This window comes from Staurois parvus, unplaced genomic scaffold (genome assembly GCF_062004578.1).
Source record: "Staurois parvus isolate SC_StPar_1 unplaced genomic scaffold, SC_StPar_1.0 ptg000135l, whole genome shotgun sequence".
In the NCBI taxonomy this organism is placed as follows: Eukaryota; Metazoa; Chordata; class Amphibia; order Anura; family Ranidae; genus Staurois; species Staurois parvus.
In genome coordinates this window covers 2,870,353-3,158,710 of record NW_028317931.1, presented here as the reverse complement: position 1 = coordinate 3,158,710, position 288,358 = coordinate 2,870,353, and the positions used below count along the sequence as shown (strand labels likewise).

Below are 288,358 nucleotides of genomic sequence, written 5' to 3'. Positions count from 1 at the left end.
ATGAAGGTAAAAAACTTTAATCAAGTTTATTTTTTACTGAAATTTTATTTTGATAAATAGTATAGTAAATATTGTGTAATTAAAACTACTACTCAGGGGCGGAATGACAACTCATGGGGCCCCCAGGCAATAGGGGATGATAGGGCCCCTGTGTCCTTACCCAAACTCAAAAAAGCCTATGAAAAAGATACCAGGGGCATCTCATGGGGCCCCCTACTGACCGCGGGCTCTCGGGAAGTGCCCGAGTTTCCAAATGGTTAGTCCGCCCCTGCTACTATTATTTTATTCTGAAGGGTCTCTGCTTTGAGAAAATAGGTATCAAATAGTTTAAACACCCACTGGTTGTTTTTACTTGTTACTTGTATTGCTCTATAAAGATGTGACTTTTTTGGAATTCGCAGAATTTGTCAGCAGTAAAGTCACAGCGTGTATATCACACTTTAGTAGTAGGACACCTAAATGTGATAAAGATGTATCAGTCCCTTAACTTAACAAGGAATGTGAACTGAACCATTTAAAAGTTTTCTGTAGTGTAAACCCAGATTTACAATTTGACAGATTCTAAGCAAGAGCAGCTTTTTCCTCCACAAGTCATCTCAAGTTTGCTGTTAATCAGAGGAAGCAGCAAGTTGTACAAATATGCTTAGAATCATTCTGGCCTCAGAGAAGAGAAATTCTGTGTGACATTAATAAAATTCTTCATTTGGTTTCTTCATATTTCCGTGTAATAATACAATGTATCAAAGACAACATCAGAGAGCTTCATTTTAAAAGGATATTATGTCAGCAACAGATAATGCTGTCACATTCACAATATAAACTAGACTAAAAAGAATTAAGATACTCTGTGTTCTTCAATGTAAATATCAAATCTTGCTGAGTTTAAATTTTATATCTGGTTTTTTTTACGCAGTACTGCTAGACTGCTGGAATTTAGTGTTTCACAAATAAATGGGAAGCACACAAGTAACAAAAACACCTCCGTATCCAGAAAGCTGCAGATAGACAGTGTCATGGAAACTTTCTATTTACAGGTTGAACTTTAAATGTGTCATATATTAGTGTTATTCATATGTCTCTCGTGTGGCTTAATTAAAGCTCTGAAGGCTGCAATTAGGCCATGCGCATGTACAATGTATATATTACAGTACTCAGCTCGCTAATGGATGAGATGGCAGATCTGCGCTTATAGACCGGCGTTTATACTACCACGGCATTTGATGCGAATGCCACCGGCGGTAGGCCGCAGGCCTGTATCCACATATTAGCAGCATAGTACCACATGGACTTCGTATAGCCAGGCGCCGGGCAGTGCGAACTCCACGTGTAGGCTCATGTATATCTTACAAACCACTACCGACCTGAACTGTATCTGGATGGATGTGTTTTAATAAAGATCGTATTGGGCCCATTCAGATACAGACTGACACTGTTTAATCTAAGGGATGCTTGTACAGGGAATGGACATACTAGTAGGAGCTGACAGCATGGAAATGATGGGAAAGGGGGAGGGGAGAACTGGTTTCCAGTATAGATAAAAGGAAAGGCTACGCTCCAATCAGGATGTACATTCTATGTATAGACACCCCCTATACATTGTTCTGTGGGAGGGGATTGACCTGACCCCCCCTCCCCTGCGTGGGGGGGGGCGTGTGTGGGCTTGTAATAAAACAGGAGGCTGGGGTTGAAACCAGGCTCAGAGTGAATTCCAACTGCAACCTGAGAGTGTCGTGTGATCATTCCTGGGTAACGGGAGCTCCATTTTCCCCACATCTCAACAGAGCTAAACCAGTTGGAGGCGCAGATATCGTGGAGTTTAGCTGCAGTCACAGTAAGCAAAGTTCGCACAGCTTTATGGGGGATTGCTGCGCATCCAACTGCGGACACTCACGGTAAGGAGAAATTCATTGAAAGCGAATTTCCAAGACAACAGGAAGCCATAAGAGAGCATATCTACAAGAACTTTTTATAAATTGTTTTTGCAATCATTGTTGATATGATATTAAAGCTCAACTCAATAAATAATATTTTTAACCAATTTCTACCTAACCACTATATTTAAATGGGCAGGCAGGACATTTATATGAGAGGACATACAGGTATGTATTCCCACTTATGTGCCTTGGGGGCATGCAGAAGCATAATCTGTTACCGCTGTGTCCCCCAGACACAGTGGATCACAGATCAGGGTCAGTGGCCCTGTATCATGTGATCACTGTGACCAATCACATCAATCACAGTCAGCAGTAATAAACACAGGCTTATCTTTTTTTTTTCAAATAATATAAAAAAAGTAATTCTAAAAACTTTTCAATACAATGGTGTTAGGTATATTGTGCATCCATAAACACACATGCATCTGCCATGGTACGCTGAGTTAGCATCGCATTAGCATCATTCTGTCGATCACAAGGCAATTTTGTGCCACCACTAAGCAGCACATCTGTGGGCATGTTATATAAAATAGTTAACTGGTTTTGTTTTTTTTTTTACAAACGTTGACAGTTTTTTCTCTGACTGGTTTGCAGGTATGTTGCAAGTTTCTGGAAAATGACATTTTTTTTTTTTTACACAAAGTTGTCATTTAAATGATTTATTTCTCACAAAAGCCATGTGTATATGTGGAATTACACCCCAAAATACATTCTGCTACTTCTACCGAGTATGGCGATACCACATGTGTGAGACTTTTTGGGAGCCTAGCCACATAAAGAAGCCTGAAATCCAATGAGCACTTTGAAAGCCTGAAGGTGCGTAACTTCCTCATTAAATTTCCTCACTACCTATCACAGTTTCGAAGGCCCTGACATGCCAGGATACCACCAACCCCCCCCCCCCCCCCAAATGACCCCTTTATGGAAAGTAGACACCCTAAGGAATTTAAAAAGAGGCATTGTGAGTATTTTGCAGATCTCATTTTTTCTCACAAGGTTTCGAAATATAAAAAAAAATAGAAACAATATATTTTTGTTTTTTTCTTCATTTTACAAAAGCTTGTGGCAACAAATGAGATCAGCAAAATACTTACCATGCTTCTTATCAAATTCCTTGGGGTGTCTACTTTCCAAAAAGGGGTAATTTGGGGGGGGGGGTGAGGTGCTATCCTGGCATTTCAGGGCCTCCGACACTGTGATAGGTAGTCTGGAAGTGTAATGAGGAAATAAAGTCCTTTAACCTCCTTGGCGGTATTCCCGAGTGTAGCTCGGGGTAAAATTTCTATACCAAGAGCGGTAGCCCCGAGCTACACTCGGGCTTACCATGCAGCGTTCTCTGGGGGTCCCTGCAGCACTTACCTTGTCCTTCGCTCCCACGATGGGTCCCCTGCAGCGTCCCCGGCCATCTCCTCCGGCCTATGCCAGCATCCGGCTTCTGTGTTCCGGTCCCTGTGACGTCGGAACGTTCGGGCGGCGGAACCGGCGGGAAATTTGAAATTTTTAAAAAATGTCATTTTTGCTGTCATTGCTTTTTCACTGCATTTCACATACATTTTGTCCCCACTGCTTTGTCCTGTGCCCTGCCTGCATTTTGACTGTTCTTTCTGCCTGGAAACTTAGAAAAGTCCATGGCGGCCAAAAAGCATCCCTTTACGTCAAAAGCGGTTTTAGAACAGCGATAGTAAATCAGAACCACTTGCAGAATTGAGTGATAATGATTTGTGGGGAAATTCGTCATCAGACACTGAAAACGATTTTGCGACTTTGCTCAGCGATGTGCGAATTTGCCTCTGTATTTCAAATTTCAGTGTTTTTGGTTTGATTATATTATTAAATTAAATTTATTATTATTATATTATTATTTTTTATTAAATTATAATTTATGATTTTGTGTTTCAAGTTTTATCATATCCGGAATGTTTAAGTAAGTAATTACTAAGAATTGCAGGCCTACAATACATAACACCAAATTTCCATGCAAAAAAATGGTACCGCTTTTGGTACAAAATTCCTGACATAATCATACCGCCAGGGAGGTTAAAAGCCTGAAGGTGCTTATTGGATTTTGGGGTCCTGTACTTGGCTAGACTACCAAAACGTCTCACATGTGGTACCCTAATACTCAGGAGAAGTAGCAGAATGTATTTTGGGGAGTAATTCCACATATACCCATGGCATGTGTGAGCAGTAAATCATTTAAGAGACAATTTTGTGTAAAAAAAAAAAAAATTGTTGTCATTTTCCAAAAACTTGTGGTAAAAAAATAAATTCTTCTATTGATTCAACATGCCTCTCAGCAAATAGTTTGGGGTAACTACTTTCCAAAAAGGAGTCGTTTTGGGGGGTGGGGGCGTATTATGCCCAGCATTAGAAGTTTATGCCACACATCATTCACTCTTCTAACCACCTGAAGATCAAGCCTTTTCTGACACTTTTTGTTCACATGAAAAAAATCAGTATTTGTTTGCTAGGAAATTAATTTAAACCCCCAAACATTATATATTTTTTTAAAGCAGACACCCTAGTGAATAAAATGGTGGGTACTACAATTTTTTATGGCACATAGTACTCGCACAGCAATTTTTCAAATGCAATTTAAAAAAAAAAAAATTTTTTTTTACTTTTAATGAACAAAAACACAATATATTGGCCAATTATTTGATAAGATATAAAAATGATGGTATGCCGAGTAAATAGATACCAAATATGACATGCTTTAAAACTGCTCATGTGCCGTGCAATAGCGACAAACTGCATACATTTTTAATATCCATAGGCAACACTTTAAAAGCCTTTAAAAGCTACCATTTTAGATTTACAGAGGAGGTGTAGTGTTAGAATTACTGCCCTTGATCTGACGTTTATTGCGATACCTCACATGTGTGGTGCAACCGCTGTTTACATAACGGCACAGGGTCAAGGCTTGTGCACACAGTGTGCGTGCATAGGAGGGGCGAGTTTGTTTTTTTTAAGTTATTTTGATTTTTACACTGTACCTTTCCTTTTTTTTTTTTTTGATCTGTTTTAATGCTATCACAGGGAATGCAAATATCCCCTATAACTTCAATGGGCATTGTCATATATTCTTTTTCCAGAAATCTGGGGTCTATCAGACTCTGGATATCTCCTCTGCCCTTACATTATCTAATCAAACCAAAATCGGTGTGATCAAATGCTTTCCCAATTTACAAATGGTGCTGTTTATATCCTGTGAAACTGAAGTGATGAAATGCTCGTAGCTTCCGAATTCTTAGACTATAGAGATGATTAGCACCACTCTGGTCTCCAATCAGCTCTATGGTCAGGTGGCAGAAACACCAGCTGCATTCTCAGGTTCACCCAATGGCAAGGGACTGCCCGAGAAGGCCGTGGAAGGCAGCGGGGGGCATCATGTTCAGCTGCTTGTAAAAGTAATCCTGCAGCTAATTAGCCACTAGAATTGCTTTTACATGAAAGCCAATTGCCGGCTGAAAAAAACAATATCAGGATGATGCCTGCAGCTGCAGGCATCATCCTGGTATAACCATTCAGAGTCCAATGATGTACCAGTGCATTGCTGGTTCTTGTTGGGTATATATGCTATGTTCTTTTTTTTTTTTTTTGTATGCAGCCTGTGGACTGAATGAAAAAATGAGAAGAAATCACTGCTAGAAAAAGTGTGTGGTATGCCCACCATTAGAATATACCGCCCTGCATCCACCCACTTCTAATGGTGGGCACACATTAGGTCACACTTTGCCACATGCGCCAGTTCAAAGATTGTACAAATGTCTAAATAGTGGCACGCTTGAATAAAAATTGTCCACATATAAGTGGTACCCCATATGGAAAAAGGATGGCACCAAGTCCCAAACTATCTTGCCACTGCTCCCCATGTAGTCTGGGCATCCAGGGGACTCCACGTGACTATCTTTTCCCTCATAAATCCTAAACTTATAGGTATAGCCTGTTGCCCTCTCACAGGTCTTCTACATCTTGACCCCATATCTGGCACGCTTGCTGGGGAGAAATTGTTTGAATGCAAGGCGGTCAGGGACTCATCAATGCAGATGTTTTGCTGGGGAGTATAGACATCTGCAAATTTTTGATAAGATGATTTGCGGTGGGCTGAATTTTGTGGAGAATTCAGGGTCACCCTGAGGATGACAGAGTGTATTGTCGTTGAAATGCATAAAACACATTATACTCTCAAATCTATGCCTGGCCATGGCAGCAGAGAACATGGGCATATGATGAATTGGGTCTGTGGACCAATACAACCACAATTCATTTCTTTTAGTAATGCCCATGTTGAGGGTTAGGCCCCAAAAAAATTTAAATTCGGAAACTGTAATGAGTTTCCATGCGACTGATCTGGCAAGGTTTGAATTTGGGTTGGCGGCGATAAATTGTTGTGCATATAAATTGCTTTGATCCACAATCAACGCATACAGATATTCCGTGAAAAACAGCTCAAAAAATCAAGGTGAGTAGTTAAATTTGCTATTTCTACCTGAATTCCGGGTTGGGCAGTGAATGGGGGGAAGAACGGGTGCTGCAGAATTTGTGGGCTGTCAATCGGGATTTGCAAGCACATCCGGAAGGATACTAGTAGCTCTATGGGCCTGTGTGCGAATTCTTGGTGGCTGCGGGACAATACTTGTGCTTGCCACCGCACCGGCTTGTTATGGACTTATGGGACTCATCACGTCACCAAGTCATACTGCAGGGCTGGTATTATTATTATTTTACAGGATTTATATGGCACTGTTTGCTCAGTGCTTTACAGTATAACGGGAGACAATACAGCAACAATACAGTTCAATATAAGAGGGTTAGGAGGGCCCTGATCTTGGGAGCTTACAATCTAAGAGGTATATGAAAGACCAGGATGTACTAGGCCACTAGTACTCACCAGTTCACCAAAAGGTAGCGCGGCACTAGTACTGGCACTCTGCTGCATATGAGAGTCCTCAAAATTTACCGAGAAGTGCTAACAGAGATCTGGCCTGATTCTGCGAACACTGCGGTTTTGTGTGCAATGTATCAAGTGACAGTGACCTACTGACACTGCACTTGCTGGGGGAGAAGGGGGGGGGGAGTGTAGGGGTTAAACGCAGGTGCTGGTAGGTGCCGGGGATGATCCCGCTAACGCTGCATTTTTGGAGACAGTATACTAATGTGAACGCTGGTATAGTGCTGATCTGATCAAAGATATTGATCCATTCAGAGACTACAATAGCAATGGAGGTTTATTGTGCATGAGCGTGCTCCTGGCAATCAAGGGGTTAAATGTGATGACTGGTGTACTGAAGGGCAATCTGACGCTATCTGGGAGGGGCATAAAAACCACGGGAGCGCAAATATATATATATGTGATTTTGCGCACCCATGCTGCCCTGTAGCAGTATTTCTGCTATAGGGGGGTCAGGAAGCGGTTACAAAAGTGGTTTGTGTTACGGCACTGTGTTACTTTAACTGTCAATTGCGCGGTCATGCATTACTGCACCCAAATTAAATTTACGTCCTTTTTTTCCCACGAATTGAGCTTTTTTTCCCATGAATTTTGGTGGTATTTGATCGCCTGTGCGTTTTTTATTTTTTGCGCTATAAAAAAAAAGGCTGACAGTTTTGAGAAAAAAAACTTAATGGTTGCTGAAGTTACTATGAGCAGAAAAGTACAAAGGACTTATGGCTTACTGAGCTGGCCAGATGGAAGCAGTCCTGTTCCTATGTAAGCCTTGCATTCAGCAGCAAATGGGTTAAGCATCTTACAACCTTATATAGCATATATTTAGGTATGCCATAATTAAAGTGAATCAATATATGTAGACATAATACATTCATTATATATTAATCTGCTTCTCACATTATAGTTATGCCCTGGACTAAGCAACTCGTGATTATGGCAAAAATACACAGCCACCATTCCAGTCAATGTAGGCCACATTGATTAACAAGAAATGACAGGTTAGCTAAACACTAGATTGTGCAGGAAGAAGATAGTTTGTCATCCATCAAATGTCTAAAATGTGGCTGGCTCTCTCCCCTTTGGAGATGGTAGCTCTGGATTGGTCATGTCACTTTGATTAGGCTATTTCTGCAATTAATGACCCTTTGCTAATTAGATTGATTGCTTGAGCTGTCAATCATACAAGCTTTTTTACAACTAAAGTGGATAGAATGAGAATTCAAACAAACTGAGAAGTGGTTTGCAGAACTAAAATTTGTGTTTGGTAGAGGAGGGGAATCATATTGCTTGTTAGAACTGATAGCATATGAAAATAAAATATACATATAGAACTATATAGAGTCAGTGCCACATCTATGAACTTATTACCACCATAATTTATAAAATGTAAACCCAGAGAATGTTTAACTTTCTATATTATGTCTTTGAAAAGAAATTAATTTATATTTAATCTATACATTTTTTTATTTTCTGTACCCTAGGGCCCGGGGTCAGTAGGGGGCCCCATGAGATGCCCCTGGTACCTTTTTCATAGGCTTTTGTGAGTTTGGGCAAGGACACAGGGGCCCCATGATCCCCTATTGCCCGGGGGCCCCATGAGTTGTCAGTCCGCCCCTGTACAGGGTGTTACAGAACAGCATAATTTTTCTCAGACAAGTTCAGAGACAACTTACACTGGAAGTGCATATTGAACCATGGAGCCACTGTATTGTGACAGCCATTGGCTGCATCTGACTGAATGCTTCTGCTTTTTGGATTGAAGGATGTTGGGCAGTAAGGTACTGACATGGCAACCTACTGCATGAATTTCAGCTGGTTCATCAGGAACTGGATGGAATTTGCTTTGTACAGTTCCAGTTTCGTGCTCTAAGGCCCCTGTCAAACTTACGCCTCTGTGTTGATGTTGGGGCCTATCTGCCTGGTCTATAAGTTTCATGGAACGTGTAGACCAACAAATATAAGACCTCAGTATATTTACAACCTAACCTTGTACTATGTTGTTTTTAACTATGTTGTTTTTTAATAATTTTAATAAAATATTGTTGATGATTGTGTGATGTATATAGTCACTATAGGAGGTACAGTTATAATCAAATTGTGACTATTTTTGAATTTCTCCATTGACAAAAGAATTGCGTTGGCCAAAGTAAATGTGTTGTACATCTTATCCTGATGCATCTGTGCTCTAAAAAAACAGTTCTATAGGGAAGCTTTAATTATGCCTGTTAATGTGAAAAATGGTAACTTCCTGGCTCTTTTCTCAATGTTTCAACAAAAAAGACCTTTATCACCAAATATGACATGGTGTTAAATCTGGGGGCTTTCTTGGTATTTATCATGATGAATTGACACTTTTGTGCATTTCATCATTTTTTAAACAAATTTTTAAGAAATTCCCTTTTTTTGTCCGTATCTGACTTATTACCATTCATTAAACACCTTACTAAGAACGTATCTCTATAATAAGTGCTGGAAAGTGTTATCACTGCTCATCACTGGCTTTTCACTGATTAAACTTACACCCATATGTGAGCATTTGGCAGTATACAGTTGCAAGAAAACGTATGTGAACTCCTTGGGATTACGTGGAGTTTTGCATGAATTGGGCATAAAATGTGCTCTGAACGTCATCTAAGTCACAACAATAGAAGAACACAGTCTGCTGAACATAATACTACACAAACATTAGATGTTGCCATGGTTTAATTGCACATAACATGTAAACATTCACAGTGCAGGGAGAAAAAAGTATGTGAACCTTTGGACTTAATAACTGGTTGACCCTCCTTTGGCAGCAATAACCTCAACCAAACGTTTCCTGTAGTTGCAGATCAGACCTGCACAATGATCTGGAGTAATTTTGGACCACTCCTCTTCACAAAACTGTTTCAGTGTAGCAATATTCTTGGGATGTCTGGTGTGAATCGCTCTCTTAAGGTCATGCCACAGCATTTCAATCGGGTTGAGGTCAGGACTCTGACTGGGCCACTCCAGAAGGCGTATTCTGTGCTGTTGCAGCCATTGTTTTGTTGAATTACTTGTATGCTTTGGGTCATTGTCCTGTTGCATCACCCATCCTCTGCGGAGCTTCAGTTGGCGGACAGATGGTCGTACGTTTTCCTGCAAAATGTCTTGATAAACTCTGGAATTCATTTTCCCATCAATGACAACAATCCGTCCAGGCCCTGAGGCAGCAAAGCAGCCCCAAACCATGATGCTCCCTCCGCCATGTTTTACAGTGGGGATGAGGTTTTGATGTTGGTGTGCTGTGCCTTTTTTTCTCCACACATAGTGTTGTGTGTTCTTCCCAAACAACTCAATCTTGGTTTCATCTGTCCACAGTATATTTTGCCAGTAGTACTGTGGAACATCCAGGTGCTCTTTTGCAAACTTCAAACGTGCTGCAATATTCTTTTTGGACAGCAATGGCTTCCTCCATGGTGTCCTCCCATGTACTCCGTTCTTGTTTAATGTTTTCCTTATTGTAGGTGTGTCAACAAAAATGTTAGCATGTGCCAGAGATTTCTGTAGGTCTTTAGCTGACACTCTGGGATTCTTCTTTACCTCATGCAGCATTCTGCACTGTGCTCTTGCAGTCATTTTTACAGGACAACCGCGCCTAGGGAGAGTAGCAACAGTGCTAAACTTTCTCCATTTGTAGACAGTCTGTCTTACCGTGGACACATGAACATCAAGGCTTTTGGAGATACTTTTGTAACCCTTTCCAGCTTCATGCAAGTCAACAATTCTTGATCGTAGGTCTTCTGAGAGCTCTTTTCTGCGAGGCATGGTTCACATCAGACAGTGCTTCTTGAAACCAGTAAACCCAAACCAGGTGTGTGTTTTTTAAGGGCAGGACAGCTGTCAGCATTACATCCAATATCATCACACTGATTGGAGTCAAGGTTGGCTCACTCCTGGCTCCAATTAGCTCTGGGAGAAGTCATTAAGCTAGGGCCTCACATACTTTTTCCTCCCTGCACTGTGAATGTTTACATGTTATGTGCAATTAAACCATGGCAACATCTAATGTTTGTGTAGTATTATGTTCAGCAGACTGTGTTCTTCTATTGTTGTGACTTAGATGACGTTCAGAGCACATTTTATGCCCAATTCATGCAAAACTCCACGTAATCCCAAGGGGTTCACAGACTTTTTCTTGCAACTGTAGTTCCCATCCTCAGTGTTTAGTAATTCACCTATCCACTGTGCTTGTGCTCAATCTATCTCCAAAACAACACACCCGATGTCAGCAAAACATCAGCACAATCATGATGTGCTTGATGTGTTCAATACAGGGTCTTATGTTATGGAAAGGAAACTGTAGGCAGATGAAATGCAACATACATTTTTGTGTCCAAGTCACCACCCTTTACTAGGATCCCCTTTTTACACAGAACAATTTTCCTACCTTACTAGTCCAATCCTGGCTTAGAATATTGCCAAAATGTGTAGGCAAGGTTTTGTGCTTTTATTTTCATAGATAAATTAACCATTTGACAACTGGCCGCTGTACATATACTGTAACTGGGTGGCAGGCAAAACCATGCACATGTACGTAATTTTGCCTGCTCCGGTTCACCTGATGCAGCGGAATGTGGATCCCGGTTCCTGGTATGCAATCACATGATCACAGTGTCAAAAAAGCTGTGTTTACTTGGCTGTGATTGGCCTACAGCTGTCACATGGTACCTGGGCCAATCACATCACCCTATTACATGTGATTCGCTGTAGCCAATTACAGCTCATTATTGATCACAGCTCATTATTGATCACAGCTGTCATGAATAATTAACTCATTCAAGACAGTTGAAAACTTTGCTGTTACAATGATCTTCATTGTAACAGCAAACAAAGTCGTAAAAAAAAATAAATCACCCCGTCAGAGTAGTACAGTGTCACTATGGTGTAAGTATGTAAAAAAAATAGCAAAACATGAAAAGAAGTTTAAAAAAATGGAAAAAATGTTTTAATTGAACAAACAATTTGTTTATTTATGTTTTACAAACTGTCACCAATCAGTGTCACACTGCCACACCAGTCGTATAATGATGCTGTACTGCACTGGTGGCAATATGTACAAAAAAAGGAGAAAATAATGTATTCAATTTCTTCATTTTCAAAAAAATTGTGACAAAAAATTACAACTTCAAAAAATTCACCATGCCTCTTACTTTTACATGCCTCAGACTGTCTACTTTCCATAAAGGGGTCACTTGGAGGGTATTTGTACTGTCCTGACATTTTAGGGCCACAATAAATGAGATTGAGGATGTCAGTACATCAGGATTGATTAATTTTCATGTTACACTCATTTGGGAATTTTTTTTCACCAAAGACATGTAGCTGAATACATTTTGGCCTAAATTTATGACAAAATATATATATATTTTTTTTTTCAATATGTTCGGTCTTTAGCCATTTATATCGCAAACAAAAAACAAAAAAAAAACAGTGGTGATTAACCATTAGCCGCCCGGCCTATAGCCGTTTTGGCGGCAGCAAAAATGCTTCACCTTTCCGGGTGCACGCCATTTGGCATGCTCCCGCACATGCGCAGTTCGCAGCGGCGCGATCTGTCACCGGCCGTGTACCTCGGACACGGCCGATGACAGATCTGAGTACCAGCCCCTGTTGCCGGTACCATGTGACCTGCTGTGACCAATCACAGCAGGTCACATGACAGTTGTATACAATGGATGGTTTCATTCATGCCATCCATTGTATACTAGTGCCTAGCTGTGAATGGTCACAGCAGGTCACATGCACATGTCATGTGATTAGCTGTGGCCAAATCACAGCTAAGCACAAAAAAAAAACCATGAATGAATCGATTTCATTCTGGTTAATGCTTGCTTATAGCAAAGTAATTCTTTGCTATAAGCAAATTGTGTAAAAAAAAAAAAAAAATACTGATCACTTCCCCAAAGTAGTACAATGTTACTATGGTAACACTGTACTACTTTGGTCATAGTAAAATATGAAAAAAAAATCTTAAAAAAACCCCAAAATGTAATAAAAAATTAAAAAAATATATATATATTTTTTTTTTTTTTCATACTGTCACCAGTCAGTGACAGTATGTAAAAAAAAATAGTGAAAATAATTTTTTAATTTTTTAATTTTCTGAAAAATTATGACAGAAAAAATACAACTTCAAAAAACACGCCATGCCTCTTATGAATTACGTTGGACTGTCTACTTTGCAAAAAGGGGTCATTTGGGGGATATCTGTACTATTCTGACATTCTTGGACATCAAGAAATTAGATTGGCTGTCAGTACTTCAGGATTGATCAATATTCAGATCTATACCATAGTTTGTGAACTCTATAACTTTCCTACAAACTAAATAAAACATCCTAATTTGGGTTATTTTCACCAAAGACATGTAGCAGAATACATCTCGGCCTAAATTTATGAAGAACAATTATTTATTTACAAACTTTTATAACAGAAACAAAGAAAAACGTGTTTTTTTTTTTCAAAATTTTCGGTCTTTTTGTGTTAATTTAGCAAAAAAAAAAAACCCCGGCGGTGATTAAATACCACCAAAAGAAAGCTCTAGTTGTGTGAAGAAAATGATACAATTTTAGTTTGAGTATAATGTTGTATGACCGCGCAATTGTCATTCAAAGTGTGAGAGCGCTGAAAACGTGAAAAATGGCCTGGGCAGGAAGGTGTAAAATTGCCCGGTATTGAAATGGTTAAATATTACCAAAAGAAAACTATTTGTGTGAAAAAATTGTAAAAATGTAACTTTTGTTCAATTTTTAAAACATTTTTTCCATTTTTTTTTTTCATTTTTTGGTACTCAGCACTGCATGATCACGCAATTGACAGTTAAATTAGAGCAGTGCTGAGTAGCAAAAAATATCCTGGTCATGAAGAGGTTAAAATCTTCCGGAGGTCAAGTGGTTAAGAAAATGTGTAGATATACAGGGTAAAGCCACATTGTTTGCTCCTGCTAATTGTAGATAGTCTTAAATGCTTTATAATATTATTTTGTATGAACTTAACTATTTTATTATTTTAACATTCTGGGCTGTAAAAACTATAAACCTTTTGGAAAGCACTGTATATGCCTTACTAGCTGTCTGCATTATAGCTCATCTACATATAAGACATCACATGCAAAGGGATGATGGGTCAACAGCTGTTGCAGAGTAAATAAGATGTGTTTCACAGATGGTCCAGGACATGTTAGAGTTGCTCAGGTTCTTGTATTAACACATTGACCAGGTAATATGACTATCATCATCATCAATCAGAAATGTTCAATTCATCATTTCTGCTGATTCCAAACAGCCAGACACAGAACCTGTAGGAATCATTTATTTAAGAGACCATTAAGCCACCCAAAATATAGCATTAGGCTTATTAATGCAGTTGAGATATCCAGAAATATAACTTCGATTGAGAGGAGGAAAAAAACCAATTAAAAGACTACTGGATTTAAAAGAAATCATCAGAAACAACAGCACACAAATACAAAAGAAGCTTAACTGAATGTGATTTGCTCTTTATAATGTCACAACCTCTTTGAATATGTAAAGTTAAAATGATATGTATTCCAGGATTATGATAAATGTAAATCCTGTCTTCCCTGGAAACACAATGCTAGGTTTGTCTTAAAAGACTGTAAAATCTGAAAAGCTGTTCTCATGGAAACTGTTTCATCTCCTAAACAAAAATTGTCTTGGTCATGAATAGAGATGAGCAATTTTATTTGCCAAAAGCGAGATCTGCCAGAGATTTGACCAATTAACCACAGATGGAAATTTATGGAGATTTTACAGTTCACACCAAATAATCCAAAGTATTTTTCATGCATGTTTTCAGTGTTGTGGTATTTAGTAGGCTCCCCATGTCCTGCTGTGTCTGCTTCCATTTCCAGTTTGCTCTCAGTACTAGGACACGCATTTGCTGTTGTGGCTTCAAAGTTGGCCGCTCATTCTTTGCTTATTATTCCCTGTTGTTTTTTCTTTTAACTTATACTCACTGGATTTATCCCCGTTTATTACTACTGAAGAGGAAGTAGCTACAGGTGGGCAAAGGCTATCTTCAGTTAGACAGGGAGAGTATTAGGGTCTAAAAGTATATGGTCAGAAAAAGCAGAAAGTCAAAAGACAGGGATAGAAGGAGTAGATTTAAGGAAAGGTTTATGCTCAGTCTGTGTGTGTGTGTGTACGTAATTATTAACAGTACAGTAAAAATGAATAATCTTCCACACTTAGTATTGATTTGACCAGCCTATTCCATAGTTTTGATGGCTGCCTAATGTGGTCACAATTTGCCCTGCTTTGAAAGGTTACATCATACTATTATTTTCAGGTGCAATTGTTCCCATGTAGAGTATGGTCTCTTCAACCCTTCCCTACTCTGTCAAAAACTAAAAAAGTTTTGACTATACATATACTTTAAACAGAATGTGTGCGTATAGAAACCTGAGATCCTTCTGTAACCTGGACAGTAGCAGACAGTAGTTCCTTTGTTGCTGCTGTATTGTCCTTCTGCAGTATGGAAAGGGTTAAACTGAATATTCATTAATGCAGGAGAGGCAGCCATTTTTAAGGACACTACTTTGTAATGCTTGTCTATGGAGTGTCTCCAGTGTCGGGAGGAAGCCATCTTAGCTGGGTCCAGAAGGCACTGAATGACTGGTGTAACAGAAGAAGAAAAGTGAACTGAGCTGCAGGAGAAAGGGAGCTCTGCCTGCAGAAGACAGGGAGGAAACTGCTTGTGAGCACCATGTACTGCTGAAACCATTATCCTGTGCAGAGCAGCTGAGAGACAGCACCACAAAGTTGCAATGAAAGGGGAACAGTGGTGTGTGGCTGGAGTTATCTAATGGTGTTGTTTAGGAGAAGAGCACTGATCAGAGATTGTTGCTGACATCTTACTCTGTGCAATGCTACATGTGAACGGAGAGTCTTGGAAGCAAGCAGGCATGTGGGACATAGACGGTACTGCTGAATGAACAAATCCCTGTCATGCCACAATTGGGTGAGATGTAAAAAGACAGAGAACCTTTTCCCTGGGAGGGTGTGATTTGGATGCCTAATGAGATCAGACTGTACTAGTGATCACTCCCACCAGTTGTAAGGAAGGAAAAGAGGGACTTAATCAGCAGCATTGAAAGAGAGAGATTATTAGCAACTTCTATCCCTGCCTGCCTTTAACTGGACCTTTACTGAATCAGAGTGCATGTCTAGAGATCAAGACAAGGGTGCCCTGGGACTGGTAAGAAACGAATATCATACAAGTTAATCTGTTGTCTGTCCGGAACTGTCGCACTTTCTTCAAGGCCCCCAACTTTGCTGGGACAATGTTTTTTTTCCCAACAATCACTGGCCGGTGGGATAAAACTAGGACTGTTATAGGAAGTTTGGGCTGTATTTATAAATTGTTGCTAGGTAAATGCAGTTCAGTTCTGTTAATTACTGTTTTTCACAATACTGCGTGTGTTTAACAATATCTCACCGAGTAACATTATTATCTTATTGATTTTTAAATAATTACACTTGCTAATATTTTTTTTTAGGCTATGCTTGGCCTAATAAATTCTTTGAAATACCTTAAGGTGTGTCGGTAGATGCTGGATACACAAGGTATGTTATCTTCAGGTGTGCAGAGAAATCACAAAACAATTCAATGGCTCCTCTTGGTGTAGCGCTACATTTCAGAAAAATGCTAGTTCCTCATCAGTAATGACTTCAGAACAGGGGTGGACTGACAACTCATGGGGCCCTCGGGCAATAGGGGATCATGGGGTCCCTGTGTCCTCACCCACACTCAAACCACACCCAAAAAAGCATATGAAAGATACCAGGGACATCTCATAGGGCCGTTACTGACCCAGGGCCCTCGGGCAGTGCTCGAGTTCCCCAATGGTCAGTCCGCCCCTGCTTCAGAACATCCTAAACCACAGCTCTGGAACATTCATGCAGCAAATTAAGTCTGGATAATGAGCTAGAACCCCAGATCTGCAACCTTGTTCTAGGTCAGTGACTTGCAAAGATTTGAAAACATCATGGCAACTAGCATTTTCAGAAATGAAAGTTGGCAAAGGCACCTTCCAGTTTTCCCTTGACATAGGCTTCCTATGAAGGTTGTTAGAGTAAACAAACACAAGTAATATAGAGATCAACTTGGGAGTTACTTGGCACTGGATTTTGGGGGTTCAAAAAATTCAGCAATAAAGTACCATCTATTGTTAGTGAGGTATGAATTGTTGGAAAGATTTTAAACTTTTGGTTTGGCTTCAAGCAGTGTACCTTGCTTCCTGTTAATTGCTTCGAACACATTGTGCAGTCATGATTCACTGTTGTCAATATCATTAAAGCTAAAATTTAGCACAGAAATAATCCTATAGCTTTAGTCACATCGTTTACTTATAATAAATGATGTCTTACAGCTGGATCCTGGAGAAACCTACCACAGCAGTACAAATGGTCTAATGGGGACCCACAACCTTCATCCCCACTTCCATGCTCTTGCATGGTGGCTATGGCATGTGAACAAAGTCCTCTGACTGTTTAGCCTGTAGGTGGGTGGTGGTGTTGGCGGTAGGGGTAGACAAAACCACAGCTCAGGCACCTGTGCTTACTGCCACCTTATAGGGGGACTCAGAAAAACAAAACTATTGTCTTAATGCTTTTGACACATGGGGGGGGGGGGTTACTAAAAGTAAAGAGTGCAAAATCTGATGCATCTCTGCATAGAAAGTAACCAGCTTTCAAGTTTTTCTTTTTTGCCAAAGCTTAAGTGAGTAAGCTGAATTTGGATGTTTGAATCACTGTTTAAAAGTTTAACCCCTTCACACCTATGTCACACAAATATGCAGTCTCACAAAACTGAGGGGCTTCATATTTGTGTACCTGTATTTGTGCTAGGAGTGCACCTCACAGTGCACTCCCAGCACAAAGACCGGGGTGTCACAGAGAGCCCCGGGTCCCATTCTAATGATTGGGACCTGGGACTCCCAATTTTGGGTCACTTGATCAATGTGATAGCGTCTGATTGGCTGATCAGTCACTGTGAAGCCCGTCCCCTCCTTGTTTTATTTTCTCTCTGAATGGAGGAGAGAAATACATTGTAAAAATAAATAAATATTAAAAAAATAAAATAAAAAATAAAGAAAATATACCTAGATCAAGGTTTGATATAGTTCAGTGTCAGGGTTATGTTTGGGTCAAGGTCAGGGTCAAAGGTCAGGTTTTTTTTTTTAAATTAGTATTAGTGTCAGTTAGTGTCAGTGTGTTTTAGGTTAAAAAAAAAACAAAAAACAAAATGTGCACTATTGTTTTAGGGCTGTACTGTGGGTACAAACAACCGATAACATACACATATATGGTATCTCTGTGATCATGAAGAGCTGGAAAATATATTTTGGGTTGTTCTTTGGTGGTAGGTTATGGGAGTACCAAGAAACACACAGCTAAATTAAAAAAAATATATATTTTATTTACTATTTTGGGCCAGTTTGCCTTTGATACTAAAAAAAAATCAGGATATATCCATTACCATTTACCACCAAATGAAAGCCCAATTTATCCTTAAAAAAACAAGGTATAATTCACCTGGATGTACAAAGTAGTTGGGATGATATGTACGCTTTTACTAACACATGTCAAAGTTGTAAAATTTGACGTAGGCTTTAAGATTTGTTTTACCCTTAGGTGTGAAGGGGTTAATAAATTATTGCATTGCATACAAATCCCAGCTGTGGCTGCGATTTGTATGCACTGCTGATCACTCAGCTTCTGTCTGCAGAGAGCAGATTACTGTCATCACTGGCTCCCTGCTCTGCTCCTCCTGCACTCACTGGAGAGCCAGGCTGTGCAAGAGGGCAGGATCAGCTGGCTCAAGATCTCACAGTTTTGCTGAGATCCTGAGCCAGCTGCCAGTCCAGGCTTCTGGGTGGAACCACACCATATGATTCTTTTCAGAGCCTGGACTGGCTCTGTGACATCAACTGATAGAGGCTTTAGCCCACTGGCACTTGAAAACAAGTCACAGGAGTGCAGAACTAAATGTGAACCATAGGAGAAGTATAGCTAAAAAAGCTTTGGCTATACTTCTCTTCTAAAACATATGCGGTAACGTGTATCCTGTTATTAAAACTCATTTATTTAAATACCCTGCTAATGAACTAAAACATTTAGCAATGCAATGTACTCCAAAGCATGACAGTGTTACTGTGCATTGTTGTGTGTTGTAACACAGGTGTGTTGAAGTGCCTTTTACAGTGAACAGCACTTTGATGTAACATGCTAGTTATGGCAGTTCAATACTGTGAGCCCAGCCTGAGAATTCACCTCCTTCCTCAACCTAAAATACTGTATATGATCAACTGCCTAAAACCTAACCCTATCCCTTACTGGTACCTGTGCCAAAAATAAGAAGCAGTGACATCAACATTGATTTGATGGTTTCACTTTATGAAATTAACCTTTTCAATACCGTGCAATTTTACCCCCTTCCTGCCCCGGCCATTTTTCAGGTTTCAGCGCTCTCACACTTTGAATGACAATTGCGCGGTCATACAACATTGTACCCAAACTAAAATTGTACCATTTTCTTCACACAACTAGAGCTTTCTTTTGGTGGTATTTAATCACCGCTGGGGTTTTTATTTTTTGCTAAATTAACAAAAAAAGACCAAATTTTGAAAAAAAAACACGTTTTTCTTTGTTTCTGTTATAAAAGTTTACAAATAAATAATTGTTCTTCATAAATTTAGGCCGAGATGTATTCTGCTACATGTATTTGGTGAAAATAACCCAAATTAGGATGTATTATTTAGTTTATAGGAAAGTTATAGAGTTCACAAACTATGGTATAGATCTGAAAATTGATCAATCCTGAAGAACTGACAGCCAATCTAATTTCTTGAGGTCCTAGAATGTCAGAACAGTACAGATATCCCCCAAATGACCCCTTTTTGTAAAGTAGACAGTCCGACGTACTTCATAAGAGGCATGGCGAGTTTTTTGAAGTTGTATTTTTTTTGTCATAATTTTTCGGAAAATTAAAAAAATTATTTTCACTATTTTTTTTTTACATACTGTCACCAGTGCAGTACAGCGTCATCATATAACTGGCATGGCGGTGAACAGGGACACTGACTGGTGACAGTATGAAAAAAATATATATATTGGTCACAGCAGGTCATATGGTACCGGCAACAGGGGCCGCTACTCAGATCTGTCATCGGCCGTGTCCGAGGTATACAGCCGGTGACAGATCTTGCTCTGCAACCGCGCAATCTGCGCATGTGCGGGAGGACGCCAAATGGCGTACACCCCGGAAAGGTATGCATTTTTGCAGCCGCCAAACGGCTATAGGCAGGGCGGCAAATGGTTAAAAAAGCAACAAATACTTGCTGTGTATACATTTTAGATACATTTAATTTTCTCTGACTTGCATTCTGCAGGGCAAAAGTTAAACATATTAAACTTAAAGAATTTCAGATTTTTCTAAGAATGTTACATTTCTTCTAATGTTGCTATGAGCTGCATTGTATATGATTTATTGTGACAACTTGGTCAGTGTGCTTTCCTGCAGTCATAAAAGTATAAGAGGGATTTCCCTGAGTGTACTGATCACTGTGGGCAGCTACAGAAATGTAGGAAGGGCTATAATGACAGAATGGTTTTTTATTTTATAATGTAAGAATGAAAAAATTACTTATTCAAGCTATGAAAAAAAGCTATGTCAATTCTGTAAGTAAATACTGTAAGTAACGTATGTGTGTGTGTGTGTGTGTGTATATATATATATATATATATATATATATTTATATACTGTATACGGTGCTCAGGATAAATGAGTACACCCCTTTTGAAAAGTAAGATTTGAATCATTAGCTCAATGAACACAAGAACAATTTCTACAATTTTGACAAAACTGATTGTTATAGAACATTTGTTTGGCTCATTACATGAAAGTAAGGTTAATAATAAAACTTAGATTATAAAATCTTAAGTTTTACTCAGATTAGTTGATGCAAAAATGAATATACCCCACAACAAAAACTACTACATCTAGTATTTTGTATGACCTCCATGATTTGTAAGGACAGCCCCAAGTCTTCTAGGCATGGAATGAACAAGTTGGCGACGTATTGCAAACTCTTTCTTATTTCATTCTTCAGGAACAACCTCTTGTAGAGCCTGGATGCTGGATGGAGAGTGATTGTCAGGGAATGGGAAGATCGCCTCGGCGATCGAATCTGCACATGCGTAGAATCCTGACAAGACATACAGGCAGGCAGGCACTAGGACCCAGGCGCGCCTGTCACCGATGACGGCGCCGGACAGGCACTAGGACCCAGGAGCGCCTGTCAGGAGTTGGGCGGCCTATTTAAACCCAGCTCTTGCAATGCTCAAGTGCCGTATGGTCTTACCTGTTACCTGTGTTCCTGTTTGATCCAGTGTTCCTGAATACCTTGTTGCCGACCCAGCCTGTTCCTGATACTGCTGTCTTCTCCTGCTCTGATCCCTGGCTTGTCTGACCATTCTCCTGCTTAACCCTGCACGTTCTGATCTCCTGTTAACGAACCCGGCTTGTGACCAGTTTATTCCTCTGCCTGCTGACTTTGTACCACGCTGCCACCACTGTTACCGACCCAGCCTGCCTGACGCTGCTCTTGTGACCTCCTCACATCAGACTCTCACCTGCTATACACCTCCAACGGTGCTTCTACCACAGCTGGGTGAACTCAAGGGCCGCGACCTGGTCTCGGCCTGCTCCAAGTCCATCCCCACCATCAGGGGCCCTGGTGAACAAGCAGGTAGGGACTTAGATTCCGCGCCTTGGGGGAATCCGGTCTGTGGAGTGCTAGAGGCTACCGCTGTAGGATCCCTGACAGTGATGCTCAACTTGTCTCTTCAGAATTCCCCATAGGTGTTTGATTGGGTTCAGATCAGGAGACATACTTAGCCACTGAATCACTTGCAGCCTATTCTTCTTCAGAAATGCAGTGGCCTTAGACGTGTGTTTTGGATCATTGTCATGTTGGAAAAGTGCATGATGACCAAGGGCACAGAGTGATGGTAACATCTTCTCTTTCAATAAAGAGCAGTACATCTCTGAATTCATGATACCATTAATGAAATGCAGCCCCAAAGAAGGACACTGCCACCACCATGTTTCGCTGTAGGCACCATGCATTTTTCTTTGAAGCCATCCATTCCAAAAACATTTATCTTGGCCTCCTCACCAGGAGCGTATTTACCACAAGGCAAACAAGGCACTTGCCTAGGGCAGCATTACTCAGGTGGGCAGCACATCTCTCCAGAAGAAGGGATGAAAGAAGGGACATGCACACCATGGGAAACAAGTGGGATCAGAGAGAGGCTGCAGGCTGCTTGATGGTGTATGTAGAGCCTGACTCTCGTTCCCGGGGATGTGTGAAGATGAGTGTTTCTCTATTGCCTGGGGAGTAGTGGAAGGCTCTCCCAAGCAGCGGCAGACTGACCATTTAAGCACTCGGGCACTGCTCGAGGGCCTGGGGTCAGTAGGGGACCCCATGAAATGCCCCTGGTACCTTTTTTTTATAGGCTTTTTTGGGTGTGCTTTGAGTGTGGGCAAGGACACAGGGGCCCCATGATCCCCTATTGCCTGGGGGCCCCATGAGTTGTCAGTCCACCCCTGCTCCCAAGTGTGGGGTAGAAGGGGTGTTATTAGTCAATGTCAGGCTCTCTCCACAGGAGGGGGAATGGGGGGTTGTGTTGGTCAGTGTCCATGGGGCAGATGATTTTTGTGTTGCCTAGGGCAGCACAAAACCTAATACACCACTGCTTCTCACTCCACAGTACAGAGTCCCAGTAGTCTTCTTTTTCAGCATGAACCATGGCAAATTCAAGGCAAGCTTTTTGGGCATGGGCCTTAGGAGAGGCTTCCTTCACGGAAGACACCCATGTATGCCATTCCTCTGCAGTGTACGTCGTATTGTGTCACAGGAAACAATCACTCCGGATTGGCTTTCTACTTTTTTAATCTAACTGCAGTAAACTTGCATGACAATTTTCTTCAACCCTTCTCATTATAAGATGCTCCTGTTGTGTTAACATTCATGGACGGCCTGGATGTCTCTGTGAGATGGTTGCAGTTCCATATGTGTTAAATTTTTGTATCACTTTTGCTACAGTATTCTGACTGATAAGTAAAGCTTTGCTGATCTTCTTGTAGCCTTCACCTTTCTTGTGTAAAGAAATAATTTTCTTTCTCAGGCTTTGTGGCATTTCCTTTGCATGTGCTTCCATTGCTGACAGCATGAAATGGGAAGGAGTTTTCTTTAAGTACCACCCTTTTATATTCAACTGTCTGTTGGACATCTGTGTAGTGAATAATTAGACTCAGAAAGTAAAGGTTTTCTGACAAATCTGCTGAGGTGTACTCATTTATGCTGAGCACTGTACATTATAATGCCAAAAGTATTGGGCCAGCCCTCCAAATCATTGGATTCAGTTGTTCCAATCACCTCCATGGCCACAGGTGTATACAATCAAGCACTTAGGCATGCAGACTGCTTCTACAATCATTTGTGAATGAATGGGTTGTTTTCAGGAGCTCAGTGCATTCAAGCGTTGCCACCTGATAGGTTGCCACCTGTGCAATAAGTCCATCCGTGACATTTCCTGGCTACTAAATACTCCACGGTCAACTGTTAGTGGGATTATAACAAAGTGGAAGCAACTGGGAACAACAGGAACTCAGCCACCAAGTGGTAGGCCATGTAAAATGACAGAGCAGTGTCAGCGCATGCTGAAGTGCACAGTGCGCAGAAGTCACCAACTGTCTGCAGAGTAAATAGCTAAAGACCTCCAAACTTTGTGTGGCCTTCAGATTAGCACAAGAACAGTGCTTCATGGAATGGGTTTCCATGGACAAGCAGCTGCATCCAAGTCTTACATCACCAAGTGCAATGCAAAGCATCAGATGCAGTAATGTAAAGTACACAGCTACTGGACCCTAGAGCAATGGGGATGTGTTCTCCAGAGTGACAAATCATTCTTCTCTGTCTGGCAATCTGATGGACATGTCTGGGTTTGTGGTTGCCAGGAGAACGGTACTTGCCTGACTGCAAGTGGAGGGGGGATTATGGTGTGGGGTTGTTTTTCAGGGGTTGGGCTTGGCCCCCTAGTTCCAGTGAAGGGAACTCTAAAGACATCAGCATATCAAGACAGTTTGGACAATTTCATGCTCCCAGCTTTGTGAGAACAGTTTGGGGATGTCCCCTACCTGTTCCAACATGACTGCACACCAGTGCACAAAGCAAGGTCTATAAAGACATGGATGAGTGAGTTTGGGGTGGAGGAACTTGACTAGCCTGGACAGAGTCCTGACCTCAACCCAACAGAACACCTTTGGGATGAATTAGTGTGGAGACTGCGAGACAGACCTTCTCATCTGACCTCAGTGTCTGACCTCACAAATGTGCTTCTGGAAGAATGGTCAAACATTCCCATAGACACACTTCTAAACCTTGTGGACGGCCTTCCCAGAAGAGTTGAAACTGTTATAGCTGCAAAGGGCGGGGCCAACTCAATTTTGAACCCTACGGATTAAGACTGGAATGCCATTATAGTTCGTAAAGGCAGATGTCCCAACACTTTTGGCAATATAGTATATATATATATATATATATATATATATACTAACTGACCACATTATAAGGTACACCTTGCTACTTGCTATTACCAGGTTGAACCCCCTTTTGCCTTCAGAACTGCCTTAATTCTTCATGGCATAGATTCAACGCTGTGTTGGAAACATTCCTCAGAGATTTTGGTCCTTATTGACATGACAGAATCACGCAGTTGCTGCAGATTTGTCGGCTGCACATCCATGATGCAAATCTCCTGTTTCACCACATCCCACAGCTGCTCTATTGGATTGGGGTCTGGTGACTGTGGAGGCCATTGGAGTACAATGAACTCATTCTCGTGTTCAAGAAACCAGTTTGAGATGATTTGAGCTTTGTGACATGGGGCATTATCCTGCTGGAAGTAGAAGATGGGTAAATTGTAATTATAAAGGATGGTCAGCAACAATACTCAGGTAGGCCAAGGCATTTAAACAATGCTTAAGTGGTACTAAGGGACCCAAAGTGTGCCAAGAAAATCTCCCCCACACCATTACACCACCACCACCAGCCTGAACCATTGATACAAGGCAGGATGAAGCCATGCTTTCATGTTGTTTATGTAAAATTCTGACCCTATCATCCTAATGTCTCAGCTGAAATCTACACTCATCAGACCAGGCAAGATTTTTCCAATCTTCTGTTGTCCAATTTTGGTGAGCCTGTGCAAATTGTAGCCTTTTTTTTCCTGTTCTCATGAGTGGCACCTGGGGTGAACTTCTGCTGCTGTAGCCCATCTGCTTCAAGGTTCGACGTGTTGTGCATTCAGAGATGGTATTCTGCAAACCTTAGTTGTAACAAGTTATTTGAGTTACTTAAATAGTGTGTGGTTTTAGCACATTCCTTTATTTAAGTTATAGCACTAAGAAATTTATTTGTTTTCTTTGAGGTGGAATTGCTGCTTTAAAGTATTAAGGGTGTGGCGCTTTTATTACACTTGTGATATTATTTGAATTACTGTTGCCCTTCTATCATCTTGAACCAGTCTGCCCATTCTTTTCTGACCTCTGACATCAACAAGACATTTTTGTCCACACAACTGCCAACTCACTGGACATTTTCTTCTCTTTTTCAGACCATTCTCTATAAACCCTAGATATGGTTGTGTGTGAAAAAATCTTAAATCCCCTTTGTTCCCCATGCTGATGCTCAGTTTGAACTTCAGCAAGTCATCTTCACCACATTTAGATGCCTAAATACATTGAGTTGCTGCCATGTGATTGGCTGATTAGCAATTTGTGTTACTAAGCAATTGAACAGGTGCACCTAATAAAGAGGTCAGTGAGCGTATTTGGTCCAGATATGATGCTTGCGTGCCTATTGTAGGCACTTTTGGCTTTGGACACGGGTCAGTATGGGCACCCTGTATCTATACAGCCCCATGCACACAACAATGTTCCACATTTTTTGTTGCTTTTAACACGTCAACTTCAGGGACATCATGTTTACTTGCTGCCTAATATATCCCACAAGAAAAGGCTGCTAAAGAGTTGAGAGGAGTAAGGCTAGGTTCACACCTGTGTGACCGTGTGGGCTGTGATTTGCACGGGCATGAGAGCCCATTCATTCAAATAGGCTGCCATGTCCCGCGATATGCAGGAAAGAAGTCCCTGCACTCTTTTTGAAATCGCAGTACAGGTTCAAAGTATGGGTGCAATTTCCAGTGCAGGCATTGTGCCAGTAGGATTAATGGCACCAGCCCACGGGTCCTGCATTTCTCTGTGTAAGTGCAGCTATCATTAATTGTGCGGGTCCCGCAGAGGTACCACCTGCACAGATGTTAACCTAGCCTAAGAGAGATGGGAAAGACAGTGAATAGAAGGGCAGGCGGGGGTGACAGAGATTGTAAGCATTAATTTCAAACAAACATTACAATAAAAAAAAAATAAAAAGACTGCTCACTGACAATAAATCACACTTTTATTTTAGGAAAATGTGATAAAGTAAACATTTTATAGGATAAAACTGAATGGGCCATTAAATTGAAATTATCCACCTGCTTGTTCCTACTTGCCTGATGTATCCCTCTGAAATTAACTTGGCCTTAATTGCAATGTCTTCCTCAACATCCAGTTTTACAGATAACAGAGGGGAACATAAATCACAAATTCATACAGTTTCATAGATATACAACCAGTGCGTATATTGCTATTCACTGGCCAATAGCTTAGAAGGTTCTAACCTCTTGCAGTATTGATTGTGTTGTTATAAAGGACACAAACCCTATGGAAGCACAGAATTCTGTTTAGACCAATAATGAGCCAGCAGGGAGAAAACATCTGTCAGGCCGGGAACCTTTTTCATGACTCTCCAGGCTACACAGGGACATGGTTTGTTTTGTACTAAGAAATTCTCCTGTACTGTGTGATGGTCCTCCAAAGCACATCTCTAATGAATCTTGCATTTTCCAAGAAATCTGATATGGAAAAGATAATATATTTTTATATATATATATATATATATATATATTCAGGATCAGAGGGGAAACAGGCTTTTGTCAGACAGCTCTGGAAACTTATAGTCCACTTTATTTGTCAACAAACAGAGACAACAGGCTTTGTCTTCAGGTTCAGCTCAAACAAGAAAGCTATAGCTTCCTATCAGTGCAGTAGGAATCCCTAACACATAAGCCCAAGGGTGCTTAGCATCAGCACATATTCAAATGATGACTCTCCACATAACCAGGGGCGGACTGACAACTCATGGGGCCCCGAGCAATAGGGGATCATGGGTCCCTGTTTCCTTGCCCAAACTAAAAAAAGCCTATGAAAAAGGTACCAGGGGCATCTCATGGGGCCCCCTACTGACCCCGGGCAGTGCCTGAGTTTCCAAATGGTCAGTCAGCCCCTGCACATAACCCCCCACCCCTGTATCAAGCCAGGGGTCTGGACACCACAAACAAAATGGCAATAGATTCTGGAAAGGGCATCTGTATTCTGATTCAGGCTCTTAGATCTACAGTATGCACCACTTCAAATTTGAAATCCTGAAGGGTGAGAAACCACTGGGTGATTCTGGAGTTCTTATCTATATTTTATGCCTTCCATGTAAGAGGTGCATGGTCTGACACAAGGTTGAAGGGTTGGCTCAACAATACTGTGTCTGCTTCAAGGACAAATGCTACTTTTGCTTCAAGACTCCAGTAAACAGAAAATGGAGGTTCTCCCTTTTGTGAGGTTTGTCCAGAGCACTGTCAGGCTGGCAAAGTTGGTGATAAATGTCATAGAGGTGCTTCTCCTTCTCTCCTTATAAGTGCAGAAGACCACTTTAATTTAGTATAAAAGTAGGAACACTCACATTTAGGTAGATTAATACAGGAATGTTAAATGTAAGGTGTAAACACCAAATAGAACGGCTGTCACAGGTGCCCACTGTGTCCGCGTCTCGCTGGAGCAGCGTGGTAGCTGGAGGGAGACAGCTGAGGAGCTGGCCGCCGTGCACAGACTCCTAAATGGCAGCTGGAGCGCAGCGTTGGCATGGACGTGATGACTAGAGATGAGCGAAGAAATGAAAAATTCGATTCGACTGATTCGGCGAATTCGTGGACAATATTCGATTCGAGTCGAATAAATTCGCTGTGAATTTAACTTAAAAAAGGGTGTTTCTAGGCTTCAGAGAGACTTAATATTAGTGCAGAACACTGTACCTTTAATTTAAATGCCCTTGGAGTCTGCTGGGGAAGAGAAATAATACTGTCAGTCAGTATGACATGCAGATGAGTGCCGTCGATCTTAGAATCACCGCACACTTCACTCATTTGGGCAGTCACGGGGCCAAAACCAGAGTGTGGAGCCACAGTGTGGCGGTGGAGGCAGCAGCAATGGGAGGCCATACAGCACCCTATGACAAAAATGGAAACCACCAGCAGTGTGAGGAGACCTGAAAGTGGCACATGGCAGAGTGTGGCGATAGAGACAGCAGCAATGGGAGGCCGTACAGGGACCCATGACACACTCTGGACCTGGCAGCAGCATGAGGAGGCGGTACAGGGGCCCATGACAGATTACGGGCCTGGCAGCAGCATGAGGAGTCGGTACAGGGGCCCATGGCAGATTACGGGCCTGGCAGCAGCAATGGGAGGCCGTACAGGGACCCATGACACACTCTGGACCTGGCAGCAGCATGGGGAGGCGGTACAGGGGCCCATGACAGATTACGGGCCTGGCAGCAGCATGAGGAGTCGGTACGGGGGCCCATGACACACTCTGGACCTGGCAGCAGCATGAGGAGGCGGTACAGGGGCGCATGACAGATTACGAGCCTGGCAGCAGCAACTTGGACAGGAGGACGTTCAGCTTCTGCACCGTCGGGTGCGTGCTCGCAAACTGTTGTCTCTTGGAAACGGATTCCAAGAAAGACTGCTGACGGAATCCGTGAAGATGAGTAGCAGGAGAAGGAGCATCTGAACGAGCGGAATATGCCAACAAGCGACAACAGGGGCCCATGACAGATTACGGGCCTGGCAGCAGCATGAGGAGTCGGTACGGGGGCCCATGGCAGATTATGGGCCTGGCAGCAGCTATGGGAGGCCCGTAATCTGCCAGCACCCTATGACAAAAAATGGAACCCACCAGCAGTGTGAGGAGACCTGAAAGTGGCACATGGCAGAGTGTGGCGATGGAGACAGCAGCAATGGGAGGCCGTACAGGGACCCATGAGAGACTCTGGACCTGGCAGCAGCATGAGGAGGCGGTATAGGGGCCCATGGCAGATTAGGGGCCTGGCAGCAGCTATGGGAGGCCCGTAATCTGCCAGCACCCTATGACAAAAAATGGAACACACCAGCAGTGTGAGGAGACCTGAAAGTGGCACATGGCAGAGTGTGGCGATGGAGGCAGCAGCAATGGGAGGCCGTACAGGGACCCATGAGAGACTCTGGACTTGGCAGCAGCATGAGGAGGCGGTATAGGGGCCCATGGCAGATTAGGGGCCTGGCAGCAGCTATGGGAGGCCCGTAATCTGCCAGCACCCTATGACAAAAAATGGAACACACCAGCAGTGTGAGGAGACCTGAAAGTGGCACATGTTTGGGGCATGATTCATGGCGGATTTAGTCAGTTGTGTCAGGAACTGGTGGTTTGAAATCCAGACTAATCCACGCCTGATTCATTTTCACAAACGTGAGTCTCTCCACACTTTGGGTGGACAGTCGTGTCCTCCGCGGAGTTGCAATACCTCCTGCCGCACTAAACACGCGCTCCGATGCCACGCTACTGGCCGGGCATGACAGCCTTTCAAGGGCAAATTCAGCTAGTTGGGGCCAAAGGTCAAGTTTCGTTGCCCAGTAGTCAAGGGGATTGTCTACCTCGGTTGGCAGGGTGCTGTCCAAGTAGGCCTAAGCCTGTTGTTTGAGGTCCTGCTCCAGGTCCACCTGATGCTGCTGCTGCTGCTGCGGCTGGTTAGTAGTTTCCTCACTGCGCTGGTGAAGAAAGCTACTCATCATCGACTGCAGACTGAGGCAGCCGCTGCTGGTGGAGCTGCCACTGCTCCTACCACCCCACCCCTCCCCTGCTGCCATGGCAGCGGAACACGAGCGCACAGGGCCCACAGTGTCTGAGGATGGACGTTGGCGCAGACAGGCAGAGACCAGCTGACTACATAGGTGTTTTTTATAGTACGTTATTTTGGCCTCCCTCTCAGCAGGTGTGAAAAAGGCCACCATTTTTGAACGGTAGCGAGGGTCCAACAAGGTGGACAGCCAAAAGTCATCCCTCTGTCTGATGGTTATTATTCGGCTGTCGCTACGCAAGCAACCGAGCATGCTATGGGCCATTTGTGCCAAGGAATGCGAGGGACTCCCTGCCTCCATCTCCACAGCATACTGCCACGGTGCGTCTAGGTCCTCTGTCTCCTCTTCCTCCTCCTCTACCAGATGCTCCTGCTCCTCCACTCCTGTCCGCTGAGTGGAAAAACCACCCATTTCACTCAATAATTCCTGAGCACCAATGTCCTCCTCTACCTCCTCCTCTTCTTCCAGTCCTGCCCCCACAGGGGCCATGTGGCGTTGAGATCTGTGCGCCACGTCTACCGCACCCTGACCAGCCATTGTTAACAGCATTTGTTCCAGGACGTGCAACAGAGGAATGACGTCGTTCATCCCATAGTCCTGCCGACTCACGAATAGCGTGGCCTCCTCAAAGGGCCTGAGCAAGCGCAGGTGTCACGCATGAGCTGCCAATGGCTGACATCTAAGTTACACAGGGAGTACCTTTATCTGCTTTTAACATCAGGAAATCTGTGATGGCCTTTTGCTGTTCGTAAAGGCGGTCTAACATATGTAGGGTTGAATTCCACGTTGTTGCAACGTCACAGCATGAGGAGTCGGTATAGGGGCCCATGGCAGATTAGGGGCCTGGCAGCAGTTATGGGAGGCCCATAATCTGCCAGCACCCTATGACAAAAAATGGAACACACCAGCAGTGTGAGGAGACCTGAAAGTGGCACATGGCAGAGTGTGGCGATGGAGACAGCAGCAATGGGAGGCCGTACAGGGACCCATGAGAGACTCTGGACCTGGCAGCAGCATGAGGAGGCGGTATATAGGGGCCTACGGCAGATTAGGGGCCTGGCAGCAGCTATAGGAGGCCCGTAATCTGCCAGCACCCTATGTCAAAAAATTCAACACACCAGCAGTGTGTGAGGAGACCTGAAAGTGGCACATGGCAGAGTGTGGCGATGGAGACAGCAGCAATGGGAGGCCGTACAGGGACCCATGACAGACTCTGGACTTGGCAGCAGCATGAGGAGGCGGTATATAGGGGCTTATGGCAGATTAGGGGCCTGGCAGCAGCTATAGGAGGCCCGTAATCTGCCAGCACCCTATGTCAAAAAATTCAACACACCAGCAGTGTGAGGAGACCTGAAAGTGGCACATGGCAGCAGAGTGTGGCGATGGAGACAGCAGCAATGGGAGGCCGTACAGGGACCCATGACAGACTCTGAACTTGGCAGCAGCATGAGGAGGCGGTATATAGGGGCCCATGGCAGATTAGGGGCCTGGCAGCAGCTATAGGAGGCCCGTAATCTGCCAGCACCCTATGTCAAAAAATTCAACACACCAGCAGTGTGTGAGGAGAAATGAAAGTGGCACATGGCAGCAGAGTGTGGCGATGGAGACAGCAGCAATGGGAGGCCGTACAGGGACCCATGACAGACTCTGAACTTGGCAGCAGCATGAGGAGGCGGTATATAGGGGCCCATGGCAGATTAGGGGCCTGGCAGCAGCGATAGGAGGCCCGTAATCTGCCAGCACCCTATGTCAAAAAATTTAACACACCAGCAGTGTGAAGAGACCTGAAAGTGGCACATGGCAGCAGAGTGTGGCGATGGAGACAGCAGCAATGGGAGGCCGTACAGGGACCATGACAGACTCTGGACTTGGCAGCAGCATGAGGAGGCGGTATATAGGGGCCCATGGCAGATTAGGGGCCTGGCAGCAGCTATGTGAGGCCCGTAATCTGCCTGCACCCTATGTCAAAAAATTTAACACACCAGCAGTGTGAAGAGACCTGAAAGTGGCACATGGCAGCAGACTGTGGCGATGGAGACAGCAGCAATGGGAGGCCGTACAGGGACCATGACAGACTCTGGACTTGGCAGCAGCATGAGGAGGCGGTATATAGGGGCCCATGGCAGATTAGGGGCCTGCCAGCAGCTATGTGAGGCCCGTAATCTGCCTGCACCCTATGTCAAAAAATTTAACACACCAGCAGTGTGAAGAGACCTGAAAGTGGCACATGGCAGCAGAGTGTGGCGATGGAGACAGCAGCAATGGGAGGCCGTACAGGGACCCATGACAGACTCTGGACTTGGCAGCAGCATGAGGAGGCGGTATATAGGGGCCCATGGCAGATTAGGGGCCTGGCAGCAGCTATAGGAGGCCCGTAATCTGCCAGCACCCTATGTCAAAAAATTCAACACACCAGCAGTGTGTGAGGAGAAATGAAAGTGGCACATGGCAGAGTGTGGCGATGGAGACAGCAGCAATGGGAGGCCGTACAGGGACCCATGACAGACTCTGGACTTGGCAGCAGCATGAGGAGGCGGTATATAGGGGCCCATGGCAGATTAGGGGCCTGGCAGCAGCTATAGGAGGCCCGTAATCTGCCAGCACCCTATGTCAAAAAATTCAACACACCAGCAGTGTGAGGAGACCTGAAAGTGGCACATGGCAGAGTGTGGCGATGGAGACAGCAGCAATGGGAGGCCGTACAGGGACCCATGACAGACTCTGAACTTGGCAGCAGCATGAGGAGGCGGTATATAGGGGCCCATGGCAGATTAGGGGCCTGGCAGCAGCTATGGGAGGCCCGTAATCTGCCAGCACCCTATGTCAAAAAATTCTACACACCAGCAGTGTGTGAGGAGACCTGAAAGTGGCACATGGCAGAGTGTGGCGATGGAGACAGCAGCAATGGGAGGCCGTACAGGGACCCATGACAGACTCTGGACTTGGCAGCAGCATGAGGAGGCGGTATATAGGGGCCCATGGCAGATTAGGGGCCTGGCAGCAGCTATGGGAGGCCCGTAATCTGCCTGCACCCTATGTCAAAAAATTTAACACACCAGCAGTGTGAAGAGACCTGAAAGTGGCACATGGCAGAGTGTGGCGATGGAGACAGCAGCAATGGGAGGCCGTACAGGGACCATGACAGACTCTGGACTTGGCAGCAGCATGAGGAGGCGGTATATAGGGGCCCATGGCAGATTAGGGGCCTGGCAGCAGCTATGTGAGGCCCGTAATCTGCCTGCACCCTATGTCAAAAAATTTAACACACCAGCAGTGTGAAGAGACCTGAAAGTGGCACATGGCAGCAGAGTGTGGCGATGGAGACAGCAGCAATGGGAGGCCGTACAGGGACCCATGAGAGACTCTGGACTTGGCAGCAGCATGAGGAGGCGGTATATAGGGGCCCATGGCAGATTAGGGGCCTGGCAGCAGCTATGTGAGGCCCGTAATCTGCCTGCACCCTATGTCAAAAAATTTAACACACCAGCAGTGTGAAGAGACCTGAAAGTGGCACATGGCAGCAGACTGTGGCGATGGAGACAGCAGCAATGGGAGGCCGTACAGGGACCATGACAGACTCTGGACTTGGCAGCAGCATGAGGAGGCGGTATATAGGGGCCCATGGCAGATTAGGGGCCTGGCAGCAGCTATGTGAGGCCCGTAATCTGCCTGCACCCTATGTCAAAAAATTTAACACACCAGCAGTGTGAAGAGACCTGAAAGTGGCACATGGCAGCAGAGTGTGGCGATGGAGACAGCAGCAATGGGAGGCCGTACAGGGACCATGACAGACTCTGGACTTGGCAGCAGCATGAGGAGGCGGTATATAGGGGCCCATGGCAGATTAGGGGCCTGGCAGCAGCTATGTGAGGCCCGTAATCTGCCTGCACCCTATGTCAAAAAATTTAACACACCAGCAGTGTGAAGAGACCTGAAAGTGGCACATGGCAGCAGACTGTGGCGATGGAGACAGCAGCAATGGGAGGCCGTACAGGGACCATGACAGACTCTGGACTTGGCAGCAGCATGAGGAGGCGGTATATAGGGGCCCATGGCAGATTAGGGGCCTGCCAGCAGCTATGTGAGGCCCGTAATCTGCCTGCACCCTATGTCAAAAAATTTAACACACCAGCAGTGTGAAGAGACCTGAAAGTGGCACATGGCAGCAGAGTGTGGCGATGGAGACAGCAGCAATGGGAGGCCGTACAGGGACCCATGACAGACTCTGGACTTGGCAGCAGCATGAGGAGGCGGTATATAGGGGCCCATGGCAGATTAGGGGCCTGGCAGCAGCTATAGGAGGCCCGTAATCTGCCAGCACCCTATGTCAAAAAATTCAACACACCAGCAGTGTGTGAGGAGAAATGAAAGTGGCACATGGCAGAGTGTGGCGATGGAGACAGCAGCAATGGGAGGCCGTACAGGGACCCATGACAGACTCTGGACTTGGCAGCAGCATGAGGAGGCGGTATATAGGGGCCCATGGCAGATTAGGGGCCTGGCAGCAGCTATAGGAGGCCCGTAATCTGCCAGCACCCTATGTCAAAAAATTCAACACACCAGCAGTGTGAGGAGACCTGAAAGTGGCACATGGCAGAGTGTGGCGATGGAGACAGCAGCAATGGGAGGCCGTACAGGGACCCATGACAGACTCTGAACTTGGCAGCAGCATGAGGAGGCGGTATATAGGGGCCCATGGCAGATTAGGGGCCTGGCAGCAGCTATGGGAGGCCCGTAATCTGCCAGCACCCTATGTCAAAAAATTCTACACACCAGCAGTGTGTGAGGAGACCTGAAAGTGGCACATGGCAGAGTGTGGCGATGGAGACAGCAGCAATGGGAGGCCGTACAGGGACCCATGACAGACTCTGGACTTGGCAGCAGCATGAGGAGGCGGTATATAGGGGCCCATGGCAGATTAGGGGCCTGGCAGCAGCTATGGGAGGCCCGTAATCTGCCTGCACCCTATGTCAAAAAATTTAACACACCAGCAGTGTGAAGAGACCTGAAAGTGGCACATGGCAGAGTGTGGCGATGGAGACAGCAGCAATGGGAGGCCGTACAGGGACCATGACAGACTCTGGACTTGGCAGCAGCATGAGGAGGCGGTATATAGGGGCCCATGGCAGATTAGGGGCCTGGCAGCAGCTATGTGAGGCCCGTAATCTGCCTGCACCCTATGTCAAAAAATTTAACACACCAGCAGTGTGAAGAGACCTGAAAGTGGCACATGGCAGCAGAGTGTGGCGATGGAGACAGCAGCAATGGGAGGCCGTACAGGGACCCATGAGAGACTCTGGACTTGGCAGCAGCATGAGGAGGCGGTATATAGGGGCCCATGGCAGATTAGGGGCCTGGCAGCAGCTATGTGAGGCCCGTAATCTGCCTGCACCCTATGTCAAAAAATTTAACACACCAGCAGTGTGAAGAGACCTGAAAGTGGCACATGGCAGCAGACTGTGGCGATGGAGACAGCAGCAATGGGAGGCCGTACAGGGACCATGACAGACTCTGGACTTGGCAGCAGCATGAGGAGGCGGTATATAGGGGCCCATGGCAGATTAGGGGCCTGGCAGCAGCTATGTGAGGCCCGTAATCTGCCTGCACCCTATGTCAAAAAATTTAACACACCAGCAGTGTGAAGAGACCTGAAAGTGGCACATGGCAGCAGAGTGTGGCGATGGAGACAGCAGCAATGGGAGGCCGTACAGGGACCATGACAGACTCTGGACTTGGCAGCAGCATGAGGAGGCGGTATATAGGGGCCCATGGCAGATTAGGGGCCTGGCAGCAGCTATGTGAGGCCCGTAATCTGCCTGCACCCTATGTCAAAAAATTTAACACACCAGCAGTGTGAAGAGACCTGAAAGTGGCACATGGCAGCAGACTGTGGCGATGGAGACAGCAGCAATGGGAGGCCGTACAGGGACCATGACAGACTCTGGACTTGGCAGCAGCATGAGGAGGCGGTATATAGGGGCCCATGGCAGATTAGGGGCCTGCCAGCAGCTATGTGAGGCCCGTAATCTGCCTGCACCCTATGTCAAAAAATTTAACACACCAGCAGTGTGAAGAGACCTGAAAGTGGCACATGGCAGCAGAGTGTGGCGATGGAGACAGCAGCAATGGGAGGCCGTACAGGGACCCATGACAGACTCTGGACTTGGCAGCAGCATGAGGAGGCGGTATATAGGGGCCCATGGCAGATTAGGGGCCTGGCAGCAGCTATAGGAGGCCCGTAATCTGCCAGCACCCTATGTCAAAAAATTCAACACACCAGCAGTGTGAGGAGACCTGAAAGTGGCACATGGCAGAGTGTGGCGATGGAGACAGCAGCAATGGGAGGCCGTACAGGGACCCATGACAGACTCTGAACTTGGCAGCAGCATGAGGAGGCGGTATATAGGGGCCCATGGCAGATTAGGGGCCTGGCAGCAGCTATGTGAGGCCCGTAATCTGCCTGCACCCTATGTCAAAAAATTTAACACACCAGCAGTGTGAAGAGACCTGAAAGTGGCACATGGCAGCAGAGTGTGGCGATGGAGACAGCAGCAATGGGAGGCCGTACAGGGACCCATGAGAGACTCTAGACTTGGCAGCAGCATGAGGAGGCGGTATATAGGGGCCCATGGCAGATTAGGGGCCTGGCAGCAGCTATGTGAGGCCCGTAATCTGCCTGCACCCTATGTCAAAAAATTAAACACACCAGCAGTGTGAAGAGACCTGAAAGTGGCACATGGCAGCAGAGTGTGGCGATGGAGACAGCAGCAATGGGAGGCCGTACAGGGACCATGACAGACTCTGGACTTGGCAGCAGCATGAGGAGGCGGTATATAGGGGCCCATGGCAGATTAGGGGCCTGGCAGCAGCTATGTGAGGCCCGTAATCTGCCTGCACCCTATGTCAAAAAATTTAACACACCAGCAGTGTGAAGAGACCTGAAAGTGGCACATGGCAGCAGAGTGTGGCGATGGAGACAGCAGCAATGGGAGGCCGTACAGGGACCCATGAGAGACTCTAGACTTGGCAGCAGCATGAGGAGGCGGTATATAGGGGCCCATGGCAGATTAGGGGCCTGGCAGCAGCTATGTGAGGCCCGTAATCTGCCTGCACCCTATGTCAAAAAATTTAACACACCAGCAGTGTGAAGAGACCTGAAAGTGGCACATGGCAGCAGAGTGTGGCGATGGAGACAGCAGCAATGGGAGGCCTTACAGGGACCCATGAGAGACTCTAGACTTGGCAGCAGCATGAGGAGGCGGTATATAGGGGCCCATGGCAGATTAGGGGCCTGGCAGCAGCTATGTGAGGCCCGTAATCTGCCTGCACCCTATGTCAAAAAATTTAACACACCAGCAGTGTGTGAGGAGACCTGAAAGTGGCACATGGCAGAGTGTGGCGATGGAGACAGCAGCAATGGGAGGCCGTACAGGGACCCATGAGAGACTCTGGCACTGGCAGCAGCATGAGGAGGCGGTATATAGGGGCCTATGGCAGATTAGGGGCCTGGCAGCAGCTATGGGAGGCCCGTAATCTGCCAGCACCCTATGTCAAAAAACTGAACACACCAGCAGTGTGAGGAGACCTGAAAGTGGCACATGGCAGAGTGTGGCGATGGAGACAGCAGCAATGGGAGGCCGTACAGGGACCCATGAGAGACTCTGGACCTGGCAGCAGCATGAGGAGGCGGTATATAGGGGCCTATGGCAGATTAGGGGCCTGGCAGCAGCTATGGGAGGCCCGTAATCTGCCAGCACCCTATGTCAAAAAACTGAACACACCAGCAGTGTGTGAGGAGACCTGAAAGTGGCACATGGCAGAGTGTGGCGATGGAGACAGCAGCAATGGGAGGCCGTACAGGGACCCATGAGAGACTCTGGCACTGGCAGCAGCATGAGGAGGCGGTATATAGGGGCCTATGGCAGATTAGGGGCCTGGCAGCAGCTATGGGAGGCCCGTAATCTGCCAGCACCCTATGTCAAAAAATTCTACACACCAGCAGTGTGTGAGGAGACCTGAAAGTGGCACATGGCAGAGTGTGGCGATGGAGACAGCAGCAATGGGAGGCCGTACAGGGACCCATGACAGACTCTGGACTTGGCAGCAGCATGAGGAGGCGGTATATAGGGGCCCATGGCAGATTAGGGGCCTGGCAGCAGCTATGGGAGGCCCGTAATCTGCCTGCACCCTATGTCAAAAAATTTAACACACCAGCAGTGTGAAGAGACCTGAAAGTGGCACATGGCAGAGTGTGGCGATGGAGACAGCAGCAATGGGAGGCCGTACAGGGACCATGACAGACTCTGGACTTGGCAGCAGCATGAGGAGGCGGTATATAGGGGCCCATGGCAGATTAGGGGCCTGGCAGCAGCTATGTGAGGCCCGTAATCTGCCTGCACCCTATGTCAAAAAATTTAACACACCAGCAGTGTGAAGAGACCTGAAAGTGGCACATGGCAGCAGAGTGTGGCGATGGAGACAGCAGCAATGGGAGGCCGTACAGGGACCCATGAGAGACTCTGGACTTGGCAGCAGCATGAGGAGGCGGTATATAGGGGCCCATGGCAGATTAGGGGCCTGGCAGCAGCTATGTGAGGCCCGTAATCTGCCTGCACCCTATGTCAAAAAATTTAACACACCAGCAGTGTGAAGAGACCTGAAAGTGGCACATGGCAGCAGACTGTGGCGATGGAGACAGCAGCAATGGGAGGCCGTACAGGGACCATGACAGACTCTGGACTTGGCAGCAGCATGAGGAGGCGGTATATAGGGGCCCATGGCAGATTAGGGGCCTGGCAGCAGCTATGTGAGGCCCGTAATCTGCCTGCACCCTATGTCAAAAAATTTAACACACCAGCAGTGTGAAGAGACCTGAAAGTGGCACATGGCAGCAGAGTGTGGCGATGGAGACAGCAGCAATGGGAGGCCGTACAGGGACCATGACAGACTCTGGACTTGGCAGCAGCATGAGGAGGCGGTATATAGGGGCCCATGGCAGATTAGGGGCCTGGCAGCAGCTATGTGAGGCCCGTAATCTGCCTGCACCCTATGTCAAAAAATTTAACACACCAGCAGTGTGAAGAGACCTGAAAGTGGCACATGGCAGCAGACTGTGGCGATGGAGACAGCAGCAATGGGAGGCCGTACAGGGACCATGACAGACTCTGGACTTGGCAGCAGCATGAGGAGGCGGTATATAGGGGCCCATGGCAGATTAGGGGCCTGCCAGCAGCTATGTGAGGCCCGTAATCTGCCTGCACCCTATGTCAAAAAATTTAACACACCAGCAGTGTGAAGAGACCTGAAAGTGGCACATGGCAGCAGAGTGTGGCGATGGAGACAGCAGCAATGGGAGGCCGTACAGGGACCCATGACAGACTCTGGACTTGGCAGCAGCATGAGGAGGCGGTATATAGGGGCCCATGGCAGATTAGGGGCCTGGCAGCAGCTATAGGAGGCCCGTAATCTGCCAGCACCCTATGTCAAAAAATTCAACACACCAGCAGTGTGAGGAGACCTGAAAGTGGCACATGGCAGAGTGTGGCGATGGAGACAGCAGCAATGGGAGGCCGTACAGGGACCCATGACAGACTCTGAACTTGGCAGCAGCATGAGGAGGCGGTATATAGGGGCCCATGGCAGATTAGGGGCCTGGCAGCAGCTATGTGAGGCCCGTAATCTGCCTGCACCCTATGTCAAAAAATTTAACACACCAGCAGTGTGAAGAGACCTGAAAGTGGCACATGGCAGCAGAGTGTGGCGATGGAGACAGCAGCAATGGGAGGCCGTACAGGGACCCATGAGAGACTCTAGACTTGGCAGCAGCATGAGGAGGCGGTATATAGGGGCCCATGGCAGATTAGGGGCCTGGCAGCAGCTATGTGAGGCCCGTAATCTGCCTGCACCCTATGTCAAAAAATTAAACACACCAGCAGTGTGAAGAGACCTGAAAGTGGCACATGGCAGCAGAGTGTGGCGATGGAGACAGCAGCAATGGGAGGCCGTACAGGGACCATGACAGACTCTGGACTTGGCAGCAGCATGAGGAGGCGGTATATAGGGGCCCATGGCAGATTAGGGGCCTGGCAGCAGCTATGTGAGGCCCGTAATCTGCCTGCACCCTATGTCAAAAAATTTAACACACCAGCAGTGTGAAGAGACCTGAAAGTGGCACATGGCAGCAGAGTGTGGCGATGGAGACAGCAGCAATGGGAGGCCGTACAGGGACCCATGAGAGACTCTAGACTTGGCAGCAGCATGAGGAGGCGGTATATAGGGGCCCATGGCAGATTAGGGGCCTGGCAGCAGCTATGTGAGGCCCGTAATCTGCCTGCACCCTATGTCAAAAAATTTAACACACCAGCAGTGTGAAGAGACCTGAAAGTGGCACATGGCAGCAGAGTGTGGCGATGGAGACAGCAGCAATGGGAGGCCTTACAGGGACCCATGAGAGACTCTAGACTTGGCAGCAGCATGAGGAGGCGGTATATAGGGGCCCATGGCAGATTAGGGGCCTGGCAGCAGCTATGTGAGGCCCGTAATCTGCCTGCACCCTATGTCAAAAAATTTAACACACCAGCAGTGTGTGAGGAGACCTGAAAGTGGCACATGGCAGAGTGTGGCGATGGAGACAGCAGCAATGGGAGGCCGTACAGGGACCCATGAGAGACTCTGGCACTGGCAGCAGCATGAGGAGGTGGTATATAGGGGCCTATGGCAGATTAGGGGCCTGGCAGCAGCTATGGGAGGCCCGTAATCTGCCAGCACCCTATGTCAAAAAACTGAACACACCAGCAGTGTGAGGAGACCTGAAAGTGGCACATGGCAGAGTGTGGCGATGGAGACAGCAGCAATGGGAGGCCGTACAGGGACCCATGACAGACTCTGGACCTGGCAGCAGCATGAGGAGGCGGTATATAGGGGCCTATGGCAGATTAGGGGCCCGTAATCTGCCAGCACCCTATGTCAAAAAACTGAACACACCAGTAGTGTGTGAGGAGACCTGAAAGTGGCACATGGCAGAGTGTGGCGATGGAGACAGCAGCAATGGGAGGCCGTACAGGGACCCATGAGAGACTCTGGACCTGGCAGCAGCATGAGGAGGCGGTATATAGGGGCCTATGGCAGATTAGGGGCCTGGCAGCAGCTATGGGAGGCCCGTAATCTGCCAGCACCCTATGTCAAAAAACTGAACACACCAGCAGTGTGTGAGGAGACCTGAAAGTGGCACATGGCAGAGTGTGGCGATGGAGACAGCAGCAATGGGAGGCCGTACAGGGACCCATGAGAGACTCTGGCACTGGCAGCAGCATGAGGAGGCGGTATATAGGGGCCTATGGCAGATTAGGGGCCTGGCAGCAGCTATGGGAGGCCCGTAATCTGCCAGCACCCTATGTCAAAAAATTTAACACACCAGCAGTGTGAAGAGACCTGAAAGTGGCACATGGCAGCAGAGTGTGGCGATGGAGACAGCAGCAATGGGAGGCCTTACAGGGACCCATGAGAGACTCTAGACTTGGCAGCAGCATGAGGAGGCGGTATATAGGGGCCCATGGCAGATTAGGGGCCTGGCAGCAGCTATGTGAGGCCCGTAATCTGCCTGCACCCTATGTCAAAAAATTTAACACACCAGCAGTGTGTGAGGAGACCTGAAAGTGGCACATGGCAGAGTGTGGCGATGGAGACAGCAGCAATGGGAGGCCGTACAGGGACCCATGAGAGACTCTGGCACTGGCAGCAGCATGAGGAGGCGGTATATAGGGGCCTATGGCAGATTAGGGGCCTGGCAGCAGCTATGGGAGGCCCGTAATCTGCCAGCACCCTATGTCAAAAAACTGAACACACCAGCAGTGTGAGGAGACCTGAAAGTGGCACATGGCAGAGTGTGGCGATGGAGACAGCAGCAATGGGAGGCCGTACAGGGACCCATGACAGACTCTGGACCTGGCAGCAGCATGAGGAGGCGGTATATAGGGGCCTATGGCAGATTAGGGGCCCGTAATCTGCCAGCACCCTATGTCAAAAAACTGAACACACCAGTAGTGTGTGAGGAGACCTGAAAGTGGCACATGGCAGAGTGTGGCGATGGAGACAGCAGCAATGGGAGGCCGTACAGGGACCCATGAGAGACTCTGGACCTGGCAGCAGCATGAGGAGGCGGTATATAGGGGCCTATGGCAGATTAGGGGCCTGGCAGCAGCTATGGGAGGCCCGTAATCTGCCAGCACCCTATGTCAAAAAACTGAACACACCAGCAGTGTGTGAGGAGACCTGAAAGTGGCACATGGCAGAGTGTGGCGATGGAGACAGCAGCAATGGGAGGCCGTACAGGGACCCATGAGAGACTCTGGCACTGGCAGCAGCATGAGGAGGCGGTATATAGGGGCCTATGGCAGATTAGGGGCCTGGCAGCAGCTATGGGAGGCCCGTAATCTGCCAGCACCCTATGTCAAAAAATTCAACACACCAGCAGTGTGAGGAGACCTGAAAGTGGCACATGGCAGAGTGTGGCGATGGAGACAGCAGCAATGGGAGGCCGTACAGGGACCCATGACAGACTCTGGACCTGGCAGCAGCATGAGGAGGCGGTATATAGGGGCCTATGGCAGATTAGGGGCCCGTAATCTGCCAGCACCCTATGTCAAAAAACTGAACACACCAGTAGTGTGTGAGGAGATCTGAAAGTGGCACATGGCAGAGTGTGGCGATGGAGACAGCAGCAATGGGAGGCCGTACAGGGACCCATGAGAGACTCTGGACCTGGCAGCAGCATGAGGAGGCGGTATATAGGGGCCTATGGCAGATTAGGGGCCTGGCAGCAGCTATGGGAGGCCCATAATCTGCCAGCACCCTATGTCAAAAAACTGAACACACCAGTAGTGTGTGAGGAGATCTGAAAGTGGCACATGGCAGAGTGTGGCGATGGAGACAGCAGCAATGGGAGGCCGTACAGGGACCCATGAGAGACTCTGGACCTGGCAGCAGCATGAGGAGGCGGTATATAGGGGCCTATGGCAGATTAGGGGCCTGGCAGCAGCTATGGGAGGCCCGTAATCTGCCAGCACCCTATGTCAAAAAACTGAACACACCAGCAGTGTGTGAGGAGACCTGAAAGTGGCACATGGCAGAGTGTGGCGATGGAGACAGCAGCAATGGGAGGCCGTACAGGGACCCATGAGAGACTCTGGACCTGGCAGCAGCATGAGGAGGCGGTATATAGGGGCCTATGGCAGATTAGGGGCCTGGCAGCAGCTATAGGAGGCCCATAATCTGCCAGCACCCTATGTCAAAAAATTCAACACACCAGCAGTGTGAGGAGACCTGAAAGTGGCACATGGCATGAGACACTGTGGACCTGGCAGCAGCATGAGGAGGCGGTATATAGGGGCCCATGGCAGATTAGGGGCCTGGCAGCAGCTATGGGAGGCCCGTAATCTGCCAGCACCCTATGTCAAAAAACTGAACACACCAGCAGTGTGTGAGGAGACCTGAAAGTGGCACATGGCAGAGTGTGGCGATGGAGACAGCAGCAATGGGAGGTCTCCCATTGTCCCAACATGGCCCAAATAGTCCCAACATGGGCCCCCTGGCCACGCTTGACTTTCTGGCCACATAGTCGACATACGGCTACGTTTACTTCCTCGGGCGGCTTGACGAAATATTGCCACACCGCCGAGTAGGAAACTTTGCCCCCGATACTCCTCACTGGCTGACTGCTGCTTCCTCCGTGCACACCGGCACCACTACTGGCCGTGGTGGTAGGCTGCAGTGGAGCTGGTGCTCTACTCCGTGGCCGTTTGGCTCCACTGACACTGCTTCCACTGACACTGCTGCGACCCTGCTGCTGTCTCCTGGGCAACCCACCGACTGTTTCGCTCACTGCCAAGCTGCCACCCTCTTCTCCTGATGATGCGGAAGAAATTGCCTGATGACGACGAGGCTGCCAAGTGCGATCAACCTCCTCATCATCAAGTAGGGTCTCCGCCTCACTACTAGCCCCCTCGGCTGCGTCTGGGTCAGGAGACAGACCTGTCTCCAGACCGGCTACCGGGCCACTCTCCTCGCCACTACTTCTTCGCCTAGCTGCTGAAAAGGCGGATGTCTCCCCCCGTTCCTGACCGCCCTCTGTTAGCTCTTCCTCACTGTACAGTGGGGCTGAGCCCACAGCATGCGATACTTCGCTTGGTGAGGGAACACCAAAGGACAGGGGCAGGTAGAGGACACGTGATTTCAGTGGGCTAGGTCCCGGGCCATGCCAACTAACGTTTGTGTCTGACGTACCCACCGACCGTTGGCTGTAGGTGTCAGAGGTGACCTGGAAAGAGGAAGACGACCGAGCCAACCAATCGATAACGGCAGGGTTGTCGGTGGAGACACGACCGCTGGATGACACCGGGAGCACTGGCCTCTGGCTGCGAATAGTGCTGCCTCGACCCCTTCCTCTGCTGCCACGTCTGCTCGCTCCTAAAACATTGCCTCCTCTGCCACTCCTCTGCATGTTGTCTGACATACTATTTAATTCAACGATTATGTGTCCCTGAGTAACAATTCTGTGTCCCTGAGTAACAATTCTGTGTCTGTGCGAGTAACAATTCTGTGGCCCTAAGTAACAGTTCTGTGGCCCTCAGTAACAATTCTGTGTCTGTCCCTGAGTAACAATTCTGTGGCCCTAACTAAAGTTTCTGTGGCCCTAAGTAACAATTCTCTGGCACTCAGTAACAATTCTGTCTGTCCCTGAGTAACAATTCTGTGGCCCTAATAACGTTTCTGTGGCCCTAAGTAACAATTATCTGGCACTCAGTAACAATTCTGTCTGTCCCTGAGTAACAATTCTCTGGCACTCAGTAACAATTCTGTCTGTCCCTGAGTAACAATTCTCTGGCACTCAGTAACAATTCTGTCTGTCCCTGAGTATGAATTCTGTGGCCCTGAGTAACAATTCTGTGTCTGCGCGAGTAACAATTCTGTGTCTGTGCAAGTAACAATTTTGTGTCTGTGCGAGTAACAATTCTCTGGCACTCAGTAACAATTCTGTCTGTCCCTGAGTAACAATTCTCTGGCACTCAGTAACAATTCTGTCTGTCCCTGAGTAACAATTCTCTGGCACTCAGTAACAATTCTGTCTGTCCCTGAGTAACAATTCTCTGGCACTCAGTAACAATTCTGTCTGTCCCTGAGTAACAATTCTCTGGCGCTCAGTAACAATTCTGTCTGTCCCTGAGTATGAATTCTGTGGCCCTGAGTAACAATTCTGTGTCTGTGCGAGTAACAATTCTGTGTCTGTGCAAGTAACAATTTTGTGTCTGTGCGAGTAACAATTCTCTGGCACTCAGTAACAATTCTGTCTGTCCCTGAGTAACAATTCTCTGGCACTCAGTAACAATTCTGTCTGTCCCTGAGTAACAATTCTCTGGCACTCAGTAACAATTCTGTCTGTCCCTGAGTAACAATTCTCTGGCACTCAGTAACAATTCTGTCTGTCCCTGAGTATGAATTCTGTGGCCCTGAGTAACAATTCTGTGTCTGCGCGAGTAACAATTCTGTGTCTGTGCAAGTAACAATTTTGTGTCTGTGCGAGTAACAATTCTCTGGCACTCAGTAACAATTCTGTCTGTCCCTGAGTAACAATTCTCTGGCACTCAGTAACAATTCTGTCTGTCCCTGAGTAACAATTCTCTGGCACTCAGTAACAATTCTGTCTGTCCCTGAGTAACAATTCTCTGGCACTCAGTAACAATTCTGTCTGTCCCTGAGTAACAATTCTCTGGCGCTCAGTAACAATTCTGTCTGTCCCTGAGTATGAATTCTGTGGCCCTGAGTAACAATTCTGTGTCTGTGCGAGTAACAATTCTGTGTCTGTGCAAGTAACAATTTTGTGTCTGTGCGAGTAACAATTCTCTGGCACTCAGTAACAATTCTGTCTGTCCCTGAGTAACAATTCTCTGGCACTCAGTAACAATTCTGTCTGTCCCTGAGTAACAATTCTCTGGCACTCAGTAACAATTCTGTCTGTCCCTGAGTAACAATTCTCTGGCACTCAGTAACAATTCTGTCTGTCCCTGAGTATGAATTCTGTGGCCCTGAGTAACAATTCTGTGTCTGCGCGAGTAACAATTCTGTGTCTGTGCAAGTAACAATTTTGTGTCTGTGCGAGTAACAATTCTCTGGCACTCAGTAACAATTCTGTCTGTCCCTGAGTAACAATTCTCTGGCACTCAGTAACAATTCTGTCTGTCCCTGAGTATGAATTCTGTGGCCCTGAGTAACAATTCTGTGTCTGTGCGAGTAACAATTCTGTGTCTGTGCAAGTAACAATTGTGTGTCTGTGCGAGTAACAATTCTCTGGCACTCAGTAACAATTCTGTCTGTCCCTGAGTAACAATTCTCTGGCACTCAGTAACAATTCTGTCTGTCCCTGAGTAACAATTCTGTGGCCCTAATAACGTTTCTGTGGCCCTAAGTAACAATTATCTGGCACTCAGTAACAATTCTGTCTGTCCCTGAGTAACAATTCTCTGGCACTCAGTAACAATTCTGTCTGTCCCTGAGTAACAATTCTCTGGCACTCAGTAACAATTCTGTCTGTCCCTGAGTATGAATTCTGTGGCCCTGAGTAACAATTCTGTGTCTGCGCGAGTAACAATTCTGTGTCTGTGCAAGTAACAATTTTGTGTCTGTGCGAGTAACAATTCTCTGGCACTCAGTAACAATTCTGTCTGTCCCTGAGTAACAATTCTCTGGCACTCAGTAACAATTCTGTCTGTCCCTGAGTAACAATTCTCTGGCACTCAGTAACAATTCTGTCTGTCCCTGAGTAACAATTCTCTGGCACTCAGTAACAATTCTGTCTGTCCCTGAGTATGAATTCTGTGGCCCTGAGTAACAATTCTGTGTCTGCGCGAGTAACAATTCTGTGTCTGTGCAAGTAACAATTTTGTGTCTGTGCGAGTAACAATTCTCTGGCACTCAGTAACAATTCTGTCTGTCCCTGAGTAACAATTCTCTGGCACTCAGTAACAATTCTGTCTGTCCCTGAGTAACAATTCTCTGGCACTCAGTAACAATTCTGTCTGTCCCTGAGTATGAATTCTGTGGCCCTGAGTAACAATTCTGTGTCTGCGCGAGTAACAATTCTGTGTCTGTGCAAGTAACAATTTTGTGTCTGTGCGAGTAACAATTCTCTGGCACTCAGTAACAATTCTGTCTGTCCCTGAGTAACAATTCTCTGGCACTCAGTAACAATTCTGTCTGTCCCTGAGTAACAATTCTCTGGCACTCAGTAACAATTCTGTCTGTCCCTGAGTAACAATTCTCTGGCACTCAGTAACAATTCTGTCTGTCCCTGAGTAACAATTCTCTGGCACTCAGTAACAATTCTGTCTGTCCCTGAGTAACAATTCTCTGGCACTCAGTAACAATTCTGTCTGTCCCTGAGTAACAATTCTCTGGCACTCAGTAACAATTCTGTCTATCCCTGAGTATGAATTCTGTGGCCCTGAGTAACAATTCTGTGTCTGTGCGAGTAACAATTCTGTGTCTGTGCAAGTAACAATTTTGTGTCTGTGCGAGTAACAATTCTCTGGCACTCAGTAACAATTCTGTCTGTCCCTGAGTAACAATTCTCTGGCACTCAGTAACAATTCTGTCTGTCCCTGAGTAACAATTCTCTGGCACTCAGTAACAATTCTGTCTGTCCCTGAGTATGAATTCTGTGGCCCTGAGTAACAATTCTGTGTCTGTGCGAGTAACAATTCTGTGTCTGTGCAAGTAACAATTTTGTGTCTGTGCGAGTAACAATTCTCTGGCACTCAGTAACAATTCTGTCTGTCCCTGAGTAACAATTCTCTGGCACTCAGTAACAATTCTGTCTGTCCCTGAGTAACAATTCTCTGGCACTCAGTAACAATTCTGTCTGTCCCTGAGTATGAATTCTGTGGCCCTGAGTAACAATTCTGTGTCTGTGCGAGTAACAATTCTGTGTCTGTGCAAGTAACAATTTTGTGTCTGTGCGAGTAACAATTCTCTGGCACTCAGTAACAATTCTGTCTGTCCCTGAGTAACAATTCTCTGGCACTCAGTAACAATTCTGTCTGTCCCTGAGTAACAATTCTCTGGCACTCAGTAACAATTCTGTCTGTCCCTGAGTATGAATTCTGTGGCCCTGAGTAACAATTCTGTGTCTGTGCGAGTAACAATTCTGTGTCTGTGCAAGTAACAATTTTGTGTCTGTGCGAGTAACAATTCTCTGGCACTCAGTAACAATTCTGTCTGTCCCTGAGTAACAATTCTCTGGCACTCAGTAACAATTCTGTCTGTCCCTGAGTAACAATTCTCTGGCACTCAGTAACAATTCTGTCTGTCCCTGAGTAACAATTCTCTGGCACTCAGTAACAATTCTGTCTGTCCCTGAGTAACAATTCTCTGGCGCTCAGTAACAATTCTGTCTGTCCCTGAGTATGAATTCTGTGGCCCTGAGTAACAATTCTGTGTCTGTGCGAGTAACAATTCTGTGTCTGTGCAAGTAACAATTTTGTGTCTGTGCGAGTAACAATTCTCTGGCACTCAGTAACAATTCTGTCTGTCCCTGAGTAACAATTCTCTGGCACTCAGTAACAATTCTGTCTGTCCCTGAGTAACAATTCTCTGGCACTCAGTAACAATTCTGTCTGTCCCTGAGTATGAATTCTGTGGCCCTGAGTAACAATTCTGTGTCTGCGCGAGTAACAATTCTGTGTCTGTGCAAGTAACAATTTTGTGTCTGTGCGAGTAACAATTCTCTGGCACTCAGTAACAATTCTGTCTGTCCCTGAGTAACAATTCTCTGGCACTCAGTAACAATTCTGTCTGTCCCTGAGTAACAATTCTCTGGCACTCAGTAACAATTCTGTCTGTCCCTGAGTAACAATTCTCTGGCACTCAGTAACAATTCTGTCTGTCCCTGAGTAACAATTCTCTGGCACTCAGTAACAATTCTGTCTGTCCCTGAGTAACAATTCTCTGGCACTCAGTAACAATTCTGTCTGTCCCTGAGTAACAATTCTCTGGCACTCAGTAACAATTCTGTCTGTCCCTGAGTAACAATTCTCTGGCACTCAGTAACAATTCTGTCTGTCCCTGTGTAACAATTCTGTCTGTCCCTGAGAATGAATTCTGTGGCCCTGAGTAAGAATTCTCTGGCACTCAGTAACAATTCTGTCTGTCCCTGAGTAACAATTCTCTGGCACTCAGTAACAATTCTGTCTGTCCCTGAGTAAAAATTCTGTGGCCCTAATAACGTTTCTGTGGCCCTAAGTAACAATTCTCTGGCACTGAGTAACAATTCTGTCTGTCCCTGAGTATGAATTCTGTGGCCCTAACTAGCGTTTCTTTGTCCCTAAATAACGATTCTGTGGCCCTCATTAACAAGTCTGTGTCCCTGAGTAATGGTTCTCTGTCCCTAAGTAACTTCTCTCTGTCCCCAATTCTCGTTTCTGTGGCCCTAACTCTGTCCCTGTCCCTAGTACAGAGCGGTCTGCCTCTGTTCAATGACTGCAGGCAAATGAAGATTTCCAAAATGGCCGCTATATATACCTCGACCATTACACAGTGCTGGCTGGCTGGCTGCTGATTGGCTGATGCGATCACATGTCGTTGAGGAATGCATTATGGGGCAGCGCGCCTTGTCTGCGCGCCTTCCCCGACATCCCCGCTCCGTCGCCGCACATGTCAGCCGCCATTTTCGGAAAAATTTCGATTCGCGCGTCCGAATTAGGCTGTTTTTCGGATTCGGCACGAATCAAAATTTTTCCGATATTCGACTCGAATTCCACTTCGGATACTTCGATTCGCTCATCTCTAGTGATGACGTCAGTGACCAGGATGCAATGCAACGCCATTCTATTTGGTGTTCACACCTTTCATTTAACATGCCTGTATTAATCTACCTAAAGTGTTCCTACTTTTATACTATATTAAAGTGGTCTGCTGCACTTAGAGGCGCTTCTCATTCTCTCCTTAACACACAGAGTCTGCTACAGTACTACATGGAGCTTGCTCTTAGTGCCATACGGACCCTCCCAATCCAAGTAACCCTAACCATCATTACCTACTATCAGACTGTTCCGGACTTGGTTTCAGTATTTGCGCTGATTATTATTTCTCTTTTTTCACTTATAAATGTGATATAATATCACATAATACACACCTGCTCTTTGGGGAGTGGATAGGACCACTTCTGGATGGCCTCCACCTTGGTCAACTGGGGTTCATCAAGCCTCAGTCAACAACATAGCCTAAATAGTGGGCCTCCTCCATCCCAGTTTTGTTTTTTTTCTGGGTTCATTGTTAACCCTGCTTTTCAGAGGGCATCCTAAACTAACTGGACTTTTTTTTAAAATGACTTTCACACCCATGGCTAAAGAAGACAGTGTTGTCAAGGTAAGCTCTGATAATTCCTTATGCGGCCTCAGGACTTGTCCATGGCTGTCTGAAAATTGTCAGGGGCCCCATGCAACCAAATGACATTCTGGTGTACTGCTATACCCCTCTGGTGTTGCAAATGCTGTTTTCTTTTTAGCCTCTGGGGGGAGTGGAACCTACCAGTAACCCTTTGTCAATTCAAGATGAGTAATGTACTGGGCGGGTTCTAATTTTTTATTTAAATTCATTCACCTATGGCATTAGATACGTGTCCAGTTTGGAGCCTTCATTTAACTTACAAAAATCATTACAGATTGAACAGGTTCCATTTGGCTTGGGCACAAGAACTATAGGACTTGATCAATTACTCGGGCACTCCTCGATCATCTCTAATGCCAACATACTTCTAAGCTCTACTGGCACAATTTCACGGCAAGCTTCAAGTATTGTCAGCACCTGTGGTAGTGAGCTCTTTTGATCCACAACTTGGGGTTCCCCAGGGCGCGGAGTCTAAGCTTGGACTTGCAGCAGGCTGGGACCAGGTCGCGGCCCCCAGGTAAACCCAGCTGAGGTAGAGGAGACCGCTATGGGGAGCAGGGTACAACAGGAAAAGACACAGGGAATCCAGTAGGCAAGCTGAGGTCAGGACAGGCGGAAGACAAGCAAGGTCAGGAACGAAGCCGGGAGTCAGTACACAGATAGACCATATAGGATTCACAGTAGAAACACAAGGGAGCTCCAACAACAAGCCGTTGCTCAGGCAAAAAGGGACAGACTGAGCATGTCTTAAATAGACTAGCCAGCTAGGAGGCGGGCCAGGAAGTGATGAAAGGGAAGGACATAAAACCCAGAGGATAGCAGACGATGCCCACAGGTAAGCACAGACAAATACACATGTGAAGGAATCAAGAGCAGCAAGGAGGTAAGAATAAACACACAAGAGGCTGCAGGCTAACTTGTGACAGGTATGTGGTATGGTTTATTGTATACCTAAATGCCAGGAACTGTGATAATATTGTGCTCAATTAGATTTGAAAACAGATGTCTTGATTTCTGTGTAAAAATTCCCAGGACTCCTGTTTTTGAGAAGGGAAAAGCGATGTAAACCAACAACGGTCCAAAAATGAGAATAACGTTTTACAAGCATATATAACAATGAATAACAAATATGTGATAAAGAAAGTAGAGGAACAAAAGAGAGAGGAAAGACATATACAGTAAGTAGGACGAGGGAAAGGTAACATGAACTCGTCTAGTAATACCAGTAAAATATTTCCATTCCAAGAAGTGAAAATTTTTATTGACACAGATAAAATGTCCAGATCTCAGGCAGCCTCCGAGCAGCAGGAACATGTATGCATAGTGTTGAAATATTAAATAAAGTATGTAATTAATGTGAAAATACAAGGAGTTAAACTCTCTAGTGTGCTACTAGAATAGTGTAGTGTGTCGTAGGTAAAATCATTGTGTATGACTCAACAGGTTGTGGCTCTATCGCCTCCTCCTGACTCTGGAGGACCATAGAATCTTCCAGAAGTCTGTAAGCAGGAAGGCGTGGAGACCTGATCTTCATGTTCATGGGAGTCCAGCCAATTCCAAGTTTGAAGGCCCTGGTAGTGTTGGACTAGCCCATAAATATGGGAGAGTCAGGCTGACAGCAGAGTCTGGTGGAAGATGGAGTGCTGAGGAGTCTGCCAATGTCTAGGAGGAACCCCCTAGATCTGGGAGCGGCTCTCATGAGGGTGGTGCTACACTAAATTAAAGCACAATAGTGCACTTCTTCTTTCTTTTCCTTTTAAATTGCAACCTACTCCAGCTGCTTAGATACTGTCTAGCCACTGTATTATATTTTTAGCTATAATCTCTCAGATAATACAAACTAATTTTTATTGCAAGGTAAAAACCAATCTTGTCTATATTATGAATATTTTGTGAGTAATTGGGGAATTTGGGATGGAAGGAGGTGGGGAATGTGGGGCTGAAGTTACATTTTTGTCTTTTTTTTTTCTTCACACAATTAGAGGTTTCTTTGGGTGGTATTTAATTACCACTAGATGCTTAATTTTTTGCTAAACAAATGAAAAAAGACCAAAAGTTTTGACTAAAAAAAGTTTCTCAGATTCTAATATAAAATGTTGCAAACAGGTGATTTTTCTCCTTCACTGATGTGCATTGATGAGGCTGCACTAATGGGCACTGACAGGTTGCACTGAAAGACAGCACTGATAGGCTGCACTGATGGACACTAATGAGGCAGCACTGGTGGGCATTGATGAGGCACTGGTGAGGCTGCACTGATATGCGGAACTGATGGCCACTGATAGGCAGCAATGATGGCCACTGATAGGCGGCACTTATGGGCACTACTAGGCAGCACTGAAGGGAACTGATAGGTGGCACTGATATGCGGCACTGACTGGCAGCACTGATGGACACAGACTGGCAACACTGCTGGACACTGACTGGCAGTACTCTAGGCACTGATTGGCAGCGCTTCTGGGCACTGATTAGCACTGTTGGGGTTGCACTGATAATCAGTGCCCTGGTTAACAGTGTAGATGTCTGATTTCATACTTGCTGGCAGGGGCAGACTGACAACTCATGGGGCCCCCGGGCAATAGGGGATCATGGGGCCCCCGGGCAATAGGGGATCATGGGGCCCCTGTGTCTTCGCCCTCACCCAAAAAAGCCTATGGAAAAACCAATGAAAGGTTCCAGGGGCTTCTCATGGGGCCCCCTACTGAGCCTGGGCCCTTGGGCAGTCCCCGAGTGCTTGAATGGTCAGTCCGCCCCTGTTTGCCGGTTATCAGCAGTACTTTCCTCACGCAGTCACAGAGTGAGGAAAGTACTGCCAATAACCTGCAACTGTGTTAACATCATAATCAGCTGTGATTGGACACAGTTGATCAAGTGGTTAATGGCCACTGTGATTGGCCCTTTACCTTGACGTGATCAGTCTGAAGGACACAGCGATCACAGAGAGCACCGGGTGCACACCACAGTGGGTATGGGGGAGGGGATGCTGTTCTGGGAGGATGTTATATGACGTCTTTCCAGAACTGGACGACTGGCTGAATGATAGCTTCAGCGCTGTCAACAAGTGATTAAAGAATAGGTGTTGGACATGGTAAGGTGGAGCTTGGTGTGGACAAAGTAGGCAAAAATATGGTATGGACAGCGCAGGGCAGAAAATGGTGTGGACAGGGTGGACTAAAAGGGAATACACTGATATGGAAGGGGAGCACTGGGTGAAAGAATGACAGATTCATGCAGAGCAGAAAAAAAGGTTAAATGGTAGATATTTGGGTTATAGGGATACATGGAATTGTGAAGGAATGTGATGCCTACCAGCAAGTTCTGAGATTGAAAAGACACAGGACTCTCCCGTCAGTGAGGGTAGACTCAGGTGAAGTAAATATTTTTTATTATGCTTTGCAATTGTAATATAAAGTACCCTTGTACTAGTGTCTCATGCTATTGTTTACATGCACTTCAGTTCAAGGTTTTTTTATATTATTTGAAGTTCAATTTATGGTGTAATGGACATTTTTCATTAATGCATGTAATAGCTTTTTTATATACTCTATATATTGTGGCACTCAATGTTTTTTTATATGTATCTTTTTCAAATTAAACATTTTGGTATCTATTGATGCTAAAACAATGTAAAATGTGTATAGAAGCTCAATGCTCCAAGTTTCTTCTTGATGGCAACAACAGATAAGAGTTTAATTGCAAATGGACTTCAGAGTTAAATTACTGCGGACTAAAACACTTTAAAAACTGACACTACAGCTATTATTTTCTTCCAACTACTGTTTATAATCACTTTAGTTTAAGTTCTCACAAGTCCAAGGACTTACCATTTGTATTAAGTTCAATGTGGAAATTCAGTTACTCAGTATCTGTTGTATTTGTTTCGATAAGTGTGGTACAAACTTTTAGTACCTATTGATGCTAAAACAATGTCAAAAGTGTGTAGAAGCGCAATGCTTCTAGTTTCTTGTTGATGGCAACAACAGATAAGATTTTAAGTTCAAAAGGGCTTCAGAGTTAAGTTCCTGTGGTCTAAAAAACTTTAAAAGCTGACGCTACAGCTATTATTTTCTTCCAGTTACTGAGTATAATCACTTTAGTCTAAAGGTGGGAATACATGATTAGAAATCGACCGATCGGTCATCCGACGACCAAGAGGCGTTCATTCTTTGGTCAAAATCGTGGCCTTCGGAACTGCCTTAATTTTTTGTGGCATAGATTCAACAAGGTGTTGGAAACATTTCTCGGAGATTTTGGTCCATTTTTGACATGATACCATCACGCAGTTGCTGCAGATTTGTCAGCTGCACATCCATAAACCGTTGATACAAGGCAGGATGGATTCACGCTTTCATGTTTACATCAAATTCTGACCCTACCATCTGAATTTCGCAGCTGAAATCTAGACTCATCAGACAAGGCAACATTTTTTCCAGTCTTCTATTGTCCAATTTTGGTGGGCCTGTGTGAACTGTAGCCTCCTTTTCCTGTTCTTAGCTGATAGGAGAGGCATCCGGTGTGGTCTTCTGCTGCTGTAGCCCATCTGCTTAAAGGTTCGACATGTTGTGTGTTTAGAGATGGCATTCTGCATACCTTGATTGTAATGAGTGTTTTTTTAAGTTACTGTTGCTTTTCTATTATCTAGAACCAGTATGCCCATTCTTCTCTGACATCAACGAGGCATTTTCGTCCACATAACTGCCTCTCATTGGATATTTTCTCTTTTTCAGACCATTCCCTGTAAACCCTAGAAATGGTTGTGCATGAAAATCCCAGTAGATTGGAAGTTTTTGAAATACTCAGACCAGCCCCTCTGGCATCAACAATCATGCCATGTTCAAAGGCACTTAAATCCCGTTTCTTCTCCATTCTGATGTTTGGTTTGAACTTCAACAAGTCATCTTCACCACATCTAGATGTCTAAATGCACTGAGTTGCTGCCATATGATTGTCCGATTAGAAATTTGTGTTGCCAAGCAATGTATGTATGACAGGGTAATCAGGAAAAAAATCACCAAAACTTTCAGATGATGCTAACTGCTCTGGTTAATGTGAGCCCAATTTTTTTAAGGGAACTATTTGAAATGTTAAATGTGCTTAGGCAGAAAATGTACCTTGCGTTTTAGGTTCCTCCTGAAAACTATCATTGCACCTTCTGAGTCTAAAGCTTCATACCTGTGTATCTGTGGTTTCAGATAATCTAAGTTACTGCTGTCTCTGACTGCTAGTCTCACCAAACTTGAAGTGAAGGTTGGTGATATTTACTGTTTTCCTGAGAGATTGCTGGATAGAAAGCTGTACATGAGGATCTGTAGGGCAAGCATCTTTTTGCCTCTGTATGCATTATGTAGACCTGGACTTTCTGAACCTCTCTTATGGCTTGTTAAATATTAATCCACTAGTATTTAGCAAAAACAAACAAAACCAATGGGGCCTTAAAGGTACATCACCTTTGATATGGCAATTTCTGTATATTAAAATCAGTTTATTATACATTAGCTACAATAAAAAAACATGTGCCTCAGTTATTACATGCTCCATATAAAAGCATACAGATGTCAAAATCAGCCAGAATTAAAAACATATAAACATCCAAAAGAGGAATGCCAAGGGAGGTCAAACCCATGGGTTCGGTTCCCCATGGTCCCAGGGTTAGACATCTTTTGGTATTCTTCTATTGGATGTTTATATGTCTTTTAGTTCAGGCTGATTTACCGTACATACTAGTAATATCATCTGTTCCTGATGATGTGAACTTTGGTTCATGAAACGCATTGATAGAAATTGTCTCTGCCTGGTGGGCCTGTGTGAAAGTTGCATCATGGTGGATTATAACAAATCAAATGGAAGCATCATGCATTGTTGACATCTTTATGCTTTTATATGGATTATGTATAAATCCAGGGACTCATGCTTATAGCAGCAGACAGATTGAGACAAGCACACACTGTAGAAGGATATGCTTTGTTCCTATTTCATGTCTGAGGTTTACAACCACTTAAATGTATTTTATATCTAGCTACGTTTATTGGTAGATTAAACATATTTTATATTAAGTTGTTTTATGTTACCTTTCTCAGTAAAATGTATTTAAATGTACTTGGAGAACATTTCATAACAGACTAGCGCACAGTGGAAAAGCACCAAAAGATTATTTTAGGAATAAATAACAGTACTGAAACAATCAAATTTTGTAACTGTAGAGCTACAGAAAACAAGCTGAACCAGCTCAAAAAAACAGGTGGAAGCCAGGTTGCAAAGCTAAAAGCAGTAATAACAACCAATTATTGTCATGTTATAAAGAAAGGAGATTTATGGGGCTTAATTGACATGGACCATAGGACAGTAGGATAAAAGGAACAACAGGCTAAAACAGCAATAGACTCAAAATATAAAAAAACACAGTGAAGGTTTATAGATTAGACTCCTGAGATTCATTGAAAAGCCACATTTAAAGGGAACTGTTACTACAATGCTATCTGTAGAGCACAAGACCTCAGAAACTCAATGAAATGCAAGAGAATGTGATGCAATGCCAGAAATTGCTGAGCAGTTGAGAGATATCAAAAAGAGCTTTAAAGACCATGCCATAAATGTAAGTGTTACTTTTAGGCATTTTCTTTGAAACATATGGAGCACTAATTCATTTTACTGAAGTTATACCACATACAGAACCTTCTTTAAAGTTTTAAAATGGCATTTTGATGAACACAAGTGCAAGAATGAAGAAATTCAACAGATTGATTAGAATGAAAGGCCCTGTCCTTGGCTATTCTCCTATTGCAATAGCAATCAATACTATGAATGCATTACACTACTTGAAACATTCTTTATGATTCTTTCAAAAGTAAGTTATTGAAATAACCTGACCTTTATAAATTGAAGCTTTTGTTTGTGCCTTCTCTATGTAACACATGGAAGGCTAATTAATTGTACTAAAGTAAGATCAGAATTAGAACCCTCTAGAGTTTTTAAATGGCAATATGATGAAGTTAAATGCAAGAAAGGAGGTATCAAACACATTGTTTACAGTAGTAGGTAAGGTCCTGTCTTTGACCATGTGTAGGATTTGTTTGGGCAACCACGAGCCTTTCCTGTTATGATAGTTGAATGCCAGAGCCGTTTTCTATAACTAATATACTGCAAAAGAAATACTTGTTTTTGTCCTTGACCTAGACATGAAGACTGGTCTAAAAGCCTATACCCCATCAGAGAAGAAGTGTGACTTTATTAACATGTTCCCACCCGGACTATAGCAGATTGACAACCGGGTAATCCTCTCGTCCCTTCGGTTGGGCGCCATATTATGTCCATTCCATTGCACTGCTTGTGGGCACCTTCTGGGGGCATGCAGCAAGGCAATCACTGGCCAGCCGTGTCCCTTGGATACAGCGCTTCCCCACTCAGGGTGAAGAGCCAACTTTTCACTACGTGATCGGCTGTGTCCTATGACAGCTGATCATAAATATAAACAAACAGCGGTAACTCGTTGTTCCTGTCAGTGCAGCCTATCAGTAGATCTGTCAGTGCAACCATAAGTGGATCTGTCACTGCAGCCCATTAGTGCAGCCCTTCAGTGGACCTGTCAGTGCAGCCAATCAGTAGACCTGTCAGTGCAGCCAATCAGTGGACCTGCCAGTGTATCCCATCAGTGGACCTGTCAGTGCAGCCATCAGTGCAAACATCGGTGTACCTGTCAGTGCAGCCCATCAGTGCATCCATCAGTGTACCTGTCAGTGTATTCATCAGTACAGCCTAATCAGTGTTTCCCGTCAGTCGACATCACTGCTGCCCATCAGCAGTGCACCCATCACAGCCACCATCAGTAGTTTACCTCTCATACATCCACAATCGCCAGATCCGCAATGTTCAAAAAATATTTTACTGAGGAGGCATATCAAATTTTCAGTATGATGGATGAGAACAGTAGGGAGCTTTCACGATCTGATTCAGATTCTAGATACAAGCCATAGAAAGTAGTGGGTAAGTGACCGAATTGGAGGAGGAAGCAGTCCCACCTAAAAGTATATGGTGCTCTGAAGAGCAAGCAACCACAATCAGCGCCATACACCCAAATGGTCAACCAGCAGACACCAATGGCGCAAGACCCCAGGATGAAAGGTCCAGTACCAACACTGGAGTATGCCACCAGACCCCAAGAATTAGGGCACAAACATATCTTCCTGATGCCCTGGCAAACCCATTATGGCTGCCTTCCACCTCGGGATCAGCTTCAATCCCCCCTTTCACCACACAGCCAGGTGTGCAGATCAATACTGAACAATTTACTTCAATACATTGTGCACCAGACAAATCTTTTTGCCCAGCAATATATTGATAACAAATTCAATACATCTTATGTCTGTCCTTTTCAATGCAGGAATGAAAAATCTTTTGGGGCCTTACATTTAACACGGGGCTTACAAAAAAAAACTACATGCCTACTAGTCCACCAACCCCATCCATCATATGCCCATTTATTCTGCTGTAATGTCCAGGTCACACTATGATCTGATCATGCAATTCCTGCATTTCAATGATAACTCACAGTGCCCTCCCTGAGATCATCCCAACTATGACAAACTATACAAAATCTGCCTCCTAATACATTTTTGTCCACTGTTCTAAAAAGGTTATCACATCTACCTTGATAACTATACAAGTCTGCCCCTTTTCCGGCCAATAACTATACATGTCTGCCCCTTTTCTGTACCATGAGAAAACCTTGGCCTGCGGTACCACTCGAAAAAAACAGAAAGGGCTTCCCAAAAAGTTTAGTAACCACAAGGCTACAAAGTAGGGAATCATCAAGTCTGAGAAACAAGGAAGTGTTGGCCGTGAAGTGGTGGGATGAGAGAGATGTGTGCATCCAGTCTACCATCCACAATGAACCCATGGTGGAAATTCACAGAAGATGCAGTCCCATCCAAAAACCTGAATGTATCCATGATTTTAATCGGTTCATGGGTTTTAACGTATCTGACCGGAGGCTGGAATAAAGAGAGGGCTCCCCTTATGGCTAAGTGCAGTGCACTTCTGGAGGTGGTAACAGGAGGTGCAGTGCCCAAAGAAGCACGGGTTGCCAGGGGTGTCACTGCTTGGCAATGCCAGATGGGACGGAACCCATAGGTGCTCCGGATGCAGGAGGAGGTCCTCCAGAGGACACGTGGATCCAGGTGGGTGGGTAGAATAAGCAAAGTCAGTAGCCAGAGCCAGGGTAATGCACAGAACATCAGGTAGGAGCAAGGTCTGGATCAACCCGGGGTCATACACAGAGGAGCAGACAGGAGCAAGGCCAGGATCAAGCCGGGGTCATGCACAGAGCAGCAGACAGGAGCAAGGTCAGGATCAAGCTGGGGTAGAGAGCCAGGATTAGAGCCAAAGCAAGGTCAGGCTCAAACCGGGTTGGTAACGGATAATCAGCAGTAGAATGATATACAGGAACACAGGAACAAGAGGCTGATGATAATCCAGCAATTTACTGTGAGGATCTGCAATCCTTATAACACTGAGGGGTTTATTTACTAAACCTGAAGAGTACAAAGTCAGGCTCACTTCTGCATAGAAACCAATCAGCTTCCAGATTTCATTGCCAAAGCTTCATTGAACAAGCTGAGGTTAGAAGCTGATTGGTTTCTATGCAGATGTGAGCCTGACTTTGCACTCTCCAGCTTTAGTAAATAAACCCCTGAGTGTCAGCAATTATCACGCTCTGTGGGTGCCGTGAGCTTTCGCGCACAGGGATGAGCGATTACGTGCGCACATTTTTGTGCCTATGTGCACATTTTTGTGTGAATTAGCATGGCCATATTGGGCATTGGCGTATTTGCCAGTGCTTCCTCGTCTTTTCCCCTGACAAGAAAGTCCCTCTACTGGTATAAAAAAACTGCAATTATTTTTTTCCATTTGGCCATTCACAATGTGTTTGTCATCTATCAAAAGGCAATGGAAAGACCCACCACCTTCCTCAAATATATAGAAGAAATCATCACTGCCCTGATCTACCAGCAAGGATCCACTCCAGAAAACATTTGCTCTGTTTGTGTGAGAAGACTTCACGAGCAATATTTTCTAGAAAGCATTCCACCCACAGAATCAGGAAGAAGACGCCAAAAACAAAATTTTGGATATGTAGCAGAGGAGGAGTTAGACACCATTGTCCATTGTCCCCAGTGTCCCTCCCAACCAGGCCTATGCATCGGAGACTGCTTGCAACATTATCACACGTCACTAAAACATTAGTTCCCCTTATTTTTAACAGTCTGCCATTTCCCAGTTTCTATAATTTGTGCCTGCTCCCTTGATTGACCATGCCTCTGCTTTCAATGTTAACTCACCATGGCCTGTTTACTGATGATGTCTCTGCCTGCCATCAGGATTGCTTCTAAACAACGTTTCTACTTTCCACCTGAACTGACCCTGGCCTGTTTACTGATGATGCTCTTGCTTGCAGTCTGGATTGTTTCTAAGCCATGTTTCTGCCTTCTACCTGCACTGATCTTGGCCTGTTAATCAAGCATGGTTTTTGCATGTCGCTAGAATTGATCTTCTGCCCTGCTACTGTAGTAGTGAGATGCAAGATAACACAGGGGTCTCATATGTGAGCGGCTTCAGAGTAGAGAAAAAACTTTTTGGTTTTCACTTGGTTTTGTAATTCCTGGATCAGGGTCTGTTAGTCCGGAGGCTTCAAAGAGATTGGGTGGGATGAAGCCTCTACCCCTGTGGCCAGGTTTTACCTGACCGAGACCCTAAGCCTGATGTTCCTTCCTGCTGCCTGGACAAATACTGACTGTGCTGACCATATCTCTGCCTGCTGCCTGTAATGACCAAGGACTTTATATGGACCACATTCTTGCCTTCTGCCTGAACCAGTACTTTGGCTGTGCTAACAATACCTCTGCCTGCTGCCTTTAATGACCCAGGACTTTTTTTGGACTATTTTCCTGCCTGCTGCCTGGACTGTTTGTTTGGCTGTTGCTGACCACATCTCTGCCTGCTTCCTGAATCAGTGCTATCCTCTGCAGAGAAGTGCTATACTATAACCAAAGGTAAACATTTGTTTACCCTTTTTTTTAGCTAGGCTGTGAAAGTCTCATGCATGTGGTATTTCCATACTCAGGATGAGCAGCAGAATGTATTTTGGAGTGTAATTCTTGGTATATACATGCTATGTATTAGAAATATCTTATAAATTGACAACATTATGTAAAAACATATGTTTTCATTTTCCATATTTTTGAAAAGCCCGTTTGAAAAAAGTAACATGTTCAAAAGACTCATTATGCCTCATATGGTATATGTTGGGGTGTTTGCTTTCCAAAATGGTGTCATGTTGTTGGTAATTCCATTGTCCTGGTGCTCCAGGGCCTTCAAAAATGTGATAGTCAGGAAATTAAATGTATAATTTATGCCCCTAGGACACCTACTTGGATATTGGATCTCTGTATGTGGCCAGGATGTGAAAAAGTCTCACAAATGCAGTATCGCCATATTTAGGATGAGTAGCAAAATGTGTTTTGGGGTGTCATTGCAAGTATACACATGCCGTGTTTGAGAAATAACTTGTAAATATGAGATATTTGTGTTAATAAAAAAAAACTGTTTACTTTTCCAAGATTTGTGGGAAAGAATGGCAACTTCAAAAAACTTACCATGCCTCTTACTAAATACTTTGGACTGTCTACTTTTTTAATGGAAACTAAAAAAAATGTGGATTTATTTCAAAATTGTTGCTCTATTTTTGCTTGTACTTCAAAAAACAAAAAAACCCAGTGTGCAATTAATCACCACCAAGCATGATTGTCATTCAAAATGTTATAGCACTGAAAGCTGAAAATTGGACTGGGCAGGAAGAGGGTAAAAGTGAGGAAAGAAAAAACCGAGGGCGCACAGGCTTAGTGCATTACCATAAAAATGTTTAATAAAAAATAAAGTAGGTGTTGTACTCACAAACGACAATATAGTCAAGGCACATCATAAAGATCAGCTGGATCAACACCGCGCTGAGTAACAGTCCGCAATAGGGAGTGTAGACATCCAATAGGCTGACGCGTTTCGAGGACTTGCCTCTTCCTCAGTGCCCTGTATTGAAGTGGTTAGTGTGGTTTTTCAAAAAAGTAAATTTGGTACATTTTTAAAAGGTTTAAGTAGGATGTGAAAATAGATGAAGTTGTGTAATTATTAACCACTTCCTGTCCGGACACTTTTACCCCCTTCCAGGGCAATTTTCAGCTTTCAGCGCTATCACACTTTGAATGACAATTGCGCGGTCATGAAATACTGTACCCATATGAATTTTTTACAATTTTTTTGAGACAGATAAAGCTTTATTTTGGTGGTATTTACTCACCGCTGGGATTTTTATTTTTTTTGCTATGTAAAGGAAAAAGTCCAAAAAATTTTTTAAAAAGTGTTTCTTATAAAATTTTGCAAATAAATAATCTTTCATCATAAATCTTGACCAAAATTTATTCCGTTATATTTTTAGTAAAAAAAAAAAGCCAAATTAGTTTATAACAAAAAAAATTATAATTTTTAAACATTTTTTTTACATTTTTATTTTATTTTTTTATATTATTATTTATGTTTTTTTTTTTTTTTTACATACTGTCACCCTAGCAGTACAGTGTCACCATGGTGACACTGTACTACTTGTGGGAGGTGATGATTTTTTTTTTTTTTTTTCACTACAGTGATTGCTTTTACACCCATATAGGATGTAAAAGCAATCATTTCTCTTTCTCTCTGTCTACATTCTTGCAGCCATTGAGAAATACTGAGTGAGCTGTGATTGGTCACACCTTGTCACGTGGTACAAGGCTCTTGTGAATAGCCTTGTACCATGTGACCTCTGTGATCATTCACAGATTTTACACATAGTAAGCAATGATGTCACTTTGCATGTGATCACTGATTGGCCTATCAGTTATCACATGATCGGGACCTCGTACAGAGGTCCCATCCGGACGATCGGTGTTTCACTGTGTCCGGAGGACACAGCGGGCACGGGATCGTGGTGCTGCGCGTACAGCTAGAAAAGGCAGGTGCCATTTATGAACGGCAACCCGCCCCTGGAGTGCCGCCGCCCTGCCGTTTATAAACAGCAGGCGGACGGCAAGTGGTTAAATCTTTTCAGAACTGAAACCTAATCAACAGTCACACACACTGTGCTAGTTTTTCAGGCTCATTTTTTAACACTTCTAGGTGTGCGACTATGTGTACTGCAATTGACAGCTAGTGGGGTATTATTATTATTATACAGGATTTATATAGCGCCAATGGTTTGCTCAGCGCTTTACATTGTAGTTAGAGATGAGCGAATCGAACTTGGCGAAGTGGAATTCGTTTCGAATATTAGGAAAAATTCGATTCGCGCCGAATCCGAAAATTAGCATACTTCGGATGCACGAATCGAATTTTCCCCGATCGGCCGATTTTCATCCCTTCTACAGCCGGCAAAAAGTGTCCCTGCAGAGAGCTCCACTATTTCTGACAGTTCTCTGACAGTTCCTTCACATTTACAGCGGTTGAAACATTGTATCTATTTGTTTCCATTTAGGATACAGACAGATGTTTTTATTCGGAAACAGATACAATGTTTCAACCGCTGTAAATGTGAAGGAACTGTCAGAGAACTGTCAGAAATAGCGGAGCTCTCTGCAGATACACTTTTTGCTGTACTGGAATTCTTCTTATTTTCATCCTACTTCTTCTTCTTCTTCTTCTTTTTCTTCTTCTTCATCCTCATCCTCATCCTCTTCTTCTTCTTCTTCTTCTTCTTCTTCTTCTTCTTCTTCTTCATCCTCATCCTCTTCTTCTTCTTCTTCTTTATCCTCATCCTCTTCCTCTTCTTCTTCTTCTTCTTCTTCATCCTCATCCTCATTCTCTTCTTCTTCATCCTCTTCTTCTTCTTCTTCTTCATCCTCATCCTCATCCTCCTCTTCTTCTTCTTCTTCTTCTTCTTCTTCTTCTTCATCATCCTCATCCTCTTCTTCTTCTTCTTCCTCACCATCATCCTCTTCTTCTTCATCCTCATCCTCTTCTTCATCCTCATCCTCTTCTTCTTCTTCTTCTTCTTCTTCTTCTTCTTCATCCTCATCCTCTTCTTCTTCTTCTTCTTCCTCATCCTCTTCTTCTTCTTCTTCTTCTTCCTCATCCTCTTCTTCTTCTTCTTCTTCATCCTCATCCTCATCCTCTTCTTCTTCTTCATCCTCATCCTCTTCTTCTTCTTCTTCTTCTTCTTCATCCTCACCCTCATCCTCTTCTTCTTCTTCTTCCTCATCCTCATCCTCTTCTTCTTCTTCATCCTCATCCTCTTCTTCTTCTTCTTCTTCTTCTTCTTCTTCTTCTTCTTCATCCTCATCCTTTTCTTCTTCTTCTTCATCCTCATCTTCTTCTTCTTCATCCTCTTCTTCTTCTTCTTCTTCATCATCCTCATCCTCTTATTCTTCTTCTTCATCCTCATCCTCTTCTTCTTCTTCGTCTTCTTCTTCTTCTTCTTCCTCATCCTCATCCTCTTCTTCTTCTTCTTCTTCTTCTTCTTCATCCTCATCTTCTTCTTCTTCATCCTTATCCTCATCCTCTTCTTCTTCATCATCCTCATCTTCTTCTTCATCCTCATCCTCTTCTTCTTCTTCTTTTTCTTCTTCTGCTTCTTCATCCTCATCCTCTTCTTCTTCTTCTTCTTCTTCTTCCTCATCCTCTTCTTCTTCTTCTTCTTCTTCTTCTTCTTCTTCTTCCTCATCCTCATCCTCTTCTTCTTCTTTTTCTTCTTCTTCTTCATCCTCATCCTCTTCTTCTTCTTCTTCTTCCTCATCCTCATCCTCTTCTTCTTCTTCATCCTCATCCTCTTCTTCATCCTCTTCTTCTTCTTCATCCTCATCCTCTTCTTCTTCTTCTTCTTCTTCTTCCTCATCCTCTTCTTCTTCTTCTTCTTCTTCTTCTTCATCCTCATCTTCTTCTTCTTCTTCATCCTCATCCTCTTCTTCTTCTTCTTCATCCTCATCTTCTTCTTTCTCTTCTTCTTCATCCTCATCTTCTTCTTCTTCTTCTTCATCCTCATCTTCTTCTTCTTCTTCCTCATCCTCATCCTCTTCTTCTTCATCATCATCATCCTCATCCTCTTCTTCTTCTTCTTCATCCTCATCTTCTTCTTCTTCATCCTCATCCTCTTCTTCTTCTTCATCCTCATCCTCATCCTCTTCTTCTTCTTCCTCATCCTCTTCTTCATCCTCTTCTTCTTCTTCTTCTTCTTCTTCCTCATCCTCATCTTCTTCCTCTTCTTCCTCATCCTCATCCTCTTCTTCTTCTTCTTCATCCTCGTCCTCTTCTTCTTCTTCTTCCTCATCCTCATCCTCTTCTTCATCATCTTCATCCTCATCTTCTTCTTTTTCTTCTTCTTCTTCTTCATCCTCATCCTCTTCTTCTTCTTCTTCTTCTTCTTCTTCCTCATCCTCATCCTCTTCTTCTTCATCCTCATCCTCATCCTCTTCTTCTTCTTCTTCCTCATCCTCTTCTTCTTCTTCATCCTCATCCTCATCCTCTTCTTCTTCCTCATCCTCATCCTCTTCTTCTTCATCATCGTCATCCTCATCCTCTTCTTCTTCTTCTTCCTCATCCTCTTCTTCTTCTTCTTCTTCATCCTCATCCTCATCCTCTTCTTCTTCCTCATCCTCATCCTCTTCTTCTTCATCATCGTCATCCTCATCCTCATCCTCTTCTTCTTCTTCTTCTTCTTCTTCTTCCTCATCTTCTTCTTCTTCATCCTCATCCTCTTCTTCTTCTTCTTCTTCATCCTCATCCTCTTCTTCTTCTTCTTCTTCTTCTTCCTCATCCTCATCATCTTCTTCTTCTTCTTCTTCTTCATCCTCATCCTCTTCTTCTTCAATTGAAGCTGCTTCTGCTCCGCCACTCTGCCATTGGACTCTTGATAGTCATCGCCCCACACTGCTGCTGGGGGGACTTTTTAACATAGGCCTCTGTATGGCCTTCAATTTAAGCTGCTTACGCTTCGCCACTCTGCCATGGGCCCCTGTACCGCCTCCTCATGCTGCTGCCAGGTCCAGAGTGTGTCCAGAGTGTGTCATGGGTCCCTGTACGGCCTCCCATTGCTGCTGACTTCATCGCCACACTCTGCCATGTGCCACTTTCAGGTCTCCTCACACTGCTGGTGGGTTCCATTTTGTCATAGGGTGCTGTATGGCCTCCCATTGCTGCTGCCTCCACCGCCACACTGTGGCTCCACACTCTGGTTTTGGCCCCATGACTGCCCAAATGAGTGAAGTGTGCGGTGATTCTAAGATCGACGGCACTCATCTGCATGTCATACTGACTGACAGTATTATTTCTCTTCCCCAGCAGACTCCAAGGGCATTTAAATTAAAGGTACAGTGTTCTGCACTAATATAAAGGCTCTCTGAAGCCTAGAAACCCTTTTAATAAGTTAAATTCGCAGCGAATAAATTCGCATCGAATCAAATTTATTCTGCAAATTCGGCGAATCAGCCGAATCGAATTTTTGAATAATTCGCTCATCTCTAATTGTAGTGGGAGACAATACAGTAAATGGGGTATGCTGTATGGTGTGTAGAAATGCTTGTGCTAAGCAGTTTCACGAGTATCCTTGGTCCTCCTATTATTTTGCGCAGTAGAACATCCATCTTTGGGTAGAAAACCATCGTCTGAAGAAGTGCATTGGAAATAAAGAAGATTCTGTTGAAAAATAGATTCCATGGATTAGTCTTTTCTTTCTGTGTAAGGCTATGGGCCATTGGATTACCTCTCCTAGACAATAAATGGAAATAACTTTTAGCAGTATTTGTGCTATTTAAGGCATCTTCTAATTATTAGTCGTTAAACTGAATAGATACAGATTATAACACACAAATGATCATCACTGTAAACCATTTTACAAAACAAGCTGGTCCAAGTCTCAGAAAATATTTACTGTAATAAAATACCCAGAGGCAATTAGAGGGCCGAGGAGAATGTTCACAGTTAAAAAGTCATCGATCAATACATAGAGGAAAAATGCAATCTATAAGAATGGTGTTAAGTACCTATGTCCCATTGCTATTTTCTGAGAGGAACCCTTGAATATAAATCTCACACAAGCTGTGAAGGAAATCTATAGGATACCGGTTGTTAATGAAAAGCATTTTGTAGTGCCCATATGCTTTATAGAGTCCATTGTATTTCCTGTAATAAATAGCATTGAATTTACACATGGCTATTCTCTTATTACAGTTGCAATCAATAGTATGAACATATTACACTACTTAAAACATTCTTTAAAATTGTCTTCTAAGACCTTGAACGTATAAGTCATTGAAATACCTGACCTTGAATGTTGCATTTTGAAAGATATTAAACATTTTGTCTAATATATTGTTACCAGTAAATGGGCTAGTCCCCATAAAACCGATATCTTAAAGTTAAACCATCTGACAATACCTTATATCTTTTGGGAAGTCTATTGATGAGATGTCTGTTCTTACGTTTCCAAGTCATTGAGCCTTATTTGGTAAAGGCAAAAAGATTGTTCAATTTGCAAGGAAAGTTGCACTTTGCAAATACATTTTACCCAGAGTTTAGTGAATGAGTTGAAGCTCACCGCATTGATATCGCGCTCCATTCATGTGATCTTCCACTGGTGTCAATGGTAAATTAATGATGCCCCAAAACAGATTGCAAAGTGCAGTGTGATTACAGGAATTGGATTACATGGGTGCAGGGGTGGACTGACCATTCGAGCACTCGGGCACTGCCCGAGGGCCCGGGGTCAGTAGGGGGCCCCATAAAAGGCCCCTGGTACCTTTTTTATAGTCTTTTTTGGGTGTGCTTTGAGTGTGGACAAGGACACATGGGCCCCATGATCCCCTATTGCCCGGGGGCCCCATGAGTTGTCAGTCTGCCCCTGATTGGGTGTGAACACCCATGCGGTTCGATTCTGGTGCGGCAAAAAAAAGGTTCCTCCATCTCTTCTGTGTGGGTGCTGTGCGAATTGAGTCCATACAAAATGAATGGGCTTAAATCGCACTGCAAAGAATCACATGTGATTTGAACAGGAATGTGATGCGATTTCTGTCTGAACCACATGTGATTTCCCACACTGCTATAGTGTGAATCCAGCCTAAGAGGGGTTTTCATCCAACATGTTTTAAGACTTAATCTGGAATGCATATCAAGGATTTATAGGTTGCTCTCCTTAATATCTTCTCTAGAATCTTCTTATAAGCAAACCCTAAACCCAGACACACGATTAGACTATTATCTCATGCTCGCTGTGATCTTTTACATTTGTTTGAAACCCAATCTCTTATAGCTCGGGATAAGATGAAACACCTTCGTTATTCACAGGCGAGCAAATGTGGCTGGTATCTTGTCTGAACCATGCATCCTGAAAACCCAAGGCAATCTATACAATATATTACCTCGACTTCCCATGCTAACAATTATGAGAACTCAGGGATTTTGGCAGAATTACTACTCAAATCCTTACAACTACCCCCCTCTTCCCCCAAGTCATGATATTTTGGAGTCTGCTGAAGTAATAAATTCTTATATCCAGGAGACTGCACCACTCACCCTGGTCCCACAGACTCTGTGGACTTATAACCCCATTGAGTGAAATTAAATTTTTACAAGCCATCAAACGCTTAAAAATGGTTCCCTGGCCCTGACAGCTTTTCCCCTAGATTTTATAATACATTTGCCCTGCTATTGCTTCCCGCATTATCCACAGCTTTTACTGTGAACGACGAGGACCATCCTCACTGCGCATCCTTCAGGCTCAAATAGCTATTCTACAGAAGCCTGAAACATCGGAGTGTAGTAGCTTTAGGCACATATCCCATTCAAACATTGATTTGAATTTTTTTTTTAAAATACTAGTTAGTTGGATTTCTCTCCTTTTACCACATATCATACACAGACCATGTAGGCTTTGTCCCGGATCCAGAGGCCAGGGACAACACCACCAAGACCCCTTATCTTTTTTTGTATATCCATTAATGGCACTACTGGACTGTCTCCTATCATTTGACATGGAAAGTGTGTTTGATAGGGTCAACTGGAAATCTCTACACCTCTCCCTGGAATGAATAAGCCTAGGACACAACATAATTGCTAAAATCATGTCCCTATATTCCTCTCCATCTGCAATGGTCCTGGTTATCGGCTTCAGTTGTACTTCTTTTCCTATCTCTAACAGGACCTGTCAGGGATGTCCCTTATCTCCACTATTATTTGTTATTGTTATAGAACATTTCACTCAAGCAATCAGACATAATTATTCAATAAAATGCATTTCTATTCCCTCAGGACACCACAAACTCTCCTTATACACTGGTGACTTGCTGTTGTACACACATCAACCATACACCAGTATACCATCAATCTTCTCAGAATATAAATGTTTTGACTCCCTTAGTAATTTCAAGCTTAACTTTTCTAAAACGGAAGCTTTTAATATTTCCCTATCCCCAATACCTTATCTTGTCTCTTAGACATTTATCCTTTCCAATGGCAATCCAGGTAAATCACTCACTTAGTAACAGCAATCCCAAACTGACTTGATGATCTGTATGCTTTAAACTAATGCCCCCTGTTTCTCTAAGATTCGTAAAGACCTAGGGGTTGATTTACTAAAGGCAAATAGACTGTGCACTTTGCAAAGAGCAGTTGCACTCTGGAAGAGCAGTTTCTCCAGAGCTTAGTAAGTGCACAAGCTATTTGCCCTTAGTAAATCAACCCCATAGACTTGTGACAAAATATGCACATCCCATGGTTTGGTAGAATAAACATCTTGAAGATGGACATGTTGCCTAAGCTACTTTATATATTTCAAACTATTCCTATTCTCCCTCCTAGAAGCTTTTTTTGTATCCTGTAAACCCTATCAAAAATGTTTTGTCACATATCTTATAACTGATGTCTAGAGGGAGCCCTCTCTTACAAGGATCACTGAGGTTGAAGCAGTGGCCATAAGAGTGCAGTGAGGTATGAGTGCCTATAAGTTGTCCAGCCGACTGTAGCTGTGAGTAAACGACGCTTTGCCAGAGATGGGTCAAATGGCCAGAACAGCAGATGGCAAAAGGAGCAGCAGACTCTGGGCTGGGCAGACAGCAGGTGGCAGCTGCTTGGCAAGCAACTAGCTGGTTGAAGGTACAGGAGAGCCTAACAACACACAGCAGATGAAGGACCAGCAGGAACCAGGTAGTATGCAGAGCAGGTCAGATGCATAACTGGATGTATGGTCAGACGATCCAGATCAGCAACAAATTGTCAGATACAGGCATGGATGGCAGGCAGAGAATGGTCAGGATACAGGTAGAGGTCAGCAACACTGAAGCAGGCGAATGAACAGGAGGCAGAGCAGAAACCAGAGACAAGCCAAAGTCAGGGCAGGAAGTGTTCAAGCATGGTCAGAACAAGTCGGGTCAATCACAGAAGTCAAACACAGGAACAGATGCAGGAACTTGGGAATAGCTATAGATCAGACAGCACTGACTAATACAGCTGCTGCACTTAAATAGTACATTTGGTGCCAGTGTTAGCAGCTGGTGTGCCCGCGCATGTGTGTGCGCACATGGGCACATCTATCCACAGCAAGGCAAGCACATGCAGATATGCGCCTGTACATCTGTATGCACCTTGAGCCTTCACTTGTACTTAGCTGGTGCTTTTCTAGATTGCAACATAGACTTCTTTGTAATCTGAAGCTACATGTAGGCCTACTCGATTTTGAATCATTCCCTCATCCTCTCACCAAAGCCTCCACTTTAATAGAGCAAGTATTGTCTCCTGTGACCTTTGTTCACTCCCATGAGGCTACAATTAGACTTTCAATTTGCTCATTACAGATCCTCTCTCCCCTTGCTACTGCCACACTACACGCATGGTATTGCTCGAAAGACCGGTTCTCACTTTCAACTGACCCAAGTCCATATACATTTCTCCTTGTTAACCCTCATAGTTCTAATGTACTCCATTTTGGCTCATATGATAGAGCCAATCGGCCCATGGCATGTTCCTTCATTCACTCTCATTCAGGCCACTTTATATTCCTCATCTCCCAAAACACGCAATGGGTAGATTGGCTCACCAGACTCCAAATATCCTCATTCTGTAAAACATTACACTCCACGGGTCTCATACACAGATTTTCCACTGCATTTGAGAAGCTGTGCACCTTGTCAGAAGTTCCTTGACACACACTATCTACCATGTATAAAACTACTCAACTATTCAAATCACATGGGACCCTACCCACTTACACCAGACTGTAGTCAAGAGACTTGTTCTGAGAGATCTCTCCTAATGACTGGCAAACAGCATTCCGGTTCAATCATGAATCCTCTGTTTCATGATTTGTACAAGAAAAAAATGATAAACTCCTCTCCAGGTGGTACAGAGACCCCGGTCTCTCTTCACCCAATATTCCCAGATGCTACTGACATCTGCTGGAGATGCAATACGGATAAGGGGATGTACCTGAACATTTGGTGGGAATGTGGCAAAATGTCTCCTTCTTGGTATAACATTTTTCATATATACAACATGATCTACAGTGAGTCTCTTTCCCCATCACCAGATATCACCCTATTATCTATTTTCCCAGGCTCTTATAGGTCCCAAAAGGCTTGTCTTCTATGACACTTCCTATAGCCGCCCAACAGTTCATTTCCATGTTTTGGAATCCCCTTCTACCCCTCCTGTTATGACATCATGCAGATGGAGGAGTTAATGGCGCAGACCTCCGATACATGGGAAAAATTCACTGCCCTGTATGATGTGGATACACTATTCATCATCATATACTTTAAAACAACTAATCTCTACATGACCTTATTGGCCTCTTACACTTTACTTCGTCCCCATGCGATTGATAATAGAATTCCCTACCTTGGCCATTATAATTTCTTTTCTTGACAGAAATTTAGCCTTCATGAGAAAAAGGCTTCCAGATTAATTTTTACTTCTCCCGCACTTCTATTTTTTTTTTCTTTTTTGACCAAAGTGGGCTTTATATTTTTTTATTTTGACTCCTCTAGTTGATTCTATTTTAGTTTACCTATATATGTCATGCTGACTTTATCTATTAAAATATGCCGTCCTTCCATCATGTTTATTTGTTAACTGTCGAATATTGTATTTCTTGCTGGAAATGTATGTTGTTACACTGTTGTTGTGATGGACGTATCGTTGTTAAAGCTAATAAAATCATATTCAACCCTAAATTTGTTGTTTTATGCTAACATCATAATGTGTTACATGAAAGAAAATAAAGATGATATGCTTAACAATGCCTAAGCTTGTGATCCTGTATGCCATGTTCTATCAAAAATAGATACTATTAATGGTTTATGCTGTTCAGTAAAAAAGTGAGTGTTTTATTTGCTTGTGTTTTGAGTATTAGAAGAAAAACTCTAACACTTTTTCCACATGCTGTATCCTGCTGACTTTTGATAAAGCAGACAATGTTAGCATCCTGGTGTGCGATTTTGAAAAAAAATAATTGAAACTGTTCACAATTTGAAAAGTCTTTAGCTTTCAAAAAATAAAGAATCACCCAAATCAAGGGATAAGCATTATTTACTAAAATTGTCCAGCTACAAGTTAAAGGAGAAGTATGTCCCAGGCCGAGCACAAGTGAAGGGGTACAGGATTAATGCATCACTATTATTCACTCCTCATTGGCTGTGGGTTTTTCTTAGTCCAACCATTCCCTCCACTATGCTTCTCAGTGGCTTTTCAACTGCAGGCTGTAGACTTTGCTTCTTCCACTTGTAATTTCATAATCTAGTACCTGCTGACTTCTTTAGTTCATAGGCTCAGGCTGCACACATGAAGTTGAAAATGTTTCTCTGTAGCAAGATTCCCAGGGTCTCAATAGATCAAGGGCACCCCCAGGCACCTAGACAGAATCTTCATAGTGCATGTGGCATCCAGTTGGACACCCAAAACAACCATGCAGTGCAACCGCTTCCACCACACCTTACACCGTGTTTTTTCCCTGATTTAGACATATACAAACTAGTGCTTGGAAATGCCTTTATGCACTAATCAAGTGAAAAAAGGGTACGCATTTCAATATACAGCTAAATTTAGGTTGGTCACAGCAGGTCACACGGTACTGGAAAAGTGGCCGGTACACAGATCTGTCATTGGCCATGTCCAAGGTACACAGCCGGTGACAGATCACGCCACAGAGAGGCCCTGCGGGCAGGCGCACTGTGCATGCCTGAAAGAACGCCATATGGTGTCCACCCAGAGGGACGAGCTGCTTGCCCGGCCGCCATCTGGCTATAGGCCGGGCGGCAACTGGTTAACCAAGAAATACTACACCTACCTTTTACAGTGCTCTATATGTGTGTAACGTGTAACATGCTCCAGAAGGTGAACTTAGCCTTTAAAGTGATACTAAAGCCCAGATCCTCTTCTTTTTGGGTCCCCGCTGGTGCTCCTGGCTCCTCCCCCTTAAGCCATGCCCCCAGGGAAAGCCAACCACCCTGGGGGTAACGCTGCGAGCTCATCCTTGAGCCACTGCTGTACACGTCCATAAGACACATAGAGACGTGGCTCAGCCCCACTCCCACTCTCTCCTTATTGGCTCACTGGTTTTGATTTACAGCGGTGGGAGCCAATAGGCTCCCGCTGCTGTCTTAGTCAATGAGGAGGAAGAGTCCCCAAACAGAAGAGGATGTCGAGTACATTGTTGGATTGGAGGGTACTCAGGTAAGGATAGGGGGGTGCTGGGTGCTGCACACAGAAGGTTTTACACCTTCATGCATAGAAGGTAATAAACCTTGAGCCTTTACAACCACTTTAGGAAATAGTTACATAGTTAGTCTGGCTGATAAAAGACAAAAGTCCTTCCAGTTCAACCATTAGAAAAAAAAAAATTATATTCCTATACCCACAGTTGATCCGGAGTAAGGCAAAAAAAACCCAGCAAAGCATGAACCAATTTGCTCCTGCAAGGAAAAAAATTCCTTTCTGATCCCCCGAGAGGCAATCAGATATTCCCTGGATCAACTTTACCTATAAATGTTAGTATCCAGTTATATTTTGTGTATCTAAGAAAGAATCCAGCACTTTTTTAAAGCAATCCCCTGAGCTGGCCAGAACCAACTCTTGAGGGAGTCTATTCCACATTTTCACAGCTCTCACTGTGAAGAAACCTTTCTGTGTTTGGAGATTAAATTTCTTTTCTTACAGACGTAAAGAGTGCCCCCTTGTCCTCTGTGATGACCTCAGGGTGAATAACTCTACACCGAGTTCACTATATGAACCACTGATGTATTTATACATCTTGATCATATCCCCCTTATGTATTATACATGGAGATCATATCCCCCCTTATGTATTATACATGGAGATCATATCTCCCCTTATGTATTATACATGGTGATCATATCCCCCCTTATGTATTATACATGGAGATCATATCCCCCCTTATGTATTATACATGGAGATCATATCCCCCCTTATGTATTATACATGGAGATCATATCCCCCCTTATGTATTATACATGTTGATCATATCCCCCCTTATGTATTATATATGGTGATCATGTCCCCCCTTAATCTCCTCTTCTCAAGAGAGAATAAATTCAGTTCTTCTGATCCTTCCTCATAGCTGAGCTCCTCCATGCCTCTTGTCAGTTTGGTTGCCCTTATCTGTACTTTCTCCAGTTCCCCAAAGTTCTTTTTATGAATTGGTGCCCAAAACTGAACTGCATATTCCAAATGAGGTCTTACTAATGATTTGTACCGGGGGAAATAATATCTCTCTCTGGAGTCTATACCTCTTTTAATACAAGAGAGGATTTTGCTCGCTTTAGAAACCGCGGCCTGGCATTGCGTGCCATTATTAAGCTTGCGATTTCCCAGAACTCCCAGATCCTTCTCCACCATTGATTCCCCCAGTTGTACCCCTCCCCCCCCCCCCAGTATGTATATTCTTAACCCCCAAGTGCAGAACCTTACATTTATCAAAATTAAACCTCATTTGCCACATAGTAGCCCAATTACACAGAGCATTGAGGTCGGCTTGTAAGTTGGAGACATCCTGTAAGGACGTTATTCCACTGCACAGCTTGGTGTCATCTGCAAAGACTGAAACCGGATTTTTCATCCCAGACCCTATATCATTTATAAATGTATTAAAAAGTAAGGGTCCCAACACTGAACCTTGGGGTACACCACTGACAACCCTAGACCATGCAGAGGATAAATCATTAACCACTACTCTTTTAATACGATCTTTTAGCCAGTTTTCAGCCATTTACATACAGATTTTTCCAAGTGGGGAACTGTGTCAAACACTTTTGCAAAATCCAAGTATACAACGTCCACCGCCACCCCTCTAAGTAAATAGGTAAGGTCTGAACCATTATCTGAGATCAAATTAGAGAAGCTGCTCACTTAAGCAAATATTCCGATCTGTTTTGTGCAAAAGTTAGCAATCACTGAAGAGACCTATAAATTACAAGAAAAAAAATTAAAACAGGATCATTAGGTTATTTTTCATTATTAGAGCAATTTTGTCACTAGACCATTCATTTCACTAACAACCATCCTATAAGATTTTGTGTGGCTAACATATTTTGTTTGGTATTTACTGGTAAAAGCCTCCTTTTGTTTAGACATCAGAAAGCACCACTATTTTGAATGTGATGCCAGAAACCTCGGCACATCTCCCATTTGCTCCTCCCCAGTTACATAAGACAAAAGTTAATGTAGGAAGGTGAAAGACGGATCAGAGGAGCATGGCCAGCACAGACAACCATTATTAAAGGACACATGAACACAGCACAAGGACATTGTGGGTATAGTTTTTTCTGTATAGACTGTGCCAACAGTCCTTGCACTGTGTTCATTTGTCCTTACAGACAACAATTAGACACTCTAAGAAAATGACAGGGCAATGGTGTACAAGGTGGCAGTGCCATATGCAGGAGAGCCTCTGCTGTTTAATTTAGTACTGAGCGGCTGCATACAACCTGGGCTGATTTATTCATTCTACTTTCTGTAAGTTTTCCTAAACTCGTGTGATGGTTTGCTTCCTCCTGCTGTTGGGAGTGTCCCTGGCAACAGTGTGAGAGGCAATGATACCTTGAGTTATGAAAATTTATATTTCTCCCAGCCATTCACTAGGAGATTCTCGGTCAGTTGTGCATTCTGGTGGAAAGTATAAATATTTGGAGGAACCTCCATGAATCTTTCTTGTCTTCAGGGCCCTGCCTTGGGGGGGGGGGGGCATGCACTGTATATCTGGCCCTCCCAGACCATCTCCTTTGGGATGACTACTGCAAGAGAAAAAGCCTGGGATCATGGGTCTGAACCAGGGGCGGACTGACAACTCATGGGGCCCCCGGGCAATAGGGGATCATGGGGCCCCTGTGTCCTTGCCCAAACTCAAAAAAGCCAATGAAAAAGGTACCAGGGGCATCTCATGGGGCCCCCTAGTTACCCCGGGCCCTCGGGCAGTGACCGAGTTTCCATATGGTCAGTCCGCCCCTGGTCTGAACTTTGATGCTGCCCTTTTGCATGATGACTGCAGGAGAAATAGAGCAGAAGAATGACTGTCAGCTAGAAGAATCCTGCAGAGCGAATGTTAAATAGTAATCCCAAATTCATAATTTGGCACTTATAGGAATTATATTATATTTATGACAAGCTTGCAAAATATTTGTTTTTTATTATTAATCATAATTAATATTAAATTGTGTGGTTGGCCTTGAACAAGTGATAGTGTTGAATCCTTCTGTTATAGCTGAGCCAGAGAAATATCAGAGTATTTGGAGTTAAGTTAACTAGCTGGAAGCTAAGTATTTAGGACATTTCTGTAGATGGGCATAGCTGGTTAGAGTATCTCTAGTGTAGGATGTCATGGGAGTCAGAACTGAACCAAAATAGAATTAGTATGAAATAATATATTCTATTAGTATCTGTGTGTATTTTATGTTTGTAAGTTGGCAACATGTGTTACATAAGTAGATTTTGGTTATACAACATTATTGCGATATTATGTTGTAAAGATAGATTCTTAGTTATACTATCCTTTGAACAGAGAAACTGGTAAAATACAGTAAGTAGGCTGATGCAACATTGTCATCTTATGAAGCCATGTTTTAGATCAAGAATAGTGTTACATATGGACTTGTCAGTCAAAAGACCATATATGTAGTATCCCCTCCCTTCAATGAAATCGCTCTACTAAGCAGAATTGTTTGCCATACAAGGTTCTGAGTTATGAGAATTATGACATCTACATGTAGCTTAAAAGGACATCCTAAGAGATACAAAGGACACCCAACATATACATACACATGTCCGTCCATTCACATACATACAGACATGAAGACACTGTCATTATTCACATACTGACAAGCTGAAACAGGTCACGTCACTTCCTTCTTCTTGCTCAGACTCCGCTGCATTGAACAGACAAGAAGCACATGGCAGGACCGCCATGACTCTAAACTTAACACATCTTTATAACTACTGTTTTTATATTTTTGTTTACCTACACTGAATTGTTATTTATGATACATTTTACATTGTTCTTTTAAGCCATTGTGTGTTACAATAAAATCACCCAATATTTTTATTTCACTGACTCTTTAATTACCTGAAATCCCCTAAAGACACTAAAGAATTATTATATGTGTCTCAGAAAATTCTACAGGGAATATCACTTTTGAGAGAGTCCTGGAGGGCTAGGCAGGAGCTGCAACCAGTAGACCCCACTGGAAACCTGAACTGCTCAGAACCAAATCAAATGTTGCTGGTCTGAGCTTAAGGGTACACAATCAAATTTTTCTGGTCTCAACTTATAGTCACACCAGTCCATGAGAGAAACTGAAGCCATTTCCTCCACTTGAGTTTGTAAACAGGTTGAAATGTTGGTTAGTAAGATAGCTGCTGCCCCACCTGGGAGGAAACAGTAACCTGGTTTCCCACAATTTTTGCTGAGCTCTGCCTTTGTTCCTGTGCTGATAATAAAAGAGTAGAGTGCTCTGCCCACACACACACAGTCTCCATGGGAAAGAAGACACAGACAACCCACAGCATGAAATCTCCAGCTGCTTCCATAGAAAAGAAGGGGGAGTGGTTTCATCTCTGAGAGCAAGCCTGCCGGCTGTCACATCCACCAGGTAGGGGAATTGCTTGGACCTACAGTCTGCCCTAAAGACACCAGTTGTGGAGATCTGCCACAATGGATTTCACCATGAATGGACTCTCATCCTATGCAGGTATTCAGGGGCAGCCACAAGACTGAGTTAGGGCTTACGGACATCAAGGAAAGACTGTGTCTGTTATTTGGAATGTCCAAATTTTTTAGTAAAACTTTGCCTTTGCCTGGTCTGTTACTGTTAATGTTACTAAAGGAGTGTAACCGGTGTGTTCTGCACTTAGTCTACAACCTGGGGTATAAAAACAGCAAGTGGTTACAAAGGATAATGGAGGTCTAGCAAGCAGCCTGTTGTGAATCATATACTGTACCTGTGATAAGTAGGACCGCCTCTTGTAGTGTCAGCATTGTCTCCACTGACAGTCCCTCTCCTATAGCAATTGGAGAAGATCAGTGCTCAGAGGTCCCCCTGCCTGTGCACTATTAAGAAAGAGGAAGAGTTAATAAAGCATGAATGGAACCCGCACAATGTGCTTGGAGGAATCCATTTCTGTAATGGGTGAGAAGCAGTGGAGATACACTGGACAGGTGGAGAGGGCATCATCTCAGTGTGTCCCTCCTAAATGCAACAGAAAAGAGTAATAGTGTACATTAACATGGGGGATGAAAGAATTAACTAGAGGACAGTTTATTGTTCAAGCGTACACCTTGTATGGCACAAAGTAAAGTTACCTTATGTGTAAGGCGAGTGACCATGTTCAAGGTATCTAGAGTAACCCAGAAGAACCCACCTCATGGTAGGCCTCCCATGTGACCAACATTTGGTGCCTATTGAGGAGGGGAACATGGACAGAGTGTCACCCACCTGCCCTACAAGTTAGTTGTGCAAAGAACCCTTTTTGAAGCTGATGGATATCTCATATACCCTAACCTTCACTCTAACCAGAGTTTTTTTAAATAAACTACTCCTTGAGCACAAATTGGCGAAGAAGAGGTTCGTTAATCAGTTGCTGGATCAGCAAATTCTGTGGGACATTTGTGGAATTGCTACCCCTAGTCAATCTAGAAGAGTCCATCATTACTCAGAGGAACTTTTTGGGGTACGGTTACAATTATAAAATTGTTCATAGAAAGGAAAAACACTGAAAGTATGCATTTAAAATACTTGATCTGTGCAATTACCTGTAATTTTTTAAGTTGGTGATAGGGTCAATTAATATGTTTTTTTCTATTTCAATGGTTTTTATTAAATTTTTTAAACCGTATAAACAGAGGCAATAAAACACGCCCACGCAGGGGCTATCAATTGCACAGATAAACAAAATGCAAAATTAAAAAAAAAAGAAAAAACAATGCTCTAATGCCAACAGGGCAAAAGGTACGCCCACGCAGGGGCTATCAATGGCACATAAGTTACAAAACATTAATGTAACTGATTATAACAACTAAATGCAGCTGTCAATTAATATGTTTTTAAACAGAATAGTAGTAGAATATATGAAGCTGAACATGTTGCTTGGTGTCTGATGGATCCCATGCCCAGCACTGCTGACAAACTAAAATGTTACTACTGAGATATAAAGCATAGACTCATTCCCAAGCATTGATTCAGAGGAAAATGATAATGACACTAGTCACTTTAGAGTCATTTTGAAAAACAAAAGAATCTTGGTAATTGCTTCACATAATGGTTCGCCTTACAGAACCCATCAGAGTTTTCACTCAGAGAAATGAAAGGAGAAATCTGTTATCAAAATATTTTGATTCCTTCGGAATGAGTCTCCACTCTTAAATATGTTTGGTGACATTTATACGGAGATTTGTATTCACTGCTGTCTCCACACAAGACTGGTAATGTAGTAATGCATCTGTGTGGGAGTTTAGAACAGGCACAAGGAGACCCCAGAGCAAACAATCAAAAGAAAATTGTTTTAAAGGTATCATCATTCCTGTTAAGTGAAGAATATGATCACTGTGTTTTATGTTTGAAAATGACATGGAGCTGGTTTGGTTTCTCAAATGCTTTTATTGAATACATAAAATCAAATCTATTTTAGCTGTACTATAAGGGCTTGAATGAATAAATGAATTTCTTGTAAACACCAGACAGTAAGAATGTTTTTAATTGAGTTAAAAAAATAATGAAAAAATCATTCTGATGGGAGTTACCTAAACTTCTGCATGAGTTCACACTGCATGAATTTTGATAAGTTCTTAAAGTGCTGTAGAGTGATTTTCTTTATTTATTATAGCCAGGTTTAAAACATGTTGTTTAGTTTCCAAGGTTGAAAAAAGACATTGGTCCATCTAGTTCAACGTATATCAGTGTGTGTAGGTGTGACTTTTATTCTCTAACGATTCCCATAGCCCTGTATATTCTGCTTGCCAAGGAAGCATCTAAAAGTTTTTTGAAGTTGTTGACACTTTTGGGTAATAACCATTTTCTGGGGTAGGGAGTTCAACATTGTTACTGCTCTAACAGTACTAAATCCTTTCTGTGATCTAAGGTTAAACTTCCTTTCTTCTGACCTTAAATTGTGACAGCATGTCCTCTTCGGGGACCTTATCTTAAACAGTTTATTATAATTAATGAAGTCACGAGAGATGTACCGATACTTTCGGTCAAGTACTCGCCGATACCAAGCACCGATACTTTGCAGTGCTATTTGCATCAATGCAAAATGTATGGATGTAAGTTTCAATGCATAGAATAGACCAATTACCTTTTCATAATCTACAACCATATACCATAATCTCATATAATCAACATAATGTCCATCAAAAGTCCCACATACAAAAAAAGTCCAAAAATAAAGTCCAAAAAAATTATAAAATTATAAAATGTGCAAATAATACTCCTCACTTCTTCAATCTTCCAACTGTGACAATGTCCAAATCTTTCCTTCAATCCAAAAAGTACCTCAAAAAAACATACTAGATAAGGGATCCCTTGTGAAAAAGTCGGAAGTGACGAAACGCGTCAGGGACGTGACGTCAGACGCTAGGCCGGAAGTTGCAGAGCGGCCATTTTGGAGAAGGTCTCAGCAGAGAACGGAGACCAGCGAGGATGGACGGCAATTTTACCATGTAAGCTGTTATTAATAAATTACGTTACTATTTATATTACCCCACTGAGTCTGCTCCCATTTGTCCTGTGAGGAACGGGGATCCTGATGCCCGTCATTGAGTGAGGAAGTGATTGAACTGTCTACTATTGTCAAGGATGGCATACCCCCAGTGAAGGCAACTGTATGTGGCACAAAGTTTAAGGGGGTAATTGTACATTATCCTACATACTGAGTGGCACGTATTGGACACCATTTGTCACTGATCACATATTGTGTTCTGTAGATTGTCACGTATTGCAGTGGTGGTTTCACAGGACCACTATTTAGGTGGTTTGTTGTTTCTTTTCACTTCACATGTGTGATGTTATGTCACTAGTGTGTTGCATGCTATCACGTTTATTGATTTTTGTTTAAAGATAATGCACTATATCTAGTATGTTTTTTTGAGGTACTTTTTGGATTGAAGGAAAGATTTGGACATTGTCACAGTTGGAAGATTAAAGAAGTGAGGAGTATTATTTGCACATTTTATAATTTTATAATTTTTTTGGACTTTATTTTTGGACTTTTTTTGTATGTGGAACTTTTGATGGACATTATGTTGATTATATGAGATTATGGTATATGGTTGTAGATTATGAAAAGGTAATTGGTTTATGCACTTTCAAGGGTGAAAGGTTGACTTTTCATGTGGGAAATTTATGAGTTTTAATTTATTAATGCATAGAATAGCATGCAATTTGAAATGGAATGAGATTCATGTCCAAATAATATACGGTTTCCCCACTGCTCCTGTGTGAACTCAGGCTTTTCACAGCCTGAGTTCACACAGGAGCAGTGCAGAGAGGTTTCCCACACCGGAGAGTGGGAGGGAAGGGTGTGTGAGGATGTCTGCATAGAGGCAGATGCTCCGTATCCTCAGCTGTAGGAGAGGAGAGAAAGCGGTGGACATTTGACATTTTCACAGGTTTTTTTTCTCTTCTCTCGTTGCAGGGATAAAAGATCGGGCTAGAGGGCCTTTGATTGGTCAGTATGACATGGATGCTGCTGACCAATCAGAAGCCATCTAACCCGTACTCTCATCCCTGCAAGGAGAGCAGAGAAAGCTGCTGCACAGGTCTGGGGATTTCTCTCCTCTCCTGCAGCTGAGAATACGAACCATCTGCCTCCATAGTATACATCCCCACATGCCCACTTTCCGCTCAGCATGGGATCAAAGCAGGGAAGTTTCCAGCACCGCTCTCCATCAATTTGAGCATACTTGTTCATGATGTTTTCCTTCAGGTGATTCATATCTGTGATTTTCATTGAGTACACCTTCTGTATTCAATGAGTGTGTGAGCTTATATAGTAATACACAGAAATTATATATATATATATTGTGACATTTCCTATGTTTCCAGACTTTAGGGACACCCTGGATTTTAGTCCCTCTGATTACTATCTTGCATTTCTTGTTGGTCTTGCATTCTTTGTAAATCTAGAATGTCAAGGGTGTCCCTTTTACTTTGTACTTTTAAGAAACCTGCTTTTTCCTATTAATTTGTTTTTAATACACTAGAATTTAGCCACATATAGTAAGTTTTAATTTTGTAGTTTATGCTTTTTACCCAATGGAATACAATGATGAATGTCCTTGTATATATCAATATAAAAAAAAGCTCCTAATTGCCTTGTGGCTCTTTGTTGCAAGCATTTGGTCCCATTGAGGGTAATGCAATAATGACCACAGCTTATTGAAGTTAATGTCTTTGAAATTTAGAATTCTTGTCATACCAACATGCTTCTTATGGTAAATGTGATTATACTGTGATCACTATTTCCCAAGTTGTCTCCAAATTGCAAATGTCTAATCAGTTCTGTGTCGTGTGAAGTTAATAGATCCAACAGAGCATTTTCCTCATTGGAGCTTCCACCATCTGTTCCATGAAGTTGTCCTGCAATACATTTAAGAAATGCAAAGCCATTTGTTAAATAAATATCCGGGTAACTAAAATCACACATAAAATAGCATTGCCTTGCTTATCAGCCATTTCTGTCTATGAAAGGAGAGGAGATTCCTCCTCATCCTTTTTCCTAGGTGGCCTTTAACAAACTCCTACAAGTGATTTACTACTTGCTGCACTCTTATGGAGCTCCAGCCATAATGACTCTGCAGCATCACAGTTCTCGTGAGTGATATCGTCTTTCAAGCTCACTTTCAGATTGCTTTTCCCATGCATACCCCTTCACCTCGTCTGCCAATACTGTCCCTCCAAAATACTTTTCAAGTAACCATCAAATAGTTGCTTTCTGGGGTTCAGGAAGGATCCGGAAGGGATTTTTTTGTTTCTCCATTGGACCATGCTTTATACTGTTTTTGCCTTTCTCCGCATCAACTGTGGTATAGCTTTCTTTATACAGGGATTTTAAATTTTTTTTCTAAGTTTTTCTTGAACCAAATGGACTTTTTTTCAAACAGTATTTTTTTTTTTTCAACCTAAAAATATACATGCATTCTTATTTTTGACCAGCAGGAGGTGCTTTAGACATTTTCTTCCATCTCCTTAGTTCCTTTTGGTAAAGAATAACCGAACTTTCATATAAGTATCGCAACCCAGCTCCCACCCCAACCATACACACACTTACCTGTCCATTCTTGTGGTTGAATGGGAAATCCTCATCATGGATGTGCAGCTGACAAATCTGCAGCAACTGTATGATGCTATCATGTCAATACGGATCAAAATCTCTGAGGAATGTTTCCAACACCTTGTTGTTGAATCTATTCCATGAAGAATTAAGGCAGTTCTGAAGGCAAAAGAGGGTCCAACCCGGTAGTAGCAAGGTGTACCTAATAAAGTGGACAGAGAGTGTATCCCCGCTTCAGTCGATCCTGAATACGGCTGCCAGACTCATTCACCTTTCCAACCGCTCCGTTTCTGCCACCCCCCTCTGCCAACCCCTCCACTGGCTTCCGATTGCGCAACGGATCAAATTCAAAATCCTAACACTGACGTACAAAGCTGTCCACCATACTGCCCCGAACTACATCACTGACCTAATATCCAAGTACCACCCAGCACGCACACTCCGCTCCTCACAAGACCTCCTTCTCTCTAATTCCCTGGTCTCCTCCTCCCATGCCCGCCTCCAGGACTTCTCCAGGGTGTCACCCATCCTCTGGAACTCCCTGCCCCAACCCATCAGATTATCACCTACTCTCCTCTCCTTTAGGCGCACCCTGAAAACCCATCTCTTCAGGGAAGCCTACCCCACCCCCTGTTAACTTGCCGACCTCCTCCACTCTTCCTACCACTCCATCCCCCACAGCTATCTCCTCCTGTGCCACCATCCCCTCCCTCCTAGATTGTAAGCTCGAAAGAGCAGGGCCCTCAATCCCCTCATGTTTTGCATTGTATTGTTATTGTTCTGTCACATGTTCTGTCCCCCTTTGTAATGTACAGCGCTGAGCGAACCATTTGGTGCTTTATAAATACTGTATAATAATAATAATAGAAAGCCTTTTAGAGAATTCACAGTGGCAGCTGTAATGCTTCCCATAGATAACATGTCTAATTGGATGCTGGTGGTAAGGGGAGTATCTAAAGGATAACTAAACAAGAGTATATGTATATGATATAACAGGTGCTCCAGGTCACAGCATACATAACAAACCCAGAGGAAGTTGCAGATCTAGGTTCATTCCCTGCCACAACAGCATCTGAATGAAGAAAAGCAAACAGCACATGCTGGGTTGATTTTTTTAAAGGAGTAGAGAATGTTCACTTTAAAAGTGAATTTTCAGCTATGTTAGTGAACAAGGTAATACATAATGAACATTCCTTTTGCTAAAAATACCCAAAACACATGCAAAGAAAATTAAAAAAATAGATTTTTTTGCCTCCACATGATTGGATAATTGAAGTTATCATAAGTTCATTTAAACTATAACAAAAAAGGCAAAACCTTTTTTTTTTAGTTTTGGAGTGGAAAGGGATTAGAACCCTTTGTCAGGTTTTTGTTGCTGTTTGTGCCTCTGTTATGGAGAGTAACTCTATTTGTCCTGTTTATCCTCATCAAAAGTGAAAGTAACTCCAAAATTTTGCTGAAAGGCACGTGGTCTGGTAAGCCACAGGAAGGGAGGAGGGCTGCTTGTTTGCACCCCCCGGCCTGCCAGGCCTGTGCTTAGATCAAGGGTCTGGTAGGAATTTACTTTAAGCCATGAAAAATGACTGCCACTTTAACCCCTTTAAACACAGTACTTTTTGAATTTTTTTTTTTGTCACTGATTCATGTCCCTCTGGGCCGTACCCGAGTCCCCATATGCCTTTTATGGCCAATAACTTGCATATAGGCCTTCAAAATGAACACTTTTGAATTCACAAGTTCGAGTCCCATAGACTTGCATTGGGTTAGAAGTTTGTGGTCAAACATACATTAAGTTCGAATGTTCGACCGCGAACCGAACAAGGGGGTGTTTGGCCCATCACTAACCAAGGATAATGGTTTTTTCTTTAGCCATGCAAATGTAATGTTCAAATCTCAGTGAACTCAGCTAAAATAATTGTCACTTTTTAATTATCAATATCCTCCTGTGTTAACTTTGTGTATATAAAGCCTAATGTATGTAAATGTGGACATACATTTTTGATCTTTACACACTCAGATTCTACTTTCTGCTCTGAATTCTTTCGCAGTGGTTGTGCTTTACTGCTGACTCTCACAATGCAAGTCACTGAGAGCCTCAGATCCCGTTCTAACCGATACCGGGTCACATGATCGCTGTGATAGGCCCCCCTTGTTTTTTTTTCCCTCTGAATGGAGGAGAGAGGTACAGTACATTGTATCTCTCTCTCTCCTTGCATAGAGAAAACAAAAACAACTGTCTGTAAAAAAAAGATTAAATAAATAAATATAAAAAAATAACGAAAAAATACCTAGATCAAGGTTTGATCTAGTTCAGTGCCAGGGTTAGTGCTTTGGTCAAAGGTCAGGATTTTTTTTTAAATTGGTATCAGTGTCAGTTAGTGTCAGTGTCAGTGTGTTGTAGGTTGAAAAAAACAAAATGCACACTATTGTTTCTGGGCTGTAGTACAGGTACAAACAACACATAACATACACATATATGGTATCGCTACGATCGTCAAGAGCTGGAGAATTTATTTTGGGTTGTTCTTTGGTGGTAGTTTATGGTAGTAACAAGAAACACACAGCTAAATTTAAAAAAATGATTTACTATTTATTTATTAATATATATTTATACTATTTACAGTATTTACTAATATTACTATTTTGGGCCAGTTGTCCTTTGATAATAAAAAAAATCAGGAGATATCCATTACCATTTACCACCAAATGAAAGCCCAATTTGTCCTGAAAAACAAGGTATAATCCACCTGGATGTACAAAGTAGTTGTGGTGATATGTACGGTTTTACTAACACATGTCAAAGTTGCAAAATTGTGCTTAGGCATTAAGGTTTGTTTTACCCTTAGGTGTGAAGGGGTTAATAGAGATATGTTTTGGATTAGGGGTCTTCAAACTTTCTAAAAGGGCCGATTTATAGTCCTTCAGACTTTAGAAGGGCCGGAGTGGCCAGTGGGAATAGAAAATGTCCCAGAGTCAGTAGGATTAAAAAAATGACACAGTGCTTGTCGTCAGTGGAAGGTGAGGAATAGGAGGAATAGTGTCCAGCCATTGGTATTAGTTGGAGGAACAGTTGCCCGATCATTGGTATCAGTAGGAGGAATAGTGCCCCATCATTGGTGGCAGTGGGAGGAATGGCGCCCCATCATTGGTGTCAGGGGGAGGAATAGTGCCCCATCATTGGTGTCAGTGGGAGGAATAGTGCCCCATCATTGGTGTCAGTGGGAGGAATAGTGCCCCATCATTGGTGTCAGTGGGAGGAATAATGCCCCATCATTGGTGTCAGTGGGAGGAATAGCGCCCCATCATTGGTGTCAGTGGGAGGAATAGTGCTCCATCATTGGTGTCAGTGGGAGGAATAGTGCCCCATTATTGGTGTCAGGGGGAGGAATAGTGCCCCATCATTGGTGTCAGTGGGAGGAATAATGCCCCATCATTGGTGTCAGTGGGAGGAATAGTGCTCCATCATTGGTGTCAGTGGGAGGAATAGTGCTCCATCATTGGTGGCAGTGGGAGGAATGGCGCCCCATCATTGGTGTCAGGGGGAGGAATAGTGCCCCATCATTGGTGTCAGTGGGAGGAATAGTGCCCCATCATTGGTGTCAGTGGGAGGAATAGTGCCCCATCATTGGTGTCAGTGGGAGGAATAGTGCTTCATCATTGGTGTCAGTGGGAGGAATAGTGCTCCATCATTGGTGTCAGTGGGAGGAATAGTGCTCCATCATTGGTGTCAGTGGGAGGAATAGTGCTCCATCATTGGTGTCATTTGGATCAATAGTGCTCCATCATTGGTATCAGAGGAAGGAATAGTGCACCATCCTTGGTATTTGTTGGAGGAATAGTGCCCCATCCTTGGTATTAGTTGGAGCAATAGTATATAATTGTTTATATCAGTGAAAGGAATTGTGCTCCATCATTGGTGTCAGTGGAAGGAAAAATGCCCCATAGTTCATGCAAGTGGAAGAAATGGTGCCTCCTTGTTATCAGTGGGAGGAATAGTACCCTGAAGGTTGGATAGAGTCAGGCAAAGGGCCACATTCGGCCCACGGGCTGCAGTTTGGAGACCACTGTTTTAGAATAATGTGTTACTATTTTTAATAATGCAGGGGTATCTGACAATTATGCTATTAACCACTTGCTGCATCGGACGAATGATCGTCTGTTTTTTTTTTTTGGGGGGGGGGGGGGGTTGCATGCTAGTCTCGTATCAAAAATTAAGAGATTACTAAAGTCTCAAAAATTCTTCTAAGACAGAACAACTTTGGAAGTGATGTAATGTATTGTATTGTATTGTATTGTAATGTATTCTTTCATTTCTGAGCATGCGTGGTCTTGGTCTTTCAATTTTTCTCAGATGAATATTGTACTGGTTAAATGAAAATCCTATGTTCATGTTCTGGTATCAAAGAAGAAAAATGTTTGTGTTTGTCCCTTTGGATAATTTCATGTGAACTGTCATGATCAGCTCTCGAAAGCTGTGTACTAATGGTTAGATTATCATACTAACTCTTCAAAAGCAGTTTTTTTGCATTCGATTTTCTGATGATGTGTACTAGGCATTACTAGGACAGGGCGGCAGCTGCAGGCATAGCAAAGTAAATAAACGTTGCAAGCAGGGGCGGACTGACAACTCATGGGGCCCCCGTGTCCTTGCCCAAACTCAAAAACGCCTATGAAAAAGGTACCAGGGGCATCTCATGGGGCCCCCTACTGACCCCGGGCCCTTGGCAGTTCCCAAGTTTCCAAATGGTCAGTCCGCCCCTGGTTGCAAGCCTGCTTCTGGGTTTGGGGCGCTCGCCCCCTGCTAACCCTCACTGCGGGACACTTGGACACAGCAGGATTTTGTCAGCAGGTCCCGGCCAATGATTTATGGCTGAGACCTGCTGATCAGCTGTGTCCAATCACAGCACAGATCCATGTGTTTACAAACAACACAGGGCTCTGTACACAGAGCAGCGATCTGGCTGTTTCTTCTCCTTGAAAATCAGGCCAAATCTCTTAGTATAAGAAGCATATATCACGCACATTACACTTGTTAGGCACATAGTTAACCCTTTAATTTCCCTTCCCATCCAGTGTCATTAGTACAGTAACAATGTACAGTATTAGCACTGATTACTGTATTAGTGTCACTATTGATGTCAGCTTAGTTAGTGTACATCCCATCCAGCAACAGCTAGCACCAGATTGCCCGCCACACTATCATTGTCCCACTTAAAGTCACTGATCACCACCATTACCAGTATAGCTGCATAAGTTACAGTATACAGTATATACGGTTGTATAACTTTTGCCAAAACCAATTTATATACATTTATTGGGATTTTATTTTACCAAAGACATTGGCCTAAATTTATGAAAAAAAGTGTTTTTTTTTTAATTTTTATTGGATGTTTATTAACAGAAATGATAAAATATCATTTTCTTTTCAAAATATTTGGTTTTTTTCATTTATATAGTAAAAAATAAAAAAAAGCAGTGGTAATCAAATACCACCAAAATAAAGCTCTCTGTGTGTGAAAGAAAAATGATAAAAATATAATTTGGGTACACAAATGCATGACCATGCAAATGTCAGTAAAAGTAGCACAGTGCAGAATAGCAAAGAATGTCCTGGTCATAAAGGGGGTAAAATCTTTCCGGCGGCCAAGTGGTTAAAAAGATGGCAATTTAGGTTTACAGTATGAATTGCCTAGGAATGTGCAGCACATTCCTGTGCAATTCAAATGCAATTCAGTGCAGTGTGATTTGAGTCCATTCAATTTGAATGGATTTCAGATCACACTGCAAAGCACCAAATGTAGTGTATGCACTACTTTTGGAAATCCACTGAAGCCGGTAGTTTTGTATCATGCGATCTGGTGCAGGCAAATGCACTACACTTACAACCTGCATTTGGGGTATCATTGGCATTGAATTGACACCCGCTGCAGATCACACTGGTCAAAATTCTATGGCTAATCTCTGTATATCTGAAGTCCATAAGAAAATACTGAAGTGATTTCAAAGCTGATGAAAAACACTTTTTCTATTGTGTTGATGGTAATTCTTAAGACTCTGCAGCTCTTTTCTCAGTCAATATAGGATATGCTCCAGAAGGCATTCTTTGATGACAAAAACGCGTTGGATTGAGCCTCCTGATGACATCATCATGTACTGGATGTGGATGCCATTTGCCATCTTGGTGATTTCATTTTACTGTGCATTGATTTTACTTAGACATGAGTGCAGATTTATAGTACAATAAATGTTTTAAAAGGTATTTACACAATGAGGAGTATTTGTTTGTACCAGCATGAACACACACCTGGGAAAGTGATCAAGTATGTTTATTGAGCGGCTTCTAAAGATCTGAAATTATGGTTTAATTATATCATTGATGCCCATTTGTTTCAAATAGGCTTTTATTGAGTTTTAACAAACAACTATTGAGTAACAAGTAGCATATTGAATCACATCACAAGACATGAAAGGAAAACAACTGCCCCAGCCGGGGAAGGTCGTAGAACCATATAACCTGTATTACGATATATTATAATAGATGCTTCTAATATTAAAAGATAAATATTTAACCTGTAGTACCAATAGGTTCATATGGATTTTTTGTATGCAATCATCATGAAAAGCAGGGGGCTCACTGAGACCTAAAAATTATAACAATGGTTCCTCTAGGTTAATAAGGTAGAGAAAGGCTTGTACATGGGATCGCCAAAATGGTTGAAGAGTCCTTATGGACTGATCTAATTTACATAGTTGCATAGCTGGTCTGGCTGAACAAAAAAGACAAAAGTCCATCTAGTTCAACAATAAAAAAAAGAAAGTTATAATACTATACCCACAGATGATCCAGAGAAATGCAAAAAAAACAAACAGCAAAGCATGATCCAATGTGCTCCTGCAGGGGAAAAAATCCCTTCCTGAAAAGTAATGACGTCTAGTGGTAGCATAAGTGAAAAAGAGAAGGAAAAAGAAAAGACAAGATTCATCATAAGGTATGAGACAATAATATATAGGGTTGAAATAGATCAGGTTTTACATGCATCTCAGTCTAAATTGTTGCCAAGGAGACCAATTATAGTGAAATTTAGCAAGTGAACCATTTCTGTAGGCCATTATTTCCTCATAACAGAGAATAGTATCTATATGTTTGACCTCTGAGATGTTTGGAACTAGAGACGATTTCCACTTCTTTGCTAAAAGGATACGGGCCACTGAGAGTATATTAATACTAATGCATCTCATCTGACAGGGAAATCCATCCATATCTACACTGAGAAGGGCTTGTGCTACATTTGGTTTAGTTACTGAGGAAATAAGCTTTAAAACCAAATTCCAGTAACTTCTCAAACGTGGACATGACCACAGCATGTGTTTCAAGGTTGCTACATTTCCACAACCCTTCCAACATAAATCATTGTCCATTTTGGTGAACGTAGCTATAGCATTAGGGGAGAGGTACCAAAGTAGATGAATCTGTCTCCCAATGGTTTATGCATTTAGAATATGTAATTATATAGAATAGCTTTTTTGCTATTTTTCATTGGTGAAGGAGAGAGTAAGATCATCTTGCCATTTAAGTAAAAGGGTTTTTTTGAGAAACATTGTTTTGGATTTTAAGGAATTGCTAAGGAGGGAGATACCCTTTTTCTTAGGTGGGAGTGCAGTCCAAAACATCCAGGTGAGTTTTGGGACAGCAAAATCAGAGATAGAGTATTTGCGAATGCATGCTATTGATTTGCATATACCAAAAAGTATTTTTGTGAAAAAAAAAGTTTGGAGACAAGTTCAGTGAATGGAATAAGCTTCTCTCCTATCAATATATATGTGACTTTTCTATGAGCAGATACATCAAATTAAATGAAATAAAACCAAAAATTATAAAAATTATAAAAATTATATATAAAAAATTATATATAAAAATTATGTCCAAAGTCCCACCGTGTCCAAAAATAAAATAAAAAAATCCCAAAAATAATCCTCACAAGTGAAACACAAAAACTTAAACTTTTTCTTCTTCTTTCATCACCAAAACCTTCTTAATACCCGCACATCCTGATATTCGTGCACCTCAAAAAGGAAAAAAAACTCGACATAGTGTCATACCTTAAATAATAAAACACAGGTGCCACTCACTGTGCAGCATGCAAAATAAACGTGTATACTCAAACCAAGTGTCAAAACACCTAAGTGAAATGACAATATGAGTGAAAGCACATTCACATAGGAAAAGCAATGCAATGTGTGAAAACCACTCCACAGATAATACTGCCAGTGTATAACACCACACCCAAAAATATATATAAAAGGTGATAACCAAAGCCCAGATCACCACTCTCCAACTCTAATAAGGATGGGTAATTACCCTAAAGCAGAAACAGCAGGGCAGATTAACCACTCTGGGTTACACTCTCCTCTCATCAATTTTCTCCAAAGACTAGGGTCACTACCTCCACTTTTCTCCAGAAAACCAGTCACAATATAAAAGATATTCTTCTTTATTGGTAACTCACATAAAAATTCCGTGGTAACAGCTCCTCCTCACAAGCAGTGTACACATGGACAGGTTCAGGGAAACATAAACCGCATGTTCCCACTTCCAAGATGGCCGCGATCGCACTTCCGGTCAACGTCGATGCGTACGACGTCGCGCGTTCCTGACACGTTTCGTCACTTCCTTTGACTTTTTCAGAAGGGTAAGGACGTCTGCGCATCAACTCCTTATGTACCGCCCTTCATTCAGTCGCAGACATCAACTAAGCTTCTCTCCTATGTTTTTAGATCTGACACATTTTGGATCCTTTTTCGGTCCACCGAGAAAATAGATGGTCTTTTAATAAGAATTGAAGGGCTTGTAGTGGAATAGGTACATTAACCCTGTGGGTTGTTTTATTGCCTGTCTTAAGGTAGTACTTCCATGCTTTCAAAGATGCTTTGAGGAGTGGGTGAAAGGTTACTAAAGATGTGTTGCAAAATGGGGAGATCAACATTAAAGATTGTAGGATTCCCAGTGAGGCTTTTTCTTGTTCTATTTGACTCCATAATGTGAAGTCTGTCAGGTTGACCCAATATTTCATTTGTTCTAGAATGGTGGCCATGAGGTAATCTTTAAAGATTGTGATGCCCATGCCTCCTGCACTTCTGTGTGTAGCTAATATAGCAATGGGGCATCTTGCTCATTTGGGTTGCCAAAGAAATTTAGAGATCATTGTTTGAACAAGATTGGTAAAAGGAACTAGGGATGGTTATAGGCAGTGTCCTAAAGTGATATAAGATCTTTGGGAGAATGAGCATCTCAAATGCCGCCAATCTCTCTGGCCAAGACAGGTAAACATTTTTCAGGTGTTCCATTTCTCGGTTCACTGAGTCCAATAAAGGAACAAAGTTAGCTTTACTGTAAATAAATTTGAGAAGGGAGATGTTATATTGATTCCCAGATACTGCAATGATCCATGCGTCCAAGGGAAGGGACATTGTGTTTGAATAGCAGACTTTCAGTCTGGTGGGACATGGATGCCGAGGAGACTAGATTTATTATCATTAATTTGTAATATGATATTTTATTAAATTCCTGTAAGATTTCATATGCCTTGGGCAATGAGAGAGTTGGATTTGATAATGTCAAGATAATGTCATCAGCAAATAGAGTTATGGTATGCTGCTTATCTCCAATTTTATACCCAAAATTAATGGATGTGTATGGAGTTTCTCTACCGAGGGCCCTATTAGTAATGCAAAAATTACAGACATCCCTGCCTAGCTCCATTTTGTAATGTTAAAACTTAAGAACATAGAAAATAAGCCATCTGAGAGTACAAAGACAGATGGCATGGTGTATAATGTGGAGATCGCCCTATGGATATCCCCAATGAAACCAAATCTGTAGAGGACCTGTGACAAATGGCCCCAATGAATCCTGTTGAAAGCCTTCTCTGTGTCCAGACTAAGGATCAGAGAAGGTTTACCAGTAACTTGAATGTGATAGAGAATGTTCAGTATTCACCTGGTGGTGTCAGGTGCTTGATGCCCAGAAATGAAGCCTGCTTGGTCTTGTTTAATTAGGGATGGTAACAAATGTGCTCTTCTATTTGCTATAAGTTTGGCATATATTTTGAAATCAACATTTAGTCGTGAGATTGGCCTGAAGTTTTGTTTTGTTTTGTTCTTTCCCTGGTTTGGGGATTTTCACTATTGTTGCTGTCAGCATTTCAGAAGGAAAAGAAACAGAGGACACAGCTGCATTGATAATTGATAATATTCAGAGGAGTAGCCATCAGGCCCTGGAGCTTTATTGTGGGCCATATTTTTGATTGCTTTGATAATTTCAGGTATTGTAAATGGTTGATTAAATGTATGTAGTTCTTCAGATGGCAAATTAGGCAGAGAAATGTAATCTAAAAACATAGCAATGCCTTCAGGGGTAGGTTGAGGAGCAGAGTTATCCTCAGACAGACTATATTATCTGCCATAGTAATTACTGAAGGTGTCCGCAATTTCTTGTGGATTCTGAATTTTTGCTCCTTTTAGTAGGATGTTTCAAAAAGGATATTTTTTGCTTAGCTACTTTTTCTTTGATTTAATCTGCTAAACATTTCCTTGCTCTATTGCCATGGTAATAATGGTTTGCTTTTAAAGCTCCCCAATGCTGATCATGTTGGACAATTAATATTTGGTGAAGTTCTTGTCTGGCTTGAGATACTTGTGAGCTATTGTAAATAGAGGGTTGATGTTTGTTGGTTTGTTCAAGTTTTTGTATATTAAGGAAAAGTTCATCCAACAGCTGTGTTCTCTGCTTTCTGGCAACACTACTCATCTTCAAAAGAACACCACCTTGTGTGCATTCCACAGAACAAAGGGGTCTGAGGAAGACTTTTGATTTAAGCTCATGAATTGTTGATATGTTGAGCTATGGTGCATTTATTGTCAGTAAGACATCAAGAATACATCCTTTCTCCAACTGTTGGCTCTAGTCTCCACGAAACTGTGCATCCCCTACCGTAATAGACACAGGGGAGTGATTTGACCAAGTTATATAATGCACATCAGATCTAGTTCTTTTTTGCAACAAGAACTTGTCCACTAAAAAAAGATCAATACGTGAGTATGATAAGTGAGCATTAGAAAAAATACGTTTATTATGGAGATGCCAAAGCTTCACCGCTACTGGGAAATGGTTGTTGCTATGGTTAACAATGCACTTCAGGTATCCATCCCATTGGAACCTAAATTTTGTCTTCTGGGAATCCTAGATGCTGTAATCCAAGCTACGTATGTACAGCAGAGAGGCAGCCTCTACATCTTTGTTTCAGGCCCGCAGGCTCTTACTATATAAGTTGGACTTTTCAAGCTCACCCTACACTGCAGCAGCGGCTTGAACAGCTGAGTATAACATTATAGTATGAAAAATTGATATATCAGCATAGAGGAAGCTTCTCAACATACGAGAAAGTATGGGGTGGCTGGCTGGCCATTCCTGGTTTAGCACCAGTGGATTTGGTAATGGATAGATTACTGCTTTAAAGTATTGTACACTAAAAGTAGGAAGGTTCAGTGCTGACAAGTAGAACAGAGTATTATGAGGTATTTTAAGTTACCCTTTTCTATTTTTGTGGGCTCTGTAACTCCCTCCAAAACGGGTCCTAGACATGACATGCATTACTTTTCTGGTGTATTCAAACTCAGCTATGTTATGCTTGTAAACTATCTTGAAAGACTTTTATGTAATTTTACTGCTTGATTCTTAAGTTTGGTGACATCTCAATAAACATTTTCTTGATGTAAAAAACAAAATATGCATTTTACTGCATTGAACATTTCCAATATTTTGCATCATGTATCCTTTATTGAAAATGTTTATCTTTTTATATATACATTACACAAACAACATTTAATCACAACATTTACTATATAAACATTTCAATTGTGCCTTTACACATTAGGTGCACTACTTCTACTCCTTTGTATTTCTTTGACTCATATTTTCATCATATAAACATTATATCATCCATTCATTTTTAACCTTCAATATCTTACTCAAGTACCACTTTCACTAAAAAAAGCCCCAGCTTACTCCTTAAGCTATACATTCCGTCATCAGTATACAGTTCTTCATGCTTTCTCTATCTTATTTCCCAAGTAATTTGCTACTTAATCTCTCTCATATCTCTAAACGCAGCTCCTCTATGTCTTATCCAGAATTCCATATTTTTTTTAAATTTCTTTAAACATCCCTTTTTACTATACATGCATTTTTCCTTCCTTTCTTTTGTGTCATGTACTGCTTTTACCCATTCCAAACAGGTTGGTGGGGTTATTTCCAACCACGTCTGTGCTATCAGTATGCATGTTCATATTTCCAATGGTGAACCATCATGGATGTCTGACCGAGTATATTTTTTTCATAGCTTACATTTTGAATGACATAATGGAATGGATATATATTTACTTCACTTATGCTGCACACAGTCTCTATTTATCCTTGGGGTCTCAAGGTTCCCATGCCTACAGCTCCCGAGTCAGACATCCATGATGGTCACCATTGGAAATATGAACATGCATACTTGAGTTGTAAGTATGGGGTCTTCTATGGTAGCCCTTGTCTAATATATGTAACACTTATTTTAGTCATATTATATACTTACAACTAATGTTCTATTTTATAGATATCTATTTGTGCATCTACTCCTGATGAAGTGAACAGTGACTCATGAAACGCGTTGAGTTTTAAGGATGCCTTTTTTCTGAATGTGTTGACCTTTGTAGTATTGTAAATTGATATGAAATATATTTGGAATTATCATAAACCAGTTTTATAATATTGTATCTTTTTATGTCATCTTCTGTCAATTGTATTTACTGTATCTACTAATAAAATTGGTTATTATTTATTGCAATATATGTGCGCTTTATTTAAAGTCCTAGGGCAAAATTATGTGTACAGTATATAGACTTGTTTGATTCAAGGATGGGGGTGCATCAGACCATATCTTTTATTTTTCTGCTGTAAATTATAGGTGGACACCTCTCGCCCACTGGTGGTCTGATGCACCCCCCACCTTACCTTTTTCTATTTTCTTTTCTCTTTTCTTTATTTGTGTTCAAATAGGTTGTTTAGCATTATACTTAATATAGGTTACCATGTACAGTGTAAGGATTCTCTGTCTTATGCTTTTGTGTTGTGCCTGTTCCTTTGGAATGACCTTTCGGTGTTCTGTCCTGGGAGCTGCGATGCACTGATGACAGTATGCTTGATGACTACCCCCAGCAGACTTGTTTGACTGGTTTGCGTTAGACTATATATTTTATTTTTCTGTTGTAAATTATAGATGGAAGACACCTCTCGCCCACTGGTGGTATGCTGCACCCCCTTACTTTTTTCTATTTTCTTTCCTTTCAGTTTCTTTTGTGTTCAAATATATTGTTTAGCATTCCACTTATAGGTTACCATGTACATGTGAGGATTCTCTGCCTTTGGGATGACCTTTTGGTTTTCTGTCCTGGGAGCTGCAATGCACTCTGGGGAATTGTTCTCCCCCCTTTTTTCGTGGTCCTTACCCATTTTGTACTGATGGATGGGTCCTTATGCTGGTATAGGTGATGACAACCCCTGACAGCATGGTAGGATCCACGCCTCCCAGAGCCATTTTTCCTTTAAATCAACTTTATAATATGGTATCTTTTTATGTAATCTTACTGTATGTCAATTGTATTTATCTACTAATAAAATTGGTTATTATTTAGTGTAATATATGCTGCGCTTCATTTATAGTCCCAGGACAAAATTATTTGTATATAGACTTGTTTGATTCAGGGATGGAGGCACGTCATGAGGTGCATCAGATGATATATTTTATTTTTCTCTGTCAAATGATAGGTTTTATACACATACTTTAGATTTTATATGAAAATGTACACTCACAGCTTGTTTATTATGCTGTATACTGTATTTGAATAGAAAGGAACATTTAAAGTGGAGTTCCACCCAAAAGGGAAAGTTCCACTTTAAAGATTGGTCCCCCACTCCCCATTAAGCATTGATACCCTTGGGGAGCGGGGGGGGGGGGGAACGGGTACCCGAATTTGACAGGTACCCGCTCCCGATGTCCGCTGCTATCGCCTAGGTGATTGGAAACGGAAGTTGTCCTCTTACCCTCCCTCCCTGTAGTCTTGTATGACACATGACAGGTCCCAGAAGATGACAGGTCCATTCAGGAAGCGCAGCACTAATCGTACATTTGCAGTGGGCACCCGGATGTGAAGCCGCAAGCTGTCACAGCCGGGTGTCCACACTGAAGATGCCGGCGCCTGGAATACAGGACAGCCGATGAAATGGGCTGTGGCGGGAGCAACGCAGGATCGTGGGACAGGTAAGTGGCTGTTTTTTTAAAGTCAGCAGCTACAGTTTTTGTAGCTGCTGACTTTTATTTTTTTACAGAGTGAGTGGAACTCCTCTTTAACTTAGCCAATAAAAAACATGTCTTCTTTTAATAGAAGGTTATCTGCTAGCCTTGGTGCTGATGTTGAAGCTCCCAAACAGAACTAAAACTGCAATTATAATAAACATCAAAATATTTTGTTGGAAAGATAAAATACCACTTCATGCAACATTTTAAAAGCTGCAGAGATAGTCAAGCATACAAGAGTAATATTATGCAAGTGCAATGGAATAAGTTAGCGCTTTTCAAATAAAGCAGCTAGGCAAACAGGATAACCAATAACAATCCTCACAAGAACATTTGTAAAAAAGTGCAGCACTAAAATAAAAGCAAAAAATACATAAAAAATAAATTAAAACAAATATATGTGTGTGTATATATATATATATATTAATAGTCCCAATGGAGATGACATAAAGTGAGAAATGCACACTAACCAGATGTGCACATTAAATGTGCAGTGCAGATATCATACAGCTCAGCAAATGGTCATCTGGGTGACAAAGATAGGCAGATTCCCTCGGACAGAATGGATCCACGGATGGCACTCATTTGAACAAAAAAGCTCCCCTTGAGGGCAGAACCAGGTACAACTCCACCAAAGGGCAAGACTCCTCCACTGGGCAGAGCGGGCCATGGTGTCTAGAAAAGACAAGAAAGTGCCCATAGTGATGTATTGTTTGGTAAACAGCATTTATTGAAAACAAATGACAGTAGCAAAGGGATGCATCCGATACAAATTTGCAGTGTGCAGAAGGACTAACCGTCCTAAAAGATGTAATGGCCGCCGGAGCTCCACGATGCTCCGATGGCGTGACGTCACGGCGTACGTAGGCTCCTCCTTACACGTTACGTGCCAAGCACATCCTCAGAGAAAGAACCAATAGGCGCCATGACGTGTAGGTAAAGATTAAATAGGCAGAATGGCGCAAGCGCAGTAGCTCAGCGCCATTTTGTCAGAGTCCAAATATTGCACGTCAATTAGGTATTAGCAGGAGGACGGCAACAAAGTAATAAATGAAGCAGATAATTAAAGAGGTAATTAAAAAAGGTAAACCAATACCTATTGACCAAGGGAATCGTACAGTATGCAATATTGGTAAAGCTGCGAGTGAACATATAAGATTATAAAAGGAAAACTTGATTAATATGTATAAGTGTATATCAAGGTAACATAGTAAAAATACAGCCAAAGGGCTGAGTTGGTAATAAAAACTTCAAACAGGTTACTGTTTGTCGTTGTATAACGGTCGGAAATCACAAATAGTTACAGTGTAAAGAAATAATAAAATAATAAGACAAAAAAGATATACTAAATAAAACTAAATAAGAAAACTTAACAAAGTGTAAATAAGTGCAAATATTGTCCATAATATAGAATAAGTGCAAATGTTGTCCATAGTTAAAAAAGGGGGGAAAAAAGACACCATCAACAAAGTATCAAGGAAAATAAAATAAAAAAAATAAATAAACATTATACATGTGCACGCTGTAAAATTTTATATTGTTTCATATTTGGATGTATTCGGTAATTAAATAATTTGTTTTGGGTGCATTTGGTAATGGATCCTATTTTTTGGAATTCATTTCGTATTATCAGTATTTGGTTTATTTCATTTGGATTAGCCTAGTCATTAAGGAGCAGGTGGCCTCTGCATCCTTAACAATCATGACATCCCCTCAAAATCCATACCAGGCTCATTTGCTTGCCCCCCCCTTTCCTGGCCTGTCAAGCTGCATATTCGAACAAGGGTCCGGTATGGATTTTTGGGAGGGGCACATGCTATTTCTTAAGTTAATTGGAATGCAGTTCCCCTCAAAGTCCATATCAGAACTTAAGTCTGGGTTCACACTGATGTGTTGTGGAATTCTCAGCGGTTTCTGTGCAAATTCCTCACCGCATCACCATCGCACTCCATTCATGCGAACCGCTGCGGGTGTGTATGTTAAGTTAACAGCACCCCAGAATCAGTCCAGAAAATGGAGTGCGATGTGCAGAATCGGATCGCATAAGTGTGAATATCCATGCAATCCGATTCTACTGCGGACCAAAAAAAGGGTTGGCTCAAATTGCACCGCACAGAATTTGCATGTGAATTGCACATGTATGCGGTGTGGTTCCTCTACGAATCACATGCCATATGCCACAACGCATAAGTGTGATCCCAGGCTGAGGGTCTGGTAAGGATTGGGGGACCCCACACTGTTTTAAAAAAAAAAAATTAACCAGCACCTGTTTTGTTTACATTCTGCTGACATCGGGGAATCCCACTGACAGAAGATGAGCCATGGTTGTTAAGAATGCAGCGCTCCATAACAACCAGTTTCTCTGAATCTGAATGATCCAAATGAATCTGATATTTTCCTTATAACTTTTTTAGGATTCACTCAGATTTTTTACTATATCCATTTAGAAAATTAGATGTATCTTAATCTCTGAAAATGACATCTATGTCCTGAAAGAACCAAATTGCAAATGTCTACTTAATAACTTTTCCAGTCTGGAGACAAAAAGAAGCATAGAACAGTACCATATTTTCCGGCGTATAGGGCGACTGGGTGTATAAGACAACCCCCTAATTTTCCAGTTAAAACATAGGTTTTGGGTATAAGACTACCCCCCTTCCGAGGCAACACCATTTAATAACATCAGATTTTTTAATTGAAATGGTTATGACTTACTGGTACTTAAAATCCTTCAAAATCCTCATGTTCATCCTCTGACATCATAAGTTCATGAATGACATCTTGTGATACATTTGTCAGACAGTCATCATATGGATCAAATTCCAAATCAGATGGTTACCGCTGGATGTGCAGTAATACGGTAGCTTCGGCTACATACAGTATACAGTATATATACAGCCCGCTGGATGTGCAGTAATGTACATACAATATACCGTGCTGAGCCAAGCTGGCCCAAAATAAATGTCCCTATGACAGATTAATCTGTCAGCCCGCTGGATGTGCGGTATATACAGTATACTGAGCCAAGCTGTTTCAAAATGTACCGGTACGTTCCTACTGTAATCAGCCCGCTGGATGTGTGTATGTACAGTAGCTGAGGCTACATACAGTATACACTGGGCCAATCACGGCAAGCGATTTATTCTACTAATGAATACAAAGCCTGCTCGGATTGGCTGAGGTTGTGACATCAACAGCCCACCTTTCTGACTCAGCCAATCCGAGCAGGCTTTGTATTCATTAGTAGAATACATCACTCACAGTGATTGGCCCAGTGTATACTGTATGTAGCCGCAGCTACCGTACATACAGGCATCCAGCGGGCTGATTACAGTAGGGACGTACCGGTACATTTTCAAACCGCTTTGCTCAGCGCAGTATACTGTATATACCGCACATCCAGCGGGCTGACAGATTAATCTCTCATAGGGACATTTGTTTTGAGCCAGCTTGGCTCAGCACAGTATACTGTATGTACAGTATTACCACACATCCAGCCAGCTTGGCTCAGCACGGTATATTGTATGTACAGTATTACCACACATCTAGCCAGCTTGGCTCAGCACGGTATATTGTATGTACAGTATTACCACACATCCAGCCAGCTTGGCTCAGCACGGTATATTGTATGTACACTACTGCACATCCAGCCAGCTTGGCTCAGCGCGGTATACTGTATGTACAATATTACCACACATCCAGCCAGCTTGGCTCAGCACGGTATACTGTATGTACAGTATTACCACACATCCAGCCAGCTTGATCCAAACAAACTCAAGGTTCACATTTTATACCCCGCGTATAAGACGACCCCCAATTTTTGGGGTATATTTTTAAGTATAAAAAGTAGTCTTATACGCCAGAAAATACTGTAAATGTATTTGTATCACATAACTGTATTTGTCCTTTAACCCATGTATAGATATAAGCATTTTTGCACACATTGCCTAAACCTTTTGCACAACAGTGTAGTATTGTAGGTGCTCTGGAGAGGGCTATAAAATCGACCTGCCAGATGTAAACCAGTATAATATAACATACAGCAATTAACAGAGCGATTGTAGGCTGTGGAGGGGTTACGGTCTCTCAACACATTTCACAGACATGCTTCATCAGGAGAAAGACATTCAAAAGGATGTAGTTAGATCTTCCATGTGTGTAATGAGATCACTGCCAAGAAAACAGAGAAAAGGAGAGAGGAGGTCCCACTGGGAAAGCTGAAAATCCCCCAACCTAAAAGTCAAACAGGCAAGATCACTGATTATGAGAATTCACAGATGTTTCAAGGAAAGAAGATATTACTCAGTATTTCTTTTCTTAAACCGCCTGGTAAGTACAGGGGAAAGAGAAACCAGTCAAACTCTACACCATGTGCAATGTGCAGAAAGGGCACGCTATATGTTTATATATGTACCAGGGGCGGACTGACAACTCATGGGGCCCCCGGGCAATAGGGGATTATGGGGCCCCTGTGTCCTTGCCAAAACTCAAAAAAGCCTATGAAAAAGGTACCAGGGGCATCTCATGGGGCCCCCCGGTCCCTCGGGCAGTGCCCGAGTTTCCAAATGGTCAGTCCGCCCCTGATACGTACTGTGGATGGGAGCTAAGAATACCAGGGTTTGTGTTACTAACAACGTGCAAACATTTTTGTGTGTTATTTGGACTTTAGTTACAAGCATTCTGGTTATGACAGGTTAAGATGACATCATTAAAAGTTTGTTTTTTAACTACTTCCCTCCCGCCCACAGTATATATACTGCGGGCAGGCTAAGCTGTGTATCTGTAAGTTACTTAGCACATGTGCACTGGCCAGAGGACACGACGGCCCGTGGATCACGGGTAACTGGCCACTTAGAGTGGCTGGGGTGTTGCATGATCGCTATGCAATGAGTTTCATTCATAACAGTTGTGTTTAGTGTTGTGATGCTGTGATTGGCCCACAGCTATCACATGGTACAGTGAGCCAACCACAGAACCCTGCACCATGTGATCACAATACTAAGCACAGCTGTTATGAATGAAACTCATTCATGACAGTTCAAAGAATTGCTGTTCCAGTGATCATTGCTGTAAGGCTACGTTCACACTAGCCTTGTGTGCAGGCGGCAGAGAGGCGTTTGGGAAGCATTTTTACCGCTTCCCAAACGCCTCTGCCAATTCTGCACATTACAGCACATGGTGCTGTTCTAACGGGAGCGTTTGCGTCGCGTTGCGTCGCGGCAAAACGGACGCCTCTGGACGAGTCAGGAGGCTTTGAAGCCTCCTATTCTCGTCTATGGTGCCGCTCCGCAAACGCCCGGCCGGCGTTTGCGGTGCGGTTGCGACGCGGTTGCGGGGCGTTTGCGGAGCGGTAACACCACTCAAACTGCATTATAGGCGTTTGTGGGGCGTTATTAACGCTCGTCAAACGCCTAGCAACTTCCGCTAAACCGCGCATGCGGCGTTTGCGGAGCGTTTGCCGAGCGTTAAAAAACGCTCCGCAAACGCCGGACCAACGCTTGCCAAACGCTATAGGGGCGTTTGGCAAGCGTTGGCAAAACAGCCTAGTGTGAACGAGCCCTTAGTGTTAAAAAAAATACTTGATGGCACTAAACTACTCTGATGACAAGATGTAAACAAAAAAGAAAAAAAATGTAAAAAAAGAAAAAATTATAAAAATAATAATAAAAAATAAATGTTTTAAAAATTGAATAATAAATATATATATACACACACCGTGTTTCCCCGAAAATAAGACACTGTCTTATATTTTTTTTTTTTTGCCTCAAAAAACACACTAGGTCTTATTTTCGGGGTAGGTCTTATTTTTTAAATGTCCAGGTGTGGACAGGGGGTGCAGAGGGGAGCTGCAGGCAGTTGTGGATGAGGGTTACTATGGAGAGGGCCGGTTGATGACAGTTGTGAGCTGCAGTCAGGTGTTGCAGGGGTGACTTGTCAGGTGAGTTTCAGACAGGGTGCAGATATGAGCCACAGACAGGGTGAAGGGGTGAGTTGCAAACGGGGAATGCAGAGGTGAGCTGTGGCCAGGGGGTGCAGATCTGAGCTGTGGCTGGGGGGTGCAAAGGTGGCTTGCAACTCAGCTCATCTCTGTACCCCCCCCCCCCCAGCCCACCTATGCACCCTGTGTGCAACTCACCTGACTCAATTTACCTCTGCAACACCTGACTGCAGCTCACCTTTGCACATCCTCCCTCCCCCTCCACTGTCCTCATATGGTTAGCTAGCTTTGCAAAACACAGCTGTCAGCAGCCGGCCCCTCTCTATAGTAACTCCCGTTTCGGGTCCTATCTTCCCACACAGTACACCAAGCGCACTTACCGCTCCGCCTCGTCCCCACTGGCCGGTGATCACCCCTGGGGCATCGGCTTCCATGCATTAGACTGCAGGAGGAGATGCCCCGCCCCTAAACACACTGCATACTGCAGCAGCAGATATCTGTTCCTTCCCTGTCCCACAGTGGGTACCAGGGGTGGACTGATAATTCAAGCACTCAGGAACTGCCCGAGGGCCCGGGGTCAGTAGGGGGTCCCATGAAATGCCCCTGGTACCTTTTTTATAGGGTTTTTTGGGTGTGCTTTGAGTGTGGCAAGGACACAGGGACCTCATGATCCCTTATTGCCCGGGGGCCCCATAAGTTGTCAGTCCGCCCCTGGTGAGTAGAGGTAGGTAGGTTCTGTGGGAGCGGATGGTGCTGTCACTTCAGCCGCGCTTCTGTGTTTATAAGAGACAGCAGATATGGGTGTGCACAAGGCCAGTGCCAGAGGTGGCGGAATGGCGTTCCGCCTGAAAAAAAGTCCTGATCACAACTAGGTCTTATTTTCGGGGTAGGTCTTATACTTTAGCAATTCCCAAAAATAGCACTAGGTCTTATTTTCAGGGTAGGTCTTATTTTAGGGGAAACAGTGAATATATATTTTTTTCTTTTATATGCTGTCACCAGTATCCCTGATCACTGCCACACCAGTCATACGATGACATTGTACTGCACTGGTGACAGTTTGTAAAAAAAAAAAAAAAAGGGAAAAAAACCCATATGTTATCTACCTTATTCATTTTCTAAAAAACTGCAACAAAAAATTAATCTTCAAAAAATTTGCCATTTCTCTTGCTAACTAATTCATATTGTCTGCTTTCCAAAAAAGGGGTCATCTGAGGGGTATTTGCACAGTCCTGGCATTTTAGGACCTCATGAATTGAGATCAGCCATCAGTACATCAGGATTTATCAATTTTCAAATATATAGTTTGTAGACATGACTTTCCAAATATTTAGCCCAAAACTACAACCTTTCAGAGGAAAACAAGGAAGGCTCTGGTGTAGTCTTGATGCCAAAACAGGACTACACGGATATAATAGAAAGCATAAAGTCCCATTTGGATACAGACATTTAATAAGCTAGATCACGTGTCAAGCATAAGGCCGGCGGCCAAATCCAGCCCACCAGGTCATTTCATTTTTCCCTAGAACCTCTCCTGCAGCTGTGGCACCCCTCTCATCTCTGGTCTCACCTTGTCTCTACAGTCAGCAGCAGAGTGGAGGACAGAACTCCTCAGCCAGATCCTGCACATCTTCATGCAGCCATGAAGAGGCTTTTCTCTGTCCCTCTCATCTCAATAGCAGATGGGACTACAGTGCTACAGATCCTAGGCCTGTGTGTGCAGCACCCTCTCGTCTCTGCCTCCCCTGGTTTCAGAATTCAGCAGATTCCAGCAGCTGAATCCAGCCCTTCTCTGGTCTTCCTCCAGATCCTGCACTTTCAGACTCCCAGCTTCTTCCATTCAGTCAGAAGCAGAGAGGATGACAGGACTGCTCAACCAGATCCTGCACTTCTTCAGGCAGCCATGGAGAGGCTTGTCTCTGTCCCTCCCATCTCAGTATCAGAGAGGAGAACAGTACTCCTCCTACAGATTCACCCCCTGATCCCCCCCACCCTCGGTCTCAGCATTCAGCTAAATCCAGCCCTCAGGTCTTCCTCCAGACCCTGCACTTTCTGATTCTCAGCTCTGCCCCATCTTCTTCCCAGCAGCAGCAGAAGGTAAGGGGGGTTCACTGTGATGTTAGGGAGGGTGGGGGGCTATTGGCTTCTGATGAGGGGCTCTTGACATCTGATGTGGGGGGGGTGGGGTGCTCTGGACATCTAGTCTGACAGATACAACTGATCCTTTGAGGGCAACCATAATGCTGATGCTGATCCAGTGAAATAGAGTTTGATGCCCCTGAGCTAGATGGTCATTTATATCACGGTGTGAGAATATACTATAATGGAGTGTCATAAAGAAGGAAACATCCTTCATTGCTGGATTCACGTATGTTCATGTAAGGACTATTCCAGTTGGCTTTTAGACAAATAGAGACTCAGATCGGGTGCCAAATGAGCAAAGAATACTTTTTTTTTTCTTCTTGCAACTTTTTTTTTTCAATAGAAAATCTGATTTAAAAAAATGGAGACAATATTGGATATCACTTTTTCAACACAATATCTGTTTTCCTGTAGAATTAGAACATTTTTTGGCTGTCATATGAGTGGAGAATTTTGGGCTGTTTTATTACATTTCAAGTTGAATGAATTCGGTTTGCAAAAAGTTACATAATGAATGATTATATGTAGGATACCAAAGACAAAGAAATATATCTTGCAAACTACTCGATATTAACAAAAATCAAAACCAGCTTCCAATAAAAAGTATGATGTAATTCTTTTCTTTCCAAAGTCTGCTAAAATCTGTTATTTATTTCCAGTCTAATACATACATCAAAACATTTTCTATTGTATTTTTATTGTTCTAGCTCATTTCTTTATCACCTTCATTTTTCTTTAAAGAAAAAAACTTTTTTTATTGCATGCAATATCTCTCCAGTTTGTTTTACAATACAAGTTGTACTAGTTGATACTCTCATCACTCAAATCTTTTTGTAACCCCTTTTTCTTGTCAGACAGTTAGCTCTTATGAGCAGAGCCTTTATTACCTTTGTTTTTATATTGTACTACCAAACATTTTCCCGGTTTTATTTGATTGTTGTAAGTTTGCTCATGTAAAATGTTTCTTTTAAAATGCACGTGAACACTGACCACAAGCTTCTCATATTTGACCTGTTTTGGTCTGGTAAATACTGTGTAAGCTGATAACTTTCTGTGCCCACTACCTGTATTACCTGTTATCAGTTGCATTGTTCTTTAAGGACTACAGAGCCCCACCCTTTATGTTATAGACTAGTGGTCTCCAAACTTTCTAAACAAAGGGTCAATCTACTGTCTTTCAAACTTTAGGGTTGCCCGACTGTGACCAGTGGGAGAAGAAAGTGTCCTGGCATCAGTGGGAGTAAACAATGTCCCATCATTGGTATAAGGGAGAGCAATGGTGCCCTTTAGTTGGTATCAATGGGAAGAATAGTGCCCCATTATTGGTGTCAGTGGAAGGAATAGTGCCCCATTGTTGGTGTCAGTGGGAGGAATAGTGCCCCATAATTGATGACAGTGGAAGGAATAGTGTCCCATTGTTAGTGTCGGTGGGAGGAATAGTGCCCCATCGTTGGTGTCAGTTGGAGGAATAGTGTCCAATCGTTGGGTGTCAGCGGGAGGAATAGTGCCCTATCAATGGTATCACTTGGAGGAATAGTGCCCCATCATTGGTGTCAGTTGAAGGAATAGTGTCCCATTGTTGATGTCAGTCAAAGGAATAGTGTCCCATTGTTGGTGTCAGTGGAAGGCATAGCGTCCCATTGTTGGTGTCAGTGGGAGGAATAGTGCCCCATTGTTGGTGTCAGTGGAAGGCATAGCGTCCCATTGTTGGTGTCAGTGGAAGGAATGGTGCCCCATTGTTGGTGTCAGTGGGAGGGATTGTGCCCCATCATCCGTGTCAGTGGAAGGAATAGTGTCCCATTGTTGGTGTCAGTGGGAGGAATAGTGCCCCATCATTGATGTCCGTAGAAGGAATATTGTCCCATTGTTGGTGTCAATGGGAGCAATAATGCCCCATCATTGGTGTCAGTGGAAAGAATAATGTCCAATTGTTAGTGTCAGTGGGAGGAATAGTGCCCTATCATTGAGGTCAGTGGAAGGAATAGTGTCCCATTGTTGTTATCAGTGCAAGAAATAGTGCCCCATCATTGGTGTCAGTGGAAAGAATAATGTACCATCGTTGGGTGTCAGTGGGAGTAATAGTGCCCTATCACTTGGAGGAATAGTGCCCCAGCAGTTGTTTCAGTGGGAGGAATAGTGCCTCATCACTGGTGTCAGTGGCAGGAACTATGCCCCACTCTTGCTGGCAGTGGGGGGAATAATGCCACAAGGGCCAGATAAAGGCAAGCAAAGGGCCGCATCTATCCCCCGGGCTGCATTTTGGATACCACTGTTATAGACATTAGGAGAGTAAATGTGTTCCCTAGCCTGATTGTGTTTCTGTTGTCTTGATACAGTAGGGTGAGTAAGTCTTGACCGAGACTAGAAATACATTATATTGCCAAAAGCGTTGGGCCAGCCCTCCAAATCATTGGATCCAGGTGTTTCAATCACCTCCATGGCCACAGGTGTATAAAATCAAGAAAATGGAGAATAGGCAGGCGCATAGATCATGCCATCACCAGGTGTTGGCAGATGCTCTGGAAGGGATCATGGGCCAATCAGCAGGAGGCACTGCACATGAAGTGTTGTGGATGGAGAAGCCTGACTGAGTCCCTGGTATGTTCGGAGCTGAAGATGTAGGCGACTGATGTCATCAGGATACGACGTGTTTCTAAGCATGCGCGGGGACTGCTAGGGACTGGCGTGCTCTTTGTTCAGGAATAGATCATACATAAGGGAGGGAGGGGAGGAGAGCCTTTTATAGGACAACGAAGATATGACAGACAAGGCTGGGGGTGGAGAGAGGGAGAGGGGAGCAGGGGGGCAGGTACACGGAGAGTCAGCAGAGCAATAGGAACATGTATATAAAAACAAGGGACAAAATAAAACAGGAAATTATATATAAATGGAGGGAACCAAATTAAGAAGAGCAATAGATCATATGAAAATAAAATTTACAATGGCAAATCATAATCAGGATAAGAAAATACATGAGTATATATGAACATATAAATAAATTATATATATGTAAATATAAATGCAAAAAATGAAGGGAGCCAGATAAAAAAAGCAATAGGTTATATATATGAATTAAATTGACAATGGCAAATTATAATCAGGATGAGAATGCCTGAAGAAAGAGCACGCCGGTCCCTAGCGGTCCCCACGCATGCTCAGAAATGCATCACATCCTTATGAAGTCAGATGCCTACATCTTCAGCTCCGGACATACCAGGGACTCAGTAGAGCTTCTCCATCCATGATCCTTCATGTGCAGCACCTCCTGCTGATCGGCCCACGATCTCTTCCAAAGCATCTACCAACACCCGCCGATAGACATTTTCCACACTTCATTCCTATGAGCCTGTATACTTTTTAAAAGATGTGAGTTGCCTAACTTCCTTTTATAAATTGTTATACAGTTTACAATTAGAGGTGCTGTGTCCTCTGTTTCTGTATAAAATCAAGCACCTAGGCATACAGACTGCTTCTGCAAACATTTGTGAAAGAATGGGTCACTCTCAGGAGCTCAGTGAACTCAAGCGTGGTACCGTGATAGGTGGCAATAAGTCCATCTGGGAAATTTCTTTGCTGCTAAATATTCCACGGTCATCTGTTAGTGGTATTATAACAAAGTGGAAGCAACTGGGAACAATAGCAACTCCGTCATGAAGTGGTAGGCCACGTAAAATGACAGGGTGGGTCAGCGCATGCTGAAGTGCACAGAAGTCACCAACTGTCTGTAGAGTGAATAGCTAAAGACCTCCAAACTTCATGTGGCCTTCAGATTAGCACAACAACAGTGCATAGAGAGCTTCATGGAATGGGTTTCTGTGGCCGAGCAGCTGCATCCAAGCCTTACATCACCAAGTGCAATGCACAGTGTCGGATGCAGTGGTGTAAAGCATGCCACCACTGGACTCTAGAGCAGTGGAGACATGTTTTCTGGAGTGACCAATCATGCTTCTCTGTCTGGCAATCCGATGGATGTGTTTGGGTTTGGCGGTTGCCAGAAGAACGGTACTTGCCTGACTGCATTGTTCCATGTGTGAAGGGGGGATTATGGTGTGGGGTTATTTTTCAGGGGTTGGGCTTGGACCCTTAGTTCCAGTGAAGGGAACTTGTAAGGCGTCAGCATACTAAGACATTTTGTGGACAATTCCATGCTCCAAAATTTGTGGGAACAGTTTGGGGATGGCCCCTTCCTGTTCCAACATGACTGTGCACCAGTACACAAAGCAAGGTCTATAAAGACATGGATGAGTAACTTTGGGGTGGAGAAACTTGACTCAACCCGATAGAACACCTTTGGGATAAATTAGAGAGGAGACTGTGAGCCAGGCCTTCTCATCTGACATCAGTGCCTGATCTCACAAATGGGCTTCTGGAAGAATGGCCAAACATTCCCATAGACGCACTCTTAAACCTTGTGGACAGCCTTCCCAGAAGAGTTGAAGCTGTTATGGCTGCAAAGGGCGGGGCCAACTTAATATTGAACCCTATGGACTAAGACTGGGATTCCATTAAAGTTCATGTGCGTGTAAAGGCAGGCATCCCAATACATCTGGCTATATAGTGTATGTCACTGGCAGGATCAGCAGGTAGAAATAAAGGAAAAAGGTTCAGAAAAGGAAACTAGTGCAGCCAACACATTTATAGATTGGTAAGCTACAATATATCACATTGCTGAATATGTATGAATGTATGTAATATGACATACTGTAAATATTATGTTTTTGATGAGATGATTTTTATACCAAAAGTGGGGGAAGAAGAGAAAATCTGACACATGAAATTGATTATCACAATAAAGGTAGCATCCGGGGAATACAGGAACATTGGCTGGAAATGTCATCAATGTTCTACGACAGGTCACAGAACAATCATCATCCATAATGATCATCAATGATTCATTACCCTAACAAACAATAATAAAAGAAGTCCAGGCAAACAAAGCACCAGCGTTTATCTCCTATCTATAGACACCTAATAGGACAGCATACTTGACACAAGCAATAGCCTTCTGTTATAAATTCCAGACTATGCTTTGTAGCACATGTCAAGTTCATAAATGAATCAGACATGTAAACTGCTTGTATAAAAATCTATTTTGCTTTATGGCACACTAGAAAAATGGTCATATGAGCAGACGTACAAGGTTACTTTTGAAGTGACTACTTTATAGATGTTTAGTCCTTTTAGGATATGAGGCTGAGAACAAAACATCCATTATTTATTATCACACTTAAGCCTTCTATGGCTCTCCATAAAAATTCAAGCAGACAGAATTCTTACATCGGAGCTGTGAAATGACAGCCTGTCACCTTCCCATCACAGGCGTCGGTGGCTAGAGGTGAATAGTTAGCCAGCCATTGCCTGTCACTGTTCTTATGTGGAACAAGCCATGAAAACATTGGCAGGAGGACAGAGAAAATTTTATTTAGGAACACAGAAATACTTCAATATTAAATTGTTATTAATATTTATTAAATCCTTCATGCCCTGGAATACTGTGGTTGTGTGTCAAAAACAATTTCCAGAGTTTGCGTTTCTTTAAATTTGTGTTCATTTATTATTACATTATGGTAGCAAAGATCATGCTGTGGCAGCACTGTAGCAGTAGGATTTTCTCTGCTCCTTAACAGTAGGACACACAAGAGGGCAGATCCTTAAAGAGGTTGTAAATCTCTGACATGAAATATGAACAAAGCATATCCCTCAATAGTGTGTACTTTTCACAATCCAGAGTACTGTCATTTCTGTCTGCTGTCATGTTCCTCTACTATCAACCTTCTGAAAAGTTTTCCTGACACCAAGAGGAAAATGGTGACAGGGAAAGGACCTCCAGCAGATTAACAAACTCAGCTCTGTTCCTGTGAGCTGTGTGAAGACAGATGTGTTCCTCCCCTCCAATCAGCTCTCAGAGCTGTCCCCACTGAGTGTAACTTCAGCTTCCTGCCCCCTACTATTCAGAGCTGAGAGATTCAGGGTAAATTCTGCATTTTGAATGGATGTAGGGCACAGATGGCTATAGAAAAACAGGAACAATGTATGTAGGAGGGTTTGTTTCATTTCTGTGTATCACCTGAGGCCAGTCATATCACTGGGTATATGTAAGAGTTTACAACCACTTTAAGACAAAATAGGGCTTAACCACTTTAAGGCTAGCTAACGTACATGTACAGTGCTGTGGAAAAGTATTTGCCCCCTTCCTGATTTTTCCTTTTTTGGCATATTTGTCACACTTAAATGATTCAGCTCATAAAAACAAATTTTAATATACAAAGATACCCTGAGTAAATGTAAGAAGCAGTTTTTAAATGATTATTTAATTTATTAAAAGAAAAAGCTGTCCAAACCTGCTTTGCCATGTGTGAAAAGGTACACTCCCTCGGCCGCCGAGACTCCGCTCTCTCCTGGCTCTCATCCTACCTGTCACAACGCTCTTTCAGCGTTACCTATAACGCTACAACCTCCCCCTCACTCCCCCTCTCTTTTGGGGTCCCTCAAGGCTCCATCCTCGGGCTCCTTCTCTTCTCCATCTACATCTCCTCCCTTGGCCAATTCATACACTCTCACGGCTTCAACTATCACCTCTATGCCGACGACACACATCTCTCTCTCAACCCCTCACCTCACCCCCTCAGTCTCCGCCCGAATCACAAACCTACTGAACGACATATCAGATTGGATGTCGCTCCACTTCCTTAAACTGAACCTCTCCAAAACCGAGCTCCTAGTCTTCCCCCCAGCCCACACACCACCCCCCATTGACTTTTCCATCACGTCCAACAATGCCACTATCAGGCCCGCCCCACAGGCCAGAGTACTTGGTGTCATTCTGTACTCCAACCTATCCTTCCAGCCCCAAGTTCAATCATTAACAAACTCATCCAGACTCCACCTCCGCAACATCGAAAAAATCTGCACGTTCCTAACCCCAGAACCCACTAAACAGCTCATCCACTCCCTCATCATATCACGACTCGACTACTGCAACTCCCTCCTCACTGGCCTGCCTCGCCACAGGCTATCCCCGCTTTAGTCGATCCTGAATACGGCAGCCAGACTCATTCACCTTACCAACCACTCCGTTTCCACCACCCCCCTCTGCCAATCCCTCCGCTGGCTTCCGATTGCACAACGGATCAAATTCAAAATCCTAACACTGACGTACAAAGCCGTCCACCATACTGCCCCAAATGAAATCACTGACCTAATATCCAAGTACCACCCAACACGCACACTCCGCTCCTCACAAGACCTCCTTCTCTCTAGTTCCCTGGTCTCCTCCTCCCATGCCCGCCTCCAGGATTTCTCCAGGGTGTCACCCATCCTCTGGAACTCCCTGCCCCAACCCATCAGATTATCACCTACTCTCCTCTCCTTTAGGCGCACCCTGAAAACCCACCTCTTCTGGAAAGCCTACCCCACCCCCTGCTAATTTCCGACCTCCTCCATTCTTCCTACCACTCCATCCCCCAGAGCTATCTCCTCCTGTACCACTATCCCCTCCCTCCTATATTGTAAGCTCGAAAGAGCAGGGCCCTCGAACTCCTCGTGCATCGCATTGTATTGTTATTGTACTGTCGCATGTTCTGTCTCCCTTTACAATGTACAGTGCTGAGCGAACTGTTGGCACTTTATAAATACTGTATAATAATAAATAATAATCCCCCCCACCTAAATCATGAATGAACTGTGATTAACCACAGCTGAGTTAACTTTCACTTGCCACACCCAGGCCTGATTACTGCCAGACCTGTTAAATCAAGAATTCACTTAAACAGAAGAATTCACTCAAATAGAAGCTGTCTGATAAAGTGAAGCATACTAAAAGATCTCAAAGGCAACACATCATCCCGTGAGCTAAAGAAATTCAAGAACAGATGAGAAACAAAGTAATTCACATGTATCAGTATGGAAAGGGTTGCAAAGCAATTTCTAAGGCTTTGGGACTCCAGAGAACCATGGTTAGAGCCATTATCCACAAATAGAGAAGACTTGGAACAGTGGTGAATTTTCCCAGGAGTGGCCGGCCTACCAAGCATAACAACGACTTGTCCAGGAGGTAATAAAAGAACCCAGAACATCTAAAGAACTGAAGGCCTCACTTGCCTCACTTAAGTTCAATGTTCATGATTCAACAATAGGAACGAGTCTGGGCAAAAGTAGCATCCATGAGACAGCTCCAAGGCAAAAGCCACTGCTGACCAAAAATAACACAAAGGCTTGTCTCACATTTGCCAAAATCATCTTGATTATTCCCAAGGCTTTTGGCCAAATATTCTGTGGACTGATGAGACAAAAGGTGAACTTTTTGGAAGGTGTGTGCCCCGTTATATCCGGTGTAAAACAAACACAGCATTTCATAAAAATAACATCATACCAACAGTCAGACATGGTGGTGATAGTGTGATGGTCTGGGGCTGATTTACAGCTTCAAGACCTGGACTACTTTCTCTAACGGAAAATCCTGAAGGAGAATGTCCAGCCATTAGTTTTTGACCTCAAGCTCAAGTGCAGTTGGGTTATGCCGCAGGACAATGATCTGAAACACACCAGCAAGTCAACCTATGAATGGCTCAAAAAAACAATATTAAGGTTTTAGGGCGAGACCTAGTCAAAGTCCGGAATTAAATTTGATTGAGATGCTGTGGCATGATCTTAAATAGGCCATTCATGCTTGAAAACCCTCCAATGTGGTTAAATTAAAACAATTCTGCAAAGAAGAGTGGGCAAAAATTCCTCCACAGCGATATGAAAGACTCATTGCCAGTTATCGCAAAAGCTTGATTGCAGTTCTTGCTGCCAATGGTGACACAACCAGTTATTAGGTTTAGGGGGCAATTACTTTTCCACATGGGGCCAGACAGGTTTGAACAGCTTTTTTCCCTTAATTAATAAAATAATTGTTTAAAAACTGCATTTTGTAATTACTTGGGTTATCTTTGTGTAATGGTAACGTTTATTTGATTAACTAAATAATTTAAGTGTGACACATATAAAAAAAAAATCATGAAGGGGGAAAATGCTTTTCACAGCACTGTAGATTACCAGTTTAAAGTGGTTATACTGGGATGATGCCTGCAGTTGCAGGAATCATTCCAGTATAATTTTTTTTCTTCTGGCAATGCTGTTTTTAGTCAAAGCATTCCTAGCAGCTAAATAGCCACTGGATTGATTTTACATGGTGTGGAAGGGGGTGATCCCCCTCCCACTGCTCTCTGGTGCCTTCCCAGGCTCTCCCATCCCACCATTCTCCTGGCTTACTATAGAGCTAAATGGGGACCTGATCTTCAGCGATCATCCAAATGGTATAAGAAATTGGAAGCAACAAGTATTTGGTCACTTCCAGCTTCTCCATAATGTAAACAAGCCATTTATGACTTGGGAAAGCATTTGGTCAAACCTATCTCTGGTCAAAAAGAAAAAAATTAAATTATTTAAAAAATGTAAAGCTCACGCGCAAAGGCGAACACATACTTGCATATGTAAATGGTGTTCATATCACACATGTGAGGTATTGTTGAGAACATTTTAGTGAGAGTAATAATTATAGAGCAAGACATCCTGTGTAACTCTAAACTGGTAACCCTCAAAGACTTTTAAAGCATGGTCTATGGAGATTTTTAAGTACTGTAGTTTGTTGCCATTCTACAAGGGTGCACAATTTTAAAGCATAACATGTTAGGTATCTATGTACTCAGTGCATTTTTTATACTTTACCAAACAACTGGGTATTATATTATGTTCTTATGCATTAAAATTCATAAAAGTGTATTTATATCCCCCAAAAAATGTGTTTAAACAAGTCAAAAATATTGTGTGACATAAAATATTGCAACACCCAAAATTTAATTCACAAGGATCTCTTCTTAAAAAATAAATATATATATATATATATATATATAATGTTTGAAGGTTCCAAGTAATTTTCTAGCAAACAAAGTACTGATATTACATGTCACTGAGAAGCTTCAGAAATCTGACAGTTTGCTAATTACAAAGCGAAGGACAAGGTGCCAAGTTCTATTGTAATAAGAACACTCCAACTTACAAATATACATTTTCACCTTGCTCCCCTGACACACTTGCTTCTTTAGAGCTCTCATAATTACCTGATACTTTCTACCAGGATGAGCATGTGATTTATCAGGCCCATGAGGAATAAACTCTGTCACATAATCAGAGGGAAGAAATAAATCTTGTATGAGTTCCACCACTACCTAACACGAGGTTAGGACCGTTCCCCTGAAGGAACAAAGTGACAGTCTCTTTAACCACTTCCTGCCCGCCTGCCCGCAAGGTACTGTGGAGTGGTGGTAGCTGCAGGCAAAGTGACGTACCCGTACGTCGCTTTGCTCTTCCGGGTTTAGAGCGCACATGCGCGCACCCCCACGCTGACTCCCCGCTGTGATTCGCTGCAGGAGATGTAGGTCAGCAGGTCTCGGCCAGTAATTTTGGTCGGGACTCTGCTGATCTTCTACAACGAATGGAGATGCACAGCTGTGCCTGTATTTGTAAATACAGGCACAGGATCTAGCTGGTTCTTCTCTCCCTGGAACCATTTTGTTCCAGGGAGGAAGAAAGACATTACACAGGAGTAAAAGCAGCACACTGCACCCACATACATTAGATAGAGACATTTTAACCCCTTGATTGCCACATTTAACCCTTTGATTGCTCCCTGCCACCCTGCCAGTGCCATTAGTACAGTGTCCGAGTTCAGCATTTTTCACTGATCACTGTATTAGTGCCACTAGCGACGTCAGATAGCGTCAGATAGTGTAAGGGTCAGTTAGAGTCCCTCCCAGCTAGGGTCAGCTAGAGTTAGATTGCCCGCACACTATCACACTCACGCTATAGGTCACTGATCACCATAATTACTAGTATAGTGTTTGTACGGATCAATATATTGATCGTGAACAAAACTATACCAGTGCCCCCTTAGTATTAGTGTCCCCAAAAACGCTGTGTTAGCAGGATCATCCCCAGTTGCTGCCAGCACTAGTGTTTAGCCCCTCCGCTCCCCCCCACCCCTAACAACAAGTGCAGTGTCAGTATAATTTCTGATCATTGTCACCTGTAATAAATTGCACACAGAGCCACAGTGTAACCAGAATCAGGCCTAATCTCTGCCAGCACTAGCAGGTGAATTAGCCGTTCAAGCAGTCCCTAACAGCCAGGTGCTCTTTTTCCCATGAGTCGCACTAGGTACCTATAAATTTAAAGCCCAAAATGTCTAACCAAAGGTACACTAGTGAAGAGCACTACAGGATTCTGAGGAGGATTATGTCAGGGAGTCTTCCCCTGAGCATATCAGGTGAGAGCGAAATGGGATGTTTTCGTCCTGTCTTCCATTCATGCAGATGCAACAGTCCAAATTAACACGGTATCTGGCATTGTTGAGAAACCCCTCTGTGTCCATGACTATAACCTTAACATGGGAAGGGTGTATTTTAATGACCAAATGATAAATCTGTACCTAGTTTCCCAAAAAGCTTGACACTGGTACAAAAAGGTGTATATTTATTTATTTCAATTGGCTATATATAACGCTTTTGTTATTTACAAAGCAACTGAACGAAGTGGATCCTTCCTAAAATTGCAGGAAGAGATCATCACGACCCTTTATATCCAGAAGGTGCTGTGGCCCAATCCTCAAATCCAGATGCAGTTAGCTGGCTGCATGAGAGGCATTTTCTGGATGTCCTCTCTGGCACCCCACCTCAAAGGTCACCCCAAAGAAGATGTCGTTTCTGTAGTAAACATGGAATAAGATGTGACACCCACTTTTTTTTGTCCCTCCTGCCCTGGCCAACCTGGTCTCTGCCTCAAGGACTGCTTTCTTCTCTACCATACACAAGTGGAGTATTAGTATAGGGTACAGCACGGCACAGTTCAGGGCATATATTCAACATTTTCAGAAAGGGTCTCAAAAGATGTTAGATAGTCAGGAAACTGTCCATCACATTTTAGAGACCCGAAACTCAGAGGTTGTTACAAAAAAAGTTTAAAAAAATAAAGTTAAAAAATAAAATTCAAAAAAGTTTATTGAGTTGAGTTTTATCGTTACTTTGTTTTATTGTTAACCATTTGCTTTACAGGAACACCATTCACTTGTTGGTTTATCCAGTTAATGTTCTTTTGTTACTTTGTTTTATTGTTAACCATTGTGTGCTTTGCAGGAACACCATTCAGCTGCAGCACCGAATTGTTTATTTTGACAGCAACAGGGTCTTGTTCTCAGAATATACATAAGTAGGTGTGTGCAGTGCTGTTGGATGAGATTTTTCATCCGCAGTTAAAAAAAGAGCATATTTGCTGAAGCATGGGGGCCTGGGGTGGCCCAGTGGGTGGATGGCCCCTATGCTTCGGCATATATATTTTATAATATTTGTTAGCACATTTCATGTGTGCCCACCATTAGAAGTTGGTGGATGCAGAGAGGTATATTCTAATGGTGGGCATACCACACACTTTTTCTGGCAGAGGTATTTCAATAAAAAAGTTGTTTTATTGAGTTACTGTTTTATTGTTAACCATTGCTGTTTTCTTTGCAGGAAGGCCATTCAACTGCAGCACCGACTTGTTTATTCTGACAGCAACAGGGTCTTTCTCTCAGAATATACATAAGTAGGTGTGTTCAGTGCTGTTGGATGAGATTTTTCATCCACAGTTAAAAAACAAGCATGGGGGCCTGGAGTGGCCAGTGGGTGGCCCCTATGCTTCAGCATATATATTTTATAATATTTGTTAGCACATTTCATGTGTGCCCACCATTAGAAATGAGTGGATGCAGGGAAGTATATTCTAATAGTGGGCATACCACACACTTTTTTCTGGCAGAGATTTCTTCTCTTATTTTCATTCAGCCCACAGGCTGCATTAAAAAAAAAAGCATACACGCCCAACAAGGACCAGCGATATACTGGCACATCACTGGATTTTAAGTGGTCATACCAGGATGATGCCTGTAGCTGCGGGCATCATCCTGGTATCGTTTTTTTCAGCCGGCAATCGGCTTTCACATAAAAGCAATCCTAGTGGCTAATTAGCTTCAGGATTGCTTTTATACACTTACGTAAACAGTGATTGCCCCATAGATGTGAGGTATCACTGCGAACATCAGAGTGAGAGCAATAATTAATGTGCAAGAAGTCATGTTTAACTATACTGGTATCCTGTAAAGGCTTTTAAAGCGTCACCTATGGATAATTTTAGGTACAGTAGTTTGTCACATTTCATAGGTTTCCACAATTTTAAATCTTGACATATCTATTTACTTGAGATTTTACAAAAAAATGGGTATTATATTGTTTTTGTGTGTACTGTAATTTATTTAAGTATATTTATTCTTGAATCTTTGTGTTTCATAAATGGCTGCACAAATATTGTGTGACAAAAAAAATTGGAACAGCTGCTGTATTATTCTCCTTGGCCTCTGTTGTGGTGCTTTTGTGATAATTAATTATAAATAAATTGGGCGGTGTCCTACTCCCGTATATAATTATGATGCCGTGCCTCCAGCCGTTACAGCAAATAACTTAGTTAACAATATTAAATAATATAGTCACCTGAATAAATATATCACCACACTGTAATCTTTCTTGAGTTTTTTTACCAATGTGATTTCTTTGCCAAATCTACAATCATTGCCAATTTGATTAATAAATTAGGTCACTCACAAAATATATATTATAGCAGCGTAAAGTAGCAAAACCTTGATCTTTCAGTGACATAGTAAATTTCACTTGGTAGTATTCAGTATATAATTTCCAATTCCCGCGGCCGAAGAGAATTAGGAAAATATTCCTGATATAATACACACTAACACACTTCAAATATGTCCTAAGAAATAATCCAATTACAGTATACCAATATAGAGGGAAAAAAAAACTCTATTCCATGGTCAAAACAACCCAATACGGTAATTTTAGCAACCAATCTCCCTATACACCATCTAATTTCAAGGGTTCAATCAGATCAATACAATTACGTAATAACTAGTAGTATATAGAACTATGCATGATACCAGCACTATAGCACCATAAAATATTAGTAAAGTTCTAGTAATGATTATGAATGAATAAAAATGTTGATACTTGGCCACAATATCTCACCACTCCCAGGTATAGCGTTCTCTGAGATTTTTGGGTGGAACAGCTGGTTGGTAAAAATGCTGTTTCTCGTCAGTAGTCTCTCCAATCTGCAGTTTTCTTCTTGTCAGGAAGCAAGCAAAAGTTGTCTTAGCAGGCAAAAATTCTTGTCAGATCAAAAATAGGGTCTTTTAAGCAGGCGAAAAAGGTCTTTTTAATGAAGTATCTCCAGTCAGCTTTTCAAGTAAGTTTTTCAGGGTTCTTTCAAAGTTTTTCTTTAAGCGTTTCTTCAAGCGTTTTTTTATTAAGCCAGCCTCTTTTTTTTTTTAAGGGTCCTTTTTCTTTTTTTCTCTTTTCCTGCATATATATACTGTGAAGATCCATAGTCTGCTGGATCCACCCATGGTACATGACGATTGGACAGCCAAGAATGCCATTTATTCTGGATGTTCTTTACCTGTCCACTAGAGGCAGTCATGGTCCATGAATGAAAATTTAATCACTTGGTTATGAGTAATCTCCCAGTTTATGTATGATCTCATTGATAACATACAGTCATGGCCGAAATTGTTGGCACCCTTGATATTTCTCCAGGAAATCATGTATTTCTCACGAAACGTATTGCATTAACACATGTTTTGCTATACACATGTTTATTCCCTTTGTGTGTATTGGGACAAAACAAAAAAAGGGAGGAAAGAAAGCAAATTCGACATAATGTCACACAAACCTCCAAAAATGGGCTGGACAAAAGTATTGGCACCCTTTCACAACTGCGGATAAATAAGAATGTTACAAGCATGTGATGCTCCTGTAAACTCACCTGGGGCAAGTAACAGGTGTGGGCAATATAGAAATCACACCTGAAAGCAGATAAAAAGGAGAGACGTTCACTTAACCTTTGCATTGTGTGTCTGTCTGTGCCACACTAAGCATGGACAACAGAAAGAGGAGACGAGAACTGTCTGAGGACCTGAGAACCAAAATTGTGGCAAAATATCAACAATCTCAAGGTTACAAGTCCATCTCCAGAGAACTAGATTTGCCTTTGTCCACAGTGCGCAACATTATCAAGAAGTTTGCAACCCATGGCACTGTAGCTAATCTCCCTGGTCGTGGACGGATGAGGAAAATTGATGAAAGATTGCAACGCAGAATAGTCCGGATGGTGGATAAGCAGCCCCAAACATGTTCCAAAGACATTCAAGCTGTCCTGCAGGCTCAGGGAGCATCAGTGTCAGCGCGAACTATCCGTCGACATTTAAATGAAATGAAACGCTATGGCAGGAGACCCAGGAGGACCCCACTGCTGACACAGAGACATAAAAAAGCAAGACTACAGTTTGCCAAAATGTACTTGAGTAAGCCAAAAGCCTTCTGGGAAAACGTCTTGTGGACAGATGAGACCAAGATAGAGCTTTTCGGTAAAGCACATCATTCTACTGTTTACCGAAAACGGAATGAGGCCTACAAAGAACAAAACACAGTACCTACGGTAAAATATGGTGGAGGTTCAATGATGTTTTGGGGTTGTTTTGCTGCCTCTGGCACTGGGTGCCTTGACTGTGTGCAAGGCATCATGAAATCTGAGGATTACCAAAGGATTTTGGGTCGCACTGTAGGGCCCAGTGTCAGAAAGCTGGGTTTGCGTCCAAGATCCTGGGTCTTCCAGCAGGACAATGACCCCAAACATACGTCAAAAAGCACTCAGAAATGGATGGCAAAGAAGCGCTGGAGAGTTCTGAAGTGGCCAGCAATGAGCCCAGATCTAAATCCCATTGAACACCTGTGGAGAGATCTTAAAATTGCTGTTGGGAAAAGGTGTCCTTCCAATAAGAGAGACCTGGAGCTGTTTGCAAAGGAAGAGTGGTCCAAAATTCCGGGTGAGAGGTGTCAGAAGCTTATTGATGGTTATAGGAAGCGACTGATTTCAGTTATGTTTTCCAAAGGGTGTGCAACCAAATATTAAGTTAAGGGTGCCAATACTTTTGTCCAGCCCATTTTTGGGGTTTTGTGTGACATTATGTCATATTTGCTTTTCTGCCTCTGTTTTATATTTGTTCCAATACATACAAAGGGAATAAACATGTGTATAGCAAAACATGTGTTAATGCAATACCTTTTTTGTGTGAAATACTTGATTTTCAGGAAAAATATCAAGGGTGCCAACAATTTCGGCCATGACTGTATATGTCTTGATGAAATATTAAAGTGGCTCTCTTTGATATCCCTCTCGATTATATCCATTTGTTGGAGTTGGTTCAAGTATGTGGACTATCCTTATTAGATGAGAATTATATTTTTATGGTTGTCAATTTTTATGGTTATTCTGAAAATGGTAGATATTAAAGGAATATTTCTTTAATTTGTCATGGCATTTTATTGGATGATGCATATGCATTTTTTCAGTCCATCATATCAGATATCTCATATCTCTCTACACTCTGATCTAAGTACATATTGGTAGTAAGTCATTTGTTTTAATATGTCTCAAACAGTCTACCCAAATCACAATCCATACCATATGTCATTATAACTTGTTGATATTTGGTTAATTCTTTTTATGCTTTTGCAGTTGCGAAATTTATGAAATTGATTCCCGTCGTCATAATATATAGTATGAATATGTCGGCTGAGACTGTTGCGGAGGTCAGGACTTTGGTTCCCATGAAGTGAATTGCATAGTTTCACAGTCTCTGTAAACACCTGAGGAGTGTATGAGTAGCCAGGGCTATTGTGTGCTCATTGGTAAACATTCAGTTGATCTCCCATCAGAGATATGACTTTTAGAGATGAGCGAATCGAACTCGGCGAAGTGGAATTCGTTTCGAATATTAGAAAAATTTCGATTCGCGCCGAATCCGAAAATTAACAGACTTCGGATGCGCGAATCGAAATTTTTCCAAAAATGGCGGCGACATGTGCGGCGACGGAGCAGGGATCTCTGGGAAGGCACGCAGACAAGGCGCGCTGACCCATAATGCATTCATTCATGACATGTGATCGCATTAGCCAATCAGCAGCCAGCCAGCCAGCACTGTGTAATGGTGGAGCTATAAATTGCGGCCATCTTACAATTCTCCATTTGCCTCTGGTCATTCAAGAGAGACAGATCTCTCTGTATTAGGGACACAGAATCGTTACTTAGGGACACAGAACAGTTACTTAGGGACACAGAAACGTTACTTAGGGACACAGAACCGTTAATTAGGGACACAGAATCGTTACTTAGGGACACAGAACCGTTACTTAGGGACACAGAACCGTTACTTAGGGACACAGAACCGTTTACTTAGGGACACAGAACCGTTACTTAGGGACACAGAATCGTTACTTAGGGACACAGAACCGTTACTTAGGGACACAGAACCGTTACTTAGGGACACACAATCGTTACTTAGGGACACAGAACCGTTACTTAGGGACACAGAACCGTTACTTAGGGACACAGAATTGTTACTCAGGGACAGACACAGAATTGTTACTGAGGGATAGACACAGAATTGTTACTGAGGGACAGACACAGAATTGTTACTGAGGGACACAGAATTGTTACTGAGGGACACAGAATTGTTACTGAGGGACACAGAATTGTTACAGAGGGACACAGAATTGTTACTCAGGGACACAGAATTGTTACTCAGGGAAAGACACAGAATTGTTACTGAGGGACACAGAATTGTTACTGAGGGAGACAGAATTGTTACTGAGGGACACAGAATTGTTACTCAGGGACAGACACAGAATTGTTACTGAGGGACACAGAATTGTTACTGAGGGACACAGAATCGTTACTCAGGGACACAGAATTGTTACTCAGGGACACAGAATTGTTACTGAGGGACACAGAATTGTTACTGAGGGACACAGAATTGTTACTCAGGGACACAGAATTGTTACTCAGGGACACAGAATTGTTACTCAGGGACAGACACAGAATTGTTACTGCGGGACACAGAATTGTTACTGAGGGACACAGAATTGTTACTCAGGGACAGACACAGAATTGTTACTGCGGGACACAGAATTGTTACTGAGGGACACAGAATTGTTACTCAGGGACAGACACAGAATTGTTACTGAGGGACACAGAATTGTTACTCAGGGACACAGAATTGTTACTCAGGGACACAGAATTGTTACTCAGGGACAGACACAGAATTGTTACTGAGGGACACAGAATTGTTACTGAGGGACACAGAATTGTTACTCAGGGACAGACACAGAATTGTTACTGAGGGACACAAAATTGTTACTGAGGGACACAGAATTGTTACTGAGGGACACAGAATTGTTACTCAGGGACACAGAATTGTTACTCAGGGACAGACACAGAATTGTTACTGAGGGACACAGAATTGTTACTGAGGGACACAAAATTGTTACTCAGGGACAGACACAGAATTGTTACTGAGGGACACAGAATTGTTACTGAGGGAGACAGAATTGTTACTCAGGGACAGACACAGAATTGTTACTCAGGGACACAGAATTGTTACTCGGGGACACAGAATTGTTACTCGGGGACACAGAATTGTTACTCGGGGAAACAGAATTGTTACTCAGGGACAGACACAGAATTGTTACTGAGGGACACAGAATTGTTACTCAGGGACACAGAATTGTTACTCAGGGACACAGAATTGTTACTCAGGGACAGACACAGAATTGTTACTGAGGGACACAGAATTGTTACTCAGGGACAGACACAGAATTGTTACTGAGGGACACAGAATTGTTACTGAGGGACACAGAATTGTTACGCAGGGACAGACACAGAATTGTTACTCAGGGACACAGAATTGTTACTGAGGGACACAGAATTGTTACTCAGGGACACAGAATTGTTACTCAGGGACAGACACAGAATTGTTACTGAGGGACACAGAATTGTTACTGAGGGACACAGAATTGTTACTGAGGGACACAGAATTGTTACTCAGGGACACAGAATTGTTACTCAGGGACAGACACAGAATTGTTACTGAGGGACACAGAATTGTTACTGAGGGACACAGAATTGTTACTCAGGGACACAGAATTGTTACTCGGGGACACAGAATTGTTACTCGGGGAATGACACAGAATTGTTACTAAGGGACACAGAATTGTTACTGAGGGACACAGAATTGTTACTCGGGGACACAGAATTGTTACTCGGGGACACAGAATTGTTACTCAGGGAATGACACAGAATTGTTACTAAGGGACACAGAATTGTTACTGAGGGACACAGAATTGTTACTCAGGGACACAGAATTGTTACTCAGGGACACAGAATTGTTACTCGGGGACACAGAATTGTTACTCGGGGAAACAGAATTGTTACTCGGGGAAACAGAATTGTTACTCAGGGACAGACACAGAATTGTTACTGAGGGACACAGAATTGTTACTGAGGGACACAGAATTGTTACTCAGGGACAGACACAGAATTGTTACTGAGGGACACAGAATTGTTACTCAGGGACAGACACAGAATTGTTACTGAGGGACACAGAATTGTTACTGAGGGACACAGAATTGTTACTCAGGGACAGACACAGAATTGTTACTGAGGGACACAGAATTGTTACTGAGGGACACAGAATTGTTACTGAGGGACACAGAATTGTTACTCAGGGACACAGAATTGTTACTCAGGGACAGACACAGAATTGTTACTGAGGGACACAGAATTGTTACTGAGGGACACAGAATTGTTACTCAGGGACACAGAATTGTTACTCAGGGACAGACACAGAATTGTTACTGAGGGACACAGAATTGTTACTCAGGGACACAGAATTGTTACTCAGTGACAGACACAGAATTGTTACTGAGGGACACAGAATTGTTACTGAGGGACACAGAATTGTTACTCAGGGACAGACACAGAATTGTTACTGAGGGACACAGAATTGTTACTGAGGGACACAGAATTGTTACTGAGGGACACAGAATTGTTACTCGGGGACACAGAATTGTTACTCGGGGACACAGAATTCTTACTCGGGGAAACAGAATTGTTACTCAGGGACAGACACAGAATTGTTACTGAGAGACACAGAATTGTTACTGAGGGACACAGAATTGTTACTCAGGGACACAGAATTGTTACTCAGGGACAGACACAGAATTGTTACTGAGGGACACAGAATTGTTACTCAGGGACAGACACAGAATTGTTACTGAGGGACACAGAATTGTTACTGAGGGACACAGAATTGTTACTCAGGGACAGAAACAGAATTGTTACTGAGGGACACAGAATTGTTACTGAGGGACACAGAATTGTTACTGAGGGACACAGAATTGTTACTCAGGGACACAGAATTGTTACTCAGGGACAGACGCAGAATTGTTACTGAGGGACACAGAATTGTTACTCAGGGACAGACACAGAATTGTTACTGAGGGACACAGAATTGTTACTGAGGGACACACAATTGTTACTCAGGGACACATAATTGTTACTGAGGGACACAGAATTGTTACTCAGGGACACAGAATTGTTACTCAGGGACACAGAATTGTTACTCAAGGACAGGCACAGAATTGTTACTGAGGGACACAGAATTGTTACTCAGGGACACAGAATCGTTGAATTAAAGAGTATGTCAGACAACATGCAGAGGAGTGGCAGAGGAGGCAATGTTTTAGGAGCGAGCAGACGTGGCAGCAGAGGAAGGGGTCGAGGCAGCACTAGTCGCAGCCAGAGGCCAGTGCTCCCGGTGTCATCCAGCGGTCGTGTCTCCACCGACAACCCTGCCATCATCGATTGGTTGGCTCGGTCGTCTTCCTCTTCCCAGGTCACCTCTGACACCTACAGCCAACGGTCGGTGGGTACGTCAGACACAACCGTTAGTTGGCATGGCCCGGGAGCAAGCCCACTGAAATCACGTGTCCTCGACCTGCCCCTGTCCTTTGGTGTTCCCTCACCAAGCGAAGTATCGCATGCTGTGGGCTCAGCCCCACTGTACAGTGAGGAAGAGCTAACAGAGGGCGGTCAGGAAGTGGGGGAGACATCCGCCTCTTCAGCAGCCAGGCGAAGAAGTACTGGCGAGGAGAGTGGCTCGGTAGCCGGTCTAGAGACAGGTCTGTCTCCTGACCCACATGCAGCCGAGGGGGCTAGTAGTGAGGCGGAGACCCTAATTGATGATGATGAGGCTGATCGCACTTGGCAGCCTCGTCGTCATCAGGCTATTGCTTCCGCATCATCAGGAGAAGAGGGTGGCAGCTTGGCAGCAAGCAAAACAGTCGGTGGGTTGCCCAGGAGGCAGCAGGGTCACAGCAGTGTCAGTGGAGGCAAACGGCCATGGAGTAGAGCACCAGCTCCACTGCAGCCTACCATCACGGCCAGTAGTGGTGCACGGAGGAAGTAGCAGTCAGCCAGTGAGGAGTAGCGGGGGCAAAGTTTCCTACTCGGCGGTGTGGCAATTTTTTGTCAAGCCGCCCGAGGAAGTAAACGTAGCCGTATGTCGACTATGTGGCCAGAAAGTCAAGCGTGGCAAGGGGGCCCATGTTGGGACTACAGCGTTGCGTCAGCATATGCAGCGTCGCCATTTGGTGGCCTGGGAAAACCGTGATAAAGATACGGCGGTTCTGCCTGCCTCCTCATGCTGCTGCCAGATCCAGAGTGTCTCATGGGTCCCTGTACGGCCTCCCATTGCTGCTGTCTCCATCGCCACACTCTGCCATGTGCCACTTTCAGGTCTCCTCACACTGCTGGTGTGTTCCATTTTGTCATAGGGTGCTGGCAGATTACGGGCCTCCCATTGCTGCTGCCAGGCCTGTAATCTGCCATGGGCTCCTGTACCGCCTCCTCATGCTGCTGCCAGGTACAGAGTGTCTAATGGGTCCCTGTACGGCCTCCCATTGCTGCTGTCTCCATCGCCACACTCTGCCATGTGCCACTTTCAGGTCTCCTCACACTGCTGGTGTGTTCCATTTTGTCATAGGGTGCTGGCAGATTATGGGCCTCCCATTGCTGCTGCCAGGCCTGTATCTGCCATGGGCCCCTGTACCGCCTCCTCATGCTGCTGCCAGGTCCAGAGTCTCTCATGGGTCCCTGTACGGCCTCCCATTGCTGCTGTCTCCATCGCCACACTCTGCCATGTGCCACTTTCAGGTCTCCTCACACTGCTGGTGTGTTCCATTTTGTCATAGGGTGCTGGCAGATTACGGGCCTCCCATTGCTGCTGCCAGGCCTGTAATCTGCCATGGGCCCCTGTACCGCCTCCTCATGCTGCTGCCAGGTCCAGAGTGCCTCATGGGTCCCTGTACGGCCTCCCATTGCTGCTGTCTCCATCGCCACACTCTGCCATGTGCCACTTTCAGGTCTCCTCACACTGCTGGTGTGTTCCATTTTGTCATAGGGTGCTGGCAGATTACGGGCCTCCCATTGCTGCTGCCAGGCCTGTAATCTGCCATGGGCCCCTGTACCGCCTCCTCATGCTGCTGCCAGGTACAGAGTGTCTAATGGGTCCCTGTACGGCCTCCCATTGCTGCTGTCTCCATCGCCACACTCTGCCATGTGCCACTTTCAGGTCTCCTCACACTGCTGGTGTGTTCCATTTTGTCATAGGGTGCTGGCAGATTACGGGCCTCCCATTGCTGCTGCCAGGCCTGTATCTGCCATGGGCCCCTGTACCGCCTCCTCATGCTGCTGCCAGGTCCAGAGTCTCTCATGGGTCCCTGTACGGCCTCCCATTGCTGCTGTCTCCATCGCCACACTCTGCCATGTGCCACTTTCAGGTCTCCTCACACTGCTGGTGTGTTCCATTTTGTCATAGGGTGCTGGCAGATTACGGGCCTCCCATTGCTGCTGCCAGGCCTGTAATCTGCCATGGGCCCCTGTACCGCCTCCTCATGCCGCTACCAGGTCCAGAGTGCCTCATGGGTCCCTGTACGGCCTCCCATTGCTGCTGTCTCCATCGCCACACTCTGCCATGTGCCACTTTCAGGTCTCCTCACACTGCTGGTGTGTTCCATTTTGTCATAGGGTGCTGGCAGATTACGGGCCTCCCATTGCTGCTGCCAGGCCTGTAATCTGCCATTGGCCCCTGTACCGCCTCCTCATGCTGCTGCCAGGTCCAGAGTGTCTCATGGATCCCTGTACGGCCTCCCATTGCTGCTGTCTCCATCGCCACACTCTGCCATGTGCCACTTTCAGGTCTCCTCACACTGCTGGTGTGTTCCATTTTGTCATAGGGTGCTGGCAGATTACGGGCCTCCCATTGCTGCTGCCAGGCCCCTAATCTGCCATGGGCCCCCGTACCGCCTCCTCATGCTGCTGCCAGGTCCAGAGTCTCTCATGGGTCCCTGTACAGCCTCCCATTGCTGCTGTCTCCATCGCCACACTCTGCCATGTGCCACTTTCAGGTCTCCTCACACTGCTGGTGTGTTCCATTTTTTCATAGGGTGCTGGCAGATTACGGGCCTCCCATTGCTGCTGCCAGGCCTGTAATCTGCCATGGGCCCTCGTACCGCCTCCTCATGCTGCTGCCAGGTCCACAGTGTCTCAAGGGTCCCTGTACGGCCTCCCATTGCTGCTGTCTCCATCGCCACACTCTGCCATGTGCCACTTTCAGGTCTCCTCACACTGCTGGTGTGTTCCATTTTGTCATAGGGTGCTGGCAGATTACGGGCCTCCCATTGCTGCTGCCAGGCCTGTAATCTGCCATGGGCCCCTGTACCGCCTCCTCATGCTGCTGCCAGGTACAGAGTGTCTAATGGGTCCCTGTACGGCCTCCCATTGCTGCTGTCTCCATCGCCACACTCTGCCATGTGCCACTTTCAGGTCTCCTCACACTGCTGGTGTGTTCCATTTTGTCATAGGGTGCTGGCAGATTACGGGCCTCCCATTGCTGCTGCCAGGTCCGTAATCTGCCATGGGCCCCCGCACCGCCTCCTCATGCTGCTGCCAGGTCTAGAGTCTCTCATGGGTCCCTGTACGGCCTCCCATTGCTGCTGTCTCCATCGCCACACTCTGCCATGTGCCACTTTCAGGTCTCCTCACACTGCTGGTGTGTTCCATTTTGTCATAGGGTGCTGGCAGATTACGGGCCTCCCATTGCTGCTGCCAGGCCTGTAATCTGCCATGGGCCCCTGTACCGCCTCCTCATGCTGCTGCCAGGTACAGAGTGTCTAATGGGTCCCTGTACGGCCTCCCATTGCTGCTGTCTCCATCGCCACACTCTGCATGTGCCACTTTCAGGTCTCCTCACACTGCTGGTGTGTTCCATTTTGTCATAGGGTGCTGGCAGATTACGGGCCTCCCATTGCTGCTGCCAGGCCTGTAATCTGCCATGGGCCCCTGTACCGCCTCCTCATGCTGCTGCCAGGTACAGAGTGTCTAATGGGTCCCTGTACGGCCTCCCATTGCTGCTGTCTCCATCGCCACACTCTGCCATGTGCCACTTTCAGGTCTCCTCACACTGCTGGTGTGTTCCATTTTGTCATAGGGTGCTGGCAGATTACGGGCCTCCCATTGCTGCTGCCAGGCCTGTAATCTGTCATGGGCCCCTGTACCGCCTCCTCATGCTGCTGCCAGGTCCAGAATCTCTCATGGGTCCCTGTACGGCCTCCCATTGCTGCTGTCTCCATCGCCACACTCTGCCATGTGCAACTTTCAGGTCTCCTCACACTGCTGGTGTGTTCCATTTTGTCATAGGGTGCTGGCAGATTACGGGCCTCCCATTGCTGCTGCCAGGCCTATAGTCTGCCATGGGCCCCTGTACCGCCTCCTCATGCTGCTGCCAGGTACAGAGTGTCTAATGGGTCCCTGTACGGCCTCCCATTGCTGCTGTCTCCATCGCCACACTCTGCCATGTGCCACTTTCAGGTCTCCTCACACTGCTGGTGTGTTCCATTTTGTCATAGGGTGCTGGCAGATTACGGGCCTCCCATTGCTGCTGCCAGGCCCGTAATCTGCCATGGGCCCCCGTACCGCCTCCTCATGCTGCTGCCAGGTCCAGAGTCTCTCATGGGTCCCTGTACAGCCTCCCATTGCTGCTGTCTCCATCGCCACACTCTGCCATGTGCCACTTTCAGGTCTCCTCACACTGCTGGTGTGTTCCATTTTGTCATAGGGTGCTGGCAGATTACGGGCCTCCCATTGCTGCTGCCAGGCCTGTAATCTGCCATGGGCCCCTGTACCGCCTCCTCATGCTGCTGCCTGGTCCAGAGTCTCTCATGGGTCCCTGTACGGCCTCCCATTGCTGCTGTCTCCATCGCCACACTCTGCCATGTGCCACTTTCAGGTCTCCTCACACTGCTGGTGTGTTCCATTTTGTCATAGGGTGCTGGCAGATTACGGGCCTCCCATTGCTGCTGCCAGGCCTGTAATCTGCCATGGGCCCCTGTACCGCCTCCTCATGCTGCTGCCAGGTCCAGAGTGTCTCATGGGTCCCTGTACGGCCTCCCATTGCTGCTGTCTCCATCGCCACACTCTGCCATGTGCCACTTTCAGGTCTCCTCACACTGATGGTGTGTTCCATTTTGTCATAGGGTGCTGGCAGATTACGGGCCTCCCATTGCTGCTGCCAGGCCCGTAATCTGCCATGGGCCCCCGTACCGACTCCTCATGCTGTGACGTTGCAACAAGGTGGAATTCAACCCTACATATGTTAACCGCCTTTACGAACAGCGAAAGGCCATCACCGATTTCCTGATGTTACAAGCGGATAAAGGTACTCCCCTGTGTAACTTAGATGTCAGCCATTGGCAGCTCATGCGTGACACCTGCCGCTTGCTCAGGCCCTTTGAGGAGGCCACGCTATTCGTGAGTCGGCAGGACTATGGGATGAACGACGTCATTCCTCTGTTGCACGTCCTGGAACAAATGCTCTTAACAATGGCTGGTCAGGGTGCGGTAGACGTGGAGCACAGATCTCAACGCCACATGACCCCTGTGGGGGCAGGACAGGAAGAAGAGGAGGAGGTAGAGGAGGACATTGATGCTCAGGAATTATTGAGTGAAATGGGTGGTTTTTCCACTCAGCGGACAGGAGTGGAGGAGCAGGAGCATCTGGTAGAGGAGGAGACAGAGGACCCAGACGCACCGTGGCAGTATGCTGTGGAGATGGAGGCAGGGAGTCCCTCGCATTCCTTGGCACAAATGGCCCATAGCATGCTCGATTGCTTGCGTAGCGACAGCCGAATAATAACCATCAGACAGAGGGATGACTTTTGGCTGTCCACCTTGTTGGACCCTCGCTACCGTTCAAAAATGGTGGCCTTTTTCACACCTGCTGAGAGGGAGGCCAAAATAACGTACTATAAAAATCACCTAGGGGCGCATGCGCGGCCAGGGACGATGGCGGCCGCACTTTAAGTGAGCTCCGCTCATCCCGGCCAGTGAAGACTCACCCGACACTTGCCTCCGCTCCTCTTCCGCTGCGGGTGAGTCACCCGTACTCTGCACCCGGCCCGGCACCTGAGCGAAGGCTTGATGGGGAAGATAGGGCGCTGGAGGCCCCCCTCCCCGCAACCACGTGACCCGCGGCCCTCGCCGCTCCGGAGGTTCCTCTCCAGGCCACAATCCCCAGCCTCAGGTATGACTGAGAGCCCAGGGAGAGATCGCGGCCCCCCGGTGGTCGCAGATGGTACTGCACCCACAGACACTCCAGCCTCTGCCCTGACACACTCCCTGCTGGAGGACTATGAGCCCCAGCATGCTACTGCAAGGGTTGCGGAGCACTCTGCCTCAGAGAAGCATCCTCTTTCCACCCTGCCACCTCAACAGGCCACCCAGTTACCTTCCCTCACATTGTCAGCGTTGGATGACAAGCTACAAAATATTTTGCGCAACATTACCGCGTCCATATCCGCTGAAATTGGAAAGCTGGCCTTGGAGCTTAGAGGGGAAATTGCCCAGATTGGAGACCGCACGGACAGACTGGAAAATGAGTTTGATGATCTGGTTCAATACGTCCACGTACTGGAAGAAGATAACGCTTACCTGAAGCACCCCATGTCCCAAATGCAGCTCCAGCAAGAGGATCTGGAAAACAGGGAACGGCGCCAAAATATCCGTATCCGCGGTATGTCCGAGTCTATTGCAGATGCACAGTTGCATCGTCATCTTCTGTCCTTCTTTACCGCGACTGCCCCCTTGGTTCCAGAAGCAGATTGGCGTATGGATAGGGCTCACCGCTCCTTGGGCCCAAAACCTGCTGAAGGCACCAGATCTCGCGACGTTATTGTTCGCTTTCATTTTTTTCAAAGCAAAGAAGCTCTACTTTCTGCTGTTCGCCATAAATCGTCTCTGGAATTTCAGGGGGACAGACTCCAACTCTTCTGCGACCTGTCCCCGATTACACTGGCTAAGCGACGAGATCTGAAACCGATCACCACACATCTTCAACAACACCGTGTTCCTTACCGCTGGGGGTTTCCCTTTCGGCTGATCGTAACTAGGGACAATACCCAAGTTGTGCTCCGTGATCTTCATGAGGCGGACTCCTTCTTAAAACGCCTGGGACTTCCACCTCTGTCTGAAGATGTATCCCCACTGCCACCAACTCCGTCTCGTCCATCCGCTACCCCCAACAAGATCTGGACCCCAGTTCGCAGAGGTCGGAAGAGACTTTCTCGTACCCCACAACGTCCGCGTCTTCCTCGGTCAACTGATCCACCTGCTTGACGATTCTCTGGGGCGCCCTTCTGAATCCGGTGATGAACCTTCCTTCCTGGGTTTTTGGTTCTTTTCGTCTTTACATAATTTTCCCACAGGTTTACCTTATCTGTCCGGCCAAATTGTCGGGTGTTTTTCATGGTTGATTTTTTTTTTTTTCTGGCCGGGCTTGACGATCTTTCCGATGTCCTGGTTGTCGTGTTGCCCCCGACTTTGTCTAGCCATAGGCCTAGACGACTTGGGTCCCATTGTTATCCCCGAGTTTATATCCTTGCGGATACTTATTAGTGTTAGTTCTCTGTTTTTTGTTTTTTATACTATTACTTTGCACTGTACTGTGTTATTCAACTGTTTTATGTTTTTTGTTTTTCACTATATTACATCGATGGTATTCCATTCATTTTTCATGCTATTACATGTAGGTCAGTTGTCGTTGTTTCATAATGGCGTTGAGGTTTCTGTCATATAACGTCAAGGGCCTCAACTCCATTCAAAAATGGTGGATGGCTTTGAGGGAATTCCGATCCTCTGGAGCAGACATTATTTTTGTCCAAGAAACCCATTTTAAATCAACTGGCTCTTTTCGTTTTGCCTCGAGATTTTTTCCCCAAGCCTACTCGGCCTTTAATCCTTCTGGGAAGGCCGGGGTGGCAATCCTTATTGGGTCACACTGCTCCCTTCGGGTTGTTTCCTCCAAGGTTGACCATCAGGGTCGTTTTATTATTTTAGAGTGTATGCATGGCGAGACTCCCCTTGTTCTGTTGAATTTATATGCTCCCAATACAGGTCAACTGCAATTCCTATCCCAAACGCTCGCTAATCTAGACTCTATTACTACCTCGCAGGTGATTGTAAGGGGGGAGATTTTAATCTGATTGTTTCCCCCCATAAAGACAGGAAAGTGCTTTTTGAGTCCACCCTCTCGAAGCGGCAATGCTCCTCTTCAAAATCTTTCCGTAAATTGATTAGGGAGCATCGTCTCTTTGACGCTTGGCGGATTAAACACCCCCTTCATAAACAATTTACATTTTACTCCAACCCTCACCGTAGTTATTCCCGCCTAGATCATTTTTTCATCTCTGCCTCTTTGCTCCCACTTCTGGTTTCCTCTGAAATCAATCCCATCACTTGGTCTGATCATGCCTCTTTGACCTTAAATCTTTTTTTTCCCCCTGCTATGCCCAAACCGTGTCACTGGCACCTTAATGAGACATTTCTTTCCACAGACCATCTTAGGGATGAATTGTCACGGGGACTCGATACATACTTTACTTTTAATGTCGGTTCCGTAACTTCTTCCTCATCTCTGTGGGAGGCCCACAAGGCGGTTTTCCGTGGACTCTGTATCTCCATGGGTTCCCGTTTAAAAAAGTCCTCAGCGAGTGCTAGGGCCTCTCTCATACAACAGCTCTCGTTGGCGGAACGTCAGTTACTGAATAAGCCATCTATTTCAGGGCTTCAGGGGGTAACATTTCTACGTGACCGAATTAAAGCCCTTGACTCCAGTAAGACTGCACAATCTCTCCTTTGGGTTAGACAGAAATTTTATGAATTTTCTAACAAGCCACACCGTATGTTAGTCAACCGTCTCAAAGCCCAGTCCCCCTCCACGATACCCGACCTTCTAATACAGCCTGATGGATGCCCTACTTATGATCCTCGGGCCATGGCAACCCTTTTTGGCTCATTCTATGGGAAATTGTATAACTGTTTAACCCCGGACCTTCACCCTTCTCTCACACAACCAACGTTTGATAATTTTTTTGACCCCTTGCTACTTCCGAGAGTATCACCCTCAGACATTGACGCTCTTAATGCGGATATTACGCTAGAGGAATTATTGGATACAATTAAACACCTCCCTTCTCGTAAAGCCCCGGGACCGGACGGACTGCCCTACTCCTACTATAAATCTTTTATTGGTACTCTGGCCCCTCATCTCCTATCCCTTTACCGAGATCTATTTAAGGGAATCATACCCCAGACTGACTTCTCCCGTGCATATATCTCGGTTATTCCTAAGCCTGATAAGGATCACTCTATCGTAGATAACTATCGCCCTATTGCCCTACTTAATTCCGATTATAAGATTTTTACTAAAATCTTGGCCAATCGACTATCCGGTATTATTTCCAAGCTCATTCACAGAGATCAGGTGGGCTTTGTACCTGCCAGACAGGCTGCGGATAACACCAGGAGATCTATTGATCTGGTTGATCTGGTCAACCGTTCCTCTACCCCTACTGTGTTATTGAGCTTGGATGCCCAAAAAGCCTTTGACCGTTTAAGCTGGCCTTACATGTTCATGGTTTTGGAGCGATTTGGTTTCAGGGGTTCATTTGTTGCAGCTTTGAAGGCCCTTTATTCATCCCCTTTCTCACAGGTCAGATTAGCTTCCTTTCTCTCACCCCCCTTTCAGATGTCAAATGGCACTCGTCAGGGATGTCCACTCTCTCCCCTGCTGTTCATTCTCTGTCTGGAGCCATTGGCTGTTGCCATCAGGTCGAATCCGGATATCCGGGGGATACAATCCCATTCTCATGAGTACAAATTATCATTATTTGCAGATGACATCCTCCTCACACTTACGAGTCCAAACACCACTTTACCGATTTTGCACAAAATTTTGAAACAATTTGGGGCTTTATCAGGTTATAAGGTCAACACGTCCAAAACTGAGGCACTTCCAATACATGTTTCTCCTGTTGTTCTTTCCTCCCTTCAGGCAGCCTTTCCCTACCGGTGGTGCACCCACTCTTTAAAATATTTAGGCACCAACCTTACTTCCTCTTACCAATCCATATACGAGGCCAATTTTCCCCCACTGTTTATAGCAATTTCTCGCTCCTTGAAACACTGGGATGCCTTGCCTATCTCTTTCCTCGGTCGTATTAATGTCTTAAAAATGACCGTACTACCCAAACTTTTATATCTGTTTGCAACCCTCCCCATACCCGTTCCTATGTCCAAGCTTCACTCCCTTCAGAAATCTTTCTTACATTTTATTTGGCACAACAGGCGGCACAGGATTGCTCGTTCTGTTCTGCTTTCCCCACGTTCTAGGGGAGGCTTGGGAGCACCGGATATAATAACATACTATTTTGCAACCCACCTTCGCTTTCTTCTGTCATGGTCCATTCACTACCCTCCCAATACATGGACTGAGATCGAGTCTTTACAATTGTCCCCAGTTCATCTGTGTTCCCTTCTCTGGTCGACCTCGGCGGTGGATGTTCATTCTTTTCGCCACTCACTCCTAGGCCCCATGCTTTTTTCATTGACTGTTTGGCAGAAATGTAAGGCTAAATTCACATTGGCTTCTCAATGCTCCCCACTGACAAATATCCTTCATAACCCTAATCTTCCAGACAATATGGCCATGTCCCGGATGTCTCTTTGGGTAGTATCTAACCTTTTTCAACTACATCACCTGGTACACCCGGTGACTCGTAAGTTACATTCATTCTCGGATCTCCAGAGGAAAGCCTCTCTACCCCCTCATCATCTATATGTATACCTTCAAATACGCCACTTTTTCTCTACTCTATCACCCTCATTGAGCTTGGGGAAACCTACCCCCTTCGAACGTCTATGTATGGAAGGTCCCCATCAAAGGGGTATTGTCTCTAGCACCTATAAAATTCTTATGGAGGCCCCCCCTTTGTCCAATGACGCTCACCTTTATATGCGTAGGTGGTCTCAATTTATACAACGTGATATTGACTTATTAACGTGGAAGAAAATATGGGATAATGCATCTAAATCCTCTATTTGTGTGGTTTTTAAGGAAAACATATACAAGATTATGATGTTGTGGTACAAAACCCCGGAAGTTCTTCATGTTTATAATCCGAGTGCTTCTCCTGCCTGCTGGCGCTGTAGTAGCGCTTCTGGCTCTCTTTATCATATTTTTTGGACCTGCAGCTCCATTGCTCCTTTTTGGGAAGAGGTCCGCTCCTTGTTGCAATCATTGTTGCAAGTTTCTCTCCCATTTGACCCACTGCATTTTTTGCTGGGCTTGCCATTCCCGGGTCTATCTAAACTGGCCAGAAAACTTGCTGCACATGTGCTAACAGCGGCCAGGAGAAGTATTCCTATGTGTTGGTTATCCTCTAACCCACCTTCATTGCAAACTTTGTATAAACTTATTACCGATGTAAGACAGATGGAGTGTTTGACTGCTTCACATAGTGGTTTGCTTGCTGTATTTGAGATGATTTGGCTCCCGTGGGATACCTTCTCTTCCTCTATGCCAGCCCAAATTGTAAGACCATGATTTTTTTTTTTTGCATTGTTACTATATGACTCCACTGGTCCTGACCAAATGTAATCTTAGCCATCGATGTACTTCTATGTTTTGCTTGTTTTATTTTCCCTTTGTTTTCTGTAACACTTGATTTACTTGAAAACCAATAAAAATTGTTAATACGAAAAAAAAAAACCACCTATGTAGTCAGTTGGTCTCTGCCTTTCTGCGCCAACGTCTATCCTCAGACACTGTGGGCCCTGTGCACTCGCGTTCCGCTGCCATGACAGCAGGGGAGGGGTGGGGTGGTAGGAGCAGTGGCAGCTCCACCAGCAGCAGCTGCCTCAGTCTGCAGTTGATGATGAGTAGCTTTCTTCACCAGCGCAGTGAGGAAACTACTAACCAGCCGCAGCAGCAGCAGCATCAGGTGGACCTGGAGCAGGACCTCAAACAACAGGCTCGGGCCTACTTGGACAGCACCCTGCCAACCGAGGTAGACAATCCCCTTGACTACTGGGCAACGAAACTTGACCTTTGGCCCCAACTAGCTGAATTTGCCCTTGAAAGGCTGTCATGCCCGGCCAGTAGCGTGGCATCGGAGCGCGTGTTTAGTGCGGCAGGAGGTATTGTAACTCCGCGGAGGACACGACTGTCCACCCAAAGTGTGGAGAGACTCACGTTTGTGAAAATGAATCAGGCGTGGATTAGTCTGGATTTCAAACCACCAGTTCCTGACACAACTGACTAAATCCGCCATGAATCATGCCCCAAACATGTTATTATTTTTAACATAGGCCTCTGTATGGCCTTCAATTTAAGCTGCTTACGCTTCTCCACTCTGCCATGGGCCCCTGTACCGCCTCCTCTTGCTGCTGCCAGGTCCAGAGTGTGTCATGGGTCCCTGTACGGCCTCCCATTGCTGCTGACTTCATCGCCAGACTCTGCCATGTGCCACTTTCAGGTCTCCTTACACTGTTGGTGGGTTCCATTTTGTCATAGGGTGCTGGCAGATTACGGGCCTCCCATTGCTGCTGCCAGGCCCGTAATCTGCCATGGGCCCCCGTACCACCTCCTCATGCTGCTGCCAGGTCCAGAGTGTGTCATGGGTCCCTGTACGGCCTCCCATTGCTGCTGTCTCCATCGCCACACTCTGCCATGTGCCACTTTCAGGTCTCCTCACACTGCTGGTGGGTTCCATTTTGTCATAGGGTGCTGGCAGATTACGGGCCTCCCATTGCTGCTGCCAGGCCCGTAATCTGCCATGGGCCCCTGTACCGCCTCCTCATGCTGCTGCCAGGTCCAGAGTGTGTCATGGGTCCCTGTACGGCCTCCCATTGCTGCTGTCTCCATCGCCACACTCTGCCATGTGCCACTTTCAGGTCTCCTCACACTGCTGGTGGGTTCCATTTTTGTCATAGGGTGCTGTATGGCCTCCCATTGCTGCTGCCTCCACCGCCACACTGTGGCTCCACACTCTGGTTTTGGCCCCGTGACTGCCCAAATGAGTGAAGTGTACGGTGATTCTAAGATCGACGGCACTCATCTGCATGTCATACTGACTGACAGTATTATTTCTCTTCCCCAGCAGACTCCAAGGGCATTTAAATTAAAGGTACAGTGTTCTGCACTAATATAAAGGCTCTCTGAAGCCTAGAAACCCTTTTTATAATTTAAATTCGCAGCGAATATATTCGCATCGAATCAAATTTATTCCTCGAATTCGCCGAATCAGCCGAATCGAATTTTTGAATACTTCGCTCATCTCTAATGACTTTGTTAATAATAGGTGTCAAAGTTCCTGACATAAGCTAATATCCTTTTCTTGAATGAACAATTGGAACCTCCATTTGAGGCTTTACTTAGTTAATAAGTAATTTGGGAAGAGCTATCTTCAAGGTCCCTTATTGTCTTGACTTGTTATATTTCTCAAAATTCAGGTATCCAGATACTGTGTTTACACAATGAACATTTATGATTTTTGGTCAACATTAGCCAGGTTGTGGTTGGGTCAGGGCTGTGTGACTTCATTGTATTCCTAGATAGGTCATCATTCAGTCAACCATTATGAATGTCTTTTGTTTGAAATGGTATATTGTAAAGAGCAGACACTTCTGTTCCCAGGAATTTGCTGGTGTTTCATAATTTGTTTTATTGAGTGGTATTTCTTTGGTAATTTAACCAGTTGCCGACCGCAGATAGCCGAATGACGGCTAAACTGCGGCCGGCCAGTTCTGAGTGGACGTCATATGACGTCCCCCAGAACGCGCTCTCCTGCGCACCCCAGGGGGCGCGCACCCGGCGATCTCCGTGATCGCTGTGTCCTACGGACACAGCTGATCACGAGATGTGGTAAAAGGCCGATCATACCGGCCTTTTACCACGTGATCAGCGGTGTCCAATGACACACTGATCACAGGGAAATGCAAGTGCCGGTTCTCGGCTGCACTTTCCTCACGCTGTCAGATCGTGAGGAAAGTACTGCCGAGAACCGGCAGTTGTCAGAGCGAAGATCGGCACCGATCATCAGGGCCACTGATGATCAGTGCCCTATTGATCGGTGCCCAGCAGTGCCACCCACAAGTTCCGCCCACCTGTGCCCAGCAGTGCGCCCACTAGCTCCGCCCACCTGTGCCCAGCAGTGCACCCACCTGTGCCCACCAGTGCACCCACCTGTGCCACTCTGCAGTGTCACCTACCTGTGCCCAGCAGTGCCACCCACCTGTGCCCACCCACCTGTGCCCACCAGTGCCACCCACCTGTGCCCACCCACCAGTGCTGCCCACCAGTGCCACCCACCAGTGCAGCCCAGCAGTGCTGCCAGTCAGTGCCACCAATCAGTGCCCAGCGGTTGTGCCAGTCAGTGCCGCCAGTCAGTGCCCAGCAGTGATGCCAGTCAATGCCATCTATCAGTACCCATCATCAGTGTCATCTATCAGTGCTGCATATTAGTGCCGCCTATCCGTGACACCTCATTAGTGCTGCCTATCAGTGCTTCCTATCCGTGCCACCTCATTAGTACTGCCTATCAGTGCCCTTTAGTGCTGCCTATCAGTGCCCATCAGTGCCGCCTATCAGTGCCCATCAGTGCTGCCTCATCAACGCACATCAGTGAAGGAGAAAAAATACCTGTTTGAAAAATTTTATAATAGAAACAAAGAAACGTTTTTTTTTTCAAATTTTTTGCACTTTTTTAATTTATAGCGCAAAAAGTAAAGTGCCCAGTGGCGATTAAATACCACCAAAAGAAAGCTCTATTTGTGAGAAAAAAATGATCAAAATTTCATATGGGTACAATGTTGCATGACCGCGCAATTGTCAATCAAAATGCGGCAGCGCTGAAAGCTGAAAATTGGCCTGGTAAGGAAGGGGGTATAAGTGCCCGGTAGGCAAGGGGTTAAGCAACAAAATCATAACACTGTATTCAGAAAACATATACTATGTTCTAATCAATGAGGGTTCTAATCAATTTTCTATCAAAAAATTTAGATTTTAACATGTACGGGAGAATTGTAGTTAAATAAATGGAAAGGAATGTACATTATAGTTTGTTACTGTTGACCATCTCCATTCCGGCTGCCTGAATCTTGTGGTAATCAAGTGTCTTTAATACTTTTCAGACTATAACCTGAAAAAAAAGATACAAAAAAAAAATTCTGGCTTCAATTTTAACTTTTTTTAGATTAGATGACCATGGTCCTTATCCTTTGCTGTGATCTTGGCTGCTAGTTAGGGAGCAAACAAAACACAAGTATCTGTATTTATACAAAAATGCATTGTGCTGTCTCTTTAACCACTTGTCTATCGGGCACTTATACCCCCTTATTTACCAGGCCAATTTTCAGCTTTCAGTGCTGTCCCACTTTGATTGACAATTGCGCGGTCATGCAAGATTGTACCCATATGAAATTTTTATCATTTTTTTCTCACAAATAGAGCTTTCTTTTGGTGGTATTTAATCGCTGCTGGGCACTTTACTTTTTGTGCTATAAGCAAAAAAAGTGCACAATAATTTGAAAAAAAAAAAAGTTTCTTTGTTTCTATTATAAAATTTTTCAAACAGGTAATTTTTCTCCTTCACTGATGTGCGTTGATGAGGCAGCACTGATGGGCACTGATAGGCGGCACTGATGGGCACTGACAGGCAGCACTGAAGGGCACTGATAGGCGGCACTGATAGGCAGCACTGAGGTGGCACGGATAGGCGGCACTGATAGGCAGCACTAATGAGGTGTCACGGATAGGTAGCACTGATATGCGGCACTGATTGGTGGCACTGATAGGCGACACTGATAATGGATACTGATAGAGAGCACTGATAGGTGGCACTGACTGACATCACTGCTGGGCACTGACTGGCGGCACTGCTGGGCACTGATTGGCACAGCCGCTGGGCACTGACTGGCAGCACTGCTGGGCTGCACTGATGGGCACTGGTGGGTGGCACTGGTGGGCACAGGTAGGTGGCACTTCTGGGCACAGGTTGTGACACTGCTGGGTGGCACAGGTGGGCGCACTGCTGGGCACAGGTGGGCGCACAGGTGGGCAGCATTGTGTGTGGCACTGCTGGGCACCGATCATTAGGGGACTGATGATCGGTGCCGATCCCCGCTCTGACAACTGCCGGTTTTCGGCAGTACTTTCCTCACGATCTGACAGCGTGAGGAAATTGCAGCCGGGAACCGGCATTTGCATTTCCCGGTGATCAGCGTGTCATTGGACATGGCTGATCACATGGTAAAAGGCCGCTGTGATTGGCCTTTTACCACGTCACATGATCCTGGGGGCATGCAGGAGAGCGCGTTCTGGGTGGACGTCATATGACGTCCACCCAGAACTGGCCGGCCGCAGTGCAGCCGTCATTCGGCTATCTGCGGTCGGCAAGTAGTTAAATACACAAATAAATCTCCCTTCCCAAAATTTGAAAAGTACAAACGGATCATAGACAACCACCACTCAACCTGGTGGATGTAAAGATGTCACTGCTATGCTGCACTCTATGCGTTTCATCCTATGGGACGTCTTCCAAGGGGAATCGAAATAACAGTGAATAGACATACCAGCATCTTTAGGCTGCATGATTCATCCGGTAGAGGGTGATGTCTAATCTCACTGATCCAGCAGGACATCTCTGGACAACTAGAAAGACGCCATAGCATAAGCAAATGGGAAAGATCAAAAAAGATCCTCCAGCCAAAATCATTCACAAAAACCTACTTCTTCTGCATTAATAAATTCCTTTGAAATTACAAAAATCCAGTCACAGTTAAAACAATAATGATTGCTTAATGGATAGAACATAACTCTTCAATTCTGTTCATTTAACAATTGATTAATAATAATAATCTATTTACCAATATATAAAAACTCATGGAAAAATTGATTATTATATATTTAAAAATTCCATGCTGTAATTCCATATATGCCATAATTCCATATATGTACAGATCACCAGAAATTAAAAAAAAAGTAGTAAAAAGAAGATTAAAAATCAAAGAATAAAAAATACAAATCTCTTTGCATATGCAAAATTCCCTATATACATAAAAAAAAAAGGCTATTAGAGCTAAGCATGTTTCTACAAAAACTAAGGTAAATAAAAAAATCAGTACTCCTGAATAGGAACATATATGTGTACCTTCACATGCAAAAAGTTAATATTTGAAATTGTTAAACTGTCCTTAAAAATAATAATACTAAACCCCTCCCTAAAATACCAACTATTATTAATGAAACAATTTATGTCCCTTTCAATGTTTAGCCCTAAAGAACTATACGTTTTCATGTTATAAAGCCAGCGCGTTTTACAGAACGAGATCTCTCTAACACTGTTTTTGATCTTTGCTGGTTTTTTATGCTATGCCGTGTTTCTGGTTGTCTAGAGATGTGCTGCTGGATCATCAAACACCCTCTGCTGGATGAATCATGCAACCTTTATAGATGCTGGCTTGTCTATTCATTGCTGCTCTAATGCCCCTTGGATGACATCCTGTATGATGAAATGCATAGGGAAGAGTGCATCTGTAACATTATTATGACTGCCCAGATGAGCGGACGTTGTCTACAATCTGTCCATACTTCTTTTTATTTATTTATTACAGGTACTTATATTGCACCATCAATTTACACAGAGATTATACATATATATGATCCTGAGGAACTCACGTGATAAAATTGTGACGTAACGCGTAGAGCACGGTGACGCACTTCCAGTCGGCGCCATCTTACTACTCTCATTGTCTGCAATACACCCATAGCATGTGGGAAACTGCTTACTTGAAACCAGCTTACTGTGAGTGTTCATTTGGTGTTTTTGCTTTGTTTATGAATAAATAAGAGTTGCACTATGGAGGTTTCTTCTGTTTACTCCTATATGGCCTTGGTATAATGGTGTATACCTATGAGTTGTGCTGCTGTGACCACCATTAGAAGGGAGAATCAAAACTGAGGAGCCATTGGAGCCAGGTTCATGTAATGCCGCATGGTGTGGAGTGTGTTACTCTATAAAGCGTTGTGGCCCTGAGGGGTCGTGGTAAGGAGGTGAGGGGGCAATCCAGCCATTTATGGATATTGATCCACCTAAATGTCACACAAGCACAGAAAGTTTTTGGAGTGACAACGGAAGCACATATATTTACAATTCTTGTATGGACGTTTTTTGCACGTGTGTATTTGCACTTTGTACAGGTCCATGTTTGGGACCATTTTTTTGCACTTTATCACTTGAACTATCACGCATCCAGCACTTTGTATATATATTGTTTATTGCATTTATATATTAGCGCTTCACCACCATTATTTATTAATATATTATACATTCACATCAGTCCCTGACCTCAAGGAGCGAACAATCTAAGGTCCCTAACTCACATTCATACATACACATACTAGGGACAATTTAGAAAGGATCCAATTAAGCTACCAGCATGTCTTTGGAGTGTGGGAGGAAACCAGAGTACCCAGAGGAAACCCATGCAGGCACAGGGAGAACATGCAAACTCCAGGCTGGTAGTGCCGTGGTTGAGATTTGAACTGATGACTACAGGCAGAAGTGCTAACCACTTAGCCACTGTGCTTTTGTTTCTGAGCATTTACCCTGACTTTAAATAGAATGGTCTGAAATTCCTACATCATTTATATCTTTCTGCTCTTTCTGTATATGCGGTGCTACATCCAGCTATTGCAGTTTGGAATGAGGGTGAAAGATATCCATCCATCAGGGATTTGATAATTTCCTATAAAGCACTGTGAAACCTCCCATCTAGTGAGGTCTAGGTTTCTGGTATGCATCCTAGTGTGTTGGTGTTTCGAACAATGGAGTTGTTGGTGGCACAGAAGAAGCAATTCCTGTTTTTCACTTATTTTGTAGTTTTTTGGGACTTTATGTTATGTGATCGTTTGCACATTATATTTATATGTGTTTACATTTTGGGAAGGGAGTTTTATTTATTTGTGTATTTGAAGAGATAGCACACCACATTTTTGTGTGTATATCTTAGATATTTTTGTGTCCTAATATAAGCGAATGCTGCTGTCTCTAAGCCCATTGTTATATTGTAAATCTGATATTTTAAACACATAGTGCCATTCTATACCTATTACAAGTAACTGTATACATGTAGACAGATCTGCCTTATTTAGTAGAACATATTCCCACAAGTGCAAGGAACAGAATGTCAACCTCATCTGGGTGAATGTCTACACTGTAGTATCAAGAACATTAAAGTTTAATAGTGCACACATAAAGATTAAAACAAAACAGAGTATTCAAACATGACCCAGCTAGACAAGAACGTGAATCATGAAATTTCCTTCTCTCTTTTACGTTTTCCTAGCACTTATCACAGGTGTGATACCGCATTTGGGTTTTTTTGGCCTATTTGTTTTGGAGACTTAACCATAGATCCCTGTTTTTAATATTTATTTAATGAAGCAGTATCATGCAGTATATTGACATTTCAATACATCTTGGATGCCCTTCCTTTCATGTGAGATGTTAAAAACATCATACATTGTATATGATTTTGACAATATTGGATTATTTCTACTCATCATCTATTGATTTATTTCTCATGAAAAGTCTATCAAAGCCTTTATGAATATTTTTAAAGTAGTGTGAAGTGGAGAAAAAAAAGATGAATTATTAAACTAACTTTTGCTACTTGATCTTTGCAGAAAGTTTCCTTATAAAGGCATTGTATATGTATATATATATATATATATATATATATATATATATATATATATCTATATCTACATTGTTTTAAATTTTTCACATCTCTTTTCTTTATCAAGGGTACTAGAGTTTGATAATTCTGCATATACTAAAAAAGATTTAGTAACATTGGAAACTTGATAGCACTTTCACTAGATTAACAATTAAGCTGTTGAAATGTATCACTGGCCATCTGGAGACCTGGTGACGTCAAGTTCACATGAAGGTTTTTCAGATGTATATGCTATACCTCTCTCTAGTTGTGGTTATCGGCTAGGGCTTTGCTAGACATTCCTATTTGACACATGAACTTTTAATTAAAGCAGACCTTCTCCCTTTTTTAATGTTCCTCTCTCCCACCTCCTCCTCCCTCTCAATAACACAATTTCAAAAAGAAAATGTTTAGGTAAACAGTTTTTTTCCTAAAGTTCAGTTCCGTATTTCTTGCCTAGGCAGAGATGATGTACCTGGACACCGTGCACATGCAAGAATACTATAGGTAACTCTGGGATCTATTGTGGCATTTTTGTGCATATCCTCTTAAAATGGCTCCTGGGATTTCTTTGTCACTCATTTGAGGAGGCAGCTTGTGGGATCTTGCATATGCACAGAAATATTGCAAGGCGGTTTCCTGGCAGTTTAATGGCAGGGCTCATTGTATAGCTGTGCATGCACAGATGAGCCACAGAGATCTGCCAGGTCCTGTAGATCTAGCAAAGATTTTTGTGGCATGTATGCACATACTCTGGATCTGAATTCAAGATGGCAACACCAAAGGGGAAACTGTAGGAAAACCTTTCCCTACAAGAAAGACAACACTGAACTCCATGGACTAGTCAGTACGTATTTTTTTTTACTTTTATGCAGGGAAAAACTGTAGGATTTAAAAAAATGTATTTTTAGGCTGGACATCTGGCCTGTAGAGTCTAAAACAATAGTTTCTTATATTTATATTCTTCCATGGTAAAACACTGGAAGTCTCCAATACTTCTATTTCAGGCTAAAGCCCACTTGATGATATCTAAATTTCCAAAGGCTTGGAACATTTGGACCATCGATTATAGTACATTATAGAATGTCTGCCCAGTACAACACTTTGCTGTGATACAGACACACTGGGGTTTATTTACTAAAGCTGGAGAGTCCAAAATCAGACTCCCTTCTGCATAGAAACCAATCAGCTTCCAGGTTTCATTGCCAAAGCTTCATTGAACAAGCTGAGGTTAGAAGCTGATTGGTTTCTATGCAGAAGGGAGTCTGATTTTGGACTCTCCAGCTTTAGTAAATAAACCCCACTTTGTCTACTTGCTACTTTGCCTTGTTGACTATTCATTGTTAGCACCTTTACTGATTTATACGTATCCTGCACGATAACTCTTTGGATACCTTACCTATCAAGATACAGTTTCCATACATGTAATTGGATGTCTACTTTAAAGTTTATTGGATTTATTGTAATTTTCTACTGCATTGTATTGCAACTCTGAAATAAATAATAGCATATTATAGTAAAAAAAAAAAAACTTTTTTTTTCAAATAAAGGGTAGATTTCCTTTTAAAGGTGACCTGCAGTAAATCACTGAAGGTTGGTTTGAAGGTAGCCTTCTGTCCACAGCTCAATAGCTTATATTATGTAGAGTATCTTTGCACCATTGATAACTTTTATTTAATAACAGTATTGATTAAAACCACTCTGTGATAGGGAGCATTTTATTTTCAAGTAATTTTTTTCCCTTTACCCCCTTCCATGGGGACATTTAGCAAAGCATAAATAAATATAAAAATAATCATAAATACTGAACTGAGAGGATCTTTTAATGTGACTTTGCGGGTGACAAAGAAAAACCATCAGTCCTTTAAATGAAATGCTTCAAAGATGCCTATAAGCGGTATAAGATGTTACGGAATGGTTTGATTTTCATAGACAGCGTTAGTGACACCATATTCTGCCATCACATACTTTTAATGGTTGCATTTATCTTGGCCTAAATACAGCCAAAGCACCCTAATCTGATTTATCTCAACTTGAAAGAAAAGTTAAAAAAAAAAACTTTTCTTTCAAGTTTATTTAGTTTTTGTTGCAACACCAGTTTTTTTTTCTATCAGGCAGTAACAGGCCAAAATTGACAAGTGCAAATAGCAGCCACAACTGATCTAAAAGTTATTAGAAAGTTTACTCTTATATAAACCATTAGTCATAAGAGATTTTAAAGGCATTAAATACCATATATAAAGATAGCAGAATAATTTAGGATGTTTAAAAAATATGCAGACTTATTACTAATGCTTTCCTTTATATGCTAAATACAGTAACCTGGTACACACCGTAAAACCATTCATTGATCTACAAAGATAAAGTGACAAGTACAATTTGGTATATTTGTGAAGAATTGTGGTGGAGTAAAGCCTTGAAAACTAAGTTTGGAGTATTGTCTTTTATCTGGAAGAGGTTGCATTATCATTTTGCAACTCGGTAACTACAGGAGATGTGGAAAAGCATTGAAGTTCTGGGTCTTGTTTTTTAGTTTTTATCAGGTGGAGGGACGATTTATGTAGTTCAGCTCTTTGGATGTACTATGTACTATGTACGTCCAAAGAGGGAACCTTTAATCACAAGCTGATGGCTGCAATAGCAGCCATCAGCTTGTGCGGGTTTTGTTTAGTAATTTTTCTGGGAAACATCTCTGTCAAAAGGGTTCAAGTTTTAAGCAGGACTGGAACACATGGAGGATTGATTCCCCCCCTTCCCCTGGTGCTGCAGCACCAGCATGTATCAGATACTTCTGAGTAATATTTGTGGATAACGTTTGAGCTTTGTACCATCAAGAGAGGATTTTATGGTTGTTTCTTGGAATCTTGTATATATTAACCACTAGGGGACCACCCGCAGTACATATACTGCTACATATATATACGTGATCCTGCATTCTGGGGTAGGGGGTGCGCGCCTGCCATATCAGCGGCACCGATCACGGCCATGGATGTCAATCACCGGGTCCCAGCCGGTGATTACCCGCCAGAGCCCGGCGATTGCCGGCAATCACTGACAGAGAGGAAGACTGCATTGTTTTCAATGGAGCTTTCCTCCCTGTCAGCTTTCAGCTCACTGTTCCGGGATCGCTGGTCACAGCCTTCCGGGACAGTGTGTAATAGAGAGGTACAACCCCCGCCCCCTAGTAAAACACTCCCCTCACACAGTTAACCCTTTGATTGTCTCCAGAAGTTAACCCCTTCCTCCCCAGTGCCATTAGTACAGTGTCAGTGTTTTTTTTGTTGTACTGATCACTGTATTGGATGTCAGTGACCCCAAGTCAGTTCCCCCCAGTGTCAGAATGCAGTCCCGCAGTCCCGCCATAAGTCACTGATCGCCACTATTATTAGTATAAAAAAAATTCCAGTATCTATACCGCCATTTCTAAACTCCTTAACTTTCACGTAAACCAATTAATTTATACGTATTGGGATTTTTTTTTTTAGCAAAGACATGTCGTAGAATACATTTTGGCCAAAATTTATGATGAAATTTGATTTTTAAATTTTTTTACTGGATGTGTTTTATAGCAAAAAGTCCAAAATATTGTTTTGTTTTCTCAAAATTGTCAGCCTTTTTTTCATAGCGCAAAAAAATAAAAACCGCACAGGCGATCAAAAACCACCAAAAGAAAGTTCAATTTATGGGGAAAAAAAGATGTAAATTTAATTTTGGTACAGCGTTGCATGACTGCGCAATTGTCAGTTAAAGTAACACAAACCGCTTCTGTAACCGCTTCCTGACCGCCCTATAGTAGAAATACTGCTACAGGGCGGCACAGGTGCGCAAATTCACACATATATATACGTGAGTCACGCTCCCGTGGTTTTCATGCACCTCCCAGATAGCGTCAGATTGCCCGTCAGTACACCAATAATCACATTTAACCCCTTGATTACCAGGAAGACACTCATACACAATTAACCTCCATTGCTAGTATAGTGTCTGAACAGATCAATATCTTTGATCAGATCAGCGCTATACCAGTGTTCACATTAGTATAGCATCCACAAAAACGCAGCGTTAGCGGGATCAGCCCCGGCACCTGCCAGCACCTGCATTTAGCCCCTACACTTACCCCCCCCCCTTCTCCCATCCTTCTCCCCCAGCAAGTGCAGTGTCAGTAGGTCACTGTCATTTAATACATTGCACCCAAAACCGCAGTGTTGGGAGAATCAGGCCTGATCTCTGTTAGCACTTGCCGGTAAATTTTGATGACTCTCATATGCAGCAGAGTGCCAGTACTAGTGCCACGATACCTTTTGGTGAACTGGCGAGCACCAGCGGTCTAGTACAGTGGTGGGCAACCTTTTTTTTCAACTGAGCCAAATCTCGCCAAAACCACGATTGAAATTTATTTTGAGAGCCACATTTTTAAAACTGAAAATACATCTCCCATATAGTAATTCATCCCCCATAGTAATTCATCCCCCATATAGTAATTCATCCCCCATAGTAATTCATCCCCCATAGTAATTCATCCCCCATAGTAATTCATCTCCCGTATAGCAATTCATCCCCCATAGCAATTCATCCCCCATATAGTAATTCATCCCCCATATAGTAATTCATCCCCCATATAGTAATTCATTCCCCATAGTAATTCATCCCCCATAGTAATTCATCCCCCATAGTAATTCATCCCCCATATAGTAATTAATCCCCCATATAGTAATTCATCCCCCATAGTAATTAATCCCCCATAGTAATTCATCCCCCCTAGTAATTCATCCCCCATATAGTAATTCATTCCCCATATTAATTCATCCCTCATATAGTAATTCATCCCCCATAGTAATTCATCCCCCATAATAATTCATTCCCCATATAGTAATTCATCCCCCATATAGTAATTCATCCCCCATATAGTAAGTCCCCCCTGTGTCAATTCACTTACCTTTGCTCCGCGCGTTCCTCTCGCCGTGTTCCCGCGCCGTTCTGGTCTTCAGGGCGGACTGTGAGAGGAGAGGAGTTCGTCACGCTGCCCCGCCTACATCCTGGCTGCCCCGCCTACATCCTGACAGCTGCAGAGTCCTGACTTTTGGGGCGGCCGCCCGAGAGGAGGGAGGGGAGCGGCCGCCCGAGAGGAGGGAGGGGAGGGGGCGGCCGCCCGAGAGGAGGGAGGGGAGCTGGTGCCCGGCACACAGAAGAGCCGCATTTAAGTTTGTAAAGAGCCGCATGTGGCTCGCGAGCCGCGGCTTGCCGACCACTGGTCTAGTACATCCTGGTCTTTTACATACCTCTTAGAGTGTAAGCTCTAAGGATCAGGCCCTCCTAACCCTCTTTCGCACAAAGCAATCAATATACACTTATTGGGATTTTTTTACCAAAAACATGTAGCAGAATACATTTTGGTCTAAATGTATAACTAACTTTGAGTTTACTATATATTTTTTATAGCCTAAAGTAAAAAATATTGTTTTTCTTCAAAATTTTTAGTCTTTTTTTGTTTATAGCGCGAAAAATAAAAAGCACACAGGTGATCAAATACCACCAAAAGAAATCTCTATTTGTGTGAAAAAAAGGACGTAAATTTCGTTTTGGTACAGCATTGCATGACCGCGCAATTATTAGTTGAATTAGTGCAGCGCCGAGTAGCAAAAAGAGGCCTGGTCATTAAGGGGGGTAAATCCTCAGGAGGGCAATTGGTTAAGGCCCATTAGCCCCTCTTAGGTTAAGAGTAAAGTATAGAGAAGGGAGTGTCAAAGTGGGTCTTGATCAGCGCAAAGTATTTTGAAGGTAGTAAGTGATTTTGAGAATAATACTGAGAAAGGTAGGAAGTTAGAATGTGTCTGAGTTGCAGGACTTTCCATAGGGTTAGTTTAAAAAGTGGAGGTTGTCAGTACATTCACCACTGTCCATTGTCCTGAATGGATAAAATGGGAAGCCTGTAAGAATTGTTTTTTCGCTAGTAAGTACTGGAACAGGCCATCCATTGTGCTCCAAATCAACTTTGGATTCCCTAGAATTAAATATAGAGGAGAATGGTCTGGGGAGAGATTATATTTTTGGAAGACCTGGAAGCAGGTTTGCATAGAGGTTCCGTCCACTGGGTGTGCTTTCAGCTGTTCTGAGATATGTGGGTAGCACAACACAAGTTCATTCAGAGGGAAATTTGAGTTGAATTTTTAAAAATGATGGTACTGCCATGTCTGCACGTCCATCGGTTTAATTACATGGCAAACTGCATGATATTTGGGTATACTGGGGAATGCTGGACTCCCATGACAGGATGTGGAGGAGGCAGATTTTAATTATAAGTCTATTTTATAATGGTGCTCCCCTACTTGCAAGCCTTTGATATTTGGGTTGGATATCACTTTGCATAGAAAAAATTCTAATGAAACTACAAAGAAAAGGGTCAAATGTGGGAAGCCTTGTTGGTTGCCATTAGAGATCAGGAAAGAGCTTGGATAAGACCCTTGTGATGATTACTGAGGCTGAAGGAAACTGTGATTATGCTATCTGCTAGGCCAATATGTTTTATTACAGCTTTCATATATTGCCTATTTAGGCAAGGCCACTCTAGTTGAAAACTGGAGATATGGGGTATTGGACTAGACGACTATTTTCATGATTAGTTTCAGTTTTATATTTTAGAGAAAGATTGGGTTGTAACTGGTGCATAGGTCTTTCTCCTCTTTAGGGAGGACTGTGATATTATCCTTTAGTGGGCCATGTAAAAGTTGTTAGTCAAAGAGCTGAACACTTTGGTAAGACGTGGAAGTAGAAGTGGAAGAAGAGATGCTACAAAGATGGAGAGAGAACAGGATCCCTCAGATGGGTGCTTCAAGGCATGCAGTGATGAGTTACAAACTGTGTTGACTAATAAAAAGTGTAAAATTGGGGGGCTACAGGAGACATAAAAAAATACTATAAGAGAGTCTGGGAGGGGGCAATCTCTGAAGCTAAAATGTTCACTCACCACTCATGATGGGCTAGTAGATGAGTCTGAAAGGACAATGAAGAATCCAAGAGTTCAGTGGGTGAGCTCATGTAGCAGCAGCACAGTTGTATGCGGAGTGGAACTGTGATAAAAAAAAGTCCTCAGCTTCATATAGTTTGGCCAGTGGCATAACAGTTCAGAGATGCAACAACATTTTTTTGTTAGCATGGTAACCATATGGATATTTTGTTTGTTGAGCTTGCATATTTCAAATAGTCAAAATACATTACCTTGCCATGCTTATATAAGCTTTTAAAGGAGGTTAAGATGTGTTGTGGTGAGTTTGTCTTGCATCCACCAAGCATATGTCAAATGATGTGACATACCCAAGGAGAAGAGAGGATTGGCCCAGAATGATTGGGTCTCCCCATTCCCTTAACCCTATCTCATTTACCCAAGGAATGAAATAAGAGGGGAGAGATTGGTTAGTGGTTCAGCCTCTATCCTTCCTGGACAGCCATGGAAAGTTGTACACTCCAAAGGGGGGAGCAGAAATATTCCTCAGTAGACACTCAAAGTGGCATCTCTGAGGTTATGTAGAACATTAGTAATCAGACCAAAAATGAGGCATGGCAATATGTATGAATGTGTGGTAGTGCTAGGCCCACATAGCCTTTAGGCCAATATAGGATGTGCCTTGCTGTTCTAGGTCTACTTTGCCCCTTGAATTTGAACTGGAGTATATGGGATTATAGTGCTATTATCTCCTTTATAGCCTTGATTTTGCCTAACCAGGAAATAGGGTAATCTTTACATTAGTGTAGTAAGCCAAAGAGTTGTCTGAAAAAGTGGGGGTAATTGGCCTGATATAAAATGTTTTAGTCTGGGGTGAGGTGTAAACCTAAATCGGGGGGCTTGGAGGTAACTCAGATAACTGCAAAAGTTGTTTTTCAGTTGATTTAGCAGAAGAGGGGAATGGGATATGTAAACTCATTTGATTTGCTTGATCACTGGTGAGTCCCAAGACTGAACCAAATTTTTGAAGCATTGGAAAGAGGTTAGGAGTAAAGAAAATGGCATTAGTTAACAGGACAGTGGCATGGTCTGCAAACATGATTTTGTGTTGATAACTGTCAACCTCCATCTCACCTCTTTTTAAGAATCAGCATTTTAATAGCAAATGCAAATTATAGTTATTTTTGGCAATCCAATACAAGGTTTACTTGAAAAATATCTTTCATGCTGTGAGTGCTGCCTGTCTGCTGGCTATCTCTATCACCAATTTTATAGTATCCCTCCATGCTTTGCAGCTTTTCCTCTGCTCATTCCCCTGGTTTGCTTTCAATTTCTAGATACTCCCATGGTACCTTGCTGCTTGCAAGCAGTGATGATGTGGATGTTTCCTGTACTGACAGTGTTTCCTGTAAAAGTATTGGGAAACCCCTCCAAATCATTGGATTCATGTGTTTCAATCACCTCTATGGCCACAGGTGTATAAAATCAAGCACCTAGGCATGCAGACTGCTTCTACAAACATTTGTGAAAAAATGGGTCGCTCTCAGTAGCTCAGCGAATTCAAGCGTGGTACTGTGATAGGTTGCCACCTGTGCAAAAAGTCCTTCTGTGAAAAAGTGGTAGGCTGCATGCTGAAGCACACAGTGCGTAGAAGTCAGCAACTGTCTGCAGAGTCAATAGCTAAAGACCTCCAAACTTTATGTGGCCTTCAGATTAGCACAACAACAGTGTGTAGAGAGCTTCATGGAATGGGTTTCCATGGCCGAGCAGCTGCATCCGAGCCTTACATCACCAAGTGCAATGCAAAATGTCAGATGCTGTGGTGTAGAGCATGCCACCACTGGAGTCTAGAGCAGTGGAGACATGTGCTCTGGAGTGATGAATCACATTTCTTTGTCTGGCAATCTGATGGACGTGTCTTGGTTGCCAGGGGAATGGTACTTACCTGACTGCATTGTGCCAAGTGTAAGGTTTGGTGGAGGGGGGATTATGGAGTGGGGTTTTTTTTCAGGGGTTGGGCTTGGTCCATTAGTTCCAGTGAAGGGAACTCCTAAGGCATCAGCATACCAAGACATTTTGGACAAGTTCATGCTGCCAACTTTGTGGGAACAGTTTGGGGATGGCCCCTTAATGTTCCAACATGACTGTGCACCAGTGCAAAAAGCAAGGTCTATAAAGACATGGATGAGCGAGTTTGAAGTGGAGGAACTTCACTGGCCTGAACAGAGTCCTGACCTCAACCCAACAGAACACCTTTGGGATGAATTAGAGTGGAGACTGTAAGCCAAGCCTTCTCGTCCAACATCAGTGCCTGACCTCACAAATGTGCTTTTGGAAGAATGGTCAAACATTCTCATAGACACCCTCCTAAACCTTGTGGACAGCCTTCCCAGAAGAGTTGAAGCTGTTATAGCTGCAGAGGGTGGACCAACTCAATATTGAACCCTACAGACTAAGACTGGGATGCCATTAAAGTTCAAGTGTGTAAAGGCAGGCATTCCGATACTTTTGGCAATATAGTGTATGTGTCATAGATTTCAAGGAAGTAAATGTGTGGGTGTCTTACATTCCAATGGACTACTGGGTACTAAAGATAGTGATGAACAAACATAGCAAAGTTCTGTTCTCTGGATGTTTGCAGAAAAAAAATCTTCAAACCTCAAACATAGCATCCAAACTTCACTAAAGTCCATGGGAGCTGAGTTTTGTAATTTTTTGGGTTGTTTTTGAAGCAATAAATTTGTAAGCTTTTGGTATAAAAGAGCATGAGTGGCTGGACACTGCCATGAGGGACTTGTACTAATGAAACGTTTTATTTTTGAAAATACAGTGCAATGAGAATTTGGTCTTTTAGGCTCCGTTCACACCAATGCATTTTTTAGTGCTTTTTGCAGAAAAGCACTACAGTCCGTTTAACATGGTTTCCTATGGAACATGTTCACATCTATGCTTTTTTGAGCTGCTGAGTTTTTGGAAAGGGTCAGGGACTTTTTTAAAAGCAAAAAGCAGAGTTTTTGCTACAATAGAGTTCAATGGAGAATCTGCTGAAATGCATCGTAGTGCTGAAATTTTGCAGCGTTTTGCATTTTGCATTTTTATTCTGCCCAGCAAACAAAAACCTCCACTTTAAAAAGAAGAGCTGAACAAAATGCAGCAAAAAACGTGTGTAGAAAAATGCAAAACGAACTGCGAAAAGCACTTCAAAACGGACAAAAAGCAAACCACATAAACGGAGCTCATTGTGGCTTAAAGGGAAATATAAAAAATACATTCCAAATAACATGGCTCATTGCGCCAGTAGGTCAGCAGAGAATTGTTCATCGTGACAGAAGTTGGATCTGCTTTGTGACCCATTGTGTACTTTTTTTTTAATAAAATACTTTTTCAACTGTGTCTGCCTTTTTATATTTGCTCTGGCTTTTTTTTATGAATTAGTAACTTGGGGTATTATGTACAGGCTCAGGGGGCTTCCAAATTGGATCCGTCACCCCCATCTCTGCAGATCCTCATACCCATCGTGCCATGCATGTGTGGATGAGGCAGCATGCCTGGACATAGGTATGAATTTGTAGGGTGACCCCATGCACATTTTTTTTGCTTTGTTTTTTTGGCATAGGGTTCCAGTCAAAATCCATATCAGACCTGCATCGAGGAAAAAGACCTGTATTTTGAGGGGAACCCATACCATTTTTTGTTTTGTTTTTTTCCCTGGGGCCTCCTCAAAATCTTCACTGGACACGTATATAAGACAAGGGTCTGGTGTGGATTTTGAGGAGAGACTATACCATTTTTTGTAATGTTTTTGTTTGTTTTCTTCAGAGCATGTGATCTGGTAAGCTGTGGAGTGGGGGCTACATGTTTTCTGCTTCCTCTTTCCTGACCATATAGAAAAGATAATAATAATCATGTCTCATGATGTAAATTCAACATCAATCATATAGTCCAGCAATGTGGTTCTATTGTCAATCACAATGAGCAACAACGTGCCAATCTGCTGGCACAAAAGTGCCCAGTTTCACCCCAAGAACCTCTCCCATTATGTGGTGTGGCCAGAGTGTCCAGAGGGATCTTCCATCCTCAGTGCAGCTGTGTTTCCTTTATACCAATGCAGCTGTCTCACAGACAGAGCAATGGCTAAAGAGTTTTTTTAACTGGGTGGGGGAAGACTTGTTCCCAATCAGATAAGCTTCCCTTGCAATTGAAAGCAGGCAGTAACTATATTCCATAGCAAATAGACTGCTGACTATGGAATAAGCCTGCTGCCTGTTTTCAATTGCAGTGAGAAGCCCTGATGGGTCTCTGCCCACTGTCAGCATCACTGTTAGGAAATTGTGGGATGGCCTGTCTCTGTACACCAACTTAGAGTTGGTCTTAATTACTTATAGTTTTGTTATCTATAAACTGGAGGTAATTCTTTTAAAATTTTGTGCAGCCAAAGTGGCTCAAACTACCTGGATCTGTTGAATGTTTTGGTAAACCTACCAGAACTGGGAGTAAGGCCTTTTTTAAATCTAACTCAGGGCTGTTTAAGAGCCACACTACCAGGAAAATGGCACAAATAATTTAATGAATTCTCCAAATGCGTTTTAAGGCTCTTTGCCCACTTATCAAAATGCCAAGCTAAAACAGTGTCCTGACCTCCATGGGGTTGTTTAGCATAACAATGAACGCAAACATCTTTCAGCCTTTGTGCCATATTGTTGGAATGCTCTGTGTATTCCTCCTTAGAGGAGAAATTTCCTCTAGTCCTGCTTTGAACTAGTTCCTTTATTCACCAAACTAGACCTGTTGTCTGGTCATTTAGACTACTTTTTACCTAGCTCAGACAAACCAGTTTGATAAAACAGAGGTACCTCTGTCCCTTCACACTCTCCAACTCTCAGATGTCAACCTTTTGCAACCTGGCTGTTTGGGCCACACTGGACTGGACACATGCCCCCAGGCATCAGGCTTCAAGCTGCTTTCATAGCAAATAGGAGCAAAGACATACTCTCATTTGTGGGCAACATCCATCTGCCTCTAAACAGCTTCACACCTGTTCAGGGACCCTTTACCTGCTGAAAAGGGCACTGTCTGTATCTTTACATGACATATCATCAATATGATAGAAACATTATCCATCTCTGATTAATTGTGGTTTTAGTTAGTTTTTAGGATACTCTGAGAACCTCACTTAATAGAGAAGTAGGGGTTTAGTTTTTTCCCCCAATTTTGCCTACCTAGGTGGATGCAGCTTCGGTTCGATTCTGCATCTGTCCCCTGCTGCCTCTAAGGGTGAGAACTCAGCAATCACATGACCGCTGATTGCTAAGTTCTTACAGTCACTCTGAGAAGAGAGTGGTGACTGGCAGAGAGCGGTGACTGGCAGTCACCACTATCTGTACTGCCCCCCCATGTTCACTGGAGCACTGGGCTGTGGAGGGGCTCTAAGCTGTTCACTGAGAGACCAATCAAGGTGCCGCTCCAGACTCTGGGGTGAATCCCGACCTAAGTTGCTGTGAGCTAAAAACGGGTCACAAGAGTGTAGAATGAACTGCAATCCTGAGAACCTCAGGAGAAGTACAGGAGAAGTACAGCCAAAAGAGCGTTGGCTGTACTTCTCTTTTAAGTTGTATAACTGGATGAGATAGTATTTGGCAAATCAGATAATAATGTGCTGTATTGCTATATGTCTGTGCAAAACCAAATAAACAATCGTAGTTTAAAATTGATTTATTCTGCATTTTTAGGCTCCTGGTTTTGACACATTTTACTCGTGTTATTTTGATAATAATTTGAGCAAAGTGGTTGACCATGCTGGAACAAATCTGAGCAAAGTAGTCAGGGCAATAGACATTATTTTGTTTGGAATGATATGTGGCGTATAAATGAGTTGGTAGCAAAATGCCTTTCGATCCCAAAATCCATGGCAATCCAAAGCTCTCACCATGCCTGCCTATCTGTGCACAGAGTGGTTTTCAATATCCCATTCTCATGGTTACCAAATCCTCTCTTTAAAGCCTATCTCTGTGGAAAAGAAAATTCCTACCTTGCAGTGAGGCTTTCTCTGCTCTGCAAGGGCTAAATTTTTTGGGGGGGGTTTTTTACGCCTAAGGTACTGGGAATCAGTAATTCTGCTCCCCCGACAGCCAGTGCTCTCCTCTTCTCCTCCTCCACGCTTTGGCGAGGGACTGTCCCTTGGCATCCTCACGTCTGAAATATTATCAGTATGAGTTTTTTTTTTTTTTTTTAAAAAACACATCTAAATATCAAAAGCAGAAAAGAGTGTGTTTCCATTCACATAGCACATTTTTTTTTGTTTTGCATTATGCTTTTTACAAAGTTACAGTTAGTCAAGTTGTAAAATCACAAAAGTTTACCAATAAATAAAGAATGTAGAACACTTACATATACACAATCCTATATCCACATGATGCAATAAAGCATGATCCAGTTTGCTCCAGCAAGGGAAAAAAATTGTTCCTGATCTCCCATGAGACAATCAAATATTCCATGGAACAACCAACTCTGGTATTCATACCGATAAATGTTATATACAGATATATTTTCTGCATTTAGGAAAGCATCCAGTTTTTCCTACTCTACTGAGCTGGCCAGAGCTAGTTTTTGAGGGAGTCTGTTCCACATATTCACAGCTCTTACTGTGAAGAACTTCAAGTAAAGGGAACTTTTCTTGTGATACAGTTGTATAGTTGTGATATATATATATATATATATATATATATATATATATATATATATGTGTGTGTGTGTGGAAACCGTTCTGGGTCAAGGGTGTTTTATATATTTTCATCTGCCCAGGGAGGTTTAGTTTTCCAGCTGCTGGGACTGTATTGACTCTTTGTGCTAATATGCTGTAATCTTTATACTTACTGTGAAGAAGCCTTTCCTTATGTGGAGGTTAAATCTCTTTTCAACCAGACATAAAGATTGCCTTCTTGCCCTCTGTAATAACCTGAAATATAAATAACTCAACAATGAGTTAAGTATATAGACCACTTGTGTATGATCACTTGGTGATCATATCTCCCTTAATTTCCATTTCTCAAGAGAGAATAGATTCAGTTCCTCTAATCTTTCCTCCCAGCTGAGCTCCTCCATGCCTCTTATCAGTTTGGTTGCCCTTCTCTGCACTTTCTCCAGTTCCTCAATATCCTTTTTGTGAACTTGTGCTCAAAACTGAACTGCATATTCTAGATGAGGTGTTTACTAATGATTTATACAGGGGGAAAATATGTTCTTCTCTCTGGAGTCTTTACCTCTTTTAATACCAGAAATTTTTTTTGCTTGCTTTAGAAACTACAGCTTGGGTTTGTATGTTGTTAATAAGTCTATGATCTACCAAAACACCCAGAACCATTGACTCCCTGGCTATTCACCTCCTAATATGTATGATGCATGGGTGTTTTAAATCCACAAGTGCATAACTTTACTGACCACCTGTATACTGCCCTGCTAATATTTCATTCTCTGCCCTGCTGACCCATTGCACACTGAACTGCTGGCTCCTGTCCGCTGCCCTGCTAATCCATGGTCACTGCTCTTATAACCCAATGTACATTGCCCTACAACCTTCCACCAGCATAAGGTTTGCATTCTAGAATAATATTGAAGAAAGTCGAAAAAGGGGAAATAGACTGTCGTTTTTATTTTCCTCTAATTTTAGTATTTTAAGTATACAGCTGCTTATCATTTCCTTCCAATCAGCGACTGAAGCATTGAAAGAATTGTACATATTTTTATATTTTTTTTTTCAAATATTTAACAAGACTCAACTATTGAAGAATAGAAAAAAGCTTAGTTACAGCAATACATTAAAACACATACAGAGCCAATACATACATTATGTACATGATATTTACATATTTAATTAAGATGTGCCCTGCATGTACACACCTATGTGGTAAGTTGCATGTGCGTTTATGTACAGTAACAAATACTTAAAGCCCAACTGAAGTTGAAGAAATAGGTATGCAGTCAGATTGTACTAACACAGGGGCGGACTGACCATTTGGAAACTCGGGCACTGCCCAAGGGCCCGGGGTCAGTAGGGGGCCCCATGAGATGCCCCTGGTACCTTTTCCATAAGCTTTTTTGAGTTTGGGCAAGGACACAGGGGCCCCATGGTCCCCTATTGCCCGGGGGCCCCATGAGTTGTCAGTCCGCCCCTGTACTAACAAATTCAATTTCTGTCTTAACTACACTTTCCTGGTACGCAAACTTTGCAAGGAGTCTAAATATGGCTGGGTAATATAAAAGACACCGCAATTAGACCTGGCATACTCTGTAGTGTAATAGATTTGATCAGACACACCTCATCTTCTTTTCTGCAATACAGTGTGGGGAAGCCTGTGCTGAAGGATGTCAGCATATCAGGATATTTTAAAGCAACTCCAAAACAAAAAAAGTAAGACATTATGCTATGTTGGGTTAGAAGCGGATATAAAATTGTGAAAATTTATTTGGACTTTAACAAAGGGATCATGATGTACTAGGCATATTTAAAACATAACCCTTTTCAATAGGCTTCAACCCTTTCTCCCTTAGGCTGTGGGATTATTATTGAGATATTGAAGACAATATATCAAGGACAACTACAATTGAGCTTTACAATCTATTATTTAGAAGTCTATATAGAAGAAAAATTATGGTTAGTTCTCTCTGAACTAGTGTTCTTTGTGACACCTCACTAGTATTGACATATCTTTACCCAATTCTGCAGGATAACCTTTAAGTGTCAAGAGAACATCAGACAAGGTGAAAAATTGTACAACACAAACAAAAATTGCAAATGTGTCTTTGAGATGCCTGCCACTAATACTAATGCCCTAAGTCAGTGTTCTCCAAACTGCGGCTCACAGGACAGATGTGGCCCTTTGCTTGCCTTTATCTGGCCCTCGGGTCACTTTTCCTCCTACTGTCGATTAGGTTGAGGCACCATTCCTTCTATTGACATCAGTAGTGGGGCACAATTCCTCCTACTGACACCAACAATGGGGCACTGTTTCTTCCACTGAGACCAACAATGGAACACTATTCCTCTTAATGATATAAATGATGGGGCACTATTTCTTCCACTGACACTAATGATGGGGCACTATTTCTCCCACCAATACAATGATGGGGCATTGTCCCTCCTCCTACTAGCCAAATGCAATTTGTACTTTTTTGCTACTACTGTACACCAAGCCTGAGGAATTATTTTCTCTCACTTACGTTAGGGCATTTTCTACTTCCGCTCGTCACAGTCCGGCCCCCCTAAAGTCTGAAGGACAGTAGACCGGCCTTTTGCTTAGAACGTTTGAAGACCCTTGCTCTAAGCAATGGTTTATAAATCTTTATGAAAAACACAACCGTGATACTAAATATTTTCATCCAACTACACCTCTTACTGCTTATGCATGTAACTGAATTTAGTGGAAAATTGTTTGACATGGTGAGGGACACATGAGTGAGCAGGAGGGAAGCATCGATGGAAGTGTCTCAATAGCATATCTTCTCAGAAGGAGTATGATCTTAACATTGTATACTATAGTGTAAGGTTTTCCAAATCATTTACATAAAATCTGAAGTTCACATGTACTTTTTCTATACTTAACAAGAAATGAAATAAAAAACAACACTAAATGTAAGTTCTTTACATTAAACAAGTTAATAACCTATCGATAGTCTACAGTATATAAATTTGCATAACTGTAAATTCACATATATGCTCAAGTTTTCAAGTTGAAATATGAATTTTAGAAACTCTAATTCTGTAGAGTTAAATCTTGGAAATCCAGGTAAGGCCCCAGTTCTTCACTTACTTCTTCTGAGCTGGCAGAAGAGGTATCTGAACCTCCCTCCAGGAGAGTCGCAATGCTGTGTTTATGATTCCTTACTGCCAGCTGCAAGGGTGTACAACCACTACTGTCTTCTATATTCTGCTTGGCATTAGCCCGGAGAAGAGTCTTTACAATGGCTGCATTAGCATTTAGCACTGCTACGTGTAACGGAGTCCAACCAAACTTGTTTTGAGCATCCACATTAGCTTTCTTCTCAATGAGTTTGATCACATTGCCAAATGAACTTCGTTGCACTGCAAGGTGCAGTGGTGTCCAGCCAGACATTTCTGCAACATTTGGGTCAGCTCCGAAATTCAAGAGAAGAGAAATGATGGAGTCTTCACTGTAGCGTACAGCCAGGTGGAGTGGTGTCCATTTCATATTTCCCTCAGCATCTAAGGTAGCATCATTGTCCTTAAGTAAATATATTATTTCAGTGTGTCCTTTAAAAATTGCAAGATGCAATGGCGTCCAGCACTGATTATTTTTTATGTTGACCTGAGCACCATGCTTTATGAGGAGCTTGCAGATCATGCTATTGCCTTTTACTGCCGCCATATGTAAAGGGCTATATTGGCTTTGATCAACACAGTTGACATTTGCTCCCTTTTGTATCAAATGCTGTACCACTCGGAAATAGCCTCTGTCAGCAGAAATGTGAAGGGGAGTCCTGAGATTCTTCTGCTTGGCGTCTCGATCAGCTCCTTGGCTAATCAGAAGTTTAACAAGTTTGTAGTGGCCAAAATAGGAAGCTATATGAAGAGCTGTTTTCCCATCTGATTCTTGGCAATTTGGGTTTGCCTGACGGGTGAAAAGGACTCGGGCAACATTTTCAAAACCATTTTGAGAGGCCAGGTGAAGTGCTGTCCAATTATCTCGTTCCGTTGCATCTACGTGAGCTCCATGACCCAACAGCAGACGTGCTATCCGATCATCTCCACTCTGGGCTGAAAAATGCAGAGGTGACCATTTGTCTTCATCAGTTATATTCACATCTGCTCCATTTTCTATTAAGATAGTACATATGTCAGGGAGCTTTTTCTGCACCGCCAAGATGAGCGGTGTATATCCACTCACCGTACGGCTATTAACATTAGCATTCAGGCTGAGGAAATGGTTTACTTTCTCAAGGTTTCCCTGAGCTACTGCAAAGTGTAGAAGTGTGAAGTTGTTTTCATCTACCCAGGACATGTTATCACTGTTGTTTTGTAAAATTTCATGAATTAAGATCTCTGTTAGGAAAAAAGAAATCAGTTTTAGAAAGGCTATTGAACTTTTCTCTGTATACCTATTTTCATTAAAAGAAACATTTTGATGAGCAGGGAGAAGATTTAATTATGTGAACATTAATTTGAAAGTAAAGTGTATTTTCAGTGAGCACATATTTTGAATTTCAGTGTTTACTTAAATACATTTTTGATATTCATTCCCGGCAATGGGGGAGTATATCACCTTCTGCTCTTGAACTTACAATGTAGTATTTGGTGACTGAGCTGCCTATCTCCAGCCCTGCGCACTGTCATGCAAGGTCAGGTGGAGGCCCATTTCTCTAAAATTGAGCTTACACAGGACTTTCTGCTCATGGCCCTGCCAGGTAAACAGGTCAGCCAAGAAGTTCATAAAAGGTAAGCATCAATAGCAGAAGAACTAGGATATCAAGAGAACCTTTCAGTTTGCTATTAATGGCCAAATTTGCAGGTCTGCTTTAAAGTGCTTGTAAACCCTTACATATACCCAGTGAAGTGAATGGACTCAGGTGACAAGCAGAGATGAAACAAATCCTCCTACATATGTTGTACCTGACTATCTGCAATCTTCTCTATTCTATATCCATTCAAAATGTTGAATTTATAAATCTTGTCTAAAAATTTAGAAAAGGGGGAGAGCTGAAATTACACACTATAGAGCTCTGAGATGCAAATGTTGACTTAGGGCCCCCCACTACTACTTCCCGCTTCCACTGCACGCTTGCACCATCATTATGAGTAGGTGTCACTGGAATCTCAGAGGCTCTGGAACAGGCTTCTGAGTTTACTAAATTACCTATTCAGGGTGACTCGGCAAGCGCTTTTTCCCAATGACACCATGTAAAACAGGGGTAGGCAGCCTTTGAGAGGTAGAGATCTACCTGAACAACATGAAAGAGATCAAAGATCACTGAGGTTTGGTGCCCTTTTTTAAAAAAAGGAAATTAACTAGCAAGTTCTAAATAAATAGTAAGGAACATTTTTAATTTTAATTTGATTTTTTATTATTTTTTAGCACCCGTGTTGGGGGTCTTTGGTGAGATATCAGGGGTCTAAAGAGACCCCTGATGTCTCACTTTTGAGACAGAGAAAGGGACTGTGCACAGACATTCCCCAGGCACTTTCTCTGCAGCCTCAGCTGCAGTGGACTGTGAATGAATGGGAAGTGTTCTGCAGTCTATTAATTCACAAACTGAAGCATAGTAAACACAGCTTACTATGCTTCAGTATGGATGAACACTCACTCTGTTCATTAAGAAAAGGAAAGGACATATTTACTGGCTCTCTTCATTGCTCTCCATCCTGAATAGATCTTCCGCAGCAGGAGAGGAGGGGAGAGGAGAAAGGGGGCCAGCAGCACTGTGAGGGGGATAGGAGAGGGACCAGAGGAGCACACAAGGGTGGGCCAAGCAGCAAAAGGGGCAGGAGGGGCGGTGGAGGCCGCATTTACTAGACCCAATCAGCTGTATTTTCCTGCAGCCAGCTTCTCTTCTTCCCTGTCCCGAAGGCATTCTGATGCTGCAGGAAAACACAACTGATCATGTCTAGTAAATGCTGCCCCTGCTGCACCCCCCCCCCCATCCCTGTTCCTCTTGCTGCCTGAGCCCCCCGGAGCATCAGTAAGGTCGCTATTGTGACCCCTGCTGACCCCCCCCATCCCTGTTCCTCTTGCTGCCTGAGCCCCCTGGAGCATCAGTAAGATCGCTATTGCTACCTCTGTGACCCTTATTGCTACGCCCATGTTTATCAAAATTTGACCGTCAATTAGTTTGCTGTAGCTGTGAGGAGGTGTCCTTATTCAAGTCAATAAGGAAAGTTCTCTTCACTCACATATAAAGCACAGATTAGACAGGGGGAAAGGAAAAGTCCTCTGCACTGAATTTTAAGATACAAAATTATTGCATATTACTGGTACTACTACCAGGGGTGGACTGACAACTCATGGGGCCCCCAGGCAATAGGAGATCATGGGGCCCCTGTGTCCTTGCCCAAACTCAAATAAGCCTATGAAAAAGGTACCAGGGGCATCTCATGGGGCGCCCTACTGACCCCAGGCTCTTGGGCAGAGCCCGAGTTTCCAAATGGTCAGTTCACCCCTGACTACTACTGTATCTTTGCTATACAGGTATATTTCCTCACTTCTCTCCGGTAAAAACAAATAAACAGAGTTCTTCTTTAAACTTATTGGTCTGTATTTTCTTCTTGAGATTTTATTTACCCAGTGCTGGGTTACCATTAACCAAAGATTCTGAATATTTTGCATTTAAAAAACTATTATAAATAATGTTACACTAGCAGGAAAAATATAAATTCCCGCACCTCCGTAAATACAGTAACTAGTCTTCTATCAGTCTTCTTTATCAGTTCGTAGGTAATAAATACATTTTATCTTATTTTGCACAGCCTCTAATCTGATCTTTCCATTCTGATAACCGGAATTTAAGAGAATAAACAGAAATAGTAACCACTGGTGAAAGATAATTGTTTATCTAGATGATATGGAGGCTCATGGTCAATATCGAGCACCTTGTTCTACAGTTGTCATAAAAGTGAATATACTTTGCTTGCATCCAGCAGAAGTGCTGATGTTCTTATCATTATAACCTCTAATACTTCATGGTCAATCTTATAACCAAGTCAGGGAAGATCTTAAGTCTGATTTATAATTGTTAGTGTATATACTATTAGGTCCAGCACAGCGGCGGACTGACCATTTGGAAATTTGGGCACTGCCCGAGGGCCCGGGGTCAGTAGGGGGCCCCATGAGATGCCCCTGGTACCTTTTTCATAGGCTTTTTTGAGTTTGGGCAAGGACACAGGGGCCCCATGATCCCCTATTGCCTGGGGGCCCCATGAGTTGTCAGTCCGCCCCTGGTCCAGCATTGTCAGCTAGTTGGAAAGTGCTAACTAATAAGATAAGGACACCATATTTGGTATTCTAACGTTTGCTTAGAAGCCATTTCTTATGAAGAAAAACATCCAAGCCTGGCTAAATTTTGCAAAAACACATCTAAGTCTCCCAAAATCATGTGGGAAATGTGTTATTGTCTGATGAAACCAAGGTTGAACATTTTGGTCATAATTCCAAAAGATATGTTTGGCACAGAAACATCACTACACATCACCAAAAGAACACCATACACACAGTGAAGCATGGTGGTGGCAGCATCATGCTTTGGGGCTGTTTTTCTTCAGCTGGAACTGGGGCCTTAGTCAAGGTAGAGGGAATTATGAACAGTTCTAAATACCAGTCAATATTGGCACAAAACCTTTCTGCCTTCTGCTAGAAGCTGAACATGAAGAGGAACTTCATCTTTCAGCATGTCAACGCCCCAAAGCATACATCCAAATCAACAAAGGAATGGCTTCACCTGAAGAAGATTACAATTTTGGAATGGCCCAGACTTGAATCTGATCAAAATTCTGTGGGGTGATCTGAAGAGGGCTGTGCACAGGAGATGCCCTCTCAATTTGACAGATTTGGAGTGTTTTTTGCAAGAAAGAGCGGGCAAATATTGCCAAGTCAAGATGAGCCATGCTGATAGACTCATACCCAAAAAGACGGAGTGCTGTAATAAAATCAAAAGGAGCTTCAACAAAGTATTAGTTTAAGGGTGTGCACACTTATGCAACCACATTATTTTTTTTTCTATGTTTACTTCCCCCCTCCCCCTAAAACATTTCAGTTTGTTTTCCAATTGAGTTGTACAGTTTATAGGTGACGTTAAAGGTGGAAAAAGTTCTGAAATTAGTCATCTTTGTCTCAGTTTTTTACATCACAGAAACCTGACATTTTAACAGGGGTGAGTAGACTTTTTATATCATATATATATATATATATATATATATATATATATATAATGTGATATAAAAAGTCTACACAACCCTGTTAAAATGTCAGGTTTCTGTGATGAAAAAAAGATAAAAATAAAATTTTATATATATATATATATATATATATATATATATATATATATACTGTATATATGTATACAGTTTATATTCATTTTCCATTATCATCATCATAATTAATATTATTATCTTTTTTTATTATGTGTTCTTGCCCACTTATATGTACAGTATTTATTTTTCTGTTGTATTGAAAAGCATCAGATTACTGTTTTGTATGCTGTTCTTTTTGGTAGTATAGGGTCATTACATCTTGTTTACAATGTTATCTGGTATCTCCTGCTGTCGTCCCCTACTGTTTAATGCTAGTTATTTCAGTCCTAGCTAGAGCTTCAGTGTTTCTTCTGAATTTCCGCAGCCAGTGTCATTTCTTCGCAGAGACAGGCTTAGAAAAGTCACTGTCATCTTAAACTAAAGACTGGAAAAACATCCCCTGTTTTGCAATTAACTGAAGTAAAATTGCACTGGATTCATTCATAATGTTTATGTATGTGTTATAAAAAGCAGAGAAAAGGAGTTTTGACTAAGGATATCTTAACTCAAGAACAAAAATGTACTATACCACAGCTAATAGTCCTTAGATGTGGTGGCTACATTTGTCTTCTTTTTTTTTCAGGCTAAGAACACTTCCAACAAGTTAAAAAAATACGTCTTGATCTTGCCAGAAATGAGTTTAACAGAAATCACAAGCAACCTTAGATTTCTTCTGTAGACTAATAATCCCATCAGCCATAATGTAATAGAGATAAAACAAGGCAGTCATGTTTGAACTCCAAACTGGGAGGCAACCATGGCTCCCTTCATAGATGGTACAGTAAAGTAGGGAGCATAGCCTCCCTAGGACAAGAAGTGTGTTATTTGCAAGATTATCAGGTGAAAATAAAGAAGGAAAAAATACTAAAAAAATGAATGCAGGCTTCTCATCTAAGGACTGGTAACCAATAATATATGAGATTTTTGTTTTAGGTTTTAGATACATTTTGTGGACTAAGATGCAGAATTTCTTTAATACCTTCCCACCAGCCATACGTATATATGTGTCAACGGGTGGGCCTTAAAGCAGAGCGGCTGCATATACAGTTTCCAGTCCTGTATAAACAGCTTATCATGGTGAGAACACTCTCCCAGCACGGTAGCCGGTGGAGATCGGTAAGGTCCCCATGCATACTTGCGATCGGGAGCTTTCTGATCATGTGACAGCCAATCACAGCTGTCACATGACCTGAATGCCTGCCTCTGCCTCTCAGCATCAAGGATCCCTTAAAGGGTCAGGAGGCATCATCGGGAAGGGGTTAGCAGTCAAGCTTTGGTCATCACACCTGTCTTCCAAATCTGCGTATTGGTTCTTTGTGTGATGGGTGTTTTCATTGACCAATAGAATGACTAGGGAACTGGAATTGGGGAGACTAAGATCAACCTTTATTGGAGGTTGATAATTGTTTACTATGTGTCTTTTTCATATCGTATATGTGTAGAATTGTGCACTGCATATAAATGCAGCATGCGTGTATTTTACACAGCACAATTCACCGCACAGTACGTCACTTCAAAACAGTGCATTGAAACATCTAAAGTACATTGAGCTGAATGAAGTGTCATTTTGTAACACTTTAATAAAGTTTAAAAGGAGAGAAAAAAACTAAAACACTGCAATGTGTTGTCATTTCACTTTGCAAAATATACTCAATCACATGTAAGGAAAATTAAAAAAAAACATTTTTGCTTGCATGTAATTGGAAGTCAACAAAGCTTTATTATATTCACTAAGCTCTTGGGAAATTCCCTTGCAAAGTGCAGCTTCCCTCACAACATAATCAGTTTATTTGTGTGTTGATCTGCTCTGATTTAACCACTTGCCCTCCAGTGGATTTACCCTGCTTCCTGACCAGGCCATTTTTTGCAATATGGCGCTGCATTATTTTAAAGAACAATTGCGCTGTCATGCAACATTGTACATGCATGAAATTGATTTATTTTTTCCCCACAAATAAAGCTTTCTTTCAGTGGTATTTGATCATCTCTGTGTATTTTATTTCTTGTGCTATAGACAAAAAAAGATCGACAATTTTGAAAAATAAACAATATTTTTGACTTTTTGCTATTAAACATATCCAGTAAAAAAATGTAAAAATGTAATTTCTTCATAAAATTAGGTCAAAATGTATTCTGCTACATGTCTTTGCTAAAAAAAACTTATTGCAGGACTGCGGGACTTCGGGACTGCGGTGGACATTCTAACACTGGGTGGGAACTAACTAATGGCCACTGACATCACCAGTGACACTAATACAGTGATCAGTGCTAATAAAAAGCACTGACACTGTACCAATGACACTGGGTAGGAAGGCGTTAATATCTGGGGCTATCAAAGGGTTAACTGTGTGCTGTGCATGTTCTGCTATGTAGACAAGCTGCTTTGTATTACTCTGCTCAAAGCAGCCTGTTCGTGCTAATTACACACAGACCTCTCCCCTGTCAGCTTCGCCAACGATCACCGAGTCCCGGTGGCCAAGATTTGGTGATTGACATGCCAAGGAGCCAAATAACGGCACGAGTAGGGAGCGCGCACGTGCGAGCCCCCTACCCGGAAATGCAAAATCACATATATATATCCCTGCCGCCCTGTAGCAGTACTTCTACTCTAAGGCAGTCCGGAAGCGGTTAATGAGAGTATGCAATTGAAAAGAATGGTTGTCCTAGGCTTATGTGTTGAACTAGAGCAGGATTTTTCAGCCAGAGTACCATGGAACCCTAAAGTAACTCCACAGGTTTCTAGGGGATCTTTGAGCAATCAGCAATTTCTGCCTCTCAGATAAGTTCCCACTAACACCATTGATCTTTTTAGCTATCTAAATGTAGACAGGTGCAGTCTGTTTTCTCAGCCTGGAGAGGAAGCCCAGGGAAAACAATGTTTCTCCATGGTTTCCTGGGTAAATGGAGCAGTGTTCCAGTTGCCTACACTGCAGCCATGTGACCTTCAACATCCATCTTGGGTCAGCAGGGTCTATTTAAGTCCCTGCCTTTGGGTTTTGGTGCATTTCTTGTGTGTGGCTAGTGTAGGGAGAGAGACCTCATGTGTTAGATTAAGTAACTAGCATAGGGAAAGGTTCCTGATGAGGAGGGAAAGATTAGGGACTTGCTTTCCCAGAAAGGAGCTTCCCTCTTGGGACTGGACTGGCCAGGCCAAACTTCACCCTCTGACACAGATGTTGTTGACACCCGTCCTCCACCATATCTGACTACACTGAACTGAGTCATTTTCTTAGCGATGCTCTCCTGCCAGGATGGTTGAAACATTGGCATTCTGTTTAATAGTTCCAAGATTTACTTCAAAAGGAGTGTATTTACTGCCCTAACCACGCTGCACCTTCTAACATGTAATGGGGTAGTTATTTCCAATGACCACAGATGTAAGGAACATTTTTCCCACTGAGCATCACTGTATCATGAGTTGTAAATATAGTAATTTTTAGCAGTGGTTCCCTGAGAGCAGGAAGGTTTTTCAAGGGTTCCTCTGAGTTGAAAGGTTGAGAAAGGCTGAACTAGAGAATGGTCACACTCTATACTTTGTTCTTATGTGTGTTATCACAGTCAGAATTATAATACGATACAATAAGCAATCCCACTCCCTTGCCCCATAAAAGCCAAGGTCAGTGGACGATTTATCACTTGTATCTGAGACCTGTAGAACTACTAGGAGTTGTGTTGATAGTCAAATGCAGCTTGCTTTTGGGTGCTTTTTTTATATTAGTTTGAGATACTTCTAAGATAATTCAGAGTTTATCAATGGCTGTATTTAGCCTGCAGTTGACCTCCTTCTGAACTGCATTTATTACCATAGAATCAGGTAAAGCTTAGCTCAAACTCACCACTGCTTATCGAACTGGAAGATGACTGCCGATGACTTCCCTGTAAAAAATGAGATAGTAAATCAACATATTAAGTATATGAAATGCATGGTTTATATCACTGATAAATATCAGTATCGTCATTCATCATGCTAACTTCGCTATACTTCTAAAATATTAAACCTGCTTATAGCGGCTTATAGTAGTTTAGAAGTCTGCATATTTGTCTTCTTTATCTGCCAATATTTAATGCAATATAAACCACAATAACGTTTTACATTGCCTGTGGAGCTGCTTTCACTACTAACAATAGAAGTCTATTAGGAATGTAGCATATGTGCATCAAAAAGTACAAAGCCTAATCCTTAGTGCTCTTAGTGCACACAGCTCATACACTATATGTAGAATAAACAACAACAAAATCCCATATAAAAAAATAATAATACCAGAACCACCTTGTGTGTTAGCAATTGTAACATGAAAAAGATTTAAATAAATACAGAAAATTGTATTAATAAATTAAAAATGTAATACATATAGTCGTAAATTACATCATGTGTGCTTAAAACAGTAACCCTGTATATTCAAAATCAATACCACTGGACCCCAAGAAGCCATGTATAATCTATGTAACACCCTCCCAGATAGGTTGTTAGGATGGTTAGATAAATTTAGTTTTTGGCTTCTCTGTAATCAGTGGAGCAGCTTGCGTTTGCTTTGGGCTGTTCTGAGCTTCACTAGTTGCAGATTTGATTATTTCCCCCTGCCCTCTAGAGGGTTCTAGAATGTAGTGGACTGGAAAGGCAAATCAGCAACCTGAATATTTATGTTGTTGTAGCCAATCCCTGGGAAAGTGTGCCCAGAAGGAGGCTGAGTGCATAAATGGTCTGGGGTCTGGAGCTGTCCTGTTCTTGTCCAGAAGGAGAAGTTCTCATCCTGGCCTCCCTTCCAGACAGCCCAGCAGGAGTTCTACATGTTCTCTTTGAGCTAGTCCCATATAAGCTAGAGCTGAGAGGACTATTTTGCTGAAAGTTCTTGGAGCTAATTGAAGAATTTCACTAAGGATCTAGTCTGGAGAGTTCACAGGAAAAATGTATGTCTGATACTGAAAGGAGGGAGCTGAATATCCAGGGACATTGTGAGTACAGACCTGAGAGTAGAATCCTTGTGCCTGTTTGATTTTGTTAGCCCTTGTGCATCAGTGCCAGTACTTCTGTGGACTGGAACATTTCTTGTGGTGTGCTAGTGCTGTTTAGCCGCCTTAGCTACTTCTAAAGGGACAGTACTAAGAAGCTCTAACAAAGTGAAGAGTGTCTTCTTGTTATTGTACAGTGTTGCTGGAGCAGGGGCGGACTGACCATTTGGAAACTCGAGCACTGCCCAAGGGCCCGGGGTCAGTAGGGGGCCCCATGAGATGCCCCTGGTACCTTTTTCATAGGCTTTTTTGAGTTTGGGCAAGGACACAGGGGCCCCATGATCCCCTATTGCCCGGGGGCCCCATGTGTTGTCAGTCTGCCCCTGTGCTGGAGTATCCCACCATTCCCCATATCCCACCCAAGTAATTCAGTGATCTTTTTGTCAAAAAAGGAAAACCCTTCCCTAGACTGATCATTTGAGCCAGAGTACATGACTGTTGTGTGTCTGGCTGCCTCTGCACTGACCTGACAATAAAAGAACCTATTAAACTCAACAGCCCCTAAGGGGATCCGCTCTAAATCAGGCAACCCAGGATCTCACAAGGAGTCCTTTGCTAGTTTGAGCTTGAAAAAAAAAAATAAAGAGATAAAACATTATAGTTTGACAAAATATGACATAAATATTAATAAAATAAAGCAAATTATGTCCTTGTATTGCTAGTCTAAATGTGCTCACTCAGTATGGCATGAAACGAGTGGTGCATCCCCTTGATCAATCAGAATGTGAAGGGTCAGTGGAAGAAATTCTACACATACTGCAGCTCACAGTGCTTTATTAGGGGTGATAATATAGTAACAGGAGTGATAGTAATTTCTAACATACATGGTGGTATGGGATTTCTTGATATAGGATTTCATTGTTGTTTGGTTCTACAGATTGGTCCTCTTTCCTTTCACACCCAATGGTGCTGGTTCATTTGTGTTTGCTGTTTTGAATAAGGTCTATTATTCAGATGTGAAACATGTTAATGCTGCAAGGTACCTGGCAGGCAAAGGACACAGGTTAATGCAGTTTATGTCTTCTGAAATGTATTGCCTGACTCTCATACCTATGTAAGTTTATTAGCCATTCCAAACCCATAGCACATTATTACGTTAGTGTAAATTAGCCTATAAAACTGACCATACTGAGCAACCTTAAAAAGATGAACATAAAGGGAAAAAAAATAATTCTTAGAACTTACATCATTGCTTACTGTATCAACTACTACAGCAGAAGACTTGACATGATCTTTTTCAGCTTTGGACCATGCACCTACATGCTCTGGTAATGGGCTTTGCACCAAACAGAGTAACATATGGGATTCAACAATAATATCTAAAGGAGGAAATCAGAGACAGGTAACTAGCACAAAGGAATTTTAGCTGTAGAAGGCAAAGGACAAATGTTTAAAAGCATAGAAGTCCATATAGAAACATTGTTGCTAACACCTTGCTTATCCTATGGCTGACTTGCTGAGATTCCAAAAGAAAATTCCAAAAGAAACTATATTGCTGTATATTGGTTGTGTAGGGATCCAAATATGGGATTCAACATAAATATGAAGGGGGTCTAGATACTATATGGGTACATTCCAGATGCTTGTTTGTTAGCTTTGGAAAAAGTGAATTGGACTTGGTATCAGAGCTCAGAATGGCAGAAGAAAAAGCATCACAAGCAGCACGTCTGCTGTACTGCAGAGCCTAAAGCCGGCCATAGACAGAACAATTTTGTTTCCTGCAACCACAGATTGCAGGAAAGAAAATCACTTTATTCCCCCATCAAAACTGTATTGATGGGGGAATCCCTCCCACGGAGCCATTGTATTTTCCCAGAAAGGGGGGAGGTGCCATCCCTGCCAGGAGAACATAGTGATTATAATAGCCACTAGCAATAATTGCATGTAAAATCCAACAGGCTGGTTGTATTCAAGTTCATTGATCGATCAGCTTAGGTACATTCAGCCTTGCCCATACATGGTTTGAATCTCAGCCATTCCCTCCTGAACCCGCTGAGATTCAAACTGTCTATGGCCAGCTTAAATTCTAATAAGGAGTTTTCTGATAGAAGGACAAAGCAGATTGAGAGAGTGATGAGCTCACCAGTCTCCTGCCTCTCCATTCAATGACCAATCAGTCTGCGAGATGGGCAAGACTTAAAACTGTTACTTATTTTCAGCAGAAAAATCAGGTATTCTGTCTTGCCAGACAGGGGTGTGCTATTTGACAGTGCTATGTAAATCTCAGGACTGGATGGAGAGAAATACAATTCCGTTTGCAGGTAAAAAAGGCCCCTTATACAGTATTTATTTCATGCTGTTTGTCTGAAGCTCAGCTTTAATTTTGTTGATGTGTGAAATTGAAAAGGACACATGATCTGTAAAAGCATTTTGTATGATAGGCACAAAATACTTACCAGAGAAACTTGGTCTTTTATTTGGGCTTTGATTCCAACATCTCTGCATCAGGTCAATCATCTGCTGACATTCCACTGGTCCATCCTTAGAAATATCCTCTAGTGGAGGTCTCTGGCCAGCTGCGACTTTCACAATGACAGTCATCATGCTGTTACCTAAAGAAAGTGAGATTCCTATGTATTATCACTAAATGTAAGCCAAAAAGTGAGACTTGCTACATAGAAAATGTCCAGAAACGACTGCCTGCAAAAGAAGATGATGAATACTTACCTTTATGGGCATACAACAACTCAGGCATTTGCTGCCTTCAATAACAATGGTAGAGCCGGATCATCAACAAGAAAACTAAAGCAGGGGCCGAGGAATTGTTGATGTCTAATGGACTCAGCTACAACTTTCATGCTCCTTTAATAACCAGGATATAACATGCACTTGCAAACAGCTGATGTCATATGGAATCTGCTATGCCAGTATAGACAATGCAAGTATGGTGGCTTCTCAGTGCACTTTTTATTATCCATAAAGGGTTTAAGGGCAGGGAGTACAAATTGTCTTTCCTGTAGTGAGGTGGGGATTGCTGGATGGAACCACAACATGCAGCGGAGGACCAGGCTTTCAATACTCCTGGATGTATTTCAGATTCTGAGTATATTTCAGTTGCCATAGCTTACAAAGACAGTGATCATTCAAGTCAGTATTTAGGTACACAACTACCCTGGTAATCTGCTTACATGATTCTTGACTGCTATCTCTTTTGCTTTACTTTTTTTAACAAAACTTTGACCGATCATGTGATTTTAGCAGGCAGACCCTTCTATTCAAGAAATAGAATGTGACTGCATGAAATAGGGAATCAGAGCATACCATGTGTCAGTTGGTATTCTGCAATGATGTTTTCAGAAATCCTTGAAATATGCACTGATCAGCCATAACAATAATATCACTGATAGGTAAAGTGAATAACATTGATTATCTTGTTAAAATGGTATCTGAAAGTTGGTGGTGTATATTAGGCAGCAAGTCAACATGTTGTCCATGAAGTTGATGTGTTGTAATCAGAAAAAAAAGCATTGGAGTTTGTTGTGTATGGGGCTGTGTAGCTATAGACCATCAGGGTGCCCATGCTGCCAATAGCACCTACAATGGGTATGTGAGCATCATAACTGGACCTTGGAGTGATGGAAGAAGGTGGCCTAGTCTAACGTTTTCTTTTACATCATGTGGTCACTTACCTGGGGAAGAGGTGGCACCAGGATGTAAAAATGGTTCAGGAATGGTGTTAGCAACACAACATGTTTAAGGTGTTGACTTTCCTCCAAATTCTCCAGATTGCAGTCCATCGAGCATCTGTAGAATGTACTGGAAAACAAGCCCTTGGAGGCCCAACCTTATACAGGACTCAAATAATCTTCCACTGATGGTTTTGTGCCAGATACAACAGCATATCTTCAGAGGTTTAGTGACATCTATGCCGTGATGGGTGAGGGCTGTTTTGGTGGCAAAAAGGGCTGTTTTGGCAGCAAAAGGAAGACCTTCTCAATTTTAGGTGGGTCATCTTAATGTTATGGTTGATTGGTGTATACAACTTACAAAAGAAACATTTTTCTTTTAAATCAAGTTGAAAACATGACCATCATCTAGGGTAAAGGCACAAAGTACAAGAAAAAAAATAAAAGCTTAAATTAAGGATGAGCACAAACACATTTTCTGGAAAATTGCCACAATAACCTCAGTGAAATACAAACCACTATCACTTTCACCTTCTATTGTCTACATTACAATATCATACAATAACATGTCAGTATACTCCATTTCAAACAGAATGTTCTTATTTTTTTGTCTGCTTGCCAGCTATTTTATGTCATGTTGTCATTCACAAATACATTTATCTGCACTCTGTTCTTCACTTAGCAGAATGCATTGAAGAAATATGAATTGGACACAAAAGGAATGAAAAGCATGTTTACCTACAAATGGTTTCTTCTGAGTCAAAAGCTCCCAGATAACAATGGAGTAGCTGCAAGACGAAAGAAAAAGACAATATTGGTGCCACGTATGACAACTACAATAGTTTTTTTTGTTCTTTGCATCTTGACCCTTTTCAGTGCAGTTCAATAATCCAATTTCAGGCATTGAAATGACAAACTGATGATTCTAAGATCATTTTGAACAGATATAGGTTGTAGATGTGAAAGGAATGAGCACAACACAGAATCCCTATTCATAAGTGTTAATTCATAGGAATTAAGACTCTTAATTGAAGAATAATGATAATATTAAATTCAACTTCATATTCAATAACAGCAAATAATAGCAAACAGTGATAAAAAGAAATATGCAAAATATACATGTGTTAGACATGATAATACACACAGGGGCATATTTACTGCGAGGCAAACAAGGTGTTTGCCTAGGGCGGTATTTTTAAGGGGGGCAGTGCCGTCCTCCCCTGGAAGAAGGGACTCATGTAGCAGATGACCAGGGCCGGTGCCAGGGCCAATGTTCAGGGAGAGTGGAGACTTCGCCTAGAGGCAGACAGAGCAGGCAGCCAGGCGAAGGGTGATCATCTGATAGCAGACAGCTGACCATGGCAGGGAGCAGGGAGAGCTCACATAAACATTGGAGAACTGCGGGAACTCCAGCACACAATATCTGCTGATCTCTACCCGATCCTTTGCGTATACCTCCGCTGACAACCGCCCAGCTGTCCTCCACTTCTCTCTCCATGGCTCCTATGACAGGGAGTTTAAGAAGAGGCTGTGGCTGGAGGAGTGGATCCTGGAAGCTCGTCCTTCTCTATGACTGCCCAGTGAGGGTAACAATCTTACAACATCTCTCCATCTCTCTCTCTCCCTCTCTCTCTCTCTCCCCCCTCTCCCTCTCTCCCCCCTCTCCCTCTCTCCCCTTCTCCCCCCTCTCCCTCTCTCTCCTTCTCTCTCTCTCTCCCTCCCTCTCTCCTCCTCTCTCTCCCTCGCCCCCCCCTTCCCCTCTCTCTCCCCCCCTCTCCCTCTCTCTCCTTCTCTCTCCCTCCCTCCCTCTCCCTCCCTCTCTCCTTCTATCTCTCCCTCCCTCTCTCCTTCTCTCTCTCTCCCTCCCTCTCTCCTCTCCCTCCCTCTCTCCCCCTCCCTCCCTCTCTCCCTCGCTCTCCCCCTCCCTCCCTCCCTCTCCCTCTCTCCCCCCCTCTCCCTCCCTCCCTCTCTCTCTCCCTCTCTCTCCCTCTTTCTGTCCCTCTCTCCCTCTCCTTCCCTATCCCCTCATCTCTCCCCCCCTCTCTCTCTCTCGCTCTCGCTCTCTCTCTCCCCCCTCTCCATCTCTCTCCCCCTCTCCCTCTCTCTCCCCCTCTCCCTCTCTCCCTCTCTCAATCTCTCTCCCTCCCTCTCCCCCTCTCTTGCTCTCCTTCTCTCAATCTCCCCCCTCCCTCCCCCCCTCTCCCCCCCGCTCTCCCTCTCTCAACCCCCCTACCTACCTCTCCCCCTCTCTCTCCCTCCCTCTCCATCTCTCTCTCTCTCTCTCTCTCTCACTCCCCCCTCTCTCCCCCTCTCTCTCTCCCCCCCTCTCTCCCTCTCTCTCTCTCCCTCCCCCCTCTCTCCCTCTCTCTCCCCCTCCCACCCTCTCCCTTTCTCCCTCTCTCAATCTCTCTCCCTCCCTCTCCCCCTCTCTTGCTCTCCTTCTCTCAATCTCTCTCCCTCCCTCCCCCCCTCCCCCTCCCTCTCCCCCTCTCTTGCTCTCCCTCTCCCAATCTCCCTCCCTACCTCCCCCCCTCTCTCTCCCTCCCTCTCCATCTCTCTCTCTCTCGCTCTACTTTTTTCTCTCTCTCTCTTTTTTTCCCTCTTTGTCTCTCTTGCTTTTTTCTCTCTCTCTTTCTCTCTCTCATTTGGGGGGGCACCCAATTTTTGTGCTGCCTAGGGCAGCACAAAAATGAAATATTCCACCACATATACAGACTGAAGCCCATCATATAGACAGCCTGGATGTACTGTTCTCTGGATGACCCCCTTAAAGTGATATTAAAGTCTTTTTTATAGAATATAATAATTTACCTTACAGGTATTTTCTGTTTAAAGAAAAAAAATCCTTTGCCTTACTTGCACACTCCCAGTTCAATAGTTTCCCTATGTGGCCTCGTAGAAGTCCTCCTATGTGCATGCTCCCACTCTGTACTACAAATATTCATGTAGAGTACACACAGTCGGTGCCAGAGGGACACACAGAACAAAAGTCATGCCTTTCCTCCTCCAGAGCGGGGATTGACAGTGGCTCTGTACCCTTCTTGTTCCGCCTATGCGCACAGCATTTGGAACAATGCACTTACAGTTGTAGTACAGAGCAGGTCTACCAGTGTAAAACCATTGGAGCCCCATTAAAATGAATGGAGTTAAAAAACCTTTATGGAAAGCCTAGTTACATGGATAGGCCAGAAATGTTAATTTTGTTTTGGATGCATTCGTTCATTGAAGAATTTTGCCTAGCCATATTCATTATGTTGATCTGATTCATTTTCCGGATTCGTCTCATATCTTCGGCATTCATTTTGTATATTTGTTGGTCCAGGTGGATTCTAACAAATTAGCAGTTTTTCTGGAATATTACTATATATTCGCTATATTATCAAATTGGACAGATTTGAATTGAATGGATTCAATATTTTCAGACGCTAATCTAAACCACACAGAGAAATGTCATGAACTGGACAATATCGAATGGCATCATGTGCATCCAAATTAACCAATGGAACAAAATTCAGATCAATTTGTTATCTGAATTACCAAACAAATTGAATTAATTTCCCCATGGTTCCAAACTACTACTGCGCCATGTGACATCATCCAAATGAGACACATTTGTTAATTTCAGCTTTTTTTTGGATTTGTTGCCATTCATTTCTGTGTCCATTTGGAGATTCGGATACATCCAAATCTTGGAAAATTAAATTTTCGTCCGAAAGACAAATCAAAACTTAATGAATCACATATGTCTATTTACATGATCTTTCAAAATCATGTGAGCAGTCTCTCCGCCAATCAGAGAGTTCTCTCCATGTCATTCTGCAGGTTTCATAACAGAACCTGCCTTTTATGAATGGTCAGTAAAATGCTACCTGCAGTGTGTGGAGTAACTGTGTGGTATATAGAGATATCTGCTATATGGACATGGATATTTCATAAAGCAAAATGTAATTATTCCTAACATTTAATATCCCAATTATAGACAAGCACACTATAACTACAGCATACATCTAAGATGAGTTGAGTATATATATTGCACAGGCAGTATGGGAATTTATCCTGGGATTTGAAGCTGGCCATATTATCCATTTATTTGGCGTTATAATGAATGGTCTCAATGATGCCGCTTGTGTAGTCAGTGAAATGATGTATATTGCTCATCATACCTGTACACATCATATTTAGTACCCATCACTCGGCTGCTTTGCAGAAACATTTCTGGAGGGATGTAATTCAGGGTTCCTTTGATTGCTGATCTTTCTATGTATTCCTTTCGGGTCGAGTTTTCTTTCCATTTAGACAGGCCAAAGTCTGAAATCTGAAACAGAACGGATACAATAAACATAAATACTGTATGTTTAAAGTGATACTAAACCCAGGACCCTGCATTCACTATATCTGGACTCCCCATACCCTGCATTCACTATATCTGGTCTCCCCGGACCCTGCATTCACTATATCTGGTCTCCCCAGACCCTGCATTCACTACATCTGGTCTCCCCGGACCCTGCATTCACTACATCTGGTCTCCCAGGACCCTGCATTCACTATATCTGGTGTCCCCAGACCCTGCATTCACTACATCTGGTCTCCCCAGACCCTGCATTCACTACATCTGGTCTCCCAGGACCCTGCATTCACTATATCTGGTCTCCCCGGACCCTGCATTCACTACATCTGGTCTCCCACAGCACACAGAACATGGAAGTGCAATTATTTTAGTAAATGTAAACTGCTAAATACCTTTTCTCATCAGCAGTTAGAGCAGTCTTGTGACTTCTATCAGTGTCCAACTAAGCCCATGTTAAAGCTTGTAGAAGGAGTTTTAATTTTGCTCTAGGAGGAGTCAGAATCACTGACCTCTGATTGGCCCTGTGCTGATCACATGCACTCTCCCAAGAAAATAAAATAAAAACTCTCTAGCAATACACACTAAACTGAGCATGTTCAGACTGACTCCACATGATATGTGTTATCAGGAGATAAGAGGGGGGCACTGGAAGAAGGTGAGGATCAGAGAAGCCATGATCAAACAGCCTGTTTACACAATGCAGAGGATTAACCCCTAAGGTTCCACAGTGAGTATAACAAGTATGATTTACTACATATACAGACTGATTTTACGGTTGTGGGTCTAGTAACACTTTAAGTCCATGCTTTCCAAAAATAAATGTCTGTAGACTTTCAAAAAAATTTTAATGCACTAAACATCCAAGAGGCATCTTTGCCCACTACTTCATTTTTTTTATAATTTCTATACTAAAAACATATTCAGTTTTAACCAGAGGCGGACTGACCATTTGGAAACTCGGGCACTGCCCGAGGGCCCGGAGTCAGTAGGGGGCCCCATGAGATGCCCCTGGTACCTTTTTCATAGGCTTTTTTGAGTTTGGGCAAGGACACAGGGGCCCCATGATCCCCTATTGCCCGGGGGCCCCGTGAGTTGTAAGTCCGCCCCTGGTTTTAACAGAACTGCAGTATATGATAAATGGAACATATAGTGATATATTATCTCATTGACAGCTGGCATTGCTGTCCCTTCTAAAAGGGAAACTAGTTAAACCATTTTATTAGAATGACAGTAAGGGCACTAACATTTTCAGAAATGTCAGCATTTGGTTTCTCTCAGTACAGTGTTTTTTTTTAAAAAAAAACCCTGTCCTAACCACTTCAATACCAGGCACTTTCACCCCCTTCCTGCCCAGGTAAATTTCTGCTTTCAGTGCTGTTGCGCGTTGAATGACAATTGTGTGGTCATGCAACACTGTACCCATATGGAAATTTTATTATTTTTTTAGACAGATAGAACTTTATTTTGGTGGTATTTGAGCGCCAGAGTTTTTTTCATATTTGCTAAATTAAAAAAAAAAAAAAAAAGACAGAAAAAAAAACAAAAGAAAAAACAACAAAACAAAAAAAATGTGCTTCTCAGTTTCTTCTTCACTAATGTGCGCTGATGGGCACTGATAGGCTGCACTAATGGGTACTGATGAGGTGGCACTGATGAGCACTGATAGGCTGTGCTGATGAGGCGGCACTGATGGGCACTGATAAGCTGAACTAATGGGCACTGATAAGCTGAACTAATGGGCACCTATGAGGAGGCACTAATGAGGTTGCACCGAAGGGCACTGGTAGGGGTCACTGATGAGGTACTGATTATAGGTGTAAACAATGAACTGAAAGCCTTCCTGGTTATCAGTTCTCCTTTCCTCACACAGACAATAAATTCTGACCATTTTCAATGCTATTAGGCAAAGAATTCTCAAACAAATGTTATGAAAGGCTGGGAACTACCCTGGGTGACATATACATATTCAAAAAAAAAATCCTTTAGACAGGGAGTAGCAATTTCAATAGTACTTGAAGTGAAAGTAAAAACATTAAAAATACCATATTCCTATAAAAAAACATGCTTGGGTGATGTCGTAAGTTGGGAGCATGAAATTGTCCAAAATGTCTTGGTATGCTTAAGAGTTCTCTTCACTGGAATTAGAGGGCCAAGCCCAACCCCTGAAAAACAACCCCACACCATAATCCCCCCTCCACCAAACTTTACACTTGGCACAATGCAGTCAGGCAAGTGCCTTCCTCCTGGCAACCACCAAACCCAGACATGTTCATTGAATTGCCAGACAGAGAAGCGTGATTCATCACTCTAGAGAACACCTCTCCACTGCTCCAGAATCCAGTGGCGATGTGCTTTACACCACGGCATCCGACGCTTTGCATTGCACTTGGTGATGTAAGGCTTGGATGCAGCTGCTCAGCCATGGAAACCCATTCCATGAAGATCTGTACACACTGTTGTTGTGCTAATCTGAAGGCCACATGAAGTTTGGAGGTCTTTAGCGATTGACTCTGCAGACAGTTGGTGACTTCTGTGCACTGTGCACTTCAGCATGCACTGACCTCGCTCTGTTATTTTACGTGGCCTACCACTTGGTGGCTGAGTTGCTGTTGTTCCCAGTTGCTTCCACTTTGTTATAATCCCACGAACAGTTGACCGTGGAATATTTAGTAGCCAGGAAATGTCACGGATGGACTTATTGCACATGTGGCAACCTATCACGGGACCACGCTTGGATTCACTGAGCTCCTGAGAGCGACCCACTCTTTCACAAATGTTTGTAGAATCAGTCTGCATGCCTAGGTGATGATTGTATACACCTGTGTCCTTGGAGGTGATTGGAACAACTGAATCACATGATTTGGAGGGCTGGCCCAATACTTTTGGCAACATAGTTTATTTGGAAATTGATCAATCCTGATGTATTGACTGCCAGGACAGTACAAATACCCCTCCAAATGACCCTTTGTTGGAAAGTAGACAGTCCAAGGTATTTAATAAGAGGCACAGTGAGCTTTTTAAAGTTGTACTTTTTTGGCACAATTTTTTTTTAAATTAAAAGATTACATTTTTATTTTCTGCTATGCCTCCCGAGTATGGGGTTATCCCATGCATGAGACTTTTGTCACAGCCTAGATGCATAGAGTGACACCTTTGGACTCTCAAGGAGCATAAATTACGCATAAATTACTAATCTAATTCCTTGACTACCTCTCACATATTTGGAGGCCCTGGAGCACAAGGGCAGTGGAAATACCCACAAAATGAACCCATCTTGGAAAGCAAACACTCCAAGGTATTTTCTACAAGGCATATTCGGATAGATTTACTAAAACTGGTGCATTCAAAATCTGGGGCAGATATGCATGGTAGCCAATCAGCTTCTAAATTTAGCTTGTTCAAATAAGCTTTGGCAATAAAACTGGGAAGCTGATATATATATGTATATATATATATATATAACACATATCACAGACTTACTTATAATTACACTCCAAAATACATTCTGCTACTCCTCCAGAGCATGGGGATACAAAATCCAAGGAGCGCCTTCAGACCTTCTAGGGATATAAATTAATTATCTACTTTCCTGTCTGCCTATCTCATTTTTAGAGGTCCTTGAGCACCAGGACAATGTAAAAACCCACAAAATTACAACATTATGAAAAGCAAACACCCCATGTTATTTTCATGGTGAGTCTTTTAAAGACTTAATAAGGTTTTTGGAAAATGCAGAATGAAAATAATTTTTTTTTTACACAAAGTTGATAATTTTATAAGATTTCTCACATACAGCATGGTCATACTTAAAATTACAATTCAAAACACATTCTACTACTCCTTATAAGTCTGGAAATACCAGATGTGTGAGACTTTTTCAATGTTTGGACTGATTACAGGCCGGACATTGTATCTTGTGTATCACACAAATCAACCAATTGTATCAAACCAATGTACTGTAATGGTCACCTCAATGTGAGTGGTCAGGGAATACAGCTTAGTGTAGCATCACCATAATCAGTCCAACATGCAGCTTCCTGCACTGGTCTGTTGTGGTAGCAATCAGGAACACTGATTCTAGATACACTGGTCTGGCAAACCTGTGGCTGGTGTGGTGGTGATCCGAGAACTGAGACTGCATGCACATTTAGTGCTTGTAGGTGGTGAGGGGTGGTCGAACTTCACAGTTGAGCTGCAGTTTTGCACCCCCTTAACTGCTACTTCCTTTCTTGTGACATTCCCACCATATGTGAAACATTGTACCTCTCCCTCCACATCCACGCCAACACAAAGGTGAATTCTCTCCACTTATTCTATGTGCTACACGTGGTGTTATGTACCATCTTACTAAACACTTATAATTCATTTCTACCTCTCTCATATTTAAATTTCCGTGAATTAAACTGTATATTTTCTTTTGCTTTGCCTCATCGATTTCTATTCCCGGCTCTGAATTTTTCTAATCTAAGAATTTGTATTAGACTGTAGAACTGTACTGACTAATTGTGACAATTCTAAATTTGATTTAAATTACAAATCTACTCAAATCTGAATTATCGAACAAATTTGAAAATTGAGTTAATTTCCCCCATGGGTCCGAACTATGATCGCATCATGTGATGTCATCCAAATGAAATGAAAAACAAATGCATTTGTTAATTTATTTATCATTTTTTTTTTCATATTAGTTAACATTAGTTACTATATCCACACGGTGATTCATATATATCTGAATCTCCAAAAATCGCCTTTTTGTCCAAAAATTGATTTGTAACAAAACAAAACGCACATGTCTGCTTTTTATACAACATGGACATTCTCCTGATTAGTAATAATTGTAGCAGATTGTGAGGTTAGAGTACAACATATAACAGGCTTTTTCAAAATGAAAAATGTTAAATGCAGTGACAAATGTAGCAAACAAAATATTACTAGTAATATTTAATATGAATAATTCATATCATATAATATTAATATTTTAAAGTATTATTTATTCAACAATTTGACATGAGGAAAAAAAGATTAATTGGTTGCTCAGGTTACTGTGTGTTATATCCCAACATTGCCATTTGTATTTTTTTGTTTTTCAATCTAATAGGCTTAAAAGAACCCGAAAAGGTCCCTCCAATAGCATCACTTTAAATTATAGCAACAATTAAATGTGTTCATACATGCAGTGGGGCCTATGATCAGAAAGCAGAAACAAAAAATCCTAATTTAATTTTACAATGCAAATAGTCTAAAGAATAAGTGTGGCCTCATAAATATGTGCAACATAACACAGAGCAAAGCCTCCGAGGTCATCATCTCCCCTTACAGTACAATATGTGTTTTCACCTACAACTGGTAATATGAGTGCGGCTGAAATTATATGTCACTGCTGTAGCCTCGGGGACTAGCATGTACGGGTAAGTTTTAAAAAAATGCAAATATATTATCTGTCAATATAATCCTCCTCAATGTCATTCCTAGGATATTTCCTGTAAAATAAGGCAGAGTAACAAGACAAAGTCCTTGGAAACAAATCTGAATTGTAAGTTGTAATCTACAAATTGTGTTATATTTCTCTGTATTTTTGCTATATTGAAGGCTGGCTGATTATGACCCTGCATCCACTATATCTGGTCTCCCCGGACCTTGCATTCACTATATCTGGTCTCCCCGGACCCTGCATTCACTATACCTGGTCTCCCCGGACCCTGCATTCACTATATCTGGTCTCCCCGGACCCTGCATTCACTATATCTGGTCTCCCCGGACCCTGCATTCACTATATCTGGTCTCCTCGGACCCTGCATTCACTATATCTGGTCTCTCCGAACCCTGCATTCACTATATCTGGTCTCTCCGAACCCTGCATTCACTATATCTGATCTCCCCAGACCCTGAATTCACTATAGCTGGTATCCCCAGACCCTACATTCACTATATCTGGTCTCCCCGGACCCTGCATTCACTATATCTGGTCTCCCCGGACCCTGAATTCACTATAGCTGGTATCCCTGGACCCTGCATTCACTATAGCTGGTCTCCCCGGACTCTGCATTCACTATAGCTGGTCTCCCCGGACCCTGAATTCACTATATCTGGTCTCCCCGGACCTTGAATTCACTATAGCTGGTATCCCCGGACCCTGCATTCACTATAGCTGGTCTCCCCGGACTCTGCATTCACTATATCTGGTCTCCATGGACCCTGAATGCACTATATCCGGTCTCCCCGGACCCTGCATTCACTATATCTGGTATCCCTGGACCCTGCATTCACTATATCTGGTCTCCCTGGACCCTGCATTCACTATATCTGATCTCCCCGGACCCTGCATTCACTATATATGGTCTCCCCGGACCCTGCATTCACTATATCTGGTCTCCCCGGACCCTGCATTCACTATATCTGATCTCCCCGGACCCTGCATTCACTATATCTGGTCTCCCCGGACCCTGCATTGACTATATCTGGTCTCCCCGGTCCCTGAATTTGCTATATCTGGTCTCCCACAGTACACAGAACTTGCAATTATTTTAGTAAATATAAACTGCTAAATACCTTTTCTCATCAGCAGCTAGAGCAGTCTTGTGACTTCTATCAGTATCCAGCAGAGCACATAGTAAAGCTTGTAGGAGGAGTTTTCTTTCTGCTCTAGGAGGATGCAAAACCTCTGGCCTGTGTCTGGACAGTGCAGATTGGCCCTGTGCTGATCACATGCACTCTCCCAATCAAAAAAAAAAAAACCCTCTCTAGCAATACACACTAAACTGAGCATGTGCAGAATGGCTACAATTCAGTCAGTCTTATCAGGAGATAAGACGTGGACATTTGAACAAGAGGAGGAGCAGAGAAGTCAGGATCAAATGGCATTTTTACACAAAGCAGGGGATTAACCCCTTAGATTTTACAGTGCATATATCAAGCATGCTTTACTGCATATACAGACTGATTTTACTGTTGTGGGTTTAGTAACACTTTAATAAGAAACAGATTTTAACTGTTAACAACCATACGTGCCCATTTAACTGTTTACCTAAAAGCTCAACCAATAAATGTTTATTAAATGTTAATAAATCTTTCATCAAACTTACCAATGTGGTTTTATGTAGCATATTCATTTACATTATGCCTACTAGCCTATGCGCAGTGTATACTACATTCAAGGCATGCCTGTGGTGATAACTGCCACAGCTGCAAATATGTTCTTGCCAGCTCTCCTTCTGTCTTCCAAGCCTTCAAATGGCTGGTCAGGTGTGCTACACCATGGCAGGTACAGATCTACATAGAGGCTAATAGGGCAATGCCCTCGGGGTGTAGGAGAACAGAAGGGTTTAATTCCACTATAAAATTGTCAGCTAAGGTAATGATGGTGGGTCAGAAAATAACAGTGGTCCCTATAATGCATTTATTAGTAGTCAGAAAGTTATTGTTTACCTAGGGAATTGTTGTATTTCTTCAGTAGTAGATTAATTGGCTTTTATTATCATAATTATTATCATTATTATTATTCAGGATTTATATGGTACCAAGAGTTTGCCCATCACTTTACAATATAAAGGGTATAAAGGGAGACAGTACAGTTACTATACAATTCAAGACAAGTTACAGTTACAGTTTCGCCTGCAGTTTCCCATCTGTGAAATTGTTACCTCCTTGCTGCAGTGTTTGTGCCAGACATGTGTTTTTATTTATCCTCCTTGGCGGTATTCCCAAGTGTAGCTCGGGGTAAAATTTCAGTACCAAGAGCGGTAACCCCGAGCTACACTCGGGCTTACCATGCGGCGTTGCTCAGGGAGTCCCTGCAGCGCTTACCTTGTCCTTCGCTCCCGCGATGTGTCCCCTGCAGCGTCCCCGGCCATCTCCTCCGGCCGATGCCGGCATCCGGCTTCCGTGTTTCGGTCCCTGTGACGTCGGGACGTACGGGCGCCGGAACCAGCAGCAAATTTGAAATTTTTTAAAAATGTCATTTTTAAAAAAATGATTATTATATAGTAAAACATTGCTGTTTCAATGCATTTCACATACATTTTGTCCCTACTGCTTTGTCCTGTGCCCTGCCTGCATTTTGACTGTTCTTTCTGCCTGGAAACTTAGAAAAGTCCATGGGGTCCAAAAAGCGTTCGTTTAGGTCAAAAGCAGTTTTAGACCAGCTAGAGAACAGCGATAGTAAATCAGAACCACTTGCAGAATTGAGTGATAATGATTCGTGGGGAAATTCGTCATCAGACACTGAAAACGATTTTGCGACTTTGCTCAGTGATGTGCGAATTTGCCTCTGTATTTCAAATTTGAGTGTTTTTGGTTTGATTATATTATTGAATTAAATATATTATTATTATTATTATATTATTATTTTTTATGATTATTTATTAAATTTTAATTTATGATTTCGTGTTTCAAGTTTTATCATATCCGGAATGTTTACTAGACTCTTGTTCGGACAGATTTCAGTGAATCATTCCTAAAAATTACAGCCTACAATAAAAAACTACATATTTCCATACAAAAAAAATGGTACCGCTTTCAGCACAAAAAAATCGGAAATAATCATACCGCCAGGGAGGTTAAAGAGTAGTCACCACTCAAGGCTGGTCTCCATCTTTATTACCTCCACTGCACACTAGCAGGTGCTGGCCCTGTTCATAGCAGACATCATGGTAGGGAAGAAAAATCCAGTTGGCGGCACATCCAATAAAATCACCTTTATTTGGACATATTCAAAACAGACACTCCACAGTAAACAAAATAGGGAACATAGCACTGCAGATAACGCGTTTCACGCCACCATCAGTGCTTAATAATAGCCAATCATATGATTAAGCGCTGATGGTGGCGTGACACGCTTTAGTTGGAGTGCTATGTTCCCTATTTTGTTTACTGTAGAGTGTCTGTTTTGAATATGTCCAAATAAAGGTGATTTTATTGGATGTGCGGCCAACCGGATTTTTCTTCCCTACCATGATGTATACTGCGGAGCAGGGGCGGACTGACCATTTGGAAACTCAGGCACTGCCCAAGGGCCCAGGGGTCAGTAGGGAGCCCCATGAGATGCCCTTGGTACCTTTTTCATAGGCTTTTTTGAGTTTGAGCAAGGACACAGGGGCCCCATGATCCCCTATTGCCCAGGGGCCCCATGCATTGTCAGTCCACCCCTGCTGCAGAGTGTCTATTATTGAATATGTCCAAATAAAGGTGATTTTATTGGATGTGTGACCAAATAGATTTTTCTTCCCTATCCTGTGTTTTTATTTACATGTGCGACTCACCTGTGTTCACCTATGGGCATCACCTGCTCTACTGTGGAATTATATCCCTTTCCCTTCTATCACTTCCCGGCAGGCATCCCAGTCTGCCTTCCTATATAAGACATGCTCAGAACAGCCCACACTGCCTGCGCAATTTCCCAGCTTCTCTGAGCGTCTTGCTTGCCATGAATTACATGTACTCTGTGTCTGACTTTCTGTGTACCAACCCTGGCTTCATCAACTATTTTTGCTTGCCTACTGCCTGCCCTGAACTCGACTTATTCCTCTGATCCTCTTCTGTCTCCTGTTATCTTCACCTTGCACACAGGAATGGTCTCTGCAAAATCAGCTAGAGGTACCAGGGGTCACGACCCAGTTCCAGCTTGCTGTAAGTCCATCCCCACCATCAGGGAGCCTGGTGAAGAAACAAGCTGGGGCTTAGAATATGCACCCATGGGGAACCCTGAGTTGGTGTTCTACAAAGGTTTGCTACCACAGAAAGCTGTCAGGGTGTCCCTCATGATAGTTTACAATCTAATAAGGAGGGGCAAGTTGTCAAAAGTTGATAACTGTGTGAGGGTGAGTTAAGGAAGAAAGAAACATTCAGTTGTTAGGTAGAGGTGGGCAAGGCTTCCCTGAAGTCATACGTTTTTGGTTATTGCCTAAAAGTGTACAGAGCAGGATATAGCCAGACAGTTTGAGGTAGGGGGTTCCAGAGGATGGGTAAGGCTCTGCAGTAGTCCAGAACGCAAGCATGGAAGAAGCAGACAAGGGAGCTAGAGATCAGGAGGTCTTGACAAGACAGTTTGGGTGATATTTTGAGACAATATTGATGATGTAGAAGGTTGTAAATAGCTATGTATGTTGTTGATAGAACTGTGAATTTCATTCATTGGGCAAACTAAAGCTAGTGGAGAGAGTGGGATGGTGTAACTGAGTGGTGGAAAAGGTAGATGAGTTTGGCAGCAAAATTCATGATAGACTGAAGAAGGGATAGCCACCTGTGTAGAGGTAGGTCAACGAGAAGGGAGCTGCAGTAGTGGTGAGAGATAACAAGGGAGTGAATGGGTAGCTTGGTGGTTTCATTGGTTAAGAAGGGACATTTTGTACAAATGTTATGGAGGAGAAGACTGCAAGATTTCGACAGTGATATGATTTCTGGCTGAAAGGCTGTAATGAAATTGTAATGAATTAAAAGAGAATTGGCAATTTCCATGGCAACAAAGCATGATCTTCTATATTCCGTTGTTGTTATAAGGGGACAAAGCCTTACTTAATTTTGCTGAAATTGGATTGTAATTACAACATATGACATTGCTGGCCAAAGGTAGTTTAAATAAAATATTACACCTCACTGTGTGAAATGGTTTTGTTTTTTAAAAAATCCATGCCAGAACTCACTGTGTGACGTGGCATGGCTTTGTTGATAAGCTGCTCTCTAAATCTAAAAATAAAAAAACAAAAAACAAAAAAAGTTTCTCAATTTCTGACAACAGTCATTTTTTTCACCCATCTGGATGTGTTCTCTAAAGCCCAGAATTAGCCTCTGAAACTTAAGTTGGCTAGGAAATCTGTGCTGACGTTCCCTGTCACTTCCTGCGTGTATGTGTACTTATTTGCTGCACATCACTTAGGTGTCCAGACATAAATAGCTGATGCCAGTGGCGTCCCGAGGCAGGTGCGGGGGGTGTGCGCCGCACCTGGTGACACCTACTGCTCGGGGTGACACCGGACCCACTCCAAGAAAAGGTAAGTTGTAAAGCAAGCCGATGATCCCCACAGGATGGATCCGATCCCCTGCAGAATGGATCGGATCTGCAGATTGGGGAGCATAAGGGATCAGACTCCAATCCATTATGCTCAATCCGCAGATCCGAATCATCCTGTGGGGATCGTCGGCATGCAACCTATACGGTGTGAAACTGGACCAGCTCCATGAAAAGGTAAGTTGTAAAGAAAGCTGCAATCCCCGCAGGATGGATAGGATCTGTGGATTGGGAAGCATAATGGATCGGAGTCTGATCCATTATGCTTAATACGCAGATCCGATCCATACTGTGGGGATCGTCGGAGGGGATGTCACCAAGTGTTATCGCACCGGGTGACACCAACTCTAGGGATACCCCTGGCTGACGTTGAGACAACCCAGCTTGCCATTTCAAGGGTATTGTGTCAGGATAATCATTCTGTAAATTGAGGTGACATCCAGGTTGGGTTTTTGCCAGGAGCAACAGGTATGTTTTCCTTTTCAGAACGTTTTCATATAGAAATCATTGATCACATTATTAAATCTTTTTGAGCACTCTACAATAATAATAAAATTACAATAATTTTTTTTTGGCCATGCATACACTTTTTTTTTTAGTTAGAAAAAAGCCGGTGTATTGAAGTTGGTAGAGTTAGTATAAAGCAATAGTATTGAGGAATGAGTGAGTTGCAGGTAGAGAGAAAACTTAATTCACCAACACCATCTCCAAAAAATGAAACATCTTCATAGTTCTTTTGAGATGTCTACAGTAATTTATGAAATGTTGGCATGTATTTAGAAAATAGTTCTACAGTTGTATGCATTTTGTTTATTTAAATCCTAAAGAAAAAAACAAAATCAGCTTTAGACAATAATCTACCTTGACATGTAAATGTTCATCCAGAAGAATGTTTCCGGGCTTTAGATCCAAATGGAGTAATGGTGGGTTCATTATATGGAGGAAGTTCATCCCTAGTGCTATTTCATGGATGAAGCGAAACTTGAGATGCCAGCTGAGGGTGTGTGTTGGGATGAGCTTCTCAAGAGATCCATTTTCCATAAATTCCATCACAATTCCAAGCGGATCAATGCAAATTCCATAAATTTGCACAATGTATCTGAACTTTATCTTCTCCATCTTAGAAGCTTCCTCCATTAGGTTGTTGTAGGTTGTGCTGCAAAAATAAAATTGAAATAAAACTTTATCATTAATGTTTTCTAAAAAAGGGAATTCAATCAAACAATCATTAAGTGCTTATAATGGTCGCTGATAGCCTGCTTTACCATGATAAATATTTTACCCTGCAAAGTAAGAATACGTTTCGTAAGCTTGAAATCTTTTTTGGTCTGTGCCCTTCTTTCTGACAAGTCTGAAGTTGGCATTTTGCTATGAACCTTTTTACATCTCCTGTAGCACCTGAAATATCAAAATGTAAAGGCTGCAACATTTGTAGCAGCCCAGCAATCACTGAAGTTTGATTTTATGCCACGCATTTTCTCTTCAGTCATATCTGCAAATGCAAAACTACAATAAGTGTTTCCTTATAGTGATTAATCAGAACGTTATAGGTCAGTATGCTGAATGAACAATTATTTAGTCCCTTTTTTATAATTTTGTGCCAAGCACACTCCTAGTTAGGTTTTTATAATTTTATCACAAGCACACTCCTAGTTAGGTTTTTATAATTTTATCACAAGCACACTCCTAGTTAGGTTTTTATAATTTTATCACAAGCACACTCCTAGTTAGGTTTTTATAATTTTATCACAAGCACACTCCTAGTTAGGTTTCTAGGATGTTATGTAAATTTCATTCTTTTTTGCTCAAATGCAATCATTGGGGCAATTTTTTATTTCTTTTGGCTGTTATGAATTTCACAGGCTGTAGGTTTAATTGCTCTTCCCTATCTTCTAGAAAGTGTTGAAACAGGAGTAGAGCAAGGCAAATGGGAAGGATGAATATTTATTGAGCTGCAGCCAATCCCTGGGGAGGTGTGCCCAGAAGATGGATGAGGAGTGTAATAAATAGCTTTAGAGCATGAGGGTATTCTTGTTGAAGAGATTCCATCTGTTTAGCTTGGGGTTGGCTACCTCCCACCCAAAGCTGTTCCATTATTTCAAGTTGCTGTCCAAGGTCCTGGCTGTGGCAGGGCTGACGGCCTACACCAGAAGGTTTTTTTTAACACTCCAAGACTTCACCTAAGGATCCAGTCCACAAAGCCTCTCTGGAAGGTACCTGGAGGAAGCTGAATGGGCGCAGCTGCAACCCTAGCCTTCTGAGTACTGCTTTACTGCAAGATCTTGATGGCTGTGTACTATTAGGATTACTGGGCCATGTAGTTCCTCTCTTGAGAAGTACATATCTATTAGTCCTTTTTATTTTTGTGGAAAGATTTTACCATAGGCTTGGGTTAAGTAGTTGCTCTCTTGAGAAGTTCATACAATAGTCTTCTCTAATTTCTCATAGGAGAACCATCCTCTGAACTGGAGTAAAAAATGTACATACTTCTAGCTTCTTCTAGTCTCTCACGGGATGATTATATTCTGAGCTGGGCAGAAGATCTGTTTCTGAAGTTTGTAACATAGAGAAGTGTGTACTCCTGCTTCTGTTAGTGGTTCATGAGTACCCCATACTACCCTACACCCAGTGGTGTATTTAGGTTTTGTGCTGCCCTAGGCAACACAAAAATCTGCGCTCCCCCCCCCCGCAGAGAGAGCCTGACATTGACCAACAACACCCCTGCCCCCCACCCGAGAGAGTCTTCCACTACCACTGCCCCCCATACACCAGTCACCATTGCCCATGGCGAGAGAGAGAAAGTTACTCACCTTCACAGGACATCCCTGGGAATGAAAGTCGGGCTGTGTATACACCATAATGAAACATGCAGGTCCCCATGCCGCATGTGTCCCTTCTTCCATCCCTTCTTCTGAGGGGCGGTGCTGCCCCCCTGAAAAATGCCGCCCTAGGCAAATGCCTTGTGGTAAATACACCTCTGCCTACACCCCTTCCAAGTTATTTAACAATAAAATCACAAAAAGACATCCTCTAGATTGCTTTCTGTACATAAACTGTGCTCTGTGTGTGCTGGCAGCCTCTGCACTACTGAGAAAGAAGAACTCTGCTCATCATCATTATCTGTGCTGCTGCTATCAGGAGAAATGTAGTGACTGTGCTTTGACCATAATCATCCAGCGGCCCTTTTAGGGTAGCACTACACAAGTATTAATTCAGATTATTTGTGTTACTAATACTGTTGCAACACATCCATTTGTAAAATAAAATTACTTGATTTACTTCTTTAGCAACACACTGGCATTGTGATAGGTACATTATATGTTCAAAAGTATGTAGCCACTACCAATTGTTGAGTACTCCCATAGAAGTACATTATATGTTCAAAAGTATGTAGCCCCTACCAATTATTGAATACTCCCATAGAAGTACATTATATGTTCAAAGGTTTGTAGCCCCTACCAATTATTGAGTACTCCCATAGAAGGTGGAAAGATATTTTAGACAATTATGCACTCCCAACCTTGTAACAACAATTTCAGTAAGACCCCTTTCTGTTTCAGCATGACTGCACCCCTTTGCACAAAGCCAGATCCATAAAACATGGTTTGATGGGTTTGGTGTGGAGAAAGTCAAATGGTCTTCAAAGTGCCCATGCCCATGACCCATGATGCTATTTTGACTGAATCAGCATAAGTTTTCACAGGCACACTCTAAAATCTTGTAGAAAGCCTTTCCATAAGAGTGGCGACTACTATAATTATGCCTATGGGTTTTTTTTTCAATGGGATGTCCTACAAGCCCATAAAGATGGTCAGGTAAACAAAAACTTTTGGTCATATAGAGTATCTTACTTTATTGATTTTTGTTGTGTGCTTTATATGAATTCTTCCTTATTGCAATATGATATCAAATGTCATGTATTCATGTTAATGGGAAATTTTGGATTATCACGATATTATTATTCAGGGTTTATTTAGTGCTTACAGTTTGCAGAGCACTTTACAATTTAGAGGTAGACAGTACAGTTACAATACAGTAATATACAAGAGGGTTAAGAGGGCCCTGCTCATAAGAGCTTACAATCTAATAGGGTGGGGCCAGGGGTGGACTGACCATTTGGAAACTCGGCACTGCCCGAGGACCCGGGGTCACTAGGGGGCCCCATGAGATGCTCCTGGTATCTTTTTCATAGGCTTTTTTGAGTTTGGGAAAGGACACAGGGGCCCCATGATCCCCTATTACCCGGGGGCCCCATGAGTTGTCAGTCCGCCCCTGGGTGGGGCAAGTGGAACAAAAGGTAGTAACTGTGGTGGATGAGCTGAGAAGAGTTGCAAAATAAACCAGTAATGCCAGATTCCTCAATAGCCTACAAGTTGTCCGTAGAAAGAAAGCATTACATGATTTTTATTACTGTTGTAGTCATCACAAATACTAATTATTTAGTATTTATAACTCTGTATGTTTCTAAAAAATGATATCATTGATAAAATCACTGTTACCATTGACACCATTGTAAACATAGAAGTGCATAGTGGGTATTCTCTTTCTGTACTTTGCATTAAAAAACTAACTTGCTTGCACCATTTTTCATATGTTGTCAGTTACATACATTACAATAGGATTCTTATGAAATACCCTTCAAATGCCTATGTAGCACAATTAAAGCACCTTTTTGCATAGTGATAGTGTTTTGTTATTTGCTCTTGCCAAGAAGCACCTTCACATACATCAAGTGATGATCACTGATGTAATGAAAAGAGAATCCATGTTTTTAAACCATTTGCCGGAAGCTTCAGGTTATACTGTATCTGTACTAATTGGTGTTTCTTGAAGTTATGTCTTATTGATAAAGCATTTGGTTATCTAATGTGTACAAGTTAAATGGCAGTTAAGCAGGCCATAGATTATGCAATTGCAGAAAATCACTTGATTCCCTCATCAACACAGTCACTGTTTATGGGAGAATCCCTCCCGAGGAGCTATTGTGTTCTCTCTGTGGAGGGGGAGCAGGGAGCCACAGTGATTACTGCTAGCAGCTATAGCTGCTAGGATTAAACGCATACTAAAAATCCAACATGCTGATTGTACCCAAGTCGATTAACCGCTTTGGCGCCACACTATAGCAGAAATACTGCTGCAAGGCAGTACGGGTGCGCAAAATCTTATATGTGATTTTGCAGTTCCTGGCCATTCGAGGCCTCGGATGTCAATCACTGGGTCCCGGCCAGTGACTCCCTGCAGGCACCCAGCAATCTCCAAGCATTTCTAACGGGGGAGAGACCTGTATGTAAAGAATATGGATCTCTCCCCTGTCAGCTCCTGCAAAGCAGAGCCATACAGTGTAAAGCACACACAGCCCATATAGCAAAATAGCACACAGTTATCCCTTTGATTGCCCCATATGTTAACCCCTTCCTGCCCAGTGCCATTAGTAAAGTGTTAATGCTTTTTATTAGCACTGATCGCTGTATTGGTGTCAGTTCCCCCCAGTGTCAGAATGCCTGCTGCAGTCCTGCTATAAGTCGCTGATCGCCGCCGTTACTAGTAGAAAAAAAAATCCAGTATATATACCATCATTTGTAGATGTTATAACTTTCACGTAAACTAATTAATTTACACTTATTTTTTTTTTTTTAGCAAAGACATGTCGCAGAATACATTTTGGCCTAAATTTATGACAAAATTAGATTTTTTACTGGACATGATTAATAGCAAAAAGTCAAAAATATTGTTTTTTTTTCAAAATTGTCGATTTTTTGTTTATAGCACAAAAAATAAAAAACACAGAGGTGGTAAAATACCACTGAAATAATTCTCTATTTGTGGGGAAAAAAAAGACATAAATTAAATTTATGTACAGTATTGCATGAGCGTGCAATTGTCAGTTAAAGTAACGCAGTGCCATATTGCAAAACATGACCTGGTCCGGAAGGAGGGAAATCCTCTGGAGGGCAAGTGGTTAATATTGTTATGACGTGGTAACTTTCAAGTGCTTTGTTTTGTTTTTTTTTCTGTTAGAGTTCCTCTATATATATATTCAGTTTAGGATGTGGTACCTTTAATGACATTATAGATATTGCCTCCCCTTTTTTCTTGTTTTGGATAGAACTAAAGTTTAGTGTCCCCCAAGGCGGTGTAGAGCTGGCCTCTCCTTGTGTCCCCCAAGGTGTTGAAGAGTGGGCCTTGTGTCCCCCAAGGCGGTGGAGTGGGCCTCTCTTCATGTCCCCCAAGGCAGTGTAGAGTGGGCCTCTCTTTGTGTCGCCCCAGGCGGTGGAGAGCGGGCCTCTCCTCGTGTCCCCCAAGACAGTGCAGAGCGGGCCTCGTGTTCCCCAAGGCGGTGTAGAGCATGCCTCGTGCCCCTCAAGGTGGTGTAGAGCGGGGCTCATGTCCCCCAAGGTGGTGTAGAGTGGGCCTCGTGTCCCCCAAGGCAGTGTAGAGCGGGCCTCGTGTCCCCCAAGGCGGTGGAGTGCGTGCCTCATGTCCCCCAAGGTGATGGAGAGCGGGCCTTGTGTCCCCCAAGATGGTGGAGAGCAGGCCTCTCCTCATGTCCCCCAAGGCAGAGGAAAGCGGGCCTCTCCTCGTGTCCCCCGTGGTGGCGAAGAAGAAACCGAATGTCGGAAATTGGAAGTCTGCTTCACAACGAGGCTTAGAACGCAAGTGGAATGCAAATCAATGCCCGGGGATCGCATTGCAAGCCACCCGCTCCATTGCAAGCCACCCGCTCCATCTGTGCTCGCATTTGGCGAGCGGGCGAGGGGAAATTTCAAGCCCTGCACTAAACCACTGTATCTCCTCCATATATGAAGAAAGCATATCCTGATTAAATTATGCTGCCATTAGATTACTGTACAATGCATTGCACATATTTTTTTTTTTGCAGTTTTCAGAATAGAACCTTAAATTGCCTTCATATTATGATGAATATACATTCTCATGGTTTGGAATTATTAAACATCATCTATCTAAACTGTTATCGCACAATTACTTTTTACGAGCTCAAGAACACAATACATTTCAAAATTGTGATTATGAGGATGTCTTTAACCATAGAGCAATGTGTTGACATGCCTGCTGCCACAAGAGTATCCCCCATCAAATCAGGAATGGCGCATTACAAGAATCTGAATTATGTAACAAAATGTCACATTTGTAAGTGTTTTTGAACAATGATAAATTACTTAAAAGCTAAGTAACAAAATACAGAATCTGTTTCTTCAAATGAAATTGCATAAAAATTAGATTTTTTTTTCCCCCATACCACAGTAATGGTATACTTTTACCAGCAGAATAATTGTTGTACTGTTTCATCTCATATTGCTTTCAAGTACACTTTGTAACATTACCTATTGAAAAGGTATTAATATCACTGTCCAGATCCAATAGCAATTTAATTAGGTACTTAAAAAGTAATCCTAGAGTTCTGTAATGAGTGCAAGAGTTTAATCTTGCTGTCATTCTCATTAATTCTCTACGAATGCAGTTGCACTTTTAACTATTTTAGTTTTGCCTAGGGGCATAGAATTGTTAAGCTATTTTGCATGTGACATAAAATGAAAAGATCCCCCACACTTAAATAAAATTTACAGTTTGACCCTAAAGTTAAAATTCACCATTGACACACAGGTCTCATACAACATACTAAACCCTGAGGCCTCTTCTTGCTTATATTTTTGGAATACTTCAAGTGATGCAATGAAGAAAAAAAGAACAACTCACCTTCTAAACACAAATATTGTTTTTCAAAAAGTATTTACTTAATCATGACTTTGGCCTACACATAACTTACACTCCTTCCTAATCAATGATATTTGGACTCCATACTCATTATCTCACCTTCAACCGACCATCCAAGTATCCTTAACAGCATGGAGAAGATTGTACTCTATTTCCCAAACCTCCTCTACTAAGTGAGATATCTCAACATCTATACTTACATTAGAAGCCCCAATTTCTAACATCTCCCTAATAAACTGGACAAGTAAGGGAATAACAAACATGTCCTATTTATATGCTGAAGGAAAACTGAAAACATTTGAAAATTTAGTGAATGAATTCCATATCTCACATTCGGAATTTTAGAATGATCTACATATAAAACATTTTCTCTAATCTATTGTATACCTACCCATTTGGTCTCCTTTCATGAAGCTAGCTGGAAATTTTTTTACCACAACTCCTGCCCAGGGGCGGACTGACAACTCATGGGGCCCCCGGGCAATAGGGGATTATGGGGCCCCTATGTCCTTGCCCAAACTCAAAAAAGCCTATGAAAAAGGTACCAGGGGCATCTCATGGGGCCCCCTACTGACCCCAGGCCCTCGGGCAGTGCCCGAGTTTCCAAATGGTCAGTCCACCCCTGCTCCTGCCTCATGTAAAGGTATCTCCTTATTTTGCAATATTTTCTAGGACAAACACACATTTTCCAAGACCTCTCCCTATTTGAAATGGGAGCAAGACTTAAACAACTCTTACACAGAGCAACAATGGCATCATTCATTTAAAGCTATCTATAAAGTCTATGAAATCCCCTCATTGGCTCCTGATTGCCCAACGCATCAAATTTAAACTGCTAACTCTGACCTACAAAGCCATTCACAACGCCGCCCCAAACTACATAACTGACCTGATGCCCAAATACTACCCTACCCGTGCCCTCCGCTCCTCACAGGACCTCCTACTCTCTAGCTCCCTGGTCTCCTCCTCCCACGCCCGATTGCAGGACTTCTCTAGAACTTCCGCCATCCTCTGGAACTCCCTCCCCCAATCCATCAGACTGTCACCTACCCTCCTCACCTTCAGGCGCACCCTGAAAACCCTCCTCTTCAGAGAAGCCTACCCAATCCTCACCTAACACCTGACCTCACCTAACAACTCCTCCACTCCTCCCACCACTGCATCCCCCACAGCCATTTCCTCCTGTACCACCTTCCCCTCCCTCCTAGATTGTAAGCTCGAAAGAGCAGGGCCCTCGAACCCCTCGTGTATTGTATTGTTACTGTCTTCTCTCATGTTCTGTCCCCCCTGCTACTGTACAGCGCTGAGCATACCCTTTGGCGCTATAGAAATACTGTATAATAATATCAATAAAGCTAGCAACTGGGTAAATCACTGGGAATTAATCCAAAAAATAGCTTTACGGTGGTACCTCACACTATATAGTATATTTAAATTTCTTAAAACTCAGTCCCCTATGTGCTGGCAAAATTGTGTCCAAATTGGTCATCTCATACATATATTCTGGACTTGTAGGCATCTCACTAGCTTCTGGAACAAAATCTTCTCCATCATCTCTAGAGTTATGGGCATTATCTACTTCCCCGACCCTGCCTTGACCATACTAAACCTGGGTATAGATAGATTCCCTCCATCTTGCCGTACTATAGTGACTCATATTTTACTAGCAGCTAGAATTCTCATTACAAGATCTTGGAGATCTAATTTATCACCTAACCCCTCAGAAGCTATTAAAATAGTACACGCAAACCAAGAGTATGAAAACTTATTAACTAACAGACAAGGCCCCAGACGGACCATTGATAATCACTGGCAACTCTGGAACACATAGCTAGGGGTATCTTGAAGATTCTAATAACATTTGATGATGATTTGACCTTGCACTGTTATGTTTCTATTTGTCTCCAGCAGACCTATAAACAGATAAATAGTTAGATTTTGCGTAATTTATAAGCGGGTTATATGTATTTTCCTCTAACTCTCTTTTTTCTTTATTGTTCAATGTTTAATTGCATTATGTCCCAAAACAACCACATAAGGCATATTACCATCTTTATACATAGATCTCTTATACAACATGTATATTGATCTGCACAATGGGAATGCTTTGTTTTTTACTCTGTATATGCATACTCTGTATTGCACTACTTCTGAAAATAATAAAAACTAATTAGAAAAAGAAAAAAGTATTTACTTAAAGTGTTACTAAATGCACAACAGTAAAATCAGTCTGTATATGCAGCAAAGCATGCTTGTTATACTCACTGTGGAACGTAAGGGGTTAATCTCCTGCATTGTGTAAAACAGCTGTTTGATCCTGACTTCTCTGATCCTCCCCTTCTTCCAGTGTCCCCCTCTTATATTATGATAAGACACAGCGTGTGGAGTCACTCTGCACTCAGTTTGGTGTGTATTGCTAGAGCGCTTTTTTTTTTTCTTCGAAGAGTGCATGTGATCAGCACAGGCCCAATCAGCACTGTCCAGACAGGGGTCAGTGGTCTTGCATCCTCCTAGAGCAAAATGAAACCTCATCCTACAAGCTTTAACCAGTTCTCAGCTGGACACTGATAGAAGTCACAAAACTGTTCTAACTGCTGATGAGAAAAGGTATGTAGCAGTTTATATTTACTAAAATAATTGCATTTCCATGTTCTGTGTACTGTGGGAGACCAGATATAGTGGATGCAGGGTCCTGGGTTTAGTAACACTTTATTTAATGAATTTAGACGTTTATAAACGTTGCATTGAAACCCATTGAAGTCTAACTTATTATTCAAAGATGGCAATTTGTAAGGCCAATAGGGAAACTATTATTAAATGAAAAGCATGGGAAACTGATCACTTCCATGGGAGACATGTACAAATGCCAAAATTAAAATGACCGCTCTCCCTTTTAATACACAATGACAATAAGGCAGCTTTAAACTCATCCATGTATATTTATTTCAGGTACTTACATTGCGCAGTCAATTTACGCAGCGCTTTACATATATATTGTACATTCACATCAGTCCCTAACCCTCAAGGGGCATACAATCTAAGGTCCCTAACTCACATTCATACATACACATACTAGGGCCAATTTAGACAGGATCCAATTAACCTACCAGCATGTCTTCTTTTTTTTACACTGTCCCTTTTTTATCAACTTTATCGCTATCACAAGGGATGAACAACATCTACCTATTAGACCCCAGATCTCTCTTTTGCCCTCAAAAACAAACCGAAAACAAAATCCTCATCACATCCAGTTTTGGATGACATAGAGGAGGGGTAAGTATGGATGAGTTTGCCTTTCCTCTTCTAGCAGCCAGAAAGACCTGATGCAGTGGACTGCAACAGCAGCAGGAGAGGAGGTCCCCTTCTGCACCCTGTGGAAGAGATCATAAAGCAGTGGAGCTTCTCAGATCACTGCTACAAGAAAACCCATTACTGGATGCAAATTGTGAAACCAGGATGATAGTTTCGGCTGCAGCCCTCATCACAGTATAACTACTTTAACCCAAGAATGTACAGGTACATCCAAACAGAATACAGTAGTTAATACCTTATGCACATCTAGTTTACAATAGTTAAGAAAATCTGCCAGTACGATGCTTAACATTACATAGCAGAGCAAAGCTAAGTAGGATTTTTAAGCAAGCCAAAAGGTAAGCAGCGTTTTTTAAATATTGTTTTATTTAATGCCATGTAAATGGAGACATACACTATATTGCTGGAAGTATTGGACAACCTGCCTTTACATGCACATAAACTTTAATGGCATCCCAGTCTCAGTCCGTAGGGTTCAATATTGATTAGCTAGAGCAGCTTCAACTCTTCTGGGAAGGCCGTCCACAAGGTTTAGGAGGGTGTCTATGGGACACCCTCCTAGAAGTGCATTTGTGAGGTCAGGCACTGATCTTGGACGAGAAGGCCTGACTCACCATCTCTAATTCATCCCAAAGGTGTTCTATGGGGTTGAGGTCAGGACTCTATGCAGGCCAGTCAAGTTCCTACACCCCAAACTCACTCATCCATGTCTTTATGGATCTTGCTTTGTGCACTGGTGCACAGTCATGTTGAAACAGAAGGAACCATCCCTAAACTGTTCCAACAAATTTGGGAGCATGAAATTGTCCAATATGTCTTGGTATGCTGACGCCTTAAGAGTTCCCTTCACTGGAACTAAAGCTATCCCAACCCCTGAAAAACAACCCCACACCACAAACTGTACACTTGGCACAGTACAGACAGGGAAGTACCATTCTCCTGGCAACCACCAAACTCAGTCACGTCCATTGGATTGCCAGACAGAGAAGCATGAATAGTCACTTCAGACAACACTTCTCCACTGCTCTAGAGTCCAGTGGCGGTGTGCTTTACACCACTGCATCCGACGCTTTGCATTGCACTTGGTGATTTAGGGCTTGGATGCAGCTGCTTGACCTCGGAAACCCATTCCATGAAGCTCTCTACGCATTGTTGTGCTAATCTGAACGCCACATGAAGTCTGGAGGTCTTTAGCTGTTGACACTGCAGACAGTTGTGGATTTCTTTGCACTGTATGCTTCAGCATGCACTGACCCCGCTCTGTCACTTTACATGATCTACCACTTCATGGCTGAGTTTCTGTTACTCCAAGTTGCTTCCACTTTGTTATAACACCACTGACAGCTGACCGTGAAATATTTAGTAGCAAGGAAATTTCACAGATGGACTTATTGCACAGGTGGCAACCTATCATGGTTGAATTCACTGAGCTCCTGAGAGTGACCCATTCTTTCACAAATGTTTGTAGAAGCAGTCTGCATGCCTAGGGGCTTGATTTTATACACCTGTTGCCATGGAGGTGGTTGGGACACCTGAATCCAATGATTTGGAGGGCTGGCCCAATACTTTTGGCAATACAGTGTATAACAAATATGAAGTAGGTGTCGTCCCAATTTGGTTACAAAAAGTATAAATGCTTTTTTAAAAAGACTAATCTCAAACTTTCATATTGAAATACTCCGAATATAAGAATGATCACAACTTTCTTAGAGACATTGATGAACCACAGCACCACCTGCCTGACGTTGGCATGTTCCTGCATGGGTTTCCTCCAGTTTCCTCCCGCACTCCAAAGACATGCTGGTAGGTTCATTGGATCCTGTTTAAATTGGCCCTAGTAAATATATGTATGAATGTAAGTCAGGAACCTTAGATTGTATGCTCCTTGAGGGTTAGGGACTGATGTGAATGCACAATATACTGTATATGTAAAGCACTGCGTAAATTGTTGGCCCTATATAAGTACCTGAAATAAATAAATAAATACATAAATAGCAATACATTTGCTTATCACATGGCAAAGACCCGTATCTTTAATAATAAGAGTAGGGGGAATATTTTTAAAGCAGTAAATGTGACATTTTACTGCAGTTGAATCTTCCAGCTAAATTCATTTAATATACCGTGGCAATCAATGATTTATCCCCAGTGCTTGGTGAACGTCACATTTACTGCTTCATAAATACACCCCTAAATGCCAAGCAAACATACTTCCCCTACAGAATCTAAGTAAAAGCTCTACTAGTCCTTAATTATATACCAAGATTACATCTTACAGTTAGGAGCCATGTACATCTCTGCAGTGCGTTCAACGCACATGTGTTAACATGCGTTATATTAAGGTAGTCAGTTCATTTAAAGGGGATGCCTAATGTACCAAGATACACCAAAAAAGGTGCATGTAGCATTTGTGGCAGTGACTTGGAATGGAGCACACACCAGTGCTTTGCACAAATTGAACTACAATGCACATCTGTGGGTAAGGTGCATTGGCGTGCCATTCAAATGAAGTGTGTTGGGAGGGCCATTCAAAATGAATGATCTGATCTAAAACCAATATATATGTGTAAAAAAATGTGTATTGCACTACCCTATAAAATAAATCATTCCAATATGCTTTGGTCTCTTTTTCCTGTTAGGCTACGTTCACACTAGCCTTGTGTGCAGGCGGCAGAGAGGCGTTTGGGAAGCGTTTTTACCGCTTCCCAAACGCCTCTGCCAATTCTGCACATTACAGCACATGGTGCTGTTCTAACGGGAGCGTTTGCGTCGCGTTGCGTTGCGTCGCGGCAAAACGGACGCCTCTGGACGAGTCAGGAGGCTTTGAAGACTACTATTCTCGTCTATGGTGCCGCTCCGCAAACGCCCGGCCGGCTTTGCGGTGCGGTTGCGACGCGGTTGCGGGGCGTTTGCGGAGCGGTAACACCACTCAAACTGTATTATAGGCGTTTGTGGGGCGTTATTAACGCTCGGCAAACGCCTAGCAACCGCCGCTAAACCGCGCATGCGGCGTTTGCGGAGCGTTTGCCGAGCGTTAAAAAACGCTCCGCAAACGCCGAACCAACGCTTGCCAAACGCTATAGGGGCGTTTGGCAAGCGTTGGCAAAACAGCCTAGTGTGAACGAGCCCTTACTGATGCAGAAACAATATATAAATAGTCACTTTTGGAACTATTCCTCCTTTATGTAATACAAAAAAAGTTTGAAATGGAAAACTTTAAAGTGTAAAAAAGATTAAAGGCAGTGCAAATGTGAATTTGGACATGCCATTGCTCTACCTAAAGGATTTATCTACATTTTGAAGTGTACCTTTCCTTGCTAGTATCTTTTTTGGGATGAATGGCCTTTGTTTTCCATTACACTAAAGTCTGGTTGAGTTTTAACATCTGTCACCAGGATCCCCACTCTTCTAGGCATTATATGCCTAGCACTTCCTGCTGGTTGGTAGCCAAAGGGTACTCCATTGCCATCCATTCCCTATACTGTGTGTTGTGTTCTGCTTGGGGTGTTTCTAACTGAGGTGCAGCACTGCTTTCACAGCCATATTTATTTATATCCTCTTCTGCCACCCCCCTCTGTCATTCCCTCCACTGGCTCCCGATTGCCCAACGCATTAAATTCAAACTACTAACACAGACATACAAAGCCATTCATAACACTGCCCCAAACTACCTCACCGACCTGATACCCAAATACCACCCAACCCGTAATCTTCGCTCCTCATAAGACCTCCTACTTTCTAGCTCCCTGGTCTCCACCTCCCACGCCCGACTGCAGGACTTCTCCAGGACTTTCCCCATCCTCTGGAACTCACTACCCCAATCCATCAGACTGTCACCTTCCCTCCTCACCTTTAGGCGAACCCTGAAAACCCATCTCTTCAGGGAAGCCTACCCCACCCTCACCTAACAACTGATCTCCTCCACTCCTCCCACCACTCCATCCCCCACAGCCACTTCCTCCTGTACCACTATCCTCTCCCTCTTAGATTGTAAGCTCGAAAGAGCAGGGCCCTTGAATCCCTCGTGTTTTGTTTTGTCACTGTATTGTCTCATGTTCTGTCCCCCACTATAATGTACAGCGCTGAGCAAACCTTTTAGAGCTATATAAATACTGTATAATAATAATAATATATACAGTAAATATATCAGGGTCTTCTGATGAAACTTTAGTGTGGATTCTCACATGTGCGGTGCAAATTGAAGCTCAATTTTCACAGATAATTGACAAAGTAGTTGTTCAGTGGTTCAGGTCAGGTTTAGATCAGGTTCAGATCAGGATCAGGTCACGTTTAGATCGGGATCAGGAGAGAAAACCGGTTTGAAATCATGTTCACAAACTCATGACATGTGAGATTAAGAAGCGGTTCCCATAGAAGTCAATGAACCTGTGATCCGCACCTGAACCAGGCCGCACTGCTCAGAAATCAGACAGGACTCATTTTTAATTCACACTGAATCCGCACCACCAGTTCAAATTGCATCCAATCCGCATATATGTGAACTGGCTCTTAAACTGTAAAATGTGGATACTTCTCTGCACTGTACACAATTACCCTACCTCCCAGATAGTAAATCCATCTGATATTTATATGCTGTTAATTCGCAAATTCAAGTGTATATCTACATAGGAGGTGCGGCTATGTCTAGCAGAGATTAGTGCTTTAGAAATGGCAATACAGTTTTCAGCATATTATTGGTTTTATAGAATGATGGCATTATGTATCCTGTTTCACTATTTGGAATGTGGTGCTACTTTTATCAGTCTGTACTCCTAGTTTGTTTGTTTTTTTATTAGAAACATGCATACTGAGAACCCTAAACCCAGCTGGTCCAAAAGTAGGCAACAAACCCTTATGTTTGTTTAGATATTGTGCCTTTAGATTCCTATTATAAATCCTGTCTTGTATATGATCATATTCTCAAGCATAAAATTCTAGCTGCCCCTTAGGACTATGTTATCCCAGTTACTATTTACACGAGATGCTCATTTTAGGCATGTTGAGCTCCATGGGTTTCTTGAGAGGTTGTGAAATAATTAAAAACAAGAACGTTTTAAAATAATCAGCTGATTTAATCTCCCACTAATCAGTATAATCTATTCTCAACGTGCTCAAGAGACTTTCATGCAAATTAGATGTTTCTAACACAATAACAGCTTTATCTGATTGTAGTTCTTGTTTTAATCGAAGTCATAACTGGTGTTCTGCCTCGACAATGATACACATGGTGAAGAAATTTAAAGAACAAGAGCCAGTACTGGCAGCTATCTGAAAGGTCTTCTTCCAGAAGCACATGGAATGCTAGCAATTACTGAATATTTACCAATGTATCACTGTTACTTCAGGGCAAGCCGACAGCTTTACTTGTTAATCAAGCAGAAAAAGAATAAATGTGCCGAGAAATATAAATAGGTAGAGTATGAATGTTTAATAGGTGTGCATGCAAAAGTATCTGAACAGCAATCCTCTCAGAGATCTTTTAGTTTATACACTTATATCTCATGGCTTTGCGTCTGCACCAACATTTCCTATACTGTAACATTAATATTACAAATACAGGTAAAGTCTCAAGCCTCTGAGAGAGCCTTGCACAGGGCTGGAATTAAAGTCCAATTGCAGAAGAATTTTAAACAGATAGACATTCTACTAACAATCTCAGTTGTCACACATACCTATTGCTATTTGCAGTTACTGCTTCGCAATTCCCACCTTCCCAGCTGATGAAGAATTTATTGCATATTTTTTAGGGGATACAATACTGTGAAAAAGTTGTCGGCAGGTGTAATGAAATGCTGTAAAAATGCTTTCAAAAATATATATTGTAATTGTTTACTTTTATCAATTTACAAAATGCTAAGTGAGCGAACAGAAAAATTTAAATAAAATCAATAGTTGATGTGACTACCCTTTGGCTTCAATTCTTGATTTGCACACTTTGTACACTTGCACAAAGTCATGGATTTTGTAGGATTAGAGTCAGGTATATGGTTAACCAATTATACCAAGCATGTGCTAAACAGAAACAGCTGTGTAGGAGGCTTAAAACTGGGCGAGGAACATCCAAACTCTGCTACCAAGGTGAGGTTGTGGAAGAAAGTTTCATGTCACAGGTCATACATTGGGAACAAAACAAAATGCACTAGGACTCCATTGGATGTAAAAAAACTTAGCAGCTAGCATGATACCATAATACATAGTGCAGGGGAGGACTGACCATTTGGAAACTCGGGCACTGCCCGAGGGCTGGGGTCAGTAGGGGGCCCCATGAGATGCCCCTGGTACCTTTTTCATAGGCTTTTTTGAGTTTGGGTAAGGACACAGGGGCCCCATGGTCCCTTATTGCCCGGGGGCCCAATGAGTTGTCAGTCTGCCCCTGACATAGTATAATAAACATCACAAAACAATAGTGAGCACTATTGATTTGTGAGGTCATACATTTTGGCAAGACTGAGCACAGCAACAAGACACAAGGTAGTTATACTGCATCAGCAAGGTTTCTCAAAGATTTCAAAGCAGACTGGGGTTTTAAGTGTGCTGTTCAAGCTCTTTTGAAGAAGCTCAAAGAAATGGGCAGCATTGTGGGAACATAGGTGCAGTGGTCAGCCAAGGAAACTTAATGTGGCAGATAAAAGACACATCAGGCTTACTTCCCTTCAACATCGGAAAATGTCCAGCGGTGCCATCACAGAACTGGTAGAAACCAGTGGGACCCAGGTACACCCACCTACTTTTTATAGAAGTCTGTCCAGAAGTGGTCTTTATGGAACAATTGCAGCCAAAAAGTCATACTTCTAATGTGGAAACAAGGCTAAGCAATCCATCACAGGAACTGGGGTGCAGTAAAATGGCAGCAGGTGCTCTGGACTGATGAGTCAAAATCTGAAAGATTTTTCTGCACCAGGAGGCAGGTTATTAATGACGGGCTGGAGAGTGGTACAATAATCAGTGTAAGCAGAAAACACTGAAACATGGTGGAGATTACTTGCAAGTTTGGGGCTGCATTTCTGCAAATGAAGTTGGAGATTAGGAAAGGATCAATGGTGTGCTCAATGCTGAGAAATACAGGCAGATACTTATCCATCATGCCATACCATCAGGGAGGCGTGTGACTGGCCTCACATTTTTTCTGCAGCAGGGCAATGACCCCAAACATACAGCCAATGTCATTAAGAACTATCTTCAACGTAGAGAAGAACAAGGAATCCTGGAAGTGATGGTTTGACCTCCACAGAGCTCTGATCTTAACATCATCAAGTCTGTCTGGCAGACAGAAGGATTTGAGGCAGCCTACATCCACAAAAGATCTGCGGTTAGTTCTCCAAGATGTTTGGAACAACCTACCAACTGAGTTCCTTCAAAAAATGTGTGCAAGTGTGCCTAGAAGAACTGATTCTGTTTTGGAGGTAAAAGGCGGTCACACCAAATATCGATTTGATTTGGTTTTCTCTTCTGTTCATTTACTTTCCATTTTGTTGATTGATAAAAGGTAAATTATTAACACTTCTAGTTCTGAAAGCAAAGTAATACTTTAACCCAAGGGTCTTCCTCCCTGCTGGTTACAGTTGTCACCACCAGCTCCCTGAATTAATTCTTCTTGTCAGTCTCCAGGGGCCATGTCTCATCTTGATGATGTGGTGCCTGGTCCTAAATTGTATGTGATGAGGTAGGAGTGTCAACTGCCATTTCAGGGCTGGACAGAAGAGAACTGGACAAGCAGCTCCCATAAAACCACAAAGGTACAGTAAATAACTTTTAACCTGTGTTAGTCTGTCCCCTAGAAATACAAACAATATATTTTTCATCAGCAGTGATAATTATTGTGTCACTGCCCAAGTTAGGCTTTAAGTTAATCTTTCCCAAAGAAATGCAGTGCTTTCACTGCTGATCTCCCTCTAAAAATACTTGTACCTGGCATTAATGCTGGCCTACTGACTTCACAAGTTTGTGTATTACTAATGGTACAAGTATGGAAATCCAGAAAGTAATACAGAAAAAAGTTACAAAGAAAGGCTGGGAAGCCTCGTGGGGAACCAACCATTGTCAGAAGAAGCCACATTCACTGTGATGATGTCACTAGATGCCATGTAGGCATGCTTTCCTGGAGAAACCCTCCTTCATCAGTTTTCTTTGAAAGGGCTAATTGTTTCAGTATATGTAATGTAGGCTGGCAAGTACAGAGTTTATCACTAGTTTGATCACTCTCCGTTTCAAATCTTTATACTCTGCTAAGTGGTCACTGACAATTTCCCAATCTATAGGTGGTATTTTGTATACATGGGGGAGATTTACTAAAACTGTCGCACACAGAATCTGGTGCAGCTGTGAATAGTAACCAATCAGCTTGTAACCTCAGCTTGTTCATTTAAGCTTGGACAATAAAACCTGGGAGCTGATTGGTTAAATAAACTTCAGTGCTTCAAATAATTCTTCCACCATCCACCAGTGCCAAAACCAACATAAACCGCACTCACCAGATAATGGTGAGTAAAACACCTTTCAGGATTATTTAGGGCTCCTGGACCCCCTTTGAGGACTCCTCTATTTTCCACCTCAGATCTATGGGTATTTCTCCACTCGTCTCCTCGCCAAATCACCAAGTTCCAGAAAGGAGAAAAAGACTAATAGTGTAATACTGTTATACCCCTTCTTAGTTAATTCAAGCCAAACCACTCACATTTCATAGGATAAAAACATTTATTTAAGGACATCAATCGAATTTTCAAACAGCAAAATGAATTTCCACAGCTCCTAGGAACTCACAGCCTTGTATACAGCAGGATGACAGCCTCCATAAAGAACAAACTTCCTCCACTAGTCAAAATGGCCACCTGGAACGCATCCCTCGGCGTGCGTTCCACTCACCGGAAATGACGTCGGACGTTCGGGAGACCAACCGGAAATACGTCAACGCGTTTCGCCCCACCCACAGGGCATTCGTCTTGAGAATGACGACAAAATTTGTTTTGGTTTATATACCTATGCACAGCAGCATTTCACTTAAAATTGTTTGTTAGTAGATTGGTCCTGGGCGCTGTGTTTTTTTGATTTAAATTCTGATTGGTTACTATGCATAGTTGCTCCAGATTCTGTGTGCATCAATTTTAGTAAATCCCCCTCATGGCATTCATTTATTTGTGATTACTATTTCTTACTGGTGTAGAGTGGAGCGCATGTGTTTTGGTGTATTTGTATTAGCTTTGGATTGGGAACATACAAACTAATTGGGACCACTATATCATTTTTCAATGAATCACATTTGTGAAATGGGCCATTCAATGTTTCGCAGATATGCAGTATGTGATCTTTGTAGTTTATGGATGTACTGTAAAAAGATAAAAATCACACTCCTGAATAAGCTTGTCCTGGTGTATTATTCCATTGTCAACATAACAGCCGCATACATAATGTCTCCACCCAGCTAAACCACACTTGCTTAATGCGTTTCACCTTTGCAGGCTTGCTCACAAGAATAAAGTAGTTAAGGGAAGTAATGAGAGAGAAGAAGTTTAAATATCCTCCAATTCTCAGGAACCCGCCACAGGTGCGCCACATATTCAAGACTATTGTCAAGCTCTCAAAAACCCTATTCTAAAAGAAAGTTGATTATACTTTCTTAGAAAATAAAAAAAAACACAGTGCCAACATTAGCAGCCTGGAAATCAATGGTGAATAAGGCTCTTCCCTGCTATAAGGCCACCTACTCTAACAGAGGGGACCTCTCAAAATTTGAAAGTTTGGGGTGGATGAATTTCTTTTACATCAACTGCTTCTGATTAGAGTTAATTACACACCCCTCGTATTATGGGTATCTTGGGTTTGTCTAAGCAATGTATCTGAATGTTATCCTTAACTCTGTATACGATGTCTGACACTTGGTAATCCTAGAACCTACTTCTCTGTGGATGTTCTCGAGTGTGGCTATCTGTCCTTTGCTTGACTTAATTGGAAAATATAGAGTTGAGATATCATGTGTGGGGCAGTATCATTAATCACCTTGATCTTTACTCCTGGATGGGGGTTGTACTGTACTAATCACAGAATTTGGATTGTTAGTCGGCCATATGGTGGACCTTCTTTTTGTTTTTTGCTCTTTACTTTCTGTAATATGTTTGTTTGTATGTGTGGGTTTGTTCAAAAACAATAAAAAACATCTGACAAAAATAATCCTATTGTGAAGAGGCACCATTGATCCAAATCAACAATACAATCTATAGACCTATTATACACTGCTCAAAAAAATTAAAGGAACACTTTTTAATCAGAGTATAGCATCAAGTCAATTAAACTCCTGGGATATTGATCTGGTCAGTTAAGTAGCAGAGGGGGTTATTAATCAGTTTCAGCTGCTTTGGTGTTAATGAAATTAACAAGAGGTGCACTAGATGGGCAAAAGTAAGATGATCCCTAAACAGGAATGGTTTTACAGGTGGAGGCCACTGACATTTGTTTCCCTACACAGTGTTTTTGACTGTTTTTCACTAGTTTTGCATTTGGCTAGGGTCAGTGTCACTACTGGTAGCATGAGGCAATACCTGGACCCTACAGAGGTTGCACAAGCAGTCCAACTCCTCCAGGATGGCACATCAATATCTGCCATTGCCAGAAGGTTTGCTGTATCTCCCAGCACAGTCTCAAGAGCATGGAGGAGAATCCACCATCACCATCAATCCACACAGAGCAATCAACATAATATGAAAACACCCACCCAGCAGGGAAACAGCCACAACATACAAAACTGACCCCCCATAAAAATATCATAACTGACACAATCATTCAGCACACAATGGTTAACAGAAGGAGCAACATCCTCCCAAAGGAAGTGGCTACAACAATAAGGCTGCTGCCTATGGGGGAACTCTTGGGTGCTCGATCCCAAACCAGGCTGTTTGTTTCCATTCAGGCATGCAGCCTGGCTCGGCTCTGCCCCTGCTCTCTGCTCACAGGTTGTGACTGAAAGTAGCAGAAGCTAATGGCTCCCGATGCTCTCAGCCAAAATTGTGAGAAGAGAGAAAAGAAGAGCTGCTGTAGGTGTGTATAAAGCTGGATTGAGATTAGGCTCAGGTGAGTATTTAACTGCTTTAGCTCCACCCCATAGTAGAAATACTGCTACTGGATGGCAACTGTGTGCAAAATCACATATATATATGTGATTTTGCATTTATGGGTAGGGAGCATGCACAGGGCGTCATTCACGGCCGCGGCTGTCAATCCCAGCTGGTGGTTACTCTCCAGCGCCTGGTGTTTGCCGAGGATTTCTGATAGGGGGAGGGCTGTTAGTAAACAAAACAGTTCTCTCCCCTGTCAGCTCCTGCACACTGCTGTGCACAGCCATGCAAAGCAGTGTATAGAGAGAAAACAGGTGGTGCACACACCTAGTGCATTATCCAAGGTTTATTGTAAGGAGTGAAAGAATATTAAAGACATACTCACAGATGAAGCATGTATCTAAAAAGCATAGAAAAATGACAAATGGCCACAACGGCAGGCAAGGTGTTCTCACTGTCAGTGCGGTCAAATGGCTGACGCGTTTCGGGGATGAATCCCTTTCCTCAGTGCTGATGACCAGCCTCTGATGCAGATGTGTGATGAATGGAAAGTAGGAGCCTTGCTGTTGCCTCAAAGCAAAGCAGTGTGCTTACAGTGAAGCACAAACACAGAACATGTTAATCCGTTCCTGCCCAGTGCCATTCGTACAGTGTCAGTGCTTTATATTATCACTGATCACTGTATTGGTGTCACTGGGGATGTCAGTGACACCAAGTCAGTTCCCCCCAGTGTCAAAATGCCCGCTGCAGTCCCACAGTCCCCCTATAAGTCGCTGATTGCTGCCTTTACTAGTAAAAAAAAAAGCCCAGTATATATACCGACATGTGTAAATGCTATAACTTTCATGTAAACCAATTCGTTTCCACGTATTTGGATTTTTTTTTTTAGCAAAGACATGTAGCAAAATACATTTTGGCCTAAATTTATGATGAAATGTGATTTTTAACATTTTTTCATTAGACATGTTTAATAGCAGAAAGTCAAAAATATTGCTTTTTTCTCAAAATTGTCAGACTTTCTTTTTGTATAGCACAAAAATAAACAATGTACAGGTGATCAAATACCACCAAAAGAAAGCTCTATTCATGGGAAAAAAAGGAAGTAAATTTAATTTGGGTACAGCGTTGCATGACTGTGCAATTGTCAGTTAAAATAGCGCAGCGCCGTAATGCAAAGAATGGCCTGGGCAGGAAGGGGGGTAAATCCTCAGCAGGGCAAGTAGTTAAAGAGAGGGGGAAGGGGCAGGAAAGCTACTATTTTAAGATTGAGAGTAAAGGTTTTTTATCTCAATGCAGAGAACTTTAATTGTGGACTGGAGACAGGTTACAGAAGCAAACAGCTGGATGGTCCATGAATGAGTAAGAGGTCGGGGTCTATAGTGGTGCGGTAGATTTAGGTATGCTCTTACTTTTGGGTCTTTGCAGTTGGTTAAATATAAGACTATTGTATTGAGCATTATACATTATTCTTTAAAACGTTTGTATGATGTGGTTACTACATTTGGCAATATTTGTTATATGTGTAGAATTCATATCATTGAGTTCCATCTTAGAAAGTCCCTAGTTTTTATCTTGTTATAGTCATTTGTTAGTTTATGATGATGGCACGCTAGGTCTTTTGCCCAATGTCATTCTACCTCTCTCCTCTCTCTTTCTTGAAGCCAAGCTCCATTGTATGGCTGTAAATGTCAAGTATGAAATAAAGATGGCAATTTGATTTTAAAAATCCACTACGCTTGAGGTGATTGTAGCCGTATTAGTGCATTTGCGACAGAAACAATTGATTACTGTCCGTAAAAGGATCCGCAAGGGATCTTATGTTGGCAAAACAGGACAGAAGTTGCAAACAAGGATGAATTTGCACAGACATACCATCAAGGAACATAAAGAAGATGACCTCTGCACACCTGTAGGACACCATTTCACACAACCAGGCCACAATATGGAAGACCTCAATGTTTTAGTTCTGAAAGGAAAATTCATATCCACCCAGGAAAGAAAAACATTTGAACTAAGAATGATAATTCTATTTGACACAAAAGATAACGGCCTTAACTTGGACATGGGATTCCTCAACCATTATCCAACAGTTTTATGACTATCTATTAGCTGAAGCTTGACCCCCTCTGTGTGAGTGTAGTACCCCCCCCCCTCGCTTTTGATGTATCTTATCTGTAGCCTTTTTTTTTCTTTTTTTTCAATCCCTTCTAACATTCTGCTTAAACATTGTGATTTGTAATAGTGCTGTTTAGACTTTGAAGAAGGGGGCATACCCCGAAAGCTTGTCCTTAAAATTGTATGTTAGTGCAAATAAAAAAAGTATCACGGACAGTACTCAAAAATCCACTACAGAAGGCTGAGAAACTGAATCCATCACAGTGTTGCAAAATATGTCAGGTTTATTCATTAATTGAAGCAGAAATTGGGAGTGGGAAGGGTCATGTTTTGATCGGATTCAGTGTTTGGTTAAGACTAAGCTTAATGTTTCATGTAAGATTAAAGTCTTATATTATGACAAAGCATTTGGAAAGACTAAATATTTCAAGGCAAAGTGTTACTTTTCTCTTTAAACGTTCATTTGTCTTGAAGCATGCTGTGGGCTGATTTGAAATGGATGGGCTACCTTAAGGCAATATGAATCAATGTATGAAAAATGTCTAAATTACCAGGTGTAGGTGATATACAGTTGCAAGAAAAAGTATGTGAACCCCTTGGGATTACGTGGAGTTTTGCATGAATTGGGCATAAAATGTGCTCTGAACGTCATCTAAGCCACAACAATAGAAGAACACAGTCTGCTGAACATAATACTACACAAACATTAGATGTTGCCATGGTTTAATTGCACATAATATGTAAACATTCACAGTGCAGGGAGGAAAAAGTATGTGAACCTTTGGACTTAATAACAGTTTGACCCTCCTTTGGCAGCAATAACCTCAACCAAACGTTTCCTGTAGTTGCAGATCAGACCTGCACAACGATCTGGAGTCATTTTGGACCACTCCTCTTCACAAAACTGTTTCAGTGTAGCAATATTCTTGGGATGTCTGGTGTGAATCGCTCTCTTAAGGTCATGCCACAGCATTTCAATCGGGTTGAGGTCAGGACTCTGACTGGGCCACTCAAGAAGGCGTATTCTGTGCTGTTGCAGCCACTGTTTTGTTGAATTACTTGTATGCTTTGGGTCATTGTCCTGTTGCATCACCCATCCTCTACGGAGCTTCAGTTGGCAGACAGATGGTCGTACGTTTTCCTGCAAAATGTCTTGATAAACTCTGGAATTCATTTTCCCATTAATGACAACAATCCGTCCAGGCCCTGAGGCAGCAAAGCAGCCCCAAACCACGATGCTCCCTCCGCCATGTTTCACAGTGGGGATGAGGTTTTGATGTTGGTGTGCTGTGCCTTTTTTTCTCCACACATAGTGTTGTGTGTTCTTCCCAAACAACTCAATCTTGGTTTCATCTGTCCACAGTGTATTTTGCCAGTAGTGCTGTGGAACATCCAGGTGCTCTTTTGCAAACTTCAAACGTGCTATAATATTCCTTTTCGACAGCAATGGCTTCCTCCGTGGTGTCCTCCCATGTACTCCATTCTTGTTTAATGTTTTCCTTATTGTAGATGTGTCAACAAAAATGTTAGCATGTGCCAGAGATTTCTGTAGGTCTTTAGCTGACACTCTGGGATTCTTCTTTACCTCATGCAGCATTCTGCACTGTGCTCTTGCAGTCATTTTTACAGGACAACCACACCTAGGGAGAGTAGCAACAGTGCTAAACTTTCTCCATTTGTAGACAGTCTGTCTTACTGTGGACACATGAACATCAAGGCTTTTGGAGATACTTTTGTAACCCTTTCCAGCTTCATGCAAGTCAACAATTATTGATCGTAGGTCTTCTGAGAGCTCTTTTCTGCGAGGCATGGCTCACATCAGACAGTACTTCTTGAAACCAGTAAACCCAAAGCAGGTGTGTGTTTTTTAAGGGCAGGACAGCTGTCAGCAACACATCCAATATCATCACACTGATTGGAGTCAAGGTTGGCTCACTCCTGGCTCCAATTAGCTCTGGGAGAAGTCATTAAGCTAGGGGTTCACATACTTTTTCCTCCCTGCACTGTGAATGTTTACATGTTATGTGCAATTAAACCATGGCAACATCTAATGTTTGTGTAGTATTATGTTCAGCAGACTGTGTTCTTCTATTGTTGTGACTTAGATGACGTTCAGAGCACATTTTATGCCCAATTCATGCAAAACTCCACGTAATCCCAAGGGGTTCACATACTTTTTCTTGCAACTGTAGGTGAACATGTTATAAGACATTGGTCTTTGAAATAGAAACATTTTTATGCTGTCTAAGTTTCATTCTCTATTATAAAAAAAAAATCATAATTAAGCATAGAGGTAAGAGAACTAAGCAAAGTTTTGTCTGTTGAACATTAAGCAAACTTGACAGGAAATTGTCGATCCTGGAGAATAACATTGAACCCTATTGATGTCTATGGGAGGCAAATCTTGCAATTTTTTTCTCATAATTTTCTAGGCACATTAGAAGCTTTTGGTAAAAAAATAAGGGGTGTGGGTAGCTGAGCACTGCCAATGCAAATAAATGAAAAAAAATGTCATGCATTAGAGAGAGAGTATTTTAATGGTGCTTAAAGGACATAATTGAAAATATACAAATCCTTCAAATAACATGTTTGGGGTATGCTGCACATGAAGATAAGAAACAGTACAATTTAACCTTTAAAAGTGGCAAAAAAAAGGGCAAAACTGGTGTGGGGCTCCCTTAAAATTCTAACCAGATCCTTATCCAGGAATGCAGTCTGGGTAGCCCGGAAGAGGTGGGCAGCAAGTATACAGCCCCCCCCCCATTCCTGAACCATACCAGACCACATGTTTTTCAAGATGGTACCTTGCAGGGGGAAGGAGGCAAAGTATTCCCTCCTTGCAAAGCAACCAGTCCCTTTGCTGAGGGGACAAGAGCCTAATACTCACATCTGAAAACCCCCTTTATAATAAGGGGGTTCCCAGATAATAACCCTCCGAGGAGAATGAGTACAGGGTACATTAGTATCCACTATTACTCATTCCCCTAAAAAAGTAGAAAAACTTTGAAAAAGTCTTTTATGACAAATAAAATACATCTCACAATGTAAATCTATAGTCAATCATGTTGTCCAATGTAGATCTAGCCTCACTGATGATAAGCCACTGCTTGACACTTGCCCGACTATCATGAAGATCCGCTGCCTGGCAATCTTGACCATCTACACTACTGCAGCAAAATTACAGATCCCTGGCCAGCTGCTCTTTGTAAAAAAAAACAGACGGGGAGGCTAGGTAAGATCAGTGACCATATCTGGTCATTGGAGTCGTAGATCCCTAATCCCTGGCAAGTTCAACAACAACAGCTGGGGATTTCCGTGGGTGAAGCGGCAAAATAAAATGTTTATTAGGTGGTTTGCTGAACTGCAAACAGGCTGGGTTCTGACCCATTCAACCCACACCAAAACTCATTACTCTTAGTGCAGGCCGCTGTTATTTGTAACTATGAATTCTGCATGTTTTTCCTCTCTGCTTTAGAAAAGGTAACAGAAGCTCATTGATGCAAGAAATATTGAAATATTGTTATCTGGAGCAAAACAAGCAGGCCTGATTCATATTACTACTCATGGTACATATTTTCATGTATGTCATCAGCTGTTAGTAAGATGCATTGTACATGCATATTGGGGGGCATCCCATCCATTTGACATGGTTGCCCAACACACGTCAACACAGTAAATAATGCACCTGACTCTTCAACAGGGGCGGACTGACCATTTGGAAACTGCCCGAGGGCCCAAGGTCAGTAGGGGGCCCCATGAGATGCCCCTGATACCTTTTTCATAGGCTTTTTTGAGTTTGGGCAAGGACACAGGGGCCCCATGATCTCCTATTGCCTGGGGGCCCCATGAGTTGTCAGTCCGCCCCTGCTCTTCAAAATGACTTGAATTGAAAAATGTATGAATCTTGGGTGAAAATTGTGTGAACCTTGGGTGAAAGCACAAAGAAAAGAAAAGTAAAAACAAATATTTTTGTGTGTTTTTGGTCTGTGGACATAGGTTAAGGCCCCATAGAAAAAGCGCTCTTTCATGGCTGGTTTCATGTTTCATTGAGCATAATATATTTTTGACTTAATGCAGGGACTGGGAAAGCTGGATTTTCAATATCTCCTGGCATTGGTTTATGGCTGAGGACTAATAGCCAAGCAAGGGTTTAAAACTGTCTTAATCAGTCTTTTTCCTGAGGACAGGTGTTTGCTGCTGCCACAGGTATGATAAAGGTTTCTGATCTGCTCAAAACCAGCCAGGTTGGGCAACTACCATTTTGTTGGCAATTTACACTCACTACACCTTGCTAGTACCGGTTTGGACCCCCTTCTACCCTTAGAACTGCCTTAATTCTTCATGGCATAGATTCAACAAGGTGTTGGGAACATTCCTCAGAGATTTTGGTCCATATTGACATGAGCTACTGTTGCCTTTCTATCATCTTGAACCCATCTGTCCATTCTCCTATGACCTCTGCCATCAACAAGGCATTTTCGTCCACACAACTACCGCTCACTGGATATTTTTTTTTCTTTTCGGAGCAAACGTCTGCCACCAACAACCATGTTACGTTCAAAGTACACAGTTAATGCAATGCACATTGATACATTTAGACACAGGAATCAACACACACCAAATGCTGTACACTCACGGGCCACTTTATTAGGTACACATGTTCAATTGCTTGGTAACACAAATTGCTAATCAGCCAATCACATTGCAGCTACTCAATGCATTTAGGCATCTATACGTGGTAAAGACATCTTGCTGAAGTTCAAACTGAGCATCAGAATGGGGAAGAAAGAGGATTTAAGTGACTTTGAACGTAACATGGTTGTTGGTGGCAGACGGGCTGGTCTGAATATTTAAAAAACCTGATGATCTACTGGGATTTTCACACGCAACCATGTCTAGGGTTTGCAGAGAATGGTCCAAAAAGAAGAAAAAAATATCCAGTGAGCGACAGTTGTGTGGACGAAAATGCCTTGTTGATGTCAGATGTCAGAGGAGAATGGACAGACTGGTTCAAGATGATAGGCAACAGTAGCTCATGTCAATATGGACCAAAATCTCTGAGGAATGTTCCCAACACCTTGTTGAATCTATGCCAATTAAGGCAGTTCTGAGGGCAGAAGGGGGTCCAAACCGGTACTAGCAAGGTGTAGTGAGTGTAAATGGCCAACAAAATGGTAGTTGTCCAACCTGGCTGGTTTGGAGCAGATCAGAAACCTTTATCATACCTGTGGCAGCAGCAAACACCTGTCCTCAGGAAAAAGACTGATTAAGACAGTTTTAAACCCTTGCTTGGCTATTAGTCCTCCAATACCAGGAGATATTGAAAATCCAGCCTTCCCAGTCCCTGCATTAAGTCAAAAATATATTATGCTCAATGAAATATGAAACCAGCCATGAAAGAGCTCTTTTGAGAATTCTATGAAGCCTGCATGTACAACTGTCATCTAAGGTCCATGGCTGTCCCAAAGGTAATTAAACACCTGTTAAACATCGCATTAAAAAGTGCCAATTAGTTTAAGCAAACTCAAATCAGATCATTTATGTATATGGACGCAGTATAGAGTTTAGAGACAGAAAAGCTCCCTACTTGGCTTCCCCAAAGTTATCAGAACGTTCTGATAATCTTTATATTTGAATGACAATATGCTTTGCTCTGTTTATCTAGGTATTAAATGTTTGATATGCAAATAGCTAAATGAGGTGAGAGGAAGAGCATAAATAGCTATTAAACAGACAGTTTACTTTTCTGATTCCTATCAGCAGCTAGGGAGGTGCGATGGCCCCATGTGCAGACAGATGACTGAATAATGCCTGTATGTATAAGAAAATATCCTTTTGATGAAGCAGACAAGCTCTTTTTTTTTCTTGTATATATTATCAAAATTTGTTGTATTTTTCAAAGATAGCTTTTTCAGATATTGGTTTTAGTACGGCTGGTTATTTTTTTTATTTTTTGGACTCAAAATCTTATTTTTTTTGTGCAAATAGTCATTTCACTCAAAAGTAATTGTTTCAGGGTTGGTGTATTGGGATAGGATTTACCCCATTGACTTTGGGAACAGTTATGTCAGCTGTACTATTTTGGAGTTGTCATCAGTAAAATGTTCCAGATCATTGTCCGGGGACACATTTGCTCAAGACACTATGGAAAGTACGATCAAAGCATCATTGATAATGAAGATAGACCTCCCAACTGTGAGTTTAGAAGACGCTTAAATCAGAACTCCAGACATATATAAAAGACACAGATGAATGCAGCTAGGTGTAAAATAATAAATCATTAAATGTGTTTTTTTTTTATTCAATTAGTGTAAATACCTGAATTTGACTTATCAGCCTCATGCAAAAACATACACCACAACACTTAAGGCAACCATGGATGGATCGAATCTTGGCTGGTTCAGCAGGGATCGGCCAAGATTCAAACCATCTATGGGTAGGCTGATTGTACCCAATTTTATCCATTGATCGACTTGGGTACAACCAGCCTTTCAGATTTTTAGCATGCGATTACTGCCTGTGGCTATAGCCGCTAACAGCAATTGTATTCTGCCAGCTGGGAAAGCTCCCTGCCAGCTGAATATAATAGTGCTGAAGGAGAATGTACAGAAGGGGAAATCAAGTGATTTTTTTTCCTTCCACCCATGATAGAAGAAAAGAAAAATGATTAATTTATGGCCTATCTTAGACTGCAAGAGGAACGGGCAGGACCTAGATTCAATAAGGTGTGCTGCATACAATTATGTTAAAGGAACATGCTGATAGAAGGAGTAGAGCATTATGCTGGAGTGTTTTCTTGTGGGATTTAGGATCATCATCGTTCCCAGAAACTCATTGGATGGACACTGATATCACACATAGCAGTGTGAAAATTGGGTGCAAGGTGCGCTAATTTATTTTTTTTTCCCTATAGGTACTTTTTTTACACTTCAGTACAGCTTTAGCATTGGGATGGGGGCCCTGATTATGTAAGCAGAATTTGCTTTTGAGTGCAAGATCCACTTTAACTTTAAGTGGTGTCAACCACCAAGCTGTGCTGCATGACTGGATAAATAGAAATAAATTTTAATTGCCAAAAGCGACCATATATGTACTTCATATGTGTATTCAACAGTCTGCACAGTCTATAACATACTTCATATTTAAAGCGGTATTAAACTCTGCTGGTATAATTGTACCTACAGGTAAACGTAAAATACAGCTTACCTGTAGGTATAAGGAATATCTCCTAAACGTCCACCATTTAGGAGATATTCTTTGTTTGTGCAGCCAGTGGCATTACTGGTTCATGCGCTCTGATGGGACAGCATACACATGCCCTCCCTGCAGAGCTCTGTTATGCAGCCCTGACTCCTGTGCACATGTGCGGAAGTGATGTCTTCGCGGCTTGGCCATTCAATCGGCCGCAGCCAGAATCCAGAAGGAAGACCGAGTGAATATGGAAGCCATGTTAGTGGTGACAGCACGCTGCCGGTAAGCATGTGCTAGTATGTGGTGCATTATGATATTATATATATTGGATGTAAAAAATGACAATGCAGATCCCATGCATTCCCTCCCTACACCGCCCTCTCAAAAACTGACCCAACCTCCAAAGAAAACCCCTCCAGAAGGCACAGCTCCACCCCAATAATATCCCCCTCCTCCACCCCCCAGGACACCCTCAACCCCCACTGCAGACCCCCCCTCCTCACCCTGTGTGTGGAGGGCTGGCCCTTGTCACCCACATCTCTTTCTGAGATTTGTGGGGGTGTGGGGGAGGAGGGAGAGGAGGGGGTGTCCTAGGGGGTAGAGAAGGGAGATATTGTTTGGGTGGAGCTGTGCCTTCTGGAGGGGTTTTCTTTGGGGGTGGGGGTTGGTTTTTGGGCGGAAGGTGGGGGTAGGGAATATATGGGATGTGCATTATAATTTTTTAAGTACAATAAGTATATCCTGTTCATTAGCCATTGAGGTGCTATATCCTTTCTTTCTTGTTGGTTTTTGTAGGTTATTGCTTTTGAATGCACCTCCTCCCTGGGTGCAGGGGGTATGGCATGAGTTAGTGTACCACTCCCAGGACAGGCTGTTTAGCCATTGGGGGTTTCTTTGCATTATGATGTTACCTTGCAGGAGGATTTTTTTTTTAAAGTTCAAGTCTAGTGAGTTTCTTAACTCCTGTTGTTCTCCACTAAAATCTTTTCTTAAGAACCGCTCTTTTATTACATCATAATAATGAAAGAATAGTCTAACTGCACATGGCAGAACAGAAAAAAAATCAATAGTTTTGTTGGGCAGCAATGATAACTCAATGCTGTTTATGTTAAGGAGGCAATTGGAAGACTGTATTTTCAGCAAGTATACCTTGATATTTATAAATTTCTTCAGTTCAAATTATCTTGACCTTAAGGAAAATCTGCATTTATCTTAGCAAGGAAACTCCAGTCAATTTAATTTTTATGTGCTGTCTAGGTCCCCAAGGTGAAGGAATTGCCCCTCTTTCTGATAGGGTGATAACAAGACAAGATTGTTTTCCAATGGGCTAAAAAAATAACAATAAAATCAATTTATGGATGCAAAATATGGAAAATAAATGATTTGCATATTATCAATAAGCAAAAACGAGGTTTGAAAAACTGGCCTTGACCTCTTTAGCTGTTTTCAAAGTGAAGTTATTTATTCTAAAAGATCCTCGAAGATCACAACAAAGACTCTACACTCAGGTTTCAGTTGATTTCGGCTTAGCATAGCCTGCTTTTCCAGGACAGATAAGTTTTCATTTTTGTAGCAGCTTTTTATAAACATATTTATATTTGCATATTGTATATTCCTCAGGGTTTTTCGAAAAGCAATAGTAAAAAAAAACCCCTAAATCCAATAAAAAAATAAAAAAAATGTATATATATATATATATATATATATATATATATATATAGTGGGAACTCGCTTCAAGTGGTAGAGCTCTTCTCGTTAAAGCACACAGCAACCCACTTCTTTAAGGGCCTTTTTGCCCACTTTTATTTAAAAGAAAGTTCACATAACACAAATGCTTCCCACACAGGGGTATCCACGATCAAACAAATTCAGCCTTCTGGCTCGTACGCAGTTTTAAGTCTGCCTCCTGCAGACTCTTCCCAAAATATGTCACTAGCACACAGCTAGTCTGGCTCCCACCTCTACTAGGTGTAGCCTACCTAACTCCACAGCAGAGACCTCCTGTCTGCCGGGGCGGAGCCCTCCTGACTCCTATCTGCTGGGGTGGGGCTCAGAATCATGTCCTGGCCTCCACAAAAAGGCCTGCACACACCTGTGCAATCAGCACGCTGGCTGCTACCAAAATATGGGCCCAGGATTGGAGATTTCATCCCTCCCAAATCTCTAAGAAATCTCCAGGCTACAGGTCCCAAAACAGACTTTACAAACCAAAGAGGAAACTTATAAATCAGTTTCCTCTGCATTGTGAGAACTGCCTGGAGCCCCTCAACCTGTATAGTTGAGAATCCTGGGTCTCCATCATGATTTCCACCGTGGCAGGATACCGTACTGCCACAATATATATATATATATATATATATATATATACAGTGATCAGCATAAATGAGTACACCCCAACAGATTTGTCAGAGAACCTTTACTTTCCTTGCAGAATCAACATTTTCTATGGGACACTATACTACAAAATACTCCCACAAATGCGGGCCATTGATTGCAAACAAGATTTGTTAACTGGCACACACAAAAAAGTATTTTTCCTAATAAATTCATTCAAGACCATGTTGCAAAAATGAATACACCCCAATGAAAGTCTTAGGAGCAAAACTAAATTTTAGACAACAAAATCCTAATTAACAAGAATTCAACTACAGGTGAGTCTAATTCTTCATTAAACAGGTGTCCAGCAGACAGTTGATTATAAAAGGGCTTTACTTAACAAAGAAATCCCCTTCCCATTTCATGCTGTCAGCAATGGTACCACACGGAAGAGAAATGTCACAAGGTCTGAGGAAGAAAACAGTTTCTTTACACAAGAAAGATGAAGGCTACAAGAAGATCGGCAAAGCTTTACTTACAGTATCAGTCACTGCAGCAAAAGTGATACAAACATTTACCAAAGAGGGAACTGCAAGCATCTCACAGGGAAGTCCAGGCCATCCGCTGAAGTTAACACTTTGACAGGAGTGCCTTCTGATGAGAAGGGTTGAAGAAAATCATCATTCAAGTTCACTGCAGTTAGCTAAAGAAGTAGAAAGCCAAACTGGGGTGATTGTTTCCCATGACACAACAGCTTACACTGCAGAGGAATAGCATGCATGGGTGTCATCTACGTAGGAAGCCTCTCCTAAAGCCCATGCACAAAAAAAGCCCACCTAGAATTTGCCAGGGCCCATGCTGAAAAAGGAGACTACTGGGGCTCTGTACTTTGAAGTGATGAAACCAAGAGAAATGTTTTTGGAACTGATGGCTTCAAAACTGTATGGCATTGCAAAGGTGAGGAGTACAAAGAAAAATGCATGGTGCTTACAGTGAAACATGGTGGTGGCAGTGTCCTTATGTGGGCTGCACGAGTGCTGCTGGTGTTGAGGAGCTGCATTTCATTGATGGTATCATGATGGTTTCACAGATGTAGTGCTCTATATTGAAAGAGAAGATGCTACCATCACTCAGTGCCCTTGGTCGTTTTCCAGCATGACAATGATCCAAAACACATCTAAGGCCACTGATGCATTTCTGAAGAAGAACAGGGTGAAAGTTATTCAGTGGCCAAGTATGTCTCCTGATTTGAACCCAATCAAACACCTATGGGGAATTCTGAGGAGACAAGTTGAGCATCACTCTCCATCCAGCATCCCTCTCCATCCAGCATCCAGGCTCTAAAAGAGGTTGTTCTTGAAGAATGGAAAAAGATAGATTATGCAATATGTCACCAACTTGTTCATTCCATGCCTAGAAGACTTGGTGCCATCCTTACAAATCATGGAGGTCATACAAAATATCAGATGTAATAGTTTTTGTTGTGGGGTGTATTCATTTTTGCATTAATTAATTTGAGTAAAGCTGAAGATTTTGTAATCCAAGTTATATTATTAACCTTACTTTATGTAATGAGCTAAACAAATGTTCTAGAAAACTCAGTCTTGTCAAAATTTTGGAAATTGTTCTTGTGTTCATTGAGATATTGATTAAAATCTTACTTTTCAAAAGGGGGGTATTCATTTATGCTGAGCACTGACTGTATATATATCTATATATATATATATATATCTATAGATATATAGATATATATATATATTAAAACAATTTGTAGTGAGCGCTCTCAAATATATACAGCAGCTAGAACACTCCAGGTAACCACAATACCTTCAAAATATATATATATAAATGTAACAATAAACAGTGCAGCGCTCATCAAATAAAGGCAATATAAAGTCTATGCGATATCCATGGTGTTGTCTGGATTAGATGAAGAACTTCCAGAGTATGTACTGCTTCAAAATAATAGCAATGCGCACTCACCAGAAACGCATGGATTATGCGTATGTAGGAATAATCACCCCAGATGTCAGATCCATCGAAGATCAAGTGGTGGGCGTCCTTCTCACGGTGGGTCATCAAAGACTCCAAATCAGATCCAGAGGTCCCCTTAAGGCTAGTCAGGTATTCCACACTGATAGTATTGATCCCTCTTCTGGCTGGTATAGGCACCCTCTCTGTGGGAGTAATAGCTCCACAAAGGAGCCCCAAGAAACAGGTGCCAGAGATAGTGTAGTATGTTCTTAGGTGATTTATTTGTCAATAGCAGCAATAGGGCAGTATGCACATCACAACATATATTAGGCAGTGAAAAACAGCATTACTGACCCCAATAAAGATGGCCGCCGGGCCTCCTCGTGGCTCCGGCGGTAGGAAATGACATCACGCTCTGCACAGCGTGAGAAGGACGCCCACCACTTGATCTTCGATGGATCTGACATCTGGGATGATTATTCCTACATACGCATAATCCATGCGTTTCTGGTGAGTGCGCATTGCTATTATTTTGAAGCAGTACATGCTTTGGAAGTTCTTCATCTAATCCAGACAACACCATGGATATTGCATAGACTTTATATTGCCTTTATTTGATGAGCGCTGCACTGTTTATTGTTAGATATATATATATATATATATATATATATATATATATAGGTGAAACTCAAAAAAATTTGAATATCGTGCAAAAGTTCATTTATTTCAGTAATGAAACTTAAAAGGTGAAACTAATATATGAGATAGACTCATTACATGCAAAGCAAGATAGTTCAAGATGTGATTTGTCATAATTGTGATGATTATGGCTTACAGCTCATGAAAATCCCAAATCCACAATCTCAGAAAATTTGAATATTGTGAAAAGGTGCAATATTCTCGGCTCAAAGTTTCCTACTCTAATCAGCTTACTAAGCCAACTAACTGGTCTCTCAGTCTGGTTCAGTAGGAATCACAATCATGGGAAAGACTGCTGACCTGGCAGTTGTGCAGAAAACCATCACTGACACCCTCCATAAGAAGGGAAAGCCTCAAAAGGTAATTGCAAAAGAAGTTGGATGTTCCCAAAGTGCTGTATCAAAGCAGATTAATAGAAAGTTATGTGGAAGGGAAAAGTGTGGAAGATAAAAGGTGCACAAGCAGCAAGGATGACTGCAGCCTGGAGAGGATTGTCAGGAAAAGGCCATTCAAAAGTGTTGGGGACTTTCACAAGGAGTGGACTGAGGCTGGAGTCAGTGCATCAAGAGCCACCACACACAGACGGATCCTGGACATGGGCTTCAAATGTCGTATTCCTCTTGTCAAGCCGCTCCTGAACAACAAACAACGTCAGAAGCGTCTTACCTGGGCTAAAGACCTGGTCTGTTGCTCAGTGGTCCAAAGTCCTCTTTTCTGATGAGAGCAACTTTTGCATCTCATTTGGAAACCAAGGACCCAGAGTATGCAGGAAGAATGGAGAGGCACACACTGCAAGATGCTTGAAGTCCAGTGTGAAGTTTCCACAGTCTGTGTTGATTTGGGGAGCCATGTCATCTGCTGGTGTTGGTCCACTGTGCTTCATTAAGTCCAGGGTCAATGCAGCTGTCTACCAGGAGATTTTGGAGCACTTCATGCTTCCTTCTGCAGACGAGCATTATGGGGATGCTGACTTCATTTTCCAGCAGGACATGGCACCTGCCCACACTGCCAAAAGCACCAAAACCTGGTTAAATGACCATGGGATTACTGTGCTTTATTGTCCAGCAAACTCGCCTGACCTGAACCCCATAGAGAATCTATGGGGCATTGCCAAGAGAAAGATGAGAGACAAGAGACAGAAACAATGCAGAAAAGCTGAAGGCCGCTATTGAAGCATCCTGGTCTTCCATAACACCTCAGCAGTGCCACAGGCTGATAGCTTCCATACCACGCCGCACTGAGGCAGTAATTGCTACAAAAGGGACCCAAACCAAGTACTGAATACATATGCATGCTTATACTTTTCAGAGGTCCGATATTGTTCTATGTACAATGCTTGTTTTATTGATTTCATGTAATATTCTAATTTTCTGAGATTGTGGATTTGGGGTTTTCATGAGCTGTAAGCCATAATCATCACAAATATGACAAATCACGGCTTGAACTATCTTGCTTTGCATGTAATGAGTCTATCTCATATATTAGTTTTACCTTTTAAGTTGCATTACTGAAATAAATTAACGTTTGCACGATATTCAAATTTTTCGAGTTTCACCTATATATATATATGTGTACATTTTCCCAGGGCAACAATTATGTGATTTACACACCCCCAGATATTTACCCCAAAAAATAACCATCCCTCTCTGCTGATTAAAATTATGTTACATACTGTAAATGTGGTTTCTATGTAACCTAGTGAAATGGTAAAGCTCAAATTGAACATGCATTTTACTTTCGCAGAGCTTTACTCCCCTTTTGATGTTTCATTGTGATGTACACAGCGGGAAAAAAAATGTTTAAACTGTTATTGGAACTTTAAGTTAATGTATGATCAGATCAGAGAGGGCACAAATGAACACAATGGCAATTTGTTGATTTTTTTCTTTTTTCTTTTATATATTATTTTACATTACAGTATATACACTATATTGCCAAAAGTGTTGGGCCAGCCCTCCAAATGATTGGATCTAGGTTCCAATCACCTCCATGGCCAGAGGTGTATAAAATCAAGCACCTAGGCATGCAGACTGTTTCTACAAACATTTGTGAAAGAATAGGACCCTCTCAGGAGTGAATTCAAGCGTGGTACCATGATGGGTGGCCACCTGTGCAATAAGTCCATCTGTGAAATTTCCTTGCTACTAAACATTCCACGGTCAACTGTTAGTGGTATTATAACAAAGTGGAAGCAACTGGGAACAACAGCAACCATGAAGTGGTAAGCCATGTAAAATGACAGAGCGGGGTCAGCACATGCTGAAGTGCACAGTGCTCAGAAGTCACCAACTGCCTGCAGAGTCAATAGCTAAAGACCTCCAAACTTCATGTGGCCTTCATATTAACACAACAACAGTGCATAGAGAGCTTCAAGGAATGGGTTTCCATGGCCGAGCAACTACATCCAAGCCTTACATCACCAAGTGCAGTATAAAGCGTTGGATGCCGTGGTGTAAAGCACGCTTCCATTGAACTCTAGAGTAGTGGAGACATGTGCTCTGGAGTGATGAATCACACTTCTCTGTCTGGCAATCCAATGGACATGTCTGGGTTTGGCGTTTGCTAGGAGAACAGTACTTTCCTGACTGCATTGCGCCAAGTGTAAAGTTTGGTGGAGGGGGGATTATGGTGTTGGGTTGTGTTTCAGGGATTGGGCTTAGCCCCTTAGTTCCAGTGAAGGGAACTCCTAAGGCATCAGCATACCAAGGCATTTTGGACAATTTCATGCTCCCAACTTTGCAGGAACCATTTGGTGATGGCAGGGGCAGACTGACAACTCATGGGGCCCCCAGGCAATAGGGGATCATGGGGCCCCTGTGTCCTCTCCCACACCCAAAAAAGCCTATGAAAAAGCCAATGAAAGGTACAGGGGCATCTCATGGGGCCCCCTACTGAGCCAGGGCCCTCGGGCAGTGCCCGAGTACTTGAATGGTCAGTCCGCCCCTGGGCAATGGCCCTTTCCTGTTCCAACATAACTGCGCACCAGTGCACAAAGCAAGGACCATAAAGACATGGATGAGCAAGTTTAGGGGGGGGGGTAACTTGAATGGCCTACACAGAGTCCTGACCTCAACCAACCTAGAACACCTTAGAACACCTTTGGGAAGAATTAGAGTGGAGATTGTGAACCAGGCCTTCTCGTCCGACATCAGTGTCTGACCTCACAAATGTGCTTCTGGAAGAATGAGCAAACATTCCCATAGACACCCTCCTAAGCCTTGTGGACGGCCTTCCCAGAAGAGTTGAAGCTGTTATAGCCGCAAAGGGGGGGACAACTCAATATTTAACCCTATGGACCAAGACGCCATTGAAGTTCATGTGCGTGTAAAGCCAGGCATTCCAATACTTTTGGCAATATAGTATATATGGGCAATGGGGTGAATAGACACTTTCCAAATTGCATGTTAAAACGGCATCTGGGATTCAAGTGGTTAATGGTTGTTTTGTAAATTCTTTAGTGTGCAAGAGTTGGACACAGATACACTTTAAGTTTAATAGAACAGGAGGTTCTATACCCTCTGTTGTTTTTTTTCCCATCTATATTTCTTCTGGGGAAATTCCCCTTGTTTCCCTTTATTTTAAAGTAAACAATAAACAAAGTTAGAAGAAATCATCTCAATGGATATACACACAGCTAAAAAAAATATCTAACCCACCTGGCCAAATGTAATATATGTATATATATATATATATTAGTTTAGTTGGAGTTGCAATTTAAGTCACCAATGGAATGTAGCTTAATTAGTCGTATGCAGTTGTCTACTGATATTCTGCAACACCAGTAAAAGAAGAAAAACTACCATTTTACTTTATTTTGAGCCAGTCTGAGAGTATAGGAGCATGTCATCAGGCAGGATTTCTACTAAAACACCCCAGACAGAATTCCAGCTTCAGAGGCGAGAGGTGTACTCATTATCAGTGGCTGAAATGACAGGGGCAAAGTTTAACTTTCAACTCTTACATTTGGAAAGAGCCTTGTCAGACATATGAGCATTATATGGAAAAGCTCTCATTATGGTCTTGTAGGATACGGTATAAACCCAGCTCTTTTGGTCTGTGTACTCTTTACAAGACAAGTCCAGGAAGCATAAGTTTATACATCTGTGTAGCAGGTGTAATATAGATACTTTTAATGACTTCCTCACAGCATATTTTCATTATTTAAGCCTTGCTCTCTGTGCACCATGCCAATAATGAAGCCTACGTAGAACACTAGGTAAGGAACACACACATGCCAGACAACAAAGTGTTAAAGATGAAGTTTACTGGGTGGGCAGCATAGAATTATTTTTGTTCTCTGTAGCCACCAGGTGCTCTTGGAAACTGGGCAGTAAAGGGTGGGCACTGTAGAGTCCACCAAGCAGACAGTTTGCTCAATAACTCCTCATGGAGCTTTGATTCTCCCATTGTCTTCTTCCATACCACGGTGCACCTTAATGGCCCATAGAAGAGAAAGGACAAACCCCAAAAAAGTGTGAGGGTAGAAGGCATGCCTAAGTTCCAAATTCATAGACAATCTATCTCTGAAAGCGGCTCAGTAGAGTTGGAGAAGGAAGAAGCGAAGAAGATACATTAGGTGTGGAACAATGCCATTGGCAGAGTGGTAACCACTGGCCACTAGTACAAATTCATCATTAGGGTGGGACGCAGCTAAGTCAGGTAGTAGTACACTGTCCAACACTTTACACAGTAAATTCCAACCCTTAAGAGGCCATACAGTCTGATTATACAAAATCTCTACAATCTATATTATATTTAATGAAACTATGTAAGGGAAATTCCAATATAGGCAACCAATTCATTTTGCATTCTATTAAGTAGACGCTTGCACTGTATAGATGTTGGTAGACCTAAAGGTGATTATACAATCAGATTTCAAATGGATTGTTAAAATGTATCCAAACCCAATACAAAATGTAATTCACTCACTGGCCACTTTATTAGGTACACCTTGCTAGTGCCAAGAAATTATCCCCCACACCATTATACCACCACCACCACCATCACCAGCCTGAACCGTTGATACAAGGCAGGATGGATCCATGCTTTCATGTTGTTTACACCAAATTCTGACCCTACCATCTGAATAACACAGCAACCAGTCTGCCCATTCTCCTCTGACATCAGCAAAGCATTTTCATCCACACAACTGCCGCTCACTGGATATTTTCTCTTTTTGGACCATTCTCTGTAAACCTTAGAGATGGTCGTGCATGGAAATCCCAGTAGATCAGCAGTTTTTTAAATACTCAGACCAGCCCGTCTGGCACCAACAACCACTTAAATCCCCTATCTTCCCTTTCTGATGCTTTGAACATCAGCAAGTCATCTTGACCACGTCTGCATGCCTAAATGCATTGAGTTGCTGCCATGTGATTGGCTTATTAACAATTTGTGTTTACAAACAATTGAACAGGTGTACCTAATAAAGAGACCGGAGAGTGTATATTCCAAGTTACCAGTTTTAGGGCTTGTTCACACTTGACTTTATTTCTAACTCTTGCCAAAAAGCTCCTATAGCATTTGACAGGCGTTAGACAGGCGTTTGGGAAGCATTTTTAACACTCCTCAAATGCTCCCCAAACGTTCCCAAAATGCCCTATGCGCGGTTTTGAGGCGGTTGATATGCATTTGCCAAGCGTTAAAACCACACCACAAACTCCTATAATGAAGTTAAATGGTATTAACGCTTCGCAACCGTGTCGCAACCGCACTGCAAACGCCTGGCAGGCGTTTGCGGAGCAGCACCATAGACTTGAATGGGAGGCTTCAACTCCTCCTGACTCGACACGAGGCTTCAGTTTTGTCGCGACGCTAACGCTTCCGTGTGAACAGCACATGTGTGCTGCCATGTGCAGAATTTTCATAGGCGCTTGAGAAGTGTTAAAAACGCTTCCCAAATGCCTGTCCGACGCCTGCTGACAAAGCTAGTGTGACGTATCCTCAGAGGTGATGGCTGTATTCGTTTTATTTTTTTTCAGGTATTAATTTCACATATAAGTACTAACATTTGATTTGGTATCAGCCTTTTAAAATCCATTGGAAAACAGCACAAAGACTGCAAAAGGGAGGGGCAGCACTTGCAGCCAGGCAAGTTTGCTGCATGAAAATATGCCACAAGGAAGAGAAGAGAGAAGACTATGTATTGTGAAATTAGCAAGATGGTACCAGCAGCAAGAGAGAAAATATCACAAGATTCCTTACCTGGTGATCCTTCAAATAACACATTTCCTGTCCAAGGGTGACAACACTTACCCTACTGGCACAGAACAATGGACACAAGACACAATATTGAATACTTCCTATCTACACTTCTCCATAACACAGTAGGATGGGGTTCACAGTCCTCAGAACAAAATTATAGCCATGCAGAACAAGCAGAGAGTACAGAAAGCTATCAGCTGACATGATTTCTGGCAGGATCAACAGGTATTTTTTTTGCAAGAATTTAACAAATATAATAAAACTCTTTCAATGGTAAAAAAAATAACATACAAAATGTCACTGTGCACTAATAAGATTCTCTAACTAGAGAGCTGCTTCCACCAAATGTGTTATTCACCAACATACAAAATCAGACGTACATACAGTAAATAAAATGTGCAGCGCACAAAAATATCAACAGAAATAACAAATATCATAACTTATCTACCATATTACTATTATTACTATTCAGGATCTATATAGCGCCAACAGTTTGTGAGGTACTTTACAATCTAAAGGGAGACAGTACAGTTACAATACAATAAAAAAACAAGAGGTCTAAAGGGGCCCTGCTCATAATAGCTGACAATAGGGTGGGACAAGTGGTACAAAAGGTATTAACTGTGGGGGATGAGCTGTTGGAGGTGATAAAAGTTTATTTGGAGGTGGGATAGGCTTTCTTGAAGAGATGAGTTTTCAGAAAAAGGCAGCCAGAGTAGAAGATAGCTGGAACAATTGAGGTAGGGAGTTCCAAAGGATGGGAGAGGATCTGGAGAAGTCCTGGAGATGACCATGGGAGGAGATGATAACTAGAGAGCAGGAGGTCTTGGAAGGAGCAGAGAGGGCAGTTTGAGTGATATTTACATACTGTGCAAATGAATTTGGTGATATTCATAAGCAGGGGCGGACTGACAACTCATGGGGCCCCCGGGCAATAGGGGATCATGGGGCCCCTGTGTCCTTGCCCAAACTCAAAAAAGCATATGAAAAAGGTACCAGGGGCATCTCATGGGGCCCCCTACTGACCCCGGTCCCTCGGGCAGTGCCAGAGTTTCCAAATGGTCAGTCTGCCCCTGTCCATAAGTGAATTATACCAAAAATAAAATAATATGTGACATGTATTAACAACCTCTTAACTTCACATGTAAAAGAAATATACAATATATTATATGAATGATAAACATGTGGTTTGTGTCATAAACAATATAAAAGTATTATTAAACATGCACTGTTCACCAAATATACAGTATATTCCAAGTCAAGTGCAATAAAAACTTCCAAAGGTCACAGCACAAATCTCTCTTTCCAATGTTTCATCCACCCAGTATACAATGTGAGAGTTAAATAGTGAAGATCAAATCATTCCTCTTTAGTTTAAACATCAGTGTGAAAAAACTCCAAACCAACCTCCTCTGCCACACAGTGCTCTTTTATTACTATATGCTTACTCTGTTTGTGACCTCTATATTATAGCCCATTGGAGAATTTTCCAAATGGTTCACCACACATGTACAATCATTTTCTCCTGCCTCAATCCCTTTAGACTCCGGTGTCACTCAGGGCTCCAGGAGCTCATATTATCAGCACTACCATCTATGGCTTTCCCTCCATTTATCACAAAATAGAAACATCTAGTGCTCTCTGTAAAGCATTTTATCAAAAGTATAACCCCCCTCATCCCTGGCCATGTGAGATCTCCTGCATGGAAAGACCTGGAAACCTACCCTGTAAAAATAATTGCTAAGAGAATTCATGGAAAAAGTCACTTACGAGTGACGGTCCATGCAATCGCCAAGGGTCAGATATGACTGAATGGATAGATAGATAACCCTCCCCCCTCTCCATCTTTAACTTCTCCTAGCCTTTTGAGCAACCCAGCAGTGATGAGACACGTCAAGGCAGGTTGGTTTTGGGTGGAGACATCATTGTATGCAGTTTTTTTTTTGACAATTATTAAAGACAAAAAAAAGAGCTGGAGTGTGGCTTGCATTTTTTTACATTTGATGAAGAATGGAGACAGACAGTGGTAGCCAGAACCTGGGTTGTCCATGAGGGATGAAAGAGCAAGTCTGGAGTAAAGCCATGGGCTCAGGTATGTTCTTCTAAAGCTTTTTATTATTAAAAACATAAAAACAAACATACAACATAAATTGCAATGCTTATCAGATGTAATCAGCAGTTCTCAGTGAGTGCCGCTAAACTGAGATCCCCAATGGGTTTCACAAACCAGCCATCAAGAATCCATAGACAAAGCTAGAAGCTGAACATTTCACCTGAATTTCTGGCTACTTTTTAAATTTTTTTTGCAGGCAAAATGTTTCACAAGTCCAACTAATTCTTTTTTCTCTGTGTCCTTTCCTTGCAACCAAACTCTTTGCATACAATAAGAGACAATCAGGGGAATTCATAATGGGTGAAGCCTGAGGAGGGACTGAGAGACTAGTAGAAAGTTTGCTTCATTTTTGATTGACAGCATGGCAGTGGGTGGATCCATGACCACTACTCAGTTCAATGTCAGCAAATACCACTAAGGACGTTAAAAAATTTGGTGGGACTTTTGAGGTGTCTCATCTATCAATGATTCTACACAGTTAAAATTTCATCCTATTATTTTTGCTCAACGCAGACATCACGGTGAGTAATAAAAGATGACAAAAGAAAGGTGATAAAAAACACAGAGCATGTAACTCATCAATACACAGACCCCACATGTATAGACTCACCCACAGCATAGCATAGATTACATTTATACAACCAGGGGGTGGCCATCATGAAAGCTACCCATATTTGAAATAGAAATATTTCCACAGTCTGGGGTCAGGCTTGGAGACCAAAATATATAGTAGTGAAAATTCTCCCACTGACGCAAGATAAGTGTACAAGCAGGTCATTCTTGTGGATGATGCGGTCTCACCTAAGGTGCAGGGTCTAAGCACTAACTGATATTCACCAGAGCTCCTGATGGTGGAGATGAGTTCACCTAAGGCGCAGGGTCTAAGCACTAACTGATATTCACCAGAGCTCCTGATGGTGGAGATGAGTTCACCTAAGGCGCAGGGTCTAAGCACTAACTGATATTTACCAGAGCTCCTGATGGTGGAGATGAGTTTGGTTGTATGTCAGTAGAAGGTCATGGTCCTCAGGATCGTCCCACTAGGAGGTGAGCAAGCTGGGGTCCAGAAATGGATATAGCAGGCAGGGATCAAACAGATTTGTAGTCAGTAAATGAGTCAAAGGTCAGCAACAAGTAGTTGCAGGTTTGGATCAAGCAGAAGTGTAGTTGAGAAGCAAGCCAAAGGTTGGTAATAAGTGGTAGCAAAGATACAGATGACCAGGCATGACAAGGGTTAGATATTGGCTGGAGAGAGCACAATAAATTGGAAAACCAGAAGGGCAGAGACATTGCTTAAATAGGATGTTCATGCGAGGAGCAAATAGTTCAAGGTTCACAAAAAACAAGGTACAAGGCAATATTGTCTAATAGATCAGACAGGGAGCTGTCTAACATTTCAAATGGCTCAGCAAGAAGAGACACAGCAGAGATCCTAGGTTTAGATGTAGGCCATGATACATATACAGCATATGTTACATGGAAAATAGAGATGTTGGCTATGGAGGAGTTCTAAGATCTCAACATGTTTCACAGTACGCTTCTTCAGAAGAGGGATGTGCTAGAACCAAACATAAAACATTGTACATATAAAGATTTCATATCAGCTTGTGAAATGCAGTATAGCCAGCAGTTATGATATGGGACACCATTGTATATTATAATAAACCAGAGTATTGTGGATACCCAATATTTACCAAGAGAAGGGTATCCCAATGATCAATTTGCAAAGGTCATACAGAGCCCAGAAACTATTCTGTTCAATATCAGCTTTTGAAACCACCTGCTGCTGTATACTGTCAGTCAAAGGTGAAAAACATTTGATGGGGAACTAATCTCTCAGTTTCCCATTTGACTCTGGCCACCCATAGATTAAACTACTCGGCCAGATACCTGTCAGTGTGACAGACGCAGTGGTGGACACTCCATCCTGAGCGCACACACAGACAGATCCATGTACTCCTCTGTGCAAGGTACATGAATTGCAACACACTATTCCCAATGCACATGTTGCTGCAAAAGTGGCTGTGAGCATAGATGGGTACTGCAGTGGCCACCATCTAGAACCAAAGAAATTCAAAGTTTGAAAATGTCACCAGCACACCACAGATCTCCAGAACAGGTCCAAAACATCAGAACAGAAGCAGTGTTTCAGGAGACTCACAGGTCCCCTTCATCAAGCATGTGACCATTCCTGGTGAAGGGTTTCTGTGAGGCTCTGAAACATTGCTTCTGGTATTATAATGTGATCACTCAATAAAGCTTTGTACTTGTTGTGGAAATTCATTTCTTGGTGTGCTGGCCACATTTTCTCTGTAGGTACATGAATTAAGCGCAAGTACCGACACTTTCAGTGCTGTGCCCATATTTGGGTAATGACATCAGCTGCATACATGACAGCTTCCTAGCACAGACATGGCCCACTCTGAGTACCTGGAGTACTTCTGTATACCAACTCAGAGTTGGTCTTAAATACCACCATTTTCCTAAATGGATAACTGGTGGTAATTCTTTAAAGTGGAAATTCAAGCTAAAAATTACAATGAGCGAACAGACAGGATTTTTAAATGCAGAAAAGACTTGCTTTGTCTCTTCTTCGTTAAAGTTACTTACTTGCCTGTCCAGCTCATTGTACAAATTCGGCAATGCTGATGAAACACCTGTTCATGCGTGGGAGTGACGTCATCTTGGCCAATAGCAGCAGCCGGTGATTGAGACCCAGAAGCCTCCTGCCTTAAAGAGGAGCTCCACCCAAAAGGTGAAGTTCCTCTCTAATGCTTTGTCCCCCGCTCCCCATTAAGGTTTGGTACCTTTTGGGGAGCAGGGGGGAGAATGGGTACCCGAAATTGACAGGTACCTGCTCCTAGGCGATCAGAAGCGGCAGTTGTCCTCCCCCTCTCCCTCCCCGTAGTCTTCTGGGACATGTGACAGGTCCCAGAAGACTACGGGGCCATTCACAAAGCGCAGCGCTTCTCGCACATGCGCTGTGGGTGCCTGGCTGTGAAGCCGCAAGCTGTCACAGCCAGGTACCCATACTAAAGATGCCAGCACCAGGGAGAGAAGACGGCCGGTGAAACCAGTGGTGGTGAGGACACCGCTGGACTGAGGGACAGGTAAGTGTATTTTAAAAGTCAGCAGCTACAGTTTTTGTAGCCGCTGACTTTTTTTTTCAGCTGGAACTCCGCTTTGTATGGCTCAAATTGCAACGCATCTGCACCAAAAAGGTGAATTACCCTTTTTTTTGGGTCTACACTAGAATCACACCCATGCGATGAGATTCTTCACATCACACCACATTTTGCAAACCGATTTCGGGGTGTTGTTAACTTAACATACACACCCGCAGCGGTTCACATGAACGGGGTGCGATTGTGATGCAGTGCGGAATTTGCACAGAAAATGCTGTGAATTCTACACCCCATCAGTGTGAACCTAGGCTTAAGGAAATTACCACCAGAAAAGTGTTATTGGGGCTGTTTTTAATTTCCTTGTATATGTTTATCATAAAAAGTAAATTCCCAGAAAATGAAGTTCAGGGAACACTTAGTTCCTTTCTTTGAAGTTGCCTTTGTAAAAATGGTTTGGGATTTCCTTCTGTCAATCTGAAGATCCATGAACTTGCTGTGTGTCACACTGTAGAAACTACGATGCAAAGGTGACATGCAATGTGTAACTGGTTTGACAGGTCAGAACAGCAGGTCTGGTTGAGTGTCATTTTTTAAAATCCAGTGCAAGAACAATTTTAAGAATGAATCAGCTTAATAAGGTGCGATATACTGCAGATATCATCTCCAGCAGCCAAACAGCATTTCAAGGTGAAGTGTCATGTTGAAAAACAAAAAGTGCACGAGGAGCATTTTAAGAGGAGCTCATCTCTGCCTTCAGGTCAAGCTGCAAATGTGCAGAACAGGGTTTGTTTTGTTAGGCTTTATTCTGGGAATGTCAAATCATTAAAAGGTCACATATGAACACTCTGCCTGAGAAATGAATTAACCCTAACCCCAAGGCCCATATGCCCTCACCATCACTTATGATGGCCATCCATGCCTTCATTTTGTAACCAGCCGATGTGAAACTGATTGATTTCACAACCAAATAACCACAACTCCCTCCCATCGAATCAGTTTAGATTAGTCAATCAAACTGGGCTTATCAGCCAAGGCAGAAAATAATCAATCGTTTTGCATCAATCAACAGCACTAAAATACTTTGTGAGTACAATCATATTTCAAAGGATCAATTATGAGACTGCATGGTTGAAACAGAGATGCAATCTATAATTCACGATCATAAGTTACGATTGTATTGTCTACTTTGCAGAAGTTGTGATGGAGAAGAGGAGATGGCATTGATTCTTGGTCAGCTTCGATAGTTTGGATAGATTTGCACTCACTTCCAGTAACAATGATGGGGCAGAAAGTGCAGGAACATATCCCCATGGCAAAGACAACAATTAAACATAACACATGTTGTAACCTTTCCATATTCTGTACAAAAAAAAAGTAAAGGGAAGATTTTGTAGTTAGATAGCAGTTGACTTAATGGCATGTGCTTCAAGTGGTGGAGGAAACATAGAGCTCTGAGGAAGGGGGTACAGCTCCTGAAACGCGTTAGCATATCCGCATCACTAGACATAGCGATATTGTGACTGTTTTTGTAGACCACCTTACTGCTTTTTATCACGTTGGTTTGTGAGTATATAATCCTTTTTTATTAATAAATACGTGGATTACCACGGTAATACACGATGAGAGTGCGCCCTTGTTTGTTTTTTTTCCACTAGTGGCCAGATTACCCGATCTCAGAAGGGCAGCACCTCTTCGGTTGGCATTTTGACATGTCCTTGGTTTGCATGAAGATTTGAGCGCTGGTTCTGTTTTGTTCATCGGTGGAGGAAACATGAATATATGTAGAAAACCCACATGCAGCATACAAATCTCAATGAAAGGTGACATTGTTAGAAATCAAACCCAAGACTTGGGTACTGTAAGACAGCATTGCTAGACACTAAACTAACTTGCAACATGCTGAAGTACAGACACCACAAGAAACATTACAAATACATGATATGTCTGTGTTTCGGTAACTTGCTTTTTACATGAGTTCTCACAGTAGACAGGACGATGACACGTCTACAGTATGTTCACTCAGTTTCTGCAATGTAGACATGGACAAAGCCCACTCTGCTCTATGGGTGGTCGGGTATAAATGGAATCCACTGTCTGTATACACCCGCCTATCCTCCAATCTAAATGGAAGAGGATGGATCCCCTTCCCGTTTTTTTACAGACTGGATTGGACCTAGAAGCAGGCGGGTGTAAATAGACACAAAGTTATACAATCACGTAAACCTGGAATTAAAATAAAAAATGTTTGTTTTGGATTGTGCTTTATATATGCCCTGCCCCCTGTAATTACTGTAGTAGAGTGCCCATTTACTTACTTTGCTCAGATGCAATAGCATGCCCTTTTCATTCCCTTTCCCATACTTCCCAGGATTCCTGGACATGTTTAAGGAAGATACTCTATTTCTCTACTTCTTCTCTTAACAGCTCAGAGAGGCCACCGTGATGAGGCAGATGTAGCTGGACAAGTGATCTGCAGACAGGTGAGAGGCCCTCCACTGTCAGAACCAGTACGCAATGGATTCCAATGGCACACAGATTTCCTGGAAGACCCAGCCACTGTGAGGAGCCCTTCCCTAATTGGTCCTAGAGTACTCCAGTTCCAGTGAAGTGCTCCCATATTCTTGGGCCTGGAATATCGCTTGCTGTTCAACTGTGTTTCCAAAGATACCCTGGATTTCACTGCAAGGGGGTTGCTTATGAAGATAAATGCAAGTAGCTGGGTTCTGTTCTTTTTTACTGAAGTAGTGATTCTCAGCTTGACTCCATGTTGTTATAAATTCATAGAGACTATGCATTGCAGCTACATGTTACCTTGATTGAGCCACAGAGACATTTCTTTGAAAAGTTCATGTCTATGCTGATTGCTGATACTCCCGGCTAGGGGCGGACTGACAACTCATGGGGACCCCGGGCAATAGGGGATCATGGGGCCCCTGTGTCCTTGCCCAAACTCAAAAAAGCCTATGAAAAAGTTACCAGGGGCATCTCATGGGACCCCCTACTGACCCAGGGCCCTCGGGCAGTGCCCGAGTTTCCAAATGGTCAGTCCGCCCTTGCTCCCGACCAGCCCAAGTGAATAAATGTTAAGAAGCGTTCTCAGCCTGAGGCTGCTCCTTATCGTTTCATCTCCTGGGCTGAGCGGGAGTAGCGATGATTCTTTGCTCTTTTTATTTACTAGCTCTCTGGATTGGTATCAGTAAAAACCTGCAACCCATGCTCTGGAAAACATGGATATCCTTTCACCTCTACTTTGAGCAGCACCAAGAGCAATATAACATTCTGTAGGGTATACTTTCTCTTTACCATCCTGACCATGTTGTGCATAATTCCTTCTAACTTTGTACCTGTTTGGTTAACTGCAAGTTACAGTAAGTCTCCCTGTCATCATTTGGCCAATTGCCTGTTCTAGTATAATATTTAGCATTTTGTCTATAGCTTAGAATACATGAAAATGAAAGTCTGAAATATTGAAATTACCATATTATCAAAAACCTAATAATAATCCATAATTAGACAGCAGTTTGACAGCAACTGCTGAAACAGTCCAACCTCAATTTAAATAATGAACTGATTAATAAAGTAGTATTATCATAAAGATGGAATTTCGGTGACATGGGTAAGAACAAATATGTTGGATTAACTAGATATTTACAAACTCATTAACCTCTGTGGCCTCTACTAGATTTAGAACATGCTAATATACATGACTGAAAAATATTAATTGTAAAACAAGTGGAAGAAGCTCTCAAAGGTACTAGGGAAAGTAAAAGTAATTGAGTTCTTACATTTGTCATTTCTATTGTTCAGCTTCCCCAGTCTAAACAATGCAAGTGCGATCTCTGTAACGGATCCAGTTGCTGTGGGATAGCTGTAACTTACAGTCTCAGTAGAGTTAGCAGACAGTGACTTGATCCAATTGCAGATCATAGACAGCTTTAATCAAAAACTTGTGCAGATCTTCACAAATGAACATCAGATAACATGTCTAACTCCAGCAATTAAATGTGCTCAAAACAGTAACTAAAGATACACTGAAATGAGGATGGGACTAGCTATACAGAGCACCTCCTAGCTATGGTGTGAGGAAGATACAAAATTATTTAAGGGCAAACAAACAACAATGCATGTGTAGTACCATGATATCTATAAAGCGACAGGGACCACCCATACATATGAGATAAAAAATGGCAAGATTGGACAACAGGTAACTCTACTATAGCTACTTTAAAGGAAGGCTTTAAGCAATATACGGTAACTGGAAATGACAGAGCAAGGTACGTGTAAAGTATTAACTGCATTTACTTCAGTGTGTCCATTCTAAATTATGGTCCTCTGAAAACTGTGCAATGTGCAGAGAGCTGTACCACTGAAGTGCATGTCTGGGCTAAGACAGTAATCTTAAACATGATTCCTGCTTTCCCCTCTATTCTAAGTCCTTTACTAACAAGCCTGTAGAGGAAAGATGTCTATACCTCCCCTCTGGGAGCTCTGGTCCAGTCACATGATCAGCTCCCTGTAGCTTCAAGGGAGAGGAGATACAGCCAACAATGGACGACCCTAAGTAAGCCAATTGGTGACAACACTGCACAGGCATTCCATCCGTTGTTGGTGATTTCTCTTCTACCCTGAGGCTGGCCGCTAGAAGCCGATCATGTGACCAGACCAGTTAGTATAAGACTTAGAAAGGGAGTAGGGACAGGTTTAAGTTTAGATAGGCTTAGCATGCAGTTCTTAACATCCAAATGTCTGCCTCTGCTATTTTCCTAATGTTGTTTTAGTTTTATACTGCAATTAAAGTCTATGGGACTGCCATTTAAAGTAACTAATTCCAATAATACATTTGTATACTGATTTCATATGATGTTTCTAATGAAATTTTATTTATACATTTTTATAATTGTATGTAAGTGCCTAAAAAGTACCTAATCCTAGCCAATTGTATACTATTCTACATATACCTGCCACTGTCTTTTCTCATTAAAATAGCATTCCAGTTAAATCCCAACTATAACGAAACCCCCATTCTATGCCTATTCTAACTACACTGTAAAGAAAAGATATCTATACTAACCTATAATGAAGTCACTTTAGTCCGGTCTCATCTTCAGTGAAGTAAGAAATTGTCCCTCCTCTACACTGAAGCTGGCGTTGAGAACTGATCATATGACCAGACCAAAGTGCCCTCAGAATAGGTAGGTATAGACATCTTTCCTTTCACAGTGTCATGTACCTGGTTGGGGAGCCTGAAGTGGAGAGGGGGCATCCTCTTACTACTCCTGCTTGGTGCCCCTGATAGTGGGAACAGTGGGGGCAGAGCCAGGAGTGGCAGGAGTGCCGGGTGGGTCTGGAGCTGATGGTAGGCAGGTGAAGACCCAGGAGATCCAGATGCAGGCCAGGTGCGGATGCAGGAAGGTGGGTGCAGCAGCAGGTAGGTATGGCGGCAACCAGGATGCAGACTGGGAATGGACACAGGAGCGTAGATGCGGCAGCAGGTAGGTATGGCGGCAACCAGGATGCAGACCGGGAATGGAAACAGGAGCATAGATGCGGCAGCAGGCAGGTATGGCGGTAACCAGGATGCAGGTCAGGTGCAGGATCATAGGTGCAGCAGCAGGTAAGTATGGCGGCAACCAGGATACAGGCCAGGTGGAGATACAGGTAAGTATGTGCAGCAGAGTCAGACAAGCTGGGTCAGGATCAAATGAGCAAATCAAGTACAAGGGAGCAGGCAAGCGGATAGTCAGGGGTAAGCTGGGGTCGGTGCAGGCAGAGTTCTTTCTTAGTCAGGGTCAGATCAGATACAGGCAACAGAATTAGGTTATGGAGTGCAGAACGTTATAGACCAGAAGGCATTGACTAAACTGTACTGGAGGTTTAAATAGCCCACCTTACGGTGACGTGTACATTAGTGCGCATGCGCACGCTCCTGCGCATGCGTGCCCACATGTTTCCGCACATGCAAACTTGCACTACCGCGGCCAGAGGGGATCCAGCGCCGACGCACAGCTGCATGGAGGAGGGATCCCTGACACACAGGGTAGTTAGAAATGGGCTTAGATTGGGGGCGAGGGTAGAGTCAGGTATAGTTAGGATTTGACCAAAATGCTACTTTAAAGTTCTTGGAGCTCTTCTTTAGTAACAATCAATTCCTCCCACCAAACTCCAATCTGCCCCAGAAAATGAGGCCTAAAATCGGAAAGGTGGAATGTGATTGGTGACTATTGACCAATAAACTAGGTGTTAGTACATAAGGACACGAGGAAAAAAAATTACTTTTTTTTCCTTTGCAGTGATTAATATACATTTCAGAGGTCTGAGGAAGAAGCTCCGCTTCGAAATGCATTACCGCTCATTTACATCATCATGTTCCAGGGCACCATCCAGGACGTCACATCCAACAGGGCACCATTTGAGTTCCATGCTGGATTCCCTGCTGCAGCTGGCTGCTTCAGGATATCCGCTCCTGTCACCAGTCTGACGCTTGGACTCCCCCTATCCTCCACCGGCTCCCAGGATTGCTTCGGACCACGTCACGGGTGACGCCTTAACCTTTCATACTTTTTGTGAGTTGCCTATTGTCTTTTATGCCAATGAATTGCTGCTACTAATGCTGCACTTAGTCCGGCGCCCCTCTCTTCTCTCTCTTTGCTTACAGAGTCCATAAAACTACAGTATAAAAAGTGTCAGTTAGTTTATATTTGTCAGTATTTTTTTAAACACACTGTTTAAGAGGGTATACATTCTGTTTGGAGTTTTTCATTTAAAAGCATGCATCCTTCAAATTCTTCTCTTTAACAAGCAATGTAGCGTATCATGCTTGTGTGAAGCTCTTTTTCTATGTTCAATGAGCTATTGTATAGCTTCACAGAAAAGAATGTTTATATTCGTTAAGTCCAACTATAACACCTCTACCTGATAAAAAATACAAAGTTCCCATTGTTACCAGTCAAGTAACAGTGTAGAGTGCAGCGGAGTGTTGCGACGAATAGATGACATAGGATTTGACTTGATATAACTAGAAAAGCTACAATTTCTGGGGAAATTGTGTGAAGTGTTCTTGCCTCCACTCTGCTGCCTCCTCACACACCTGGGTTCCTATGGCAACTCACTCTACAGCAAGGGCAGAGAAGAACGGTTAAAAACAAACTGCTCCAACTTGCTCACTTCACTGGCAGTTGCCATATTCAAACGGTTGTAGTTTAAAAATTATACATCCTACACCAAAGAGCTTTATATTGTGAGAATCACAAGACCCAGACCTACATTTTGATGCATAGTATGTCTCTGAAATATTAAAAATGAAGGCACAGTTGCAGTTTAGATATTGCCCTTCAAATTTGAGGTGGCTAGAGTGGAGTTTCAATGAATGTCAATGGGTGGCGTGAGTTGCAAACAAATGGTCATATTGTGAAAACTATCAGGGCTATGGCTTAGCCGTGGACATTTTTAGTGGCAGCAGGGATAGCTGAACGTTTTGATATAAGATTTGTGTAGGTGGGCTTGAAAATAAGGGAGTGATGGAAGTTTAGAAATCATGTCCTGATTTTTCAGCTCACACTCTAGCTTTTGTCCACTCCCACAGTTTTGAACATTCCGCCATTCATTCCTATGGGACCAATTTCACCACAAAAACGCCAATATTTCGTGAACCATTCAGGGAAATGTTCCACAAAGTAATAGCACACCAATCGGGAACAATCCGCACGTTTCGGTATATTCCTGTCTATGTAGTGTAAAAACTGTGGGAGGAGTTAGAGTGGTAAATTTGGCTATAATATTAAGAATAGATAACTTTAAGTGGTCTTGCCATGCAAGAACACTTAATAAGAAAAAATAGATAGATAATACGAGGGGCGTTCAAACCAAACCGGGACTTTTAACTTTACAGGTATAAAAAGGAATGCTAGCGTGGTGGTACTATTACCATTATTATACAGGATTTATATAGCACCAACAGTTTGCGCAGCGCTGTACAAAATGAAGGTAGACATTACAGTTACAATACAAATTGGTACAAGAGGAAACAGAGGGCCCGGCTTCATAGATCTTACAATGTAGGGGGAAGGGTTGAGTGATACAAAAGGTAATAGCTGTGGGGGATGAGGAGATGGAGGAAATAAAAGGCAGTTTACTAATTAGAAGCAGGATAGGCTTCTTTAAAGAGAGAGGTTTTCAGGGATTGTCTAAAGGTGGATAGATCAGGAGATAGTTGGACAGATTGGGGTAGGGAGTTCCACAGAATGTGAGAAGCTCTGGATAAGAGTTGTGGATGGCTTTGTAAGTTGTTGTCAGTATTTTGAAATGTATTCGTTGTGCGAGTGGAAGCCATTGGAGGGATTGGCAGAGAGGGGTAGCAGACATTGAACAGTTGGTAAGGTGGATGAGTCTGACAGCATTACTACACGCAGTAGTAAGTGGCAAGTGAGTCCTACTACTGATAGGCAGTCCAGAAAGCGGTGATCCAGATGGCAGACAACAGTGTTAGTGCATGCATGGAACAGCGTGTGTGATGAAGTTTCTTGTGAACGAAGGCTTAAAACCTGCAGATATCTACACAAGTCTTCAAGCACAATACAGTGATGAGATGCTCAGATGGCAGTACGTCCAAACCCACAGCAGTCAGTCCTGTGAACATTCAGAGCGTGGAATGCCTGGTCCTGGATAATCACCGCATAACCTTTCGTGAAATTGCACAAGATATTAATCCAGCCTGTTCAAGGTGCAGCAAACCCCTGAACAAAATGGACAATTGTATATAAGGGATGTCGTGAATGGAACCATCCACTGTTTACAATTGTCATGTGACCTGCTGTGATTGGTCACAGAAGGTCACATGGTACTGGCAATGGGTTGGTACACAGATCTGTCATCGGCTGTGTCCGAGGTAAACAGGCAGTGACAGATATCACTACAGCATGGCCCCGCGGACACGCGCGAGATGCGATCCGGGAAGGATGTCATATGACGCCCACCCAGATCGTCCAGCTTGGCCATCATTTTGCTATTGGCTGGGTGGGAACAGATTAATGTATTCTCTTCATTAAGGTAAAAAACCTTCTGCATGCAGCTCCCCCCCCCCCCCATATAAATACATACATAAGTCCGATCTCGATCCAGCGTTGTGCACGAGAGCAGCACCTCTCTCATCTCTCTCCCTGCTCATTGGCTCCTTCTGCTGTCAATCATAGACAGTGAGGAGGGAGCCACGCTTTGTGTGTCTATTGACTGTTCGCTAAACATGTGCGGTTTGTTTTGTTCCGGATCAAAATTAGGCTGAATTTTTTGTTATTTGGAAATTTGGATGAAATCGAATTAAAAAACAAGAATAGAATAAAATAGAATAGGAAATAAAGGAAAATAAAATAAAAGAAGAGTATAGAAAATAATAGAATAGAAAATAATAGAATAGAAAGAATAGAATAGAATAAAATAGAAAGAATATAACCATCTTCAGATTTTGAATAGAATAAATTTGAATTAAAATATAATAAATTTGAACAGAATAGAGAAGAATAGAGGTGAAAAAAAAATAGAATAGAATGACCAGTAAAATAGAATGGAATAAAATAGAATGGAATATAACCATCTTCAGAAATTTGAATCTTGAATAGAAGAAATTTGAGTTTGAATATAATAAAAAAGAAATGAAAAGAATAGAATAGAATAGAATAGACAATAGAATATAATGAAATAGAATATAACCCTCTTTCAAAGTTCGAATTTCGAATAGAAGAAATTTGATTGCCTATTCGATACTTTCCGATTCAGTTGAATTCAAATTTGAATTTGAAAACAAATAAACATAACTAAATGAATTCCAAAAATGAATTAAACAAAATCAAGGAATGTAATTAAATTAAATTATTGAAAATAACAAATCAAAAATAAACACATTTTTTTTGTTCTGCACATATCTACTGTTCAGAGTTTCCAGATTGAAGAAACTGTAGCTGACTCAGGAGCGAGCACGAACGAATGCCCCCATAGCTCTGCTATGGGCACTCGATGAGGGGGAGGAGTCAGGATCTGGCAGGGGACCCAAGAAGATTCTGACCGTATGCATTACAATCTGTGTTGATGGGTTTTTATCTGCATCGTAACTACTTTCTTCTCCATACAAGGCTACAGGAATTCAAAATCAGTGAAAAAAGGTCACCGCAGGTCGCATGCAGAGCCAAGCACAGTGATAAACCTTACAGGGGTTGTAGCCCTCCCCCACTCTATCCAAAATAAATAAATAAATAAATAAATAAATAAATAAAATGAATACAAGTTTTGCCTAGTCACATACAGTACTTTAAAGCCTGAAAAAAAAATGACACAAATATGTGCAAGAACACCATGCATTCCTTTTAACACAGCTTCAATCCTATCTCTGCATTTAATAATAGTTCTTCTCAATTTACTGAATCATCATGATATATACCTTCTCTCTTAAGTGCGGTTATTATCCTACGAAAGTCAAGTGGAAAGAATTTAAGGCAGAGTAAGCACCCTGGCTAAGAGCCATTACTTCAGATTTGCATATTTACCGCTGAGTCATGCATGAGGAAGTAGACTTGGAAATCCTGCATACAGTGAAATGAACAGTTCAGAGTTTCCAAATCACAGAAACTATTGCCGATACAATTTATAATTTATTATCAGGAGGAAAATAGTATTCAGAAACTCTGCCAAACCAAAATATATCAGAAGAAGTAAGAATATATTGTCATAATATTTCTATGTTCTTTGACACTTCTTGCATTTTAATTTTGTACTGATTTCATGCTGAATTCTGAGCAAAAAACTTTAAATATAATCCTTAACATCCACAAAGTTTATAAAAGTTTATAAATATAAAAAGTTTATAAACAAAGTTTATAAATATAACAAGTTTATAAATAATGTAAATGAATAAATATAAACAGTTTATTAAAAAAGTGTATGAATAAAGTTTATAAATATAAACAGTTTATATTTATAAACTTTATTCATACACTTTTTTTATAAACTGTTTATATTTATAAACTTTATTCATACACTTTTTTTATAAACTGTTTATATTTATAAGCTTTATTTATACACTTTTTTTTATAAACTGTTTATATTTATAAACTTTATTCATACACTTTTTTTATAAACTGTTTATATTTATAAACTTTATTTATACACTTTTTTTATAAACTGTTTATATTTATAAACTTTATTCATACACTTCTTTTATAAACAGTTTATACATAAAAGTGTATGAATAAAGTTTATAAATATAAACAGTTTATAAAAAAAGTGTATGAATAAAGTTTATAAATATAAACAGTTTATAAAAAAAGTGTATGAATAAAGTTTATAAATATAAACAGTTTATACATAAAAGTGTATGAATAAAGTTTATAAATATAAACAGTTTATAAAAAAAAGTGTATAAATAAAGTTTATAAATATAAACAGTTTATACATAAAAGTGTATGAATAAAGTTCATAAATATAAACAGTTTATAAAAAAAAGTGTATAAAGAAAAGTATGTAAATAAATTTGTATGCAAATGATCGGCACCGTGGCTAAAATTGTTAGCACTTCTGCCTGGCAGTACTGGCGTCGTTGGTTCAAATTCCAACCACGGCACCACCTGCCTGGAGTTTGCTTGTTCTCCCTGTGCCTGCGTAGGTTTCCTCTGGGAACTCTGGTTTCCTCCCACACTCCAAAGACATGCTGGTAGGTAAATTGGTTCCCGTATGTGTATGTATGAATGCGATTAAGGGACTTTAGATTGTACGCCCCTTGAGGGTCAGGGACTGATGTGAATGTACAACATATATGTAAAGCGCTGCGTAAATTGATGACGCTATATAAGTACCTGTAACGAATAAAAATAATACATAAATACATTTTATTGCAAATCGAGCTATTGTCATGTAAAAGCAGGGGTGACATCAACATTGTGCTGCACATTGGGAGAGATTGGGAAGGACCCAGCAGGCCCACCCATTATAGATTGCCTGCAGAAAACTACAGGAGGGGGTACAAGCAGGGGCGGACTGACCATTTGGAAACTTGGGCAGTGCCCGATGGCCCAGGGTCAGTAGGGGGCCCCACGAGATGCCCCTGGTACCTTTTTCATAGGCTTTTTTGAGTTTGGGCAAGGACACAGGGGCCCCATGATCCCCTATTGCCCGGAGGCCCCATGAGTTGTCAGTCCGCCCCTGGGTACAAGACCAGTCACCCTGTACAAATAGAGGGAGCAGCAGAGACTGGTCTTTATTGCAGGAATCTCCTGTTAGTATAAAGACAAAGTTTCATGCTGGATTACTGTATACTGTAGCACACCAAGATCCAAGAATTCACCCATCTCTTGTATTTAGACAATACTTGCTTATCTTCGATTACAGCTTTAAAGGTTCTAAAGACAAAAGAGGTTTTTTGCCTTAATGAATTCTATGCATTAAAGCGTTTACGAAGGAATTTTTCTTTTTTAAATAACAAACAATGGTTTTGTACAAAGCAGCTCCAATCCTCCTCTTCTCACACCCCCCCCCCCCCTTTGAGTGCCCCCATAGCAAGCTGCTTGGTATGGGGGCACTCATGCGGGCTTGCTCCCAAGCTATGCTCTGTTTGTCTATTGACACATATGGTGTGGCTTGGCCCTTCCCACTCCCTCCTTATTGGCTGTGATTGACAGCAGCAGGAGTCAATGGCTCCCGCTGCTGTCTCTGAGCCAATGAGGAGGGAGAGAGCTGAAAGAGCTCATCAGTGAACACATCACTGAACACATGCACATCACTGAACTGAAATCGGGCTCAGGAAAGTAGAAGGAGGGGGTAGGGAGCTTTACACAGAAGGTTTTTAACCTCCTGCCTTTAGAACCATTTTAACCACTTCAATACTGGACATGTTCACACCCTTCCTGTCCAGGCCAATTTTCAGCATTCAGTGCTGTTGCACTTTGAATGACAATTGCGCGGTCATGCAAAACTGTACCAAAATTCTTTCTTTTTTTTTTTTTTTGAGACAGATAGAGATTTCTTTTTGTGGTATTTAATCACCACTGGATTTTTTAATTTTTTGCTAAACAAAGGAAAAAGAGCAAAAATGTTTAATTTTCGTTATAAAATTTTTCAAATTAGTACATTTTCTTCTTCACTGATGTACTCTGATGAGGTTGTACTGATGGGCACTAGAGAGGCTGCACTGATGGGCACTGATGAGGCTGCACTGATGGGCACTAGTGAGGCTACACTGATATACACTGATGAGGCTGCACTGATGGGCACAGAAGGACACTGATGAGGCAGCACTGATGGGCACTGATCAGCTGCACTGATGGGTACTGATGAGGAGGCACTGATGAGATGGCACTGATGGGCACTGATAGACAGCACTGATGGGCACTGATAGGCGGCACTAATGGGAACTGATAAGCAGCACTAATGGGCACTGATAAGCTGCAGTTATGGGGCTGCCCTGATTATCTGTGTAATGCGCCCTGTAAGCATTGCCGACTACTGGCTTTCATTTCCTCACATAGTGACAGCGCAACCACAGTGAGTGGCAAGCTTGTTTACATATGATCAGCTGTGATTGGACACAGCTACTCACATGGTAAAGGGATGCTGTGATTGGCCCTTTACCTCAATCTGTGATCAGCTGTGTCCAAAGGACAGAGCAGTCACAGTTCTCATGCTATGCCAGCCCCAGGGGGCATTGGAGAGGTGTGTTCTGGGAGGACAGCTATAGACACACTCCCAGAACAAGGTAGCCACATTGTAGCCATCTTTTGGCTATAGCATGGCATTGAGGTGATTAAGGTAAAAAGCTTCCACTGTTTTTGCTTCCTCTCCCTCCCTAAACACTTACCTGACAACACTCTCGATCACTCACTCAGAACTGTCCTGCCTGCAGCCCTGTTCTGCTCTCTCTTCATGCATCAACGGGCTTGGCTGAGAGCAGTGGGAGCCATTGGCTCCTTCTGCTGTCATTCAAATCCAGTGAGGAGGTAAAGGAGGGCAGGGACAAGTCCCGCTGTTTGTGTATATACATGCACAAAGCTCTGCAAGGGATCGAGTCTGCATGTCTGACTCCATAGCAAGTGGTTTGCTATGGGGGCAGATAGAGAAGGGGAGAAGCCAGAAGCTGGGGCCACTACTGCACAGAGCAGGTTATTTCAATTTTTAAAAATAGGAATTAAAACCCTTGTTATGTTTTTATTTTCTGTCTGTGTCCCTGAGAGTGGATAACTCTCTTTATTTTCCTGGTGAACATTGTCATTTGTGCTGAAAATGCGGGAAAGGGTAACATTTTGAGTTGTCACCTGAAAAACAGGAATAGCGGGGAAATATTCCAAATACTTCACCTGTTTCGGTAACAACTGGCTAAATATAGAGTTATCTCACCTACCTATCTAGAGACATTTGTGCTCATTTCATGATGTGTCTACAGGACAAGAAGTAATGTGAAATCCTCCACAGATTGAGGGAAAAAAAAAAAGCTAACGGGTTTTAACCATTTCCTACGCTATCCAAAATAAATAAAAGGAAAAAAGTGGCTGTAGATATACTTTAAGTGATAGAATTTGTCCCTTTGTCTATTCTGATCATTTTTTAAATTATTTTAACCACTTGCTGTCCAGCATATATATATATATATATATATACATGTATATATATATATATATATATATATATACCTACTGAACAGCAAGTGGTTATATCAGGATCATGGTGGCAGCTGCAACTATGATGCTGTTTTGATAATGTTTTTTTCTGCTGGTGATTGGCTTGTAAAAGTGACCTGGGAGGCTCTACTACGGCTTGGTCACTTTTTTGCTGCAGAGCCTACCCGGTCAATACAACTGCCCACAGAGAAGATGGAGGATCATCCATTCTATCATTTCCTCTGTGATGAATGAAGCCAGAAGTGATGAGGATTTCATCCCTTCTGGTTTCAGCGCTGTCATTCCCTTGCTATTACAGCCAAGGAAGCAGCTGATCAAACTGATCTGGGTTTGATCAGCTGCTTGGAGGACAGAAGAGGGATCAGGGGTCTAATAGACCCCTGATCTCTCCATATAGAGTACATGTCACTGCTAAAAGCTGTCACAAGGGGACTTGTTCACCCATTGTTCACCCATTGTTCACCCATTGTGATAGAAATAAAGTTGCATAAAAAAAATTGTAAAAAAAATTAATTTAGATTAAATTAATTTTAAAAATAAATAAATCACCCTTGTGTCCATGCGCAAATGCAAATATACAACAGTAATTGCACCACATGTGAGGTATCGCTGTGAAGCGTAATTGTAGTGCCATAGCTCATGTTTAACTTAAGTGTTGCCAATGGTCAACTTTAGGTATTTTTGCCATTATACAGACATTTTAAATCTTAACATATTTGGCATCTATTTACTTAATGCATACTTTTTATATTTTACCAAAAGTAGGGTATTATATTGGGTTTGTGTGCAAAAAAATTCATTTAAGTGTTTTTTTCCTAAAATTTGTGTAAGATAAATGGCTGTGCTAATATCATGTGTCATAAAACAGCCATCATTTAATTCTCTAGGGCATCTTCTTTCAGAAAATGGTGTCTTAAAGTGGAACCATAGGCTAATATTAAAAAAATCTGCTTCAACAAGTAAATAATTTAAAGCAAAGGGTTTATTTTATAATTTAGATCTGTTGTCTGACTATCCTGCCAGTGATTGCATTACCTCCTACAGGGTGAACATCAGGACTTTTTTTCAGCTGGAACTTGGTGGAACCTCTGGCTCAGGCCCTCTGCTCTCTACTCCCCACTATCACTTGTAAACACAGCAGTCCAGCTTCTGTGTTTACAAGTGACAGCTTGTTTACCAATGGCTCCTACAGATCTGATCTTCTGAGTGGCTCCCACTGAGTGCAGGATGGGGACACTGGAGATGCAGATGCCTGGGGTGCAGCGCGGATGCCGACACTCCCGATGGATGACCTCCCTGCAAGAGAGAGAGGCCGAGCCACCTATAGTGTGCAGGGAGGTACTAGAGCCAGCTGGATGCTTCAGCTTAATACAGCAACAAAAGTAAGACATATGGAAGACAATGGAGCTTTTTGGCAGGGGGAGAAGATGGGGCAGTGAGGGGGGGGGGGTTTGCATGCCAGGGTCAGAGCTGAAAAAAGGAGACAGTAAGTTGTGGCATGTAACGTACCGCATGGTTCTAACTGTCTGGTGATAGTTTACTCTGTTTATTGTCAGCTTAGATATTGTACTTGCACTTACTCCTACTGGATTGTTATATTTTCTTTCCAATACAGTATAGTGAGATGTGGATAGGGAAGTAGAAGTAAGCAACTGTGGAAGAAGGCTGAACTCTGCACCTAGCACTCCCCTGAACTCTGCACTCTGTGTGTAACCCCCCCTTTCCAAACTCTGCACTCTGTGTGCAACCCCCCCTTTCTAAACTCTGCACTCTGTGTGCAACCCAATGTAAATATAGTTGCTGGTTATTGGCTGCACTTTCCTCATGCTGTCACAGCATGAGGAAAGTACTACAGATAACTGAAGAAAGTCACAAAGAAGATCAACACTGATCATCAGGGCTTTGATGATCAGTGCCAAGCAGTGCCGCCCAGCAGTGCCTCCCACCAGTGCCCAGAAGTGCTTCCAAGCAGTGCCTCCCACCAGTGCCCATCAGTGTCTGCCAGTGCCACCCATCTGTGCCCATCAGTGCCAGCCATCAGTGCTGCCCAGCAGTGACACCCAGCAGTGCCCAACAATGCCGCCAGTCAGTGCTGCCAGTCAGCACCACCCATCAGTGCCGCCTATCAGTTACCATTATTGCTGCATCATCAGTGCCTCCTCATCAATGTCCACCAGTGCCACCTCATCAGTGCAGCCTTTCCATGCCACCTCATCAGTGCTCATCCGTGCTGCTTTTTTTTCAAATGTTTTGCTATCTCTTTGTTTATAGTGCAAAAAATAAAACACCCAGTGGTGATTAAATGCCACCATTTTATCTCTTATAATTAAGTATATTGTAGGGTTACAACTGGAACTTTGCAGAAACATTGCAATAACTTATAAACTCTATACAGCTATCATGGTATGAACTGAACCTAGAAACCAATCGGCTTCCATTTTTTTTTTGTCAAAGATTAACTGAACAAGCTAAAGTTAGAAGTTGATTGGCTATCGTGCACCTCTGTACCAGATTTTGCACTCTCCAATTTTAGTAAATCATCCCCCTTGTGTAAAAATTCCCATTGTGGTAGCACTTCAGTACAAATAAATGACAACCACTCCAACCTATTGCTGAGCGTCCATGTAAGGGATTTCCGGCAAGACGAATCGCGATCAGAAATGTGCATAGGAATTCCCAGAGAAGAATTACTGGTTGTGTGCATGCGCGCAGAAATGTCCACACGCACGGCGAAGATTGGTGCCAGACGGCCTATTTAAAGAGTGTCTCTGCCCATATTGAGTGCTGGCTGGTCTTCAGCTCCCCCATGTCCTGCTTGTTCCTGTATGATTCCTTTGTTGCTGACCCGGCTTGTTCCTCACCTGACTCTGATTGCTCTCCTGATACTGGTTGCTGACTTCGGCTCTGCTCCTGACCTTGGCTTTTCCTTCTGATTCTGTACCGTGCTGCCTGACTGTTGATGACCCTGGCTATTCCCATGACACTGCTCCTGTCTCTTACCCTCACTACCTGCCTTGCTCTGGTGCACGCCTGGCAATCTACAAGACCTGCTCTGCTTGTTACTACTGTGCCTGAATCAGAAGATCCTCAGTCTTCCAGAGTCATCATCTGCAAGAGCTGCAAACAACATCTATTGGCGCTCTTGTTTCCCTGGGTCCTAGACTCCCTCTGTTCCAACTTCAGTGGGGTCAGGGCTAGTGACACAAGTGAGGCCGACCTCGTCATTTCAGTCTCTCATCAGGTACATGACAGTCCAGTGTGTCCTTATAATTTTATTATACCATTATTATATATGTGCTTCAACTTTGGAGACTCTCAAAACTTTTAGAGATAGGGCTGCAGTACACTGGGGTGCCATGACATGGGCTCTGCAGCTTTTTGTTTGTTGACTTTTGACAGAGGTATAGACAGAGGTATAGTGCAGACTTATGTAACACTTATGTAACACAGCAGAATTTATGGCAGTATAATTTTAAACGCTTTACAGGCTGTTCACTTGATCCTCGACTATCTTCTCTTTGTGGGATAGTTACATAAATAATAATAAAAGGATTAGTCGGTCTTAACTCTAGTCCTTTCCTTTATCAAGGACCACATGATCAGTTGCCTATTCTTTTTAGCAATCAGTAGCACGTGGCCTGGTCAGTAAGGGGGGTAAAGCCTCTGGAGGGCAAGTGGTTAAAAAGACAATTGCGCTATCATGCAACACTGCACCCAAATTAAATTTACATCCTTTTTTCCCACAAAAAGAGCTTTCTTTTGGAGGTATATGATTGCCTCTGCATTTCTTATTTTTTGCGCTATAAACAAAAAAAAGACCAACAATTCTGAGAAAAAAACAATATTTTTTGACTTTTTGCTATTAAACATGTCCAGTAAAAAAAAAATTAAATCAAATTTTGTCATAAATTTAGGCCAAAATGTATTCTGCTACATGTTTTTTCTTAAAAATAACTGGTTAAAAAAATATAGAAGACAACAAGGTAGCCAAAGTGCAGGAATTAGTAAAAAACAAGAACCTTCATTCCACAAGAACTATCATTAAGGCTGCTGAATACTTATACCCACTAACCCGAGCCAGAACTTCATTATCAACTCTGGAGATTCCACCATTAGGAATTCGGAATAAGTACTTTTTATATTCTTTTGACTGTGGTTCATGTAGTAAACTGAGAGTGCTGAGTTAATTTTGCTTTAAAAAAACAAACATATTTATATATATATATATATATATATTTATATCTATCTATCTATCTATCTATCTATCTATCTATCTATCTATCTATATATATATCTATATATATAGATAGATATATATAATGTTTGGGGGTTCTAAGTAGTTTTCTAGCCAAAAAATGAAGATTTTTCCAAGATTATTCCAAGAATGTCAGAACTGTCCCAGACTGGAACTGGTTAAGTGTATGTACACACCAACAAAGAACTTCTCCTATTTGTTCCCTTTGGATATGTTAAATATACCATTTAAAGTGTCTCATGATATCTGTGCAAAAATACTGTTGATTTTGCCAATATGTCATTGATTCATGGGTTAACACGTTGTGTTCATTGATGTTTTAGAGTAGTGTATGGGAACCACATTTTGTGTCTCCTTCATCATTTTCAGACTAGGTTCAATTTTCGAGGTCGAAACACTGGTTCCTTCCTATCAGGTGTTTAAATATTTGTAAATATACTGAGAATTTTTTCAAATCCTTCCTGCCTTCTGCATCAAGTATACATAGTAGAAGTACATTCATATAAACCTCCTGTTACCTTTAACACCTAATCAAACATTGACTGTAAAGTTTAGGATGGATTAACAAAAATAAACAACTGACTGATCGGGTTTATGGAATAATGGTGCTAAATTGGTAAAATCACAAACCACTTTATGTAATGTTTATGCAATAATACGCTTTTGTTTGATGATTATTTTTTGGATTATTAGTTCATATAAAGTAAAGGTCATATACTGTATGTGTTTCTATGTACTTATGTGTTTCTATGTACTGTTCCTTAAGAAAACAAGAAAGAAAAGGGAATATGTTTACCACAATGTTATTTGTTCCTCAACTACAATCCTTACAAATGCGTGTAAATAAAGAACTCATTCAGGCTGCTCTCAGGACATCAGGAAAGCTTAATTAAAACTGTGAATATAGCCTGAAAGTAGTTTACTCTGCAGAAGTTTGTGCCAATGACAGCAGACACTGACAGTTTATAAACTCCAGAAATAGCAGATCCATACACAAGGCATTACTGCCAAAAAATATGCAGTGAAAAGTACTATTCCAATGACAACAGAGGAAATGATTGATCATTCTACATAAACAACAGCGCACCATGGTTTTATGGGTGGAAGATATTTAGATTTAGAAAAAGAATTTTCTTATATTCTGTACCTAGACCTAACTGAATGAAGCCTAGCTTTAGGTGTGCTGTTTTGTGGTCATACCTTGCTTTGGATAAATGTCAGGGAAGTCATGCCCATACACAAAATGAAGCATCAGAGTGCATAGAGGTGTGCAAGCTGGCAAATGGGTGTTTATGCATGTGGTGATGCCAAACAGACTATTTAAACAGAGCTGTGGCACTGGTTCCTTGCTGTCTGGTCTATAGGGATTCCCATGCTACCTGCAACTTGCTCTTGTGTTTGACCATCTGTTGCTGAGCTAGCCTCCCTCTGACTACTTCTGAACTCCTTCTGCACCGACCCTGGCTCATCTCTGGAACATGTCTCTACCTTCTTCTTGTACCTGACTTGTCCTACTGTTGTTGATTCCAGCCGGAACCTAACTAATCTCTTCTCTTCCTGCATTAGCCCCTTCACGCTTAAGGGTAAAACAAATCTTAATGCCTAAGTCAAATTTTACAACTTTGACATGTGTTAGTAAAACCGTACATATCAGGGGTGGACTGGCCATTCGGAAACTCGGGCACTGCCCGGGGTCAGTAGGGGGCCCCATAAGATGCCCCTGGTACCTTTTTAATAGGGTTTTTTGAGTTTGGGCAAGGACACAGGGGACCCATGATCCCCTATTGCCCAGAGGCCCCATGAGTTGTCAGTCCGCCCCTGATACATATCATCACAACTACTTTGTACATCCAAGTGGATTATACCTTGTTTTTATTTCAGGACAGATTGGGCTTTTATTTGGTGGTAAATGGTAATGGATATCTCCTGATTTTTTTTTTATCATCAAAGGAAAACTGGCCCAAAATAGTAAAAAAAAATAATTTTAACTGTGTGTTTCTTGTTGCTACCATAACCTACCACCAAAGAACAACCCAAAATAAATTTTCCAGCTCTTGACGATCGCAGTGATACCATATATGTGTATTTTATTTGTTGTTTGTACCTGTACTACAGCCAAGAAACAATAGTGCACATTTTGTTTTCTTTACCTAAAACACACTGACACTGATACTAATTAGAAAAAAAAAATCCTGACCTTTGACCCTGACCTTAACCCAAACACTAACCCTGGCACTGAACTAGATCAAACCTTGATCTAGGTATTTTTTCTTTATTTTTAAATATTTCTTTATTTATATTTTTTTTTTCATTATAAACTGTTTTTTTTCTCTCTGCAAGGAGAGATAGATAGATGCAATTATCACTCTTCTCCATTCAGAGAGATAGATGCAATTATCTCTCTTCTATATTCAGAGAGAAAAAAACCAAGGTGGGTGGGCTTCACAGTGACTGATCACTGTGATAGCCAAACAGAGGCTATCACAGTGATCATGTGACACAGAATTGGGAGTCACGGGTCCCGATTGTTAGAACAGGATCCAGGGCTCTCAGTGACACCCCGGTCTTTGTGCTGGGAGTGCACTCTGCGGCGTGCTCCTAGCACAAAGACAGGTACGCAAATATGCGGCCCTACGGAAAAAAGTTCAGTTCTGTGAGGCCGCATATTTGTGTTACATCGCTGTCAAGATGTTAACCTAATCCATCCATCGGTTACCGACCTGGCTAGTCTGACCTTGCTTACATGCTTACATTCAGGTCCATAAATATTGGGACATCGACACAATTCTAACATTTTTGGCTCTATACACCACCACAATGGATTTGAAATTAAATTAACAAGATGTGCTTTAACTGCGGCTGTCAGCTTTAATTTGAGGGTATTTACATCCAAATCAGGGGAACGGTGTAGGAATTACAACAGTTTGCATATGTGCCTCCCACTTGTTAAGGGACCAAAAGTAATGGGACAGAATAATAATCATACATCAAACTTTCACTTTTTAATACTTGGTTGCAAATCCTTTGCAGTCAATTACAGCCTGAAGTCTGGAACGCATAGACATCACCAGACGCTGGGTTTCATCCCTGGTGATGCTCTGCCAGGCCTCTACTGCAACTGTCTTCAGTTCCTGCTTGTTCTTGGGGCATTTTCCCTTCAGTTTTGTCTTCAGCAAGTGAAATGCATGCTCAATCGGATTCAGGTCAGGTGATTGACTTGGCCATTGCATAACATTCCACTTCTTTCCCTTAAAAAACTCTTTGGTTGCTTTTGCAGTATGCTTTGGGTCATTGTCCATCTGCCCTGTGAAGCGGCGTCCAATGAGTTCTGAAGCATTTGGCTGAATATGAGCAGATAATATTGCCCGAAACACTTCAGAATTCATCCTGCTGCTTTTGTCAGCAGTCTCATTATCAATAAATACAAGAGAACCAGTTCCATTGGCAGCCATACATGCCCACGCCATGACACTACCACCACCATGCTTCACTGATGAGGTGGTATGCTTAGGATCATGAGCAGTTCCTTTCCTTCTCCATACTCTTCTCTTCCCATCACCCTGGTACAAGTTGATCTTGGTCTCATCTGTCCATAGGATGTTGTTCCAGAACTGTGAAGGCTTTTTTAGATGTCTTTCGGCAAACTCTAATCTGGCCTTCCTATTTTTGAGGCTCACCAATGGTTTACATCTTGTGGTGAACCTTCTGTATTCACTCTGGTGAAGTTTTCTCTGGAAGAAGCACAAGCACATCTTGTTTGTTTCATTTCAAATCCATTGTGGTGGTGTATAGAGCCAAAAATGTTAGAATTGTGTCGATGTCCCAATATTTATGGACCTGACTGTATATCTGCCAACCTGGTGATTACTGATCAGACATCCTCCAGATAGGTTTCCCGCCCGCCAACTTCATATCTGTTAACCTTCCATCAGCCAGTCAAGTGCCTGCTGATCACCCACCTTCCAGCCTAGTGCCTGCTGTTGTTCACCTGCTTCCAGCCAGTGGCCACCTAGCTCCTTTCAGGCATCTCGCCAATCTTGTTAAGTATCAGCGGCCATGAACTGCTTCTGTTGTCCAGCTTGACTCTGTGGATGCAGCTGTTGAAAGAACCAACAGGCACTTGTGCCACTCCGTGCCTTTGCGCCTCCTGTTACTTTACCAGAAAGCCTCGAATCAGAGGTTTAAGAGAGGCTTTCCTCATTGCATCAAGCTCCTCTGCCAGACACCATCAGACACGTGAAAATATAATACAATATATGGCCAAAATAGTGTGGACCCATAACCATCACACCTACTGTATATGGAGTGTGCCCCACCTCAATCTTTGTTTTGATAATAGTCTCCTTTCTCCTGGAATGTTTTTTTCACAGGATTTTGGAGTGTATTTGTGGGAATGTATGCCCAAAAGGAAAGCCAAAAGGACATTTGTGAGGTCAGGTATTGTTGCAACAGAAAAAGCCTTCCTTGTACCATTTCCCCCAGAGAAAAATTGCACATTTGAGAAAAACAAGAAAAAACAATGGCGCTGCCAAGTCCAAGTAATACTTTCAGAGTCAATAGCTTTTAAGTGTTTTATCCAACATCCTAAAACCTTGGAAGTGGAGAAACTAAAATAATACTTTAAATGTGCCTCAACAGAATAGTATTAAAATATGAAAAATGTTTTGTAACATCATTAAAATAGGGTTAAAATCATACATCAGAGTATATTGGATGCCATATAATTTCAACTGTGAAATACACATAATTGTAATTTCAAAGACTGGTGTAGTGGATCGATGCATCCAGAGTCTCCCAAGAGTAATGCAGTTTAATTTATTACAATTTACAACTCTCCAATAACTACCAAGGACTAATAACTATCTCTAAATGCAAATATTTAAAAAAACAACTTTACCATCTATACAACCAGGTCCAGATGTGCAAGAAACAAACACCACTTTATTATTAAAATACAAAATTTAAACCACTGATCATTCATAGAAAAATAAGCTCAAAACCAAACAAAAACCCCCAGGGGGGTAATAAAATAGTAATTATTCCAGAAAATAGCTTATCTGTTAATAAATAAAATGCACTATATTTGTTCTAACTTTATATCATTGACAGGTAGTAACCTTTGAATACAGTTTGTAGGCTGGCTATAACCTTCATTATGAAAGCCATTCGCTGCACAGGAGGTACAGTACTGTGCAAAGGTCTTAGGCAGGTGTGGAAAATGCTGTAAATTAAGAATGCTTTTAGAAATAGAAGTGTTAATATTTTCTTTTTAGCAATTAACAAAATTGAAAGTAAATAAACAGAAGAAAAATCCAAATCAAATCAATATTTGGTGTGATCACCCTTTGCCTTCAAAACAGCAAAAAAAATGCATAAAAATTGCAGCAAGTGCTTTGGACTGATAAGTCAAAATTTTAAATATTTGGCTGTAACAGGAGGCAGTTTGTTCACCAGAGGGCTAGAGAGTGATATATTAATAATAATGGGGGAGGTTCCTTGCAGGTTTAGGGCTGCATTTCTGCAAATGGAGTTGGAGATTTGGTCAGGACCAATGGTGTCCTCAATGCTGAGAAATACCAGCAGATATTTGTCCATCATGCCATACCATTAGGGAGCTGTGTGATTGGCCCCAAATGTATTTTACAGCAGAACAATGACCCCAAACATACAACAATGCCATTTAAGTCCTTCCAGCATATATGGGGAAGCCTACCCCACCTCCACCTAAGAACTGTACTTGAATCACCTCCAGCAGATCATCCCCCGCAGCTATCACCTTTTGTATCACCTCCTTCTTCCTTTAGATTGTAAGCTCCATGAGCCGGGCCCCCCACATTCCTTCTGTACTGAAATGTATTGTAATTGTACTGTCTCCCTTTTATTGTACAGCGCTGCGCAAACTGTTGGCGCTATATAAATCCTGTATAATAATAATAATAATAATAATAATATGCGTACCTAAAGATAAACAGAGCTGTACCAAGAGCAGCGCACCCTTGTGTGCTCCCAACACAGTTATTGGCAGCTAATGGAAAGCTCCCAATCTATACTTATAATCTGGAGCTTTCTGATCATGTTACCACTGTGACAGCCAATCACAGTGGTCACATGATCAGAAACTCCACTCCATCTACCACTCCATCTACCACCATCTGAAACCCCATAAAGAGACAGGATCTGTCGGTGCCAAGGGGTTAAGAACTATCTTCAGTGTAAAGAAGAAAAATGAGTCCTAATAGTAATGGTTTGACCCCCACAGAGCCCTGATCTCAACATCATTGAGTCTGTCTGGGATTACATGAAGAGACAGAAGCATTTGAGGCATCCTACATCCACAGATCTGTGGTTAGTTCTTGAAGATGTTTGGAACAGCCTACCTGCCGAGTTCCTTCAAAAACTGTATGCAAATGTACTAAGAATTGATGCTGTTTTGAAGGCAAAGGTGGTCACTCTAAATATTGATTTGATTTGGATTTCTGTTCTCTTCATTTACATTCCATTTTGTCATATGATAAAAATAAACTATTATCACACCTATTTCTGACAGTATACTTAATTTACAACATATTTTTACACCTGCCTAAGACTCTTGCACAGTACAGTAGCTGTATTTTATATACAGATCTTGCATATAATTATCAACCATCCACAGATAATATTATTCACCATGTAGTAGAATGCATCAGTTTATGTTGAATTCATTCATTCCATATATAACAGCTACTGTTCTATGAATTTCATGCATATACTGTTATCAACATGCAATTTATTTTTAGGTTATTTCCACTTGAAGTAAACTGATGAATGCAGTCCATCCTTGCCTCAATGTACCCACCTGTGGTTTATTGGAAGAGTTCAACATTCCAAATGATAAAGTGTTCAATTTAATTCTGGTGCTTCTTGAGTCTAAACCTCAGCTTGTATTAATCCATTAGATCAAAACAACAGCATTTTCCTGTAATGTGTGTAAGTCTCAGAACAATGCATTCTCTAAAAATCACTGCTTAGGGGAATGACAGAGCCAATATAGCGTAATTCAAACCTTCATATTGCTGCATCAAGATCCAACATAAGCAACATACAGTCCAAGACTGGTCAGCTGACAATCAAACAAATAACATCCTGGGGGTTAAGTAATTGATCAACCTTGACCGGTTTCCCAGGCTGGATCTGCTACATCAAGAGGGATTGTGTAAACTTTCCATGTCAGTGAGCATGGTATTTAAACTTGTCATGGTGAGTAAACATGATGCTTAAACCTGTAGACAATTGTCTAAATTGTTTTTGTATGCTGTAGCATTATACGTACCCTTTTATTAAAAACAGCTAAAATCAATAATTTGGATGGATGTGTTACTTCTCAGTCATGTAGTGTATATATAGCAATTTCTGACCATGCCTGACTCTAGTGGGTATTTATGTGGTCAACGCAGACCTTAGTATTTTGGTATATGTGTAGCGCTCACCCCCAAAGTCAGTAACTAATCCAAGAGCTTTTTTTTTCTTGTTTAATTTAGGGCATAAACATCTTGGATAGGGTTTAGGGGTATATGAGATGCCCAACTGGACTTGCAGTTATAACTCTGAGGGTAACTTCCTCATTATGTACAATAAAGTAGATCCTGAACTTTATACTTCAGCCAGAGTGGCACAGTCTCTCAACAGGATCCTAAAATCAATGAAGTCCATCGCTGTCCGCATGTGTCCCTTCGAGCCCAATGTGAGGGCCACTAGAGAATTTTTAGAAGTTATTAACACCAAGAAAATCCGTACCACCAATAGTAATTGTGAAATAACTGTAGATGTGAGGCATGACAAGTCTGAGCCAGTAGTAGACATACCGTTCGGAGCTTTTCAAATTTCAGAGCCCTGATGCGATCCACCAGCTCCAGAGAGGGGAAAGTTTTTTACCATCAAGGATTTTCTATCTACACATCCCTGGAAGGGGATCTCTGACTTTCTGGATCCCATTTTCACCACATGAGGGCGCTTCTTCCTCATTTTCTTCAGTTCCAGTCCATATTCTGACCAGAGAGAGGGGGGTCTTCAGAATAATTACACACCGCATATTTTGAATGTGCTTCTGGTTAGTGTGCATTTCTATCATATGCACTGGAAACGCAGAGAGCACTTTCACAGAACTTTTATTGCACTTCAGTTCCATTTTTATATTTATTTTTATTTTACCATATTGTTTGTGCATCTGTATCATTGGTACCTTTCATTTGTCAGCGCTGCATTTTACGTTTAAAGCAATAGTACAGTCTCTGTGAGGAGCACCTGGTCCCCTCTGAGTGAATTCCCTTCCGACCCCAGCTAGAAATGCCCATCCACCTGGCTGTCTTTTGAAGAATTTCCTGGAGTAAGAGATTCCAAGACAGGCATTCAGCACTGGTTTAGGGAGAACTGGTTAAGTATTGCACCTAGCAGCCCTCTCTCCTGTAGGCCCCAAGGCGGGAAAGATGTACTCACAATGTCCGTGTATCCTTTGGCTCTGGATAAACTGTAGTCTGGCCTCTCACTGAGCCTTCAGCCTGGGACTGGCTAGACTGCCATGAATATGCAGATCCAGGTCTCCACCCAACAACCAATATCTTCTGGAAGCTGCCATGGACCTCCAGAACCAGGGGGAGGTGATAGAGGCCCAACCTGCTGAGTCATCCAGTCTAACCTGGACTTGACTCCTACTCAGACATGCTCAATCCAACTACTAAGTGAGACATTAAATTTCTCTAACTCTTTAGCAACAGTAGCGGGTGCTATATATGTTTGGATGTGTGAGGTGGAGGCAGAAAAATAGGAATGAAAGACATTGTTCACCTTTACTAAAAAAAATGCCTATACAGGCAAGGGGTACCTGTAGATAAGAACAAACTGTTCAGCTCTGACAAAATTTGAAAAATGCCTTGCTATTGCTGTAGGATATTTATGTACCTCTTGAAGAATGACTAAAAACAGTCAGAGATGGCATCATGCCATCTTGCCTTATTGACAGAATGTTGCCAAGAGAGTTCTCTTTCTGTTCACCTGCATCATCACAGAAGCAGGGGCAAGCTGACCATTCGGGAATTGCCCGAGGGCCCGGGATCAGTAGGGGCCCGGTGAGAGGCTCACTGGCACAATTCATTAAGCGGTATCTTACCGCATCCAAGTATGTGGTAGGATACCGCGTAGCATTTTTTAAAAAAAACTTTGAATTCACCAAAAAATGCTACTAGAATACTGCATGAGTTATTTTATCAAGTCATGAGGTATTTTAGTAGTGAAAACCATGTGTTAATGTTTCAGCTGTCAGTGAGGTTCCCCACTGACAGCTGAATGTAAATGAAAGAATTGACTGCAATTACAAAAATAATTTAAAAAAGGTGTGGGGTACCCCTTCTATCCATACCAAGCACTTCAGGTCTTGTCATGGATTTTGAGGGGAAACCCCGTGCCAACATGTAAAAAACAATGGCGTGGGGGTCCGCCCCAAAATCCATACCAGACCCTTGTCCGAGCATGCAGCCCGGCAAGTCAAGAAAGGGGGGGGGATGAGCGAGCGCCCCCCCCCCCTCCTGAACCATACCAGGCCACATGCCCTCAACATGGGGGGAGTGCTTTGGGGCGGAGGGGGCTCCCCCCCAAAACACCTTCCCCCCATGTTGATGAGGACAAGGGCCTCTTCTGCACAACCCTGGCTGATGGTTGTGGGGGTCTGCATGTGGGGGGGTTTATCAGAATCTGGAAGCCCCCTTGAGCAAGGGGGACCCCAGATCCCGCCCCCCCTATGTAAATGAGTATGGGGTACATGGTACCGCTACCCATTCACAAAAAAAGTGTGTAGTGTGAAAAAAGGCAGGAGACAGTTTTTGACAAGTCCTTTATTAAAAGAAGAAAAATAAAATAATGTCCCCCAAAGTAGATCCAACATCAATCATGATGCCCGCCGCCAATGCTACCCAAAAAAGAAGGAAAAAATAAAGCTTCACTCCCAATGCTGGCTCCTGGTTGTCTGACTGCTCCACTGGCTTGACAGTTCTTAAATATGTAAGGGGCGGGGCCACCAGGGACATCACATGTGTGACCCCGCCCCTTGTGGCATCATCAAGCGGGGCATGCTGGGTCAATGATGTTACGAGGAGGTGGGGCCACATGAGTGATGTCACTGGATGGCCCGCCACTTACATTTTTAAGAACTGTCAAGCCAGCAGAGCAACCACTGTTGGTTGAGGGGCGGAGCTGGGTGTTCTGATCTGCATAAAAAGTTTTGAAGGCGGAGTGAACGTGGCTGGGTGCTCTCTTTTCCGTACTGCAAGCTTTGGGAGGCGGAGCAAGGCTTGCGCAGGGAGGTACAGAAGTCACTAAATACCAGCCGTGGTCTGTATCAACGCTGGTGTGAGCTCCTACAGGAAAGTAATGTGACCAGCGCTGAAGAGTTTGATTGGACAATCAATGAGCTCAGAAATTCCTTGAGGAGCATAGAATGGGATCTGGAAGATTTAGAAGAGACCATAACAAACCCAAAAAAGTTTAAAATTTTGGAAGCTGAGCTGACCGAAAGAAAGAACTTTGTGGAGAAGACGAGAAGTTCACTTAAGCATCCATAGACATACCGCACTATTGGCCCTCTCTGTTTTTTCTGAGCTCCTCTGGGAGCCAGGTGCATCTACAGAGTGGTCATCACCTAAAGAGAAGGCTGTATGCAGATTATGGGATAACGAAGGGGACCTGACCAGACCTGACCAGACCTCTGATGACATATTGGAAGTCTCTATAATATATAAAGGCGCATAAAGGTTGCGCATCTGGTGAGTGCGTAATCTGTATCCTCACTGTCTCACCACGTGCACAGTCTATGTTGTTTGGAAGTCCATGGATCGATTGGGATCTTGTTCACATTTTTCACGTTGGACTTATCTGTGGACACAGTAGTTTCTTCCTCACATTATATTAGCCACCGTATAGTGGCATATATATGAGTGCACAGCATCACTTTATGTTTTTTGCATGATTTTATACATGTATATATATGTTCATTTATTTGTACTCTAGCGCTGCACCTTTTTGTATATTATTGTGTATTGGAAGGTTTTATATGGTGCCTTTGGTGTACAGCTGCTATTATTTAGAAGGCGCTCACTTACTTACACGTTTTTAATACATTGATGATGCTTCCCTGTCTTTTTATTTCAATTTCAAAATAAATTGAACAATACGTTCACCTTTAAAAAGATAAATAATGCACATTTTTGCAGGTAAAAATTGTGCATTCATTTTTTTTCTCTTGGCTGCCTGTACAGCATTGCACCCGCGATCGGCAGATTGTGTGTGCAATGCCAGGCTCAATGGACTATGAGGGCACTTCACAGTTCAATGAGAACTACAAGCCATCAGCTGCAATGAAGGTACTTGTAGGTATTCATTCACAGAACTCTGTTATTGAATGACGCAACTGTGTGGGCGGAGCTCTGCACAGCTGCGCTGTTTTCAAATTGTGATAACGGGAATGGGGAGAAGGCCTCCCTCCTGCTATCGCAAGGAGGAAGCAGATCCGGGGGCGTGGTAGTGGATTCTCAACATGTTAAATGTTACGCCCTAAATACAGGTGTAACAAATAACATGTTGAGAAAGGTGAGCTTATCCTTTAATCTATGAACAACACAACATTATTTGCTTTTAAAGCACTCATACACATAATCCCTAACTATATAAACAATCACTTTAGCCAAATCATATTGCTACCCGCATCCTCCACCATATATACATTAGTTATACTCTTGCTCTACAGTTTTATACAAATGGAAGAAAAAGTTACTATTTGCAATATGTAAAGCAAACCACAAAAAAAAAAAAAGAAACAGTAGCCATAGTCTTTATCAGTGCATACATCTTATAAAGGACTGTGTTTGTACTGTCAGATTTGTCCTGCTGATAGCAGTGTCCTCTACCCAAGAAAATTGCTAGAGAACTATGCTGATATTCTATTCCAAGGTTGTATTTCATGAAAGATTCTGGTTAGTGGTTACAATTTTTACTAATGACAGGTGCACTTAAAAAACTGCCATGCTAAACCAGGGTTCCATGGAACCCTAATGTTCCTTCAGAGGTTGCTAGGGGTACCTTGAGCAATGAGCAGTTTCTGTCTTTTAGATAAGTTCCCACTGTCACTATTGATCATTTTAGCTATATGTAAGGGGGTAATTCTTCCCAATGACCACAAGTGTAAGGAGCATTCTTCCCACTGACCAATACACTTACTGTATGAATCATGAGTTGTAGATATAGTAATTTTTTAGCAGGGGTTCCCTGAAAACAGTTATTTCAAGGTTTCCTCTGTTTTGAAAAGGCTGAGAAAGAATGTTGTAAACTATTGGAAACCATATAGATCTCAACTGTTTCTAAGGCTGTCCCTTTGTCCTTCCTTCCTCTTCAGTTGTCCTTCATTTTAGACCTCTATAAATGTTATAGCACAGTAAACCTTTCATTCAGCCTCTAAATTATTGCTGTTGTTATTTTGAAAGAGCCCATAAAAGAAGATGTAGTAGTGAAAAAAGCACTTTCGGCTTTAACCAATCATTTTTTTGGATGTTAATTCTTTATGGTCCACATAACGGGGGCATGGCGGTGGTGTGCTCTTTGCTTATATATTTTCCACTGTCCTGCTTTCTCATCTCAGAAAAAAAATGGAAGGCTTGAAACTGGTATTAAAAATGATTCTATTTTAAATACAGCGTACTTCCAAACCATATTTTATATTATAAAAGACATTTAGCTGTTTGCAGCAAAAAAGTAAGAAAGAAAGAAACAGTTTTCCTGAAATTCAGGTTCTACCAGATGAAATGAATTCTTAACACGAGCACAGCATTGTTTAGATCTATGCACAGAGCAAGATATATGATATTCATATAAACTTTTCAATCACTACATGAATTAAGTCTTACCTCTCAAGTTCAGGGTCTCCATGGAGGGTCGAACATTTCACAGCATAGATGGACCACCATTTTATGTGCCTCACTTTATAGACTTTCCCAAATCCGCCTAAAGCTATTGGAGTCCAATCTTTCTCGAAATCTTCTTTCTTAAATTGGGTCAGGTTGCGGATCTGTTCACCCCCTGCATTAGCCATGGCAGCAAAGTAAGAAGCATCCAGTCTCTCTTGTACATTTGGTCAGACTTGTATCTCTGCTGAAGTGTGTGTGCTTTTTAAAAGCTCTGCTTCCTGGTTGAGAGCTACCTGTCTTACACATAGAAGGAGGGCCCAGCACTATAATGCAGGCAGAGTTCCATCCTATAATAATACTTTCATATAAATTTCACAATCCCCAGGTATGTTGACTGTGCAGTCTACAACCTATTAAATAAAAGTTTCCCTTGTTCTTTAATCCTTCCATCACACAGAGATGTTCAGAGCATTGTGAAGATGACTCACTGATTATTTACCAGAGATAAATGCTTTCACTGTTTTTTTTTTTTTTTTCAACTCTATATATAAAACTGAAAAACGAAATTAAAAATGCAAATTTAAAGGACATATTTTTATCCAATAAAGATATACACTTTTGTCTATAGAGATGTCAAGCATTGCATTGCTATATATATATTACTGTGCAAATGTTTTAGGCAGGTGTGAAGAAATGCTGTAAAGTAAAAAAGCTTTCACAAATATGTATTTTAATTGTTTATCTTTATCAATGTACAACATGCAAACAGATTAACTTCTAAATCAAATTGATATTTGGTTTGACTACCCTTTGACTTTAAACCAGCAACAATTTTTACATTTGCACACTTTGTACACTTGCGCAAAGTCAGGGATTTTGTAGAATTAGAGTCGTGTCTGAGTAATCAATTATACAAGGCAGATGCTAATGATCATCAATGTCATATGTGGGTTGAAACACAATCATTAACTGAAACAGCTGTGCAGGAGGCCTAAAACCAGGTGAGGAATAGCCAAACTCTGGCACTATGGTGAGGCTGTGGAAGAGTTTCATGTCACAGGTCATACACCACGGCAAGACTGAGCACAGCAACAAGACACAAGGGAGTTATACTGCATCAGCAAGGTCTTTTTCAGGCAAAGATCTCAAAGCAGACTGGGGTTTCAAGACAAGCTGTTCAAGCTCTTTTGAAGGAGCTCAAAGAAATGGGCAATATTGAGGACTATAGTCGCAGCGATCAGCCAAGGAAACTTAAAGCAGAACTTCACACAAAAGGGGAAGTTCTGCTTGTTTGCATCCTCCTCTTCTGGGGCACACACAAGTCCCAATTGTGGGACCAATTACAAAGCGCAGCATGGCTGCGCATGTGCAGTAGCAAAACAGCTGTGAAGCCGGAAGGCTTCTCTAATGGTTTCCCTTACCTAAGATGCCGGCGCCTGCACCCAAAGCTGACTGAAGAATCGGTTCAGGTGAGGACATTGCTGGATCCCTGGACAGGTAAGTGTTCTTATATTGAAACTCAGCAGCTAGAATATTTGTGGCTGCTGACTTTTAATTTTTTGGGGGGAGACTGGAGCTCCTCTTTAATGAAGCAGATGAAAGATACATCATGCATATCTCCCTTTGATATCAGAAGATGTCCAGTAGTGCCATCAGCATAAAACTGGTGGAAACCAATGGAATGCAAGCACATCCATCTACTGCACAGAGAAGTCTGGCCAGAAGTCGTCTTCATGGAACAATCTCACATAAAAAGCCAAACATCGATGTGGAAACAAGGATAAGTGACTCAACTATATATGACAACATAGGAGCAGGAGTGTAAAAAATGGCAGCAGGTGCTCTGGATTGATGCGTCAAAATCTGAAATATTTGGCTATAGCAGGAGGCAGTTTGTTCTCTGAAGGGCTAAACAGCGGTACAATAATGACTGCAGGCAACAGTGAAGCATGGTGGAGGGTCCTTGCAAGTTTAGGGCTGCATTTCTGCAAATGGAGTTGGAAATTTGTTCAGGATCAATGGTGTCCTCAGTGCTGAGAAATACCAGCACATATGTATCCATCATGCCATACCATCAGGGAGACTTGTGATTTGCCACAAATTTATTCTGCAGCAAGACAATGACTCCAAACATACAGCCGATGTAATTAAGAAATATCTTCAGCGTAAAGAAAAACAAGGAGTCATGGAACTGATGGTCTGGCCCCCACAGAGCCCTGTTTTCAACATCATGTCTGGAATTACACGAAGAGACAGAAGGATTTGAAACAGTCTACATCCACAAAAGATCACTGGTTAGTTCTTCAAACTGTTTGAACAACCTACCTTTCGAGTTCCTTCAAAAACTGTGTGCAAGTGTACCTAGAAGAATTGATGCTGTTTTGAAGGCAAAGGGTGGCCACACCAAATATTGATTTGATTTGTATTTCTCTTCTGTTCATTTACTTTCCATTTTGTTAAATGATAAAAATAAATTATTAACAGTTCTATTGCTGAAAGCATTCTTAATTTACAGCATTTTTTCACACCTGCCTAAGGCCCTGTTAGGGATCCGGGTATGACCAGAGGTGTGTGGACTGACACAGGGAAGTAGCAGGCTTCAGGAACACAGGCGTAGTCAGGGCTGGAGAGGTGGAATGGTCAAGCAGGCCGTAAGGTACCGTCAGGCACCGCCCGGCGGGATCTCTAGTGACCCACAGAACAGGATTCCCCAGGGTGTGGAGTCTAAGCCACAGTCTGCCTTTTCACCAGACCCCCTGATGGTGGGGATGGACTTGGCGCAGGACTGAGACCAGGTTGCGGCCCCTGAGTGCACCCAACTGTGGTAGAGGGGTCCGCCGAGGGTATGTACCGGGGGAAAGCCTAATGTGAAGGGGCTGGCAGGTTTGGACAGTAGTGACTGGATCCGTGCGGGATGGATGGATCGTCTGGGTAGCGTCAGGTGTAGTCAGGTTGCTGAGAGCACCCGCTGGCCAGCCCTGGTACTGCAGCACACACGGCAGGTGAGTCCCACCACCAGTGGTGAATCCATTCCTGACAGGCCCCTTTCACAAGGTCGGATCTTCTTTTCCATTTTTCAGGTGGATCCTCCATTCTTCTCTATAGGTAGTCAGATGTAAATGGACTTGAGTCCATTTACACCCAGCTAAGTCCTATCCGATCTGGCAAAAACAAAGGGAAGGGGGATCCGTTCCCCTCCATCTGTCTGGATCGGAGGGCAGCTGGGTGTCAACAGCCAGTCTGCTTACATCCAACAGCCCATAGAGGAGAGAAGGCTGTTTCTGCTTATGCAGAGCTGTCATTCAGCAGCTCTGCTCAGCCCAACAGGGGATTAGTGGATGGATCCCCTACTGAGCTAAACCAGATCCATCCCATATGAAAGGGGCCTAAAACCTTTACATAGTAGTGTATATACTTATTTTATACAGTACATACACATAACTTTTCATACAGCTGCTTCCAATCTCAGTGATAGTAATTGGTCTCCTCTTTATACAAAACTGACTTGCAGATACCAATTGTTTTCCACTTAATAGATTCACAGACAAACCACACATGCAGCAGTCAGGCAATGAGAGTATGTTACAAAGAACAATGCTCTTCATTTTTTTCATTTCAATAGTCAATAGTTCAATAGTGGCCACACTTAGGGAATGAAAACATTATAAATTACAGTATTTGCCGTACATATTTGTCACTAATGGCCACTAATTTCAGGGCTGAATTTCTGAATAGCCAACATAGGTCATGTTGCCCAGGGCCACCAGGATAGCAGGAGCAGCACACAATCAGTGACAAATCATGTTCTTGACTGATGGTGCAGTCCAGCCTCTCATAATTGCTTTATCTGCTCCCCCCACCATAATTCAGAGCTTAGTGCCTTCAGTTACCAGGCTTTAACACTGTAATGTGAGGGTGCATGGAAGTTAAAATGGGATACCATCATATCTGAGGATGTCTTTAGTTATTCTCAACAGGTGATTTGAAGGAAGGGAAGGGTGCACAAGAGAAAAGAAAATGTAGCTTGAGGGCTTGGGGGAGTGACAACTAGAAATAGAGGCCATTATGGATTGTGATTGGTGGAAAGGTGGATGGGGGTGGTAGAATTTGTGAGTCAAGGGCAGCAAAATCAAAAGTAGAGGCACTTGTGGAGTTGGAGGGGTGTAGAGAGGAAGCAGCAGGACTCAGGAACTGAATGGAGAGGAGAAGATGCAGCAAATGTGGAATCCTTTGTAGAGTTGGAGGTTGGGAGACAGTGGGACTTATTCATTGTGATTTTTTAAGAGGATGAAGAATTAGAGACTAATACAGGTGTGGGAGGCAATGATGCAGTGGGACTAATTGCCTAACAAAGGCTGAGGGGACAATCTCAAGTAGAGATTGAAAACAAAGTGAAAGAGAGAGGAGGCAGCAGAATAGACTTGTAAATTAAAAGAAAGAGTCATAATAAAAAAAGGAGGAAGAAGCTGAGGCACTTATAAACGTGGAAGAGAAATGAGACTCATATTCTGAGGGCAGAAGAGAGTGAGAAGCAGAGGAACCTGGAGCAGAGGCACTTGACATCCATGGACATGATCCCTGGGGTGCTGGTCGGTGGACAAGAGAAGAGAGAGAAAGATCTAGAAAGGAGGGCTGCAGGACAAAAAAAATCACACCTTGCAAAGAAAAAAAAGAACAATAACATCACAGGGTACATGGGTAAAAGAGAAGAAACTGAAAGCCCTGAGGAAGACCAATAGAATGTACATAGTTGGGAGAATGTTGACACTCTATTGTCCATCCAATTGATGAGTTGGTAATAAAAAGGTATACTGTTTTGAATGATGGGGACATAAATACAGATGCAAATCAAGGAGGGGTGCACATGCAGATCTCCTCATCTTCTTCAGTGTTTGCTACAAGCAACTTGCGTTCTGACCTTGAAGTTATACACCACTCCTATTGACCTATTATGCAACCAGAATGCTTCAGTTGCCAATAAAGTGTTCAAATTGGATACTGTACCAGCAAGGGGTGATACATAGCTCAAAATTTGAAAGTTGACCTTTACTCAGGATTTTGTATTCAGAGACCACCGCACTTCTTTTTATACAAATAATTCTAAGACCTCATGCACACTGGGCATTAAAAATTCTGCTTGTACAGGCTTTTGGCATTTTTTCCAGTGTCTGTATGCAACTCTATGGTAATCTATTTGTTCATGCACATTTGAGTGTTTACAGGCATATTTGCAGAGGAGCATTTTCAGGCTGAAAAAAAAAAAACATAAGCTTTTGAGAGAAAAAACACGTGTTGCGGATAAACGCAGTGTTTAGGAGCATTCAACATTTTCAAAGTGTACACTGATGATAGTGAAAAATGAGCAGAAGGGAATATTTTTGAAAAAAATGCCTATAAAAGCAAAATGCCCATAAGCGCTCTTCTGCAATACGAGACACTATGAGCATTTTTTGTAATGTTTTTTCTGCCAGAGGTTTTGGCATTTTTTCAGCCACCTAGTGTGCATGGACCCTAAATGTACAAAGTTTTACAGCATACATGTTGTATATACAGAGGTTTTTAAAATGTCAACAGTATATAACAAAATAAATACGGTAAAGTGAAAGGGAAGAAGTTACAACAGCCTTTTTCAATCTTTTGAACTCTTGAAATAACTTTCCTCTCTCAGGGAACCCCTGCTAAGAACGACTATATCTACAACTCATGATACATTAATGTGATGGTCAGTGGGAAGAATGCTCCTTACACTTGTGGTCAGTGGGAAGAATAACCTTACAGATAGCTAAAAAGATCAATGCTGTCAGTGGGAACTTATCTGAGAGGCAGAAACTGCTCATTGCTCAAGGAACCCCTAAGAACCTCTGGAGGAACCCTGGTTGAGAAACCCTGCCTTACAACATGCATGGCATGTACAGTTTCTATATGATAGAAATGATCTTTTTCGATTCAAAATGATCTCTGAAAGTTGCATAACGAAAAATACATCTGACAGCTGAAAACACAATAAATACACCTTTGCATAACACTACAGAGAAAAGCATTCCATTCTACTTCAATCTGCCATACAAAATATTTTGGCAATAAATAATAACTATCAAAGATTATGATACTTTTTGTAGGCATGTCATGGCACAAACCACAATTATCTTTCCTTGTGGTTTCAGTCATATGATTAGCCACAGGCTATGTGATTCTTGTTTAATTTTAGATCTTGATAAACTGAAAAAAAAGAGATGAGACATATAAGTAAATACAGAATAACTGTGAATAGATTAAGTTATTTTAATACATGGGTTATTAACACCTTTTCTTTTAACTTGGTTATTTTTGTATATAGACATAAGTAGCACATCTCTTGTGACTGTCATTTATTAGCATTATGCAGAATATACAGTATAGCTTGTACCAAACTCACATTATATTGTGTTCTCCAGTCTCTCATAGCATAAAGCTCTGGGGATTTCTACTCGACGCAACCTTGAATTATTAGTGCCGATGTAGCACCCTTTTAGATAGGTTGCTAGAAAGGTCAGGTAAATTCAGTTTTCTTTCTTTTTGCTTTTTTTTTTTTGCTGCCCTGTAACCAATGGAGCAGTATGTGATTATTTAGGGCTGTTTTAGGTTTCAGTGGCAGCATGCTAAACTGTTTCTCTGCTGCCTTATAATGAATTCTAGAATGTAGTGGGCTGGAAGAGGCAGACCCACAGCCTGAATATTTATGTGGTCTTCGTTAATCCCTGGGGGTGAAACTCAGTAGGTGGCTGGGGTGTGTATAAATAGTCTTGGGCCTGGAGCAGCAGGGATCTTCTTGTCCAGGATGAGAAGCTCCCAGCTTGAAGGGCTGCTGCCCCACTGGGAAGTAAAGACGCAGTTTAGCAATTGCTCATCAAGGCCCCAGCTCAGCCAGAGCTGGGAAGGGGGCTGTTTTAGTGCTCATCAAGGTCCCAGCTGTGTTTATTTAGTGTTAACTACTAAATTGCATTACAAAAAAAAAAGTGCAAAAAAAGTACTTGTATGGGACTTACCAAAGCTGTTGAGCTTGTTTTAAGTTTTCATCTGACTTCATATGCAAGTCTAAAAATTCCCAGCGCTTCTTTGAGTATGTTGTATTTAAGTCTGTGTCAGGCAGGAAGTGGGTCACCATCAGGGGCGGACTGACCATTTGGAAACTCGAGCACTGCCCGAGGGCCCAGGGTCAGTAGGGGGCCCTATGAGATGCCCCTGGTACCTTTTTCATAGGTTTTTTCGAGTTTGGGCAAGGACACAGGGGTCCCATGATCCCCTATTGCCCAGGGGCCCCATGAGTTGTCAGTCCGCCCCTGGTCACCATCAATTTCCTGTGATGTCTACACTCACCATCCACTTTATTAGGTACACATTGCTAGTGGCAAGAAAATATCCCCCACACCATTACACCACCACCAGCCTGAACTGTAGATAGAAGGCAGGATGGATCCATGCTTTCGTGTTTTAAATGGTAAATTCTGACCCTGCCATCTGAATGTCGCAGCTGAAATCGAATGCCCATTCTTCTCTGACATCAACAAGGCATTTTTGTCCACACAACTGCTACTCACTGGATATTTTCTCTTTTTCGGACTATTTTCTATAAACACTAGAGCGCCATGATGTCACCAAGCCCCTCCTTTACGTGTTACTCGGCCTGTTTTGACCAAGCTTTTATGTGAGGTCAAAAGCTCTAGTTGAGGGCACATCTGGTGCGTTGGTGGTGGAGGTGCACATGTTAATATCAAGAAGACAAGCAGTAATACAAGTAGTCCTATTGTGATTTTAAAGAAGAAAGATTTAACAAGCAAATGGAACTTACTAAATGTCAAATTTTTAGTTTACATACATATATTTTTTTTGCTGAGAATTTGAGGTCACATTTGATTGTTGTATATTAATATTGCAAGGAAAGCACGGCACTGTCATTGTGCTTTTATGGTTTTGAGCACATTTATATGAGTATATGTAGGTGTCGGCAGCTTTCTTATTATTTTATTTTCTTTGTACGTTAAGATTAAACATTAGAGCTGCTCGTGGGATTATATTTTATTGTTTATGTATTTATTAACCTCTTAGCCACTGTACTGTCCATGTGCTGCAAATGTATAGCTATTCATTTTTTGGAGAGGAAACAAAGTCCTTACGAGTACAGTAAATAGTTTTCCCAGCCACCAATAGCCATTTTGTGTGTCTTCATATGCTTCTCCTGGATTAATGGGACCAACTGCACCAGAAACCTTCTATAACTTACATGGTTTCTAGGGTTGAGCTTCATGGATTTTGTCCCAATTTTCCATATTTGGAATTTGGCTAGAATCCCCCCTCTCGTAGCTAGCCAGGTTGCTTGCTCAAGAGAGAATTCGGGGGGGTTGTACATGGAAACCCATAAAACTGATATCAGACCTGAAGGGATTGGATTTTTGGGGACCTCACAACTTTTTGTTTTTTTTTATGCATGGCTCCCTCTAAAATCCTTAACAAACCCAATAAGGTTTAATCAAGGATAAGGGATCTGGCATGATTTTTTTTGTTTTTTTGTGCTCTTTTGTCATTCTTGCTGTAGGATAGACTACAGCAAAAGTGACAGTTTAGTCAATTTAGTTAATTGAAAAAAGTTGTCAGTAATTTACATTTCACTGCTTTTTTTTTGGGGGGGGGGGGCTAGGCGGAATGGTCCCCAAGCCAATTTTTGGGGAAAAAAAGTATGCTGACAGAAAAATTTAATTTAACAGGAATTTAAAGTGTATTTTTTTCTTTGTAAATGTTAGTCTTGATGTACATTGTATACACCCTACAGGTGTTCCACTTTACAAACAGGTTTGAGATAATGCCAGGCAGGTTGTTTAACAGAATTGTGTATTTTTAATGTTTACTTTAAACATTCAAATTATTATTTATACATATATTTTGTAATCTCTTCTTCCCTCAAAATTTTATTTTTTGCATAGGTGCATGTTCCCCTGGGCAGGGGACAGTTCCCATGTAATTTGTTTGACAATCACTTGCCTATTAGCCTTGAAATTGTCATGATTCATTTTACAAGCATGGCTCCCATTCAGGGGCGGACTGACAACTCTTGGGGCCCCCGGGCAAAAGGGGATCATGGGGCCCCTGTGTCCTTGCCCAAACTCAAAAAAGGATATGAAAAAGGTACCAGGGGCATCTCATGGGGCCCCCTAATGACCATGGGCCCTCGGGCAGTGCCTGAGTTTACAAATGGTCAGTCCGCCCCTGCTCCCATTGACTTCAGTGGGATTTGGATTAACATTCAGAATTTGTGAGCTGTTCAGTGAACATCCTGTGTGTGTTCAGCTCATTCCCAGTAGTTACAATCTGTGCAATGAACAGAAAGGTTTGAGCCTAGCAAGAAAAGTTAGCTTATTTTAAAAAATGCTACAACCTGTCACCACTCTTTTCCTCCATGAAATTAATGCCAGTGCAACAGGTCAGTGACCTTTTTTTTAGAATGCCTTGCAGCAATAATTAGTAGCATTGCATATGGAATGAAAAAGGAATAGATTGCCATTTGTGAGTCTAATCCTGTTTTTAGTATAGGATCATTAAAGTGTAGCTATGCCTATAGTATGAAAGATAAAATGTTTGTTCATAGAACCTGTACCTATTTAAAAAAAAGGAGACATATAAGCCATTATTTAGCCATACTTCTCTTTTGGATCAAAGTAGTGCACTTAGTTTTGCTTTCCTGTGACCCAAAATCAGCTATTGCCCGCTATCAGTTGATGTGACTGTGCCGTTCCAGGATTTGGAAGGATCTTGACAATATTGTCAGGATCCACACAGATCTCAGATTGGTAGGTCTTTCTGCTTCTTAGGTCACTGCTGAGAGTCAGAGCCAGCTGCTCCTATCTTCTCTCCAGCCCAGCGCTCCAGTGAATGTTGGAGGAGAGCAGTCAAGAGACTGAGAACTGAGTGACCAGCGGTCATGGAATCACTCAGTTCCTGGCTTTAGAGCCATCTTGGAACAGTTGCAGTATGGAGGTGAGTATGTGTGTTTGTTTTTCAAATCCCTCACTTCTTCTATAATTATGCTACCAAACCACTCTAAAATGCCATTTGATCAATAGGAAACATTGAGTACACTTGTCTTTCTCTTACAATACAGTCACTGATTGCTAAGCAGCCAGTTGCCAGGCCTAAGCACTGACACAGTGCTGGGGGATCTATTGTTGCTGGAGTGGGCTCTTTTTTTCCTTGGGGGGTAAATTGTTCCTTGGAGGGATCTACTGTTGTGGAAGGGGTCTATTGTTGCTTTCTGCTAAAGGGGCCATTGATGCTGGGTGTGGGGAGATCTGTTGTTTCTTTCAGGGGGTTTGTTGTTGCTGGGGCGGTAGTTTGTTGTGGGTGGTCCATTGTTGCTGGGGGATCTATTATTGCTGAAAGGTCTATTGTTGCTGCAAGGGATCTATTTTACTGCTTTTCTTGGTATCATTTACAAATCACATACAATTTACTTCTTAGTACTTCTTAGCACTATAAAATGATACTTGCTTCTGTATTCTTTCAAAGGGGCAGTACTGGGAGGTGGGTAGGGGGTAGAACCAAGGGATGGTGCTCAGAGGTGGGTAAGGGGCAGAGACAAGGGATGACTCAGAATTGGGGAGTTCCTGCACCTATTCTCTGAGAAAAAAAGTCCTGGGCGAATCTGTCACAAATGAGGGCAAAAAAGTAGAATTATACCCTAACTGGATGACATTTAGTCTGTATTCTTTATTATAAACATCTGCAATGTTTTTTTTTTTAAGTAGTACAGCAAACATGTACTTGTGGTCGGTAGACAGGCAGAGGGGTTCAAGAGCGGTCCAGGTCCAAAGGAAATGGCAATGTTCAGAGTAGTCAGGGTCCAATCCATAGTCAAAAGACAGGCAGAGTTCCGAGAATAATTGATATCTGCTCTGAGGTCATAAACAGGGGAATCCAAACAGCAGAGCAGGACAGACAGACAGAGAGTTTGAGCACCTATTACATATGCTATCACAAGCATGGGGCTGCAGGCTTGGCTGGCTTAAATCAGGTTTGTTCTGCCCCCAGAAACTGGCCACATCAATCACCATGCAGGTGGACAGACAGGCAGGGAGAATGTATCACAGCCAAAACCAGGATGATGGAATGAGACCAGCAGGTGTTATGTAGCAGGAGAACTAGACGCTCCTGACAGAGATCCCAGTGATGGCGTGCTGCTGCTATCCCTCTTGCAAGAGTAAGCTATTAGGGAAAGAACCCCGGAACCAAATCAGTGGACCCTTTAAAGGATGAGCACTACATGTACAGTAGCTTACCATAAATCCACATAAGACCCTATGTAAGGCTTGATGGCACAGCTCTGAAGACAGATTGGAAGAGAGGAGTCACTCCACTGGCAAGGGAATGAAGGGAGCAGCGTCCTAGGTACGTTCAAGGATCTTCAATGAGGTGAGGGCAACCCCAAAAGAAACCCCAGGAGTCAGGTGCATTGAGTGTATAGAGTGGTTTCAGCACTTCACTAGCAGTCTGATACGTTTCACCCTGCCCATTGGGACTCGGTCATAGAGAGCAATCTGAGGCCAAGCCCTGTTGGGTGGAGTGAAATGCGTCAGTGGGTATGTTGAGGCCACTCCATACACTCAACACGCCTGACTCCTAAGATTGGTTTTGAGCTGCATCTGCTCCACTTCACCTCATTCCACATAAAACCCTGTTTAAGAGATTCTAGGCAGATCTTCCTTGAGGAGTGGGGAACCAGCTCTTCAATGCATTTCTGGGGTTCTATGACCCACTTCATCAGAAAGTGGTGGATATACGATTATAAATGTGTATGGATGTGTGGTCATATACTTGTGCACCTCAGTCCAAGGACATGCAAACAGATAAAAACAGGGGGGGCATATATGACTACCCCATCTCCGAGGTGGAAAAAGGGGGAGTTAGGAATGGCTTCCTCCCAGGAAGTTTCTAGTACTCAAAGAAAGGGACTGAGAATTCCCACCATAGGAGGAGGAAGTTCCTAAATAAAGACCTCCATGACCGGATTGCCAGGTTTATTTTAATGAAAACTGTTGATTTTATAAAGATTGAAATTACTTTTCATATTATATAAAAATATTATAGTTACATATGATTTTATTGGGTTAAACTCTACTTAGAACTGAGCATATAATGACAAAATGTATAATTAGATGAAAGTTTCATTAAAAAAAAGCAACTCCACAATTTTCATGTAACCTCCCTGGCGGTATTCCCGAGTGTAGCTCGGGGTAAAGTTTCAGTACCACAAGCGGTAACCCCGAGCTACACTCGAGCTTACCATGCAGCGCTGCTCCGAGATCTACTCTTTTCTTACCTTGTCCTGCGCTCCCGTGATGTCATTCCTGCAGTGTCCCCTGTAATGTCCTCCGGCGGATGCCGGCATCTGTCTTCTGGGTTCCGTCCCCTGCGACGTCGGGACGTACGGGGGACGGAATGGCGGGAAATTTGAAAATGACAAAAAGTGACAGTCACTAAATTCACTAAAATAACATAGTAAAACATTACTGTATCAACCCATTTCACATACATGTTGCCCCGAGTGCTTTGTCCTGTGCCCTGCCTGCATTTTTACTGCTTTTTCTGCCTGGAAACTGAGAAACGTCCATGGCGTCCAAAAAGCCTCCCTTTAGGTCAAAAGCAGTTTTAGACCAGCTAGAGAACAGCGATAGTAAATTAGAACCACTTGCAGAATTGAGTGATAATGATTCGTGGGGGAAATTCGTCATCAGACACTGAAAACGATTCTGCGACTTTGCTCAGTGATGTCACTGGTATAAGCAATTATAATGTGAAAAAAAAAACCTGATCACTTCCCCAGAGTTGTATGATGTTACTATGGTAATATTATATTGCTCTGGTTATAGTGTGTTAAAAAAAATCATAAAAAAAGCAACCATTTTTAGAGAATTAAACTGATTCATTCAGTATTTACTATTGTGGTTAGCTGTGAATGGCCACAGCTAATCACATGGTAAAAATGGGTTGTAATTGGCCCTGCCTGTACAATGTGATCACTGTAACCAATCACAGAGATCAACACAATAGTATAAATTGGATGGCATGAATGGTTGCCATCCATTGTGTACAATTGCCATGTGATTTGCTGTGATTGGTCACAGCAATCACATGGTACTGGCAGCATCTGGTACACTGACCAATCATTTGCTGTGTCTGGTGGACACAGCGAGTGACAGATCACACCACAACATGGTCCGTGGGGTGCACGTGAGGACCGTTCCAGGAGAAAAAAAAAGAAAAAACTCTACACGTGTATATAGCACAGCAATGTACTTAATAAATGTGCTCTGTGCTTTCCTGACTTTGGGACTCTAAAGCTGTCTGAACATAGTAGCAACTGAAATGTTAAAAAAAAGACAGTGGAAAAGTCCAGTCATGTGACCTGTCAAAGTCACATGATTGGCTCTCCTCCAACAACAGATCTCTTTGTTTGCTTCGAGCAATAACATGTGGACAACAAATTGACAATATGTGACACGTACTGTATATAACAAAAGATTGTGACAATTGTTGACAGCAAACAGGCAATTGGGACGATATGTTGTCAACAAATGGGCAATCAAGAAAATATTTCCCAACAAATGGGCAATTATGTCAATATTTGTCAACAAATGGGACATTGTGACAATATGCGTACAACAAATGAGCAGTTGTGACTTGATGTGGGCAACAAATGGGCAATTGTGAAAATATGTGTCCAAAAAAACCCTTTCTACCACTCAAGGAAAAATTCACCGTTCTCCAACCGTTAGATACAACAGTGCCCAGCAGCATGAAGGCAAGTCCTCCCAGGTTTGTCCTTGGCTGTGCCATGTACATGTTAAAACCAAAGAGAAGTCTGGGAAAGTTTATCTTAAATTCTGCCTGCGGGCGAATGAGGTGCACTGTGCTCCCTTTGTCTCCTGGGATATGCACATCATATATCCCAGAAGGCATTGCCTTTCAATTCAGTAAAGAGGCAAAACAGAAGGATATTAGCTTAACAATGCTGGATCCTCTTGGTGGGTGAGTACCTGAACTGTGCAGAAGACAACCCCCGGTAAAGAGGTTAAAAAAACCGGGGGGGGGGGGGGTCTGAGGATCCGCTTTTTGCAACTCTCATGGCTTCCAAAACCACCTCTATGCTGATGACACCCAGATCTATCTAATGACTCCTCTACTCATCCCCTCAATCTCCTTACGTATCACAAATTTGCTGCGTGACATATCAGTATGGATGTCACACCACGTTTTCAATCTTTCTAACACTGAGCTTGCAATATTTCCTCCTCCCCAATCCCCAATGACTTTACTATTGAGATCAACGGCACAACTATTGGTCCCTCCACACATACCAGGGTGCTAGATGTAATCCTAGACAATGACCTCTCCTTCAGCCCCAACATCCAATCACTGGCTAAATTTTGCAGACTTAACCTCTGCAACATTTCCAGAATCTTCTCCTTCCTGACTAACAACACCACAAAACAGCTTATTCACTCCCACCTTGATTACTACAGCTCCCTCCTCACTGGCCTACCTCTACACAAGCTATATCCCCTTCAGTCCAGACCTACTAGCCAGTCACAAAACTTACTCTCCACCAGTTGCCCCACCCAACCTTTCCCAGGCCCGCCAAAAACCCAACCCCCCTGACCCCCCCCAACCACGCCCCTTTAAAGCTTATGAAATTACATTTTTCTTTAGAATAAAGAGTCCAAAATATAAAACTGTACACAGTAATGTATATCCCCCTCCCCTGTACTCCGTTATAGTGATATGACATGTATACAGTATGTATATCCCCCCTCCCCTGTACTCCATTATAGTGATATGACATGTATACAGTAATGTATATCCCGGCTCCCCTGTACTCCATTATAGTGATATGACATGTATACAGTAATGTATATCCCCCCTCCCCTGTACTCCATTATAGTGATATGACATGTATACAGTATGTATATCCCCCCTCCCCTGTACTCCATTATAGTGATATGACATGTATACAGTAATGTATATCCCCCCTCCCCTGTACTCCATTATAGTGATATGACATGTATACAGTATGTATATCCCAGCTCCCCTGTACTCCATTATAGTGATATGACATGTATACAGTAATGTATATCCCCCTCCCCTGTACTCCATTATAGTGATATGACATGTATACAGTAATGTATATCCCCCCTCCCCTGTACTCCATTATAGTGATATGACATGTATACAGTAATGTATATCCCCCCTCCCCTGTACTCCATTATAGTGATATGACGTGTATACAGTAATGTATATCCCAGCTCCCCTGTACTCCATTATAGTGATATGACATGCATACAGTAATGTATATCCCCCCTCCCCTGTACTCCATTATAGTGATATGACATGTATACAGTAATGTATATCCCAGCTCCCCTGTACTCCGCTATAGTGATATGACATGTTGTATACAGTACTTACTCCTAGTCCCTCCAAGTCCACCGTGGTGGTGGAGAGGGTGTCTCCTCTCAGCGGAGCCGAAGAAGCTGGAAAACGGAAGTTGTAAACCGGAACTCGGCTTCACAATGAGGCTTGGAGCGCAGGTGCAGTTGCTCCATGCTTCATCTGTGCTCACCACAGAGGAATTTCTCCTCGCATTTGGCGAGTGGGCGAGCGGCTTTTTCAAGCCCTGTGCTAGACTAATACACCTTACTAACCAATCCACTGCCCCTCTCTGCCAATCTCTTCACTGGCTTCCACTAGCCTAAGGTATAAAATTCAAAATACTAACCACAACGTACAAAGCC

At 42.6% G+C, this 288,358-nt stretch overlaps 1 protein-coding gene and 1 pseudogene across 1 annotated transcript; one reads left to right on the top strand and one right to left on the bottom strand.

Moving 5' to 3' along the window:
- Nucleotides 1-161,511: 161,511 nt before the first annotated feature.
- Nucleotides 161,512-272,931, bottom strand: ANKK1 (ankyrin repeat and kinase domain containing 1). Its single transcript, XM_089673076.1, has 8 exons — nt 272,544-272,931; nt 193,748-194,042; nt 181,700-181,851; nt 178,275-178,324; nt 176,307-176,462; nt 175,096-175,229; nt 172,737-172,776; nt 161,512-164,943 (listed from the first exon to the last, which is right to left on the bottom strand). The coding sequence occupies exons 1-8, from the start codon at nt 272,726-272,728 to the stop codon at nt 163,637-163,639; spliced, it is 2,319 nt and encodes a 772-aa protein (XP_089529202.1). The 5' UTR covers nt 272,729-272,931; the 3' UTR covers nt 161,512-163,636.
- On the top strand, nt 267,176-267,493 carry LOC149465987 (large ribosomal subunit protein mL53 pseudogene; annotated as a pseudogene).
- Nucleotides 272,932-288,358: the final 15,427 nt, after the last annotated feature.

Excerpts from the sequence above, each read along its gene's own strand:
- ANKK1 (XM_089673076.1), bottom strand. The coding sequence starts at position 272,728 with ATGGCTAATGCAGGGGGTGAACAGATCCGCAACCTGACCCAATTTAAG. Across the intron at positions 181,852-193,747 it reads ATGAACATTTACATGTCAAG|ATTTCAGACTTTGGCCTGTC; the intron begins GTAGATTATTGT and ends GTTCTGTTTCAG. Across the intron at positions 175,230-176,306 it reads TAAAAGACCAAGTTTCTCTG|ATATTATTGTTGAATCCCAT; the intron begins GTAAGTATTTTG and ends TTCCTCCTTTAG.